Source organism: Chroicocephalus ridibundus, chromosome 7 (assembly GCF_963924245.1).
Source record: "Chroicocephalus ridibundus chromosome 7, bChrRid1.1, whole genome shotgun sequence".
NCBI lineage: Eukaryota > Metazoa > Chordata > Aves > Charadriiformes > Laridae > Chroicocephalus > Chroicocephalus ridibundus.
In genome coordinates, this window is record NC_086290.1 from 24968398 (window position 1) to 25256755 (window position 288358).

The 288358-nt window shown below is 40.7% G+C and overlaps 7 protein-coding genes across 16 annotated transcripts; 5 read left to right on the forward strand and 2 right to left on the reverse strand.

Annotated features, from left to right (window-relative positions):
• The first annotated feature begins 1682 nt into the window (after positions 1-1682).
• Positions 1683-16929, forward strand: LOC134518813 (plasma membrane ascorbate-dependent reductase CYBRD1). The gene is made up of 4 exons (XM_063342040.1): positions 1683-2118; positions 9529-9737; positions 12364-12518; positions 12713-16929. Exons 1-4 carry the CDS (start codon positions 1932-1934, stop codon positions 13011-13013), a joined length of 852 nt encoding a protein of 283 aa, XP_063198110.1. The 5' UTR covers positions 1683-1931; the 3' UTR covers positions 13014-16929.
• Positions 16930-41689: 24760 nt separating this feature from the next.
• DYNC1I2 (dynein cytoplasmic 1 intermediate chain 2) lies at positions 41690-72254 on the forward strand. 6 transcript variants are annotated; one of them, XM_063342030.1, is made up of 17 exons: positions 41690-41929; positions 43701-43818; positions 45752-45866; positions 49287-49431; positions 53862-53921; positions 55178-55293; positions 64098-64187; positions 64459-64621; positions 64714-64813; positions 65354-65479; positions 66447-66593; positions 66924-67037; positions 67396-67529; positions 68549-68693; positions 69486-69626; positions 70637-70762; positions 71477-72254. In XM_063342030.1, exons 2-17 carry the CDS (start codon positions 43711-43713, stop codon positions 71588-71590), a joined length of 1944 nt encoding a protein of 647 aa, XP_063198100.1. In that variant the 5' UTR covers positions 41690-41929; positions 43701-43710; the 3' UTR covers positions 71591-72254. The 6 variants fall into 6 exon arrangements, with proteins under 6 accessions (XP_063198100.1, XP_063198101.1, XP_063198098.1 ...); XM_063342031.1 differs by lacking the exon at positions 41690-41929 and adding an exon at positions 41936-42133; XM_063342028.1 differs by lacking the exon at positions 41690-41929 and adding an exon at positions 41936-42092.
• A 2704-nt stretch (positions 72255-74958) lies between these two features.
• SLC25A12 (solute carrier family 25 member 12) lies at positions 74959-125717 on the reverse strand. Of its 2 annotated transcripts, none has more exons than XM_063342027.1 (18): positions 125496-125717; positions 124859-124912; positions 119265-119407; positions 113894-114009; positions 104714-104853; positions 102321-102467; positions 101101-101239; positions 99691-99784; positions 98932-99016; positions 93916-94000; positions 93263-93421; positions 89935-89987; positions 89661-89741; positions 80906-81046; positions 78790-78928; positions 76308-76466; positions 76024-76114; positions 74959-75570 (listed from the first exon to the last, which is right to left on the reverse strand). In XM_063342027.1, exons 1-18 carry the CDS (start codon positions 125700-125702, stop codon positions 75381-75383), a joined length of 2223 nt encoding a protein of 740 aa, XP_063198097.1. In that variant the 5' UTR covers positions 125703-125717; the 3' UTR covers positions 74959-75380. The 2 variants fall into 2 exon arrangements, with proteins under 2 accessions (XP_063198097.1, XP_063198096.1); XM_063342026.1 differs by having other exon boundaries at positions 125439-125717.
• Positions 125718-126655: 938 nt separating this feature from the next.
• On the forward strand, positions 126656-154974 carry HAT1 (histone acetyltransferase 1). 3 transcript variants are annotated; one of them, XM_063342038.1, is made up of 11 exons: positions 126656-127129; positions 128385-128456; positions 131095-131170; positions 132979-133099; positions 138911-139090; positions 139326-139447; positions 139948-140052; positions 140394-140500; positions 142997-143148; positions 144440-144556; positions 153341-154974. In XM_063342038.1, exons 1-11 carry the CDS (start codon positions 127027-127029, stop codon positions 153365-153367), a joined length of 1182 nt encoding a protein of 393 aa, XP_063198108.1. In that variant the 5' UTR covers positions 126656-127026; the 3' UTR covers positions 153368-154974. The 3 variants fall into 3 exon arrangements, with proteins under 3 accessions (XP_063198108.1, XP_063198106.1, XP_063198107.1); XM_063342036.1 differs by lacking the exon at positions 153341-154974 and adding an exon at positions 147582-148742 and having other exon boundaries at positions 126658-127129; XM_063342037.1 differs by lacking the exon at positions 153341-154974 and adding an exon at positions 147582-148741 and having other exon boundaries at positions 127089-127199.
• An 802-nt stretch (positions 154975-155776) lies between these two features.
• METAP1D (methionyl aminopeptidase type 1D, mitochondrial) lies at positions 155777-208515 on the forward strand. The gene is given in 11 exon segments (XM_063340936.1): positions 155777-155913; positions 155915-156006; positions 184571-184737; positions 187243-187392; positions 190815-190963; positions 191639-191681; positions 195429-195592; positions 204241-204338; positions 205010-205057; positions 205988-206066; positions 206204-208515. Coding segments are annotated over 11 exon segments (1206 nt in total). The 3' UTR covers positions 206283-208515.
• A 1469-nt stretch (positions 208516-209984) lies between these two features.
• DLX1 (distal-less homeobox 1) lies at positions 209985-212872 on the forward strand. The gene is made up of 3 exons (XM_063340937.1): positions 209985-210739; positions 211264-211463; positions 211843-212872. The coding sequence occupies exons 1-3, from the start codon at positions 210427-210429 to the stop codon at positions 212095-212097; spliced, it is 768 nt and encodes a 255-aa protein (XP_063197007.1). The 5' UTR covers positions 209985-210426; the 3' UTR covers positions 212098-212872.
• A 7650-nt stretch (positions 212873-220522) lies between these two features.
• DLX2 (distal-less homeobox 2) lies at positions 220523-222282 on the reverse strand. Of its 2 annotated transcripts, none has more exons than XM_063341673.1 (3): positions 221794-222282; positions 221372-221556; positions 220523-221110 (listed from the first exon to the last, which is right to left on the reverse strand). In XM_063341673.1, exons 1-3 carry the CDS (start codon positions 222116-222118, stop codon positions 220805-220807), a joined length of 816 nt encoding a protein of 271 aa, XP_063197743.1. In that variant the 5' UTR covers positions 222119-222282; the 3' UTR covers positions 220523-220804. The 2 variants fall into 2 exon arrangements, with proteins under 2 accessions (XP_063197743.1, XP_063197741.1); XM_063341671.1 differs by having other exon boundaries at positions 221372-221559.
• Between the last annotated feature and the right edge of the window lie 66076 nt (positions 222283-288358).

Sequence of the window (288358 nt, forward strand, 5' to 3'; positions counted from 1 at the left end):
TTTACAAAACAGGTCTAACCTATCAAGTTACATTTTTTACTACAGCTGCCTGTTGTCTCTTTTGCCATTCTGTTTTGTTTTCTACTGTTTTCCTCTCTAACTTCCCTGCAATGGGCCCTTCCATACCTGTTGGAATTATCTTAAGGTTTGTGTGCCCCCTTTCTCAGCTAGTGGGCATTTGATACATTTGATGTTATTCAACAGAACAATGCCCAAATACTCCTGCATGCTTAGTCCAAAGTCCGTATATGAAACTGGCTAGTATCTGTTTTACATTTACAGCTCTCAGTGAATCCAATGGGAAGCGGATGATCATATGTCCTGGTGTGAGCGACACAGGATTAATTTCTCTTTCAGTAATTCTACTTTTCGGTAAGGTCTCTTCTGATACTAGGAAAAATTGTATTTTTAGAAGACTCTACTGTCTGAATTTGTGAAAATACTTAACTTTATAGACAGCTATGACATGCGGGTTTCAAGGTCTCAGTGTTTTCAAGTTAGCCAGGTGCAGGGATGAGGAGGAGTGAGACCCGGGCATTTGACCCAGGCTGGCCAACAGGATTATTTCATACCATGAACGTCACTTTCAATATAAATTAGAAAGATTGCTGTGTAGTTTCTCTCTCCCTTGATGGTGGTGATCCAGAGAACTTCTTGGCCTGGTACCGGACCCCTGAGCCCTTCCCTTCCTCCCGAAGCCGCAGTGCTTGCAGTGTCCCACATTTGCTGTCCCTGGTGGGAGTGCACGGCTTCCTGCTGAGAGAATGGGCTAAGTACAGTCCTTGTATGTTTTATATTGGTATTGAGATCAATATTAGTTCATTAGTACTATTAATGTTAATTGTTTAGTATTATTCATAGAATAGAATCATAGAATGGTTAGAGTTGGAAGGGACCTTAAAGATCACCTAGTTTCACCCCCCTGCCCTGGGCAGGGACACCTCCCACCAGACCAGGTTGCTCAAAGCCCCATCCAGCCTGGCCTTGAACACCTCCAGGGATGGGGCAGCCACAACCGCCCTGGGCAACCTGTTCCAGTGCCTCACCACCCTCACAGTGAAAAATTTCTTCCTAATATCTAATCTAAATCTCCTCTCTTTCAGTTTGAAGCCATTACCCCTCGTCCTATCACTACATGCCCTTGTAAAAAAGTCCCCCTCCAGCTTTCTTGTAGGCGCCCTTCAGATACTAGAAGGGGCTATAAGGTCTCCCCTGAGCCTTTTCTTCTCCAGGCTGAACAACACCAACTCTCTCAGCCTGCCTTCATAGGAGAGGTGCTCCAGCCCTCGGATCATCTATTCCATTATTGTTCTATTAAATTTGTTTATATTTCAGCCCTCAGGTTTCCTTGTTTGTCCCGATTCCCCTTCCCGAGTAGGGAGGGTTCATCGGGTGATAATGTAATTGTCTGAGCGACAATAACTTGTTGAGGGTTCTTCAAGCCATAACACAGTGACAGAAGGCGCGCTCCAAGTACAGCCCATCAGTGCCTTCACCCGCGCTCCCACCCCGCGTTTCCCGCATCCCCTCTTCATCGCGGCGCCCTTCCCGCTTTTATCTGCCAGCGCTTATGGTTGCGCCGCCTTATCTTTACGGCAGGTCTGTAAATTCCTGCGGCCCGCCGGTGCCCTCCCCCACCGCAGCGCCCGCCTCCGCCCCAGCCCGCTGCACAAGACCCGCCAACACCAGCTCCAGCCCCGAGTCGCGGGGAGCGGGGAGGGCCGCGGGGCGGGCACCCAGGCAGGGGACAGGCTGACACACACACACACACACACACAAATAAAAAGCAGCCCCCTCCCGGAGAAGAAGCGGCGCCGAGGCGGCGGGGGGGCGCGGGGAGGTGCGGCTGGCACCGCCCGCCCGGTCCCGGGCCCGCCCGCCCACCCGGCCCCTCCTTCGGGGCGCTCGCTGCCGTGCTCGGGGCGCGGAAGATGGAGGACTACGGGCGATTCCTGGCGCTGCTGGGCTCGGCGCTGCTGGTCGGCTTCGTCTCGGTCGTCTTCTCCCTCGTCTGGGTCTTCCACTACCGCGAAGGGTTGAGCTGGGACGGCAGCCCGCGGGAGTTCAACTGGCACCCCGTCCTCATCATCACGGGATTCGTCTTCATCCAGGGCATCGGTGCGTCCGGGGACCGGGCCCGGGGCTGGCACGGAGCGGGCCGGGGGCGGCGGGGAGCGGGGCGGCCGGCGGCGGGTGACAGCGGGAGCCGGAGCCGTTTAGGAAAGCCAGCGCGCCCCGGGAGGGGGACAAAGAGTCCCTTGTAATAAGCCGAAACGGCTCTATGTGGGTTGGTGGTTTTTTTTTCCCCTCTGCAAGCACTTGTTTACCCTGGCCTGGGATCGCCTCGCACTTGGAGCAGCGCTTTGCGAGGTGCGTTTTCCCAGCCAGCCTGAATTTATGCGGGTTGAGAACCGAGATGCCAGAAGTGCTGCCCGAGGAAAAGTCTCTCTCTCTTTTTTTGGCTCCCTTGCTTTTGGCTCCCTCCCACGTCCCGAGAGGAGAAAGGAAAAGTTCAGTACCACTGGAGCTAGATCCAGGAACGGGGTTCGTGCCAGAGAAAATGTAGCACCAGAAGCATCGTTAAAATGCAGTTCATCAACCCAGACTTAGAGTAAATTGTTTCATAAAATATGTCTTTTAAACTCATTCTTAATTCTCTTGCCTAAATAACATCCAATGATTACAGAATCAGAGAATGATAGGGGTTGGAAGGGACCTCTGGAGATCATCTAGTCCAACCCTCCCGCCAGAGCAGGGGTTTTTTTTAATAGCATGTATGAACTTTTGATTGCGTAGACTTCAGCCTTGGACTGGCTTTTAAATGTTTCCCATTACACTTAAACCATGAGCAGTATCTTTTTTTTTTCCATCCCACACCATTAGTATGTTAGGTCTCAAGTGCCAGGGCTGTTCCTTGAGGCCAACATGAATTCTAGAGTTTCAGCTGTGTTTTTGCTGTTAGCATAATTGGCTAATTCCAGGAAAACAACTAAATTACACACACTGTAGCTGATAAACAGTATCAATTTAGGAAAGAAAAATGTGATGCTCTCAGTAATGTTTAAAAAGCAGATAATGATGGGGCACCACAGAGGTGCTTATCTAGTCTGTGAATATATTTAAACTAGAGTTAAATATTGCAAAAATAAGGTCACTGGACTGTACCTTAAGAATCCTGACATTTGGGAGGGTCAATTTATGCTAATGGCATTAAAACTAAAAATTTGACAGAACAGCTTCCAACAGTAACTTTTTATAAAGTCAGTGACAAAATTCTTGATAGTTTCAACATGAAGAGAACTAAGCAAAACATTAGTAACATGTTTTATCCACAGTTTTACCACTAACTTTTGCGGGGGAGAGGACAGGGAAGATTTTACTGTTCTGAAGTAATGAAGAACCTCTGGAGACATATAGTATAAATGTCAGCAGGAGTATTTTTTCTTCGTAACAGAAGATAAACTCAAATTTTGTCTAGGCAAACTTAGATTTTCATTTTTAATAAGCTTATTTACATCTGCTTCACCGCTGAATGGTATGCTGTATTCATCCAGCCAGAAAACTTGTCCAGCACATCCGGACATTCATTCCAGTGGAACACGTTGTTTGCATCACATGTGTGTTCGCTCTTCGGCCGGAGCCCAGCCAGAGGTTGGAATATGCAGGAGGAGTGGGTGGCTGTCTAGTTCTGGCTAGGAAGGGAATGTTGTGATTTGAACATCCTCTGCAAATTTCATTTTTTCGCTGGGAGCAGGGTGTGTTCTCAGCTTTGTGGCTTCAAGTTACAAATTGCTATTGGGCAACAAACAGTATTTTGAAGTTGTTTTACATAACGTTGCTCAATAGGAAGTGTCATTTCAGGCTATAAATAAGTGAGAAACACCTGGATGACTTCACTAAGATCTATGCTACTTACTATGACCAAACTACTGTTTTTAATATAAGCATAGACTTTTTGAAGAAAAGAGGGGGAGGTTTTCTGCAGCTTTTTCCTACGCATTTTCTTTTTTTTTTTCCTCTGAAACTCAGTTTTTCCCTGTGTCACATAGTAAGGATGTTGCTTCAAACCTTGTGTAGGTAAGGATAGGTGCAAATGGAAGTTTAACGTAGCTCAAAAAGAAAAAAAAGGGAACAGATACAAGGAATTCACTGATAACAGAGCATTGTTTGGAGAGGAAAATCCTATTTTTCATATATATATAAATATATATATGAATATATATAGGAATATATTATATCTATTACATTATATATATAAAAAATAGGACTATCCTATTTTTTTATATATATATATATATATAGTCCTATATAACAAGAAAAGCAAAGTCAGAGACTGAAGGGGTATTGTAGTAAATCAGATGAAATATCAACAGCTTAAGATCCCCCTGTGAATCTGATTCCAATTTGGTTGACAGAAGTCTGCCACTGAATTCAGAGTAATTTGGATGAGTCTGGGGAACAGGATACCTCTTTGCACACGTACAAGAAAAAGAAGTCTTTAAGTAGTTAGAAGTAGAAAGGAATAGCTCATAAATATCGTGGTTAAATTTGTGTGGAGGATTTGAAATAATAACCAAATGAACTGTTTCTTGAGTTCATTAAAGTCTATACAAAGGATAGAAGTGTTCCATTGTTGGTCTGTAGGAGGTAGAAGGGATGACTATAATAATGTGCATATTGGAAAGTAGATGTACCCTGATAAAGTGTTGGATATATCTTGTCAATCAAATGAAAAAGCTGTAGGTATGTTAATATTAATACTTACTATTTGTGGATCAGCACCTATAGGTAAATGATACCTGACAAAACACTGTCAGCGCACAGTAATTGTCCAGATGATTTTCTAGGCTTGAAGTGGGAAAAACACAGGCAATCAAAGTGTGTGTGTGTGTATTAGTGCAGCAACGTTTTTGAAAATACTAAGATAGGAAAAAAAAATGAGGAAAAAGTGAGTTTTAAGAAGGGCTTGAAGGAATAGTAGCATGATAGAATGGGTTAAATAAGTAAATAAGTAATTCTGTCTTATTTTACATGTAGAAATGTTGAACAATGACTGTAGACACAGGGCATGCTCCAAAGGAGTATTTGCATGCTAGTTCATGTTTGGCCTGCACATGATAATGTTTGGTTCTCTCCCAAAGGACTAATTAAGAAACCCACCAAGACATAATGTGGAATAAATGATTTTTGAGGATTTCCCACTATTCACCTAATAAAAGAATATTTTTTTTCTACAGAGATGTGACAATCTCTGTTGCAGACTGAGGAGCAGCATGGTGGGTTTTCGGGCTATGGAAGACTGAATAAAGAGTGAGTCAGAAGAAGAAGGGCGAGGTAGTCTTTGTCTCCCATCCTCAGATCAGTCTTCTACTGCTTATGAGTCACATGTAAACTCCATACAATAAAGTTGTAGGTTGACTCTATAAACCTTGGAAGATGCTTGCACAATTAATATTCCTCATTATATATGACTTATAAATATCATATAATTTGTATTTTAAACAGGCTTAAAAGATGAGGATGTAGCCTAACGTCAGCAGTATTATTATATTAATAAAGTATACAGTATATTAATAAAGGAATACAATAGGAATGTTACTTAAGAGTTCTTACAGAGAACAGTGAACAAAAAATCCTGGTCTGCCACATTACTGTGTGGTGTTACAGAGTCAATTAAATTTTAACTGTATGGATGAAATTACCTAGGTGGGGGAGACAATCTAACGGCTCACCGTGGCTGAAAGATTCCTACTTTTTTCCTCCACTTCTCCCTTTCAGCTTTCTCCTTGACTCAGACTTCATCTTCCTACTGGTTGTTGGTTTGTGCCAGCTCTGGTCCTTGTCAGACCCATAAACCGAATGAACTCAACTAGCAGCAAACTAACACCCACCCATCCCAAGTACAGTTTTTGCTGGAACAGAAAGTTGAATTGCCTGCACAAAGGGTCTCACAAGTGCCATAGATGGGAGAAGGGAGATGGTGGACAATATGCAAGAGCAAGGAGGAGGAGTGGAAATCTATTTTGAAGAAGGATAGTCTTTCATCTTGAAATCACATCTAAAGATAATGCTTGCCTGGAGTTACCTGACAAACATAATTACCTCTGCTTCAAACATAACAAAATATCTGTTCAAAGGAAAAATAACTAATCGCTGGAGTTTCTAACATCCAATGGGCTGAAGAATTCTCAAGAATTGGAAGGGCAAAGGACTGCAGAGCTGTAAGGATCTCATCACAGGCAGCTTGCAAAGAGGCAGCTCTCAATGAGCTTAGTTTGAGTCCCTTTGAAATCATAAATGGGCACTTGTCCATTGTGGTGTTAAAGTGGTTCCCAAAGAACCTAGTGGGAATTCAGAGCTTGTGGAAGGTAAGCGATAGGATCAGCCAAGAAGGAGCAGGAGAGGAAACAGGAGGAGTGAAGAGAACATTCCTTTCTGGCAGCTGTGAGGTGGTGCTGTGCAGTGCACTCACACAACCACGCTGTGTGCCTTCTGAGGTGGAAGGCACCTCATGAGCAATCCATGACACCTCCCTAGAGCACGTGAAGCACACGCCAGACAGAAAATACTAGAGAGCTAATTCTAGAATTTTGCTCGTACATTTGGCAAAGAACAAGTGTCCCGTGCAACATAGAAGATACTGCAAGATCACTCTGCCCTATGTGACATGATTTAAAATCAGAGCTCAAAACGGGGGTGAGACCTGAGTGAAGAAGCTGTGTCTAAGGATGCCTCGACTGTCAAATCTCTTTAAGAGTAGTAGAGATGTTGTACCTAGAGAAAGTTCTTCACAGGACTGTTTTAGCATGTCACCACTAAAAATGCTGTAACTGTGTCTGTGCTTTTAACCCAGGCTATTTTAATTTTGAAATGAAATTACACATCATGTCTGAGTCTCGAGTTTTTAAGAGCTTGCACAACTGAAAGCAGAATCTTCCTCCTCCTCTCCCCTTTGTTCCCCAGATTGTCTTTCTTTCTCCTGCTGCTCAGAAAAGCACCAGTAATGACAAAGGCAAGGGGAGGCACCCAGAACTGGAACAAAAGTGGTGATGGGGAAGTGGGATTGTGTCTTTTCACGGTGATAAACAGTCAGATCTGCTCAAGTTGCAACGTATAACTTCCTAGCCCTCACAGAAAGAGGATTAAACCGAATTGTACTATTGTACTATATGTTCTGGACTGTGGCACATAACACGCTAATGCATGGTATTGTTAACAAGTGTCCAAACCATTCGTCTGTATTCCTTGCTGCTCTATCATTCTGTTTATGGGAAACAGCCCAGAAAATTCATGGCCCAGACAGAGATCTGAGGCTGTGTGCACGAGTGACCAAGGAGTTTGATAGTGATTTTGGAAGTTAAATCAACTAGACGACAGCATCTTATGCACCAAAGGAAAATGTTATATGAAAATTTTAGCCTGGACTTGACCCTCTGAGATCAAAGACTGAAAACTGAGACCAGGACCTATGCACATCAAGTTTACTTCAAGACATACAGAGTCCAGTACTCTGCTGCACTTGGAATAAATTATTGACAATACTATGGGCCACATGGTGAGATGGAGCAAGGAGGATTTACTGGGAATATCCTCATGGGATGTTGAGGCTTGTTTGGGGCCTTTTGGCACACCTGCTTTACAAAATTAGAAAGCAGAATCAAGTCAATTAATAACAGTCTGATGCAGGCAATTATTTCAATATTAACAAGATATAAGACTATCATATACCTTTTGGGAAACTGTTGGAGGTGGTCGTAAGCTTGGTGTGCTGAATCATACCTATGTCATAGAGATTGATTACTGCCAAACCATCTTAAAACCCAGGCTTCTATCATCCTGATTTTGTAGGATTTACTATTGTTACTTTTTAAACGTAGAAAGCTGAGAACTACCTAACTGCTGTATATATTTAAATATTCTAAGGGATGCTTTCATTCCAGTATTATATTTTCATACAGTATGTAAAAGCACGCATTGACTTAAAATCTGATCGTAGTCTGGAAATTTCACTTGTGAACAGTGTTTTCTTTGTGAATTATTTAGCGCAGTACTGTATTTCCTGGCATGCATCCAAGTGAAAAAAAAAAAAAGGCAAACAGAACTTTGAAATTAATTTGTCACTTATTATTATTCATCACAACATACAGAATGAATATCCTATTTATTTTCCATAACCTATACTTTTTTGCATAAAAAGCTACGGTTATGAAGAAGGAACATGTAAAGCACATGAGAATCACTTAAGTAAATTCTTGATCTTTGCATTTATTCAGTAATGTTTTTGTTGTTTGTTGTTTGTTTTGGTTTGGTTTTTTTTCTGGTGCACATCTATTTCTTAATGTTTGGAACAGGAACTTTTTAAAAAACCTGCATATATTCTGATTCTTTTGTTTTAATAAAGCTAATTATATATAAATATTTGAAAGTAATTTCATAAGCAGAAACCTTGAATGAGGATGTGATAAATCAGATGAATGGAGGTCAGTCTTTTTGCCCAGGCAAGACATTATGGATGTGGCCATTAGCCTTTACTGGTCAAGTGATCGGGCGTCCTCATAAATATTTGTCCCCTGCTATCTGAATATACTTATGTGCTGTCACACATCCAGAATTACTACCGAGTTTGTCATCAGATGTACCTGGTGCTTCAGTGATCTACTCTGGTCTGCGTGTGTTCCCTGTGGAAAGCACCTGGGTCATGCGAAAGGAGCAGGGGACAGTTGTGGCAGGGAAGGAGCAGTGGGGACCTTGAGGAGAGAGCCTGGCGACAAGCAGCTCTAGGCTAAGTTATTCCTAAGGGCCGTCTGGAGTTAGATCACTAGAAGTTGTTGTTTTGTTCAGACTGGACAAAACACTATCTGCTAGAGTTATTAATGCAAATGTAGGCAAAACAACCTTTACATTCATCTGACAGTGTGAGAAGAGTTGTAGTTGCCAAATGCTTTTGTCTCTTTAAGAGTCAGATTATGATTCCCTTATGCTGAGTAGCATTTTTCCCATTTAAAGTAGTCCTATTAATATCAATGCAATAGATAGTCATATAGACATCTACAGAATTAGAGAATAGCGTTATCCAAAGTTGGCAAAGAGAATAAATATGAAGAAATAATCCTACACACTTTCTCAGTAGGTGGTCTTCTGGATATAAAAATTGGGCCTTATTCTTCCAATGTGACTAGCAGCGGAAAAATCAAAATCCTATGCAGAATCCCTGTTAGATCGATTTAAGGAATGAGGAAAAGACAACACCAAGTTGTTTACTGTGCTTTTTTTGAAACACACTTAAGTTTGGGGTTTTTTTTAATTAGGAAGAAATCTCCCTAAAAGCTCTATTTAAGCCTTAGTTGTATATTTGGAATATGCTATGCTATGTGTAGGAGAAAAAGGCTTTTAATAGACTTTTTTAGAGGATTAAAGGTTGGATTTTCCTGTAATTTACAATGGAACTACGTGAATGATGTATGATTATTAAAATCTGAGAGAAGTGATCCTATAAGGCATAAAATCTTGTTTCTGTTCTTTCTTCAGCTATTATTGTGTACAGGTTGCCCTGGACCTGGAAATGCAGCAAACTCCTAATGAAGTTCATACATGCTGGACTGAATACCATAGCTATGATTCTTGCAATTGTTTCTATGGTAGCCGTGTTTGAATTCCACAATGCCAGGAACATTCCTAACATGTACAGTCTGCACAGCTGGATTGGGCTGACTGCTGTTATATTTTATTCTCTCCAGGTCAGAATCTAACTGTATTTATAAACAGGTTGTAAATTTGAAGAATGTGTTGAGTAATTCAGGCACAACAGGCCCTCACTAATATACTCTTAGCTATTGGGATTCCCATTTTACATTCTGTGATTTGGCAAATTAGCATGTAAATGTGCAAATACTGGATCCTTGATTTCAAAGAAAAATGTATTTTAAAGCATTTTGTTTATTTGCTGGGATAATGGCCGTTTATTTACTACTCAGTGTTTCTAAGCTCTATAAACTGCTGAAATAAAAGCAAGGTATTTGGTTTGTTGGCAGCATATTTAAATACAATTAGAGCTTTTATTAAGGAAGTCTCCAATGAAGGAATTGTTTTTCTTTTTTTCCGGCTATCATAATTTTAAGTAGTCGCTTCTTGGCCTCAAGACTCTTGTTTATCAGCAGAACAAGAGCAGCAGGGAGCAGTGCAGATCTAAAGGATATGACATCTGAAAGAGCTACTATTTGCTAACCAGTTTTCCTGAATCAGCAAAACTTTGCTAAATGTTCATGTGCATGCTTTTAATTGCTCCTACTGTCAGCGAATTAGAGTTATCATCATCTAAAATGAGCTAACAGTATATTTTGCATTTGGCATAGAAGAAGAGCAGGCATGCCCTGACATTTAGCATACACACACAGATGTGATGTTTCTGCATATCCATTCTGAACTCCATATATTGTGTTATTACACTGTGGAAATTAATTTTGTTCCTTCAAATTGTGATTTTGAATTATTTTGCCCAAATACTAAAAAGGAAAAAATAAGACTTAATTATCTGGTGTTCAAGCACAGAAAATCCCCAGCTGAGGGATTTGGGTTCTGGACTTTTATCTTTCACTGCTCAGGCTAGGAGGTACAAGAAATAGTGCTGAAATAGAGGTTTTAACACTTAGAAAAAAGAAAGCATATTGCAGCATTGTTGAGTATATTCTTTATGGTTGAACAACAGCTAATGAATAAGAAGGAACAATGTTAAGATTTTCCTTGTCCTCATAATGCAGTTATTTCAGGGAAATCTGTGCTGCCACTACACTGAGTATCAGCATTTTTTTCTAATGGTTAAGATAAAGAATTACGAATAAGATCTTAATTCTACTTTTCGTTTTGCTACTATAAACATGATCAATGACACTTAATGCCTTGCCTATCTTATCAATAGAACTGTGGTGTTACTTCCTCCAAACTGGGATGTAAGTCTCCAGAGAGTTTATTAACTGATTGAGCACAATTGTTAAAAACCAGTAATAAAGTAGCATCTCTGTTAATAGAGAAGACACTTGGCATTTGCCAGAACTGGCATGTCAATCTCAGAACTGAAAAATTATTGAGGGGGGATGCTCACATACTACTCTACCTACAGGAACAGTAGTGTAAATATATTGTATTTAAGCCAAATGTATGTTAATACAACATAGCACAAGGACATAAATTTAAGAATAGGGCAGGAATTAAAAATGGAGACTGTCTCTTCAAAAGCAATGTCTCTGGAAAGAAGTACTCAAAGACGACATGAAGGTCAAAAGGAGTTCTCACAATGCTGTGACAACAGAAGTAAATTCTTGAATAAGAGATTATCTTAACCTCTATATATGGCATTAGTGAAACACATATGAAATACTATGGAACACATTTTTTTAAATGTAAAAAAAATTGAAAAAAGCAAAGAAAATCTGGAAAAGTAATTTGAGAGCTGGAAAAACTATCTTCCAGTGAAAGACTTAAAACGCTCCAACTGTTTAGCAGATCTAAAGAAGATTAAGAGATGACTTGATTACGGTGTATTAAAAAGCTTCCCAGGGAGAAAATACCAGGCTCTTTAATCCAGCATGGAAAGACAAAACAAGGACTAAGACTGGAAGTTAAAGCGAGATGAAATACAAATTCATGCACTATTTCTAATTTAGCAGCAGGGGTGAGTAATGGTAGAACAAACTAAAGAAGGGATGCAACATCAATACGACCGTAACTGAAACCATGTGACATGATGGGTTATCTTCCATCACAAAATTAGTGCTAATGGGAGGACTCATGTCCCCTGAATAATTTCACGCCACCCACGCAAGTCTTCACTCTGTAAATGCCAACTGATTGACATATTGAGAGACCATTGCCCTTCTAAACACATGTACTGTAATTTAACTAAAACTCTTATCAAGGTAAAATTATTTAGTCCACTCAAGTCAGAAGGTTAGACTGCCTTCTCATCTTCATTTATGTGTAAATCTGTAACAGAAGCAGAGGACAGGACTTGAAGGGACTTTAAAAATGTAGCTACTCACACCTTTAATATATTACTGAATTAGTGACACTGAAAACTTTGGTTTCCAGTACTTAGTTTGGTTGCAGTTTTAGCATTATCAATCTGTTTGGGCACTGATATTAGGTGGCATTATTTATAAAATAGTAAATGTCTGCTTCCCAGGTGCTAATCCAGAATGACTGCTTTGGTTTTAAAGGGAAACACATTCAGAAATAAAAACACCAATTCTTTTCAAATTTGTACCTGAAGACATCTCAAAATGGAATTTTTATGATGATTTTTATTCTGCTTGAGAAGTACAGTTTGTTTCCCATATAGCTTTAACTGTGTTTCTGTTTTGTGTTTAGCTCGTCTTGGGTTTCGCTGTCTTTCTGCTCCCTTTTGCTCCAGTTCCTCTCCGAGCAGCTCTCATGCCAATACATGTTTATTCAGGTCTTACCATCTTTGCAACAGTGATTGCAACAGCTCTCATGGGAATCACAGAAAAGCTTATCTTTTCCTTGTAAGTATTTTTTTTCCACTTGTTTATTAAGGTTATTCATTGCAAACAATACTTCCATTTCATAGAATAACAACCATCTAGCACTGAGACACTGGTTTGGTTTGGTTTAAAAAGACCTCCTACCTAGACTGTTGGTTTTAGACCAGAATTGTCTTTAAAACAACTGACCTTTTTTTTTCCTCTCCCTTCCAAAGGAAGAATCCTGCATATAGTGCATCCCCACCAGAGGCAACTTTTGTCAACTGTCTTGGTCTTTTGCTTGTCATATTTGGTGCCCTTATTTTGTGGATGGCAAGCAGGTCCCATTGGAAGCGCCCCCCAGAAAAGAATGCTAAAGTTCTGCAGCCCATTGGAGGGACTCCTGAAGGCACAGAAGCAGAATCCACAATGACAGATGGCAGTAATGCAGACAAATCTGACCTGAGGATCAATAGTGAAGCAGCCAGAAAGCAAAACCTCAAACTTGATGAAGCAGGCCAGCGATCAACTATGTAAAGAAAATACACAGAATAACAGTACTATTATACTGCCAAATCCCACTGATTCCTTCCAATTTAGTTATATTGATATATAAATAGGTTGGGGTTTTATTTTCAGTATGGCTTGCTCAAAGATACTCAAGTTTTCTGTACATGAATTTAAATTCCAGTATTATATTATATTATATTGGTTCATGCTCAGTCCTCATTTAAAAAATGACAGCATGAATGACATCAGATAATGGGAAAATCACATAATTGGAAAATGTTTTCCATATCACATCTTTATTTAATGCTTATATCTCTTAGAGTCATGAAAAGTTAACAAGATTGAGACTAAATTTTGCTCTGAATGATTTTGCAGGTTATGAATCAAGAGTCATGAAGTATACCAGACAGCAGAGTTTGGTTGGTCACACGTAATTTTTCTGGTAATGTTCACTTTTTTTTGAAGCCCTGATTTCTCAAGCTGATTAACCCCCTCACCAGCTACTAAATTCTATGGGATTTGAGGTAATTCAGAACTTTGCAGAGTTGCACCATTAAAATGTTTAGTCTAAAATTTTTAAATCAAAAAAGGAATGAAAGTTTGAATGAAAATTTCATTAAATGTTATGTTTCCTTTAAAAGCTTTTATGTTTTGGGGTTTTTTAGCCAAAACCTATCTGTTGACTTTTAACCAACTCTACCAAATATATCATATATCATATAGAGAAAGCATTTGGCTTTGGATTATGTACGATCATTACTGAAATCTAAGGATATTGTAAGACATCCAAATGCAGAAGTTGTCTTATTTGGAAAACTAGAGATGCACACTTAGAAAAATATGTATTGCTTAAACGAAGTCTTCCTTTTATCCCAGAAGGTAGTATTTTACTATCTTTATTTGATTGCACAGTTCTATTATTTGTGGCACTAGACCAGAAATTAGGAGGTTAGAAACAAGAGAAGACTGCTAGCAATCTCACAGAAGAAAGTAGCTCGAAGTGAGAAATGCTTCCTCCAAGAAACAGCTGAGCTTTTCTGATTTGATTAAAACACTACCTGTGAACTGAAACCAAATTTTGGTATCTCCACACTGGTGTCAAAATCATTATCGTCACAGGCATGAAAACATACTTTAGTCTATAAGCAAACTTTATAAACACTATGACTTTTTAATTTGAAATTAAAGTGCTAAATAATGCAGTTTGAGTCTCTACTGGCACTTTAATTTTATAGCTCTTCCTAGCAATGGGACTATTAATGTATTATGCTCATTCATTATTTTCACAGGTATAAACAATACTTATTTCTTACTACTATAGAAGAATAATTACAGTAGATTATTTTGATTGCACATGTCAAAAATGATGAGCCTTTCTATTATAATCTCTTGTAAAACCTGCAAGTCCAAATTTACCACTGTTCATGTGGCATTGTAGACAGTTTCAGACAGCATATAATTTCCTATTTTTTTAAAGACTACATAAATTTTTATCTTCCTCAGCTTTTAAAATGTTTAAACACATTAAACTTTAGCAAATATACAGTTTTTGTAGTTCAGTGTTGCGTTAGTACAAACAATTTTGGTCATGAGTTATTTTGGATCTTCTCTGACAAGAAGCACCTCAGTTCTTGTTATTTGATTTGTAATAACATTTAATTATTCGGTGAATGCAGTATAGAAGGCCAGCACAGTAAATTATTCAAAAAACTTTTCTGCTGTACCTTTTGGTCTTCAAGGACTACATCCCAGAGTTTTCACTTACATATGTTGGTGGATGACTGGGACACACCTAGCACTGGTGTATTGTTTCATTTGGGAAAATACCTGCTTTTAAATGCCTTAGTGTAGAATTCCGGTATGACAGCAGGAATACTATCCTATTGTGTGAGCACTCCTCCAGTCCCACTATGTGCAATGGATCGGACAGCTTTTTCTCTGTTTTTCAAGTTCCACACAATTACCTGTCTTCCCTAAAATTGTTCTGTGCAGCTTCAGTATAAAATCCAAATAGTACTGACAGCAGCTTTCTCACAGAAAAACAAGAGCACTTGTTTTACGTGACATTGGTGCTCAGCTGACACGACATGGTTATGTTATGCATCCTATTACAAATTTATATATTGAACATTAAGTAGGAAGAGGGATTTGCAGTAGCTTCTGGAGAACACTAAAACTGTCGTCTTTTCTTCTGATCTCCTTGTGTTCTGCTGAACATGGCTGCTTTTGGTGAAATCAGTAAGCATCTTACAGCTGGTGGATGCATATTTAGTCTTTGTGAGAGCTGCTGTATTGACACTTTTGAAGGATAACAGGTGAAGTAAAGAAATGAACTCAACTGCTCTAGCAATTTACTATGCTAGCTTTCTAACAGCATTTTAAGTTGGTATGTGTTGGCCTGTTAACTGTGTCTCACCCACCTGTGAAAATGAGCTCATTCAATCCTTGCAGAGTACGAAGTCATCTAATAGACGACTGTGTTTGTGTGGAAGGTATTAACTTGTCTAAGGATTGTTCTAGAAGAAACTCTAACTGTAGAGTACATTGTGAAAAAAACCCCCACAAATCCTGTGACTTTGTTTGTTACGACAGACTTGGATGTATTGAAATCAACAGCTTTTAGGTGAATGGTTCTATATGCTGGTAAAGTTACGCTGTAGTAACCAGTATGCCTTCTGTTTTTCATTTTATTCCATGTACTGCTCAAGGGTAATGATACTTGAAAAAGAATGGTGGCATTTCTTTACTTCTCTATTCTGATTATATAAAACTAATTGAAAATCAAGGATTAGCAACCTTTTGAGGGTAGTCTGCCAGACTATATTTTTATTTTTCAACTTTGAGGTTAAACGTGATAGTAGAAACTCAGTGGGAGCTGAAAGATTCCATTCTGGGAAATAATAAATAAATAAAATAAAATAAAAAAAATTAAAAAAATTCCATTCTGGGAATTATCAGTGATACCTCGTGTGTGTGAACTGTGGGCTTCTGGCTGTTTTGGCCTTTGGAAGGTCCCCGTGAGATGCGGTAGCTGTGAGCTCCTAAAACTTGCTCAACCTTGGTGTGTGCAATTCAAAACAGAAAACATGCTATAGACTTTCAGCTTCTGTTCTAAAGTGATTAAAAAGATCTTTAAGTATCCTTGCAACATATGAGGTTAGTTCAAGTGCTAAATAAAAATACATAGGACTTTGGAGAGTAACTTTCTCTGGAAAAAAAACATATTCCTAAAGCTGCTTCTCAGAGTGGCCTTCCATTAACCTTCCTTTCATGCAGCTCTTCTTACCTGTATTTATGTGTAATAGCAGCAACATGGGAAATAAAATGGTATATTTTCAACGATATAAGTGGAAGGTAGAACTCTAGCTTTTTTATCAGGGTTTTTCTGCATGTTGGAAATCTTCTACATTGTTGTCTTTACAGGGACATGACTGTAGAGCTTACATTCCAAGTTTGGATTCCTATTACAACGTAGGAAGTTACAAAACCTAACACTAAAAGTGCTATTTTTTTAAGATGCCTGAAAAAAAATAATATTTTTTTAATGTTTTTACACGCTGTCATACCGTACTGTGCACAGAAGCAGAACAGTGTTTTTTCCAACATTAATGAAACTGAGAAATGATGGTGCAAATTAAATTTTAAAATTGAATGTACAGTAATTACATGTACACTTCTTACTACATGTAATCAAGAGGTTTGCATATGAAATTGTAAATATGGATTACTTGTTTACATGGATATTTTATTGAGAGAACTAAAAGATATTGCCAAATATTTTCTATTTCAGAAGACTCTGTTTCTATTTCCTCCGTTTCTAACTGTCCACAAGAACTTAAAGAATTATTTTATTGTTTTGTTACTCGCGATACTTATCTGTAGATGAAAGCAAATGTTTAATTACAATGTCTATTTTCCTTATTCTTTTTTTGTATCTTAATAAAAATGATTTTTCAAGCTTATGATGCCACTCAGTTCAAATTTATATTTTGGTACTAAAATACAACTTATGGTACTAAAATACAAATCTGGCAAAAGATCAAATTGTTCCTGTGATTGCTTTTTGAAAACAGACAGGAGGATAGTTGTACAAAATTTCTTAAATATTTCTTAATTCCAAGTATTCCTGATGATCTTCCTAATGAAATTTATATAATCTGTAGGGTTTGAAGGATAATCAGTATATAATAGAAAGTGAAGGAATTCACTGTATAAAGAAAGAAACTGTATTCCACCTTCTGATCATAATAGAAATTCCCCATAACAGTTGCTAGAGGGGAAAAAAACCCCAAACTATCCTCAATCATGAGACTGCCATAGCAAATAAGGGAACATCATAAATTCTGATATACGACGGTCACGTAATGCACTGTAAGATCCAAATACACTCAGATAAGTAACAGTAAAACTGAACACAGAGCGAAAGTTTTGACCCCATGGAATCTTCTGACCCAGATTTAACATCTGCACATCAAGACAGTCATCAATAGGTTATTGATCATAAAATGCTATGATCAAAAATGCTAAAATCATCGGTATGGGCATCTTTAACAAGTAAGAATTAAGGTATGTTCTTAAGCTTAGTAAGATTAATTGAAAAGTCTTCTAAAAGTGTAAAGCATAAACTGATTATTCCTGAATATCATACAGCTGTTGGCTAAAACTTTCCAACATCAGCATCATGATGTTGTAAGTAAAGAGTAAAAAATACTGTTACAATCATCAGTATAGCAGAAAACTTGCTGTATTCAAACCTGACAATTCCTTATTTCTTACAACTTCTCTTAATTGTCTCCTGTAGGCCGGATTTTTTTGGGGAAGTTCTGGTAAAATAGTCCATATTTTTAAAATACACTGATTACTACAAAATTCAATAAAAGCTCAATTGTATTCACATTTGAAAGAGGGAAGTCAAAATTTTGGCAGGAGGACTGCATTTGTGTGAAGTGTTTTTTGTAAGTAGTTGATGGAACCCTTCTAACTTATGTACAGATTCTTGATTGTGTTATGGTATGAGCAACACTTTTGATGTCTGTAAGAATAGTGGGAGGAGGTAATGAAGGGTAAATTACTACAGAGGAAGAGACTGAAGTCCAGGTCAAAAAAATGGATGACAACAATTCCAAGCGATGTGGCTAACAGAAGAGAGGAGCTAAAGTTGAGAAAATCCAGTTACTACTGTACACATATCAGAACTTTTTGTTGTAACAAAAATGACAAGGCCACAGCTAACTCTAATAGAAGAAGCAGAAACAACTGGTATAAATGTCAGTTCATAAATAGCTGGTATAAACTGTATCTAAAAGGTAAAACTGGTATAAATGACCTCACTTACAATGAGGTCATCATGGTCTACCGATCAATATATGTTACCTTGGGGCTTGAGTTTACAGCTGAGTCCATGGCCATCTATACTGACTACTTGTTGGCTCTAAAATGCCATCTTTTGCCTATCACCAAGTCAAACAATAGCTATAAGTAGAGCTATCAGAAAATGGACAAAACTTGTGAAAATGTTTGCAATTTTTATTTCAATTTTCAGTAGCATTTCATTCCAACAAAAAAAATTTCCATCTAGCGGTACTCAAAGTCTGCAGGATATTATTAAATAATGGGATTAATAAGCATATTTTCAAATATTTTTGTAGCAGATGATCCTTCTCATATGTGTATACAAGCAGTGATCCACTAGGTGGCAAGCACTACCAAATCGGCCTTTGGCAGATGCTCATCTACGATTGCTTTAGATGACACAATATGATGAGTCATGCGCCTTAAAATACAATTACAAGGTTAGTAGACATAAAACACACAGTCATGTCAGAATTTATATATTTAGTTTGATACTCTTTTAAATGGTCCACTTAAAATACAGTATTCATCTCTGATGTTGGAAAGCATTCTTTATTGTGCTCTACCTCAGACTTCTTAAACTCTGGTTTGTAACTTCAGTGCGAGTACAAGTTTGGTTAAAAGATGCAACAAAGAGAACATAAGAGCATGAAAGGTTAGGGAGAAGCTCGTACACAAGATATGAGAGCAGCAAGAACTAGGAAAAAACCAGAACTTCCAGTACTTTTGCCATTTGATCTTGCAGTCTCACATAAAATGTGACCCTGACAAAGTGAACATTAGTGCCAATTTCAAATAACCAAAAAAGTAAAGTTCTCCCCTCTGATATGTGCTAACAGCTTCTGTTCTTTATTTACTCTGTTGGTGGATACTGATTTTGTAAGCATGTTTTCTGATATATTCCACTGAATATACTTCAGCTTCAGTGCTACTGAGAGCTATTTTGTACATGGTACAGAAGAGCTACTTTTTGATCTGACTTGCTTACCTGTCCTCTCAAGCTATACTGGAAGATATTTTGTCTCCTAAAGCTATGGCAGTGATTTCATGGTGTTTGTAGCAGTGGGAGTACTGATGTAGACAGGGCACTGTGGTTTTTCACAAAGCTTAGTATTCACGTTTAGGTCACAAAGTGGCAAAATTCAGTGTAATTCCGATTCTCCAGGACATTACTCTCATTATTTCTATGACTATTGGATCTGGCAGAAATACTATGTTAAAAGACCTCCAGTATAGGTATTATCCTAGCAATTCATCTTGAGTGCTTGATCTTTTTGTTAAAAACATCAATTGCTGTTGCAGTTAAGGGATAGCTCATAGATCACTGTGGCAATGGGAGTACTAATACTGCCTGGCTACTGTTCCTGTGCAGATAAAGAGAACAGATTAAAAATACAAGAAAATTTAAATGAGTGTTCATTGCAGTGTTCATTGCTGTTATTACTGCATCTGTAATGAGGAATCTGAACACAAGTTCAGTAAGACATAGCCCCTGAAATCATTTTAGTCTCTCACAAATGCAAGACCCAACGGATAATAATTTATACGTTACAACTGTCAGGGCCCTGAACACGTTAATAGGCCTTAATGGCCCTGACCAGCCTCACCTGGGGCCCTCAACCACATCCTTGTCCATGAGTCCAGGGGCTTTAATTTAGTTCAGCCTACGTGCTTCAGTCCTTGACTGTCCTCCATTGGACCTGACTTGGCCTGGTTTCTGCCTGACCCCATCGCTGTGGACCTGCCCCGTGATCACAGGACTTGGATTCTCAGTGGGTCTGAGGGTCAATCTCAGTGGGTCTGAAAGTCAATCCACAGGTTACGACCTGTAGATTGACTTCCCAGCATGACTGTCGACCTGCCTCAGCACCATGAACTTGCCTGATAATGTTGAACCTGGTGGCCATTTCCGTGCCTGCCCTGCTCCCAGCCAGCCCTCATCGCTCCCTGAGGGCAATCTTCTTGTATATTCAGCCTGTACTCTGAACTGGATAGATAGGTCTCCATCGAGTATTTGCTGTGGACAGCAAGGGGCTTCTCCATTTATAACTATTTCTTCTCTCCATATGTTTTTATGGAAATACTTTGCTTAAAAAGCCTTAAAGTTACATTTTAGTTATGATTCACAAATAAAGGCTGAGGTGTGTGGAGTGAACAAAGATGTCTGCTGGACAGTTGCTCAATAAAAAATAAAGCACTTCTTTTTTTTCTGTGTTACAGAGTGATAGGAAATGATATCATCACTTCACAGGTGTCTCTACCTCGTAAGAGTAGCAGCTGGAAATGTGTGAGTGTACTTCTTAAAGTCTGTAGCAATGTAAAATCAGAGATAAATCTTGTCTTCACTTAATTGCATATCTTAAGCAGAAACTGGTGCAAAACAAAACTGCAGCAGCTTTCAAAATGCTGCAGTAGAAGACTTCCTCTCTCTTTTGTCTGTACTGACAGTCATACAGCTGGTGACTGAAAGTAACGACCGCTGCCCAGCAAAGGCGATACCATCATACACGGATTTGGATGAACTGTTCTCTGCTACCAAGCAGTGGGACCCTGCCAATGGCACTGCAAAAGCTTGTGAAGAATTTGCCGGCCGATGAGGCTGTATCACCAAAAGCAGCATTGGGCTCAAAGAGTTTGCTTACAGACCTAAGCACTGCTATCTTATCCTTGAATGAGAGAAAGCTCACAGGCAATACAGGCAGTCAGCCATTCCCACAACAACGGGGGTTCAAATCCCTCACTGTAGTGTTACTGCGCTTTGAAAAACTTTAAGTAAGAGTTGCTTCCAGAGTTTTTAGTGGACTTCAGAGACAGCAGAGTTCAATGTTATTCCAATCTCTGACTGTACCATACTCTGTACCTGCTTCTTCTAGAAAGTCAAATATTGTGGCACAGAATTACATATAGTGCTTATCTTGATTTCTTTCTCTGTAAGCCTACATCAGGGAGTCTTGCCTACTCCATTTCAGCCTCTCTGTAATTTTCAGTTGTTACTCAGGCACTAACACAGAAATGAATACGGGAACCTCTGTCAGGGAATCTACACCTGGTTTGAACTCTTCACGGGAATGACCAGGTCTCCTTCCTAAGTCAAGAGGTGATTACAGTCCTGTGAGAGTTCAGGCATTCCTTCACATTTTCCCTACAAATTGTATTATTTTACACTTTCCAAGCCACTGAGTACGTGCGCTCCATGGACTAAGTAACGTTTCTTTCATATCCCAAGCTCCCTTCTCCAGTTCTTCTAAGGACATTTTATTCCTAACTCTGTGTTCCCTGAATCTCTGCTCTAGCAAAGAAAATCTTTATATCTCTGAGTATGTTTTTTTCTGTTTTATAACCCTGGTAATCATTCTCTCATTTTGGGGAGGGCAAGTCACTTTGGTCTGAATAAGACAGTTCCTCCTAATGCCTTAAGGACTAATTCACTCTGAAGCAAGCTCTTGTGGAATGTAATAATTGGATACAAAGACATTTTGTACATCAGTCCAATATGTACAAATTCAGATTATATTACAAACCATACTTCTAGTTTTATTATGTTGTCAACATGTTTATGTGATAGTTATTTGTATTATACTTAGTCTTCCTTTGCCTATCTCTAAATATTTAAAATACCCCTAATCAAATTACTAGTAATATTTTTGAATACGTAGGACTGTAACAATAAAGAATACCTTGGGGTTTTGATTTAACATGTTGAATCTTCAATTAAAAATATTTTTTGTGGCTTTAGATACAGAGTCAGTCTGTATGTAAAATACATAAAATCCATCCCACCGGCTACATCCAACAATTTTTTGTTATTCTAACGCTATAATTTGAGGTCTGACCCATTTTGAGAGAAGACAGCTTGTGTAGCCTCTATGCAAAATGCTAGGAAAAGCAGAAACTTCAATTTGTTCTCCTTATATATTTGTTTATTCAGAAAGAAGCTCTGAAATAAAAGGCTTTGAAAGGCTGGCAAGCTTGCTGAACAATGAGTTGTTATTCTTTGAAGGCATATTATCTTAAAAATTACAAGAAAACCTGAGTGTTTCTAATGAGTAGAACTCTTATTTTTCAGAGAAAATAAATGGAAGAGTCTGAGAGGATGTTTTTTGTTGGGTTTTTCTTCCTCCTGGGACTGCCTGTTGCTCTTATGTGGAAGTTTCCTGCTGATTTGACTTTTTATTCTGCTGTGAGACTGATGCCAAGATTTACATGATTGCTGTGGATAGGAACTAGATTTAGCATAAGGAAGATAACTGCTTTTCCCCTAGGGAGAAACAGAAAAGGGAAAGACAGAGTGGGGCACACAGACAATATTATCTGAAGCTATATTCTTGGTCAATTATTTTATTCAGCCTCTATTTTAGATTATGCTGCAACTAATAAAAGGCAGGAAAGCCACTGGCCTCAAGCCAGGAACACAGACAAGCAAAGAAACTATTTGTGTTTTAATGCAAATGTCCAGCTATAATGGAAGCAATATACTGTTTTTATATAGAGCTGACCATAGCGCATCTTGTAACATTTGTGTAATTAAGAAAAACTGTCATTAGAATTTGCCAGGTGCCTTATATGCAGGGTCCTTTAGCAGAGAGAAAAGGGTGATTGTAGAACTGTGCATCATTACAGCTATTTTAGCAATTCATTGTCTGTATAGTCTTGCGCATTCTTTGATTTTGGATTACATGCTCTGAATGTTAAAAAGGAGTTAAGATTTTTTCTTGTACAGCAGACTTGTGCAATATGAAATAATTTAAAACCAGTTGTCAGACTGTTGTCATTTGCTAACCTCCAGTACCTACAGAAAATGCAATGTTATGAGATACTGAAAAATGTTTGCGTCACAATGCAGGGAACTTCCCAAGCAAAGTAAGACTCCACAGTAAGCAATACTGAGGGCAGAAGGCAGTTTGAGGGAGTTGAGCACTGAGAGCACACAGGTTTTCAAATGTAATTATTAACAGATCATTTAACAAAATTTTAGTAATTTTTCTAAGTAAATCATATACACTGAATAAATAAAATTAAATCCCATTATTAGTCAGTAATTAAACAAACCAGGAATAAATATAATCTACTTGGTCTAGAAGTTTAAATCCAGTAATTGGAAGACAGTACATATTACAGAGGCAAATATTCTGGAGTTCCTGAACTAGATGTATATAATGGAAAATGGGTAAGAATTTCCATCACTCCCTTTTCCTTCAGTTAGTTGCACGGACAACAGCTTATCCTGACATTAAAATCAACTGGAATGACTGATTTTATGGTTTTGCATCTTGTTAATTATCTCAAGAAATTTAGTTATTAAGGATAACTGATCCTTTAATAAAGCTGTGCCTGTTGCAGTATGGGTTTCGCTGCTAGAAAATAGCGTGAGTTGCTCAGTTATCACCTGCAAAATCTTCAAAGGGCATTTCTTGAAAAAAGTGTCATTTTAGGGCCACTGATAATACTTGCATGGTATTTTTGCATATGCTAAAGATTACCTTTAGTATTAATGTTTCTTGAGTAGAAATTTTAGAAAAGCCTTGAATTTGGGGTATATAGACAAGCTTCCTAGAGTTTAGAAGTTTATCTGAGCAATTGGTACTACACAAAGTCTTAGTGAACGCTCCATTCTGCTGAGACTCCCCTGAGCACAGAATTATTTTGAAGATAAACTTAAAAACCTGATACATAGCTACAAAACTACCATGAGGATTACAGCAGACTCATTAGCATTGATCTACCTTCCAGAACCATTTATTTTCTTTTCAAAGCATGGTAAATTGAGGCTTGGTTTGGGGTTTTACATTTTTTCCTCCCTTTCGGAATGGAGGGATGACACAGAGCTTTAGTTTTTAATACCTCCTTCTATGTCACATTTGACTTTAATTTCTCTTTTATGGGGAAGAGAGCACTGTTGGGAACAACAGGTGTCTTATTTCTCCCCTCTCTGTCTTCTGTGGTTGGCTAATGAGATTTCTAATCATGAAATTCAAGGTCAAGAGGTCTCACCAGGAAGTTCAGAGAGTATGAAGTCCAGCTCCTGGGAACTATTCTGACCTCCTACAAATCACAGGTTGTAGGACTTTAATCAATAATTCCTATAACAGTTCAGAAATTGTGCCTTAGGCATGCAGAAAAAAAAAAGCAATTAAAGAATTTAGATGATAGAATACTCCTCCTACCCTAGATACATTGTTCCAAATTGTAATGAATCAAAATTTTTTAAAGTATGTAATTAATATTTTAAATTTATCTACCTTCAACTTTTGATCATTGGAATTTATGTTTTTATCCTTTTTAAAGGAACCTCTACTCTCAGCTGGTTTCCTTCAATATAGATATTTATAATTATGACCAAGGCAACTCATTATCTTTTCCATGAAGCTAAATGGGGACTCTGCATATCAAAAACGTAGACTGTAAGGAATAACATGTTCATTCTTCTGTCCAAAATGAAAGAACCCACCTCACAAAACTGACTACACAGAGGAGGATCACTTTACACCCTTACACAGGGCTATAACCAAGCTAAAACCTTTAATAGCTCAAGCTTGGTCTTGTCACTGCTAGCTCAAACTGTCACCACATGCATTATGTTCTGACAGAGTCCAGCAGGCTCAGTGCAGACGCAGAGCAAGTTCACGTCTACTCCTGCAAAATACAATATAAAACCATCCTATATATGAAAAAGGTGGCTTTAGGACTCCTTTGAGATATATGTGCTCGCACAAATTTTCACAAGTTCATCTGAAAAATAAAGTCGTCTTTAGTTTTGTAAAAATCTGGAATAAAACTGACTTTTGTAACAGGATAACAGGTCACTTTCTTTCCAGTGGTTCTTTTGGCCATTTCATTCGTTCATATGGCTCAGTGCAGGACCGGGACAAAACTACCAGCAGCTGAGAGAACTTCTTTGCCTCAATTCCTTTCTACACTTGCAGCACAAGTCTGAGAGGTGACATTATGAAGATGAAAGACAATTCATAAGGTTGATCAGAAAGGCAAAACATCACATCTTATTTCCACCCAACACCGAAACCTGTACAATGAGATTTTTTAAAAGCAATCAGCTGACCGTGACTACAGTTAGCAATACAACCAGGAGAGCCTTTCTGAACGGAAAGGAAAAAGAGCCAATGAAAAGGAAGCAGTATATGTAACTATATATACACCACATCAGTGGAAACTATCTAGAAACACAGTGCTTTCCTACAAAATACGAAAAAAATATGTCCAAACTCTTAAATGTATGTGCAAATTGGATTTCAAGCAGAAAAGCAGAAGTCTTGCTGGCAGCTCCCCAGCTTTCCAGACCACTGCTGCTTTATTAACTGAGTCCTATTGAGCTATTTTTGCAAACTGACAAGCACGTTGCTCCTACACTTAATAATAAAATATAAATAAGTACATACTGAAAGGGTATTTTCAAAAATATTACTGCATGTTGTTTCATAGCTGGTAAAAATACCTGGAAGGTAAACATGAGTTTATAACAGTATACAATGCCACCTCCACTACCACTGTCATCTATATCAATCATCTATACAGTTGGAAATTTAGAGATGTCAAATGATGATATATCGATTAATTAAATGTCACTGGTTAAGCACATCATTCCACATTAGTTTCAGGCCACTCAGTTTTGCTTTGTATGACCAACATATCTTATCTCTGGCAAGAGACTGTTTGTTTTGACATAGTTTCATTTGACAACTCATCAAACAGCTCTTGATTGCTGGACTCCATCTCATTTTCCTCTTTCTCTGCCTGGCTGTAGCGGTGGTCTACCAGCAGGCCTACCTTCGCCCCCTGCCAGGTTCAACCAAGTATTCAGACCTGGATTGAGGAGCTACTCCAGTTTCTGGCAGACACACAAAAAGGGTAGCAGAGAAAAAACACTGCAGTCTGTGGTTCCACATATATTTCCTGACATACTTGATTTGGGTATACTTTCTTCTGTATTTGGAACACACAGATTTCTGCCCTGCCAAATACCCATGCGTCAGAGATGCTTGAAGGATGTTATTGATTTTTCATGCTCCTCAACTCAAAGGTACAAGCATGGATATTCTCACAAAACAAGCTCATCTGCTCATTGTGACTTAATGGATTTTTAGCAAAAAGTTTTTCATTGCAAAAGACTCACGGCTGAGGTACCCATGCAATGTGCAACGCTAGCTGTACTACCACAGGCAGGTGGTCTCCGGGTAATTCAGAATGACATGGAAGGACAATGAAGTGAAGAAAAGTAAACAGGCAGGCAACCTTAAGAAACTGACTTGGAGATGCCACTGTTCACTGTCTTACCCTTGTCCACAGTTCTGGCTGACATTGTAAGTAATTTTATACAATTGCAGCATTCTGTAAGCAGTGGACTATCGGAAGCTTGAATGTTTAACTTCAAAGTTAAACTGCAGCCACAGAATATAACTATTACAGCTCTTATGAAGTTTTAGTTATATTGTCCGTATTTCAAAGACTTTTAAATACAGTATGTCTATTGTTTATGTAATAAGATTTTTTCCCAACTATTCACCTCAAACTTGAATTAGGAACTGAATGTTAAACACATTTTTTTCATATGAATCAACCAGCAGGGCAGCTTTACATGCCATCATTTTGTTTGCACTGATGGAACCGTTCTTCTAAATGGAAAGCGGTAACTAATTTTTGAGGCCTTAAAAGTATAACAAAATCCAACTAATTCTTATTCAAAGATGTATCTGCACTGGAAAATTACTACCTAATGTGGTATGTTAAATGACATATACCCAAGTGCTACTCTGCACAACTGCCCTTCAGGTGTTTTCAGTGTATATTTAAGCATGGGTTAGCTTCTGCCAGTTTGAGAGGACTCATCCTTGTATTCTATTTGTAATGAAAGTAAAAAAGCCAGACAGAACATATAAATATTTGTCATGATTTAAGTGCTGCTTACCGATAGACTTATCATCAGTTGCCTAAGCAGTTGTCTAAACCGTTGGGATACAGTTTTCCAAGCTCTCTGGAGCTCTTTCCTTAAAATTGTCTGGTTCCATGTTGCTTACCAGAACTTGACAGCGCTTCAGTCACTCATACACTGAAATCACTACCTGTCATACTAGCCAATATTGTCTTCTTTTTTTTAATACTAAACTGTCTACCTCTGTCCAACCTGTTTTATACTTGGATTATAGGACCTGACTAGGGTCATAATAAGACATAGTAAGACATAAGACAAAATGAAAATATAATAACAAGAAAGCTTTTCACTGAGTACAGTAGGTAAGGTCCAAAGTATTAACTTCAACCGAGTTCTATGACTGAAGGTGTAAGGGAACCAGGCCTACATTTCTACAGTACAAGTGTCTATATATCTCCCCAAAGATGAAATTATGAATACTTCTGCTTTGCTTGAAATAAACACTCTTTCTGGATATTTCATTAACATTCCACAAGTCAATGTTGTTTATTCCAGTGTTATCACACACATGCAGCCATTTGTTATAAAATAAACAAAATGAAAAATCTTTTATGTTTCACTGGGTCAAAAAGCACTGGCAAAGATGTGCTGCAATTCATTACAATGTTACTGGAAATTTAGCTTTCATAAACACGAAACTTCCTTTCTGGATATATAATCAAATCAGATTGAATTTGATGTTGGAGAGCTTATCTAATTAGTTTTCATTGACTTGAATATATGCTTCTGTTTCTTAGCTGTTGTTTTAGGTTTTACAACAGTGTTTTTCGTTAAAGGTTGGCAAAATATTTAACCGTATCTTAACTGGACTCTTCTGGACAGTTCTGGTTGCTGGGATATTCTGCTAAACATCTTGATTCTTCAGAACAGTTTTGGGTATGATAAGCCCTGATCCACTATTTTTATGCAGCTGGACAAAGAATGGAAAAAAAAAATCAAGTTACAAAGGCTTGCAGAATTAACAGAATAATCCTAATGGTGTACACTCACGTTCTCTATGAGTTTGCTCAATGAAACGTTGGTGAAAGTTGATGAAACTAACATATTCTTACAGTAATACATAATCTTACAGTAAGAATACGATAAGAATAAGCACATGGATGAAGAACTTCCATGACCTTCTGCCTCGTTTCATATTTGGAATTTCCTCCTCCATCCTGGTAATGTAAGTGTCAGCAGGGTTATGTGGTGAACTGTATTAGAATACTGGTCCAGTTCTTCACACGTTCACACAACCAACCAGCCCAATTAAGAGGAATATGGGTGAGAATGGGTGTCCACAGTGAGACCTACTTTAGCCAGAAGAGTCAATGAAAAAAATATTTATGTAAACTGTATCATAAGTTAAAAATCTTAAAGTAACTTAGGTGATTCTGTAAAAGAGATCTACACTTGTTCAGTTAAAACTGAATTAACTAAAATACTTTTTAGTGCAAACATGGCTTACAAATAGAAGATAAGGAAAGGATGACTTGGATAAAATCGCACTTTTTACATTGGCAAAGTCAATCAGGGAACAGTGTTTAAGAGAGAACTCCGACACTGCGTTTCTAAAATTAAAAAAAATGTTTATCACAGGTTTCCTGATCATATGGAAAGTATAACACACTATAGTGAGCCTGCCAACTGAATGTGCCAGGAGAATACAAAACACAAAGTTAAAAAAATCCAGTAAAATTGTAAAGTCTTTTGTACTATTGATTCTACAGATCACATTACCTCTTGAGTCCAGAGATGGAATCTCGTAACGCAATCCTTTTGCAAACAAAGCAAGTATCCAAGTAAAAGACGGTTGTGCTGTTTGACCACAGCTTTAAAGGGGACTGATGACTTTGCATGTGTCCATTTATATGTGTCTACTTGAGATGTGTCAGGACTTTTTTTTAAAACTGTTGAACATCCATAATTGATTGCTGAAGTAATTATAATTCTTGGTGTTCATTTTAGCTACAAAATTAACCCCCAAAATCATACCCCTTGGTCACCAAAATTCAGAGCCACTTTGCGAGAAATAATAATTTCATTATTTTATCCACACTTAGTTATCTACTATCTCTCTGACAGCTGCTAAAACATATATTCTAAATTGCTACACTCAAGGCTTCAAGTACAAAAGCTTTTTTGTGGCAGGCATTATATATATGTTATTAACATCGTCCCTAACTCACATAGTTAATAATCTTGTTAAGAGCATCCAATTTGTCATTATCTTGTTCAGCAGTTCTTTCTATTTTCTATACCATATTAATAAAGGTATATAAAAATCTTTTTTCTCTTAAACTCATTATCCATGGATAATTTCTTTGCTCTGGAGTGGTCTAGTATGGTGTTCTGGAAGTTGTTTGAGACCTATGCAATCTACGTAGGATGTTCCTGCATCAATATATTCTAACAGCATCATTTTGGCAGGTCCTTCAGTACAAAATCAGTTCTGATTTATACCTCACACCTTTATTCTGCAGCCTCAGAAATTCCTTCCTCCACACATCCCCGGGCCCCTGACACCTAGTTTCACAGACCTGGTTGTCTTCCTGTTATTTGCTTTGGACAGTCTCTTTCCACATTTCCACAAGCTAAATATGGAATAAAGTATTTCTCCTTAAATGCTTATCCTTTCTCTTTTCCTATTGTTACTGTTATTACTGCAAGCTTGCACTTTTGGTGGCATTTTAGAACCTTCTATTTACCTTTCAAGCCATTTCAGAATATCACAATATTTTTGTTCTTATTTTAGAACATTTAGAAAATCAGAACTTTTTTGTCTTGCATTCAAATGCAAAGCAACAGCAAAGAGAACGTAGCTATACTTCTAAAAACTCAGAACACCAAGGTCTGATTAGTATTCTGAAAGAAGTTCTTCAAAAGGGAAATCTGGGGAACATGTACTTTTGTGCACTACAGTACAGTGCAGAGATCTCTGGCTTACTGATTTCAGAATCTGCTGATTCCCTTTTAGCTCTCTAGGGAGTCCTACAAATTTCAGATGGAGTAGTCCATGGTTCAGTTTCTTGCTGGAATGGATTCTTCACAAGTAGAGATAATCCTTCATGTGATGTTTACTCACTTGGATACATTTCTGTATTACACATTGTCCATATCAGGCTTTGCAATGCTTATTTATTCTTGCCAGAATGCACTCCTGCATTAGCTGATTTGATTATACACATATGGTTGAAATGGCACTTTTATTCTATGACCTCTTTTCATTAGCTTAAAATAACTTTTCAAAACAACTACCCCTAGGCCAACACTTCTCATGCTTGTTCTCAGACTAACAGACACATTTTTACCATTTTTAGTTTGAAGATAATGCACTCAGTAGTTTTTGAGGATCAGGCTTTCAAATATATACCAGTATAGTTGTTTTTATTAAATACTTACAAATTACAACAGTTCATAATTTCCATTCAAACCTGTTATGTTTTTCCCTTCCTAATTATAAATAAGTAATATAGTAACTCCTCAAACACCACTTAAAAATTTTTTTTGTTTTGAAATTCCTCCTGAAGTTTCTCTCCTCTCTGGATCTGTTAAAGTTATCAGGTATTTAGAGCACCTTTTGATTTGACTCACTATTGGAATGTATTAAATAAAACTAATAATAACCTCAATCTTTATTATATTAACTATGCATATGTTAATATACACACTATATGCATGTACTGATATATTACCTACATGACATAAATTTAATTTATATAATCATAAATGTATTGTAATATCTCAATTAAAATGTATCTTAATTACACAAAACAGATGTTAACATAATTTTAAATCTATAAAAGCTATATAACTAGCTAAGATTTCAAAAGAATATGCTATTCTCTAGGTAAACACAGCACAGTGTAGCATAATAGTAACACGACATTATATGATCTCATGGTCAATGTAACATTTAACAATCACACAGTTTAAAGAAACAGATTATTGAGCCTGAAAGACAGCAGATGAGAAATAAGAAATGAAAAAATTAGCTTTATGCAAACCTTGTGCCGTACCACCTGCCAGCTTGTGTCATGTACTCTTCAGCCATCACCAAATCTCCTGTGAACAATGGAAGATTCAAAATAAATCCAAATCAGAATAAGCCACAGTTTTTACATTAAAAATTGCTTAATCTTCCTTAATGATTCTCTTTTGGGTTAGTCACTATTACTGAACTGGCAAATTTAGTATTGGTTAAAAAACTTCTAAAAGCATTTCCAACATTTTCTTAGCAGACACTGAATCAGAATTTTCAATTGCTACAGTACCATATAAAAAGTCTATTTAAAATGTATTTCAGTCCAATGCCTGACATAGCAATTTCTCATCTCTCAGCTTCCTAGTACCAGCACTATTCGTCACAGTGCAGAAACAATTCAAATATACGAAGTGTCACATCAGCATTCTGTTGAGTCCTACATGTTTCAGTAAATAAACCAAGGTGATTTAACAATCCCAGATATAGTTTAATCTTTTTTGATAAATAAAAAGCCAGTAAGTTAAAGCATTTCCTTTAATTTTACACAACATTGTGGAATTTATTTTATTAAAATGAACTCCAATATCTAATTGATTGGTCTCCAACAGTAATTTAGAGACAGAATTTCAAAGGCATGAAAGCCTATCAAGAATGCATATAATTGATTTTTAGAGAGTTGAGGACTTGATCCTGCATTTGCTGCAGTCAGCAGTGAAATTTCCATCGATTTAAATAAGAACAGCTTCATACCTGCAGAGACTAGCTGCTATTTATGCCTTTCACATTATCCCTTCCATAGCTAGAGATTTCTTCCCGTTTTCTTTTTGTACAGATATCTACACACTTGAAGTGAAGTGAAAGTGCTAAGAGCATATATTCATGTCAAAACAAAAGAGGTAAAAACTACTGATTTTGTACATATACTCAGTATAATTTACCTTATATTACAAAAAAAATATAACAAGACACATTTGCAAAGAAAGCTAATGAAAGTTTCAATGCTGAAGATGAGCAAACACTCTGCAACTGCCATTCAGGTTTACGGTGTCTCTCTTCACTGAAGTCAGTGGGATTATTTATGAGTAAAACGTGGGGTTTTTTTTGCTCAACAAAAAGCAAAATGTTGAATACATAGTTTAGTTTCTAGGTATTTAGAAGTATTTAAGTTTAATCAAACAAGTTTGAGTAATTATACATAGAACTATTGCTTTACTGCTGAAAAAGTGAAGAAAATGTTACCAAATATTCAGTTCTAGCAAACGTTCAAACACATTACCAATAAATGAAACACTGTGATCTTACTCTGCTTTATTTAGAAAAGAAATGCAACTGAATATTTAAAATGTATTACCAGCTAGGGAATAACTGCCTTTTAAGAGAACTGTCACACTCATATATGCAAAGATCAAAAAGTGGCAGTAGCGTTAGCATTCCAAATACATCTAGATGAAACAATAAGATAATTAGGTGTAAAAAATTCACAGTCTTATGTTCAACACAGTAAAGGATCAATTTCATCTCAAGGCAAGTGGAGCGTACACCTATCATCTGATCCAAAGGAGTGACCTTCTTGATTCAAATGCAAAATGGCTAGTCCTATTGCAGATGGAATTTGCCAGGACAAAATGTTCAATAGAAAGATTACATTTCCAGTGGGGCAGAAAGGTATTTGTCAGTGTCTCATTACAGCTTTGCTACAAACATCTTGGATTTCAATTAGCTTTGAGATAGAACGGCTATAATCCAGCAGTGAGACTACAGACAGATCTTTGTTTCTTACACCATTATACCTGAATTTTTGTTTCATTTGCAATAAGGTATTGTAAGATTTCCAAAAGAAAAGAATAGAAGGAAATAACATTCCAGTCATTTTAATGTCAGAGATATCACTTAGTGATGTCGGTCTGATAACTTTGCACTAGGAGGCGAGGGTGACATAATTTACATTTTTTCCAGCATAAATGAAAAGCGATGAATTCCTTGAACCGTTAAGTGTCCCATCAGTTCTTCTACCCTCACTGTCCCACCTATTATTAACATACCATATCCACTCTGCTGCTTTTGATCCTTTTCTATAAAAAGTAATTTGCCTTCTCAATGGAAATAAATATGAAATTTCCTTTAGTACATTTCAGGACTTCAAACAATGGCCCATAGAAATTTCCACCCTATAGAAGCCATCTTTTAACTTTACAAATTTAGAATTTGCAGTCATTTAAAATGCTTACTTCTAAACAGTATTTGATATTTAAAAAAACTAGTATGTTCTTCTGAGTTGATCATGGAACGGGGAGTTGGAAGGGAATTTTTTAACTGTCACTTGAATGTCTCTGGCTGATTTTCAGTTAACGCCTGTAAAACTCTGGATAATATTTGTCACCCTTACTTTATACCTGTGTCATGAGGGTCACTCTGTCACCTTATGAAATGTGGCAGAAAGAATAGTTCTGAAATCAAGCAGGCATGATTCAGGTGTTGATCTCTTTGTCAGTAAGAAGTTATGGTCTATGCCATGCAGATGTGATTTTAATAACACTCAAAATTATATATGGTGCCTTCCATTCCAAAAGCTTCCTTTCAAATATCAATTTGCACAGCTGTAAGAAATATCATTATTGAAATAAATACGGTTAATTTGACATGTTGAGAAACTGAAACTAAGAGAACATAAAGATATGTCTGTGAGACCTAGGAACCAGTGGCAAAAACTACTGGCGGCAAAGGACCATTTTTCCTCCTTTGATACCAAGGTGAAAAAGACATTAAGTCACTCGCCCCCACAATTTCAGAGCAAGGACAAGAGCTGGCAAAGTGGTCCCTTTTAAGACGAACTGTTCTATGGACTAGCCACAAGCTTCTTTCTCTCAGAGAAACAAATTCTGCAAAATGTGTGATTTATCAGTAAACATAAAAATGATAAACATAAAATTACAAAATCTAGTGTATCTGTATTTTTTACTTCATCTTGAACTCTAAATGGCTGTTCTAAATAGATCACAACAGTTGGTCAGTAACAGTCTGTGGAGATATACAATGAATTAAGCAAGAATCTATAATGGATTTTTTCCTCCCTCCTGAATTGTAGCCACCTTTAGGGTAATGAATAGCAAGAAAATATATAATACTTTATAACTATAGTGAAATGAGAAATAATTTTCCTGATTAATGGGAGTATTGCTTAAATATCACATACTTCCACTGACTTTAAAAACAGCTGTTAAGTACATTTTGCTCCTACATACTTATCTGTAAATATGTGTTGGAGCTTGCTAGCACTATTAGCGTACACAATACTAACAAAAATAATGTTGTTTAATTTTTGTCGTATCGCTATAAAAAATTAGATTTAGCAGTTAGACCCTGCTTTGTATACATAATGCAGAACAAACACTGCCAAATCATACATGTAGATTTTTTTTTAGGAAGAATATCTGAACATATTCTATTTCCTGTAAAATAAATGCAAGTCCCCAGCTATATACATATGTTTAATATTTTATTATAATGAAACGGAATTTAGATTTTATAAAAATATTTTTCTACAATTATAATGTAGTTGAAGAATTGATTTTTTCCCATTTGTTTATTTTTTGCAGAGAAGCAGAGTTTGACTGAAAACTACTAAAGCTGCACGTGATTCCAGATTCCTGTTTCAAAAGAAGGTGTTGCATAAGAAGAATTACATCAGGTTGGTTTTTTTCTTCCTGTACTCACAGCACCGTAAGAACACAGACTTGGAAAAGACACCCAGAGATCTAGTTCAACCTGCTTTAACAGAATCAGTGTACTTTAACATATAATAGCTGTCTAACCTCCTACTAATATCCAGACAGAAGAGATTACAGTAGCAAACTTAACAAAATTTTAAAAACACAAACTGCTTTCTCTGAGACAAACAGGCTCATATCTTTTAAAACTTCTTCTGACGCAAATGAGAGATTTGACCTCACAGAAAACTGAATACTGACAGCCATCACGACCTGCGGTGATGACACCTATGGCTAAACTCATTTATTGGATAAAAATTTGCCAGTGGTAGAGTATCCACTTATACACATACATACCAGCAATATATACTTTATTTGCAGGAAATTGTATACTTCCCTCAGCCTCTAAAAAACTGAAAAAAGCAGCTGTTTAAATTTCTAACATTATATAATATGTGCATTTCATTGTCCTATGCTTTTCTTGAGTCTTAAAATCATGTGTCATGGGAAAGATGTACACTTACTTAAGTCTATACAAGTTCACACGTATATATTCCATTTACAAGCCTTACAGAAGGCCTTTTGCAGTTTTTTCTCTCTTTCTGTCTTAATACAGATGCACTCATGTAATCAAGGGCATTGAACGATGTAACATTCAAACCTGAACAGATTACTTTTGTTCACAATTTTTTTTTAAACAAACTACTTGCATAGATCAGACTATTTCACAAGAAAACATAATCCAAACCACTTGTCAAATAGCTTAAATAACATGATATTAATGTGATCAAATTTTGTTCAAGCAAAGTAGAAAGATCAAACTTATCCTGATTTTTTAAAAAACAACAAACAGGTTAAGACAATATGATTTGTTTGTCTAGAAACCCAATCTATAAATAAATCAAAGGAAATCCTGTTTGTTTGGAGTATACAACATTAAACTAACATTAGCACTGTGTTTAGCTATCCAAATCATGCTTACTAACATTATATGTGTTTTGAATTTAAAAGTTTTTTCTATGATTTTTTTCATAGGAATGCACACAAATTTTGCAGATTCTCAGTAACTGATTTTAACATTTTTGAAATGCAACAAAAATCTGAATGAAATTCAAATTCAGTTTAGCTGCAACAATCTCCATTGACAGCCAACCAGATTTTCAAAACAGAAGTTTTCTTGCAAAAAAATTGTTGCAAGATGCACAGGAAATCCCCTTACAAACATTGCAAATTATATAAGGCTTAAACACCACTGTTAGCACATCACCTCTGTGAACAGGGAGGATGAAGTTCTATCATACTCTGGTAAATATTCAGCCAGAGAAGGGCTACTTCCAGTTTGGACCAAGTCTCTATAGATTTGTTTGGGACATGGAACACATCCCTGTTATCTCGTCCCTTCTCACTGCCTTTCCTCTGCCACTTGTGATATGTTCCAGCAAGGTGCTAACTATAAACCAGATGGCTGTAGTAATTGTTACAGGAGATTTGCTACGCCATCGCCTTTCTGCTCAGATGTTCTATAAGTACGGCCTAGAGCTTGGGTTCTGCTAGTAATATATACATTTCCAACTACCTACTGCCTTGCAACTTATGTTAAAAGCAAAGAATTATTTAAGTCGAAAAGTAGAAGATATTCTGATAAAAAATTTATACCAAAAATTGCTGTTTCTGTGTTTGCCCTATGGTTTAATTCCATGTAATTTTTCAGATCTTCTTCCAACACGTTAGCAAGTTTCTTATCAAAACCCCAAAAGAGGAACAAATTCTATCTTTACTTGCATTCCTGTGAGCAGTAAAATGACTCCGTGGCACCTGGTCCTTATTGAACAGAACTGACTGATCCTGTGAGTCAGTGACTCAACTAATTCTCAAAAGAATGTGAAAACGTGAAAAGTTACCTGTTACAGTTAACAGTTACAGAAGAATAAATATTACTTTATGGTAAGAATAGAAGTCTGGAAGCTAGGAATCCTAAATTCTAATCCCTGTGGTCTTGTCACTTAGTCTTTTTAACACCCTCATTTCATTTGTGAATAATTACAAATTACTTCATATAGGTAATTATTTAACATTTCTAGAATGAGATTATTTGATGCCACTGGATTAAAAATGTATTCATTTTTAGTAATAGTACTTTAGTGTGCTTTTGTTCCTATTAATTCTAGTCTAAAATATACTTTAAGATTACATAAAATACCCCTTTTGCTTACAGACAGAAAAATAATTTAATTCCTAATGAAAAGTAAAAAAAGCCCCTGAAAAAAGTGAACACTTTCTTCCTCCTTATTTGTCCTATTACCCTTTTGGCTAATAACGCTAACATAACACATACACAAAAAAAAGAACTCTGTTATCATCTTAACAAATATTCAAACGCATTCTCCCTTTGATGGATACACAAAACTTCCATGAAGGTTAATGGGAGACAGGTGCACAAAATGAGGGTAGAATATAGCCTGGCATACAACATATCTGAAAATAGTTCCCTTTGGCCGATCTCTTGGTGGTTTTCATACTCGCTCTTAAAACCATTAGAACTAGTACAGGTTTTGGTGCATTACAGGATCCCTTAAGAAGCTCTCATTATCTCCTCTCTTAACCACATAATAGAAACAAAATGAAAGTACCCTACACAGACCACACTGAGGTAGGAGAACTTGCCTTGGAATTTTTCAACTAGTAAACCTATTTTCTATAATGCTTAGTAGTGAATCACTCTTAAGTGCTGGACCATTCACTAGTATATGTGTTTTGTGGCAAAGGTTACCAGATTGCAAAAGTGTTCTCATCTCAGAAAGGACCCATCATTCACCATCACCTTATTTTGACACAACAGAAAAAAAAAAACATGTCCATCTAGCAGGAATAGGAAAGGGGGGAGAAGGACAGAGAGAAACCTATATTAGCGATGCAGCAAATTTTCTAAGGGAAAAGCACAGACTATTAAATGATACCAGAAAAGTTATATCTTCATATTATGGGATGAGCTCTTCCAGATTATTTCAATTCCAGTAAGTCATTAAGATTTCTTTTTCTTTTAATTTTCTTGAAATATTAGAAAAAAAGAAAATTAAAATGGAGACTTAATGGAGGAAGATAGGCCAGCTGCCTTTTCCCAGTCTCTCACACTGCTAGAGAGGAGAATGCAGTGGTGGCAGTTACTTGAAGGAACTACCCTCTCCAGCATAAATTTTGGGCTCATGCTCCAGAGCAAATCACTCTTCTCCAGCAGTGCAATGAGGTGACAAGGCAAGGTGAGGGCCCACTTGCCTTTGCTATCTACCCCTCTTCTCATTCAGGCAGCACGGAAGTCTAATGTTCTCCAAAAGACAAAAGTAGAGGCTCTTCTTAATTAAATTATATCTTCTTGTGTTTAGTCTGGATTCCTGCCCAGGAGTCTCCTGCAGCAGAGACTTGATGTATCTTTATCATTCCTTTACAGGTCTCAAAATAACTTCTCAGTAATACACTAATTGTGTTTACATGGGCACACAATCACTGTTAAATCTGGTGTTCACATCTTAACCAAGCCGTGTTCATCCTGGACCCAATGCATAGGATGAGTGCATAAAATCCCCTACAAGCTGTTTTCCCAGTCCTAGATACAGAGAGAGTCCACCTCACAGTATAACTTCTCGACATTCTTAGAGACCACTATACCAAAAGATGCTGTCACCAGGAAGCTGAGGCGAGAAGAAAACACTCACAAATGTCTACAACCAGTATGCTTTCTCAAACCTGTCCTCCCACCATATACCTCATGAGCCTTCCAGCTGATGAAAAATGTATCAGATTATTTAAATTTAAATTGCAATTACTTGTGAGATCAGTAACTGCTAAAATCACAAATGTATTTGTATAGAGTTAGCATTCTGTCAGTGAGTGTGTCGCTGCTAAACTGACTCAGATAGAGCTGTGTTGTAGCTTATCCTGGCAGGCAGCTAAACACCACACAGCAGCTCGCTCAGTCCCCTCCCGGTGGGGTGGGGGACAGAATCGGAAAAAAAGGTAAAAACCTGTGGGCTGAGATAAAGACAGCTTAATATGACAGAAAAGGAAGGGAAAACAATAGTAATAATAATGATAAAAGAATATATAAAAGAAGCGATGCACAATGCAATTGCTCACCACTTGCTAACCAATGCCCAGCCAGTCCCCGAGCAGCAACCGCCGCACCCCCAGTTTTATTATCGCATGACATCATATGGTATGGAATATCCCTTTGTCCAGTTTGGGGCAGCTGTCCTGGCTGTGTCTCCTCCCAGGTTCCCATGCACACCCAGTCTCCTCGCTGGCAGGGATGGATAAGATGAAAATTCCTTGACTTAGCATAAATGCTGCTTAGCAACAACTAAAACATCAGTGTGTTATCAACATCATTCTCATCCTAAATCCAAAACACAGCACTATACCAGCTACTCAGAAGAAAATTAACTCTATCCCAGCCAAAAGGAAGACAAGCTATTTGAAAACTACAGCTATCATTTACAATGATGTCAGTTGTTGTCAGTGCTGCAATGTCAATGCTGCAAAAATTAGCTCTTGTAGTTTCTGTGTTCTAAAATGAAGGACTAGTGTAAAAAATAATATGACCTTCAGCAGATATGTGTAGGTTCCGCACCAAGAAACACACTTCAGTGTTGAAGATCTATTACCAAAAATCAATTGGATAAATTCATCACAAATGTGAAATATCTGGCTCCTACATTCACAAGTTTAAATGTAAACTTGAAAAACACTACTGGAAAGCTTCAAATACAAAATTGATATTTTATGGCCAAACAACAAGCATATGTAAAATACAGAAATAAAATACACATTCCTGTTCTGAGCTGCACACGTTACTGTAAGCAATATTAGAAAATTCTGGCAAATAAATTCAAATAAGACAGCTGTTTCTGGAAGTTCATTACTACCATCTTCATATTTCCACCTCTGAAAAAAATGCAACCCCTTCTCTTGCGCATCATACAATTTTCTTTGACAGTTTCACTTATAGTTTCTCTGAATGGTAACACCCATACTTTTATGAAATGCATGGGGGTTACTCAATGATCAGAAGCCATCTAGACGACAGACAGTTTTTCTAATTTTTCTTAAGGTGTAGTATGAACCCTGACTCAGATGGAAGACTAGAAAGGAGTAAATAATCAAGACTGATTCCTGCAGCAATTGAAGTTCTCCTGGGAGCTATCCCAGCAAAGTACCAACCAACCTGTTCAGTTTATGATATGTAACAGGATTGCAGCCTGACAGAGATTGACTGCAAATGCAGTCTTTTTCCAGCACTCATCAGCAGGAGTTCAGAAGATATACTCACCAGACATAAATGTTTGTAGATCCAGTGATTGTCAATAAACTATTCCAATTTATAATGGCAGAAAATTTAACCCTCTCTGAAGCTGACAGCTACTGCTCCAAGAACTTAATTTCATAGAGTGTTGTAAACACATGCTCTACTTGAACTATATGAGTTGTCCATATCAATTCTGTGTTGGTAAGCACAGTTTTGGAAGATCAGCAGTCTGAGATAGTATTCCACAGCACTAGTTCAGCAATTATGAAAAAAAGGTTGAAAAACTTGATGTATGTTTACACAGGATATACAAGCGGCAATATAGTTATTAATTTAGGACAGCTGGGGAATCATAGAATGGTTTAGGTTGGAAGGCACCTTAAAGATCATCTAGTTTCAACCCTCCCACTAGACCAGGTTGCTCAAAGCCCCATCCAGTCTGGTCTTGAACACCTCCAGGGATGGGGCAGCCACAACTTCCCGGGGCAGCCTGTTCCAGTGTCTCACCACCTTCATAGTGAAAAATTTCTTCCTGATATTCAATCTAGATCTACCCTCTTCCAGTCTGAAGCCATCACCCCTCCTCCTATTGCTACATGCCCTTGTAAAAAGTCACTCTCCAGCTTTCTTGTAGGCCCCATTTAAGTACTGGAAGGCTGTTACAAGGTCTCCCTGGAGCCTTCTCTTCTCCAGGCTGAACACCAACTCTCTCAGCCTGCCCTCACAGCAGAGGTGCTCCAGCCCTCTGAGCATCTTCGTGGCCCCCTCTGGACCACTCCAACAGGCCCACATCTTTCTTGTGCTGAGGACTCCAACGCTGGGAACAGCAAAGCAACTTATTACCAGTTGGTAACTCATTGCAGTTTGGGTTTGCCATAGCTTTATGCCATTCAGCATGCACAACTAAGCAGCCTGCTCATGTACAGTGCCGCATCAACCTGGTGACCTAATTCCGCTTGCCGACATCCACACAAAGCAGATTTAGCATGGGTCACTTCGCCTCTAGCCCGACAATCACAGCAAATCGGGCTTTTTTACATTTCACCCTCAGCTCGCTGAAGTGATTATGGCCATCAGCCTGCCCGGCTAAGGGTTGAAATCATACAGTTCGATCAGCGCCCGCACCAGGCTAACTCGCGTCGCTGCCGGCACGGCGGGGGCCAGCGTGGGGCCTCACCCGCCCGGGAAGCCAAAGAGGAGCAGGAAGCGAAGCCCCGCGCAGAAATAAGGCCCGCCGACGTCCGCTCTCCTCAGGGCCGACACCGCCAGGCCCTGTCACGGGCTCCGCCCGCGCGCCCGCGCGCGCGCTCCCGCCACAGGGGAGGGCGCATGCGCGGCCGCCGCCGAATGCGTCCGTTCGTCCCCCCGAAGACTACACCTCCCATCATGCAACGCGCGGCCGCGCCCCACACTCACGCCGTATGGCGCCGAGGGCGAGGCCCGCCCCGCGGGGCGCGCTGCATGTCGGGCGTCGTTGTCTCAAAGCCGGTCCGCCGCCGCTCCACGGGAGGGGTTCGGTGACGGGCTTCTGGGAGAACCCCCACCCCCGCTTCGCTTCGCTTCACGCTCCTTCCCCGCGGGAATCCCTGTCAGATCGCTCCCCCCTCACAGCGCGGGCGAGTGGTGCGTTGGTGTCTGATCGCGCCGCGGTACGGTACAGGCCTCCGTGCCCTTCCTGTAAGTCCCTGCGCATCCCGCAACGCTTTTGGAGTTGGTCTGACCCTCGGCGCCTGCCGTAGGCCGCCGCCTGTCAGCTGCCGGCGCCTTTGTGAAGCGGCGGAAGCAGAGCGGGGCGCCGTGGCCGAGGGGCGGTTGGAGCAGGAGGAGGAACCGCTGCCAGGTGCGCCTGGCGTCGCCGCCGCCCCCGCCCCGCCTCGCCTGGTGGGGATCCTCCGTCTTTCGGCCTTGCCCTGCGGGGCGCGGCGGCAGGGGGGGGCCGGGGTGCGGCCGGCGATAAGTGGGAGGGGGTACGGGCGGGCTCAGGGCGGAGGGGTTGGTAATGCTGCCTTCGCCTGGGCCTCAGGGTGCGGTTTGGGTGGGTGGGTATGTGCTGCCAGGCTCGTTCTCCGGCGCGGCCCGTGCGGGATTTGGGCGGGGAACGCGGTCCCGGCGGCAGCTGGGGGGTGCCGCTGTCACTTCACGGTGGGGCGGCCGCCACGCCCCGGTCGGTGCCGCTCGGCTTTCCTGCAGCGGTCCGCGGGAGGCGGGTGGGGCCGGGGATCCGTGGTGTGGTGACAACGCGCCTCCCGAGTGCCACTTTAAAGCGACCCGGGAATGCTATTTGAAAATGCCGGCCGTATTTTATTTATTTATTAGCGCTTAAATGCTTGCAGACAATATGGAGGAAATAAATACACTTACCCCACTGTACAGACTGTTAAGTATATTGGGGTAGATATATGAGGCTTGCATCGTTTCGCGTGCTTAGATGTGCTATGCAAACACTTGCAGGTATTAATTTTGGATTAGTGAGTAGTTATATTACTAACACATAATCAGGTATCACTGTTGTCAAGCTTAGCGTAAAAGCATTTAGAGATCCCTCGTCTGTTGTAGAAGCACTCCTGCACTTTTTCTACTGACGTGGATTTGCTTACAAACAGGAAAAATTAAGCTTTTATTCACTCAGCCCATTCACACAGTTTTTCATACCTGTGTTTTAAATCTTTGTGAAGCACTGAAATCACTTTTTTTTAATCTTTTGTTTGTTGATGACCTTCTTGTCTGTGTTTAATTAAGTCAGCTGCTTAGCAAACCTTTTTGTTAAATTTTTGTCTTTAAAAGATTCACCAGTTTCTTAGCAGTGTACAAAAAGTTTGTGGAAAAAATTATAATATGCATATTTTACAGAGTTTTTTTGACCATCACACTTGTACTTACTTTGCCTTGCAATTTATAGTAATCCTACTAAATCTTTTAATAAAATTGTATTTTGAGTCCTACAACTGTATGTAGAAGGATATTTAGCTTACATACTACTAAGTTATAGCATGCCAATATTTAAGCTGTTGAAGTGAAAAGTATAAGATAGATATTGTGTTGGTACCCTTCTTGTTCTTTTCCGTCTCATACTTAGCACTGCAGCTGTACAGAATCCTATGGTTAGATTGCATAGCCCCATCTTCGGTGCCTAACATTTCGTTCAAACCAGTTCCTTTAAAACAGCATCAGAACTACCTTGGGAACGGATGCTGTCACCATCTCAGAGTTCTGTTTTAACATAGTTTTGTTTTGGCTCAATCCCTTTAGCATTGAGAATGTGTTAAGTGAAAAATGTGGAATAGGAATGCGACTTCTTTCATTATTATTTTAAGACTTTTCACATTGCTGGTTTTAGTAAGCTAGTGTAGTTCCTTTACTGATAGCTTATTAAAGGAAAGCTGCTATCTTAAAAATCAAAACAGAAACAAAAACCCGACCAAACAGTGTTATGATTTCTGTTGATCAGCATTTCAGCCATGTCTGACAAAAGTGAACTGAAGGCGGAGTTGGAGCGCAAGAAGCAACGATTAGCTCAAATCAGAGAGGAGAAGAAAAGAAAGGAGGAAGAAAGAAAGAAAAAAGAAGTAAGAAATAATTTTCTCTTTGAAACTTGACTGTTTGCATGTGTAACTTGCCCAAAATTTAAGGGTAGGTTCTCTCAGTCGTTGGCTACCTGTTATTCAGGGAGTGTCTATTTAATGGTCTGTTGCTGATGCAAATGGAGCACTTTCATTTTCTGATAAGAGCAAGCACCTACTGTTTTCTTTAGAATTACCCATGTGGTAAGTTAGATATTTTTTTTTTTTAATCCTACACTTGCATAAAGTTTGGATTTCCAAAACTACTTTTGTGCATCATTAATGAATTTTGGGCAATGAAGTATTGCACAAAAGCTCTGCTTAATGAGTTGTGTTGGTGTTATTTAGAGAACTCACTTCTGATGTACAGTTCTGAAGATGTCTGTATGAATTTTCTGTCGGTATTGTTATGGTACAAAAAATGTGCTACATTTTTCTCCTCTTTGACTCATTTTTAGCCTGAATTGTAAAATCAGAGCAACACTCAGGATGTGTATCCTACTCGTGTGTTAGACTTCGTTTGTTAACAGTCTTCTGGATTTCTTTCTACGAAAGTATGTGACATCACTGATTTAGTACCTTCTCCTGAATGCAGATTATACCTCAGAAATGAAACATGGTGGAATGTTTTGGTGGTCTGGGGTACCTTTTCAAGACTTCTGTGTTTTGTTTATGATCTTGCATGTGTTCTAAATTAGTGTATGACTGAAGGCTGGGCAGCTGCCAGCTGCATGATTCAGACAGAGAGGGAAGTATCTGAAATTACGTTCTGATGATCTTGTAACAATGTATTGCTTGTATCTGAAATTCCACATGTGATGCAGTAGTTCATCAGTTGAGAGCTTGCTCTAACATTTGGGAATTGCTTTTTTTAAAAGGAACTGTGCAGGAAATAGAAACATAATGTGCAGTCATGTGAGGAGCAATTAGTATTTAATCATGGCATAGAATAGCTTGGTCTAGATGTTGCTGCTTCTATTAAAGACTTGTGTCTGTATCATCAATTTATATTTACAAAATACTCACTTGCCAATGACTGAGTTTGGAACACCTTAAGCTATGAAATATATTTCTGTAATTGAATGAGCAGTTAATTGAGTGTGGAAGGATACAGAGTGTTCAGCATCTTTCACAGTAGAGCTTGCATTATTTCTAAATTATGGGGATGAGGGTATAATTTTGGGGGTTTTTTTTGTGTGTGGGAAATCTAGCAAGTAATAACACACCTTAAAGAAAACAACTTAAGTGTCTTGTAAACTTGAAGTTACTGCAAAGTTTTTTAAGACTTTATTTTTTTTGTGAAACCTGAAGTTCAGAAGAAAACTTTCTCACAAAACAGCTTTTTGATATTTTAATTTTCAAAAATATCTTAAAATGCATACATAGACAATCATCACTTTTACATCTTACACGTATTTTCTCAGTTGCTAAACACTTCAGCATGTGCTCTGTTCAGCCAAGTGTCCTAATATTTTCTTGACCAAAGAGGGGTGTCTCTTACTCTCATTCTAACCCTATAGTGTTTTCTTTGCCACAGTTATTGTTGCTTCAAAATCGGAACAATATGATCATGTCTTTAAAATACTTTTATATACAGGTACATAATAAATTATTTTTTTTCAGTCTTTGCATGTTACAGTGCTTTGCATTAGTGTAAAAAAGATACTGTTGGTCTTATGAAATGTCAGTCTTTTTGACAAATGAGAAGGTACTATTTGCATGTTATATGTCTTTTAAAGACAGTAGCAATTTTGTGATTCCTGTCTGCTGTTTACTTTATCTACAGAAAGGACCATCAGAATTACTACAGTTAAATACCTAACCTATGTGATGATAGGTTTCAGTAGTATAAAAGAACCTGTGATATCTCAAAAAATAAATGAAACAGTTTTTAATACCTGTTAAAATGCTATAATATAATTATTGAATTTTTTTTTAGACTGATCAGAAGAAAGAAGCTCTTCCTGTACAAGAAGAATCTGATCTTGAAAAGAAGAGAAGAGAAGCTGAAGCATTACTTCAAAGCATGGGGTTGACACCCGAGTCTCCTGTTGGTAGGAATATTAATATCAGATTGAGATAAATGTTTGGGGGTTTTTTGTTTGGTTGGTTTTTGTTGGTGTTTTGGGGTGGGTTTTTTGGGGGGGTGGTGGCTTTGGGTTTTTTGGGGGGGTGGTGATGGTGGGTTTTCTGTTCATTTTTGTTAGAATTGTGGTATGTGTGAAAATCTTCTGGCTGCTGTTTTTTGGGGTATACATGTCTGGGCTTTGTACTGTTTTATCCCACGTGATCTCTGTGATGATTGTCAAGTGATGTGCTTCAGTACACATTACTAGTACTATTTTGTAAAAGGTGTGTTTTACACTTAGTGGATTATTTGGAGTCTTTTAGTTAAAATTTATAAATATCATGTATCTGTTAATTTCTTTCCTTATTTTCTGTGCACACTATTCTTCTGTATTTTTTTTCCTTTCTCTTTTTCATAATGCCAAGTTTTAATTCTGATATTTTTGTGCAGAGTTGGCTTGTTTCCTTTCTGCATCTTTTACGTTCTAATTTTCCTTATCTCAAATATCTGACTGACTTTGATGGAGTATAAAGTTTAAGTATAAAATTTAAAGGATAAGTATAACACTTTTTAACTACCAAAGATGATGATTCCTGTCTATGCCACTCTTGGATGGGTTACCATATTGGTGGTTGATTTTTTGCCTTTTACATAGCCCACATCTCTCTGGAAGACAAAAGCAAAGAGGGTGATAATTCAACGCCACTTTTCATCTCTAGCTCTGAAATATAAGGAGTTTAAAACGTATTTTTCAGTTTGGCTCAATAGTGAAGGTCTCTTTCAACTGGGTTTGCAGATAAAAAATAATAATAATTCGTTATGGATATAGTGTATCTGTGACTATATCTTCATAATGGCTCTTGCATAGTCATCAAAATAAATAAATAATCAAAATAAATAGTTCAAAAGTGAATGTGGAATGAACACCATTATAACTGCTTCCATTCCAACAACCACAGCAGTCATTTGTAGTAGTTTGAACTGTTCTCACCGTTTAGAGACTGCATTTAAGCTATGTTAGCACTAGCATCCAGCATTTTAAGTAATCAGTTCTTACCTAATAGAGATTTTTTTTTTGCAGACTAATAATTGAACACTTTCTTGTGTGAGGTTTTGCCAAGGCAGCTGATGAGACTCTTGCAGAAATGCATGTGGTGGTTGTTGGTGGTTTTTTAAATCTGAAGGAGAATGTAAAACCCACAGGATAGTCATGCCTCAAAGCAAGTCATTGCATAGACTTTGAGTAACTGTTAAAAAGCTCTTTGAGGTGCTGGCGTGTTAAGACCAAGGCATACACCTGCGAGAGTGTTGTGTTTAGTTCCATTGAGCGTCTACTTAACCACATCCTTCATTGTACACGGATTTGCAGAGAACTTGTTCTGTTCCCTTTCAAGATACCCAGATCTGATCTGGATCCTAAATCAAGCCAAAATTTGCAGTAGCATGCCTGCGGCACAGGCTTGGTCTGCTGACCAGGTGCTGGGCAAAGTATCATAGTACGGTGATCATATGCCTGAACTGAAGCTAACTCGCAGCTGACCAGCTTGGTGTGCAGATAGCTGGAGATTAGATTCCTTCATAGAAAATTGTATTAAAAATTCGTAAGGTGATTACTGTTCTGTTGACTGCCAGAGAGAGGTAGCTCTCTCTTTGGGGGAAGGGACCTTAGCAATGCAAGTATGCTTTTCGTACCTTCCATACTCGTGATGTAAGAAGCCATAAGTTAGTGAACCAAAATAACCTTCAAGAAGGTATTATAGTGTCATCCTCTGTTGAGGTAGGTGGAATTTTACTTTGTCTTTTCCTAAGACTGTTGGTGTTTAAACAGGTTTCACCTCACTAATGGGAAAACTTTCTTGGAAACAGTGTGCCCCACAAGAGGGCACTGTAGCATCAAAACTGAGCTACTGGGTTCTTTTGGCCGTACTTACTGCTAGATGGAGCTGACTGACTTGTGTAACTGGTAACAAGATACGTTTCTAATGTCACCCCTTCAGTTAAGAAAGGGTGACATTAAAATGTCATCGTTTCTGATAACCCACAAAAATAATGTAGGAATAAAAAGGCCCGTGGGCATTTCCTTTAGTATAAGTTATTCGATAGATGGTGATAATGTGTTGAAGAATATATATGCACACTTGTATATACACATGTATACCCATATTTATATAGATATATGTATAAAGTGTAAGTGTGTGTATGTATGAATTTACAAAGTATAACTCTAGACCTATATAAAAGTTTCTCCTGTAGGAGGAATGAATCTTCAATAAATTAAAGTATTCATTGTGGTTTTTGTAAATCAAGGGTAGAATTTTTGTCAACCAGAGTCATGTCTCTGTTTTGGGATGGGATGGAAGCATTCTTCAGAAGTCACAATATACTTGTGATTTCTCAATTTAGATCTGCAACAATTTCCTGAATTCTCCCTTGCCAGACCCGTGACAGAGCAGATACCAATTTATATACATAACTTGTGTTCCGTTGGTTAAAGGCTCTTTTTAAGGGTTGTTAAGGAGGGAATGTGTCTTATGAATGTTTTACATATTGGTGAAAAATGAAATGTATAAGGCCTTTCAACACACACTTGATTCTTCAGCATAAACCTAAGTTTCATTAAATAATGAGTTTCACTATTCACTACAGAAGTTGAAAGAAATATTGAAATAGCTTTGTGTTTGCATCAGGTTGCATGATATCATTCACTGTTATATATTGGTTCCAAAAAACATGTTGCTTTTTAAATGTAATAGCAATCTACATGCTGAAAATGAACTGACTTTTAAGAAAAAGTTTTAGTATAACAGTACTAGACTGTCAAGTAAAAAGAAAGGAAACATGAAAATCCCCCCAAACCGAACACTAGGAACTTTGTCGTAAAACACAGGATTTATGTTATTTTGTTCAAATTAGAACAAAAATAACGGCATGCTGTTGTTGAGAGTGTCAACAACAAAGTTGTGACACAAAGTGACAAAGCCACTTTTTTTGGTCCATGCTTCAGTGATTATTTATTTTGAAACAAAATTACCAGTTAAATGCATTCAATGCCTAATTTTTAAGAAAAACTCATGTCAAAGCTATATTAACAAGTGCCTTCCTCTTTTGTTTAAGCAACATGATTTAGTGGAAATTACACTTTGAAAACTGATGCCATCATTTGTCAGAAGTTCCGATTAAGAATATATTTTCAATTCATTTTCACTTAAATGTCTTTCCCTCCATGTCTCTTTTTTTTTTTTTATGCTCCAGATGCATAAGTGCCAAACAATTGCATGAAAGTCCAGCATGAATTGTTAACATTGTCTTTTCCCCTCTCTTTCTACTGTTCATCCATGTATTTTTTGTTTGCCATCACTTTTTTTTGTTACTACTTCATGTTAAATTAATTTGAAAACATCCTAAGCTGTGCAACCTCTGCGAGTAGTAACAGCGGATACCTGTCTGTTTCACTATTTAGTCCCTCCTCCTACCTCTCCGTCTTCCAAATCTGTGAGTACGCCAAGTGAGGCTGGAAGCCAGGACTCTGGTGATGGTGCTGTTGGATCTAGGTATGTCATTTTCCGTGTCATATTCCTTTGCTTAATACTTGTATTCTGAACAATCAAGCTTTAGAAGAAATCAAGGTTAATTACTTGATTATAATATAATAATATGAGGTTACAGTGTTACTGAATCTGTGAACAGTTATTGTTTTACAGAAGTACTTTAAAATCTGAAACGCAACTAATTTGAAATTGCCAACATTAACATGGAGTTTTTTTAAACTTGCAAGTTTAAAGTAAAATGAGTCTGAACGTCTTGTGGTAATGTTCTTGTATGCATTAATGTCTCAGGACAATAGAAAATGGGAAAAGTCCAACTTCTGGGCTCTTCCCAGCTTTTTCTAAAGTAGGGTATGTATGGATGATAGGCTATTTCCTTTTTCCCTCTATTCTGTTGGTCTAATAAAAGATACTGTCTACAAACTTAGCCTTGCTTCTGACTTTAACTTATTTTTTCATTACTCGGAACAGTATTTCTTGTTACCTCCCTTTGCAGCCATCCCTGTAACACAGCTGTGACACTCACAATCTCATTTGGCCAAAAGATAGCACCATGTTAGTACAGACACAGGTTTTCTTGAGTTCTGGTACTCGCCCCGTTTATTTGACCTTTTTTTTGTTGTTGTTCATGCCAGTTTGAGAAATGCTGCTTTAAAGAGACTCAGATAAATATTTCTGTTCAATTAAGAATTCAAAGTGGCAATATATGGGAGATAAGGTGGGAAACACTATTCCAAAGGGAATTTCTACTGTTTCCCATGCACAGTCTGCAAATAATTTTTGCCTAATGGTAACTTGTATTTTCTCAGCAAATTAAATTCATGTACTTAAATTTTACCAAGTATGCATTCTGGATGAAGTTTAGTTAAAGTAGTAATTATCATCGGCTACTTTTGTGCTTATATGAGTAGTTGTTCTGGAGGAAGACTGAATACTTACACCACTTTGAAACATCTTTTAAAAAAGACTGCAGTAACGTCTTGTATGTGTGTGGATTGTGCATGCATAACTACATACAATCTTAAAACAGTCAAGATTTTAATGACCTGAACAAAGGCTACAAGGTACCTATTTCAAAGTAGCAGCCGTTAATTTAAAACAGATAATACATCAGGCAGCAGATATAAACCCAGATTCTCTTTTTTTTTTTTTTTTTTAAACAATGACCAGGTGTGATTTTGTACATAGCTTATTCACTATGCATTTGAAGTTCACCTGTCATGGTAATAAAGAATGAATATAATTGTTCCTTAACTGAGTAACAAGCAAATTTTAAGTTATTTGAAATCTGTGATTATTACGTATTAAATTGTCATATTATATTTAAATTCACTGTTAAGAAGAAAAAATAATTATTTGATTATCACTTTTTAATAAAAAAAAATTTTTCCATTCATACATAATTTAAATTCAATATGGAACAATGTATAGGCCACATACCTGTAATTGAACACCATGTTGTCTACTGAGTTGATCTCCACCTCGTAGGTGGACTGTGCTCTCTGATTGTATGTTCCTTAGACATCGTAACATAATGTCGTATGCGTGCATTTTCTTATGAAGCCTTGAGAAAACTCATATCCAAAGCCTCTATAGCTTCATGCATTTGCAAACTTTCAAACTAAATGTATGTCTTGACAATTTCCCAACCGTGGAAGCATAGAAAGATTGTGGTCTCGAAGGTGTGGAGGTATGCATGTATAGCGAAAATGAAGGCTATCTAGAGCCGCTGTTAGAGTCCCCTTGCTCATTCCCTGACCACTGGATAATGTTCTTCCCCTTCTCCAGTAAACAGATGTGGATATCCTGGTGTATTAGTACAAGTTTGTACAACATTCCTAATGTACACGTACACTTGAACCTGAAAGTTAAGGAGAGAAGTTGGTCTGTGTGTTATCCCTTAGTGTTACACCTGGCATTTCACAGGTGACTCATATCAATATGAGACGTGTTAGAAAGCCCAAGTTGTTCCACTATGGTTGATAATCTTAAAACCATATTAGTATATTATTTCAGTTCTTTTTTTTTTTTTCCTTTTCCTTTTTTTGGTCTGTGGCCATTTGTTCTCTGGTCATGCTGCGACTACACTTTACTTTACAAAGATGATCTCCTTTGTTAGTTTAGTCTTTTTACCTCTATGATGCTGAACATTGCCAGTAACTTTTCTTATTTAGTAATTAGTAGAGCAGTGTTCAGACTGTGTTCCTGCTGTTACTTCCATCTGTCTGGCTTTATTTTCATCAGTAAAGAGTTTTGGTTCCCAGTTTGATACCGTTCTTTCTCTCTTTTCCTCAGTTAAGAGTATAAATTCAAGACTGGAAGTTAATACAGTTGGTTTACTTTTATGCTAGGTGGATGCTTCATAGAATTAGTTTAAATGCAGAAAATACTTTTCAGAGGTATAGGAATTCCATATAGGAATATGCCTGGAAACAGAGAAGTTCAGGCATATGTAGAAGAATGGGAACTTCTTTTCACTGAGTCTTGTAGATAAATTCATTTAACTTAAAGCGTAAGAAATATCTGGAAAGCAAAAGGAACAGTATTTTACATTATTTTGGTAAACATATAATTGGTGAATTTTATCTCAGAATGTTACCTTTATTTTAAAAGAATATCTCTGAGAAAGATTTAACTGTATATCCTGTGCTGCTTGTTGACTCAAACTGTTTTAAAAGGCAGACTGTCCCTTGTGCAACTGAAACAACTGTTGAAAGTTAAAAGAATGCTTTGAAAGCAATAAAGCAACCTCAGTAAGGGCTAGGTCTTAAGCAGACAGAAAAGTTGGAACCTTTTAAATTTGTAGTCCTTTCCCCAAGTTCCTCTCAAGCGGGAATGAAAAAGTTGAGAAAATGTTTGACAGGTATTATGGTAATGCAGCGTTTGGATCTGTAGATAAGTCATCCTTTGCAGAAGCAACCTGAAGGTTGAGGTAGTGGTGGTTTGGGTTTGCTTTATTTTTTTTTATTTTTCTTTTTTGTTAATGCATGATTGAACAACATATGAGCAACAGCCAACTTTAAGTCTCAGGCACCAAATTAAAATCCAAGCTTATATCTGTTATATCAAGAAAAATAGCAGACACCTAAAGACACCTAAAGAATAAGTATACTCAAAGTAATTACCTTTATGTTAAAATAGTGTGTTTTCTGATGCACAAAAGATATAGAAAGGTTTCAGACATGTAGGTATTAAGGTATTGCTGTGGATGCAATAGCTGTTATGTAGAATGATTTTCTAAATATGAAGACAGTGGATTTGTAACTTTTATTTAAACTATAATTATTCTTCTAATGCATTCTTTCTACAAGAACAAGGTAGTGCATGACACACTCATATTTATGAGTTTTCATGGCACGGCCTGTACATTTTTGAGATCAAATTTACTTTTCAGAATTCTGCACCTGGTTTATAAGAACATTACCACGTATGGAATGAAAATGTATAATTACCTTTTATTGACTTATCATAGTGTAAAATATTACATTTTTTTATTTGTTATAAAACGTGATTTTAAAAAAAATTATAATAGTATCTAAGAACTCTAGAAAAAACATGCATGTTCATCTGTTGTCTCTCTTACAAGCTTGTTTTTAAATTCTGCCTGAGGCTGATAGTGGGCAGTAGACTAAATGAAAATTAGGGGAGAAGGGAAGAAGGCTAAAAATGAAGGCAGAGGGAAGATTTATTTCCCCCTTCATATTTCTTTGATACAAGAGTGACTTGAAATGGATCTATTCTATTCATTATTCCACATGACTTTGAAATGTGTTATTAATATAAAGCCCACTATTTCTAAGAGATTTCAATATCTTAAATGGACTTGGCTCTAAATCAGATGACACTTATGAGCCCAAGGCAGTGCTTAACCCATAATTACTGCAATGTCAGATCTTGGAAACTCTAGCAGTTCTCTATCCCAGTGGAAATGCGTTTTTGCCCCTCGACCAAAGGCTTATGTGTTGACTCATTTCCTTTACCAATATGACAGTTTCCTCCACATATTTACTGCTCTGGGCAAGATTGCGTTACGTTAACAAATCTGTCTTCATATGACATGAACAAATCTGAACAGATTTTTTTAAAGGAATTTGAAGCTTTTTATGGTTCTTGTCAGTATTTAAAATGTTCTTATTTGTCTCTCGTAAAGGCTACATTTGTTTGCAGATCTTTAAATTTCAATCCTTAAAATAATTTAATTCTCTTCTAGTAGCTCTGAATCCTGTGTTTGCTTTTTAACTTTTGTTACTGCATGTATTATTGCACTGAATGGTTGCCGAATTTCCCTTACCTGATGTTACATTGCTTTTGTTTCTTGTGAACAATGAAATAGCTATAAGCTTACTGTAACTCTGGCGTTTCATAGTGTGTATTTGCTTCACTAATCTCTGGCCTTTTTTGCTAACGCTGCATGGTTGTTCAACCTGGGGTATCAGGACGCTGCATTGGGATACTGATCCATCAGTTCTTCAGCTCCACTCTGATTCCGATCTGGGGTATTGCATAGATTTCTTATATTCCCTCTTTCATGTACTTATGGATAATAAGTATAAAAGCTTATTTTTTTCTTTAAGACTTCAAGTGGGTGTTAAGAGACTGTTCTGTAAGTAACAGAAATTCACTTTCCCTAGACTTAGAGAAGTTTGCTTGCAATGGGGAAGTTTTTATATTATTTAATATATGCAAGATGCATTTCTAATAACAAAACTTGCTTATTGCTGGGTTTTTTTGAGTCTTTCTTTGGCAAAATGTAAACTTTAAGAAGCCATTTCTTCTAAAAGCTTAGAATAATCGTATTTAAAACCAGAGTCATTCCCATCTTTTCTTATAAATATGCTTATAAAAGCTGCAGCTCATATAAGCACTTACTAAAACCCATATCGTGCTATAAGAATTATGATTCTGCCTACCATAACTTTTCAAAAGGGGTTACTATCTTTCTTTTGCTTTTATCTTAGGAGAGGAGTGAATAATAAGAAACTAAATTTGGAGATAGGTAAATTGTTGTTGGATCATTGCAGTATTACTACAATACATATTGAAATTAGCTTTTCTAGGAAGTTACAATGACTGAACTAAGGTTAAGAGTTTTTGGAAGTACGTTATGTGCTATAGCTTGATATTAGCTATGTATGTGTTTATGTGATCTTCCATTAGCTGAAGTCGGAAAGCTCAGAGGTTTTCAGGATCGTATTCTTGAGTAACGTATTATGGGTAAATCACTTGTCAGTGCGTGAGTTTCAGATTAGACTCGCAGTTTTTCATTCTAAATAGTATTTCAGAGGTAGACAAAAAAGGGCAGCAAAGTTAAAAAGGACTAGGAAATGCCTTTTTCCGTCAGAATAACTAAGCTGTTTTTCAAACTTTAAAATCGTAGAACCACTGCTGTACGAACGTGACTTGTGTGAGCAGATCTGTTTTCCACTGAAAACTGGGACATGTCATATATGTAGCAGTACCCTAGTCAACCACAAAGAGCAAAACTTCAAAATTCTATCCTATAATGCACATAGATATATATTTGTACCTCTTTTTTTGCCACAGATATATAAATAGCTGCTGATTTTAAATAATGATTATAATAAAATATTAGTCATAATCATGTGACTTCTTCGGAATTAAGTTTCCACTGGATTTAAGTTTGACTAAGCAGTGCTGTAACATGACTACTTGGGTGTTTTTCTAGGCAAAATGTGAAGTAATTTGTAAAGTTAAATATTTTTTTTCTGATTTGTCTGTTAATTTTATTTAGACGTGGACCTGTTAAACTTGGAATGGCCAAAATTACACAAGTTGACTTTCCTCCTCGAGAAATTGTTACATATACAAAGGAGACGCAAACACCTATTATGACTCAGCCAAAGGAAGGTGAATGTTTAACTTGTTACTGTCTAAGTTATTTTTCTTTTCTTTTCTTATAATAATAATGACTGACTGAACTGGAACCAGCACTTGTGATCTTGAAGCTTAGTAAGGTAGAATGAAGATTGATCTGTAAGATAATTGATATAAATTCTATTACTACATTCATATAGGCATTGCATTAGAGTGCCTCTGTCATTCTGCATCTTGTTTAACATTACTCTTATGGCTAATACATGGTATTTTCTCACTCCTAGTAAATATTCAGATTAGATGCAGAGTTTCTTAATTAGCTGGCAACTGATAAATAAAAGTGGGGTATATCTTGCATTTACGACATTTAAGAATCCACACACAACTTATTTGAAGGCCGTGTACCCTTACAACAAACTTAGCAATTAAACTGCTCAACTTTTTAAGAATATGGATTTCTATACCTGGAGCTTATACATTGAGTTTTAAAAGAAGGAACTGATTTCTTTATTAACCCATGCAGTTTCTGTTCTCAGCAATTGAACGTATGCTTTCTTTCAGTCATGACTTGTTTGCTTTTCAGAAAAGAAATTTTTCCAAAGAAAACATAGTTGGCTAATAAATTTGCTTTTAAATGTTGAAACACTTGAATTTAGCTGCAAATGAAAATACTAATCTTTGACTTAGTTTGTATGTGGTTCCACAACAAAATCTCTTAGTTGTTTCATATGACTGACTTTGAGTATGTGTCTCTGCTAGTAATTTTAGGACCTTGTTCTCCATTCGTAACTTTGCATCTTCCTACTCTTTGGTACGGGAAACTTTGGGTATGGGAAACTCTTTTGCAAGGAGATAAAAGCATTTTGGGTATGGCAAATCCTTTTGTAAGGAGATAAAAGCATTTTTTAAAACATGAAGAGAATAGTCAACTGAAATCTTATGCTGGTGTTTTCTGAAAACTGTGTAATTTACCTGAAAGTGTAATACAAGTGATGCAGAATTGTTGTTGTTGCTCCAATCTACATCAATATGCTGCTCTTGCCTGGAGTGTGTTTTGAAGTCACTTTGGCAAGTTTAACTAGATGCAAATGACACTCTGAATGAGTTTAAGGGCCGGGGGGAGAAAGGGGAGGGAAAAGAAAGGAAGTAAATCGCAACAATACTTTGTGTTGAGAAGTTTCCTCCCTTTTTATCTCTGGGTACCCAGTATAAGGGATTGGCACGTCTTCAGAATGCAAACCAAATCTTTCAAACTTCACTTTTCAGTGAGCCAGAATAACAGAGGATATGGTTTTTCTCTAGCTGTGTTTCTTTTCCATTCTTCATTTTATCTGTATCCCTGTACAGATAGGCACTTTGAGTTTTCCTGCTTTCACCTCTCCCATGCCCTTACGTCTTCCTTTTTCTAATCCCTCAGATTTTTTCCTCCTCACTGTCAGGTTCGTGGAATCTGAAGACTTAGTTCATAGTTTGTGTGCTTGAAGAGTTTTACTTCTGCTGCCTGCTGTCAGTGGAAATTGCCTGGTATTGTATGAGCTTATTTCACACTCAGTGGATCGGCTCTAGTTGAGTTTTACTGTAGTGGAGTTGGAAAGATGGGTCATCTGGATTTCTGCATTTACTAGAAAGTGCTCTCAATACACGTTGTGTCCATTCCACCTTAAAAATAATACTGTTTTCTTGAGGGCCATCATCATTATTTTATGTATGTGTACTTTGCAAAAATCACTTACAGATGCTTTTTTGTCATTTCAGTGTTGAGGATCTTATTAAGGTTTGTCTTAAGACTGCCTAAATACATTCATAATTAAGCTTTATGTTCACAATTTATGTTAACATATGAAATAGGACATAGGCTTAAAAAATAATCATGCTGCCTCCAAAAATAAAAAAGAGTCACTAGGTGAGAGATTTTGATTATGGGAAGAAAATTTTGAAGTCTTAAAACAATTGACAAAAGCAATATGCTAAATTTTCAGAGTGCAATTAGATAAAATAAAATTAGATTGACTATTGTTTCACAATCTGAGGGTTTTTAAATGTTTTTTAGTGAGTATACTGTAAACTAGAGATAATCTCACAAAGTACACTTGAAAGCTGAGCTTGCAACTGAATTTACACATACAGGTAATCTTCAGTAGCTCACTTGTGCAGCGACAAATTGCACCTCAACTAGGTTAGCTCCAGTATTCACGCTTTATAATAAAATGAAGTGGTCTGGACCTTTCTTAATTATTGCATTTTGAGATTTTTAAATGCTGTTGGAGTTGTGCTTTTGAACAAAGGAAAATAGAAGCAGGTTTATTAGATACACTGTGCAGTCATTCTGCAGGTTTAGGTCCACTTGTCTGTAGGCTGAATTGTGCTAACACTGATTTGGGGGGCGGGGAACAACCTCAACACAAAAAAAAATGAAATTAAAAAAAACAATTCCACTTCTGTGTGCCACAATGATTATGTAGTTAAATTGTAACCTGAATTGGGAAACGTCCTAAGCCACAACTAATGTGTCTGGTGGGACAGATAGGAAGTAGGGGAAAACTGGTATTAAGCTAAAACAGTTCTAATAGTCACAGAAATGTTTCTGGTGGCATAAACAAAATGACAGTTACATAGGGGAGTTTTCACATCCTGAATTTAAAGTTGGCCTTTGGAGATGAGATGCCCATTTTGGATTCAGTGTAACAAGCAGTTAAATTTAAATAATGAGTATCTTTCATCTGAAAAAGTCCTGGTTTTAAAATGCGAAGGCCATTCATCTCAGAAGCTGATAGAAAAGACAGCATTCAGTAGCTGAGAAATCCAAGACAGAGAATTCCATAGTTAGAGGAGGGAGGTAGGCTAAGTTGCTATGTTCATGTTTCTGTATAGTGCAGACATGGTGCACCATCCTAGACAATGTTCAAATATGAAGTAACTCCCCCCACTGTCTTGCAGATACAAGGCTTCTCGGCTGCAACTGTTTTGAGCCAGTGATCTGCTCCATCTCTAATGAAAGAATGGCCACTTTGCGTTCAGCCCTAGGTGCTAGAGCTAAACGTGACCTCAGTGCTTGTGCCACTATAGCCTCTTTATGCTAAGACGAAAGTATTGCTGCTGGAATTTCTACTTTTTCCACATTTCTTCACCCCTGCCCATTTGAAGTGTTGTTGTATCCAAAATAGTAGATAGCCTTGTCTTTCTCTTATACAATGCCCAGCGCTTCATTTTGAAATGTGACAGTTTCCTTAGGAGATGGAGGCATTTAGTGTGCTACCAGCTCTCACAACTTCCATTATTTTTATGGCAGTACTAATATGTTGATTTATTATGACCTCAAAGTATTTGAGAAACTGCCTTAGGAAGATTAATTCTTTATAATGTTGTAAAACAATAAAATCCGGATCTCTCCCATACATCATTTTCACTCTGTGATTAGACATCAAGTCATCTTTAGAGCACAAAGTATTTTGCCCCAGGAAGTCATTCAGAGTAATCTGAACCATATGGAATATTACATTTCCCCATTAATTGGAATTATTACGTTTCACACTTCTTATAGGAAGATGTGCACATCCAAAGTGGACTTAGAAGGTAAATCTACAATCTTGTTTTATGGGTTTTTTGTATGATGGGTGCAACCCACAGCTGCTCAAGGTCTCATGTATACAAGTAACTAAAACTACAGAAGAAGAGAAACACAATAAGAAATGGTGTCGGGGTGGCTGTCTTGGTGCTCTCTAACTTCTTGCTTTGATGAAAATACTGACATGTCTGTCTTCAGTACTGTTTTTCCCACACATATACACATTTTCGTGTTTTTTCTCCAGAATTTTCAATAGTCTTAGTCTCCTAATGCTGCTGTTTCTGTAACAGCTGTATTATTATATAAAAGAAATTAAATTAAATAATGAAATGGTTTGTTGTTCTGTGGAAAATAGTGGAGACAATATACCCTTTTTTTTTTTTTTTTTTCCTCATGTTCTCTTGACATGTCCTGTTCTTGGTTTTTGGGTCTTAGTCATTCTGTGCTACAGTAATGATGGCCATCTTTTTTGTTTAGGGACCAAATAAATTTATTTGGGCTTGAGAAGTGTTATGCCGTAGTTGCTGCTGTTCTCCTCTATCTCATAACTAATAAGCCCAAGCGTCTAGGACTCTCCACCATTACTACACCAGTAACTTTTGTCACCATCATAACGTGAGCATCCTGTGTTTAGGCTGCTCCATTTCCCAGTGTCCTTGTTCTCTCATTCCCTCTTCTGCTATCTAAATCAGTTTGTCACTTCCCATGATACTGTGTATAACACTGCTGCCTGCTTCTCTCATTGTCCAATTTTGGTGGAGATGGTTTTTAGTTAGTGTGGTCAACTGGCTATTAGGGCTGTTACTCAGTCTCTCTTTGGCATGCTCTATCAGGCAGCAGATTTTCAGGTCTACTCTGAAAATACGTTTGAAATTGTGTTCCCTTCACAGACTCATTTCTTTCTATCAGGCAGCAGAAGCAGTTTCAGGAACAGAGATGCAGTTCACATGTGAACCTTGGTCTGTGTGTTAATGTTCTGCTGGCTCCATGTTGGCCAGCGTGGAGAGTACTGTAATCCGTTGGTGCTAATTTTTCATTTTAATCTGCACTTCTTGCTATACTGCTTTACTATACTGTTTGATCTCTTCCTTTGTTATTTGCTAACACATTGTTCAAATTCACATGGAAAGAAATTTGTCACCAGTACGCCCAAAAAATATGTGTTATGAATCCTTCAAGTAGTTAATCCAAAGAAAGACAGGCATGTAGGGGAATATGATTCTGCTCAGCTGTCACAATTAAGGCTCTTCCTGGGCTAAGGGGATACTTGTTACGTAGTGCTGCTGTACAATATTCTGTGTGTGCAATCACAACTAACTGCAGACATTAGATCCACTCTTTCGGCGATTACTGAATGGTAAAGTCTTCAAGACACAGAATGAAAATGCTAAGCATTTTTGTCCTTTTAATTCTGAGGCAGACTTAAGTAATTTTAGCAGAGTAATAATAACTTGGTGTATAGAATCAGCTTTTTGGATGCTGTTAACAGTGACCATAGGACTTACACATTTTAATATTTTAAAAAGAAATAATGGACCCGTATATATGCATGTATTATTCTGTACATGCCTTAAGTGTACAGTGAAATATAGATGGGAAAACCTGATATGAAGACATTCAGCTTAACAAAAGCCACCCATTTCACAGATGATTTAACTTTGATTAACCTAGTCTGCAGCAACAGATTACTTGGACAACTGGAACTTCACTCTATAGTGTTACTGCTAGGTGCAGCCTAATTTACAGTGCTGCTTTTCTTTCTGTCTTGCCAAAATAATCACAATTTTGATGTTAACTCAAGGTAAAAATTCAGTGGTTCATTAAACCTGCTTCTAGCATTCATTGACAAGAAATTTGTCACTATTAAAGTAGCTGCTATTTTGATGCAATCTTTACTGCTCAGTTTGTAACCTTAGATCCCCTGGTTGCCTGTCAGAAATAACACGAAGTTAGTCCCTTAGCATATTATCATGAATATTCATCGATATGTTGATGTGACATAGAGTCCCATTTCCTGTCTTCACAGCCTGGTGACTCTTCTAAGTCTTAGCAGCCTTTTTTAAAATGCAAAATTGTATTTGGTGTACTGACAACTGAAGTGGCATAAAATGCCAGTAGGTACAGTCAATAACGAATGCAGAGGATGAAGTTAGACAGTGCCTTTTAAGGTTTCCAAATTTATGTAGCTGGCTCAAAGTAAATGCAGTACACCACTGTATCACGGGTTCCTGACTTACTAGATGTGGAACTTTTTCAGCGATATTATGTCCAATCTTCCAGTTTTTGCCAGGTAATATATTATTGTTATGCCAATTCCTTGCAAATACCAGCAGCCAGCCTGTTATTAAATACATTCAAAATAAAGAAAAGACAGGAGAAGTAATAAAAACAAAAATTTCTTATCTCTTTTGTTCTCCGACAGCTTCATGCTGCCTTTTTGATTGTAAACTTCTGTGAGAAATCATCCTAGTTTTGGATAATGAGGTCAAGAACTTGTATATGTGGGGGGACGTTGTGTTGTGGTTTTGGTTTTTGTGTTGTCCCCCCAGATCCCTTAATGAGAAAGTTTGCATCTGACTTTTCTTTCTTTGGAGAGAAGGTGTTAGATTTATGTAGTTCCAGATAATTCACAGTGAGATGACATGTTCAATTTCAAGTCTGATACTTTGAGAATATGAAAATAAGTGCTGTATCCTGCATTTAAATGCAGTAATATCAGCTGGCTGTATGCAGTGAAAGTACTATGAAGGAATTTAGAGCTCTGTATAATATATGCCATTTATGTTTCCAACATTAAAAGGTAGGAGCAATCAACTATATGATCTTTTGAATAAAATATGTAGATTAGAAGGTCACTTAGCACTAAGGGGTTGACCAGCTGCATTTGACAAGAATTTGACTCCTGTCACTGAAAATGGTACTTAGAATCAGTGTAGTATGACTAATGGGGGGTTGGGCTGAAATTTCTAATTTGAGACTTACAAAGCTAGAATAATGTATCCAGGGTGACCCAAACCCAAATTTCTGAATTTGAAGGCATCATTTCAATCTGCAAGATTGATTGGCAGGGTGAACAAGAGGGGGATTTTTATCCAAGTGGCTGTAATGTGAATATGCGGTCCTGTATTTGTTGTTCTCAAAATCATGTGTGTTAACTCATATTACATTTTTTAATTAATCAGTGTTCACACCTAGAGTGATTTGACATTAAGAATTCCATTCTTTAGAATTGGTCCGAGTTATACAGTTTTCAGATTACTAGTCTGCGGTACATGCGGATCCATCTAAAAAGCAGCAGTGTCTTTCTGTTTCTCTGCGTGATTATTTTGCCCAAAAAAGCTTTCATTTTTTTTTTTAAGTAGCACAAAAGCTGTAATTGGCATGCTTTGTAAGGAAGTGTCAATGTGCAAGAGAGTGGAGATCACTAAGAATTCTTTTACGCGTTCTTTCCCCTTTGCACCACCGCCTCCTCAGCAGGGTCACTGAGATCACTAGCTTTTCTTGAAATGGCCATTTTCACTGGCAGGTGCATTATACCCTGTATTTTCAGATTGTTTTTCCATTCTGAATGTTTGGCAGGTTGATTGCTCTGGCTGCATTGACGGAGAAAGGGCTGACAAATGCGGTTGGGCTGGCTGAAAAGACAGTGATTACTGTTTTCCTTTGTGGCTGATTGAGGCCCTTGAAAGGAAAGATTTTAACCTTCACCATTTGGTTCAAAAGTATGAGCATATATTGAAATCATTCATGCCATTTATCCTAGTTCTGTAAACTTGTCAGAACGTAAAAATCGCTCAATTTCAAGTAATGTAGGATTGGCATACGTCATTATCATTTTGATTAAGTTGGAGTTTGTATTATTGTGTGCATTATACAGTGTCATTTAAAGCTTTCTTTCCTGCAGGTACAGTTATATTTTTATTGCTTATACTATGGAGTTAGAAAGATTTTCAGACCTCTTTAAACCTATCACTATGTGTGTGGTTTGGCAGCTGGTATGGCCTACAAGCTGTATTTTGTTTGCAGGGTAAAGGCTTGTCTGTAGACCTCCTGGAGTGCTGGTAATTGCACAGGCTTGCCATTGGGGAAAGACATGATTGGAAGCAGTCAGGCAGAAAAATGTTGTGCCATCCCATTGCCACCTCATAGCGGAGAGACAATCCGAGCAGTACCATCTGGTTGTTGCTATCTAGTCAGCTGGCCTGGCTGCTGGGACCATGGCTTGGCAGCTGCTTCCCATCCCTTGACCACCTTTTTCCCCCTCTTCCCCCCCTTTTTTTGCTGGGGTGTGCGTGCATGTGGATTTTTTCTTTTTTTTGTTTTGTTAGGTAACTTTGAACGTGGGTCAGAGAGATGGCCGCAACAAACAAGCGTAGTCCTTGTTGAATACTCTCATTACTTGGGATGAGGCATGCAGCAGACTTCTACTGCCATTCCCTTATAAGCAGATGACATAGCTGTTTAACCAATAAAAATACTCTTTTCAGAAGCTTATTCCAGAAAGCGAGTGAAGAAAAGCCAGGAAATGCATATTCCACAACTCTAAGTAATTTAAAGTTATTTTCTGGTTGACGGTATTCAATGAATAAAATATAGAACTGCAGAAAGTGCTGTAAACCTTGTCAGTATTCCCGAACACTAACATTTTATATTATTCATTGCAATTAGGGAAAACACATTTTGCTGTAAAGTTCTCATTGCCAAACATGATACAGATAATGAGACTTGCATTTAGAATGACAGAAAAAATGTAATCTCCCTGCTATTATCTTTAGCAAAATTTGCCTCTCAGAATAGCAACCTGAAAGCTAATGTAAGCCATCTTCGTGCCATGCAAAGACCCATTAGACTCTGATGGTTTCAGATCACAAGCAAGCAGCTGCTCTGTAGGCTCTTTTAGACATTTGATTTTTCTTTATTCTGCAGCATTAACGTGTCAGTGTATTACACAGAACACGCATCCACCACATGGTTTTGTGTGGAATCGTAAATGCTTGTAAGCGAGACTTCCACTTTGGATTCTTTACAATTTCTTAGGTGTCTTATTTTAGTTTATACAACTACATAATTTAGTGCAACTAAAATCCAGGTGTAGACAGTGTTCCAGTGAGCTTTTGGTTTGAGATAATGTTATCCTGGGGACTACGTTTTACAAATATAATCATTTTAAGCTAAATGATACCATTTTACATCAGCTTATTGGACATTCATATGGAACATTACTGTTCCTCCTTAAAAACATTGACATTCTAACCATAATGTTTCTCCTTAGATGAGGAAGACGAAGATGATGTGGTTGCACCAAAGCCCTTAGCTGAACCTGAGGAAGAAAAAACATTAAAAAAAGAGGAGGAGGAAGAAGGTACAGTTCACCTCAAGACATTCTGAGTGTGCTGTAAAGAAAGGCATCAATACGTTTTTAACTTTTTTTTTTTTTTTTTACGTTAAGTTGAAATTAATTTGACTTACATTTTAACAGTCAGCAAAATATAAAATCTAAAAATATCTTTAAAAAGCTATGGATGTTGGGAAACAAATTTTCCAACATCATGATAAATAATTGGCTTTTCTTTCTTGGAAAGAATTGGTGAAAGTATTGCAGTCCAGAGAATGCACATATAATTCTTTTCTAGCTGCACCTCATGAACTGACAGAAGAGGAAAAACAACAGATTTTGCATTCTGAAGAATTTTTAAGTTTCTTTGACCACTCCACGCGGATCGTCGAAAGAGCCCTTTCTGAGCAAATCAACATTTTCTTTGACTACAGTGGAAGAGACTTAGAAGACAAAGAAGGGTAACGTGAATTTTGAATGCCTTCCTGTGGATGTGCAGGATTTGTATTTGAAAAAGTGATCTAAGATTAATATCTGCAAATTGCCTTTATAGAGAGATTCAAGCAGGAGCAAAACTGTCCTTGAATAGGCAGTTTTTTGATGAACGTTGGTCAAAGCATCGTGTTGTCAGTTGTTTGGACTGGTCATCTCAGGTAAAAAAAAACAATGTATTAAGCAGTTATCTTTGTAATTTCTTCTAGTTCTATGCGCTTGACCCTTCTGTAGAAGTTCTATAACTTCTAAATGTTGTGCTTCTAAATGTGTTCCTTACATGCTTCATAGTTTGCAAAAAGTAAATAGAGCTGTTAATATTTTGTGGAAAAAGTAACAAAAGGTTTGTGTTATGAAGAAAGTCACTGGCATATTTGTTTCTGGTTTATGGGCCACTTCGTAAGGTAACTGTTAGCTTCACTAGAAAAAACTCCCTTAAAAGTACTGGGGTTTACACTTGAAAGTAAGTTAGAAAGACAGAACAGGACTCTGTGTACATTAATGCTGTTTTATGAGCTAAATTTGAAACAATTACATTTTTAAACTGACAGTTTGTCATTTATGTAGAAAGTAAGGTGGCTTTTGTTTCTTGGTGTGCTTTTTTAACCATATTTTGGTGAAAGAAAACAAACATTCTAGGATTATCTGGACCGTTAGCTAGTCATCTTGCTTACTTTGAGTCTTTTTTGCTTATTTTACAGTACCCAGAATTACTTGTAGCCTCTTACAACAATAATGAGGATGCACCTCATGAGCCTGATGGGGTGGCCCTTGTATGGAACATGAAGTACAAGAAAACTACCCCAGAGTACGTCTTTCACTGCCAGGTAAGATTCTGTCTCAGGAGGCTAAAGATTGTACGTTGATGAACTCGGACAAGTACCTTCCTTTTGCTTGTCAACATAATGATTTCATTGGGCTGGCATTCACTTTAACCGTATGTATTTGCAAACAGATGTTGATAGCTGGAAATGCCAGTTTAAACACATTATTCTATTTCAGAATTTCTGACGTCATTCAACACTCAGTCTTGTTTGAGAACTCATTTTCTTATTTTAATTTATTTAAAAAGCAAAAAACCTTCTTGTGTAATTGTTGAACCACAAGGAGGGTTTGTGTGTAAGGGGGTCGAGTGGGATCGTATACTCCTAGAGCTTAGTTTACTGAATAAAATGAAGATGGCCTGAGGAGATGGAGCGAAGATGAAAACTAGAAACACGTGCATCGAGAAAAAGGCAGATGGAGGTTTTCTAGTAGTTTTCTGAAAGATAAAAACATGCAGATCTCTTCCATTATGCCAAGCCTGGGATAGCCACTTTATTTTCAAAATGCCATAATTCTGAAAAATTACATAGTTGAATCAAAATTTAATCTCGTGTTGTCAGATTACTGTCAAAACCCAGGTTGCAAAAGTAACTTTATTGTATCAAAAGGGATTTGTAGGTTCTCTAAGAAAATGACCACAGAATGTGGCAAAACAGTATTAAAATCTTGTGCATTATTGGGCCTTCCCTTGCTAACAAACTATGCTAGGGGGAATACAAATGGATAGGTAGGAAAGAAAAGATGAGGAAAGCTTAATTTTATGTGTACAAATTAAAAGTAAGAGACTGTTGGGGGTTCACAAAGGGTTTGTGAATCCTTAAGTAATTGGACAGTGAAATAGGTGTATCGAATCAATACAGGCAAAGAATTTACTCAGGTATTTTGTCAGATTTTCTTTAGTTTTTAGATACAGAGTCATTGAAAGTTTCATGTGTATTTTGTTGTTTGGTGGGTTTTTTTCCCTTTCAGTCAGCAGTGATGTCAGCTACATTTGCAAAATTTCATCCCAATCTGGTGGTTGGTGGCACATATTCAGGCCAGATAGTGCTATGGGATAATCGCAGCAATAAGAGGACCCCGGTGCAGAGAACTCCACTTTCAGCTGCTGCTCACACGGTAGGAGGTGAAATATCTTCAAGGGCTGTTCCCTGTTGAGATGTATTTAACCTCTAGGAAACTCTGTCCAGTGCACTTGATTGATAATGCGTAAATGTTTATGTCCGTATTTTGCCAGCGCTATCACTGAAGAACCAGGCTACTCGCAAAAACCAAAATGACAGAAAAACAAGTATCGGTTTTATAGGGCAGTGTTCTTTGTACCGTACTGCGATCAACCTTTTGTGCTTTGTTAAATGGTGAAGTTGTATATTTTACTCTATATTAATTATACCAGAAATGGTTGTCACTTGGAAATTCCTTTTTCTGATAGCATTTTACATTTCTTAGCACCCAGTGTACTGTGTAAATGTCGTTGGGACTCAGAACGCTCATAACTTGATTAGTATCTCGACTGATGGGAAAATATGCTCTTGGAGCCTGGACATGCTTTCCCAACCGCAGGTAAGATAACGTTGGATATATATAGTATCTATTCCAGGTGAATATTTTGTAAAAATTTAATTAATCTAAAAAGCATTAATAAACATTTTTCTCAACACACAGAATTGTACTTAAGGTAACTTGGTAAGTATTTAATAAAATATTTCCCCGCTCATGGAATCAAATATTGTCTGCTGATCCTTTTGGATATTTTTGATGCACTTGTGTTAGTGCTGAACACAATTTTAACAAGAAATAACTTTCTTATTCCTGCCCAATTCTGTGTAAGTAAAATAATTAAAAAAAAAAAATACCTCCTACTGAGAAATCTAAATGACTTGGTAGATGTTAAAGTAAGTTGCTGGTATTTTCACTACAGGATAGCATGGAGCTGGTTCACAAGCAGTCCAAGGCTGTGGCCGTTACCTGCATGTCCTTCCCTATTGGAGATGTCAACAACTTTGTTGTTGGCAGTGAAGAAGGCTCAGTGTACACTGCATGCCGTCACGGAAGGTGAATACAAACTTTAATTATTCCACGGAAATAACAATAGTGAAAGGATGTGCCCCTGCATGCTTTACACTCCTAAAATTTTGTAGTGCATACTTGCTCCTTTGTCTTGAAGGAGTTCAAAAGAGCTGTGTATGAATTCCAGTGCGCGCTTTTTCCTGAGTAAGAGCTTCATTAAAAGCAGAAGTTGGCATATTGAATTGGTACTATGCTGCCCTCGGTGAATAGAAGTTGTTTGTGTTGATGAGGAGGGCAGCGTAGGTCACTGTGGTTTTATTCATTTGAATTGCAGCAGAACATTCCAAACTTCGTATGGGTTCTATAAATAATTGTACAGTAACATCACGCACAAATCTTAAATTGGCTAGCTTTTCTCCTGCTGTTCAATCTATTTTGAAATTGTCTGACTGTATCTTATCAATTGCTTTCTTAAATATAATTGAGTGTCCAGGTTTCATCTCAAATACACATCACCCTCCCTGCACAGCTTTTTGGTTCCAAAATACCCAAAATTGTATCACTTTTGTGTAACATCCTTCCCATCTCTTCCCCCCTTTCTTTTTCATTGCTCCTGATAGGAGACTATTAGGGATATATTGTTACTGGTTTATGTCTGAACTCTGTGTCCATAAGGTACATGCGACTTCTGTTAAGGCGATGGAAGTTTTATGCTCATTCCTGAGGACTGGATTTTGTTCTTTGTATGAATGGAAGTTTTAGCTATTGCTTGGAGAACAGTGTAGTTAAATGTGGGGACTGGTACCTGCTGAACGAGTCTCTTCTCCCTGTGGTGTATTTTGGCACTTAAGATTAGCAGAAAAGAGATGTTGAAGTTAAGGTTCATGTTCAAGCCTGGTCATCTGTGACCCTGTTGTGATGAAGCCTTTTGCAGTGGGGTAGCGTCCATGCAAAGCAGCAACATCTTTTCTTGTGGCTATATTTAAATTGTATTTCAGTGCTCTCTCTGTCTGCACGTGTATGGTTGCCAGATAAATTAACCTTGGTTATATATTCTAAAACAGCAAAGCTGGAATCAGTGAGATGTTTGAAGGACACCAAGGACCAATCACAGGTATCAACTGCCACGCAGCAGTTGGACCTGTAGATTTCTCACACCTTTTTGTCACCTCTTCTTTTGACTGGACAGTAAAGCTTTGGACAACTAAGGTAACTTAAATATAGTTCGGTGGTTTTCTTCGCAGTCCTTGACACAAGGTGGTGCTGTAATGTAAGCTACTTAAGGGACTTCAGTAAAAAGTCAAATCGTTTGAAGCGCTCAGTTCCGAGCAGCAGCCCTGCAAAGAGACAGCTGATGAACAAAACTGTAGTTCACAACATAAAGCTTTGCTTTCGGATCGTACATCGCTTTTATACTTCTGATCTATTCTGTTCATCCTTGTCCTTTGTTCTCCACAACAATTACAACATAATCAAATGTAAATCATGCTGTAAAATCAGTTACTTCTTATTATGTATAAGGCAAATGTTTTACTGCAGTTTTGTGGAGGACTAAGGGACAGCACCAAAAGTGACGTCAGTTAAATTCCATGAGGCTCACAATTGAAATATCTATCATTCCCATTGCCAGAATTACCTCTTTGTTAGTTTGATGCCCTGAAGAACGCAAAGCGGAGTCTGAAGTGCTGTCACTGAATTAGCATTGGCTTGATTTACAAGATTCTTCATGCATTACACTTAGAATCTCTTAGAACATTGGCTTGCTACTGACCGTTTTGTAGCAGCAGCCAGAAAAAAAGGCTGTATGCTTTGGAAAGCAACCCTTTAATAATAGAATTAATTTTTGGCTGCTTTTTGCAGAGGCATTTTTTTAAAATGCGAATTGCTTTGTAGTTACTGCTGATAATGCTGTTGAAGTTCTGTATTTTTGCGTTACCTATTTGCTTTAGAATTTTGAAGTGCAGAGTTTGGGTATCGCATTGTTACGTTTGCTTTTTTCAGAATAACAAACCTCTCTACTCCTTTGAAGACAACTCGGATTATGTTTATGACGTGATGTGGTCTCCAACTCACCCTGCCTTGTTTGCCTGTGTGGACGGGATGGGCAGGCTTGACCTGTGGAATCTCAACAATGATACTGAGGTGAGGCTGAGGCAGTCGGGTAATGGTCAAATGTAACTGGAAAAGTGGTTGTACATTTGGGCGGGGGGGGGGGAAGTCAAGAGTTTACCATAGCATTTTGGTTTGGTTTTTTGTGGTGGTTCTTAAATGTTCCAGTAGTTTCTGCGTAATAGATATCATTCTTTGATTACGAGGTTATAACCGAAATGACTCCTCATACTGAATAACAGTGGTAATTAAGTTGTTTTACCCAGCACAAGAGTGCAGAACATCTGTTGGTGTAATGCTGACCCATGTTGTGAAAGTGATTCTAGACATCCCCCAATGTGGCCTTGGCAGCCTATAGCTTCACAGCATGAAAAACCAGTTACCCCACACCCCTGTTTTGCCGTAGTGATGCTGCAGTGTGAAACTGTCATTTGCTTCTAAACTTAGAGAATTGAATGTTTGGGTTTTCTGGTGTGAGCTATAAACTGAATTGTAATAAAACCTTTTCCAAGACTAAAACTTGTTGGAGGTAGGTGAGAGGAAAAACCTGACAGATACCGAGTACCTACATTTCACCTTCTTAAAATTGTGTATAGAAGAGAGAGCAGGTCTGTAGGAGCGTATGCCAGCCTATGGCGTCACATTGCTGTTACCCAGTTCTAGCCTTTGGACAAGACTTGACCTGCCAAAGCAGCTGACTTCATCCCTGCCCTCTGTCACCATCTTTCTTGAGATCCCAGGGCTCCTCCTTGCTGTCTGCCTGAACGCGTGCCTGTGCCTCCTGGCTCGTGACAAGAGTACAGATGTGCTGTTTGGCAGAGAGGCTGTTTGTACTTTGGCCAAGGGATAGAAGATGTGTTGTTTTGGTCACGTCACTGGCGATAGCTTAGGGACACTGAGAGTCCTTGAGGTCTACGTGCTCTGCCTCGGTTGAAATGTTGGGCACTTCTTCTGATGCGTCGCTGAGGGACCAGGTGTGTTCTGTGATCTACAGCTTATGGAATCCTCGTGCATTTTCAGCAATGTGTTTTAAATGGATACAGGTACCAACCGCAAGCATTACTGTGGAGGGCAATCCTGCTCTGAACCGCGTGAGATGGACACATTCTGGGAGAGAGATTGCTGTGGGTGATTCAGAGGGACAAATAGTCATATATGATGTGGGAGAGGTACGTATGCCCTGTATTGCACAAAGTACATTACAAAACACTCAAGTTTCTTTGACTCTTACTCTTTTCTAGCAACTTGCTTTTAACTGTTTTCCCCTGTGATTAGAGGAATAAAGTTTAATTTTTATTTTCAAATTAATGTTTCCTCTTTCTGTCTAATTCAGGTATTTTAGCATAACTTTTTAGCATGCTATCTGGCAACCAGTCAAAAAGTAAAAACATTATTGTAAGGCTGGTGAAATAAGACGAAGGAATCAGTGTGGTGTTTGTAGCGATTTTATCATCTTTAATTGTGGCATGTGTGAATTCTGACCATAGCTTGAGAAATGCCAAACAACAAATTTTACACTGAAGCGGCCTTGACTTTGTTCCTACAGGGAAGGTGTTGCTGTAGCAATTGCGTGTATTGCAGTAGTACGTAACTAATTGATTGGACGTGGCATTAGTGTTGCCCTTTGGAGGCAGTCTCTCAGATGGAGACGTATCACGCAAGCTTGTAGTAGTATCATTACATACTTAAATATGAGATTTTCAAATTCTGCTGCTTTTATAAGATAGAGCTTTTGATGTTCAGACTGCTTTAAAAGTTATACTAACTAAAGGTAAGCTTTTCTATCAGAACCTCTTCTGAACATTACTTAAGCACTTTGCTGTTCAAAATTAGCTCAGTTTTTGTTTATCAGCAGGCTTAAATAACGTTCTCTTTGTCAACAGCAAATTGCCGTTCCTCGCAGTGATGAGTGGACTCGATTTGGTCGAACACTGGCAGAAATAAATGCTAACAGAGCTGACGCAGAAGAGGAGGCTGCAACCCGCATACCGGCGTAGATCTTTGAAAATAGGCAGCAGCGGCAGACTTGTGAATGATTTGATGCAAATCTTAAAAGTGTAAGCATGTGTCAGTTCAAGTACTAGGTTAAGGGAGGAATACATGGATTCAACTATGGACTTTAAAAATCTATTAAGATCACTGAAAATCAGATCTTGCATTGTCACTTTTTATATAAAAATTACAAGCACATTCTTGGGTTTGTGTAACTTTTAATACAGTTAACTTTGACTTTGCAAGGAACTTCTTTTGCTGAAACACTAACCTGGTGTAAATTTGCTATTGGGCTTCTGAGACTTCCACTTTGTAACAGTTTATCTATTTCTGAAAAGTAAAAGTTCTGTTTCTAAACTTAACTTTCTATATTATACAGACTTAACCTTCATTAGGTAGTAAATCCCTGAAGCGTTCTCTAATTAGAACTCTTCAAATTACTCACGGATATGCATGCATATGTTCCAAGTAAGTTTCATTGTTTAAACATAGATAAGCCTCAAGACTGTGGTAGTGGGTAATATATGTGAATAAAAATTTGTCTGTAGTTACACACTTATTTGATAATTGGACCTGAATTAATGAAATACATATTTAATACCCAGTTCTTTTGTTTGAATTGGTGCATTAAAAGGTGAGACTGATTCATAAATAAATATTATATGAGCACTTGTCAGCTGCCCTGACCCCTAATCTGCGTCCCTTCAGTAGTCTGAGAGTAGAAAGTTGCTGGAAGCTGCTGCTTTCGATTTACTACACACACCACGGAGTTGTTTTCTACCCCCAACTTCCACTTCCTACCACAGCAATCAGCCAAAAGGAAAAAGGCTACTGTTGTCAAATTTTTCTTTTCCAAAGGGGAAGGAACGAGATTTTTGACTTAATTTCTATAGCATGATGATTTGCATCCTGTTAACTACAGACTTGCTACTAATTTTCTGTATCAAGTTAAAGAAAGATGTTTACGTTGCTTTTGAACACTTTTATTAAAAGAAGACCTCTCAATGGCTAGAAACAGAATGGTTGGAATTTCTATTAAAGGTTAAATTTTTCGAGTATATCTTTCGTAGGACATCATAAAGTTTCCCATCAGGACTGGTTTTGGTGTTGGGGGGAGGGTTGTTTGGGGTTGGGTTTTTTTTAGTAAAAATTCTGACTTGTACTCGTTAGGCACTAAGCCAGTATTGATTTGATGCCTTTAACTTAGGACTCTAGGTTTGTTTCTGGCATTCTTCTTCCGCTACATGCGTATTGTTTTGCCAGAAGACCTGGTTTATATGCTTAAAAGTAGGGAATAGGTTTATATTCCCCTTAATCAGCTTTATGGACAGAAGTATTCTTATTGTTTCTTTGTTCTTATTGTTTCTTTGTTGTTTGTGTATTAAGTTTGGTTTTTGTTTGGTTGTCTGGCTTTTTTAGGTCTCCTTGTCTCAGTTCTGTTACGAGCAGCTCAGAGACAAGCAGCAGTAACAGCAGTTCTGTCTTCAAGAGGTTCTCTTTCTCGGTGGGTTTTGAAAGTGAAATGAATTTAGGCTTCCATCGGTGCTGGCTTCTCAAAAGCGCCCCCCCCTTTTCAGTGCAAAGTCACGCTCTTCAGTTTGACATTTGCCTCATCGGTTCTGCTCAGCCTTAGGACAGCAGCTATCTGTTCACTTGAGAAACTTGTGAACTATATAAAGAACAGGCACGTCATGGGATGGTTTTTACCCTTTAGGCACAGGAATTCTTAATGAGCAAAATGTCCTGTTGTCATCCTCGGTTTTGGGGGGATTTTTGTTTAGTTGAGATTATTACTTGTCATTTAATAATACATTTTCTTTGGACTTAGATTTTCAAAAATACCATAGATAAAACTCCCAATGGATCATGGCATAAACATATAGGTCATATGGCATTAGTTTTACATAATTGCAACCTTTTAATAATTTTCAAAAAAATCTATTCTGTATCCATTCCTGTGTGTGTTCCTCCCTCACAAAATAGGTGAGTACAGGTTAAAAATGCTGTAAAACCCACACCTGCAACATTAAGAGACCAACAGTGATACTAGATACCATAAATGATCATCCTGGGAGCCACACTGTCCAGTTTCGGAGCTGTAAGAAATACAAATGTTATCTTCCATTGTAAAGTCTCCGAAGGCCTTGATCAAGTCAGTCAACAAGCTGTGACTAAGATTAAATACCAGTGGGGACCTACCTCTCTTTTTTTGTATCTATTTAGAAAAGCACAGAACAAAATACATAGATATGGGAAGAGAGTTCCTGGGAAGCTTGTCTCTGGAGAACTGCACAGAGCAGGTAGTTGTTTAAATAGAAAAAAAAAACTAATAAAGACAGGAAGCCTTTTAATGGGGTTATATATATTGCCTAGAGGCGAGAAGTGAAGGAGGGCTTGTCTGTGTTTGTAGTGTTCAGTTTTTAAGAAGCCATTTCTTCCTAAGCTGACCAAAACTCTTTGTATTGGCCTGCTGTCACCTGAGCAAGAAAACAGTAGAACCTCAGATCAATTTACACCACTGGGATATGCTGCACTCCAGGATGTTTAACCCTGAAAGAAACATGTAAAACTAAAGACTTGGAGGTTGTCGTACTTCAGTAAGCAAGGCTGGAAACCCACCCAGCTCTTCTCTGGCTGTATGGGTAGCGTATCTACTTTTCCTCTAGGACTGTAGAAGTCTAGATGCCTCTTGTTTCCTCTGATGCTTTTGCATTTAAAAATTACAGCAGATAAACTTTTGGCAGACATTAAGCCAGAAATAGTTCAAGCTTTTCCTTTCTCCTCTCCTTTTACTTAGCATCCCACTCAAACTGGAAATCTAAACAATCAGGTTTGCATATAAAAAGAATATAAAAGTAAGTCTCTTCCTGCCCCTCCCCCCCCCCGAATAGCCTAATATTTCAATGTTAAAACAATCTAGAAATAAAGAGAATGCCTTCAACTTTTAATATAAAAAATTTTCTATTCTGGAAAAAAAAAATCCTGTAAAAATCCTTGCATCTTGTAATAACTGGCAGATATCTCATTGTGCTTTAAATATACTACCATAGAGGTAAGAGCTATCACAGATTTAGTACTGCCATGTATTTTGAGGGAATTATTTGTTACCAACTAGTGCTGCAAAACAAAATATTGCACGTACTCATCTAATTACTGTGCTCTCTTACACTTAGAAGCCAGCACATTGCATTTTAATACCTGTGCTGTAATTAGCAGTGGAACGCGTTCCTGCAGAGGCTATCTCCTGTACTGTACATTCATTACTTGGGTGCATCTAATATTTAAATTTTAATCTGTGATCAGTAATCTGTGGAGAGAAAAAAAAATCATACCAGACAACTTTTCTATAACCACAAAGCAGTGAACTGACAAGTGTTTTTAAATATTTTATTGTCACGATTGTTAACAAAATGCCTTCAAAACGTTCTGTACATTTCAAACTCTTTTGAACTGCACTACCCATTATATAAATGTATGTGTATAGATGCCATGATGTCTCTGTACAAAGATGTACAATATGTACAGTAACATTAAACGCAAGCTGTGCAAGGCAAAGTCTAGGCTACAGATTCATGCCACTGGTTCAAACAAGGCATAGAACCACAGCTTCAGTCAGTTCCTTGTGTGCAAATAAACAAATAAATGCAGGTATATATTAATATCAGAAAGGAGTAATTAGATTTGCAAGCTCAGTTCAGCTAAAACAACATGCAGCTGACTGGAAAAAATACAGTACTACTCTGGTGAACTTTTTCCACTGCATCACTTTGTTCGGTTGAAACATCTTTTCAGGCTTCAGCTGCTGCTTTTTGGTTGAGCTGAAGTGACGACAGGAGATCGAAACTTTGGAAGATATAAACCAAATTTATTTTCTATACCAGCAAACGTAGCTGTAGCGAGTCTGTATCCACCTATGTGCTCAGGGTTAACAGGAGGAAGATCTGAAATTCGAGTTTTTGGGGTAGGTTCTGATCCAGAAGGTTTGCTGTTTGAAGAAAGAAAAAAAGCCTTTCCTTTATTTAAAGTGTTTTCTTAAGCCTGAATAACTTTATGAAATCTAGACTAAGTACTTTAAGCTTTTGTCTGAGTATGGAAGTTAAGTTTTTACTGACAGCTTTGTAAATTCTTTTAGCTTCCGGTGCCATGGGGGAAAATGGGTAAAATGTCTTGCTACAGTGGAAATATAAGTTTTGTGTAATATATAAAATAAATATAAAGTGTCTCTTTATCCTCCTCATCTGTTTAGAAGTAGCATGCAAGCTTCTCAATTATATAAGGACGGGGTGATTTTTTGCATACTGCAATTTTAAGTACAGGTGCTCAAAGTTACCAAGTTTAAGTGGTCCCTCCCATGCATGAAAAAAATAAGATTTTTTTTTTTTTTTTTTAAGTTGGCAGGGTTTTTTTGTGCAAGCTGAAAAGCAAGTATTTGACTTACAGGCCTCCAAAATCGACATAAAACCATCTCTGCAGAAGTTCGTAAGTGACCAAAGTAACACCAAACTGGGGTGAAGATCTGAACACGCGAGCTGTTAAATATTACAAATCAGAGTGTCAAGCAGAGAAAAGAATCGTTCAGGAGAGAAGCTAAACATTTTTAACAAGATGTTATGTTTTTCAGAATCAGACCTTGTAAATACTGCTCTGATTTCAGTCCTTAACAAAGCAAGCGCTAGTTTGCAAATTCGGCATCAGCCTTAATATTCAGAGCGTGTTTCTCACCTCCAGCTCCCTTCCAAAAAGCCGAAGGACCTTCTTCCCTCAGGATCTTCCCAAAGCAGTCGATAACTCCGCTGTATGTTGTCTGGCCGGCGCGAGCTGCCACTTGCAGTCTTGTCTTGATGACATCAGCAGGGGTTACCAAAGAAGCAGCAGGCACACCTTTTACAAGAAAACCACGTTTAATTTGCACAAAGAATCTTCTAACAGATGAAACACTTCTCACTGAAAAATAAAACTGCAAACTTCAATATTTTTTTTCCCAAGAATTAGATATTACTAACTGCAAGTTCTTACACTTGAGGCTAATGGAAACTTGTGCTTGGTGTAATTGTTTTGAGTTTTGTCTGAATTTCAAGGCTATAACATAGTAAAGAAAATAATAATAAGCTATAAACAGCAATTCTCTCAACATCTTCTAGTGGCCTGTCACTAACAGTAGTTTCAAATAGACAAAAGAGGCATTTTTAAATTCACAAATATGCTATACGTAAGAGATATCCATGACAAAAATTAATTGTGCAACATCATTACTGTATTTGCTGGTACTCCATGACACATCTTGCAAATTACACAGAGGATTGATTTGGGAACTTGAATCCTACACATCCATTTGCTAAAAGCATTAGTAAGAAAACGGCTACTTAAAACACCTATTCTACAGAAACACGTCTGTACTGCCGTTTGGACTGTCCCGTAGGAGAATAGATGCTGCTTACTTCAATAGGCAAGCCATAAAAAGACTGAGGCCAATGAAGGTGTTTTACAAGTCTGCTTAGTACCAACAGCGTGATATTAGCCAACAGTGATGGAAGAACAAATCTCCACTTCCAAGGCACCACTCTCAGCTTTCTAGTCAAAGGAAAGGAGAAAGTTTTCAGAAATGTACTCCACAGTATAGAACTGTGTTATCTGAGAGATTTCTGAATACTTCTGAATACTGTAAAAACCTCAACCTCTTAAAAAAGAGGAACCGTCTTCTGACTCAGAATTTTGAAATTGATTTTTGACTTCTGTTGAACTTTTTAAGATGGGTTAATATTAAATTAAAAGTTTAACAAGTCATTGATTTGCACAGGTGACCATAAACTCTGAAGTGTCACTGATCAATTCAGGAGGTTTTAAAGGCAAACAGAAGCACTGTCGTTAAGCCTACAAGCATACACTAATCGCAACCATATGCAGATTTTCCTTTACAGGCAGATACGTTCAGACTGTGTTCTCCCCTGCTGCACATGCCTAATGGGAATAGATCGAGCAATCGGGAATTTGAAATTTGCAATTCAGAAAGGGAGATTCCCGTACGTGCTATCAAACCAAGCCTACAAGGTTTACACGCGTTTTTAACAGGGTTCACGACTCAGGATGAGCAACCCAGAAACACTAACCAAACAAACCAAGAGAAGCTGCGAAGTTTGCAATCTAAAAACAAAAACAGCGAGTCTTTATATGAGACACGCGTTAAATAATAGCATTTATATGTGCCTCTGCAAGTACAGTGAGCTAAATAATTTTCCATTTCTGGCAGCTCTGCGTTACTTGGGAATAAACAGGGCTCCAAATGCGTTACTGGTGTCCCAGCTGGTCTCTCCCTTCCCTCTGGCAGGAGGAACACACCAACTGGCAGCGAGCAAGTGCAGCCAAGCGCTGTACCAAGTCCGATACGGGAAACTGCTCTTTACACACAGATGGCTCATGACCGATGTATATGGAGTGAATCCCCACCACCGTTACAGGCAATGAAAGGTCTGTTCAGCCCAGTGATGTTTCTGAACTGCACAGATCCCAACACTGAATCGTTCATGACCGAGAGGCTGCAGATAACTGGTTTTCAGCCCAGTGATCTAATCCTCGGCAGTGCAGAATCTGGCCATCTCTCTCCGCGTTTTTAGATATCCACCACTACGGTTCCTACAGCTGGTATTTTTATACTGCTTGCTATTAAGTAAAAGCAACTTTTTATCACAGCTGGGTATTCTCTTTACATGCAACATTTTTGAGCAGCCTTAAAACATTTTAAATTTCAGCGTATGATACTTTAACTTCAGCTTCTTTACAAACTAATCCCATGTTTTTAGCAATTACATTTGAACAAAGTTTCCTCTCAGTTATTCAGGAATCCAAAACTAGATAGGTCATTTTCTTCTTAGCTCTTATGATATCTCATTTTATGTTCATCAAAGATTCAAATTAGCCTTCAACGCTGAGAGCACAGTAACAAGTACAACCCCATTGAGACAGACAGATCAAATTTGACTACAAGTTGCTGAGCTGCATTACGCTGTTTATCCACATTATGCAAATGTAATTAGCTCTCATCAAAATTACATCGCCTCCCACTAAGGATAACAGTGATCAAATTTAGATTAAATCAGATACAATGGTACAGTACCCTTCCTTTATATGGGGCTACTGAGTGAATATTAAATATCACTCACTAAAAGAAAAAAAAAAATTACTTCTAGAAAACATTCTGCAAAATTACCTGCGATGGCTCCAGCTGCAAGGAGATTAAGCCCTCCCACATGGCCGTTTTCATCAGCAAGCATCAGTTTACTGTGAGCATAAACAGGAAAGTAGATTGCAGAAAAGGGAATGTCTCTGAGGAAACACGCTTTGGCACCCTGTCACACAGAAAAGAGACATAATACAAATAAATTTTGTAAATACGGTTAAAATTGATACCCAGCAAGCAGCCTGAGTCCAGGAAGTACCAACAGTTTTGATCTACCAGGTACATTGCACAGAAAATAAAATGTCTCAGGAAACAGAAGACGTAGAGTTGAACTTGAAAAAAAGAATATAGCACACCTGACGTCAGTTTCTAGAATGAGGAAGATTCCAGGTTCACGTCTCATTTCGTAAGCAATACGTGACACCAGCCCTGACGTGAGTACCTAGGATAAATACCTTTTACATCTGATGTCTCCAAACGTGATGAAGAAAGGGACAAAGGTCTGTCCTTATGTCTTGCTGACAACAACCCACAACCACGGAAGCAGCAAGACCAGTCCTTGCATGCCATTATTGCTACCAAACACAAAAGCACTCCTATAGTACCAGTGAGGACTGTGAGACCTCAACGTGATCACTGATCGTCACCTGGCTGAGTGAAGAAGCTGCAGGGGACGGCTAGCAAAACGTGGAAAACCGCTGCAAAAATGGGAGTCTTTTAGTCAAGGGAAGATACCGGGAGACAAAACCAGCGGCCTACGGTAATACTGCAAGCAGCAGCTCCTGGCCACAACCTGGCATTAAAGCGTTCCTTAACAGAACTTCGCATGCTGTGAAAACAGTGAAATGCTCGTAATAAAACATACATAATACTCTTTCAATAACTCCAGTCATCAGTTTATTACCAACTAAAATAACTCCTTCTGTACAAAGCTCAAATAGGCACTTATCTGTCCAAAAATCTCATTTGCATACCCTGAAAGCATGCCCGTTACAAAAACGCCACTCCTGGCCAAAATACCCAACCAGTACACGCCAAAGCCGCAGCCTCCACACGATGGACCCACCTGAGGCCAGTCACATCTTAACGGCCAGCCCGCATTACAAACCCTACGTGGCTTAAGCAAAAGACCTGATCAAGAGAAACTCGTCCCTTCAACAATTTTCATGCGGATACTTTATGCTCTAAAATGAGTTCTTACAGTTACTCACAAATGATAATGCAATTCTAAACAACAGCAGAATTTTTAGTAAGCTCAGTTGTTTAGTTCCTGCAAACAGAAATGGTAATTTTGTCCCGTGTACCAAAACACCTGTGATCTTTAGGAAATGTAACAGTCATGAATCTCACCTACCGACTCAGAACAGAAGCTTCAGCTCTAAAAGTAAATTTGCACATTTTTATAGTATTATTGCAGGTCTACGGACAAATCATGTAAAACAATGTTTTGTGAGTGCACAGCTAATACAACTGCTGAATTTACGCATTACCCCTTGCGCTGGCGGAAGATACAGGAAGAAATACTCTTCCTTGTTTAAGAAAACTAATAGCTTCTGCTCCATTACACCTGATCCGTAATGACGGTAGTAAGTGTACCTGCAGGGAAGGAATCTGTTGACTGGCATTCTGCTGACGTACAGTATAGTATGGGCTTTTTTTTCTAGTGGAATTCGTTATTGACAAATCCCACCACTTAACTTCTTAAAAATCTGAATCCTACTAAACTCCACTACAGTTTCGCTGCCATCAAATTATTAAGACAAAGAGAATACCCTGCTGCAAAGCTAACAATAAAGATAACGGAGATAAACGTAAGAAAAACACCCAGGGAAAGCTAAAGAAACTTTTCACAAAACCCCACCAAATGAAATGATCAGTGCCAGAAGCCAGCAGGTCTGTAATACAGGACTCCCTGTAGCTTGGCGTAAAAGCCCGAAGGGTAGAATGGGTGAGTATTTTTTTGTATCCCACTGCCATTAATATAGAAGTGGGTTTTCTTCAGTTTTCCACTGCGAGGCTGCCCTGCAGGAAGAGATTGGTTTTAAGTTCAAAAGGTTTCTTTGCTTTTAACAAGTTTTTTTTCAACAAGGTAAAAGTTTAGCATAAAACACAGAACGATGAAGCCACTCAAGGCAGAAATACATACCTTATAAAGACCAAGGAGGCCTAAATCTTTTATAACAGAGAGGGCACTGACTCTGGGTCCTGTAGTAATTTCTCCTGCTACCTGCAGCCGAATCTTTACAATCTCCAGTGGATTAGTGAAGATGACCTGGGAAGCTCCTGCCTGCAAACCCAGAGAAAAAGAAAGTAAATTGCGTCACTAGAGCATGTGGCGACCGGTTGAGTTTTGCAAGGTGCTGAGTACCTTCGCTTCTCACCACACTGGGCTGATATTCTCATGTGAAAATATATGAGAGAGATTTCATAAAGCACCTGTCTGGAAGTTAAAAGCTCCAAATCAGAAGTAATGCATTTGTACAAAATAAGTTTTTACATTTATATTTTTATAGTCCACAGAGGTGTATTAATTCAGTTTGTCTTTGCTTTTCTCCTTGACGTCACTTTCTAGAAGCCATGGCTGTGTTTAAAAGTCTATCAGATATTGCACAAAATACCAAACTAAAATAATCATTAGACTTGTGCTACCGGAGCATCAAACACATATAAAGGAGATCTTATCTTTATTCAACAATAATCCATCACCGCTGTGTAGATGCATTATTTGCATTTAGTGGTGATGCTGTTTAAAAGGTAAATCTGCGTTTAATGGTATAATTTTGTTAGAAAAGGTGTTTGGAGTTTTGTTTAGCAGCGTTTAATTGCCCTAAGTGGAAACAAAATACAAAATTTAAATAGGAAAAGAAACATTTCAAAATATGATCCTAGACAGAAATGGAAGACGTAACTTTCTCTGAGGCGGGCATGACAGATTTTACACACAGGAAATAATTCTTTTAGCAGCGCTGACGGACTGTCTTGCAAACTTCCTAGCAATAGTGTTGCAGAGCTGCTCCAGGTTCTGCGCTTGAACCAAAGACTTCCAAAGAACTATGTTTCAGATTTGAGAGAGACTCAACCTGACAGTTCAGTTTCAGAAGCCTGTAAACCTGTTTCAAATGACATGTTTAGATTTCTCCCTGGTTTGCTGTAGGTACGACCATTCACTTCTGGAGAAGTGTGTGGTTCATCCCAAAACAGCTGAAGTTTACTAAACTTTCTTTTTCCCCCCTCTTCCTAAGCCACCTTTTTTCATTTAAAAATTAGAACCACTTCCTTAAAATTTATGGCATACAACCACTTGAATACAGCCAACTATACAAAGCATTTCTTACACAATTTAAAAGCTCCTCTTAATGCTCATCTATTCCTCCAACCCATCAAATTTTAGCAAAGGAAAAAGATGCTGAACATCTGCAATTAAAACTTTTTTCCACTTCTAAATTGCCCAGGAAATAAATTGTCTTTGGCATGTTGGGGGAGTGTGTCTATGAAGGAAAAATCAATAGTCTGCTACAGCACCTCCCGGACAGCAGGCATGGTGTTCTCTGCTAATTGATTCAGAACTAACGAACGCTAATCCTGCCTTTAGCACCATCTTCCTCTCTCCAGCAGCAGGCAGAATAAACCTGAGCTTAGCCCTGAAGTGTGCCTTAGAACTTGGTAACTTGACTTGTTCTAGACTTGAGACAAAAGAGCGTTGAAAATCTGAGCAGCTCTCACTGCGAATGCAGTGGGTATACACGCACGTGGGTAGTATCTGAGGGACGGGGCGCGTGAAGCACCAAAATCTTCACTGACAGAGCATCCGATATGTCACTGAACCTTTGCCGAGCACACTCCCATCCTTCTGCTGCGAGCCCCGTCTATCACTTCACTCAATACTGACATTTAAAATCATCATTGTTACGGCTTTACAAAAGGACCTTGGCCCAAACAGTGGGAGATTAACCCCTGTTTTTCATTAATTACCTTTGCTGTAGTAGTTACTGTCTTTAAGAGTTTCCACTCAAAGAATTGGTCTAGGTTGTTAATCTTTGTTTTATTCCCTTACTTCTTCACCCCTCTGAAAGAAAATCAAAGCCTACATTTTTGTGGACATTTATTGCAACCACCAGAAAGATCACTGGAACTCCCAGAGCAGCCAAACGGATCCCATCGCCCGTTCCTTGGACTTGCTGCGTTATGTTCACTCAGTGACCGGACACCACTCGTGTCCAAAGCCATTCTTTAGACTGCCTTTACTTCTCGTCTCACAGCTCATACACACCTCTGTGTGCACCACGAAACGGCCTGTCCTGCCAGGCGAAGAGCCAATCTAAACAAAACTCAGAAAATTCTCATCTGGCAAGTTCTATTAAACCAGAATCTTTTTTTGTTTGTTTGTTTGTATTGCATTAAACAGAAAACCAATTTCAAATTGGTTTACCATTTCCAGATATCCATTTTAAAAATAATTTTGGTAGATAAAACATTAAGCAGAATGCTCTTACTACACACTACAATGCACCACACACACAGGAAAAAATCAAATAACTTTAAATTTAGACACTAAGCTAGAAATTCACTCTTTCTAGACAATTACCTGCTACCCACCTATTAAATATGCATTCTTTGTTTACATATGTATGTGAAATTCCATTTTTTATTTTTAATATTATAAATTAGCACATCCTGCAGAGCAGACGAAATAACTCTTCCTATTTGCCTAACACCCACCACAGAAACACAAATAGGCCAATTCGTCAACATTTCTATTTCCTACCCTGAATTCAATCTTCCTGCAATTAACATTCTCCTCTCCTAGGTGCACAACTGCCTACCTTTCTGTCAGAAGCAGCAACAGCCCTCTTCTGATACAGAAATGAAAAATGAAGACTCTGCACACAACACATTTCAATAATTTAGTAGCAATACTAGTTATAGATACACAATGTTATGAGTTATATATGGTTAATACAGCATTATATATTATGACAATATTAATACTAAAGTACAAGTTGATGATTGGGTCATTGAGCAAAATAAAACATAAGGAGAACCCTAACATATGGTTACATTATCACTAGAAAACCATTCAAAAAACTCCTTCATTACATTAACACTTTGAACATTGAGTATTCACAATGCTGACAAACTTCCCAACAGGCAGCTTTCCCAAAAAGCGCTGTAGCTGTGAAGATACCCAGTTAAATACTCCCTATTAGCAATACGTACTTCTATCCAAGCCTTGACTTTTCATACCCTTCTACTTGGAACTCAGCAAACTCTTCAGCACAGCAGTGGTTTGATTCATGCGAAGAGGAGCACTGGATTCACTGGAGTTGCACCAATGCGTCAGGTCTTTGACACATCACAAGTTGGGATAAGACAAGGACTGATTTTAATAAAGAATGTGTAACACAAGAAAACCCACTTTTTTGTTGTGTATTTTTTGGAAAATGAATGCGAAAGGTTGTTTTTTACTTTTTGGTTTGTTTTTTTTTTCAAGTTAATGGTTGCCCATCTATGTAAGGAAGACGGTGTGAGGCAGAGGAGTGCTGCCCGGAGAGCAGAGGAAGAGCAGTCCCCAGAAGAGGGTGCGGAGGAGAATGACACAAAGGATCTCCAAATAAAAACGAGCTGGCGGTGCGCAGGGCTGCAATACAAATCTCCATGCTTCTGTGCAAGTCATTGGCAATCATCATCATTCTTTTTCAAAAAAAACCTTACTTCAGTTGTCAGCTATGTATGTTAAATACACATGCACGTGTATATATACACAGAGGTACCACATTGCAGTCCTTGGATTTCTTTTGGAGAAGGTGCACTAAATCTAGATCCCCCCCCCCCCCATAAAAACCTCCCTTCACACATAAATTACAACAGACACTTAAAAAAAAAGGTTGACAAATTTGTTTCTGAATGGAGGTTATTCATACGCACCCAAAATACCAGTAATAAAAGCTTCTACTTAACCTTAATGTCATGTAAAATAACTCTACAAGGAGCAAATAAAGGAACTAAATCTGACAGCAAAGGTTATGAGAGAAAAAATGTAGTTTGAGATCCCACAGCAAACGCCCCATGACATGCCAAAGGCTGAAGGAAATACACAAATGACCCTGCAACATGAGACCTCTTGCCCTTTCCAATTCCACCCAAGAGGCATATGCTACAAAGGGGGAGAGGCCTATTTCAAGCCCTTCCTTCCTTCCTTCCTTTCTGAAACCACCACATCCTGGACCACAACTATGTCCCATACAAGCAGCTAAAATAAGACGTTACTTAAAACGGTCCAGTTTAAAAAACATCAAAAGAACTTGCACTTCTTTCTCATTGTTCATGCACCTACGGTAAGCTTACTGCCTCTTTTACTAAGGAATAAATTTCTCCCGAACTTTAAATATCCGCAGTCGAGATCAAGATAGAGCAAGTAAAGTTTAATTCTGCTTCTAACTTTCTCTGTTTAAAGTATATTAAATGGAGTACCTTCAAGATTTTGAAGGAAAAGTACTGACAGCTGTAATTCTAAAATTTTGTGTTTGTTAAATAAAACAGTAACATTTTAATTTTTTTCAAAAATATTTGACACATTCCTGTTTGCCTGATAAGCCTGTATACATGTTTATGTGTATGTATAAATACATATGAAAATTATTTTTACAAATATAACAAAATATTTAGACTAAATGCTATATTTAATGTTTAAATATAGAAGAGCTTTTAAATCAGTGGTAAATTTGCACTTCTATGTGTATGTATGTGCACACACACACACCCCCCACCCCTAATCATCAACAGATGCATTGCCTACACCTCCAAGAAGGGTTTTCTTAGATCCTTTCTGTCTGGCACCCCACATCCTCTTCCTCCCTGCGGCATGAATTGGAAACCTCTTTTCTGATGAAAGAGGATTCATCCATTCAAATTGCTAAGCACCGTGCCCACTGCATTCATGGGAAGAATCCATTTTTTTTCCTGTGTGACTCACAGGAATTACAGCTTCAAATCACAGCACCTTTGTCTACGGTAACAGTACTTATGAACCATTTACAAGCATTAAATGTCTACTTCAACACCGCTTCCCAACTGAGGGCGAGCAGTTGCCCTGCGGCACCTTGCCCTTCTCCGTGTGCTCACATGCGTCATGCCTGTAAGCTCCTTTGAGAAGCACTGTCCATACCAGGTACGCGCTCTCCGATTCCCCAGCTGCTCTCGGGACGCAGGAAAGCATTGCCGAAGCCTCACTTGGTGCCCCTGCAACTCAAAGCTAACGGTGGCTGAAAACTCCAAAGGCTGGAACGCGGGCTAATCACTGAATTACAATGAAATGTAATTCAATTAATTACAGTAACAGTAGGGAAAGAAATTGTTTGCTCTGAACATGCTTAAGTGCGGATGGTGCTGTTGATGATTAAGGAACCAGCATCCTCTGGGGAAGGTAGGAAGATGGGGTATCAGTTTCACCCATCAGGGACCAGAGCCCTTTCACTGACAGGTATGACCTGACCGCTGTAACTGAGCTGCCCCCCGTAGCTGTTCTGCAGACTTCAAATACGGCTACAGCTTGGGAGCAGCTGGGAGTATTTGGGCTCTGACAGAGCAGACCCTACACTTCCCAATGACATTTACATTGCCCAGCGGCTAGCAGGTAGGTTTCAAGGAGCACAGGGCAGGGGCTGCCTGCGGGAGGTCCCTGCCCTGCAGTAAGGAAGGAAAGACAACAGCCAGGCAAGCTGACCACAGAAACGGGCCACTGCCTGGGCGGATGCCTTTGTTAACGGCTGTGAGAATGAAGACATTTCCTCTGACTGGGAAGGGGAGTTTATTCCGTAACCTTACAAGAGCTGAGAATAATTGGAGCCCAAGAAATAAGATTTTGGCCAAAGAGATCCAGTCTCTCGGAGTTACTGTTTCTGGAGGAGGCACATGTCTGTGGGCAGCCCCTTTGCTGGACGGTATAGTGCTTCTTGCAGACGCTCCAGAGCTGGGGATACGGAACAGCCCACGCGGGCTCTCTTGAATCACTACTCTCTTAATGTCAAAGGTTTCACCTGTCCTTCTGTGTGGGTCTTACAAGACTGTAACACCATACGTAGGCTTTGATATGGCACTGCCATCCAGAGAGGGGAATTTGCTGGGTCTGCTGAAGCCTTTCCCAAGCTGCCTCCGCTTCCTCACAAGAATTTGTTTTGTTCCCGGCTGAGGACTGTGGCATGCACAATGTGCTTTTGTACGGCTCGCAAGAGGGTGGGCCTTCAAAGGTCAGGAAGGCCTCTGCTGGAAACTCTATAAAATGGCTGAAAATATGGCTTGCTTATCCACTACCAGTTCCATACCAGAAATTATGAAAAAGTGCGTTATTCCTGTTAATCAGAACAAAGCTTAACATTAAACACAGGCAAGTGATGGTCAGAGATAGTAGTAAGTACATCTCTGAGAACTACAGACAGGCATAATGCTGTTTCTTCTCATGTTATCACAAGGTGAAAAGCATGTTTTGAATTTAGCCTATATTTATAGCATCCTATTAGCAAAATATTTGTGTTGAACAATAAAGAAAAGCCACAAAAAAACAAGTTACCCAAAGCCAGATGCTGAAAATAATTCTGGCATATATAAAACCTAAACAGTCCCGCAGTCACCTATCATTTTGTACTAACAGAGAGTGAAAGAATAGAATCACAGAATGGTTAGAGTTGGAAGGAACCTTAAAGATCATCTAGTTCCAAGCCCCTGCCCTGGGCAGGGACGCCTCCCACCAGACCAGGCTGCTCAAAGCCCCATCCAGCCTGGCCTTGAACCCCTCCAGGGATGGGGCAATAAAGGAAATAGAACAGAAATAAAGGAAATAGAATAAAGGAAAAACAAAGAAGAAGGGTAGCATCACCTTAACAGAAAGTCTTGGTGCCCACCCATATAGAAATGGACTAAGCTTACTTGTGGCACTTACTCGGCTGTAACTGTTGGTTACGTCTCATAATATTTTGCAGAAAACCAGCATACAATGAACACCTGAAGTGTGAAGATCAACACTATTTCCAAGCAAGTCAACACAGAAAACTGCTGTCACAATGAGGATGAAAAGGACTAAGGATGAGAAAGGCAAAGACTTACATATCAACTTGCTATTGCTTTAGTCAACTGATACTTTCAGACTTTTAGAATAAAGTTTATAGGCTTCCAAATAAAGATTCTGGTAGTTAGGAAGAAGTGAAATTGCTAAAACGGAACTAAGCAGCAGTACGGACAGAAAAGCCATCAACTGGTAAAATATCAGATGGTCCAGAGGAGGCTGCAAAAAAATTAACATCCGTGAGGTTGCTAAGCTGTGGCCAACTCCTCTTCTACAAAGGCCAACTTTGTTTAAAATTCTCCCAGATAAATAGTATCTTGGAAAAGGATATGAGAATATCAGGTAAAACAGTTAGCTAGAAGAAAGGGTTGTGTTTGGACAGATTATAAATCTGCTCAGCTTCACAGAAACATCCGAATTTCTGAAAGCTGATCTGAAACTCAGGTATCTCCCCAATTTTTGCATGTTCACTACAGAAAGACAATGAAGTTATTTTGAAAAAGGAGTACCTACCAGGAAGTGGGAAAGCCTCTATTGTAGATTGAATTTAGTATTATACATTTTAGTACAAAAGAGTGTGAAAAATAAAACTGATTATCAGACGTTTGATTTTAATTACAAATTCAATCACAGCACAGAGAAAAACACCAGTGAATTACATTCACTTCTGTTATAAATGACCTGTATGTGCCTCCTGTGTTATTGAGCTTTCCAGAAAAAAAGGTTAGTCTTTTGCTAGCTATACATCACAGCTGCTTTCTCACATTTCTCAGAAAATAAACTTTGTACGCTGACAGGTGAAGACTCAAGCATGTACCAGGCTGCCAAATTCAATCAGGCAGAACTATACGCAGCCTCCCTTCAGGGCTGCTTCTTTGAATTAAAAGTTTGTAGAGGTCAACAACCCTTCTGCCCCAGGTTTTGTTGTAAGCTGAGGAGGTTTTATACCAGCCTGTCAGCCTACTCGACTGGAAGTTATTAGTGTTCTCCACTACAAAAGAAACCTAACTCAAGCCTTAAACACTTTATAGGGTTAACAACTGTTGGGGAATCCCACAAATGAAATTAGCCAATGTGAAAAACCAAAAAAAAAAATAAAAAAAAAAATCTATCATCAATATCAATTCAAACCTCTAACTGATTGCTGATAAATCCACTGAATTACAGCCCTCAATCTCAATGAAAACACAGTTTGGTTTTGAACCGCATTTAGCTGATGGATGTAGTTAGCATCAGGAAAAATGTAGCTACATTTTATACAAAGTCATTTAAACATAAAATTCACTCATACCTGTTATCCGAAAGGTAAGACTACACAGCTCAGTTTTTCCACATCTTCACAAACAGAAAACTATCACATACAGCAAGTTGAAGAATGTATCTTTTTACTTTCTTTAAATCTTCAGCACAAAATAGATTTTTTAAACTATTCTAGCTACGCTCCCCCACCAAAGGAAACTCAAACATGATCTCTATAATCCATTCGCAAGGGCAACCTGTATCTTTCCAAACTAACCATGAACGCCAAGCCGAGCCAAAGTATGGAAAGGGAGAAGAAGCACCCTCTCTTTAGCCCTTTGTGAATAAAACCACCGCTGAAACTGAAAGTTAGAAACTGGGCCAAAAGAAGTTGTTCAAGCATGTCATTCCAAGGGAACTCAACTCAGAAACATGCAAAGCTTTCCAAACAGAAAGAGTACTTTTTTTTTTTCGTTCCTGTGACTGGGTGAAAAAAAGAACAGTTCTCTTCAAATCAACAAAGCACACCCATTAACTGTCATTCCAACCATGCTAGATGTGACTGAGAATCAATTTTTCCTGGGAATACAGGACTGATACTTACACAGCCTCCAGCAAGGACCTCTGCGGGGAGTGGAATGGAACCATCTTTCTTAGTAAATTTGTCTCTGACAAAGTCATTAACCTAATAAAGATACAATACATTACACACAATTTTAAGGTATTTTTCCTCCTTACTAACATATATCAAGTACATCTGTAACCATACGTATAAGAGTGCTTGTAAGTGGTCATCTTTCACACATTTTAGGAAATAAATCCTGTGTATGTTAACAAACAAAAGGATGCCAGGGAAAAAAAAAAAAAAAGATACGTACAGTCAGCTTAATAGCCTTTTCTGGAGCAACACCTATCAGCTGTGGTAACAAGCCTATAGAAACAAAGACATCATAAGGCAACATTATCTTCCTAATACAGAAACTAGTATTTTATAAGAGCTCTACAGAAATGCCTTGCTGCACATGGGATATCCTTTGAGCTGGATGGCATTTATGTTAGTCATGCTGCTAGAGCACTGCTTATTCATACCAATACAGTTTTATATTAAGAGTTCTGTTGAAAATGGTAATGAAAAGGGTGACCAGATCTGCCTTCCACAACCAAGTCAAGCCTGATGCTGTTGCTGTACAGAAGGAAAAAAAGGGTAAGGACTGAACATACACCTTGGATATATCTACTACCTAAGAGTTCATTTGACTTTTTTAGCCCCTTAATATTATTTTCCCCATAAAGCTTGCAATTACTTTTTAAAGTAGAAGAATAATTGTGAGATATACACGAATATGATAAATTATCAACTCATTTCTACTTGACTCACTAACCCGAGTTTTCTGAAGGCTCCAGTCAACTAAGGATATAAAGGATTTTCTCTTCTTCAGTCCAACATGGTAGAATGAACTTCTTTAAACCCTATTACTATTAAGCATTTTTTATCTCACCAAAAGAAAGTATTAGTGGACAGAACCGATTTTGAAAAGGCACTTGCTTCTGGAAAATAGCTGCTATCAAAACGAACTGCCATTTGACGAAAGCACATATGCTTTCCTAGGAACTAATAGGTTTAAGAAAAAAATCAGTAGATGGCAGTCTTAACTTCCTAACACACAAGATTATAACAGCATCTGTTATTTTTAAATCCATTTTCTCCACAGTCATTCTGGCATATATATAGATTATAAAACTTAAAAGGCTTATTTTTATTTGAAGTGTTCACTTCCCAATGTTATTCCATGGTTAGGGAATATAAGTTTGTCAAAAGTGTTTGCCAGTTAACTAACAAAAAATCCCATGCTAATTATATCAAATATCAGATAACAGCAACAAAACTGTATCGATGCAGTTTTTCACTATCTGTTAAGTGAAAAGAATAATAGCTAAAAGTTCATTTAAAAAAATGTTCAAAATTACCAAAAGTACTCAGCCTGCAGAATTTTTATACTACTTCCTTAAAAGGAAGCTCAGAGCAAACACACCTAAATAGAAAGTGCAGCAGTTAATATATGCAGTGTAGTGGTTTTTTCCAACCCAGCACTTTCTGTGTGATCTCCAGACTTACTATGCTGAGGAAAGGTAGTTATTAAATACAAAGAAAGGTTGACAATAAGTAATGCTGCTCTCCCAGCCTGAATCTGTGATCTACCATGAAAAGAAAATCCAGCTCTGCAGTGTCTACAAGGCTTTAAAACCCAAAAGTACCAGACAAAACACCACAAGACAATCCCCCCCCATTCCCTTTAATGCAGCTGAACTTGTTGGGCACACATATTTGGTGTGCCAGGGAAGCCAGGAACCTGCATGGTCTGGTGAGAGACCTTAGAAGATACTTCATTAGTTCTGAAGCTGGATGGCAGGACTCAAAAGTGTCATAATTTTCTTGACCAAAAATTGTAAGTTTTTATTTTAAAAGTGAACTCTCCAGTATGCATTCAGATCTATTTTTTTTAAACAGCGGTAAACGATTACATTCTACCGTTACATTACAATATAATTAGGATAATCTAGTTCAAGAATATAAAAACCCAGTAAGACACCCACAGTCAACTCCATAAATGCTTCTGTTGTTTAGTTTAATATACTTCCACAGACCATCTAATTCTGAGAGTCCAAGACCCTATTAATGTACTGACCATTAACATTTTCAAAACAACTACATTAATTTCTTATGCTAAACAATCTTAAAAGACAATTATTAAAAAGACTATTAAAAAGTTTAACAAGCTGACGTTCTTTCAAACAATTAATTCTTCCTCAAGTGTAAAGCATTGCTGACTCCATCAATGGAATCAGCCTTGATTTCGAAGTGTTTGAGAAAGGTTAGAAAACAAAAATAAAAATAACAAATTATCAGTTTTAGAAGCTGCTGTGCAAAAACATGTGGTTGGGAGGGTCAGGAAGAGAAAGAAAAGAGTACTGTAGAATAGCACTGTAGAAAGAGAGGTCATAAACTTAACTCAAGGAGTATTTGCTTTTGCGAAAGATTTAGCAACAAAAAAGGAAGCCAATTTACCAGTAAGACATAATTTACAAAGATTGCAGCTATTTCATTAACGTTTTCACTGACATATTCCTCCCTCTACTCACTTGCACAGCAAAATCCTCTAAGATTACAACAAACCTCTTCAGCCAGTATCCACAGACTATCACATGCAAAAACTTCTCCGATACTGTCCTTAAAAGGACACTGTCCAATGTCTTTATCAAGAGAACGCATTGCAAAGCGGAAAAAAAGGCTGTGACCATTACAGAAGTGAGTGACTTTGCTCCAACTAAAAAAGAAAAAAAGTGTGCCAATTAATAAATACCTTACTGATCCTTATGAAAATTGTGCACTTCATGAAGTTATGTGAAATGACAGTTGAAAATAGAGAATTCAACTAAATAGCAATTTCAGAGGACTGGCTGCCATGTACCCTCTATGTAAGTCACCTTATTGATGTCATAAAAACCCTTTCAGAATCTTCTCCTAAGCTAAAACAAGATACAAGACAACTTTCAATCTAACTGATAAAACTGATAAAAAGCTGCTTTGGATTCTTAACCTGTATTTTAGAGGAGGTTTTTTTCTTTTTTTAAATTACAACTTTTATGAGTTCCACTGTATATATTTTAAAGTAAAACAGAGCAACATTAATACAACAGCAGGATGCAACTTCTTGTTCGCAGCATAAAACCATAAAACAAGTCCCACCACCTGCAGAAGTATGAGGCATAAGATCTGGCATCCAGTTTAACAGGCACATTTCAAAATGACTGTCTGTCATCTCTTAACAAAAAATATTTGCAATAAAATGGAGTTTTATTCCTTGTATGCTAATCTGCTCCTGATGTCTGCCCCTGGCCAAAAGTTACAATCCTTAGTTTGAGAGATAACAATCACGCCCACCACACTCACCACTCAGAAATTAGCACTTTAAACAACCTAAGCAGCAAGGAGCAAATGAGTAACAACAAAAGAATGAGCAGTTTTTCCCAGCAATTGTTTATGATGAACAGTGCTCAAGGTAAGATAAATATTCTGCCCTACGAAACAGAAGCAAAATACCAATTTCCTGGTTTTCCCATAAGAAACCAGCTGTTGATGTATTAAAAAAAAAAAAGGCAGAAAATCCCCAACTTGAGAGAGAGATAAATATTTTATTCACCTACCTCTGTAAAGACCAAAAAAGCCTTCAAAACGCAAAACCTTTTTAAAGCAGTCAAAGCTGTTTTTATACATCAACTCTCCTACGACTGAACCAGTGGTGCGTTGATTCTGCATACGAGTTTTCACCAGGTCTATGGGATACACCGCAGTAGCACCAACAGCTGTAAGAAAGCATTTGAAGTATTATTTCTGCATCAGCCTTGTTGGTGTAGTACATAACTCTTATGATGACTTTCTAAAACATTTATTTAAACACAAAGAATATATAAACTGGTAAGATCTCTGATATGTTGGAAGTAAGAAAGGACAATGCTGAAAATCTAGAAAAAACGTCTCCAGGAGAATGGATTATACTATTACATAAAACAAGGTGCATAGAACAAAAAAAAAAACAATTAGGAAAAGAAGCAATCTGAATTACCAGTAAAGAAATTCATTACTGGAGTAGAGTTTCAGAGGACTGTGGAGGGATACTAGAACAGAAGTGATAGAGAAAAAAAAAAGGGCATGGCACAGCACAACGAAAAGCGGTTCCACTCTCCAATTCTTCATGTGTATATAACCAAGAAATACACCTTAGACAAGATCAAGTAGTCTGGCAAGAAAGTGTTAAACTAACCCAAGCTTGAAAACAGAAAACAGAAACACCACTCACCTCCAGCGATTGAGCCCAAAGTGAACCTGTAAGCTGACTCAGCTACCTGGAGCCAGATAGGCCTGCCTAACTCTCCAAAAGATTGCTGTGTGAGGAAAAGAAAAGAAAAAAAAATTGCTTGAAAATCTGCATGGGAAAACAAAGATGCCGGTGAATTGGCTTTTGTAACATTACAGAAAGAATCTGATAAAAATTGGTAGCTTCATGCTGTGGAAGGAAAAAAAATTACTGTATAACTTCCATTACACCTAATGAATGAAACACATTTTTCAAATACTCCATTCAGAAAATATTCTTCCTTACATATTCCTAGTATAACTGAAACAACTATGGTCAAGAAAAAGCAGACAGAAACTCAGATCAACTTTGCTACTTTTCATTCTGTTGCCTTTGAATTTGTAAGGCACGGAACCCACTTTTGGCTCATAAAATTCGGTATCTTGAAAGGAATTCAGTATCTCACAGACAGCATCTATCAGCATGAGGTATACTTTAAGATTATATATATATATTAATACATAGCATAAACATGACATCTCATGTCTTCAAAACAAGCAAAAAGTCAGTTATTTCCCAAAGTGTTCTCCGCAAGACTTTTTCAGGTAGTTGATAATTTACAGCTATGATGACCTCTCACTTCAATCACGTACGCTACTATAAATGTACTAGTGCTTTAAATAAATAAAAGCCTGCACAGAAAATATTTGCAGACACTAATATTATTAGACGGTTATTAGAAACAAGGTAACTGATAAACAAGATGTAATTGTCACAAACTTGCACTATATAAAGTATGCAAGATGAGCCAAATTTTCTTCCAAACACAAATAAGTGGATTAGAGAAGAATTTATGTGATGCACTATAACTTGTCTAGGCTATATAAGTGGCCAAGATATTAACTGTTAAATTCCATATTAAAGCAGATACTAAAGCCTATCTCCCAAACACAAACCTGTTTTTCTTCAAAGCGCCCTGTACCATTAGCAGATGTGCTCCGCACAGCACAGCTGGAACGCGTACAGACCTCAGACTGCTACAGGAGGCTTTGCTCTGACGCACATTGCGAATTCCCCATGAAGATTATCCCACGCACATTTCACAGCTAACTCACCAAGGCTATTTCACTAAGTTACGTTCAGCTTATCGAAGCTCTGGAAAGTGGAATAGGCACAGAAAGACAGCATGTACCTCAGCATAAGCTACTCTTGTTTGGTCTGGTATTACACGGGATGGGCAAAAACCTGCCTTTATTGCATAATGTTACACTGTATGTACACAACGCAGGACAAAAGCCTATGCGATTGAGATGGGATCATTACCTGTAAAAAACCATGAATTATTTTTTACACAGTTTTTCCGCAGAAGAAAAAAGATACAGTTGCCACCATTTCCTTACACAAGACATTTTCTTCCCCCAACGATATAGATTTACAGAGAAATTCTGGCTAGCACCAAAATTACAATCTGCAGACGTGGACCAGCATAAAAAAAAAAAAAAAAAAGCATAAGTCAAATGTATTGCCTCCACAAGCAAATGGAAGCATTAAATCTGAAGAATGGCTTCACTAGTCTCAAAACACTAAATTTTCCTGATCTAAAAAAAAACAAAATCCCACAATAAAAACAAAATAACCACAAAAAAATGTCTAAAACACAGAGATATTTCTTTTGATTTACGTAAATAAAAGACACATGCAATAATAATACCCAAAAAAGGCTTAGAGGCAGGACTGGTTCTTCATTCCACAAAAATTTTCTCCTAGTTCAACACACCTGCTTCCTTTTAGCTGTTTTAAGGTTATTCTTTCTCTTCTAAGCTTCACAGAGTTCTCATCAAAATCCAATCATTACATTCAGACATTAATCTTAATGAATACATCACTGGATGTTAAAAATCAAGTTCTTTGTGAAGTAAATGGCACTTTTATATTATTAAATAAGTGTCCACAAAGTTTGCAGTTTACTTGTGTGTTCAGATGGATATGTAAATGAATGTAATTAATGCTATGGCTTTCAAATCATGAATATTTATAAACAGAAAATTACTGTAGCTGTCATCCCCATAGGATATTCAGCTGCTAGGCTTTAAGAAAACCTCACACAATGAAAAAATTGACAATAAAGTAAACATGGTTGAAAGCAGGCTAATTTCCACTTCCACCAAATCTACAAAGATAGAGTGAGTTTATGTAAAAATTTAGATTTTCCTTTAAGAGGGAATTTTAAAGTCACATAAAAGTGATTACAGACTTGTTTTCCTTTTCCAGGGACAGCTGGACCTCACTGGAATGATAGTCTCTCTTCCACAAAGGGATAACTCTCATTTTATCAACACAGTTAAATAAGGTAATGTAAGGTTCGCTTAGGATAAGGCCTAGTAAAAGACTGTTCCTTATAAAACAAAGAAAATGAAATTATTTTGCTTTCTGCTGTCCTCTCTTAACACAGAATGTAGAATAGGATGAAAATATAATGTACTATGAGTGTGAAAAGAGTATATTTCTGTATCGATCCATCCCATCATCCTTGTCTTCAGGAATCCACAGGAAGACTGTTACCACTAAGTGGGTTTTGGACACTTAATTCATTGGCTCAGATATACCTAATTGCCTGAGGACAACAGAGTGGTAACATTAAGCACAGACCAGACACTGCATTTCAGACCGATTTGTTTGAAAGAGAACTGAATGATCAAATCCACCTGTAATAACAGTAACCAAAATACACTCAAAGTCTCACGTATGGAAGACTTGCTATATTCCATACAGGACAATTTTTCAACTGTAGCAGTTGAACCAATTCAAGATTTTCCTGTCACTGATACATATCCTAGATTTTGTAGTGGATATAACTGCTGAAAGGAACCTCTTTGCAGTATGCGTAAAAAGTGAGCTAAGAAATAAAAAGCTTCACAAACACAAGCTTTCATTTTCAGAGAGAAACCTGGGACCCCTCAACCACTGGCAAATACAGGACAGTCACGTGGCAAACAAGGCACAGGCGATTTTAGCACGGCGCTGCCGCTTTATCTCAGACCACTCTGCAGCAGTACTGTCTGTCACTGGCATCACCAGGGTACAGAATCTGAATTTCACCTTACGGGAGACAGTTTAGCTTGGAATGCCTGACATCATAGGTATCGCTGCCAGCTGCATGTCCTCCTGCCCCGAGGGCCCAGATGGCCAGGCTCCTTGGGAATCAGTCGCTGAATCACTGCAATTCAGGAGCAGCATTTTAACACGACTCATGAGCAGCATCAGATTGCCCTAAGTGCTGAGCTGCAAGATGTGGCTGTTGAGCAGCTGATTGGTAAGAAGCTCAGCCGTCTGCCTACCGAGTGAGGTGTTGGGCAGCTGGGAGCAGAACCCAGTCCAAGCCAGGCTATGCCCATTGAGAATCAGAGCCCTTGGATGTCCTGATAGGCGACCCATGAACTTTTAACACAGACTGAAAGAGAGAGCATTGGAGTTGTTCAGACATTGTAAGAAAATGGGAACCTTCAGGACGAAAAACTATATTTATCTACTGAATACACAAAGATCCCCTAGTCAGAACTAAGGGATATGCTCATATAAGATCCTAAGAATTAGATATCCTACTTCCCTTTGTCTATTAAAGAGGGAGAGGGGATGTGGAGACATCCTTGGAGCAAAATGTGCTGGTTCAGATCAACGCTATTCTATTTTCTTGTAAAGCTTACTCAAGAACATACGGCTCTGTGTGGAATTACAATTTCTCATGAAGTTCTAACAGTAATAATAAAAGATTGTGCATTAGAAACTTTTAAGACCAGATCCTATTTTTGTTTTGTTTTGCATAATAAACACCAAAGTGCAACCGGCCTATGTATTTTATGATTATGCAACCATGTAATTCACCATGTTTGTAAGTCTGCTTTCTGAATCTGTGGTGTAGCTGTTTCAAGGATTTTCTCGAGTGTGTCATTATCTTTACATTATTAATAGTTAATTCCCCCTGAACTACTCTCATGAGAACAGTCACCTACAAAAGGGCTTCCCTGGAATATATCTGTAATGGAACAGAATGGAGCTTCAGTATCAGAGTACTGCTCTAAGGTTCAACTATAGATGAAGGTCAAGATAACATTTAATCCACAGTTTAACTAGCATTAGACAGATCTGTCTGCAAAAGAAAACCTGTCAGAGGTTGAACCAAAAATATAGTGAAGATAAGCCCCCCAAAATCTAGATTTGTTTTTAACACAGACTTGCAAGCTATACGCTTGTAAGTGTGCAGTATGGTACCCAGTAACTGTGGTGGAAAGTCCTAAATCTTTGGTTCTTACAGTTGTAAAAAGAGCCATCGAAGTAAGAAACAATATCTATTCAAAATCCTACTGCACAGTCTGGGACTCTTATGCTGTACTATACATGCGTATGTTTAATATGGAAACTATGATAAAAGCAAAGCTAGCAAACGTGAATGTAAAGGTCTGGTGAAATAGAGGGTTAAGATTCTACTGCAATATTTTACATCTTCTAATTCTACCCTTTTCATCAGTCCCAATAAATTTGAATCCCCCTTCTATTGTCTAGGTCAGATAGCCAACAAGTACAGTAAAATTCAATGATCGTTTTAGCTAAAAAGTTAAGCCCATCATTTAATCTAATTTTTCAAAAAAGAACACATTAATAAGACTTGCATTTAATACTCATATTTTTTTACTATCTAAAAATAATTTTATAGTTACACGGTTAGATTACTTAGTGAAGTGAAAGGCCTTTTCAGGAGTGAACAAATGTATTCACAGCAAGGAATCCAAGTATCTCTACGTGCTCATATCTCAACAGGCCATCCTTCAATGTGACATCTACTATTTTGTTTAGACACATACTCAGTAGTCTGCCCCATTTCTGTCCTTATAGCAATATACACAGCACGTTTCACTTGTTAGGAATCTGTTTAAAGTGCATTATTCTTATTTTTCATACGCAAATACCTGTAAACATTCAGTTAACTTCAACAATTTTGTTGTATAGATCACTGTTACCTACCTGCCTCTGGAGTTCTGCCAAGTTGTAAGGTAATGCACCTTCAGCCAGTGGTGCTATTCTCTCAATATCTGCCAAAGTTAAGCGCCTTTACACAAGGCAGAAAAAAGTAAATAACTGTTAGATAAAACATCAAACAGATACATTAGTGTATATATAGTATACCAGTATAGTGTATATATATAATATTCCTGGCCACACCCCACAGAACACATCCTGAGTTTAAAAAAAAACCACTTGTCATAATTGAATGCACATCTAAGTAGTCTGCTGCACTGCAATAAAGAATCCTTGGAGTTAGAAGGGCATTCTCTTCTTGTAGCTCACAAGGGGAGATAAAGGGAGCTTGGATTATTCAGAAGCAAGTTCTTAATTACTAGCAACAAGGGATATAATACACAAATTAAATTATTTCTAGGTATTCCTACCTAAGATTTCACATGCGTTAAAGATCCATGCAAAACATCATCAATACTTAATAATACCAGTGTGTTGTAGCCATTTGGGACTACTGTAATGTATTTTTCTATTTTATATGTATACCTATAATATGAAAATTAATAATTGTGCTTGATACACACCATTCATTTACAAAACCCATGCATACACCAGTCAGTTTACATTGAATAAAATTACTGTAATGAAATAAAATGGAACACACAACATTTTAAAATTAAGATGAAAATGAGTAGTTTTCACACAACAACAAAAAAAACCAGTAAACTAATGATTTTAAAATTATACAATTAATCATTATGTTACCCAGTGACACTGTATAAATCTGCAAGTTGGTAGAGAATATCTATTTCCAGGGGTGTAACTTGTCCAAATCGAATTGCAGAGTGGGTAAATTCCTCTGAATTTAAAAGGGAAAGAGAAATAAAACAATTGTGTTATTTGTCAAATTTCCTATTTAAATGCTCACAAGCAACTTTAATATCATAAAAATGAAATCTATCACCAAGAGGCAAAATCCATAATGCAAAGGGAAAAGATATCTGTAGGAGAACATCTATCACGAAACAGGCCTTTTCAACACAGAGCAAGTCTGACTCCACAACTTTGAGTTACGGTAAGAATTCATCAAAGTCAACAAACCCCCTCATATTGGCAAGCTTAATAAAAGCACAGCCGTAATTTGTGATTCTTGTTTCTGAAGTTCTGCAAAACAGAACACAACAGAATAACGGTCCATTATGCACAGTTTTCAGGGCAACTGACTCATCTATTGCCATCGTGTCCAGATTTCTTTCTCTGCTAGCTCTGAATGACCCCAAGCTCAGGTACTCATCTAGCCAAATTACATGACATGTTCATGACATAATTGGCAAGCTACAGCTACAGTACTCAATTCTGAACAGTGAAAACAAAGTAGCTTTTTTTCACGACACAAATCCAAGCAAGGTGCGTTTCTGCATCTGCACCAAAAAACATTGCTAGGCAATTTGTTAGCACAATTTGGAGGTTATGCTCTTCTTTAGGGATGAAAGGTATGCCGAGCATACGAACGTAAGCCAAACAAAGAAAGAAAAAAAAAAAAAAAAAAAAGAACTTGGCATGCTTTTTACCACACATAGGCTTGGCTGGTCCTGTCCATATACATAACAAAATCAGTGATAAAATCTGTCATAAAATGACTACAAAAGCAGTGCACTTACACCTGCGGCAAAACTGAAATATGACAACCTTTCATATGCACAGGGATTAGCTATGTCCTAACAGACAAAAACTACATATAAACCCATTCCGGGAAGTAAGCACTAAGAAGTTATAAATTATTACCATTTTTCTAAAAAAGATTTAATCATGGATAAAGTAACTAGAGCTAAAACATTATTGATGATGGATTTTCAAACTTAATCCATTCTATCACATTCCCTTGCATCCCTTTCAAGGAGTGGTAAAATCCTCAATAATACACTGATTTGCAGTTATCCATTCAAACTAACACAGCCAGCACAGCTCCTGCTACAATCCCAATTCTTCTCCTTAATGAGCTACCTGAAAATCGTTACTAACCTGTGAGGATGAAAATCACTCTTTAAACACTTTCACAGCAGCCCTTACCTTGCATACTATTGCAGCTTCTAACTTGCCTTAACCCACATGCAACACCAGATTACAAACTGGACAGAACTAAAAGATTAATAAAATGTAGGAAATATACTTTACCTTTTGTGACTTCAACATCTTTTCTTGTACCTGCTATATTACTGTATATCTTCCTAACAAGATCCATGTTATTCAAAAGGGCATTGAATGCATTGAAAAAGGAGAAGCTGACCTGATGTGCAACAGTTCCACCAGCTACCTTTAAAAATTAAACGAATGCAGTTAGGTGCCTTAAGCCCTTTTACAACAGCTTATTACAAATTACAGAAACATCCATTTGGTCAAATAAGGAAAGAATTAAAGACATCTTTCTATTCCTGTAATTTTAAGATATTTTTAACAGAAACACGAGGGGAGAATTATTAGACAGGATACCACTTTTTGGTAAAAACTGAACATCAGGAAACGATCAGGAAATAATCATAGTATTATTCAAGTTATCTGATATACATACTAAATATGTCACTGAGTATTTTTCTAATAGTCTCTATTTCTAATAGAGAAATGCATGTAAATCCTACTTCAGATAAAGGCACTAATTGACTTCTTCTATCATGTACAGCAGTGACCATTTATTTCCAAGTCCAAAGTTAGCAGATACTATAAATTTTACAGAAGACAGTGTTCTAGGCAAGGAAAGATTTATAGGTAAAATAGTAAGATAAAGGTTATTACTTTATATTTTATCTAACTTTCATTCCTATATGCTTTTTATACCGTATACTTTTAGTTTATAACTTTTATGTCATTACTTTACCTACAGATCAGATATCTTTACCTACAGATCAGGTATCTGGCATACCTTGCCAGAATATCACAGTGTAACCACTCTACCTCTAGAATCTACATACTGATTTTCCAAATTCTGATATGAAAAATGAAAGAATGTAAGAGTATATAAAAGGACAAAACTGTAAATAGTCTTTACCTTTTAAGATCTGCAATATATTCAAATATAAAAATTACATGCTTTTGTCCTAAATTAATGTTCTTTCTGTGCCAGGTACAGTTTGCCCTGCTTCAGCGGAAAGTATAGCAGACTAACTCAAACTGCTTCCAACAGCACCTTAAGCATGTAAACCAGACTGCCAAACTTCCACTGCTGCAGCCAAGGAGTGCTGCCACGTCTCACCCTCCCCACTCTGTTAGGAAGGTGACAATCTCTAGCACCAAGGCAGTAAGAAACAGGTAGGAGAAGACAAAGTGGGAGAGAAGCAGTAACATCTTAAAATATTACCGCTATTAAACGCTGAATTCAAGGCACTTTTCTTTACACTTACTGAAACTAAATTTTCTTCCACAAACGGAGTTAGCATATGCGACCGAAGGGTAACCATGATGTCGTTGAAGTCCAGCCCAGTTATCATACCACTTTTATTTTTGTCCTTCAATGCAAAGGCTTGTCTTGCGTGTTCTGACTGCAGCTCCTGGAATGAATATCAGAAATAGCAGATCAGAAGCAAATTCTGTAACTCGCCGTTCACAAAACTTTCGCTAATTTCAGATTCTTACAGTATGCCTCAATACATCTGTGCACGTAGAACACAGCACAACTGTAGTTTAAAGACGAGCTCAACTAAAACAAGAAGTCTGCAGACTGATTTTATCCACAGATCCATTCCTTTGTCAAAGAAAAGCCTCAATTCGACTGTAATGAAATATGCACTTTCACTAAATGATTTGAGAAACAAACTTCACATACCTGTGTCTTGTCTGCTACCTTTTCCTTTATTAAATACTCAACTGCTAGAGAAACTTCGGATATTGATCTTAAAGACTCAAAGTGCGCTGATCTCTTACACATCCAAGATGAAATATGACTGGGCTATTATAATCAAACTCATTGAAAAGTACTTGAAAATAAACAGGAGGACAGTAGAAAATTATATAATATAGATTTAGATGGCCCCCAACAGCTACCTCCCATAATGTCAGAAACAGTGGCTCATTTCAGGCAATTTAAGACTCCTATACAATCTGTAAAAACCTTCATATAAAGCACACTGCAGTAACTAACCTCAAGATAATAATGATGGCTGTAAATTCTATGTCCAGAAAAAGTTGTTTCCTTGTATTCAAGCAAACAATAAAGCACATTCAACTATCATTCAGACCTCTGAAGCAGCTAAAATAATAACCATGTTCTGATAGACAATAAGAAGAGGGCAAACCATCTAGCTTGTATCACCTGTACAGTAATTTCTCAAGTCTTATAACCTCAAGATCAAGGTTTTCTAGATCATGGTGCAACAAGCCTGCTCTGATACAAATCCCAAAGCCCTTAAGATGCTGCTAGACCAAATAAGAAAAACAACATGATGTAAAAGGAGGGACAACAATATCCAACTTGTATACATATTGAAATTACCGCAGTCCATACTACCCTTCCCTACTAAGGGGTTTTATTATATGAGAACAGCAAGAGGTTACCGTATCTCATATAACAGTATCTTGGAACAATAAAAATAGAACAGATATTTATCACTTTGGTCTGGGTTCCCAACATAAAGATTCTTCTCACTAGCAATCTGATTTTTTTTCTGCACTAGTGTCCCAAATTCGTGCCATATCACTTAAAATATGCAGTATCAAACACAGGACACAGTTTATTCCTTGAAAGTAACATCAAGTTATACTGCAGCCTTGGAAACCTGTGACAAACTCCAGTATCTCAATTTACAATAGAGATGCCAGATCCTATCTAGTTCGACATTTTTTCTAGAATCTGGTCGAGATTTAATTTTAACCAGGACAATAATTACAGATTATACCAAAGCTCATCTATCACTCCCTACTTTTAAGACAGTGTGTCCAAAACGATTTTGTACTAGAGGCCAGCTCTAGAAGTGCATGATCTATTTTCCTTTGGGAAACTATAAGTAATATCATGAGGTGCACTGCATGTTAATTTACGGAATTCAGTGCAATTACCTACAATTCTGCTAACTCCTGTCTCATGAATTGTAAGGTACATTTCTCCTACTTTCCTCTTCCTCTATCCTTTATAACTGATACCTTCCTTTACTTCCTTCTAGTATCATATTCAATTCGTAATATGTTTTTAATTTTTTGCCTTAGCAAAGTCCAGTTCTAGGACCCAGATCCTTTAAAGCCTGATCCCGAGAGGGTGCTTCAGCAATGTCTCAGAAAAGCAGATTTGCCTCATGCGAAGCTGGCTGCATTTAAGACCAAACTACCAATATATGTGTGGTTGCATGCATGCCATTGACAGAAAAAAAAAAGTGTAAGTATCAGGATAATGCTTATAAAACTAAAAGAGATGTTGAAGAAGCTAAAACAGCTATATGGGAGGTTATATGGTTAATAACAACTGGTTATATTAAAGATGCAATCTTTCCCTGCTAGAGGTTAGTTTTGCTATTAAATTCCTATGACAGAAAAAGCAGACCCTCAATCCAGCTGAACAACAATCAGTAAAATGGTTAATTTCATAAACAGTATATCTAGTCCCATTCTTTTATAGGACGGCATTCAAGTTAAACCACGAGTACACACTGCTTGCAGAACGGCTATGGAGAAATAAGAGTTCATCATAACCGTCAGGATTAGTATCAGATAATGATTATCACTACCATAATAAGCTCAAAATTTATAACGGTATTAGTGTAAAAATGAATTTCTGTTCTACTTTGGAAGAAGGTTAATAACTGACCTCAAGAAACTGAGTGAACTCTGAATAGTTAAGATGCTTCTTCCTGTTATGTCCAAAATGCAGTCGAATGAACTCACAGTCCCAGTTGAAGGGGATATGATGATGAATAATAGTTTGTTCAAATATTTCTTTGACATTTGCTTTGGGAGAGGGAAAAACAACAAGTGAGCTTTGGGGTACAGTAATCTACAAACATTCCAGGAAGGATACAAACAAATGATGTTTTAAGCAGCTGTTTTAAGGAGTGTTTTAGTTTGTTAAGAATAATTGCTAACCGAACCTTTACAGACCTGTACGAGAACACATTTGCGACACAACGTGATACTTTTTGTATTACTGCATAAAACCTTGGCATGAATGTTTTATTTAGTTTTAATTAAGAAGCAATTTCCCTCATACATGACAAAAAAGAGCTATTTTGCATTCTGATATAAAAATCAATAGCGGTTCTCCATCTCTGCTAGGAGTCAAATTAAGACCTTTATCAAGAGCACGAATACCTGCATTACAATCTCATGCAATATTTGTCATACTAAGTATAGTTTGATTGAAACTTGATTATTACAATCACACTGTCTGAATATGTCTATTGAAGATAGGTATAAGAAATGCCATCTAAAACATATCATTAACTCAGCAGAAAGCACCTTATTAAAAGCTTTTGATAAGGCCTTAGCACAAAAATCAAATCCTATAAAACATAATTGGTAGTCTCAGTTATTAAAAGGTTTTAAGATAAGTGAAGATAGAGATGTCCTCTTTTAAATGAAGTTAAAAAAACCCTGTCATTTCAGAATATGGAATTCGCCATATGTATACTGTACAACTGAAATCTCAATGCCAAATGTATTATCTGAATTCAGTCAAAAACCTAACCTGAAAAAAAAAGGCATGCTTTATTCATATACAGCATTGCTGTGAATGCAATGCTGTATATTGTTTTGTACAATAAGCTGCTTTTTGTGCAGATTATCCAACGACATCAACAGTATAACTGGACATCTATCCATACCACGTGAACACTTTTCAAAAATCTACCTCAAAGTGCCCAACTTGATGTTTTTACCAACTAACCTAGAACCCCCTAGCAACAAAGATAAAATGTGGCATATAGCTTAAATTTAAAACAAAGTAGAAAATATTTTAGCTGAAAACACACCTCCTCTTTTCTATGTTAAACAGTTCTGCTAAAAGACAAAATGCAATGAGAACTTTAATATAATTTGCTAATTCCATCAAGAGCTATTTATTTGCAGTAAATGTGTTTGTTATTCTATGCTGAAGGACTACTTGTTCATTCATACTTTCAATGCTATAGCTATTCTACTAATGCTAGATCAAATCTAGGCAAATCACTGCATGGTTTTATCTCTTCAGTGAGGAAAAGCAGGGGACTGCCTCACAACAGGGACATACAAAGCAGCATTCCCTGGCTAGATCATCTGCTTCACAATTACTTTGGGATTACATATTCAAAGGGCAGATTATGGCTAGTAAGCCATTTAACTTGACGGTCAAAAAAAGACTACAGTGAAAAAACTGCAATTTAAACCAAGGTTTAAGGATAAAGGAGTTGTTCAGGTAAACAAGAAACTTAAAAAAACTCGTATCTACTCATATCTATTCACTGGTATCAGTATGCAAGGTGAGGGTTAAAAAAATGAGAAATAAAGCACCCAAGACATAGTGCTAAACTTTTTTATTTTTCCATACTTCCTTTGAAAGTTTTATCTGTAGCAGATTCATTCATCATTGCTAGAGAGCAAGGAACCAGGAGACGTAAATATAAACTCCCCTCCTACCACCGATTCTCTGCAGCTTCTGACCAGGCTGCCTTGAGTCTTCTTGTACCACACACACAAACAGATCAGTGCAGCTCACGATGGAGCTCACAAAACAGCACCGAACTGTGGACGGAACAGACGACAGGCCGGCTTAATTGGATCTGTCGGCTTGGCTACTAACGCACAAAACGGTGCCGACTACTGACTACTTGCACATCTGTAAAACTGACTTCTAACGCACACCGAGTTCTCCTAATGAAAACTTAGGCAGAAACGTGCTGAAGCAGACAGAAAATTTAAATTGTATTTTCAATTGTTTCCGATGATTGCTTCTTTTAAGCTTAGAGAAAAGTTAAAAAAAAAGTCTCTTTTTTCTTATAAGAAAATATTCATATTCATATAGACAGACCTTCCAATTCTTTTTAATGAGACTTAAGCCCCTGGTCTTCTCATAATTCTCATTCAAGCGTTTAATTGTATACTACTAAAACAACCAAGACGCGGTTTCATACGCTACTAATTTTTCCTTCTCAAAAACATTTACAACTACTTGTCAACACATCACAAGTCAAGATTCTTCAGCACATAAAAATAATACCGGTAAATGAATTAATAAATTTCTATTCGATAGTTGAGCGTATTGGTACTCGAAGAATCCCAGTAGCGGCTAACTAGCTTTAAAAAATGCAATCCAGATTAGCCTATTGCTTCTCTGAAAACTGAGGTGCCTTACCCGTTTTTATTCCACAGGCAACCACTCACAACCAGTAACGTATACTGCATGGATTACAGGAGTCTGGGTTTTAGAACGGGCTGTTGTATCTAATGTTTAATTAATTCCATGTTGGCCTTGTTTATGAAACATTTGGGGTACAGGAACAAAACCGTGTACTTGATGTGAATAACTGACACAGTTAGCACCATTTAAACTCTATATACAATTTTCCAAAGCCATCTGGGATTCTCAAACATCTCTAGGTAAGCACTAAAATTTACTACTTCTACCCAAGAGTAGCAATGCTTTATTCACAACATATCAAGAATACCTTTTAAATCCAATTTTGCTGACTATTCTCTTATATTAAAGGAAACAGCCATCACAACTAACAATTCATGTGATGAGAAGCAGCAAACGGACAATCACATTTCAGAAATTAGACATAATGTGATCATCACCTACACTTTCAACACTTTGAATTATGACCACGTCTTTTTTAATTTATTTTTTTCACAGCAGAAGCAAAGCACTGACAACAAAGAAAACAGGAAACAGGTAACGTTAAGGTACAGATGCTGGGGTTTGGTGGGGTTTGGTTTTTTTTTTTTTTTATCTCTCAGCCAAAACCCAGTAATGCTTCTAAATTAAGATAAACTACAAGTACTTCAAATTTCCAACAGAGCTATTCTGCAGGGGGCAAACAGCAAATTATTTTTAAATCCTTTCATTTTAGTATGACATTTTACAGAATGCATTCATTGTCCCTGTCCATACATGTTGCTCATTTACTAATGTCTTCTCCTACACTTTGCTCACCTTTCAGCCGTGGAATTCTTTCCTACTGAGCTGATAACTTTCTTTCCAGGCTTATAGCAATGCATTTTCTTCTCAGATAGGCATACAAGTCAGCAGCCTGATGACATACTCAACTTACCATCAGCCCCAGGAACAATAAACCTACTACTCTAGTGCACTAGTACATTACCTCCAAGGCGACACGCATTCTCTCAAGATTGCTTCAGAATTTCCCCACCCAATCATTTTAAACAAATTACAGATGCCTGGAGCAGCTATCTGCAGGCAGCATACACGACTGGCTCAACCACCATCCAACACTGTTACCTACCGGGCTCAGAAAAATGATGTGAGAAAAACAAAGTTTTTAGGCAATACTGAATTTCACCGGAGGAGGAGGAATACTTTTTTAAGTTATGAACACTAGTATATCTTGTTGATGGGGATGAGCTCAGTACCCCAAGTAAGCCTTGAGGTAGTGCCTATCATTTTGACTTGTCAGGTCCCCAAGAAACAGAGTGGAAACATCACACAATTCCAGTGCCATCAACCTGCTAACAGAGCTTGCCATTGCCTCTCACCAGTGAGGGAACACCAATCACGCTTGGTAGAGACACAAAAATAGAAATTTGATAGTTTTAAGTACTAGCATAAGTATGCTAAAGGTTTGTTGTTTAATAGGTGGGGTTTTTTTGAATCTGTCTACTCAGTCATCTACAGTCCCATTTGTATGTATTTGAGCCTTAATGTATGTAATGCATTTTAACATATTCTACGTTGCTATTTTTCACTATTTCTGCTAACAGCAAATTTTACATATTTTCACTTTCAAGCATAAAATTAAAAAATCACAGTTAAAGGCAAAAAGACTTTTTTTTGTAGCACCTAATGCAACAGAAGTGTATTAAGAGTGATCCAAATGTAAACAATGCAATAATTACTTTGACACAAGAGCTAAATGACAAGTGGCAAGAAAAGTGAGAAAGCTGAACTAGAAATAGTTACATTGTATTTCTACTCTTACTTTAAGAGGATTAGTGATTCTGTTTAAGATTAATATTAGTGACAGCCATAACAACAAACTGTCAATATATTTAATTTTAATGTGAAGTTCTCCTTTTCTGTTCCCTCTTGCTGTGCAATGGTTTTGACTATATTGTTATTATAAAAAAAAAGGAAAGGCTTCTGTCCTGCGCGGCTCACAAGTGTTTAAAACTGTGGTTTAAACCTGAAAGAATCACACAACAGGAAAGAAACAAGCAAAAAATCTAAAAAATATGAGAACAAAAGGAAGTCATAATATACAGTGATGTTTCCTACATTATCTGCACATGTTAAGAAAAAGACATCTTGAAAACAGGCAACTAATGTATGTCAACCAGGAAGCCAAGAAAAATAGCAGTTCTAGTTTACAGCACACTTGATAAAAACATGGTGTTTTTCGTATATCCTCAGATCTGTAGCCATGTGATTATGAGATTCCTTCTGTTTACATTTTAAAAGGTTTCCTGCCTTTACTGTTGCAAATAATATTTTATAAAGCAAAATTCTTAAGGTTAAATCCAAATCCTAGCACTTTCAATCCAACTGCTCTGTTGGAAATGGGGGAGGAGTGAGTACTAGCAGTGATCTGTGTTTCCTGAAAAGCAACGCTCAAAAGCAAAGAACTATAACAACAAACATTCAGCTCCTTTCTCTTGTTCTTCCCACTCATCTTCTTCCAGTGTTCTCAAACTCTATGTCCCCATTAACGGAAATCCGAACTTTCTCTCCCAGATTAAAGTTTGTTTAGAAAATAGATGGACAAGATTTCAGTATCACTGTATACCCAACTTCTGAAATTATTACATTGATGTTTATTATTTCAGTTCACCGATATCATGGTAATTTTCACATAGTTGCATTACTAGGTACCCAATTCCCTTACTCCCCCCAGTGCCTTTAAAGAAGAAGCCACTATACTCTGCAAAATATTTTTCATTACATTTTGAGCTGCAGGATGTTTTGAAAAGCCTTATGTTCAGTTCCATAAATATTTTCCAATTATCACCAAAATAATGTAAAAATTCTGAATATAGAAGAATCACAAACATGAAGGCAGTAAAATTGTTTCAAAATCTCATTATTTTATCTTTCTATCCATACCAGCATGGGTATTTAACTAAAAAAGCATCTCTGAAACTCTCCAGTTTATCAGAGAATGGCTTTCTTTGTGGTGATCCTAAAAGGAAGAACAGCTGGAAAAAGCCTGGAAATTGTACATCCCAATTAAAAGTGATACAGTCCAGATCATTGTATAGTTTGCCGAAGCGATAAATTACAAAGAATCCTTTTACTTCCAGTTAGACAGCCTATTTTTGAGAGAAGTTTCAGTGATAGTCACCCACTTCACCTTTTAACCACAGTAAGGATCGTCTGCTTCAAGATCGAAGCAAACCAGATAGCTTGAGCAGATTTAATATTTAGGTTTGCTTTAACCTGAATTCAGGTCAAAAAAACTTGCATAGAATAGCAATAAAAAGAAGTTTCCTTAGTACAATAGCATTAATTTTATGAAGTGTTATTAAGTATTTCCCTCATGTTAAGTAGCTTGGTCAGTTACATCCCATGATCAAAAAAGCAAAGTGGTTGTCAGACTTCTCTGGCTACAGACAGCAACCCATAACAAGAAAGACAATGCATGAAAAAAAAAAAAAAAAAATCACTTTTCTTTATCAGCTTTAGCCGTTACCTTTTAAATATTCTATAGTTAAAGCAATATTGTAAGGGCTCATCAGCAACACATTTCCCATAAAATATTCACCTAGGAATCATTTATGAAGACGTACAAGCATTTGATCAGGAAAAGAAATGCACTTTTTTCCTATTTCTCCATGATTAAAAAGTCATTTAAACTACACTGTCACTTTTATCAATGGGTTATTAAAATAGTAATTTTATTTCTTTTTGTTCACCAAGCTGACAGTGAGTCCAGTGCAGCTGAAACACGTAAAGAGCACTGAGCATGCTGTACAGTTCGATCATATAAACTATGTCAAATTTCATGTTCTTGCAATGGACCTTCTATGCAAATATTGCAGCATACTATCTGCATGTTTATGAAAGTCATTCATACAGGATTTCTAGATGTCCAAAACTCCTGTAAAAATGTGCCAACGCAATAAGAAAGTAAATGACATTAAAGTGACAGGCGACTTCCTCTTTCAACAATCCCATGATATGGGATGTTGAAACGTTAAAAGCATATGATATTGCACAGACGAAGACACTGATTAGTATAGCACAGTCAAAAAGAATTTCTACCAAATAGTTCCTAAAGAATCATAAACTTTTTGTCCTCTTCCATTTCTCAACTCGTAAGACAGAGGTTCTTCTGTAATACAATTTAATTAATAATTTCCTCATTGAAGAGTTGGAAGCTAAACTTCTCTAGAGACAAGTGGCAGACTGAGGCTAAAGAGGACTCCAAGAAGATAAAGTGCTCAGGTATGGTCCGAGTCCGTGTCAGTATATAAATACTAAAAAGGAGATGTGAACCTGACTGGAGCAACTTACTTTCAAATAGAGCCAGCTCCAAAAATCAACAAGTATACTTAACTTTCTCCAGATAACTGAAAATTTGATTAGATCAGGATATTTTTTGAAAATGCCATACAGTCATACCCAAATGATTGAGAGACATTATCTCATGTCCAGTAAGGCCAGTGCTGGGTTCACATTACTGGCCTAACAGATCCAAGTTGATTCTGTGTTCCACTTCCCAGCAACTCCAGCCCTTGTTCCAGATGCACAGTGCAGAAAAATCACAGTAATTCCATATCATTTCTGGGAACACTTACTGGCTTGAGTTAGCTTTGGAATCGATGCAATCACATCCACATAGCACTGCGTCTGAGCTAGAATATCTTGACTCACGTTTGCTCTCATAACCAACATGGTTTATCTGCACACTGGATACACTACACACGCATAAAAGAGACCTAACTTGTCTGATAGCAATTTTCACACCAATTGGCTAAACTAACTTCATTTCAGTATATTTCTAATCATTTCTAATAATTTGTAACAACTTTTAAGACCTAATTTTATATATTCTCCTGTTTTTACATGAAACTAAACTCTGTACCTTTCTGCTTATGCGGTTTGAATATGAAAGAGTGCAAGATTCATTTAGAAAACAGCCTCTGTAGGCCACAAGACTGACTTGGAAATTGACTGCAGTTACTAAATTCTGAATATGCCATATATAATCATTCACATTTCTTCCACATGCATTAATTTGTATGATACACCTACGAAGTAAGAGTAAGTAGCCCATGTTACAAGCAACAACAACAGAAGAAAAAAAAAGCAACAGTAAACGTGGTAACTGTAGCACAAAAACATGTACCACTGATATGTTACAACATACCGTTAAATATATTAATAATTGCAATATAACTGATTTTGTAAAAACAAGAATCCAATAGTAAGTTTTGAATTCCCTAAAGAGTTTCGTATTCAAAATTTATCAGCCTTATTAAAAAACAAAAATCGGCAAAAAACATACCAAAAATATTCGCACAGTTTTCTGTTTTACAGTTTTTCCTGTTTGTGTTTTCTTTTAGCCTTTAATATAATGATGTGGTCATAAAAATAACAGTCCTCAGTCTGATTGAGGAATCCGTATACAATCTGAAATGACTTTTTGTTCATTTACGAAACCAGCTATTTCAAGTGTGTTCATGAGAGCTACAAAGTGCATATCTCCATTCTGTGAGATTATTAAATATACCATCATTAACATGGTCACACTGATTATAGTAGTTTGTCTACTTCCTAATGACTGCATTTACTGATTTCACCTTTACTTAAGTTCTAAAGATTTTCTTTTCAAGATGTTGTGTATGCAAATTGCTTAGTATTTGACCCTTCAGTTAACGATGTAATTTAACGGACATCATAAGTCAAGTAATTTGTTTCCATAAAAAGACCCTTGCTTTTTTTTTTTTCTTTCTTCAACAAGTTGCAACAGTTTTCATAAGAATGAAATAGTACAAACAGCGAGTGGTTACAAATCCAAGCATGGTTTGTATTTTCTTTATTAGCTTTATTCTTTTAGATAGAAATAACATTTAATTCTCATTTCATTTCATTAAAATTCTTAGCATTGTTTTATCCAGTTTTCATAAACATATGAAGTTTTTAAAAATAAAACCTAACCCTCCTTAAACTGCAATGTTAATAACAGTTATTTAGCAACACCATGAAGCAGCATAGTTAGGCTGAAGAATTTTGTCCAATTACTAATTAAAGTGATGGGGGCACGGGGGGTGGGGGAGAAAGTAAAACTTAAAGGCCATATTTTCTTCCTGATTTTTCAAACATATGATCTAGTTGGAAGCTACACTCATAACATTAAAGTAAGATTTGCTCCTCAAGAAAAGGAACACTAAACTAGGAATTCAAAAGATCAAAAGATCAAAAGATTAGACTGCCTTCATTTCTATATTGATATCTTACTGTATCTAATGACAATTCTTCAAAGATACGTGGAGATCCAGAACATATTTCAAAAATCCCTCATCATTGAAGGAGTTCAAATTCCATAACAAAAAAAAAATTACTTAGGATGACACTGAACAAAACAAGATTGTATTAACAAAACTTCAGGAACATGAAAAATCTTGATTCAAAACGATAGAGCAAAATAGATCTTGTTTCTGTGTATTTCTGAAGTTTGCATCACTTGAAAGAAAAAAAATGTTTTACCCATGAAAACTCTTAGGAAATCAGTACAATATTGCATAATATGCATTCTATGCACCAATGGTGATAAACCATTATTACGATTTATACTATTATAATCACTTTCTTAAACTGTTTTTCTTTAGATAGTCTTACCAAATGTTACTTCGCCATTGCCACTCTTGTCAAACAACTGAAAAGCAACAATGAATATTGCATCTGGAGTACACAAAACAGATTCAAATGCCACAAATTCTTGAAAGGAAATCAGCCTACGAAGAAAAATACAGAAGTTATAAAGATTTCAAAAAAATATTCACAACACCAATGATATTTTGTGTTTGATGCTCTAGAAAAATGTATGACCCAATTATTAAAATAAAATTCTAATATAAAAAAGTTAAGATTCTACACTAGAAACTGAAAAAGTATGTTACATTTAAGTAGTTACTTAACCTTTATGCAACTCAGTCTCTTCCTCTATAAAATGTCTGTATTCTTCATACCCATCAACAACAAAATATAATCAATTTTCAGCGAATACCTACAGTTTATTACCTTGTAATTATAAATGTAAGCAGACAGCACTTAAAAATTAAGACATAAAAAACCCACAGAAATTCTACAACCATGAAATTTACAGGGCTGTCATTATATTACTAATTTATGTATGTATTTCTACTGAGAAAGAAAAGATAGTTTAATGCAAGCATAGGAATATACTATACAATATAAGCATTTCTTAAAACAACATATAACATTCATAAAAAACAAGCAGGTTCACAGAAAGTCATCCTTTACTATGTATATAGAAAAAAATATTATACTTCAAATATAACACGAACTGCAAAGTCATGTACTTGAGGACAAGAAAGAAAGAGAGAAACTATAAGAACATTTGGACATAAGGACAGTTAGACATGATGGAGGCAGGGAAGGACCTGAGCGTAACAGCAGATCACAAGATTCTGTGTACACAAGACAGTCACCATACGGAAAAATGCAACTCAGGATGCATTAGGAAAGCTGTTTCAGTGTGAGATAAGGAAGCAGTGGTACCCCCAGATAGGGTTCCCACAACAAACCTGGAATGCTGCATAGAAATCCAATTCCGTGTGTTCAACACATATAAACTCAGACTGAAATGTATGCACAGGTAACTTATTAGGATAATCATAAATAACTTTTTTAGTGGAACTCAGCTTATTCTGACTAACAGAAAAAACACTTAGATGGGATCTTTATGCTGTATGTAAGAACAGCTGCAGAAACTCCAGCCCTAACCAGGAAAAGATAAAGGATAATGTTGGCACAAGAACAGAATCACATCTCCATAAAGATATTTAGAGCAGGAATATACTGTGGCCTTTCCAGAATACTGCAAAAAAGAGCCTTAGGTTTTAACAGCAAACTTGATTTAAACTACTGTGTATTTTCATCCTTGTAAAACTAGGGGACTTAGCTTGAGGATTTACAATATTCCAACCAATTATAAGTTCCTGAGCCCAGTTTATAAAAATATATGATGGGATACCTATTTTAGCATCAAATAAATTATCAATGGGAGTAAGAATTTTAGTTAATTTTTTAAAATTAAACAAAGAAATCCCTATTTCAGTAGATGCTGTTAAAACATAGAGTATCACTGTAGATGGTACATTTTCCCAGAAGATGCACATAATTGATCTGTGTCGTGGTTTGGGCTGGACTGGTCACTGAGATGCATTTAGTACACTTCGTAGGAGACCATTAGCTCATAGTGATTACTTTACACATATACTGCTTATTGCTAAAGAGCGAAGTATAATTCTGTCACCTACAGAAAAAGAAAAAAAAAAATCAAGCCACACTATTCATTAGTTTATCCAGTCTTTCTCTGTCAAAGTACATGTAAGGCAGAACTGAGATACTTTAAACAAGGTTATGTATGTTAACATTCTTGCATATATGCATTACACAGAAAATACAGAAAAAAAATGTAGTGATTTTGAAAGGACTTCAGATATGGCAAATACAGAATTATGATATTAATTTGTCACACCTTAGACACAAAAATCAAAGATGTGAGAAAGGTTCTTCAGATGCAATTTCATCCAAAGGATGATCTTGATAAATAAGGGTTTAGTATCAGAGAAACAGAATATCCTGTTAAAATATTTGTAAATAATGTTGTTTCAAAATATACTTCATATACAAGCGTAAACCTGACATACAAATTAATTCCTAACCACGATGCTTTATAAGTGACAGAATCAAGTGACGATCTCTGTAGAATGCATTCGTAGAAGCCTGAACCTGAAAGAAGCCGTCTTCAGAGGTCTCACTTTAACAGTGCCTACAGCAAAAGGAGACAGACACATTCAATTTCCTTTCCATATATTCCATTTGCAATGCCTAAGAGCGGCGATATTCCCCGTGATACTCCATTATCCATTAGGGCGGAGATAACAGGAGCTGGATTAAACAGAATGATGGAGCTTCCCACCCAATCGCAACTCAAGTAACATTCAGCAAACTTACTGCATTAGAGTCCATAACAACATAAAATCACTCACCTTTCATTTTATCTGTAACATTTTTTTAAATTTCCCTTCCTCTTATTTCTTCTGTACCATTACTTTTCAAAGGCACACAAAGTAAGCCATGTGTTTATAATTCTTCTCTATCTTTCCTTTTTTCCTGCTACAACTCTTTGCCCTTTTTTTCCCCACACAACATTGCTTTTAAACGTTATGTTGTGACTCTCAATTATGTGAAACATCAAATCCTTCTTCAGGACTTAGCTTAAGAAGAACACATGTTAAGAACGATATGCTGATAAGCAGAGTAGCCAGAAATGAGCAATGAAAATTAAGAATTCTGAGTGACTACTGGGAAATTTTGAAGGTTTGAAAGGAGAAGAACATCTTTGATTTTAAAACTGCAGTACCTGCAAACATTAACTGACTTATGTAATTAGGAAGCTGGGTTTGGCACACATATGTAAGTATATATTCATACATATATTCAGAGAGGACATGTATCCTAATTTCAAAAGTAGTGCCTACAGCCTGATGACACAGGAATGCTTACCTACAGCATCAGTAAAATCACGTTGTATTACACAGATAGCAGACAAGGCAGTTTAGGCCAAATTCTAATCTAGACCTCATCCCATTAATTTCTTAGAACACACATTTATAACAATGAGGAAGAAACACTTTGAAAGTGAAGACTCATCAGCTTTAAGGACTACCTTACAGAGTTCCACTAAAGCAAACCCGTCTTATGCTGTAGTAATGGGAGAAGACAATAGCACTCTGGAACAGTTAAGTAAGTACCATCACGAAAAAGTAAAAATACATTTCTTTAAACATATGCCTACAACCAGCCAGTTCCAAAATATGCTTTTGTCTAAAGTGCCAAACTTAAAACTAAATTAAATAAAAAATTATTAACAAAGAAAAGTTACCAAACCCACTTTGCATCTTTATTTGAAGGGCAAGCAAGGCTAAGAGAATATGATAGCAGATACTGGAATGAAATTTCTATACAGAACCCAAAGCTTCTCAATGACTTGCTATGTGACTTTGGGCTGTCATTTAATTTACAAATGTCTGTATGGAATAAGACTACTGATAGTTTCTCAAACTTCATAAAGTAACTTTAAGTCCTTAGAAAGATGTAATGCATTCTGGAATTCAGTTGAAGATTATAATAATTACTCATGCTACAGATTAAACTCTCTGTGCAGATGATATAGTTATGAGACTCTGGGTTTTGATATATTACAGCTTACCACAAAAGGAAGAATGTGAATGTAAAAATAAATAAATAATCCAATGATGATGATGGGGGTATAACAATTCTTCACATGAAATACAGATTAGAGATAAATATAGATTAGAACACATAGGAAAATAAGTTTCAGACAAGTATCAACAGGTATTCAGACAAACATTATGTATTGCAGACCGCATGGTAGTAATTCCTATTCCCACTGTTCCCATACAGAAGTAGATAAAGCACACTTACCCATATTTGATTACCTCACTTCAAATATTACCTATATTAAAAAACCAACCAAACCAAACCAAACTTACATTCACAGAGAAAGCAACAAAAAAAGTGATGCCTCAATGTAAAGTTCTGTTGTAGCAATAAAAAAAAAATTATTGATTTCTTAATGTAAGAAAGATCCTTTTATAAGACATTTCCTGAAGAAATGCATACTGTAAAAGATAACTGACAGCTTTCAGAGAAACAAGATACTTAATGTTGGTTTACTAGTCATCAATTAGACTATTATTTCAACAGATACATACAAAATAGCATTTTCAGTCCATAACAATTCAACAAACTGCAGCCACGTATTGCAAACAAGACAGGTTATTTGGATTTATCAAATGTACGTATATATCAAATGTATTATAAAAATGCTGCAGCTTTATAAAATAAAAAAAATCATGTAACATTACATTAAACAGGAGATCCTACATTTGTTGTTTAGCGTAAAATGTATATAGCATATACAATTTTATTTGTAAAGCACAGATATTGTGCAAGCTGCTCAGGATACTATGCAAACTAATAAAATAGTCTAAAGCATAACAAAGGAAAATAAAAACATTTAAGTGATGGCAAAGGTCAGATTTAGACCCACAAATGAAAGGAAGTCAAGGGGCTTTCAAATTTAAGCTACATCTATGTATTTACAAATGTATCGTATATTATTTTAACAGCAACTTTCTCTCTTCTCTATAAAATACCCACTCCCTTTTACATTCTTGACCTCTTCTCTGGTCCATCTTAACCTTTTCACTTTACTTTAACAATGTCCATGCTCTTACTACAATACAAGGCCAAAGCTAGAAGCCTACATAAAGCAAGAGAAAAGGCTTATTTGAAGAAGAGTGCGTTAGAGGGTACCACCTCAGTGGAGTGGACATGTTATAAATTAGTTTCAGAGAACTGTCTAAAAGCAAATAATATCACAGAGTTGGAAAAGCTTTATGTGGTGTGACCTTATTTTGATTACGCAAACACCTTCTTCCTTCATAGAATCGTTAGTGTCTCTCTCTCCTAATAGACAGCACTTCAAAAAAACTCCTAAATGGTTTCATTGGAATTGCACACTACAGAAGTAAGAAAGCTTTTCCATATTTCCATGTTTCATTACAGGTACTAAAAACTCTTATGTCATATCTAATCATGGACGGAAGTATACAGAAAAGAACTTTTCCAAGGCAATCACACTACATTAAACTTATTTGCAGTTCAACTTCCTCTGCATTTGTAGTAATTGTTAAAACTCCATTAAAACAAATCTTGGTTTTAAAAAATGCATCCACTTCATTGTTTAACACTGTATTTTTTCCCAATTTCCACAAATTTATAGCCTATTGTACTTGAGAAAAAACTTATCATCTAAAGAAGCCTGAAGTGTAATAAAATCAATAATGTATTTTAGAAGATGAAATAATCAAACTCATTCACTCATGCATTTACCCATGTATTACAAGCTTCTAATGGAAAGCAAAATTCTCACCCATCCTTCGTTTGATCTGCCACTCCAGCCAACAGCTGCACTGTTTTAGGATTGTAACGCGGATCTGTATAAAGTCCTAGGTATTTTTGCACAAAATCTTCTGGGGTCATGTAATGCTCGCCATCTTTCTCAACACTGGCATACTAGAGTGAAAATAAAAAGCAAAACCACACAAACAAAAATGAATCAATTTAGATGCTAATTATCAGCGATTACCAAACCAGTATCTTTACTGAACATCACTTAAAACGGTGCACAACCGTCTGCACAGAACTGCTCTGAAACTAAAGGGCTTGATTAAACTAATCGTGTTACTCTACTAGTTGCATACTGCAACAATCCGATTATCCCTGTAGAATAGATGTGTTCACATAATAACCAATATCTTCTAATAAAGACAATTACGTATTTTCAGAAACTGTCAGGTAATTGCATACATTTGTAAGAATTACAGCCACGCTGTAGCCCTCCATTTGCAGGTAGACTGTGAAAATACAGCACGTAAATTTTCGTACAATTTCTAGTAGCAGATACCTTCTGAATAATTGTTCCTGATCATTCTTATAGTTAGCTTGGAAAATATATATTGTTTCTCTTCTCTTTTTGTGAGAGATAACTTTTCAGATTAATTTTTATCCTGAAACTGAGTTTGGCATTTTCCATTTAAGTGAAAATTGACACACAGAAAAAAGAATTTGGGTCAATTAAAATGGTTTGAGTTTTAATTTTATTAACAATACATTTTCAAGTAAAAACCACAGGCAAATTTCAGAATTATACAATTTAAATATTAATAAAACTAAAAATAAAATAACCAAGTACACCTTTATTACTTGTACACCAAAACAACTGCCATATGTCTGTATCAGTATTCCTACTGATTACTTTTCTGTTTCATATCATTAATCACTGGTTCTTATCTATGGGTCAATTTTAAATTAAAACTGAAGATTTTAGCATGAAGTAAATTCTATGCCCTCAGCTGTCCAGTTACACTGGGTAATGCCATTCTTAAGGCAGGAGTAGAAAGCATTGCAAGTGATGAATAAAAGGAAGTTCATATATATATATACACACACACATAAAAATATATAAATATATAATGGAAGTTCATATCCCTCAAATCTTGTTTCAAGATGGCGGTATAGTTGCAGGAAAAAATTCTTGTAGTTTATTTACGATATGACAGTAATCTTATAAATTAAACCTAAGTTTTCAGATTTCAAAATTAAGCTATATTTGCATCCTGCAACACAGGAAAGTAGCTCACAAAAGATGTCTACTTCCCTAAGCTACTGTGACCCAATCCAGTTTGATGACTGAGTTCGTTTCTCAGCATTTTTGCTCACAAAACCTGTAGGCAAGCTTATTTAGTAGTTTAAAATCCATCTCTTCTGTTCACTCTCTATTGTACACACAATGACTTAGATGCAGACCTTCCTATGCACACATATAACCGTGTTCGTTCTGAGAAAGTGAAGTTATAAAACTACACAGCTGTTTAATCAGAATTTGGATTTGAAATAAAAGTAGTGATTTTTAATTCATGTGTAAAAATGTAATTCACCTTTCTAGGTTCTAGTCGTTAAAAGATGACTACGTAAGTATTCTCTGCAGAAAAAGAAATGGCAAGCCACCCAAGACCTACACTGCAACATCTATGCCAGTGAATTCAAAATTCAACTAATGGCCTTATCTGTAATTTGTAACTTTTCCACCATGTACTGCGGTATCTTGATTCAGCTGATACAGCTTTATGTGGAAGAGTAACAAAAGGGGCTCTTACTCTACCAGGGAATTAGAATATTAACAATAAGACCTACCCACAATACCTGTTAAGGTGTAACACTCCATGACGATAAGTGGGATCATTCACATGTCTCATGCTTGTTTCAGCTGTACGCAACCCAACCGATTCAGTCAGGGCAGTATTTCAGTGTAAAGGAGCTTGCATCAGCATCAGTGCCTGCTTAAGCATTTCCTGTACCTCTTCCACAATACCAGCCACTCACATCACCTCATCATCTCTCCCTCTTCCACCCTACAGCTATGATGACAGCCGCTTGCAAGTCTGCACTGTAAATCAGATTGTTGAACTAACCCAGAATTAAAATCAATGATTTCCACAAAAATAAGAACACAAAGCAGTGGACAGGAATCCTTTAACTCAGCACTGCTGCCGAGATGACTATATAATGAAACCATGGCTTCACTGAGCCAACTCAGAAGGTTCTCTTCTCAGTCGTATACACAAGTGACTAAAAAAATGCATTATGAAGCAAAATTCTTCTGCAAGACATGCAATCCAAGGCAAGTTTTATGTATGAAGGACCATCAAACATGCAGAGTATGGAGCATATCTTCAGGAATAACAGAATTCAACTGTATGACGGTAGAGTGCATATCAAAGACAGTCAAAATCTAAACACCATAATCTTCTTTTCTCTTCAGACACCTGTTTATCTGAGTTTATTACAAACAGTGAATTGTTTCACAATAAAAACTGTGGGGGGGAAGTTTTGTTAAAATTTTTTTGAGACAAAAATAATTAACTGACAGATACATTTTGCTCCATATGAGAAGGTCATGGTATTTTGAAAGAGTCTGGCAGTGGGCCAATAAATTAAGGCCTGACAAAGCAGCTAGGCTATTCCCTTTCGGCATGTCCTCAAGTAACCTTTTCACCATACGACTTAAGTCTGGAATCTTTTAGCACAAAATAGGCAATTGTAAATTATATCTTAATTTGCATATAAAACATAACACATCAATCAAATCTGTATTTTCCTCAGTCTTGAATTATATTACTTTATAACACAAAATTCTCACTATACATTTATAGGCTGTCTCAGGTAAGCACTTGATGAATTTGCATGAGACTTCTTTTTAAACATCATCACACAGCACGAACACACAAAAACCCTACACTGTTCATACAATATAGTGCTAGGTATCGCCAGACTTTCAGAAATAGTGCTTTCTTTGAAAAAGATAGTTTTCAATTCAAAGGGTTTCTCTATCCCAATTATTTTATCTGGGCAGGGGAGAAATAAGTTCCAAAACAAAAGAGACCTGGGTGCTCTTAACGTTTTATTTTTTATTTTTTTTAAGCTAAGCTATCAGCAAGAGATTCGAGACATTTTTAAGGGGAGGGAGGGAGGGCGGAGTTTCCTGTATTAAAATTGGGAATTTGTTTTTGTCTCTTTCTCCACCTTGCTGGACAGGTTCCACTCCCATTCAGCAGGCAGGGAATAATTCAACCATATTCCCCAAGGGCTGACTGTGTCTTGCCTAAGAATAAAGAATGAAGTCTCACTAAGAAATCTGGTAACTGCTGTTCTACATAACTCTTTTATCCTTCAGTGAATTTCTATTGTGTTCTTTACAGTTGTTACTGAAATCAGTGGTTAGCAAACAACTGAGAGGTAACTTATTTGATAGTGCATAAATATGGAATTTCAATGCCTGCATTTCATAGTTACAGGATTACATTGATATAATAGCATGTTTTTTTAATAGAAGTCAAACTTAAGATTTTTAACTCTTTAAAATAATAAAAATAAACATATAGCAAGCTTCAGAAAGTCTAAGAGAAAGGTGTATATGAAGCATCCCTTAAGATACAACTTTAACTGGATGGACAGAGGACACATATCACTTTAGAGGATACAGAAGGAAATTTAAGTACACTCTCTATGAATAAGGTGGATGACGAAGAGGCCTAGAGCTCACATCTTCCCTTGGGCCCATTTCCAAGGGAAGCCAAATTTAGGAAGGAATGTATGCCCTTTAGCTGCAGCTCACAGAACAGGCCAGCACCCTCAGCAAAGAGCATGACATATCTGACCCCTGACTAGCAATATCTCATAACAAGGCCCTCTACAACTTAAGTCTTCGAAAGAGTGGGTTCTCTTTAGATTTTTTTAAAGTCTGCAACTAAGCTTGCTTCCTATCTATCAAACAAAAAGCACAATTTCAAACCAAATTATAATCAAATATCATCCAAAAGAAATATAAACTCTCTTCCTATGCCAGAAGTGTCTGTGTTGTTTATCTTTTTACTGCAAATCTCAAATACTCAAGAGAAGACAGGAGAGCTTTTGTATTTTTCATTCCCCAGAGCACAAAACAATCTACAACTTAATTTGCATGTTTCTTTGAAGATTACAAGACAGACATAGAGAAGACCAAAAAGCTGTTTTAAAACCAGACTGTCTGCTTTTTAGGTCAGTAAAACATGTATTGTCAGAGAGGCAATTTAAAGATTCAGTGGTACAATGTTCTTCCTCTCCATTTTTCCCTGTATGACCAAAATCAAGGACTTCAAATAATTCAGTTATTTCCAGAAAAAAGCACTCCTACTGACTGGAAGTCAACAATCCTAAAAAGTCCACATTTCCAACATGAACAGAGTATTTTGACACCACATTTCACTTTTTTGCACTCAAACATGCAAAAGTTGCAAAAAGAGCTGTGTGATGTTATAGAACCACAGATTTTTGTACTGCATTTATATATACTTTAAATTTTCACGTTGCTTTTTTTATTAACATACTCTACCGTATTCCTTACCTACAAAAGCTAAATGTCACGTCAACCATAAATGAACCTGTGATGGAAGATTTTTTACCAGAAACTAAATGTTGGGCTTTCACTGGTTGATTCCAGCGTTCTAAGTTTTAGCACTCCAGCAACGTTACCAGTGTAATCCAACAGGCCAAAGCAAAAATCTGCCAAAATTATGGTTTCTCTCAGGCAAAAAGGTATCTTATGTGGAAACCATTACATAATACGCTAGGACCAAAAGACACATGTGAAAGATGAAATAATAGATTGTATTATTTATATTATTTATGAAAAAGCTTTAATACTTTTTTTTTTCCTTTTTCATAGAGGAAAGCTTCTTGAATGCACTGTGTAATACTCAACATAAAGGGAAAAGAAAAAATATATTTTAGTGATTTTGGAAATATCAATGGCCCAACTATGGACTTAAAACATTGTTCTTCTTATTCCACCTGCCTGAATCAAACGTTTTTATCAAAGTTTTAGGATCGATTGGATTTTCCTTTCAGATCGTGCTTCACTGTAAATAAGGGGAGTGGAGAAAGCTTCATGCTGTTATTTGTATGTTAATTCTAAGGCCCTGCAAGGGACAATATTATGAAATACATCAGTCTTAAGAAATCAATTTTAAGTTCTAAAAATGTTGCCAGTTGTCCATTCATTTGTAGGAGGAACACATATAAACTCCAAAGCCAAAATATACAGCCATGGAAGAAGAACTTTCAGAATCTTGCAGAAATGATTTTAAAAACAGCAGTACTTAGTTGCGGTTATAATTATCTGTTTTATAGGAAATTAGAAAGTACCCCTGAAAATTATTTAAGGTTATCATTCAGAAATGGTTAATCACCATTTGTGTCAGAAGCAGTTTCTCCCTAACCCTTGAAGGCCCTTTTCAACACACTGTGCCCGCAAAGTGAACTTTCAAGTGTCCCACCAGCACGACGCGCGTACGGTCCCATGGCGAACTGACGCAAGGGCAAAAATAAGCGTTTGTCAGCCAAACAACGTTAGACAGATCTCTTTACCTGCAAAAAAATATTTCGTAGTTCAGCAGGATCCGCTCTTTTGGTTGATTGCACCTGTAAACACACACAAGTTAGCGCCTCGCTAGCCGGGCTACTGCCAGGGAGGAGATAAGAACCGCCGCCTGCGCTGATAAGGTCGGCGATGCCCGGTCCCTTATCGACCCCACAGGGCGAGTCTCGACCAGGAGCCCTCGGTGCTCCCCGCGGGACTCCACAGGGCTCAGCGCCGGTGACAGCTGTCAGGCTCCGGCCCGCCGGGGAGACCCGCGGGGCGCCCCGGTCCTCCGCGACACCAGCCACCGCCCGCCGGGCCCGGCCGCCACCGCCACCGGGCAACGGCCCCCAGCCCGCCCTGAGCCCGCGCCCCCGCCGCCTCACCTCAGAGGGCGGAGGCTGCCCCTTCCCCGGGGCCGCCCCGCCATCACTACCCCCCCAACACAGCGCCGGCGGCTTCCCCACAGCCCCCCGCGGGGCTTCCGCAGCAGCGGCTGCCTCCTCCCGCCGCCCGCCTCCACCCCGGGCAGGCGGGGGAATCCCCCCGTTCTTCCTCCTGCCACAAGCGATGGAGGGGTAGAGTCACCTTGACCGCCATGCTGCGCCCGGCGAGAAGGAGGAGGAGCCGCCCGCCGCTACCCACCCGCCGCGCCGCCGCAACAGCCGCCGCCTCAGCGCAGCGCTGTGGTAATGAGCGCCCTGCCCTGCCCCGCCCGGCCCGGCCCGGCTCCGCTCGCGCCGCTCCCCGCGGCGGGCTCCCCTCAGCGGCCGCCGGGGACGAGGGGAGCACAGCGGAGCCCGCCGGTACCGGCCGGCGCCCGGGGCAGGAGCGATGTCGCTGCCCCCGCATCGGCCCCGTTGGGACGGCGGGGCACCCGCCCCGGCACGGGCACCGGCAGCGCGGCGCGGGGGGAGGCTGGCAGCGCCGCGGTAGCGCAAAGCTGAACTTGGTGAAAATGCGGCTGAAACTAATTTCTGGCTTAAAAACTCATTTCTGGCTTAGCGACTGCAGCCGATCCCGGGAGGGTCAGCGATGCTGTCGCTGCCGCAACCGAGCGCTGAAGCTCGCTGAAGCTGTGGACCCGAATTCTGGCAGCGAAGCGGCCCCATGTTTCAAAGGAGGAGGCACAAAGTAGTCAGTTCTGGCTGTAATTCAGTAGGTTGTGACAGGCTCCCGTAGTGCGTTAGCAGTAGAGCGCGCTGACGGGCTTCGGACCTCACCATGAAAACTATGCGGGCCACAGCCTCATGAAAGGCGGAATTTATACTTTGTCTGGACAGTTCAATCACGGGAAGCGCTTATAAAACCTGGATGAAGTAATAATGCATGTTTTGTCTTGCTCTACTATTTCGAGGGCCCAACAAAATCTCTTTTGTTACATGTCACTGGAAAATACAAGGACTCGGTTCTGTCGTACCTCAGATAACAGACATAAAACTGCAATATAACAATTGGCAGCTTAAAATGGTAGTCGTGAAACAATGACTCACCTCTGGCAAGCTTACAACAACCAAAAAACCAACAACTAGGAAGCAGAACTTTATTTTGGTCACGGGTCAATAAAAACTTCCTGGAGGTAACCTGGGAGTTCACACACTGCGCGTGCCGATGCGCCGGCTGACGGCAGAAAGTTTCGCCATAAAATCTGCCTCAGGGGTATTTGACCGCTAAACCGCCTCCTTCAGGAAGTCCGTATGTACGTACTTATTGCAGAGGAACTGCGCATCAGAAAAACCCACTTAAAACTGCAGACACGTCCACGGTCGTTCCAGCAGCGGCGGCAACAAGTAGTTCAGCACATGGGTTGATTTTTTTTTTTGCTAGTGAAAGTCTACTTTTTCCCCCTCAGCTGAAGCGTTTAAAGGTGGCACAGAGAGCCACGAGGCCTGCATATGGAGAAAGGGCGGAAATAAGAACGGTCGCTCTGCCCGCTGCAGAGCGCGACGGGAGGAGGTTGTGTTTGAGGCCTCTTCACGAAGGGTTACCGTTCCGCCGGGCCCGGACCCGCCGCCCCTCACGGCCGCCCGTGCCCGCGCTGCCGGGCCGGGCCAGGCGCGAGGCGGCGGCGGCGGGCGGACACTCCGCATGCGCCTCTCAGCCCGGGCGGCCGTGGGCGGGGCTATGCAAACGAGCCGTCGCGCGGCGGCTCTGCTGAAAGGCTGCCGCCCCGGGCATGCGCGCGGGCTCAGGCGCCTCGCGCAGCCCAGCTATTGGCTCCCTGCCGCGTTTCGGCGGGCGGAAGCGGAAGTTTGTGTGGATCTGTGCGTTCATTTCCGGTGAGTGGGCGCGCGGGCTGATTCGTTCTGCCCGGCTGACTCGGCCGCCGCCGCTCTTCGGAAATGGCGGGTGAGTCTCCGGGCCTGCTCTGCTTTGCGCCGCCCGCCTGCGCCCCGAGGGCTGACAGGGCCCACCCTCACTGCGGAGGAGGAGGCGGAGGTGGTGGTGGCCTGGTCACTTGGGAGAACAGGTCTGGGCGCTGGCGGTGCCTCCCCCTGAGGGGCCCGGGGGCGACCGACACTGTTCCCCCTCTGCTGGGCTCATGCAAGTGCTGGCAGGGCCCTGGCGCCGCGTGGCCGGACGTGGGGCAAGGAAGCGGAGCGTGAGCTCGGGGTGGCCGTGGCGGGCGGGAGGTGTTGGGGAGGGCTGACCGCGGTGAGCTCGGGCGACCGGGGAATCGGGTGCGGGTGGGGAGCGCGGCTGATTTTCCACCCCTCGGTTGGTGTGGAGGTGCTGCTTGGAAGGCAGGCAGCGTCGGGTTCACGGTCCCCACGCTTAGTAGTGGTAAAGCAGGGTGACCTTCCGTGCCCGCTGGTTCGGTGTTTGTGGCGGGAATCAAAAACCTGAATTTGTTTTCACTTAAAGCTTACTATCTGAAGTTAGAGGAAGAACTTTCTGATGAGGTTTCTGGAATGAAGGAGAGGTTGGATTGGTAAAGCATTTGAAAAATGCCATGATAAGTGATACATCTTCTGTGCTGTGTTATGCTTTGAAAAACAAGAGTAGATGCAATTTGTTTGTTATTTCCTTCTGCATCCGCTCTGGAAGAGAAGTGGTAGCTAGGTAATTGCTGGTGGTGTACATGCCACTGTAGTTTGTGAACACCTGTTTATGAAAATGACTTAATGCAAATGCTTGAAATGCCCTGAAACATGTTACTTAACACCTTCTATAAATGAAAACATCTGTTAGGCTGAAGTCTTAATTTTTACATGGAGCTTTCAAATATATTTTATTGGTTATAATTTAGGACACTTAAATATTTTTATTGTAATGCCCTTCATTCTCAGTAGCTAAAAAGATAGATACTTGTCGTCTGTTTTTCTAGTTCTAGAAAAGCGTTTGAGATAAATCTCTATTCCTTTCATGCATTGTAGCATACTGTAGCTTTTTTAACCTACTTATTCAGTATTTTGGGTGGATTTATGTTGTGTGTCTCTTCTGGTTTTGAGAACCTCTTTCTACATACGTTACTTGAATAATAGTGAGGCATAGATTGTACATCTCTTAACGCTTAAAAAAATTATTTTTCAGGACTTACTGCTATGGAGAAGAAGCTGGCTGAATACAAGTGTAATACAAATGAAGCGATTCAGCTGAAACTAGGTAATGTCACTTCTTAAATATTGTACATTTGATACTGGAATATTTTAGTACCTTCTTAAAAAACTTCCTTCTGTTTAAATCCACGCAGGTTTTAATATGTACTTATTAACGTAAATACACAAACACAAGAATAGGGATATAGAGTCTGCAATTAAAGTACAGCTGTAGAAATTCAGTCCTATCTCTGTTAATAATGTCATCAGCAATTTATTAGCATGTTACCAGAATGTATTGGAATTACATCTTATTTTCTTGAAGTATTCATTATGTTCTTTTAGTTTCACTTTTCTTCTCTAGTCTTTATGCCGTGGTGCAGTCCTAAGTATGTGTCTTCTTTATGGTCACCATAGCAATAGAACTCGCTTCTTTAGGGTTACAGATATCTAATTATATATTTTTAAACATCTTTCCTTCTTTTCATGAGGGGAATAAAGGTAAAAGCAAGGAAGAGGACTGAAAAGCGTTGTTGGGTTTTTTGCTGCCCTTCCCTTTGCAACATCTCAATTACACGATACATTTTTAATGAAAATTGTTTAAAATCTGAATAGGAAAAAAAATTCACTCTTTTGAGAATTGTTTATTGCTCTCTATAGCTAATTTGCTTACTAGGACACCCAGAATACAGACAGAATTACTGAACTTGCTTATATCTCAAACTTATGTGCAGCAGTAATAATTTGAGGGATAGCATGTACCTGTCTAACTTTTAGTCTTTCTTAGCCCTTCAGCAGTTTGTTCCCTTGACTAGTACAAATATACTAGATTTTTAAGAAAACAAAAGTAATGAACCTGTTATGTACTTTTTCAGAACTACTACTAGCGATATGCTCCATATGGTGTAATACACAATCACCTTCAGCTTGTGAGCCAAGACATCGTTATAATCAAAATGCTTAAGTCTTTAAGCCACTGTAATTGTGAGGTATTTCTCTTCCTCTTAAACATTATTTCAGATAATGGTTTTATGACTAGATCTAACACTTATTTTTTTTCTCTTCTACATTTTGAAAACCAAAGGAAAGAGTGTGAGATAATGACATCGGGGTGAATTTTGTCTAGCAATCTGAGCAGCTACTACATCAGGTTTCAGGGAGACTGCTAGAGGATTTTTAATTAAGTTACCCATTGCCCATCTCAGCTAATATTTTTCGCTTCCTTTTTTCTTTCGGAGAGTGTAGATGTTCTACATATGAATTATACTAAGAGAAAAGATGAGAAGCTACGAAGTGGTACCATTAAAAAAAAAAAATCAGTCATACTATCCTGTTCAGGGTCCTGACTTCTTCCATGGTGACAGTTCAGAGTTGCTCTTTGGTTGGTTTTTTTAACACTGCTACTTGGCCTCAAATCTGTTGCTCAGAATTAAACCTGAGAGGATAAGAGCAACCATTCTCTTTTGCTTTTGAGAAGATCAAAATTTTATCTTGTCACTGGAACACTCCTCATTTTCATTTTTCTCTTTTAATAATTCCTTGCTATTATTATGAGAAAAAACTTTTTTTCTTCACCTCTGCTTTTACTGAAGTAAAGCCACAATGAAGCTGTAGGTCAATATTCAACATGCTCTAAAAAAAATGCTTTAATAGCAATATTAACTCCTGCAACATTGCATGCTAATGCAATATTAACTCATTCAACATCAAAAACGTGTAACTCATCTCAAGCTACCTGTGCCTTGTTAATGTAGCTGAACTATCACTTTAATGCCTAAGATAAGAGTTGTATCCCTTCCGATTTTAGGTAATTTCTTAAACTGCAAATACACAGAGGATATTTGGGGATCGAGTTTCTCAGTCTTCTAAAATTGTTCCCATAAAATCCTACTTTAATCTCTAATTTCATCCACTAATCATAAATCATATCTTTTATGATGAAAGAACTCCTGTTACAAGTACTGTGGAGCAACTGTTGTAACTTCATAAGCATGAATAAAATGCTTGTTCAGTAAGTTACTGAGTCTGGGTAGATGCCATTATACTGACTGTTTTTACATTACCAGAAAAGACCTCGTTTAATACTAGGCTTTAAGGAAAAGTAATGATTCAGAAAAACAGAAATCACTAATTATTTTGGTAACATTCGTACAAGTACTGGTATAGTATTGGTGCAGCTGTTTTGTATGCATCTGTGCTGATTCTCTGAAACTTTGATGTGAACATAAATGCATGTAAACATTTCTTTCCATTCATCACTGCAGGAAAACCCCCTACAGTGTTCTCACCTGCATGTAGGAGGATGGCAGAATGAGAATGCAACATTGATTAGATGATCGGTCTGGCTTACTGTGGGAATATCCAGCTGGGCAGTGTCCTCAATGTTCAAGAGGAAGTTAAAGGCAGTAACATTCAGGAGATAGATATATATAAATAAAATATATATATGTATACATCTGTGTCAATTTCTCAGTTTTATTCTGCTTAATGATTTGATTTCCTCAGATCAAATAACAGGCATCTAAATTGTACAAGATGTCTTGTACAGTTGCATTCGTATGCCAGCCTAACATAGTTAGGTTCATAATTGAAGTTGTCTGACTCCGTAGGGGAAGAATGCATGAACATCTAGCAAGGCATCTGTGGATAAACAAACTGATGACTTGCTCATGCTCTTTTCCTTTTTTTTTTTCTCTTCTTCTTAGTTCGCTTTCCTGAGGATTTGGAGGATGAGAACACAACGTTTAATCCAGAGTATAGCCATCAAGTGTTTGGAGATGAGTAAGTTAAACTATCCAGAGTTAAATTAATAGGCCCAGAAGGGGAAAGTTGCTTCCAAATTATTAGGAAACAAGAAATCCTGCTATAGCAAGCTATTTTAAATGACACAGGAATACTTCAATTTTATGACTGTATAGTTGAACAGTGGCTTTGGTGCCTAGCTCATAGTGTTTGAATCTGTAGTCATTTTATATGCTATTTTTAAGGTAGATTAGCAGAGAATGAAATACCTGATTTTGCTGTCAGAATTACTTCTTTAAGTGGGTGTTGTGTTCATGGCATCTTTTTGAGATTAAGAAAGGATTATCAATTCTTGCTAATAACTTCCACAATAAGGTGTAACAAAAACCAGTATCTAGCAACAGTGTGTCAATTTATTTTTCACTTCTACATGGGGTTTTTATTGAATAAAATGTAGAAGTCAAGTGTTAACTTAAACTTGTACCGTTGGGTGTTCTAGAACATTGAATGTAAACTATATTGAATTTAGGGGTTTATTTTCTCTAGTATGTACACTTGTAATCAGTTAGACGTGCAGGTGATACAGGAAAATATAGAAAAGCATTGTTTCTTTTTATTTCAAGTATGCTGACATTCATTAATATTGTAGGGAAGTTTAGCTGCTCTGTGCCTAGTGCTAAAGTGTTGTTTAATATTTTCAGTTGAGTGATACTCAATCTAGCCATAGTTTAAAAAAAACAACCAAACAAAAACAAACCACCAACCCCAAAACACAAAGGAGAATCCACGTGCACATCTGTGGACTTCTTGAAGTAGTTAAGTATCTTAACTTCAAATTCCTTTAAAAAGCATTTGAAGTACTCCAAGTAGGATGAACATTAATATGAATATTAATTGTAATGAAATTAGTTATATATATTAGTTACAGTATTATACACCTACTGCAACTATCATTGACAATAATTATACTTCTAGTAATGGGAGAACTCTCCAATCTGTCAGTATAATTAACAAGCAAATTCTTGTTTGGCACTTATATTTCAAATTTTAAATTATAAATGTGCTATTGTAGAAGAAGAATCTCAGTAAAAAAAAAATTAACTATGCATTAAAATAACAAAAAAGGATCCTGTTTCTTTGTGAACGTTACCATTTTCTGCAGTTCAGTTTTTTGCCTGAGAAGAAATTCTCTATATTTCACAACGGTATAGTGTTTATGTTCTGGCAACTCATATTTTCAAAGTGTAAAAAAGGCTTTTGCATTCCATACCTTTTTTTTTTGCATTTACTCAGTTCTAGTTCGATTGGATAACTATACAGAAACTGTCTACCACGATGACACTTATTGCTATGACTCGTTATCTATCTCTATCTTATACAGAATAAATTGCAGTAGCGTATTCCAAAATATAATACTGCACTGCAAAGTTAATTTTAATAGATGCTATTGATCCATTAAGATAAACGTTAATGAGTTTAGTTAATTTAGTTAATGAATTTAGTTAATGAGTTAAGATACTGAGAAGCACAAATGCAGTATTAGCTATTTCAGGTGTTCTTTTTTGAGCTGTCACAGTAAGTGCAGAGACACTGCCTCACTGAGTTCAGGAACATGTTCTATTTCTCCACTAGTGGAGCAAAATAACTAGTAGAAATAGTGTAAGGCATTATCTCTGTCTAGATAGTGCACATCCAGTTTGATTCCCTTTTCCTATTAGGAAGCTTAGTATACGTCACTGGGAGAGATGATGTGAACTTCAAAGCTTATTACATGAAAGCTTTGTGATGTGAATGTTTTGCTGTGAAACTTGTATAGAGTTCCTGACTGCTCTTTTCTCCTTCCTCAGCGAAGTTGCCTTTGGCTACAAGGGACTGAAGATCCTCTTGTACTATATTGCTGGTAACCTGTCAACGCTCTTCCGCATCGAATACACGTCTAAAGTTAATGAAAAGTTTGACTGTGTGGAGGTAAAGACAGAACCAGACCTGCACTTAAAATATTATTGAGAAGGTTTAGTTGGGATATGGACAAGAATTCTAGGTTTAGTAACTGCCCACCTAAACGTGATTTATATTAAAAGCAAACAAACAAAGCTTCCTTTGTTGCTAAGCTGGAAAAAGCTTTGAACTTCATCTATATGTTTTCCCATTGTCCCTCCTCTGACTATGGTACAATCCAAATTGTGTGAAAAAGTACAGTCACATGTGAGGTGTTAATACCAAGGCCTGTTCCTCAAAAAACCACAACAATTTAGCAAGTCTGTATTTCCATGTTAACTGTCTCCAGGAGGAGGACTAGCGTTGGTGGGTTTTATATTGAAGACAATTTGGTAAGAAGGAAAAGGAGGTTTCTGTAAAGACTTCATGAGGTAGGACACTTGACTGCCTCTTCAAATGGCAAATGTGGAGAACAAGTAAGGCAGAAACAAGATCAGAAACTTTTCGTTGGGTATCATGTGTGCTTTACACCTTACTTAAAGGAGTACAATAGTACAATTACCTGCAGGATGTTTTGTTTGGTTTTTTTTTTTACTTTTTTCTCTTTGTGCCTGCAAGTTTTCCAAGCTTATAGAACACTTGTAGAAAAACTTTTTTTTAATCCTTCTGCCTATATATTCTCAGAATATTTTTGAGATAATCCTACAAAAGCCAAGTCTTTCAGCCAACTGAAGAAAAGTATATGGAACTTACAAATAGGAATGAAGTCTCTTCTTAACAATGTTTTTAACTGTTTAATACTTGTATAAATACCTGTACAGGTATTTAGAAAAAAAACAGTTTTTCAGAGTGGTATCTAATGCGTTAAGAAAACTTAGTATCATGTGAGTTTTACTTAATTATAAGGAAAAAATTGAGTTGATTTCTTTTCAAAAGAGCTATTGATATAGCTATTGATGAATCTTTGTAATACTCTGTAGTGTGAAATGGCGGTACGTTTGCACTGGCTTCAAATTACTCTGCCTGAGAAAAGCTCTTTTTAAAAAAAAAAACCAAACTAAACATCTTTATGACTTCAAGCTGTGTTGCAAGTTCCTAATTTCAAATTCATTAGAGCTTATTTAAATATTTTCAAGGAAAGGCCTATTCTAAATGAAAAAATACTGGAATGACTTTGTTAAATGAATTTTAAAGATTTGCCCTTCATTATTCTGAAATTGTATTAGAATATACTTAGTTCAACAGGGGAAGTGCCTGGACATGTCTGAAATACTTTTGAGGCTAGGGCAACATATCTTAGGAGTGAAAATCTTTAAAAGGATTTTAGAGATAAGGAAGAAAAGGAAAGCCTATTGGCAAAGTAGTAATCATTGAAGTAGAACAGTCCAATCTCACCAGTGTAACTTCGAAATTATGTCACAACAGGAATCCACACCACAGCACCTTTTTACTCACAGTCTATATTTTCTGTACAAATAAAAAAGCCACTTTACTTTTCTAGAGGTACGAGCGAGGTGAACAAGATCTGTCGTGCCCTAAGCACACTCTGCAGCTTTTTTGATCGCTCAGAATCCTTGCTGCTTTCAAGCTCTTTTTCATCTACTGAGTTATTCCTCTAATTTCTTAAGGTTTGAGATGGAGACCAAAAATAGGATCTTTTGGTGTGAGGCTTCTGTATCCTTTCCAGAGTTATTTACAAGGTTTGACTGAACCAGAAGAATGTGGTAGCTTACTCGGTGCTTCCCTTGGTATTGTTAACACTGTGCATGCAAATAGGCTGCTCCTATGGCTATATCTAAACCTTAGTAGAAAAAAAAAGATATAGTGGTCATCAGTCTTGTTCTGCATTTGTATTTGCCATTAGTTTAACCACCTTAAGATAAGAATACATTTGCAGAGATTAAAATGTAAGCTGTCATTACAGCAGGGTGTTAATTTAAATGCATATTAACGTTTACTTTTCTAAGTTAACTGGTTGCTGGTCTCAGCTCCTACAGGAAAATCATATTAAGATGTGGACTGCGTGCCATACATGACAGGTAATCTTTGTGCTGTGAATAGATGGTGTTTAGGAAAGGACAGCAGTGTCTGCCTTTAACATAATCAGTTACAAGTGAGAAGTTAGTTTTGATGCTCTGCAAAGTTATTCACAGTTCAGGATTTTGTATCTAAACACCAACACAAGCCTGTTCAACAGCAGGTGGTTTTACTTTGTGATATTGATTCCATTATTGCTAAAGCAGATGCTGCAGTCTCTGCTAGGGACTGACAGAAATATTCCTCCTGACTCTCTTTCTCAAAGATCTTTTCAAATATGAGGAAAAAGGTACAATCCTGAAATGTCTAGAGACAGTCATGTTCATGCATCTTAATGTCATCCTCCCTAAAGATGGATCTAAGCTATGTTAGTGGGGAAGGCTCAGCAAAGTATGATTGTGTTTGAGCAGAAGCTGGCACTTAATTTAGTGAAAATGGACAGAATTTATCCCTTGGATGGAGTTGATTCTTTCAAATATCTGGAAGGAGAGGCTGCTTTCTTCTAGTGTAAATATTAATAGCGTTGACCTCCAAATTGCTTGCTGCTTTGAGATTTGCAGCTGTTCAAGTATTCTCCTTTTCATCTGGATTTTATGATGGTGTGGGGGAAAGTATTTCACTAACCTCTGAAACAGTCTTTACTACAAATTTATCTTGCTTTGCAGCTGGTCTAATACATTTGCTTTACACAAAAGATAATGAAAAAGTGTAATTTTAATATCGGGCATCCTTTTTTTTTAAGTAATACTAGTGATCGCTCCATTGCTCCCCACTGGAATTAATGCATATAACTGTTAGAGAAATTCAGCTTTCAAATATTTCTATAATTGTTTTAAATTAAGCCACTTTGAAACAGCATGTACATGATATACAAATGCTGTAACTGCCTGTTATAATATTCTATATATTAACATTATCCAGAGTCAAATGTAATGTACAAAGAGAGGCTGCATGCTTAGTAGTCCTACTACAAATCAAGTTTAATTACAAACCTTTACCAAATTCCCCATCGTCACCTCACATGATTCTGATTATGAAGGTAATTCATTGCAGGCAGTACTTCATGAAACCATAAGCTCAGCAACCCTTGGCTGGCTTCATTCAGGTTTTTGCATGCGTTATTGTAAGTGGCTTTGCCTATGTTTAACACTGCAGCAGTGGTCAACTGGATTGGTTTTCTGGAGAGAAAGTTGTGCATCATCATGTTTGGTAAGACTGATAAGATATGAGTGCCTTGCTCTGATAAACAAACTTCTCACCAATATCAAAGCAGTACACAAGGGAAAAGCAGTAAACAAATTTTGGTAACTTCTTGGATTATAAGCACCTCAGAGAGAAGTGCTTGGGAAGTGCCTACAATGTAATGGACGTTTCCATTAACAAGTACAGGTATTAATTAAACAAATTATTTGTATGGTGTTGGTATTCCAGGATTTACTAACTGAAAATGGGATCACTTAAACTTATGCCACCACTCAAACTGAGGATTCTGGGATTTCCCCTGTAAGAAAGGGAGATCTTGTTAACCCTAGAAGTAACCAAAGGATATGGTTTCTTTTCTTAAATTACGTCAGGCCCCATTTCAAGGGTAGAGAACTTCTAGGAGGCAGGAGGTAGAAATATGTTGTAGTCATATAGAACTAAGAAGGGTTATCTATTGCTTTATCTGCTAAGCCTCTGTTCTCATGATTTAATTCTATTTTATGGAAAACAATTTTTTTCTGTGGTGGCAGCCAGCAATGTATGCATTATCTTACATGCTTTCAGCAGGTGAAAGTTTGTCTTCCTTATCAGTAATGAAGAAACTTACAAATGTGAGGGGAGTAAATTACTTAAATATTATTTATATAATACCTTATACTGTATATTCATTTTTTTAGATATCTTCCTCGTAGTCTCAGTTATTGAACTGATGCTTGGAAGTCTTGTTTTTGTTCTAGATAACTTTTATGTGCCTTTTTCAGATACATAAACTGAGAGTCACTACAGATTCTTAGTTGTGGTTTCCTACAACTTTGTAAGCAATGCAGACTTAAGATCTGTGTAAACCATGCACCTGCACAGTTAAAAAAAAAAATCTAAAATGTGTTACATACAAATACTTTATGTAATTCATTGATTCTGAAAAAATGGCTGATTTTGTGTAATGCAGTTAAATCAGTAAGTGTAAAGAAAATATGTTTAACTAATACTGCTTTAAGAAGAATAGCTAAGGTTCCAATAAATGCATCCCCTTTGTTTTGAGAAGAGAATGAAATGGATGTAAAGATTGTATGCATTTTAACTGGGTTCTTACACCAAGTATTGTAAAGCTAGATTTTAACTGCTTAATAGCTCTCTCTACAAATATAAATATAAATGTTGGTAGTACCAAGCCATTAAGAATAAAACTTGTTTGTGCTGAACTACGTCCATCTTTCTCTACACTAAAAATGTAACTGAATGATAAAGTGCTATTCATTTGCAGGTGCATTGCTTCTACTTAAGGGACTATGGTTGAAAGGACAGGAATTAGTAGCATGTTGTATTAGCCTTTTGTAGTGTATTTTGTTCTAAGCATCTTAATTTCCCTGTTTTGAATGCTAAGTAGCAAGGGTCTTGGTTTTGAACTAATACCCATCATGCATGTAAACGGTGTGAAAGAGCTGCTTAGTAAGTTAACACAAAGTGTTCTTCTGTCAGTCCTTGTGGAAATAGATACAATACAAACATTACAGCTGAACTCACGGCAAACTCCATTAAGTAAAAACCTGGATTCATTGTCCAGAGGAAAGTTTGAATTGAATGTAAGCTCATTTTGTTGAATGTAATGTCAGGCTTTTAGGGGTTGTATTGAGGAGTACTGTTTTGTTAAGTTGAGACCAATTCATTAAGTTTTATTGCCTGGTGAGAAGCAGTAATACGTTATTGTGAAACTTCATCAAATATTCATGGTTAAAAAGAAGTAGTAAATGTATTCAATCAAGTGGTCTTTTTGGGGTCTGAAAAGGATTATGAAGTCTGCTCAGCTGATGGTCTCTAACTTTCACTTTGGTTATCTGAAAAGAGTAATTTTAATCTCTGGAATTAATTTTGGTGTCAGAATATTTCTTCCCCAGTATGTTAGACTACAGGTCAGATTTGCTGACAGTATCCTTAAATTATCTTTTTATTATTTCATGTCAAACTTTGTTTTCAAAATGTTCTTTGATTTGAATGCTGATTGTTGTCGTCTGAGTTTGTAATGTGTTTTGCAGCTGATCCTATAGGCAGGCATTTCAGGCATGGAGACCTAAGAATGCAAGAGTGTGCTAGCTGTCGCTTTCGTGTTTGGGAGCTACGATTTTCGGTCTTTGTCCCTTTTCCTCCACTTCTGCACCACCCAATACCTCTTGTAAGCTGCTTGTTTGGGAACCTGAGTTCCGCAAGGCTGTGTAAAATAGCCTTGGAGAATTGCTGGCTGGAAAGTTTCAGCTTCTCAATAGGCTGCACTTTCAGAATCGTTATCAACACTCTTAGGTTTTACTTGGACAAATGTAACAATCTTTAAATGTAAAAATGTTCATGAACTTAACGCTGTAACTACAAGCTTTTAGATGCTTACAGTGGCTGGATTGTGACCTTTCTGGATCTCATCAGTGCAGCTCCTTTACTTGCTGGAAGGTCGCTACTGAACAACAGGAAAGCTCACTGTTTCTTTTTTCTTTTTAAATTACTGTTGGGCCGTAGTACTTCGTTTATATTCATTTCTTACAGCACAATAGTGACATCAGTGCTGCCTTTTTCTAATCTTCTACTGATCCTGCCCCCTTTTATAATCTGCAGGCAGACGATGTTGAAAGTAAAATTAGAGAAATCATTCCTCCTGGTTTTTGCACAAACACAGATGACTTTGTGTCTCTGCTGGAGAAGGAGGTCAACTTCAAGCCCTTTGGAATGCTGCTACACACATATTCTGTCCATAATGAGGAAGCTGGTGAAGATATAACATATCAGATATACAAGGTATGAAAAATAAGTGAAACTTCAGCTTTTGAGCAACTAAATTAAAGTTTATTTTTGCAGTGGTGCACTGTCAGTAATGTTTCAACTATGGTATATAAATACTATTATTTTACCAGTTTATTAATAAATTATAAGCATGCCTTTTTTGCATTGGAGAATTTAATTAGGTTTTGCTTAATTTTTTTCCTTACATCTGTGATAGGTTTCACCTGACTTCTTCTGGCTTTTTCCCTAGGCTGACATGACATGTCCAGGCTTTCGAGAATATCATGAAAGGCTTCAGACGTTCTTGATGTGGTTTATTGAAACTGCTAGCTTTATTGATGTAGATGATGAAAGATGGAACTACTTTCTAGTGTAAGTACAGTTCTAAAGCAACAGTGGACCTTATTACCTCCACAAAGCCTGCATTTTAATTGTGGCTGGCCAATTATTGGAGCAGTATAATGATATTTTTCCCAGGAAAGAAAAACCATTGTTTATAAGGCTTGAGTTTTCCTCCATTATGCTTTGGGAAACCTTGAGAATAGAGCTGAATTAAATGCTGTTGTCCGTTAGAGCCCTGAATGTAGGCTTAAACAGTAAAATGAGCTTTGCCTGTGTTTTCTTTTACTTGCCACCTATTCATCTTTATAATAGGCAAGTGCACTGAAGTGCTGTAAAGAGGCCTGATTTATCCAAGTTGCTGCGCACCAATTAAGTGAATTGTACATTCAGAACATAGCAGGTGTACCCATTGGGCCCTCACAGAGTAGCTTGCTGACACTGAAAATTCAGTTGGAGAATGGAAAAGAAAATGGACACTGCATGGGAGCGCGACTGTAATTGACCTGCTTGGCTTTCTGTTTTATCTGCAGATTTGAGAAGTATAATAAGGATGGAGCTACGCTCTTTGCGACCGTAGGCTACATGACAGTCTATAATTACTATGTGTACCCAGACAAAACCCGGCCACGTGTAAGGTAATTGGCGGCGTAACTCGTGCCTTGCCTTTTATTTCAGAAGAGGGAACTGCTGAAGTTCCCAATACTTGTTTATAATGGTGTTGATTTGTTTAAAAAAATCCCCATTATTAGCTGGCTATGCACTGATTTATTTCATTGTTCCCTTCTTGAAGCAGGGGGAATCTCAAACAAGTTTTGAATATTTAGCAATTTTAAGACTCCATTAAAAATTATATTTTAACATGAAGATTTCTACATGTAGTTTAATCTAAAATGAAATACCATTTCATTTTTAAGCCTTGACATTATAATGTTCACAAATGCATGTTTGAACTGAAAATCCATTCCGTTTTCTGTAGCCAGATGCTGATCTTGCCCCCATTCCAAGGAGAAGGCCATGGTGCTCAGCTGCTTGAAACAGTTCATAGATACTATATGTCTTCTCCTACAGTACTTGATATAACAGGTTTGTGTTAAATTTTTAACTTGGTTCATCTTTTTAATAAGCAACTTGTAGCATTGACAGGTTGTTAGCCTGCAAACTAACTTTCATGTTCATTTGTCAGAATTAAATGGCCTTTTGAAGTTTTAGCTTCAGCTCAGTTCAGGATTAATAGTACCCTGGTTTACAGAAGAACTGTATATAATGTAGCTGCTTAAATCCTTTACTTAGAGAACAGCACACCAGGAAAATTCAATCCCTAGCATGAACGGATTACCAGCTAATTAGACATTTTATTGTGAGATACACAGCTGAGTTTGCCAAGAGATCGAGCTTTGTCAAATTCCTTGTTCAACTTACTCCTATTAGCCAAAACTCAAAAGGGAGGGGGGACACAAACTAAAACAGCATATTAATTTGCAAGCCAAAATCTTACAGACAGTAAAAATCTGTAGAGAATTTGTGTTCCAGGAGCACAAATTGCTGTCTGAAGGCACCCATGATATTAGAGGTGCGTGCCCAAATACCTAAAAATAAAAAAATGATTGAGGGAATGGCAGAGGGAGGAAAAAAGGTGTATGTGCTAAAAAAAAAAACCCAAACATAAAAATAGCTACAAACATGACACCTGTCCGGTCGTTTCAAGTCCAATACAGGAAGAAATGCAGTTCAAACACATGACCTGACCATTCAGTTCTACTTGCTGTCTCAGACCTCATCATAGTTAGAAATATCCCCCGATTCTAATTAAAATACAATGGAACACTTGCTTTCATAATGCGTTGCTGCAGAATAATCCGAACATAAAGTAATTAACTTCATAATTTTGATCCAGTTCATAGGAACCTAAGGTAGTATAACTTTGTTTATGCAACAGAAGTCATATGCATCATGCGTTTACATTTTTTCGTTTTTTAAGTAGTACAAAACTTTAGCTTTTTATAGCTGAGGGTAAACAAGATCTTAACATGGTATGGGATAAATCATGTGACATATTCATGGCTCAGTGCCTAAACACAAGGTTGTAGCAAACAGTAAATGTGCACTAAAATAGGCTTTAACTTCTTTATGGAATAAAGCAGGAGAAAGCTTGCAGTATTCTACATGGCACTCAAATCATGGAAATTAAGACTTTTACAGAATTATTTATTATCCTTTTTGAGTGGAAAATCAGGCTTGGACTGTCTTGATATGGCCAGGTTATTGAGTTATGTAGCATCTAAAATTGTGATATAAAGCCTCTTTTCCTTTCTGAAAAGAGGAAATTAAGATCTGCCTAACTTCTTTAGAAGAGCTAATGCTTTTTAAACAAAAAAAGTTACTTTAGAGTTTCACATTTACAACAAATATTTTGTTCTGCTTATACCTTCTGACACGAGTGAAATTTATGCTGATGGTGCTTACTGTACAGAAACCGCCTCATCTTTCTTCTGAGTGAAAAGGAACGTGATCAATTAATTTTAGTACTGCTGCTTCAATCTCTTTCTCAGAATGAGTGCTGTAAGACTTGCCATAGAAGATTAGGCCACTCATACAAAAAGCATTTTAACTGATAGAATCATCATAAGCATTCTCTAACCCAAAAAATAAATTGCTAGTTGTGCAGTGCTGCAGATACACAGCAAAAACTTCTATCCCAGTCCGTCTGGGTAACTTACTGGCTTTTGATTGTCCCTAAACTGTAAATTTCAATTATTTACAGTGGTCCTCAAAACTAAATAAAAACACAGCTGGGATATAAGCTGCTTAGCAATAAATTCTACAATGGTAGTCCATGGAAAAATGTAGGTGTGGGGTGGAACATGTCCCTGCTACTTTTTTGTAGTAAACCTGTCTTCAACAGTTAAGTAAGGACGAAAAAAATACATTCACAACATTGTAAGCATTTTCTTTCTACATAATTCGTAAGTGGGAACAAAATTGCATGCAGGACCATGTTGCTGTTCGGTGAAACTTCAGTGTTTTTTCTAAAGCAATGGTTTTGGTAGTTCTGCTGCCATTTTAAGCAAAATGAAAGTAACTTGAAATAGTGGTGAGCTTTTGCTTGGGTCTTTCCACCCTCTTAATTTTGGATAAATTGTCCTTAGGTCCTCGTACCTTTCCTTGTCTTTCTTGCTCATGGTCAATATGTGTCTTCAGCTAGTTTAGTTGTACACACTGTGATAGTTTTCCAGTCTTCTTCCGCATAATTAGTTTGTGTTCTGGTAGTTCTACTGCTCTATCAAATATAGAATAGATTGAACATACAAGAAAAAGGGTTTATACATGGAGTAATTTTCTTTTCCAAAGGAGTTAAATTGGATTAAACATGTATGTTGCCAGTCTCTTAGAAATGCATATATAAAACTGTACAGCACTGCATAAACAAAATATTAGAAGTTTTTCTTTCTGCAGTCTCTCTAATGTCTGCTGTCAAACATCTAAACTGATAGCAGTACTTACGATTAAGCACAGTTGTTGATATGTTGAAGAAACAAATAATGCTGTTATTAACTACATGGTTTTTTTTATTCTTTCTAGCTGAAGATCCATCTGAAAACTATATGAAGCTAAGAGACTTTGTTCTCGTAAAGCTCTGTCAAGATTTGCTTTGCTTTTCCCCAGGAAAGTTAATGCAAGGATTCAGTCAAGAAATGGTGATGGAAGCTCAACAAAAACTGAAAATAAATAAGGTACTAAATCAGAACAGTTGTAGTTGGACATATTCTTATCAAACTAGTAGAATAACAATTCAAACATAGAGGTGGAGACTTGGAATTTACGCAGTCTTATTTCAACAAATTTTTAGGATGTAGCTGAAAGGGAGATACCTGGCTCATGGTTTTAGATAAATACTTTTTTTTTTTTGCCTACTAATTCTGTTGATGTAATAGAATTTGACATGGTTTCCATTTCTTTCAAGTATATTTATACAAATAACAAGTTTTGTTTGGGGAATGCAGAACACTAAAGTAGCAAACAACTGCTACTAAGGCAGCCCTAAACACTAGGCAATCTAAACAGTTAAATTGAACAATTACATTTTCTGGTAATCTCAGTGAATGATTAAACTCATTAGTGAGTATGGTAGTGAAAAGGCAGAGTTGGTTAATTAAAAATGTATCTGAATGTGGTTTAATGAAAACTTTGAAGCTTGAGATGTGGGGGATGTGAAGCCATATTTAAATGTGCTCATGAAAATGGTTTAGCTTGTTTAGGGAAACTACATCTGCAGCCTTCTAGGTCTGATATCTTAAACCTGAAAGGATAAATAAGTTGGTTTGTTTTTTTTAATGGTATCTGAACGTGTGCTAGTGTAGCAAACAAACCATCCTGGTTTTGTTCTGTTGCTCAGCGAAAGAATACTTGATCTTAAATTCTGTTTTCAAACAGATGCAATAGTTAATAGTAATACAGTAGCAACATGATCTTTTTTTTTCTTCCCAGACGTGATACTAGCTGAGCCGGGTTCCAAAACCACTTCAGTTTTTCCATTTACTGATTCGTTCATTTTCTTCCATAGAAAACTGTAAATGTTATTTCATTCTCATATTTGAACTTCCAGGGGGCCTTGTGAAGGGCAGTAGGTATGTGGAGATTATTAAAACTAGCAAAGTAGATACTGTTTAGTAAAATATTGCTTAATGTCACTCCAGCACGATCCTTCAGCTCTTTGAGGTATTTCTGGATTCTGGCTTCTGGACTTTCTGCTGCTCATTTACAGCAGGCCCTTGAAGCAACTCTACAGCTGGTGCAACACTCAGAGATCAGACACTGGCTGTGTGGATGAAAATGGTTTTGAAGGAAAAACAAAAACATTTAACTCACCAGATGGAAGGATAGGTTTGGTAGAGGCTTTGTCCATGCCTCTGTCCTCTGATGAGCTGAGGAACTACTCTAATATTTCAATATTTCTCCACTTTGAGTTCTGTTGAGTGACCTCTTCATTCAGACATGGTGTTTATTCTCCTTTCTGTTCATTAGCAACACACAAGACGAGTTTATGAAATTCTCCGATTGCGTGCAACGGACATGGGTGATGCAGAACAGTCCAGAAGCTATCGGTTGGACGTTAAAAGACGACTGATTGGCCCATATAAGGTGTATATGACTTAAGTATCATTTAATACTTATTTCAAGGCTAATTATACTTGATTTTACTTTCATTTCCATAAACGTAGTTGATGCCAATTATGTTGCCAATCAACTGCTATTAGTTATGCAGTCTTCAACTGACACATATACAGATGCAGAGAACACTCTTGCATAGCAGTGGTGAAGAATCTCATGTTTGGCTCATGAGTGTTTCCTGCTCAATTCCAGCAGGAAGTTACTACTAAGTTTATGGTATCTAACTGTAAGTGGCATTGTGCCCAGGTAGGCTTAAAGGGAAAAAATGTCAATTTCTTGAAAAGGTTAAAAATATGTTAGACAAGAGGTAAATGCTGTAATAAGTTTACACTGCAGACTAGGTATAGTTTAGATTCCTTTTTACTTGGCAGCTATGTCTTTACAAAACAGCTTGCTAGAAGTAATCTAGCCATGTCAACATAGAACTCCATGCAGATGGAATATAAAATAATTTCAGCAGTAAAGTTTAAGGAAGTACTCAATGCAAAGTAATTTTCTTAGCCCCTATTAAGTATGCTTCTCAGGATCTTCAGTATAGTTGGTCTGTGTAGCATAAACTGACCTTTTGAGATACAGGCATCAGTCTTTGTATTAAGAGTCAAAAGATCACAAATAAATCTAGGTTTATGGCTATAACTAGCATGCTAGCTACTCTCTTCAATTAAGTACTTGTTAAGCAAACCAAAACTCTGGAAATGTTTCACAAAGCATAAGAAGTACCTTGATTGGCTTGCAAGCCTTCCTAAAGCAGCACTTACCGTGTTACACCAAAATAGCCAAACTTCAATTGTGTTCATATTGGACTTAGGGGCGCTGTTAGCAGAAATGAGAACCCAGCACTGTATTAAATACTTGCCTGATCTGGGGATAATACCATGTCATGCTGAGTGGCAGGACCTTAATGAAAACACTTTCTATTCTTCCGTGAGTGTCTTGTCTCATTTGCTAACTTTCACTCAGTGTCCACTATAAATAAGGCCATGATTTTTCAGCTAACAGGGCTATTAACGTGGTTTCAATTAATTCACTCAGCGCTGAAGCCCTATGGGGGAAATCCAAAATTCCATAAGCAGCTTCAGTGCTAGTGCTCTTAGCAGTTGTTTCGACCTGCTCTCTGTATAAGTGCTACGAATACAAGAAATAAAAGATTTGGTATCATAGTGAACAGGGCATCACTCTGAGGTAGTTTGAAGGGTAAGCAGCTGGTGAAATTTTGGTTTCACTGTGGCTTCTCTATTCCTGAAGTACTCTGCTTTTTCTGCTCACTAGTGGACTGTGCTTGTAGACATGTCTCCTTGAATCATGTCTTTGTTCTTCATGTCATTTCTTCTGGAAGTAAAACACCGCTGCTGTACTGCTTTTATTAATCATAATACTTTGGGTTTGCTACTTAAACAAAATACACTATTCTGCCCAGCCCAATAACTTGCTCCCAAAGAATCATCTTGAAACTGCCCAGGTAAAATGTCACTGAACGCAGGTTTTGGAATCTTGTGTACCTGGATATGCTGGTAGTATATTTGGTGGGAAATGGACGTTGAAACAACTGGTTACCTGAAACGTGGGGACGGAGTTTGCTTTTTACCTGGAATCTGGAACTTAGAGATGGCCTAATCCTACAGTATCAGATGTAATGCGCATTTAAAAGCTGACACCTTTTTTTCAGAGCTAATATTTATAATCTTAACAGATATTCCTGTTAATAAAAAGACTTTTAATTTATTCTAGAATAAGGAGGTTTTAGTTTTTCTGACAGAAACTTGCTCAGAAGGTACTCTCATCACATGTTTTGAGTATCTTACTCATTTTAACTAGATAGAGCTAATGCGAGCTAAACAGAGCTAAAATTTGAACAGCTCTGCTGCTTTTTGACATCCTTTCTACAAGGAAGTGTCTCCTGATTATTGGCCAGAAGGCCAATGTTGGAGGCCTCATCAGGACTCCAATACAGAACCTTCTTTTCTGAACTGAACTTTGCCCATCTATGGGATCTGTGGGAGACTATAAAAGTTTTTCTGATCTTCTTCATTTACAGTTTACTGTGGTCTCCACTCCGTCCTCCTGACCCTCAGTGTCAATAATAGAAAAGAAACAAACTTTCCTTTGAGAGACAAGTGTAAGATTAAATACAGAAGGGTTTTGATTTTAAGACTCATGGCAGAAGAAGAATAGTTTGGAAAAATCTTGTAGTTTTTAACAAACTTTATCATTCTATAAGCATTGCGAAGACTTCTTGATAAGATGCCAGGCATACATAATGCTTTTTTTTTTTTAATGAAATGTTGAATGACATTGCACTTTTACAAAGCGAGGGAAGACTGAAGAATGGAAAGTAACTAAGGAACTGAGCAGTCCAGAAATAGATAACAGCTGTATAAAAAATTGTATCTCAGGAAAGGAAAAACACCTCAAAATGCTTTTAAGAAACAGGCAAAAGTATCATGTATGTGACATAGCAACGGGAACTCCTCATCTTGCCATACAAATATGTTTATGCTTGTAAATCTTATTGCATTTCAGTGCTGTTACTACTAATCCCTGGTAACTTTTGAATAACTTGTAAGAATTCCTGGAATGTTTTCTGTGCACAGGAGGCTTAAAATTAATATCTGATAGCCAATTATGGGGAAATTAGTTGGCTGAACAGCCACATAATGGGATACCATTATGATTAATTCAGCATAGAACTAAATATCCTATTTTTTACAGGCTAGTTTTTCATGCCACATGTCTTCAGTAGTAGAAATACTATAAGACCTAATCTGTTTGGTTAAGAAAAAACTTTGAAACCATTTTTCACTTCACTAGTTCATTAATAATATAGAAACTACGAGACTTTAACGGAAATGATGTCCTAATCAAACACTATTACGGTTTTTCTTAGGATTAGGGACATCTTAAAGGACTAGATACTGAAAATGAATAAATTCAATTGAATACCATATTGTTGATGATTATTGGTTGTGTTCAAACTACTGTTTGTTTGATTGCTTAGAAAAAGCAGAGAGAGCTTGCCAAGATGAGAAGGTGTCTAAGACCAGAGGAGCTGACGAATCAGTTGAACCAAATAGACATAAACATGCAACATGAACAGTTAGAAGAGAGCTTCCAACAACTTGTTTCAGATTACCGAAGAGTCCTAGAACGACTTGCACAAGCATGAGGATTCTGCCTGTACAGAAAACTTGCAAATTTCTATACAGTGTTGTAAAGCACATCCTTAATTGCCACTTAACTGCAAAAAAAAAACCAAACTCATGTGACGTTTTAATCACATTAAAGGTGACTTGTGTTTCTGTGCATTTTGAATATTTTCTATTTTTGTGTTGTAGATTTTTAAATGTTGTACTTTAGGTTTGGGGGCACTTATTGCTGAAATAAATAATGTAGATTCTCAGATACAGTATCACTTCAATTGTATGCATTTTCTTTTATCCTTCTGTTTTGCCTCAAGATAGATACCTGAATAGCAAGTTAATACATAAATCTAAGCAATATAAATATTGCATCTCCCTTAAATTTCCCCTAACTTGATCCTCCTGCTGTTCTACTTGGATCCCATTGTACTGTGTAGGGCCTGTGTGCTCTTCAGTTTCATGCCACTTCTTAAAAGTGGACCCTGCTTCCATAAGCTATTAGACCAGTTTTACTTAAGCTTCTTAAGGGCCTTGGGCATATTCTTTTTCAAACCCCCGAGTTTGCAGATTCACAATTTCAGGAAAGTAGCTCACAGCTGGGGAAACAGCCAAGACTTTGTAAGGACTCCAAAAGCACTTCTACTTTAGTTACTGTGAGAAACATACAAATCTGTAGGAAGCAAGTGCTTTTAGGTAGTTCCTTAAGTCTGTTCTGCTACCCTTTACTTCTCAGACTTGAGGTCCTCCTGTCTCTCCTCCCTCCAAGGAATAAATTACGGTGGTTTTTTCTTGTAGTTCAGACTTTAGAACTGATTTGTCTTGGCCTGTAATCAAGAGAACTTAATCTGAATAAGGATCATTGAAATTTATTAAGCATGCTTCATGGTCCTAATGGGATTCAGGTCCAGCTTTCAAAACTGGAGTTTGTAGACTGACAGTTTTCTACTACCATCTAATATGATGCAGAGAAAAAGTGTAATATTTTCCAAATGTTTAAAACCTCCTATGGATCTTTTTTATTTTCTATTAAATTCTTTTTAGGAATTTTAATGTTTCCGGCTAAGATATCTTGTCTGTATGATACATCATTCATCTCCTGTAGTATCTAAATCTATTATTAATAATAACAGTTTTTAAAAAGACCTCCCCTGATTGTAATAGTAACCCTGAAGGTAAGTTGTGGGATTTGGAGGGGTTGGTGTGGGGTTTTTTGTTGAGGTGGTTTGGTCTCTTCTTACTGAACACATTCAGTTGTTCGTGATAAGCCAGAAGAGGGAAAGCTGAACTGAAGGACTGCGCTTAAATTTGGTTTCTGTGTAGAGGTCTAGGATATTTTTTGTGCTTCTGGATAAGTCTACACTAACTGTCTGAGCTTTTGCATTACAGAGCCTGAAGCCCCTCAAGAAGCTCAAGCCTTTTAAGAAGCTGTAGGACAGACAAGAAAAAACACCGCCTTAGCGGGCTGTTTGCCCACTTAGAGAGGCTGAACTTTGTAAGTTATTTCTTTTGGGGCGAGGGAGCATAAAAAGGCAAAAGAGTCTGGCATATCTGTTCCGTTCAGCCTTCTGGTACCTGATGTAGGAAGGGAAAGGAGGTTTGTCTGCTATCACCCCCAGGTTATGTGAATGTCCCAAAAGGGGTGAGAAATGTCATGGAATCTAGGCTTGATGCTAGAGGTAGTGATGGTTGCCATATTCCATTGATTGTGTAGGATGGATATTGAAAAAAACCTACTGGGCCAAAATGACAAAATCCCTTTCCTTAGACAAACAGTGAAAGTTCTCTCACACAATGATTAGGGCAGGTGAATCTTTTCATAACCTATCAGAATATTTTTTTTCCTTTTTCTGTTGACATTGTTGAAAGGTGAGCTAGTGTCTCTAGCACCCTTAGTGGTGAAGGTACAGTCTTAGGCTGAGCATGGGCTTCTCATTCCAGTATGGTCTGTGAATGTTCAAAGCTGTTGGGATGTGCCTTTGGATAGCAAATGTATGACTTGGTTTACAGGAACAATTTTGTTACTAATTCTTGGCACCAAAGATATGAATAAACAGCCTCTTAGAGATGGAACTTTGAATCCTGCCATCCTGCAGCAGACTACAGCTTCTGCCAGGAAAGACCATGTAAGTACTCCCTAATCCATTACAGTTAATTAAGCCAAGTAGCTGAAACAGCCTTCATCAGCAAATTAAACTAGCCCTGATGACTTTGCCTGAAGTGGTCTAAGAAGTGTCTGGACTATCCTTTGGCAAAGAGAAAGAGGCAATAATCTCTTGTGTGACAGCTAGAAGAAACCCGTGATACTTCTACTGATGCTCCTGCGTGGGGAGCTTATGCTTGTTTAGTTCCATGGGCTTTTGCGGTGATTCTGTTGAAACTAACATTTTAGAGACTAAGCATTAACAGTAAAGTTGACTGTACACTTTAGTTTCAGTGGATGCTACTAGACAAATTCCTAGCTTCCTGACTTGCCAGTCTGGATGGTTTGTTCCATGGTTTTCAACAGGATAACAGATATCACCTGCAAGCGGGCTGCAGGATTCTTGTCTCTGAAGTACACACAGCAGCAACTCCAGCTGCTCAGTGAGTCATATTTATGAAAAAGGAAAACACTTAACACTCTATAAAAGTTTAATAAGTTTTATGTAACTCCTGTATTAACATAATTAAGCACAGAGACCTCCTACTATATTTAAACAAATACTTATCGGTGTAGTATAGAAAATAGCATAGCTGCCACTAGTATTGTCTGACTTCTGCATGCTGAGAGAGGACCTGGGAACTCGGAACATCTGTCTGTATAGAATTGTGATTAGATACTGGGGGGGGGGGGATCCCATTTTGTGGATTTGTGAGCTGGCAAATAAATGCTGAGGCTTAGCAGCAACTTTTCATCTCTAGACATTATGAGTGTAGGAACTGGATAGCTGAAGCTGGATGCTAGTAGAGCCTTCTATTCTGGGCACGATATGACGCTAAAGTAATCCCGGCTGTAAATTATTTTTGTTCAAGCATATCTTTTATCCTAGGTTTCTTATTTTAAGCTGCTTTTGTTCTTTGGGTTATTACATACTAACAGGAACTTAGAGCAAATACTAATAAGAGGTTTATGTAATTTAATTTACGCTATGACTTTTTTCTGCATTTTGATTAAATCCAGATTTTTCAGTCACTTCACTTAAACACCAAGTGGAACTTTGCACAACATGCTGATGCAGCCTTTAAAAAAGTTTTGTGTGCTTGAATATTCTTTTCAGATTGCGCATAAGATTTGGAAGTATATTTAAAGTCTGTCATTGCAGACACTGCTGGCATTAGACTGCTGGTTTGCCCTTCCGTCACTTACAAATCCAGTCACAGCAACAGTGAATCTACTTAAGAAAATTCAGTGGGTTATCTAAAACGGTGAATTTAGTTCAAGTGATGGAGACAAATTTTCTTTCCATGCAAAGCTATTGTCAATAGGGCTAATCCAAGATTTTGTCCAAAGAGGTAAATCGAGCTCTGAAAAACGTTTATGTTTAGAAACCTGGGTCAAACTCTTCCTTTTCATGTATTTTGAAGCATAAAAGTTACCTACTGCAGATACTAGGAAACAACTTTCAGCTCAACAACTAATAACCTAAAGAAATACAACAGAATGCCCATAGTTTCAGAACTGAGAAAGCAAGCTACCTGAAGCTGCAGGATTTGAAGGATGCTTTAAGTGCTGTAACAGGGGGAATAAAGGTCTGTGTAGCTGAAGTGGCGTCTTGGGCAGTAAATGTCCATGCCTGCTATGAACGACCACACTGAGCTGTGATGTGGCAGCTCAGGCAATTCAGGACTGACCTATTGTCTCTCTCTGCAGTGTCAGCAGGAGGGCAAGCAGCCCGTAATGTCATGTCTATGCAAGGGATTTACGTCTGCTTATATAGATGATTTTTTTTTTCAATTCTTTTTTGTCTCTCACTGAGACTTTGTTGCTCTTTATGTTTTTCCTTTATCATATTGAATGACTGTCAGACACTAGAAGGATTGAAAAATCTTATGTTGCATATTTTGCTATTTTACCTTTTCTCCCAGTGTCAGTTCTGACCCGATTTCGTCAGTATCAAACTGTTATATTCGTAAGCCTATCACCTAAAAGCATGGAATCTCAGCTTTCAAATTGAAAATATTATTCTGCAACGCTACTGCTTTGTGAAACATTGCTTGCTAGGGTAATTTGGTCTTGAAGTTGACAAAAAGACAGCATGGTAAAATATTAAAATGTGTGTCTCATAAGCAAGTATCTGTTGCAGATATTTCTGTTGTCTCAAAAAAAAAAATCAACTTGAAGTCATGGGGAACATTTTTTTTTTTCCCCTATGCCATCAGTATTTCCATCCATTTTATGCTGCTAGCTCGCTCTCCAATGATCAGAAAGATTTCAATTGAACCCCGAGTTCTGTCTATTAGAATGTTTCATTTACAAAAGGCTATTAACCATGCCAGTGGCAGTATTTGGAATTGTGAGGCTAAAAATTTAGTGCAACCAGTGCAAATGGAAGGCTATTACACAAAGCAATACAAATAGATGCAAGCTCTGCTCAGGCAGGGCATGCAATCTGCCATGATACTGGCTTGTAACTGTGGAGGGGAAAATCATGGGACTGGGCTTCCCTCCCTATCGCTCAAATCTTTTTATAATGTAAAAAGAAAAATAATGCAAATACCAGATTCTGCCCAAAACTACTCATTCAAGTATGTGGTTACTAGGTTCTTTGTTCCTTAACACTAAAGCCTTCAGTTAACAGGCATTGTAAGAAACGAGACTACAGACTCTGTATCTGAGCTTCCTTTTAGGCTTATAATATAATGGTACACGCTAGTGTAAAAAGGATCATTAATCTAACGATTTCCAGATTTCCATGTTCAATATATTTTTAATTCTCTGGACTAGAGAAGCAAAAAGAAAAGGGGGGGGAAAAAATGTGCCCCTTCCGCTCTTCAAAGCTCACTTCAGATATAAGGCTCCCACCCAAATTGAAGGAATCTCAGGTAATGACATGATGAAGATAAAGCCTTGGGAAGAGCGTTTCAGAATTCCCTCAGTGCTGATACAAAAAAAAAAAAAAAAAATTCCATATAGTAGGAGCAGTACTGCGTGCTGTTTTTTTCCTGAGAGTAGCACTAGCTTCTTTCTTTAGTAAATAAAGAACATGTACTGCTGTAAACATTCCCCATATAGGAGGTATGTGCTCCGTTTATGGTTGCTGCACAGTTTGAGCTGAAGAGATAAAATGCAAAGGAAATCTAGATCAATGTGAAGAGCTTGACATCCTCTTTTTTGTTTCTAAATGCTGTGGCAGTAAGGGAGGTGTTCCATGTTCAATGACTACTAATTTTAGATGCTTGCCTTTCTTCCAGTTAAGCCTTCCTCAGCACTGTATGGGTCGTTCATGATGTTAAAACTTTCACAGTTTCATGGAAAAGATAAAAGATTTGCCTAGAATGAATTTAATGTGATAGGGTCTATGAAAATGTTATTTTGCTTTCCCTAGAGCTGTGATGTCACAGTTTGGTGTAGTTTTGTCTGATTAAATGTATTTTGTATCACTGACATAGGAGGCTTTTTTCATTTTTGCAAGTTCAGGACTCCAAACTGCCTCACCGTGGATGAGATGAACACCAGCGCTAAACACAGGACAGCTACTTGGGACTAGAGCAGGACTCAAACAGTACCAGCCTCATCAGCAAAAACTGCTGTGGAACTAAATCATCTTTTGAGACAACCTTAGATAGGAAAGTCTAAGCCTAGCCTCAGAAGTATCCAGCTGCCTACATTTAAACTAGAAGCATATTTCTGTATTGCTCTAGGTAAGATTTCATTTATGCATAAGGCATAATGCTCTTGTTTTATTGACTATTACAGACTGCTTTCAAACTTGCATGTAAAAGCCTAGCTTTATGTCTTCCTTAGCACATCTTTTGCTTATTTTAATACCAGGATATTTTAATATCCTAACAAACCTCTGTCTGTTATTTATATTTCTTAGTAAAAGGAGAAAACCTGCATCTAAGCATAAATTAGAGACTACTGAATAATGACTGTTGTTAGACTTGATTCACTCAGAGACTGCAGAAATTACAGTTCTTCTCTTGGAATGTAATCAATCGTAATTCGATCGATCCCCTCTTAGTTTCTGATATGCAAAAGGAATTGGTCTGGTCTAACTGCTAGCACATACCTACAAGTATTTGTGAAATAACCTGACACTTAAGGACAGGGTAACTACAAAGGTGCTAGCAGCATAACTAGTATTGTCTCCAGCTCCTGCATTTTCATATGCTGTCAACCAGTTTTCAGGCTGTTACAACAGGGAATTTTGGTTTTATGGCCACAGACAAAAGCCAAGCACTTGCTTCATTTTCCCTAGAAGTGGCCTCGTTCCACTGAGTAGGAAGTCCTTATTGACTGAGGTAAGAAAGGTGAGACGCGGCTACCTTAGAGCACTTTGTTTCTCTCCTTTAGTGACAGTTCAGGAAAAGATGGTGAATTACTCCTCATACGTGGCTACTTTTGTGTGAAGCGTGCTGTTCTCTCCAGCCACGCGCAGGCACACCCACTCCAGCACACATGTAGTTACTTACGCCAAGCAGCAGCAATGTGCGATTGCTTTACACCGTACACGGGTGTCACAGAACGGGTGGCTGGGTGTCCGCATTCCTAAAGCCATGTAAAGGGAGAAAATAAGATAAAATGATGCCTGATGAGAATCAAACTCCTGAAAGACCATACTGTGCTGTAGAATTAGGAACAAGGTGAAGACATGCACGTGGTCTGCATATAAGCACCTACTGCGCTGTGGCAGCTGATGTGCTTTTCCTAGTCATGTCTATACAGGACCACCGAGACTATCACAGCACATTTTTTTAGATCAGAGAACTCTTGGAATTTGCTCCTTAAAGGCAGAAATACTTACACTGTAACTTTTAAGTTTGTACATTTTTTTGGCTTTTCCCAGAGGAAAAGTATCCCAAAGGATGCTTGCGTTACTTCTACGTTTTGTTTTCTTCCCTCTACTCTTGCAACCACCTAATGCTTTCCGTTCACACTTTCATTTGGCAATTTGATTCCTTCAGGTTTAGTGTTTGCCTGTCAGCTATTGGATTTATGCCCTGTTAACAGTTTTTCTCAAACTCTGGCTAGCCACAAGAACATAATTTCAAAATGTGTTTGTTAATACAGGCAAGCCAAATACAGGCAAGGAAACAAAAGGGTGGAAAATAAAAATGATAAATAGACATTAGAAGTTTGGCTTGATTTTTATTTGACTGCAAACGAAACCTACCATACCGTCTAAGATGGTGACAGTTCTCTATGGTGATACTTGTACCACAAAAAGGTTGGTAAGATGCTGCCCTACTGAAAAGTTTGTCTTTTTAAATCTTTTCTAAAAGCATGAAGTTTGGCTGTGCAGATGAAATAATGAGTTTAACTAGAAAAGTATTTGAGTTTTAGGGTTCAAGCTTTATCCTTCAGATTCTGCATGGGCCTTTACAACAACTACAACAGCAAAAACTTAGTTGAAGAAGAGTAGTTCATCTTCTTAGTCACAAAGTACAGAAAAATGTTTTGTTGTTTTTAAAAAGGGCGGGGGGGTGGGGAAGAAATGATGAGGTAACCAGCACTCATGGTTGCAGCTCTTCTGAGACTGAGTCCCGCTTGGGCAAGTGCTGTCTCTCTACTGCATGTGGTGGGAAGAGCGGAGCCTCCAAGCCCGCTGGGCACGTTATAAAGCTCAGAAGGATGGAGACTCTACAGAAGGGCCCTTCAGCAGTACCTCAAGGGAACAACAACCTGAAGCCCGCCCAACATCCCACCGCGGGACAGGCCGAGGCGGCAGCGCGGATGAGCACTGACATTTGAAGGCAACGCAAGGCCCGCCATGCCGCCCCGCTCAAACCCTCGCAGCTCTCCACCGGGGAAGGGCGGGAAGGGGGCGCTCCCTCCCCGCCGCCACAGCCGCGGCCGGGCCCCGCGCCCTGCCAGGGCTACGGGTCGGCGAGGGCAGGCTGCGCGGAGGTGATGGCCGCCGGCCGGCCGGGGCAGGGTGCCGGGGCGGCGCTGAGCGGAACGAGCCGCCGGCGGAGCGGGGATTTACCTCAGCCGGCGCGCGCGCTCCCGCAACGGCCCAGCGCGAGGCTGCCGGGGCGCACCCCCCCACACACCCACCCACCCCTCCCGCGGCCACGTGACCCCGCCTCACATGGGCAAGATGGCGGCGCCCAGAGCTGTCAACGTGCTGCGGAGCGGAGGTGAGCGCGCGCCACCGCCACCACCGTCGCCGTCGCCGTCGTCGTCCCGGGGGAGGGAGGGGAGGCGCGGGTCCGGCGCAGCGCTTTTCCCTCTTCCCGCCGGCCGCCGCCGGGCTGTGAGCCTGCCTGGATAATCTGAGGAGCAAAATGCGGGGAGACCGTTCCGCCGGTCGGAGGGCCCGGGGCGCGGGAAGGTGGCCCGGGGCGGCGGGGCCTGGCGAGCCGCAGCGGGGTCCTGCAGCAGCGGCCGCAGCTGTCTGGTCAGTTCCCGTGGCGCCGTGCTGGAGTTTGAGGCCGGCCGGGACGCCTCACCGGGCGGACACCGGGCAGCACCTGTGGCCTGGGCAGTGATGGACAGTACGGGTAGGCCGCACGGGTGTTTTGCTGTCATCGTTTTTGCTCTTAGAATTTAAGCCGTTTGACAGAAAAAGTGACGTGACAGAAGCACACGTGGTTCTGCCAGCCCACTCGGCCGCAGAACTTGGTTCATGTTGGCGCTTCGGCGTGTGTCGGGGCTTCGCAGGTCCCCTCGTCCCTCACAGGCCCTGGTCCCTTCTCCACCACACAACACCTCCGCCACGTAAGCTCTCACAAGTGAATCGCTCCCATCGCTCCCTGACTTACTAATACGTAAGAACAATCGTACAAAATGCTGTACTTTGCTGGAAAATGCGCTGTCTTGTTGGCATAGCGTTATTTACCTCTCAGTCCTTCCCCTCAGTCCTTTATTGTCTCATGTTAGATAAGACTGGAAGCTCTTGGGGCATACCGTTCTGTCAGTGTTTCCTTTTAGCACTGTTGTAAAATCTTAGATGTGTGAACAGAAGGAAATTCCTCACAGTGATCTTGATGAAAGGCTTGTATGATTATTATTTTTTTTTCTTAAGACTGTTAAATAGTTAGTGTAGTAATAGGGAATAGAGTGATCCCAGATCAATTTTACCTTAAACATTAAACTGAATGGTGCGTGCTTTCAGAGAAATCATAATATTGCAATGCTTTACACCTGGCATAACAAAATTTCAGTCCCTTTTCTCATGTTATTGATCTTGATCTTCTACGGTACTTTTATTTTTCATGCTATCCAACAGTCTTGAAAACCACTGGAAAATGTAAAGGCCTTTTCCTCATAGTTAATCCTGAATTTCGCAGGGCAGAAATGCCACATCTTTTGGTTTTTTTTCAGTGGTGAAGGCTCATATCTGTAAGGAAATTTCAGTTTGACTGGACTCTTGGAATCTGAGCATCAGCTGAACTCTGGGAAGAGCTGCAACATTTGGCCTTCACAGTTTCATTGTGTTATTTCTAACAACCGTCAGAACCTTCATGCTTGCGTGTGTGGAAGTGTGGAACAGAATCACGTTTTTTAGTATATAATACCATACAAACAATGGTTTATTTGTTTGAATCTCAAATGAATTGAAATTTAGTGTGCAGCTTCATACTATTCATTATTTGCTTCAGTAGTTGTGTCTGCGACCTTTTTGTTCTGGTTATGGTTTTGGTCACGTGTCCATACCCTACCACTGCCTCCAGCCCCCTCCACACCTAGAAACATGGTGTCTGTCATCCAGTTAAAAGAGCCAAACTGTTTAAATTTGTTAAGCTTTCATACCTTCCCTTCAGGCATCAAACCTTGTTCAGCTCCCCTAGTGGATATGCATTTCCAGAAGTTGAAAAAGAAAAACTGTCATAATTCAGACAAGACTGATTAAACTAAACCCAATTTTCTCTGAATTGGACAGTTCAGTATAATTTAATTTGCAAATACTGAAAGACAGAAGTAATTTAAATTGGATTTCTGTTCACCTAAGGGAATCTATTCTACCTAAATTGAATGAAAATTACTTTTTTTATAGCCTCTTTTGTGACATTTTTTCGTATTTCTGATGTTATGTTTTTATAAATGATGAAAGGAAAGTTTTCTTTATTATGGAGCTGTTTCTAGATTAGTGCATTTGAACAGCAGAGTTCTTGGAAGTTTTTATATTGGCTAAATACTTCCTTCACATATCAGAAGGGCTTAGGCTAGCCTAAAAAATCTCTACTATATTTGAAAAAAGAAAATAAGTTGAATGAAAGATTGTAGGAAGTCAAAAAGACAGTTTGTGCCCTTTCAGTAGGCATATAGGGAATTTATTTGAATAGTCTCTGCCTTGCTAGTGTCAGAATTGCAACAGTGTCAACCCAAGGAGAAGGTACGCAACTTTGTAAGAGTGTGAGTGGCTTGCACAAACCTTTGTGAAATTCCATATGCTCAAACACTGCACTTCAGAGTGGCCTTGCAGTGGGCTGAACTGCATTTTAGCTGACATCCTTTCTTGAACAGTAGTTGAAAAGAATTTTACAGGTGATGCATAGAAGTACAAATTGCATTTAACATTTTGTAAAAGGAAACTAAGAAACATCCAGAATATGGACACATCAAATCAGTGTTGTCATGTCATGGTTTGAACTTACAAATAGTTGTTACGGTTTGAGGAACCCACAGCAATTTATAGTCGTTTAGACAATTATTCTCTCACCCGATGACCCCTCCCCAGCCGGGAAGGGAAATCAGGGAAAAAAGAAGGAAACACAAGGGTTGAAATATAAACAGATTTAATACAATAAGACTAAATAATTAACATTAATAAGACTAATGAACCACTATTGATCTCACTACCAACATAAAATGTACAAGCATTGTACACAGCCCATTCTCTTAGCAGGAAGCCATGCACTCCCAGCAGGGACAGCCAATGTAGGACACTGCGAGCACTATGGTTTCAGGAGGAAGGGAAGGGCTCAGGGGTCCAGATCCGGGGCAAGGAGTTCTCAGGATGGCAGCCATCAAGGGAGAGAGAGAACTTCTCAGCAGACTTTCTAATTTATATTGAATGTGATGTTCATGGTATGAAATAATCCTGTTGGCCAGCCTGCGTCAAGTGCCTGGGTCTTGCTCCTCCTCATCCCCGCACCTGGCAAGGCTCAAAAACACTGAGACCTTGAAAGACGCATACCATAGCTGGCTACAAAGTAAATATTTTCACAAATTCAGATAATAAGAATCTTCTAAAAGTGCAGTTTTCCCAAGCATTAGAAGAGAAATTAGTCCTGTGTTGCTGAAACCAGGACAATAGTACAGATTATATGGTGATTCATTGGCTTGTAAATGGTCTAATTACATATTATGACGGTTTCAGGTACTAAAATAATTGCATCCATGATACTTCATTGATAATGAAATAAAGTAGAAGACATCAAAGAACTGCACGTCTACAAATGCAACTTAGATGGTTTAAGGCATATTAGTCTTCTATTGATTTATTCATTTTAGGCAAGTAATTTTCTGTAGAGTAGAAGCCCCTGATTCCTTGTAATGAAGTTTCAGGACTTCGAGCCACAGGAAAATAACTGATGAGAAGACATTCCTTGTAAAATAAGTTACTTACTATGTTAAATACTGATATAACTGATTTCTGATCTTGCTTCCCTATCTCTAACTATGAATAAGTACTCTGTAATAATCTATGTGGCTTATTACTGGCCAGACTTTTAAAGTTAAGTCATTGTAGACTTGCTATGTGTGATACACCTCTTAGATATGTAGCCTGTGTTCCCAGGCTGTCTGTTTGCTTATACACTGCCTTGTTAAGCCCCTTGCAGAGCTGGAAATTTGTACGCAGGCTCCTGAACAGATACTGACAAACCTGGGAACTGCTCTCAGGTAGAAGCTGTAGCTACCTCCAACACCACAGGATGTGAGATGTTGAGAGATACTTTTCTTCTGCAGAGCCTTTTAGAAATGATTGTTTTCAAATTTTTGCTGAGAATGTCACTCTTTTCCCCTACGTTAGTAAAATGAAGAGGAAATAGAGAAATGTGATTTTAAACCTTTTTTAAAAAAAAAGCTGGGGGACATAGCTGGAGTTTGATTTTGTTGCAATACAGCTTCAAAGCCTTGCACTTCCAAGTTTGCCTGGAAGTACCAAGTCTTATTAGAAATCAGACTTTTTTCTTTTTCTTTTTTTTTATTACAAAGCATTTTTGTTTGGGCCGTATAGATCACAAGTTTAGTTCATGGGTCTTTTTAGTAATGCATGGTTGAGTACTGTCTGTACTTCGGAGATAGTCTAGGCAAAATTGAGTATTTCAAAGGAATAATAAACTCTTCTCCAGCAGGGTATCTATATAAAAATCATCAAACTATTCTGAAGCATTAAAGAAGTTAGAAATATTAGTTCGGACCCTGTAGAGAGTGGAGCAATAGAAGGTGTAGCAAGTGACTGAGGCAATATTGAAGTGATTTGGTTTACGTCCTTTACATAGAGTGCATACATACATAATTTTATGTAGTGTTTTTCTTTGTGGTCAGACATTTACCATTTAGGATGGTAAAAACAGTAGTCAACTTTTAAATTACCATTTTATGTTGAACTCTACCTGTCAGTGTACGGAAGCATGCTATGGAGTCTCCAGCTGGGAATTGGTTAAATAAATTAATAATGTGCCTGCTGTAAATCTCTTCAAATCTCCATTTCCGTGGCTTTTTGATTTCCAGAAACATGGTCAAGATCAAATTGGCTACCTTACTGAATAATACCTACACAAAACTGTTAAGAGTTTCCATGACCTGCAAGGGGAGAGGGCTGTCTTCACTGCCTGGGAATCTTTTTTGCGGTCGTTTCTGATATCCTGTTGCTGTCGCTAACCCACCTCTTCCATAGGGGGGAACCTGGACCCGACGGCACATCACGTCCTCACCCACACAGCGTGCTACAGAGCATCTAGCGTCTTTCAGAATAGTTAGCAGAACCAGCATCTGGGCTGAGTTGTGGCATCCTTCCCCCAGTGTGCTCAGTTTCCTTTCCATTTATATTTCTTTTAACTTACATTCATGAAATATTTACTTACTATCCGTGCCTCATGAAACACCTATGGTCCACTTTGTTTCATGGACGCAGCTGAGGGTGCCTGCTGGTCCCTTAGGGAAGCAGGGGGGACACCCGTGTGAAAAATAAAGTACTGAACTGTATTTTAGGGACATTACCTCAACCTTAATTTGGACTTGATCTTTATCATTGTCAGTATTCAGCCAGTTTGTGCATTCTCTCCAGATGGGAACCTGTGTTTTTCAGTCTTGCATTGGAATTGGAGTTGACATAAAACATTTGACCAAACTTAAGAAATTGAGTGAATTTGGGTTAGAAGATAGAGCCTAATACAAGACTTCTGACTCTTGAGTTGTCCATAAAAACTTTACTGAATCTTTTACTAAGTAGTATTTCTGCTACACATGGTCCGTGTCTTGCATTTTATTAGTCTGCAGCCCTTGATATAATGCTTATGGTCTCATGAAATGCAGACTTTTCAATGTTTTGAAGAGGAAGTGAAAGAAGGGTGCAAAATGAGGTAATTTTCTTTTTTGCTGGAATCAAAGCACGCATGCCAGATTTTTTAACTGCCGAATGCTACTGAATCAATATGTTTCCATCTTTTTGATGATGCATTTTGAAATAGGAGTTACATTTATTTTTAAAAAATTGTTGTAACTTACCCTTTGATAAGTGTATTTAACCATAAACTTCAACATGTATGAGATTATCCTCATGTTAAAAATAAATCATAAAAATCTTCTTAGCCCTATTGATATTCAAACGCTAGAAGTATCTCTTCATTCATATTTTCATCACCATTAAAAAGAAAGTTAGAAATGTACAACTCAAAAAATTATTCCTCACCTATGGTAACTTTCAATACTTTTAACCTAATGCTTATTACAAAAAATTAACTGTAGCATATACAGATAACAGTTTTGGGGAGACTTGACTAAATGTTTCCTGGTATTCCAGACTCGTAATTAAATATGTCCTGTAATTCTGAGGGGGTTTTTGGCAGATGAGAAAAAGTGGTTGAAAACTTTCGCTAGAGAGTTTTTCAAGATCAAATGATGCTTGGCTGCACTGTGCAATATATGAGCTGGGCAATTAGCTGGAAGAAAATATTAATTCACATTTTCCATTAATTTGTAGACAGACTCATGTCTCCAGAATTTAACATTAGCGTTATCAGCTGCAAATGATGCACGGTGGAAGTTCAAAGCATTTGATTGTGGTACACTTTTAGCATTTTTCAAATGATCCTAAGGTAGTTTCATCCCTGTCTTGAAAATAATCAGGCAGACGAGGGATTATTCCCATTTCAACAGTGCAGCAATGAGTAACTCTGGGGCAGACAGGCACTTTCATGGTTTGAGGCACAAGAGAAAAAATATTCCCCTTTCAATAAAGTGTTTAATTGTTCTCTTCTTTCAGTTGAGAGGTAATGTATTGTTGGCAGCACACAGCCCCTTTGTTCTGACAAGATCTATCACTTCTGGCTGTGGATGGATCTGTAGGGTGTGGTTTCTCCATGAGCTTAGGTTTCTCAATCAGCCAGAATTAGCTAAGATTGCCTTTAAACGAAGCAAAGCCATTCGCAGATGTCCAGCCGTGGTGTGAGTTGGATCAACTTGTTGATCTACCTGGAAATCAGCCGCCGCGGTGGAGGCTGTATTTGGGTTGGCAGCTCCTGGGTCCAGTTTGATGCGGGAGGGAGGGTGGCATCCCCGCTCCTGGCAGCAGCCTGCAGCCAGGCTGGCACAGCTGCTGGCTTATAAACCAGCAGCATTTTCATGTGCGGTTACATTTAAGTGATCGGTATAAGTAATGTTAGGCATTACCTGCGTGTGTTTAGTTGGTGGCTAGCTGCCGAAACTCGATGTTTTCTGCCACATCGGCAGCTTTGCTGACCCACTCCTACTCATGTAGCCATTCATTCCCGTACATAAAAAGTCTTTTCTTCTCTGTAGGAAGGTGCCCATTGACCTGTGGTGCTGGGGCGTCACCACTGAGGTTACAACTAAAAGCCACACAGGGACAAAATTTGTGACAAGTTCCTGAAGAGTACTTAGTGTCAGCCTTTTGTGAATGCTTTCTCTGCTCTGACTGCCTTGTATCTTGGGTGGCCAGGTCCCAGGCAGTGTCCAGTATCTGCCAGTACTTAGCCTGTGATAAATATATTGGATGGGTATGTTTTTAGATACCAGAAGTTAACTGAGGTAAGCCTCGCTGTAATCCTTCAGGCAAAATTGAACCGGCTTGAAAGTTTATTTTACATGCGTCATTTTCCATTTTGCAGAGTTTTCCTTAAAGCTCACCTGGACCTTTCTCTAAGCAGAAAGGAGCTGCTTGCTCTTTCCATTCCCATCGCAGAGCTCTGAAACTTCTCCACTGTCCACAGCAGCTCACTGCCCTGGTGCGGCGATTCTGTGTGAGGGCTGGTGTCCAGCTGCCTGTGGAGGCTACTAATCCTGAAGGAAAACACCAGAAAGCTTGGGGAAAGTTTCTCTACCAAGAAACTGGGATGCCCCTTCATAGGGACTTGGCTTGTTGACATGTTTCCAAAACAGGTTTTACAGTGCTCTCTCAGTCTTCAGAGTTAGACATAGGGATGCCCATGAGCGAGGAGCACTCCCAGTTTCCATGCGCAACTTCTGCGTCACCTGCCAGAGGCTTTTGTCCTTGTCTGGCTTTTCCTTACCTGGCTTCAGGTATAGAAGCAAAGGCTCAACGTAATACTGTGTAATACGGTGGAAAGTCAGATTTTAATTCCAGGTGTGCAGTTCAGTGCTGGTTTTGGGTGGCACAAAAGGCAAACGTTGTCTCTTACTGAAGGGGTAGGTCTCTTCAAGCTCACAAATGCCTTGTTAATCAACACATAGATCTTAGGGCTGCTCTGTAAAGAACCAAATGACGGATTTAACCTTCTCTATACTTATGCAGCAAATCAATGAAATAAAGGATACCACTTCACAATCTCTAGGGATTAAGTTAAAGAAAAGAAAGATACAGGCTTTTAAAATCTACACCAGAGGATGACCCTGCCGAGCCTGTGTACAGGATCCAACTGCAAGTGAAGTCTCTGGCTTTTTGGCTCTTGCGAGTCCTGTTACTTAAAACATCACCAGTAGTGGTACAGTCACATATATATCATAGGTCTATGGTGGTCTCTAAGCTTGTTTACTGTAATACATCATATTTGAAGAGAAATGATGAAGTACTTAATCATCCCTAAAGAAATTCTGGACCTCACATTGTGAATTATATTGTATTTTCGGGCAGATAGCTCTAACCAAAATCACAGTATTGGATGCCATGTGAGCATATAGCATAACATCTTTTTCCCTCTGAGAGCTTGCAGTACAGGTAGCTGTGGCGGACAAAAGGGACTGAAATCGTGAGCAGTAGTTGATGGATGGAGAAACTGTAGCTCCAAGGGAGTAATTTGGGGAGGGTCTCGTGGCAGCACGGCATCGGCAGAATGAAACAGGGCCTGAGGCTGCCCTAGTGCCTGCTGCTCCCGAGCTACCAGCCTAACATAGAGTTTAACAGGGGACATACGTGAAGTGGCTTTCTGCGTTTAGATAACATATTCCTTTTACTCAAGCTTTTGCACTGAATTACCCTACCTAGACCAGAAGCTGTCTTTAAGGCACATATATAAACAACGTACCCTGTGTCTGTAGAGTTTGGAATTGTGTTGTGCGTGTTCTCTAGGCGTGCAGGAGAAACCAAACTGAGCTAGTCTCCCATTTCTTGTATGGTTTCCTGCGTGTAGCTAGAGTTGGAGATTAAGGTTGAGGCTACCAAAAAAAAAATCTATAGTGTCATGGTATTTTCTTTTTTTATTCTGAAGAGACCTGGATTTCTGCTGAAGTCACGCTGAAGACAGGCTGCTTCTGATTTTGAACCTGTTCTGGTGCTAAAGCTGCAGCAGAGGTCTGTGTCATGAAATCTAAGCTGGTTTTCCTTTCCACCATACTCAGACGTACTAGACATGATGTTCTGGTTGAGACAGTTGTAAATCATGAGGAAATTTAAGTGAAAGCTTAGGAGTTTTTGAGCTAAAATCACCTATAGGATCCCTAGTTACAGTGATCTCAATTTGGGATGATGTATATTTTACCTCTCTTGGTTTTTTTTCTTCATTCCTCCTTTCTTCTCCCCAGCTTCTGAACAAGCCCATTCCTGTAGCATTTGGAAATGCACCTCTGGTGAGACAGACTTGCTGCCTCTTCTTCTCTTTGACAGTTTGGTATTGTGATGTGCCAACCCTGGATAGCTTGCAGTGCTTTGAGACACTACATTGCAGTGCTGTCAATCTAGCAATATTTATTAGCATTAAAATTTAATTTGAAAATATTTTGAAGTAATAAAGTGGGAGGGGGAGTGGGTTACAAGGCAATTGTTTTTTTTTTTCTTTTTTTTGATGTTGTGTTTGTTCAAGCTATGTGCATTTGTCGCAGTGGTTTCTTTCCTAAGTATTTCTATTTAAATGAATGTTGTTAAGATATACTTGTGTGCCTGGTCTAACTTTCATAATACATATGTGAAAAAGCAAGAGAACGTATACAAGCAGTGGTCTGTATGTCGTATACTCTCTGCCTTACAGTTATTGCATCCTGTAGAAAGAGGCTGTTTGGCTACAGCAGTGTTTTAATTTCATTTTTTAGGTTTTAGTTACACATTTCTGGAGTCTCCCTGACCACTTCTGTTACCTGATGGCGCCTATATTTCATCAAGTTTAGACAAGCAGTCTACCTGGACTTAGGCCCAGAGGAGCAGCTGTACCTGAACATGATCCCCTCTGCCTGGGAATACAAGACCTGTAGTACCGCGATTCCCAAGGGAATTGAAAGAAAACTGTGTTCAAGCCTCCCCTCCTGCTTTTTTTTATTTTCTTTGTTGTTTTTGTGTAGTATTGCCTTATACTGACAGGTAGCGTACCTCACCACGAGTAAAATCTGGTATTAGTTTGTTGATAATTAGGAGAAAAGATTCTTTTTAACCTAGACTTGGGAACAGAAGCAGGGAATAGCACAGGCAGCGACAGAAGTTACTCTGACATCTCTTGATTACTGCTTGCAAATAAAGTGACAAGTTATTAAACAAAATAACAAAAAGTGCTACAAGCACTGCTGTTATCATGTTGGGGTTTTTTTACTGCATTATAATTTTTATGCTTCCAGAGTTTAGTGGATGCAATTGTGGATTTTAATTTTGTTCTTGCATGTTTCTCTATAATCTGTTTCATTCTGTTAGAAAAGCTGCATTATATAAACATTGTGTATTATTTTAGCTGCAGAATATTATCATGGTGGATTTTTTTATTTAGAAAATGTTTTTTGAATTTTTTTATGATTGCAGACTGAGTGTTAGTTTTCAATCTAATTGAATTTAATTGCATTTCCTGTATGTTTTTTTTTTAATTTGCTCTTATGTGCCTTTATTTTCATCAGGAATTGTAAATTTGACATATTTTTTTTTGAAAGCATGGAGTTGGCAGTCAGACACAAGCCATGAAATAATTTAAAGCAATGAGATAATTATCTTAAAATTCTTCTAAACATGGGAACATGTAGTTCCTGCTTAATGATCACGAGCTGTTTCTTCATGTTATTTTGGATTGTATGACCCTCTTAGTTTTTTCTTTTTTAAGTTTAAAAAATTAAGATGGGGAAGAGTAATTAAAAACTGCTTGTTTCTTCCTATTCTAGCTTTTATGTCCAGGTAAACTGTACAGGCAGGCAGAACATGTGAATTACTCTTTGAGCTACATATATTTTTGTCATTGTTCATTTATCTTTTACTGCTCGTATTTACGTAACTAACATGTTATACCATTGCTTGTAGAGAGATTTTTTTTTTTCCCCTGGTATTGTAAAAAAAAGTGTGGAAGTATTTGCCTTGATCTATATCTTGTTTTTCTGTTACTTGTAACAGTTTGTCTGACTTATTTTTCTAAACGTGAGCTGTTTACCCTGGGAGGAACCACAGTGGCTGGAGAACACGTAAAGCTCTGGGATTACAAATGTGAAGACTGAACAGGATTCTGAGGTTTACTTATTTAAAACTAGTGAGTAATAAACATCTGAAATAAAGATGTCATTACTAAAAATTCATTATTCTGTTCCTCCCAGTAGGGGAATAAAAGGTCTGCTGTAGCACAGTACATGTATTGTGTTACAGTTCACATCTTCCAGGCTTCTTGTCTGCTCCAGGTTTGACATTCCTGGTATTGCTGAGGTTTAAAACAAAAAAAGCATGGGAAAAAGAAAGTCTTATCAGGTCTTTTTAAACCTCCAAAAGGTAAAGTTATAATCATATGGTATAATCACATTAAGAACTTTTTTCTAGTCACCAGCAAGGGAGAGAGTTACTGTTCTTGCTAGACAGAGTTCATTCTAAGTTTTTGATGGTTAGAGAATGCCTGAGGAGTGAAGCTAAGTTGTTTTCTCGCATTGTGGCCATAGTCAGAGGCCTCGGGCTTTAGGTTTCTGTTGTCTGAATTGTAGGAGTCTCCTGCCCTGGAGACTGCAGCAGTTTGAGAAATAAGTAAGGGAGAGGGAGAGGCTTTTGCCAACACAGAGGCTTCCTCAGCTCACTGCTCGGTGGTGAATCACGTAGGTGAACCTACGTCGTGAGTCTCACCTTGGTGTCTTGTGAACTTCCCGCTTCCTCGAGTCGGTGGTCCTGGTGGGAGATAGCGTTCCTTGGGAGCTCGCCTTGCTGTCGGGAACAGGAGTCTCTCCTGCTAGTCTGCCGTCATCCTTCCGCAGTAAGATAAGTTCCACGGCTGCGTGTCTGAAGAGAAGGCATGATCTCAACACAGGACAGGGCTCAGGTCCTCTACGGGACTCGTAGCCAGGAGCCAGGGATCTGGGGGCTGGTGGCGTGCATGGCCTTGGATAAGCCGTTGAACTTTCTGTGTCTTTCTACATCTACAATGGAGATATTTATCTACCTTGCAGGTGCGTTGGTTGAGATTAATGAGTTGTTTGTAAAGCACTTTGAAGATGAAAAGCACTATAAAAATGCTAAGTATTATTATGTATGAGCTCTTGAGTGCATAATGGCTGTTTGCCTGCCAGTATTTAAAGCAATTTGTTGTGCACTAAGTATGAAAGGCACTGTATGGAGTCAAGTTCTAGTTTCCATTTAAGAAAAGTAACTTTTATTTTCTGTCAGCAGTTCAGGTCACACCACTGGTCTTTGGTGTTATCTAGAGGGAAAACAGACTCTAGAAGACTTTTTAAGAGGAACCGTTTAAAAACTTTTAAACCCAGATTATTATATAATAAGGGTTTCTTCTCAATTGGTCATTTCTTACCCTCACTATAAGTCTTGGGTTTTGTTTGTCCACATCTTCTGCCTTCTCCCATTTTGCCAAATGCTTCTTCTGTCCCTTCGTACACTTCTGTCTGAACTGCCATAACTTTTATCTCCCCGACCTTTCCATCCATCTCCACAGTTGTCACCAAAGCTCCTGTTCTTTGTGCTGCTTCTGCTCGGCGGCTCTTGACATGTTGCACATGTTTCCTCACCACTTCATCTTAGGTCATTCCTGCACGCAGGTTTCCCCTGCACTCCTGCCCTGAGGAGTCTCTTGCCCCAGGTGCTCGCTGCACGGTACGGTGCTCTTCTTCAGGATGCTTCTCTAATAAATGTCAGAGCTGCCTGTTGGACAGGCAAACACATCCACAGAAGGGGTAACGCTGATCTGTGTTAGAGAGCAGACTTCGCTGTCTGTGACCTCTTGGTTAGGTGATCTTCATGCTTTTTGAGCATGGGTTTTTCTAAGCATCCTCCAGTGGTGATGTGGACTCCCATGTCAGGAGCTGAAACAAATCGATAATGAACTTGTTTTCTAAAAAAAAAAATCTTTGGACATGGCCATCAAATTCTCAGGTTTCCCCAAATCACAGGTTGAAAACCGCTGTGTCTTCTTTATCGTGTATCGGCACCATATAGTCTGTCCAGCTTGGATAATAAAATACTCGCTTTGGCCCAATCTTGGTTTACTGCATTGGGTTAGAGATGTGAAAGAAACAAACACCTCATCTTAAATAGGTTCACACTCATATATAATTACTTAAGTGCAGTCCCCTTCACTTTATAAGGTGTGTCACATAACCAGACCAGTGCGTGTTTTAATTGTAAGAGTAAAATGCAAGAGAGTAGGCATGAAAATTCATATACCACAGAGCAAGGGCTTGTAGTTTATTGGATGCAATTCAGGCAGAAAAATATAGTATGTGGCTATGTTTAGTATGACAAGAAGTGTCAGGATTCTCTATTTTGTCCTAGTTATTGCATTATCTTGCTATGTTTTTAAAAGGATCTAGGAAAAATAATTTAAGGTAGTATATACAAGCTGAACTGTTAATTGGCAAAGGGCTTTATCCGTATGATAACCGGCTGTTGCTCAAAGGTAGTTACAACAGATGTTCCTGAACAAGGGAAGTTTGAATTTATTTTTTTTATTATTCCTTTAAGATAGTTCATATTAAAAACATTATTTGAGTGGAAAACAATCTGGAAATGTTTTATGACATAGAAACAAAGTATGGAATGTTTGTTTGTTTATTTTGTTAAATGACTTGTTCCGTGGGGAGTTCTCCTTTTAGAGCTGTTGTCCTTTCCAAATCAGTAGATGTGTTTCCCTTAAGTTCTTAATTTCCAAACAAAGAGGAAAATGTTGGAAACCAAGTGTTCAACAAACTGCCCTGCTGCACGGAAGCCTTAGAAAAGAGGAATAAAGGGCTCTTCAGAGCTCCTCAAAGGTCTTTTGGCAGGCATACTCTGTAGCGTGCAGCCTGAGAAAACTTTCATGAGTGTTTTTGAAAGTCACACTGTTCTCTTTCGAGTTTAGACGATAAATAACCAGCCACTCCAACCAGCTGTATAAAGTCTCCAACTTTCACATTTTAAAGATGTTTACCCTCAGGTATTTATGGTTAAAATACCTGTTCAAAGCTATGTTTCAATTTTAGATCAAGCTCATTTTGAACCATGAAGGACTGCTGCAGTAATGAACACAATCTAAATTTATACGTTAATGCTTATGGTGTATCAGATGTTCTCTAAAGGAACCTGTACACTTCTCAGATTATCTGTTTCATGTCAGTGGTACAAAAACTTAAATTAGGTCCTGCCTTATGTATTTTTTTTTAATTATGAAAGTCAACAGATGTGGCATAACACTGAAAGAAAATGGCAAAGAAATCGTTAGTTTCTCACATAAATTCCAGCTGTTCAGTCTCAGATTTTCAGATAGGCACAGGGGAAGATGGAGTTGGAAAAAAGCAACAGTGGGCTCCTGACCTCCTTTCACAAATTATAAAAATTAGGTGCTTTATGTAATAGATGGAGCAGTCACTGCAGATCTGCTTGTATGCCGCTTGGGTTCGTAGCACTTGAATGTGCTTGTAAACTTTATCTAGAGTTGTTGAGGTGAGGTCCTTCGCCACTGGACAAAGTGGATAGTCATCTCGCAATGATGTCTTGGTTTGACACCAAGATGAGGTGGTGCCCACGGTGGTTTGTGCAGGTCTGAGAATCGAGTCACTCTGTTGCATCGTGGATGAAGTGGTAGGCAGTGACGAGTCTGAATTTCATTGCCATGTCCGTTCTGAACTAACACCTGTGAGGTGACTAGGCAGGTCTCACCTCTCCGACCTATTTCTGGTTGTTCTGCACTGATTATTATTAACATAATTCTTAATGGTTCATCACAGAGACTTAAAGGAAATTAGTGTTCTTTAAACAAAGAAATAAAGTAGTGGGACTTGTCTGCGTTTATAAAGCTTTATTCATGCTCTGGCACACCTTACAAGTTCAGCAGAAGCTCAGCTCATGAGTAGAGTTCTCTTCTGGGAAAGCTTAAATCTGTTCCTAGGAAAGATCAAATTGTACCATCAAGAATTATTTTGCTGGTGTAGCTCTGTCCCGGTCGTTTTCTGAGTGCTATTGTTACATTGTCTAAGTGTTTTGGGTTATGAATTACTCTCCTTAACTAATACATGTTTTGTGGCAAAACTTTAATTGCAGAGCAACCCAAAGACTGCAGGAGAAGTAGCAGTTTCTAAAACCTGCTTGATAGAGACAGTCTTGCTTTTGTTCATTTGGGGTCTGTTTTGTCCAAATAATTCTTTTGTAAAAACTGTTTCACAAAATCCAGTATAGAATAAGGTACATGGTAAACAAACTTTGGCAGCTTTTGCTGCAACAGTATTCCCAGCTGTGGGAGCCAGCTGGAGGTTGCAAATGGGTTGGTGGGAGGTTGGCAGCTGGAAGTTCCACCAACTGAAAATAATCTGCTGGGGTGGCTGGGGTAAAGGCACCGGTTGTCTCCCTGTCCCCTCTGCTGTGACAAGTGTTGATGGACAACCAGCCACTGCACCATGAGCAGGTACAGCAGAGGCACAGACACATCACTTCTGCCAACTGTGCCATTGCAGGGGGAGCTGCTGCCAAAGAATCAACTTTGTTGTTGCTGTTTGCTCAGTGAATGCGAATCAGGAGCCCTCATGTTTATAAAGTTGTGGCCAGGGTCATAAAATTTGAATTCACAGTCACATCATTTTGTGGTAGGCCATGCAGGTGGATTGAAATGAACTTCCCGTTTTCCATGATTAAAATATGCAGCAGGTTTCTTCGTGCATAATTGACTGAATTAGCCAATTTGGGGATGACTTTAGAGTCAAAAGGAGTTGAGGCCTCCTTCTGTACATGTCTCGGCTATGATTTTGTCAAGAACTTCTGTTTTCACATCTCTTGTATGTTTTAATGCCAAAGCATCTCACTCAGAATTTATCCAGGTGTTGGACCAAAGTCTTCCAAGAGACAGACCAAAGATAGGAAATCCAATGCAGAGGAGCCTGGTTCTGTGTCTGGGCTTCTGCATAAAGTTGTGGGAGCACCAGCGCTCGCTCCAGAGTTGAGGCTTTTATACTCTCCCTGTCCAGCTCTATTTTATAATTCTTGTAATAATTTATAGTGCATCATGAATCACATCTGGATAGAGGTTTAATGAACACCTTCACTGACCTGATTTTTTAATTAGAAAAACAGTGCAGCTGAAATCACCAGAAAAATTGAGACAACAGTGTTTCCGCATGCATATCTGCAGGTTTAGTGAAGCGCTGTCAAGATGGGTCTGCACTATCATCGGATTTACCAGGGGCTGCCAGGATCGCTGGCCTTTCTTAATAGCACCGATGGGTACTCCTTGCCACATGCACAGCTTTACTACTAGCCCATTTTTTATTCGTTTTTTTTCAGTCTTCCCCATGAGCAATGCAATATGTGCCCCTATCTTGTGTGACACACGGACAGCTGTGCAGCTTTCTCTTAGCAGTCATGTTAAATTTTACTTAGAAGTAACCTTTTTGTATTAAATTGAATGGGAAGCCTTTGCAAAAAAATATTTTTTTGTGCAATTAATATCTTTACAAATTTTGTCTCTTGTGTCAGTTCTGCCTCTGGAGCTCTTTCTATCTGACCAAAACACCAAATAAATAAATAGATAAGTGAGCTGAGTTCTGGTTGAAACTCTTCCTCACTTGCAAGCAGCTGGCTCCTGCCAGAGCAATTGGGAGATCCAGTTGGGCTCAGACACAGGTCTGTCTCTCCAGCGCGCAATTCTGTTGCCAATCTGTATATTCAAACCACAAACCTGTAACAACCAGAAACAACAAAAGAGACGTGAGGTCGATGTTTGACAAATCATGCAAGACAACCTAAAAGTTCTGAGTTGAGTTTGCAAATTAGTAATTGGTTAAGCGGGATGTCCCCATGGAGAATTTCATGGATTACTGTGCAGCTTTGCAGACAAGGTAGCTAAGCCTGCTCTCAAGAAATGCCTGTCATGTTTAGCTGGCAAGTTAGTTACATTATCTTCATCTGGTGGAAAGCAAAACATTTATTGCTTCTTATAGATTTACTATCTGCACGGAGAAGAGCCGTGGAAACCCTTTTCAGTCTAGAAAAAGGAGTTGGAGACCTAATTTCTTGTGAAGACCCTTTGCTTACTCTATCCATCTTAGAAAATCAAACAGTGGGGTAGTCCAATAAACTGTACAAAGTGAGTGAATAGCCTGGTGAAGGTAGTTTAGAAATGAAGTGTTCTTTTTTTTTTTTTAAGTTGGCCTGCATGGGGAGTTGCTGTACCTGTCCTCAGAGCACCGCAGGCAGCGGGGAGGTGGTATGGGGGTGCCCGGCACCTGTAAAGTGTGCATCAGGAGAAGGGACTGGGAGCAAGGACAAGATCTGGAGGGGAAAGGCACTGCCTAAAGTGCAACTGGACTGCACGATCCTCTCTCTAGGAATTAAGCAGGTGATGTAATTTGTGATTTATTGTCTTTGTTTCAACAAGATGAGTTCTGCTTGCAGTTCTTTCAGGAAATCTCCCATAGAGTAGCTGGGGTGTTGACCGTGGAGTATGGGGCAGTGGAGAAACCCAGAGGTCCTTCCTTACCGCTCAGGGCTCCCAGATACCTCTTGGCATCCAAACATGACAGTTTCTCACTGGAAAGCAAGGGGCCAGAATGGGCAGGGCTGAAGCCAGTCCCAAAACCGTGCTTAACCGTGCTTTAGAAACTTGTTGAATGTCAGTTGTCTTAACTCCTTCTGACGTGCATTACAGGGGACAGGGTGCAGGGGAAACAAGTGTGCCAGATACCAACCTGCACGTGGGTTGTCACACCATGAAATACACTGACCATGTTCCTGTTCCAGACACCTAGAACAGGTCCTCCATGTTCCTGACACCTAGAACAGGTCATGGTGAAGACTGAACCTTTGTCATCGTAGTGGTGGTTATTATTTAATTTACTGTAAATCAGCCACCAGATCACTGCCCACAGATGCCTTAGCTCTTTGCATAGTAACATCTATGAGAAGCTGTAAAGACCTCGAGTGCTGTGTCCAGTTTTGGGCCCCTTGACACAAAAAAAGACATTGAGGTGCTAGAGTGGGTCCAGAGAAGGGCAACGGAGCTGGTGAGGAGTCTGGAGCACAAGTCTTGTGCGGAGCAGCTGGGGGTGTTCAGCCTGGAGAAAAGGAGGCGGAGGGGAGACCTTCTCACTCTCTACAACTGCCTGAAAGGAGGGTGTAGAGAGGTGGGGGTTGGTCTCTTCTCCCAAGGAACAGGCAACAGGACAAGAGGAAAGGGCCTCAAGTTGTGCCAGGATATGAGTTTAGACTGGATATTAGGAAAAATTTCTTCACTGAAAGGGTATATTAAGCATTGGAACAGGCTGCCCAGGGAAGTGGTTGGGGCACCATCCTTTGAGGTACTTAAAAAGATGGGTAGACATAGTGCTTAGAGATATGGTTTAGTGATGGTTTTTGTCAGTTAGGTTGATGGTTGGACTAGATGATCTGAAAGGTCCCTTCCAACCTAGGCGATTCCATGATTCTATGAGGATGAATGCAGAGACCGGTCACTGGTGAAGCTTAACCATCCATTGCTGGATGTCCAGCAGCAATAAGGGAGGAGGTAAGGAAGACCACCGCCTGCCTGCCCATTGCCTTGCAGCCCAGGCATCCCGTCTCCGAGAAGCTCAGGCCTCCCCTGTGCCGTCCAGCAGGATCTCCCCCGTGGTATGAACAGTAGAGGAGCTTCCTGGGCAAGCTCTGCCAACCCTGGTACAACATAGTATAATCAAACGTGTCATCTGCCTTTATAGAGGTTTTGTGCCACGGCAGTACTTTCGTGTTTGAGGCAGTCTTGATAGCTTCTTTTTTTTTTTTTAACCCTAATTATTGAATAAATGAGTCTGGGTGTTTGGTACCTTATCATCCTGTTACTTTTTGCCTGTTCTGTACTGAAGTTCTTTCCCTTTAGCATTTATTAGAACAGCTTCACTTTCCACAGAAGCACTGAGTTATTTATAATTTACCATTTTATTTGCAATATGCCATATATGAAATGGGCCGTAGATGATGGTTACGTGGCTTGAGAATAGAGCCCTTAATTTTGATGTGTTTTATTAACAATTGGCAATAAGTGGCCTGATCCACTGTCCTTTGACTTCAGTGTGAGTTTTCCGACAAGTGTATTTAGGCAAGAACAGCCCGGCTGCCAGCGCAGCGTCAGCAGGCAGCACGCCTTTGCATTTCAGCGCCAGTTGCCGCATCCCCATGCCAAGAACGAATTTTGCCGATTCAAATGCGCTGGGTTTGTCAACACACAGCTCCCATTGAACTTGGCGGGACAAGAATCATTCTTGGCATGGGGCCGCAGGCAGCCCCAGGGAGCGCGGCCGGCCCCGGCTGTGGCAGGAGCCATGTACCAGCCAGAGGAGCAGCCCCCAGCCTTGGCTCCCCGCTTTGCCAGGCTCCCCTCTCCCATAGCATCTCTTTGCTGCCGTTTGACTAGTGGGAAGAGTCAGTGGTAAAAAGAGATTTCCGAGCTTAGTTTTCAAGACTCTTCTTTTTTTTTTTTTCTTTTTTTTTTTTTTGTGGCTGTCTGGGTGATTAATGTGAATAGGAAAATACTGTTGACCCATTTAAATCATGTTAGACGACATCCATTGCTCATCTGCATAATGAAATACACACTGAACATTACAGCCTAAGTATAAGAGCCAGTGAACTACAAAAATAATATTTTACTCATTTAGGTTATGAAGTAAAATATAGGACATTAGTACTAATCATAGTATTAAATTTTAAGCCATGCAAATTGTAATTGTCAGTGAAAAAGAACTATAAGTTGAAAAGGCTATTAGCATTTCAGCTTTAACAGTTAATTTGAGTAATCTTTTTTTTTTCTGGTGTGCAGCTTAGAAAAGTCTGTATGCAAAACATTTAATATTAAGTGCAGGAGTGTGTGCTTTATATCATTATTTAATTTCACTCATTAAAGAAATGTTAGAAATATTAATTTGCAGTATTAAAATGTATTAACATTTTATATTACAAAGAGTAAACCATAATCTTTACTTGGATAAAATCAAATCTAAAAGGTAAATTACTAGTAACTGAGAGATGAAATAATTTTAAGCATTTGTTTAAGTACCAAAGCAAAAACCTGAAGCCTTTAAAAATATGGATTTCGTCAAATAGAAACATCATTTTCAGCATTTTAAACTAAATGCAAATTTTTAAGTACTGAATTTAGACTGTCGGGTTTCTATGGTTACCTACCTTTCCAGCAGTTTGGTGAGATGTGTAAATAGGCCTCTGAGTCACTTGTAATTATTTGTTTTTTGTTTGTTATAGTTGTAATTCTGTGTTCAGTTTGAATCTAATTTAGTTCACACCACATGCTTTGGTTTATGTATATTTTAGTGCATATGATTGACAGTGATTGAGCATTTCTTATGGAGTGCTTGTTTTTTTTGTCATAAGTGATGTATGTTGGTACTTCTGAAAATGTAAACAACTTCTTCCTGTATCACTGTTTGATAAACAGGGACTTTTATGATAAGAAAGAGGTCTTTGTAAATGTTAAGCAAGGAGATAAGTGAAAGGTATTTAAAAAAAAATTAAAACAGCTCCCAAAAATTATATCATACTCTTCCAAATTCAATCTGTAACCCTATCATTATAATTCATTCAGTGACCCAAATGTCTCATATTTATGAATAAGCTTCCAAGTTACGCATTAATAGCACATACTAATGACTGACGGGTTTAAAAATAAATGCTTTAATAAGGATGCTACAAGTTATCTGCAGCAAGCTCTTGATTGGAACATCTTCCTTGTGCAGATCATCTTCTTGGAAAAAAAGCTAAGAGCTTATCTTCACCACCACGACGGTAGTTTAGTAGAAACAGCTGTAAATTCTTACCCCTCTCTGCTCATATATCTTGAAGTTCGGGTTGTAGGATGTAATTTCCCAACCTTGCACTCTTCACTCTAGCGAAGGACACATACGTATTTTCTCAGTAAAACTCACTGTCCTAATGTAACTTGTGTTTCCATGTGAAAAGGGGTCAATACAAGTCATTAACAGCATTTAATACAAGGCAAGAAACACCGCTAGCTGTCATTCTTCCAAATGGGTAGTAATGTAATCTTATTTAACAAAATAAGGTATTCATCCCCCAAAATTGCTAGAAGTGTACACTTCTTTAATTTTGAGATAAGACTGACTTAACGATTCAGAAATCATGTTGTATCCTTAGAGATTCGGATGCAGGTGTATTGAAAATAATGACTGCAATGGGTCTTATATTTTGGGGGGGGGAAGACTCCCGGCTGCCCGTTCTCTTCCCATGTCTCAAGCTACGCGGAAAACCCTGATAGGATGTTCAGGAGCACTCAGAAATTTTCTATGCAAAGATTACTCTTATTTCAGCAGCCCTGGATACCCACTGAAAGGGTTTCTGTCGGAAGCATGTTTTTTTGTGGTGATTCAGACATATTTTTTCCATCTCAGGTGGAAATTTAAGAGGTTAAAGTAGGATTTATTTTTAACATTTAATACCGTATCAGGCGTGTGTATGGGACATAAACATGCCAGTTGAAAAACAGTTGTTTCACAGAGCACCTGAAAAGATTTTATCCCAGTAGGATTCGATGAATGTTAAAGCCGTGGGTGGGTGCATATTAACAACAAGATCCAGTATTGTGTGTTGTGTGTAAGGAGTATTTGAATAGCTTATTATTTTAATCTGAAACAACTGCTATTTTTTAAACTGAGTAACTTGTTCCAGCAGTTGTTACTTTCCTACAAAATCAAAATAACGAGTGCAATAACCAATCTTTCAAGAGAAAGTAATTCCTCTGATCTTTTAAAAAACCTAAAGACAGATCGAGAGTGACTGAAAGATGTATTTAAATACGCAAACCTGAGCAGATATGTTTCTCGCTCTGATTTATTCACTTTATGATAATTAATTTACTCAATAGAGGAATGCAGTAACATAAGAGGAATGTTTCTCCTGCTAGTCACAGAAGTTGAAACTTGCCAGATGCTGTGATCTGGAGCCTAAATTCCCCTGATATTAACTGTGTGTGAAACTCTTAATATTGCTTTGTCCAGCTTTGGTACCCAACTTGTTTCATTTTGCTGTGATACTGCTTTAGGCAACAGTTTCTTTTTTATTTTCTACTTGTGTTATTCTACTGGAGAGGGAAAATGTAGTGGAAATAACACTAGGATGGAAGGCTCTTTTGGAGAACTGCAATGCCCTCTTCACAAAGTTAAGCCTGTGCGGCCCAGTCCCATTTTCTGTAATAGACAATTAATTTCCTTTGGTATCTGAGTGAATATCATTCAGATATAGTTAGATTGTACTCTGTATTTTTTAAATCCTGTAATAAAACGGGAAAGTGCTATTTAATGATACCAGAATTTTACTCAGTCAGTGAATTTATTTCTTATACTGGCTTGGTGTAACTCTTTGTATAAATTTTTATATATATATATATATATATCTACAACTGCTCAATCGGTTGAAAGGTTTTTTAAGGATATAAAATTAATTTTTCCTTTTCTTCTCGTTTGTTAAAGTTTCACTGCTGATTGCTGCTGATAAAAGGTGGCATCGAGCCAGCTTCCTGAAGGAGCTATGGGGAGGGTCATGGCTTGTCATGACCTGGGCACCGTTACTTGAATGTTGTTATTATTGGGATGAAGTACCCTTAGGCTGTCATCCTTCCTGTAAATAGAAGAGGTTCTGATTCTCTGTGGTTTCCCAGTTTACCAACTTGTAGAACAGCTATTTTGTTGGCCCTAAGTTTGACTGAATAATGAATTAGAAGAATGGCGCTTTTCCAGAAGGCACTGACTGATTCATCATTTTAGCGTGCTGGTCTAGACGAAGGCATAATAAGTAAAGCCAAACGAGAACGTATTTCCGTAGAGTTTTTAAATTTACACCCTAATTAAAAAACTCATTTGTATTGGCATACAGCAAACAAATTGCCTGGTTCTGCTCTCTGTGAAGTAAGGGCAAAATTGTAATTAGCAAGGAGCATAACTGGTCCTGGGGGCCAAACTTGACTTTTTCCAGTGTGGTGGAGGAGTCCCCGTGGGGTCGCAGAGGGGCTGACTCTGCTCCCCTGGAGTTGGTCGGCGTTTGGCCATTGCTTTGCTTTATTGCCTCTTATGAGAGTAACGAGAACAGCAATTCTGCTAATGCCTTTATTAACTAAACAATTTCTGTTGTTAATTTCCAGTTAATTTCAATAATTAAATGAAACAGTGCCAATTAGAATATAATGTTTGCAAGACACCAGCCTGTGTTTCGGTTTATCAGGGTACAGTCATAAGGATGCTGTTGTCGAGGTTTTCACCAATGCATTGCTGTTATAACTGAAAGTCACATCTATCCTGATGAATATTTCATTTCCCCAATCATGCTATTAAAAACGGAGTGTTTTTACCCTTTCATTTCTGTTTTCTCTTTTCCAGTACCATCATGACAGCTGTGGCTGCGTCCTGTTTACAAATTGCTGCGAGTCGCATTTTCAGTACTCCTTGTGGGTTTTGCTTTCCCCTAATATGGGCAATTAGGAGGAAATATTTCTCACGAGCATGGAGCTCTTCTCCTTGTAATGACATAGTCCTGCAATCCAGGAAACAGTGCTGCATGGTGTCCATGTCCACGATTTCCTGATGTGGGAAAAACGTGTGGAAAGCATCTGGAGAGGAGGAGACCCCCTTTACCAGCTTGTTTCCTGTAAGCGAAATTGGAAGACCTTGTCTGTGCAAATAGATTTCAAAATAGAGGCTGCCCTTTGACTGTCTCCATAATTACACAGCGCTCTCTGTATTTTATTTGGCTGCCAGAGCAGTTAACCCCTGGAAGTAAGGGGCTGATGATGGCGTGACCAGCACGGGTATGCAGACATGACCATGTGAATACACTCTTGTTTGGAGAAGCCTGTCGTTAAGACCTCGTTACAATATACTTTTACCAAATTTAAAAATTATTACATGTTGGGTTATGTTGATTAAGATACGTTATATCCTTAATGTACAGAAAACGTGGAGATATTAGTTGCGAAAAAGGAAAAAAAAAGAAACAGAAAAAAGTTATTTCGTGGCTTTGATGTAATCAACATCTGTCAACAGAATGAATTTGCTTTTGTTTAATTTCAAGGGCTCTTGTTCTTCTACTTTGCCCAATCAGTTTCAACTTCTGCCTCAGGCATTTCCCTATGTTGTTTTTTTTTTCCCCCTTTTTTTTTTATAGCAAATGCACAGGTTATTGCCTGTGAAATGTGAGCTGCTCTTCTGCTACACAGGTTACACGGGCTTGGAGAGAACCTTTAATCTTTCCCATCCTATTTTTGAAGCTTGGATGTGCCTTTGCAACATGGGGATTACAAAGTCAGTGTTTTATTAGACAGTTAGAATTACAATTATAAATAAAGATCTTGCAAACCGCAACCATTATTTCAGATTGAAAAATGGGAACATTTGGTAATTAACAGTAAAAAGCTATATATTCTTACCTAGTTGCATTGGTTGGATTCCACATATTGTTACCCGTCATGATTTTTAATACTCTGCTTGAAACTTGATTCCGATGAAGTTTCAACAAAATGTATATTTGCACAAGAAGCAAAATTATTGTATAATATTAAAGTGACCTGACAAGCCAAATTAAAGATCTCTAGTATTTTACCCTCAAATGCTCATATACTGAGAAAATCTCCAGTCTTTTTTTTTTTCAGTTTAAAAAAAAAAGTTTAAATCACCTATTTTGAAAAGAATTATCAGAACAATGCTTTTTATGTTCTTAATTGTTCATATATATTAAGTAAGATTTACTTTATCAAGAGGAAGTTGATTTTATTTCCTAAATGGGTTGTATATTAATTCTTGAAATCCTAAATAACTTTGGTACTGTATTTCTGTTGATACTATGGCTAAATTATTTTCAAATATGTTAATTTTATTTCTTGGCTTGTTTAATACGTACCCTTGTATTTACTGTACCTTAGAAGTGTCGTGAAGTTTATCCTTTGGTAACATTTTTGCTAATGGCTTGGAAATTTGAAGTCTTCCATAAATAAATACCAAAAAGATATTTGCTAACAATCCCATATGATGAATCATACAGATGAGCCGTGTTTTGCATGGCTACCCCACACCTCATTCATTGAAAACATAGCTGATAAAGTGCTGTAACTGTTAAACAAGAAGCATTAGAAAAGTGCTTATGTGAGAGTTCGTTTCCAACATCTCCCTTTAAAAATACTTCTTGACCAGAGGAAAATCACATTTAAATGACTAAAATCAACTTAATTAAGGGTCATTAATAGAGATACACATAAAAAACTCTCTACTCTGTGAGTGAAATGGGAGCATTTCATTATATAGTGTAGCATGCATGAACAGATAACAATTAAAATAGACCTAGAGTAAAAGGCTAATAAATATAGGGCACATTGTGCTGCAAAATCAGTCACTTAAAATGCTCCCACCCATCATCATACTCAAATTCTGTATTCAGCCCCTTTGGCTGGCTCATTTGGAAGAAAACGTAATTTCCACACAAGATAAATTCATCTGGTAATTCACAAAAGCTCACGGCGCATATTTATATTATTAGTACAAATTAAGGTCTGGAAGGTGTGCTGAGGAATCCAGCAGCTCCGGCGGGACATGCGCGCATACGGATGGCACGGTGTGATTCACTCTCGAGTCAGAGGAGCAGTTGCCTGTAATTTTCTGCGCTCGCTACATCGGATCTGCCGGGGTGCGATTCAGTAACGCTGGTAATAATTCTCCTTATGGCAGCTGATAGTAAATAACTCTGTTATTCGTGGCAAGTGACGCAGCCTTGCTGTTGGGGGAGAAAAGAAAGGCGGAAAGGGTCAACTTTGCATCCCGGCTGTGCTGGTGTGTTACTGGGCTACCCAGCTGCGAATGCCGGGCTCTCTCCGACAGCTGCAGTTTCCACTGGAAGCTGCACAAATCCCATGCATTTATGAACTACCTTACAGTAATTAATATACACAGAAAGCCGAACAAAAAGGATGTGCTTGAGCGCCGGTGTCGCAGAAGTAAATAAGGCACTGAGAGAAGCTTTGATAGGTGTAAGGGATGGGGAGGAGGGAATATCTGAGCCAGACTTGGAGAATACAGCCAGTTGTTCCTGTCTCCGGTGATTGATGATGTTGCTATATCGAATTAGCTGTGAATATGGGAGCTTACAAAATAAAAGGAGCTGCGGAGACATTAGGAGGGCCTTCTTAAGGACGGAAGTGTGTGGATGGAGTCCAGATTTTCATTATAAAACAGTAACTTCGTTATATTCTAATGCCGTTTTATTTCATTTCATTTTATTTTTACTTTGTAGGAGAATGTTTTCTGCTATAATTTTTTTATATTTCAAATAAAGGTTCAGTTGTCCTGTGTTTATAGTTTTTGTGATGTATTTTAGGAGTCGTATTATAACTATGGTGATATTTATTTGGTTGCTGCATTTCACCTGCTCAAGTATTAGATATTTTTGTATGCGTCTGGTTTATAATGAGTAGTTAGTAGAATAACAACAGACTATAGTATCTTATTATCCTGTTATCTTGTGACAACACTTACAGTGTATCTTCGGGAGAACAGAGGTAAAAATTTTATTCCAAATAAAAAGGTATCCTTTCTGAATGTGGGATAGTTGGTAGGCATGCACCCATGAATATAAACCAGCTGAATGTATTTAAGAGCGTGTGTTTTGGGACACGTGGAATTTTATTGTCGAATAATTGACAAGCACACATGCACCTTTTCTTCCTGAATTAAACTTTTACAGAGTAGGCTGAGTGCCCGGGCAGTGTACCGTGTATTGAGGAGATCATTTGAAATACACATTCAGATATTGATGTCTGTGTGGACTTTCCCTGACCACATCAGTGAGTGTGGGTTTTCAATATGTTTACAATACCTTCAGCTGCGGTAAGAGCAAGGTGCTTCCACTGCGCTCTGTAAAAGAGCTACCTTAGCTTATGCTGGCGGCCTGACTGCTACTTCTGATGGCCAAAAAGTTGCTGCCTCAGCAGATTCTGTGCTTCCAGCTTGCGGAACGGGGTGCAAACCAGCCAGGGAGTTTGTAGGATGTTTTGGGCTCTCTGGATGCACTTCTACATTGTGCAGGTTAGATGGCCCAGATGTATTTTTTTTTAATTGGACAGTGATTTTTTTCTTGTGAAGGAAACCCTACGAAAGCAGTAGATGATGAGGTTGTTGGTTAAAGGACAATTAAAATACCACCAAACCAATCCATCCTCTGTTAACTGGGCAGCTCCACTGCCATGGAGACGCTTGAAGCAGGCAACTTCCATTGGGGTACCTAGGTTATACTGAGAGCTTGATCTGAGCCTCGCTTGTCGACTCTGCCTTATTGCTTAAAAACAATTTTGGAAAACAGTAAAAGTTTTCTTGCATTGAGTTAAAGCTTTTGTTATACAAATTCAGATATTGGTAACTAAACGTATCACTGATCAGGGTGCAAAGAGACAGTCAGGAACATTTCTAAAGCAAACCTCATGCAACTATTTCATTCATTCTGGGTTTTGGGACATAAAAACGTACAAGATATGAAAGAAGTTGTTCTTCTTAAAAAAAATCATTTTTACACAGTTACAAAGTATGCAGTAGATTAATGTCTTAATTTCTGTGATATAAAAATGTTTAGTTACTTCTATATAAACAAAACCACATTCTTTTTACTGAAGAGTAATTATCTGTATGTGTTACTTGCCACAAAAAATTGCTTTTGTATTTGTATACATATGACATTTTTCAGAAGCAGATTAACTATTATGCGAAACTTAGGTTTCAAAAAACCCCTCTGTTGAGCTTGTAGAATGTTTGAGTAATGGAAATATGCACTATGTGTAATTGTAGTTTAATTGAGCGGTGTCAATAATCCTTTTGAATTTAGTATGTTTCCAGGTTTTCATGCTCTCTTTGTCTTTTGTGATGCATTATTTTGGTTTTGATGTGTCTGAGAACCCTTGGGCCTCAATGCCCTTTTTTTCCCCTTTTTTCTTTCTTTTTTTTTTGACAGTGGCAAAATGTGTCATTGCCCAATAACTAAGTTGGGGCAATGAACTGGCTAATGAACTGTAGTTCTGAATTCCCATGCGAATTAAATGGAAATCTGATTTGAATATTCCAAGTCAATTACAAATTTTATTCCCTTCAATTGCTTTTGGCCAAGTTAAGAGTATCTCTTGAAGTCTGTTCTGTTGCCCTGCTGGACAGGACAAATTGAACCCTCTTCCTTGTGTCTTGGCGCAATTAATGAGCACAACACGGTTGTGCTCAAATCTGTAACCAGTTCTGCAAAAGTACAGGTGACAATATTGTCTGAAATCAACATTAAATCATTTTTTCCTCCTCTTTTCTTGCTGTTGTCCCTTTTTCACGGTTTCTCCATGCTTTGAACAGTGCAGCTTTTAGCCGTGCAAATTGCTACAAGCAGGGGCCGGTTGGAGCGTCACTCCTGGCCGTAAGCTTTGGGGAATTTACCCACGCTACTTTGTAATACATCAAATGAAAATAGATCTGGTATTTTATAAAGTGTCAAAGTATTGTTTGGGGAGGTTTCTTGTTGTCATTGCTTCTCGGTGTTAATGCTCGCTCTTTAACAGTACAAGGCTTGAACTACCCTTGGCTACTACATGAGTTCTGTGGTTTGTTTTACATGATGCCCTTCTTTTTGCGTACTTTCCATTTTGTAAAGTGGTAGTAGAAAAAAATGTTAACCATTTTTAACTTATCTGTTAACAGGTTCTGTGACTGGCTGCCACATAATCTTTTCTTTGTGCAATCGTATCTACCTGCACAGGCAGCCAAGCAATCAACAGCGAAGATGCTCCTTTTTTCAGGGACAAAGAAACGCTGCTTATAGTATAGTTTGGCCAGCCATGGTTTCTCCAGCTCACCCAGTTCCTAAGGTACTGCAATTTCTATTATCCAATCTGTTCTTCAGTCAATATAGAGTTCGACTGCAGGCATGATCAAGTGTATTCCTTGTCCGACAGCTGGGGATTTGGATCACTGTCCTGTTGCTTGGTCTGGTATTTGAAATAGCAGCACTGATGAGAGAAGTTTTCCATTGCCTACCGTGTTAAACACAGTGGCATATCTAGTCATCAGGCAGTTTAAACCCGGGGCTTGTTCAGTCATGGTAGTATAAACATGCAATATTAGAATCATCTGTCAACACTTAATGCTTCTGGGTCCAGATTCTCTTTTTGGACAGACAGTCCTACCAAAAGTCAGTAGGAAGCATTCATGATCATCGGAGTCCTTTTCTAGCAGGCTAATTATAAAAATGTTTATATTTTGCTGAAGGTTCTGTTAATTGGTTATGTCAGATTTAGGAAGAGAAATGTCCAATACCTGCTGGTAGCTGCCCCGCAACGACACTGCACGCTATAAACTCATGTTTACTATGTCTGAGTGGGTTTTTTTCTTGCAACATATACTTTTATTTTTATTTACTTTAGAGCTAAAAGGAACTTTTTCATGCAATTTTAGCATGTGTTCCACTACTGGTTTCCATTATTTGTTTTTTTCTTTCTTTTTTTTCACGTTTAATTACAGCATACAGATTAACTGTGCAGTGTCTTTCCTTTAGCCAAAAATAAAACCAAAGTACCCTTACTAAACAGTGCTTTTCAGGATGGGTATTAGCACTTTTTGTAAATTGTCCTTTTCATTTTATTATGGATTTCTGTTGCAAACTATAGAGTATTTCCATGGGCCAGAAAAAAGTTGTTAGACAGAAAAGCAGATAAGGATGCTGGATGTAGAGCTCTCACACCTAAGAGGCTGCGGAAGCTCTGTGTGCAGGGAGAACACAGGATTACATGCTTTATATATTTTCAAATGTTTAAAAATTGTAGAAAGTTTTACAAACTTTTTTTTCTGTTTTTAGATGCTTCTTTTAGGATAAAGAGGGAGAAATATATTGTCATACTGAAAAGTTGTTTTCACAGAACAGAGTTCTCAGGCTGTCTAAAAATCAGTCCAATTCTTCAACTCTGAAAACTTGAGGGCAACGTTATTACTTTATACACAGTATACCAGAAATCACACTGAAATAACATGGGGGGGGGGGGGGTTTCAAGATGTTGGCGTGAAACTGTATACATAGATATTTGTACATACACTGCTTTGGGCTTGTCCTTTAACAGATCTTCCAGGTCAGCAGGGTCAGGTCTCAGCAGTTACTAGATAAGTGCCCTCCAAGGGGAAAGCCAGGGTGCTGCTATGATTTGCTAATCCAGCAAACGGTGGCGGTTTTTTTCTAAATTAAGTCCCAAAGTACAGCAATAGGATGTTGTTAAGGTTGATATGCCATTAATTTGAACTAAATGTAAATATGAAATTCTGTTGACCTAAGTCCACTGAAGATAGTTTCACTTTTTATCAGCATCGAAATGAAATACCTGTAGGAGTAACGTCCCACTAGAGCTCAGCGCCTGCCCCACTCTTCTTTATTCCTACACCCTGCTGTTGTACAGCCCAAGTGCCCGCTTTGTTTTCTGCCTGCCAACTTCATTCTGTATTTTGTGAAGTCAGTGCAAAACTCGCCCTGTGGCTGCCGATGGCAGAGAATCCGCCCGGCTGTGGTGGGCGAAGGGACTCTTCCCCAGCCGGTGAAACAGCCCGGGACCCTCCGAGAGAAAGCGCATTTCCACCTCTGTGCAAGATGTTACTGTTATTATTAGTTTGATGTGTTTATACATGTGTCATGAAACTGGTGTGGATTTTAAAAAATAAGAAATGAAATTTCGCCTCTGTACGAGGGCAGAGAACTCTGTGTGGAAAAAAATGAAGTTTATTGCACTTGTCTTGACACAGCTAATTGGGATACCCTTGCATAATGTTGTAGATGGACAAATTTGGGCACAGCATATGAACTAGATTAGTAAGTAATAACCTCTAGATTAAAATCGGTTAAATCCTAAGGTTCGTAGTCAAAAAGCAATCTCATGGAAGTTAATAGGAGTTTTGTCTGAATGAGAAACAAAGGATTTGATCAATTTTATTTTTGAGCCTAATTATGTATGGTTTTCCTATGAATTCCAGTGTTTAGATGCCTCTTGTAGAAAACGTGCCCCTTTGCAAAAGAAAATGAAGAGTTTTTAAGTCTCTTTCTCACAGTTTCAAAACTTGTGACTGTCTGTGCTGGAAGTCGGCTGCAGTATCTGGGGTTTCAGCCCTGGGAGGCTCACAGGCTGGATAAGTCAGTGGTAACAGGCAATGTTAAGTTCAAAAGGGCAGTGGAAGAAATACTGAGGCAGCCTTGAGGGTTTGCCCTGATGGCTTAGGAAGGTCGATACCACGACAGAAAGGGCAAGCTGCCATGAAGCAGGAGGCAGTATCTGAGAAAATGATCCCATTGTCATGCTCAGTTTTCTGATCTTCATTTTCAATCCTTTTTCTCCAAGCATATAAAGAAGCCAGACTATGTGACGACAGGCATTGTACCGGACTGGGGAGACGACATAGAAATTAAGAATGAAGATCAGATTCAAGGACTTCGTCAAGCTTGTCAATTGGCCCGTCATGTCCTGCTTCTGGCTGGAAAGGGCTTAAAGGTAACAATTACAGAAGTCCCATAACAGCTTGGATGTCTTTTATGCTTTCACTTATTTGGGGTTTGTTTCTACTTTTTTTTTAAAACTTTCCCTTAATGTGCATCCAACTTTAACTTAGAACCTGAAAAAGGAAGGATTTATTAACTTTTGATTCAGTCCATGATATGCCTGTTTAATTATTTCTGTATTTTGGACCTCTGTAGTACTTGGAGTGAGTTGCTGGCTCAGGTGTAGCATCTCTGTCTGTAACCTCCCTCTGTTCAGGTCGTGCCAGATCATGTGAGTTTCTTATAAGGCCCACACTACATTTTCTCCTTTCATTTTGTAGCCCATCTTCCTCATACATCATGCTTTCTGGCTCTGCATGTGTGCAAGTCCGAAGGGCTGGGCTGCCTCCTCCATTCCCATCCATCCTTCAGCCCCTTGCTGTCCCGCGGGGTCCAGCACAACTCCTAGAGCTGCCGTTGGAAAAAACAGCTGCCAAATTCCACACAATTTTCCAGAGTGCATTGATAATAAAGCCTTATGGTTTCCAGTAATGTTTCTACAGTATGCTTTTTTGGGATACCTCCCAAGTTAAAATGTACTGGGAGGAGCCTACTATGAGGTTTTGCAGATGAAGGAGGGCTTTTTTAGCCTTGCCTTGGTATTTCATGTAATAGCATACTGGATAGGGTAAAATGGGTTGAGTAGCTATGAGATGCTGAGATAGATGGGGACTGTGTAGGTCAATGCCATTGACTTAAAAGGGGAAAAAAAATATCAGTTTACTGTGCATTTTTCTTTCAGCTATCATCACACTTTCCCAGAAGTTTAATTCTGGAGTTGGGGTGGCCGATAGCAAAACTGCCTGAAGCTTTAATCTTACATAGGGTTTTGCGTGTTTAACTTCTTTATGTGCAATTGTTTCCCAGTACAGTAAAACTTACTCATGTAAAGTTAAGGGACATACACATGTTTTCTGAAGGATCAGGGTGCAACGTGGGTTTTGAATGAGAACCGTTTTTCACTAATACTCTTTCGTTGTTGTCATGTGTAAAACACATATGTATACAGCATACACTTTATGATGCAGTTCATAGTATGTGCCAAATCATACATAATAGCAAAATACTACGTACACCTAATGAACGTTTTGGAGCAAGAAGGTGTTATAGGGTAAAGATTGCATGACCAGGAGCTGTGCACTGGGAGGGAGGTGGCATTTGGAGTTGCGGTGATGTGACCACTGCCCAGGTCAGCCACAGGCAGGTGGTGAGCTCCATTTTACACCAGTAAGTGTTTGGCCAAGACTCCCCTGACTGGGAGGATGCTCCAAAACCCTCCCTCATCGACAGGGAAAGTCTTCTGCTTTCCAGCCTGATGCTGCCTATGGCCAGTTTACGGTCATTTGTTCTTTTGCCAACACCGCTCTTTAATTTAAACAGCTTCCTGCCTTTCCTTGAGTCTGTCCCCTTCACACAGTAACCGAGCTATTACAAGTTTCAGTGCGCCAGACTAAACAAACGGAGCTCTTTTAGGCTGTTCCCATAAGGTATGCTCTGCATTCCTGTTTTATCTGAAGAACCCCATCCCTCCACCTGTTCCTGTTGTCTCGCTGAACCTGCCTTGCACACAGCTTTTCAACCCGACTCTCGCCTGTGCTTTACTTAATGGCAGTAACATCCCCCAGTATAACAAAGGTGCATTATAATGCATGGATGCAGAGAGACAAAATTTGGGCTGAGCATAGTTTTGATATTACCTTCACTGCCTTAAAAATGCAATATGGTATTATATATGATAGAACTTCCTGGGTTTGAGTTAAAGATTTGGGAATAAAGCGGCAAATTCTACGACATGGAAGCATTTTGTTAGATACCATCAGGCTGCCCCGTCCCAAATAAGGGATGAGGTGCACAGTAGGTGCCTCCCTGACCTTGCCCAGCCAGCAAAAGCTCCTTTAAAAGTAAAGCAGATACTGTTAAAAGCAGAACTTCTCACAGTGCATAAGCCTGCCGCACAGAGAGCCCAGACCTGGCTGCCCGGCGTCCAAAAGTCACGTCCAGCGCCTTGAGCAGAGCAGTGTCAGCCAGCACCCAGCCCTGGGACGGAACCGTTCAGTTTGTCTGTGGGCTGGAGATGATAGATGGGTGAGCGAAGGCAGGAGCAACAGACCTGTATTTATCCAGAACCGATGGCTGCAGTATCCAATACAGGCAGTGCTGGGGCTGTGGCTGCGGCTGCCATCCCAGCGCAGAGGCTGCAGGGGGGTGTTGCAGAGTAACCCCAAATCCTGGCCACCAGTAGGTTTACCGCTCCTCATCCACCCAACCACATTTTCATGCTGAAGAAGATGCAAGCTGAGCAAATAGACCTGGTTTTATTCTCAGCACAGGACACAAGTGCACTTGGCTGTATTCGCTGTGCGTGATGACTGAATATTTCAATATATGGATAAGTGTGCCTCCTGCACCACAGCCTACCTATATTCCACGCGTTTACTAAAAAGTCCTCCAAAATCACAGCCGCTGTAGCGTATGTGTACAAAGTATGATTTTCAAAGGCTCAAAACTCATTCAAATCAAAATCAATTTTCAGAGGAACCCTCAAAGGCACTTCTTCTCAATGAGGGAGGTTTCCCTACCAAATTTCAAATTTCAGCTCTAACTGTTCCAGAGACAGGATCAATCCAAAAGAAAAGCGAGAAGAATGTTATTTTAAGCCTGTGCGTTTTCCACTCCATGGATACTCAGAAAATGGCTGAATGATTTATGAGAGTTTTTTTTAATATGTAAAATGGTGAGAAAAAGATGAATCTAGAAAACGTCAAGCATAAAAATGAAGATTTCTACAAATGAGGGATAAACGCTTGTAGATTCACTGTGATCATCCAGGCAACTTTAGGTAAAATATCCTGGAGATGTGCAGCCAAAATTTTAAACGTTTTACAAAATTAAATATTTGGAAAACAGTTTCATAAAATGCACAAGTACATTATGAGAAATGTACTGGGCGGTTACAAGAATTAAAATCCTTTCTTTTAAAAACAAAAAGGGAAAGTAATGTTGTGTTTTGAAGGACTGAAAGCATTGAAACCAGACATTTCTATAGCAGCTACTGAAACGAGATGCCATGGAAAATTGGTCTATTTGAGAAAGCAAATGTGAAAAAAAGAACAGAAAGGAAGTAGACAGTATTTTAGGTTTTCTAGGAACCTTTGAGTGCTCGTTTCTACTGCATGCTTTATTTAAAACCTTTTTCTTTTTTAAAAAAAAGGTCCGATGTATCAATAAAGTATATCAGACGGTTTAGTGTTTTGTATCAAAGCAGCGTATTTGAAACATCCAAGATTTCATTGAAACGCTCGGCTGCAATCACGTTCAGTAAATATGAGAAACTATCTTTGCTTTTTTAACAGGATGTTATGTTTGATATTTTAGGTTGGCATGACAACTGAAGAAATAGATTCCATTGTTCATCATGAAATAATCAGACAGAACGCCTATCCGTCACCTCTGGGCTATGGAGGTTTTCCAAAATCTGTTTGTACTTCTGTAAACAACGTGGTATGTCATGGTATTCCTGACAGGTACTTCCCCAATAATATACATTTTACCACGGGGAATGAAAATGTTAAACTGAAATTAATAAATTGTGTTTAATATTGAACGTACTTCAGCTTAACTAAATGTCTTATGTAGACGTACTGCAGATGCATATCATGTTGCCACACGATGCTGATAGATGTTATAGAAATGTATGTGAAATAGAAAAAAAAATCCAGTTTGTCCAGACATTTAAAAAAAAAAACTAGTATAATGCCTTTAGAGTTTAGTGTGTGGAAAAAAAAAAAAGAGTGCAGTGTGATTTTTTTTTTTCCTCCAGCAAAATAAGTATAGGGTAAGGAATAAATATATTTGAATTTATGTGGTGGGGTTTTTTTATTTGCAATACATTCAGCTACTCACAAAGTAAAATATGAACCCTAGTGAGAGAAAAAGAATAAATATAATGGTAGATTTTTCAGGTGTTGATACGTTTTTTCTGGTAGTTGTTTCTCATTATTTTATATTCAGCTATACTTGTTCTCTAAGTAGTGAGAGCTGAACATTAAAAATGGTTATTCTGTTTGCCTCTGCCTTCCTCTATCACAAAATATCTACCCCCTGATTTTTTATGTATGTGTCATTAGGTGTTTATTCTTATATTCCCTTTGTTGGGAACTGCCTGTCACCATTTTTTTTTTTTTCTGTTTATGTTTCAGTCGACCTCTTCAGGATGGAGATATTATCAACATTGATGTCACGGTGAGTAATTCATATAAAAAAAAATAGTCTTTGATCAACTTTAGAATCACTAGTAGCAACAGGAAGAATAGTGGATTGGAGATGGGGGATGCACAGATGGATGTGCTGTTTACTTCTGAGCCAAGGCACAAGCAGCTGGTTTCCTTTTTTGTTTTTAACTGTGTGTTTATTCCAGCTAGACCCAGGCCTGACTTGAATTTAGGACTGGAATCAGATGCACTGAGATCAATGTTGGCCTAAGTGAAATGTCAACCCAATCCTGCTATGTGTCATGTTTTTGAGAAGGTGTAATTGTTATTGATCCACTGTGTAGTTAATGCAGAGCACCACAGTACTGGGCAGCAGCTGAAGATAGATATGTATGAGATGAGCTAACATGAAGAAAGCCAGCATTTTTCCTTCACTCTGCCAAGATTGATCTTCCTCTTCCTGCTGATTTTGAGTGGGGCCTGTCATTATCTTACTCTGTCATTAGAGGCTACATTGGCCTGTGTATGTCAGTCTATTTGGACAGCAACTCTTTTGCTAGCAGTGTTCCCTACATTTATTAAAATCCCCGAAGGTAGTGTTGTGTTCCATTTCTGGTATAAAAGCCCTGAACCTTTTGCGCAGAAACAGAAATAGTGTGATATAACTGTGACTTAATATTTCCAGAGAATGGTCGATTATAGCTATTTAAATAAACACTGGCTGGATTTTCTTAGCAGCAAGAACATACGGAAACTGGAAACCTAATTCTCATTTAATTTATGAAAAAAAGAAAAAAAAAATTGTCGCTTGCAAAAGCTTTTTTTTTTACTGTGCATGTTTTTATTTTCCCAAAGTGCCATTTATTTCTAATATGAACACAGACGCCTTTTGAATCCCAATGTTATTTTGCAATAAGGTGTCACATACAAGGAAGCAACATCTCATAAAAGCAAGCTTTTTTAATCGTTAAAGAAACTCTTGGCAACTTGATACTATTTTCCATGGGCCCAAATTTCATAGTGGCAGAAGCGAAATCTCCAGCATGAGATTCCAGCTTTCTGAAATATTTTTTTCTATCGAAATTAGGGTCAGTGACCTTTTTCCCATGGTACATTCATGTGTGATCCAGAACCGGGTTAGATTTGGTTTGTTTTTTTAATCTTTCTAAATTCTTCCCCATCTCCATACTTTCTAATTGTAGAATTCTGACTATCATGTTTGCACAGTGCGATCTATCATTTTTAAAGTCTATTTTTGGCCTAGATTTTTACTGTGGTGAACTGGTGTAGCTTTGCTCATTTTATTAGACTAAATCAGTCTGCAACAGCTAAGGATTTAACATCTGATTGATTTGTGTCTGCTTAAGGTTCACTTTATTTTTTTGTTTTGTCTGTCAGGATAACAATGACGCCTTAGATTTTTTTAAAAAAAGGTGTATAGATTCATATCACAGATACTTTCCATGATAAACCAAACAAAACATTTTTATATTAAGGTGGAATGCATATCTTGTCCACTCTGCTTTACAAATAACGTCTGACGAAATGTTACTGGTTCTTTGAAGACGTATTTTTATTTGTTTTCTTTTTACCCTCATGCAAGAAAATAAATCCTGATATTTCTGTGAATATGAAGATTCCTGCAAGGATGGGAATTGTTGATTATCTTTGTAAGATTTTTTTATCATGTAAAACTGAACTGTGCCATGTTTGATAATTGCTCAGTTCCAAAATAGCTGAGAAAAAAATATTACTTTTCAGCATTGCTAATTGATCTTTTAGCTTATTTTTAATGAGCAAAACTGGGACATTTCACAGGTGGACAGAATAAAAACCAAAGTAAATACTGCACAACAAATTGTTTATAATTGTTTACAGGTTCTATAAAAAGATTAAATAATATTCTGGTTATTAAATGTAAACACTTCATGCTATGTACAAATTATTTGAAGAAAAAATCCATTTTTGCACAATTAAGATGGTAGAATTTCATAGATGAAATACCAATTTTATTGGCTTGAGTCATGTAGCCTTTAAAATGTATTTTAGTGTAGAAACAATAGCATTATCCATCACTGAATCCTGTGCGTAGTGCAATTGTCAGCCAGCCATTACCAGGTTAATGTTTCTTACAACTTGGTTCTTTCATTGACTTTTAAGGAATTAGTGTGTTACGGTGCTGTGGTTGTAGCTTATTAACGTCAAAAATATGTAATTGCAGTTGATGGACTGCAGTAAATATTATTATTATTTTTAAGCTCTCCTATGTTTTAAATCTATATTTGTTTTTTCCAGGATGATGACATTTAATGCTGGGGTTTTGTACTTGCTGGAGCTAAAAATGAACTAGTTCGGTTTAAATGTGAACTAGCTAGATTAAAACCTGCGCGATGGGCGTTAAATTAAAAAAAAAAATAAAAAAAAGATTTAGTGGCAGTCTGGACTGGCAGAGGGAGGTAGAGCAGGGGATCGCGGCCGCTCTGCACCGGAGCGATGTTAACACGGTTGGGCCCTTGCTGGCACTCACCTTTCTTTAACACCCCCCCCTCGCTCCTGCATTTTCTTCACATCTCGGCCTGAACACAAACCTGGCCTTGGGATAAACTGACTGTAGCCAAATTTTATTTTTTTTTTTTAGTTTGGAATCAACCAAAAAGAATGTGAGTCTGTCTTTTCACAAATAGCTCGCCAGTGGCAAAAGTTCAGTGCTTCGAGCTTCGGGAGTTATTAGTCCTAGAGGGATAGTTGCCCATGGTTTGGGGGAGAAAAAAAATGTTTTAGAAGATCAAAACTGTGCAGCATTATAATTTGTCTTTCTGTAAGGAAATTTGGCTTTTTCTTACAATTGTGCGCCTGCCTGCCGTACTGCAGAGCTGCAAACCCCATTTTAATGGCGTGTTGCCGAGCTCCATAGTGCATAGCCAGGGTTTCCTGTGCCCGGCAGAGAATGTCTGGAGACCAGACGTTTAAAACCTATGAAATGTCAAAAAAAAAAAAACAAAACAAACCAGTAGGTAATTAATTCAACAGGGTGCTACGTTTTCAGCACGTGAAGCTTTGTGGTGCCAGAACGGTGCATTTATTCTCTTTCAAAATTCATTTCTGGAAATCAGAAGTAAAACCCAATGTTAATGCCGCGTTGCAGTTTAAAAATGAGGTTAAGGAAAACGTGCGAGGGCTGGCGATGGATTTGGCCTGTGCTTTCCTCGGGGCTCCCCCTGGACGTGGGTAGCAGGGTACACCTCTCACACAGCATCCCCTCAAAACCTCCCCAGGGGATGCTGGCTGCCGAGGGACGGCTCTCCCGGCCACTCATGGCCAGCACCAGGGCTCGATGCCCTACCCCAGCAGGGTGCCAGCAGGTCACCAGCCCCGAGGGTGGGCAGCTGGGGCAGGTGGGCACCCAAGGGTCCCCAAGGCCCCCTTTGGCCCATGCACGGCCCCCCACCCGTCTTCTCGCATACGGCCTATTTAGCCTCACGTTTTGTGGTTGAGCAATGTCATTGTCTGGTGCACTGCTGGGCAGAGATGCACAGCTTTTGCATTTCTTGAATTTTTAATTGTCAACTCTAGTGGTACCTTGCAGTCTTTCACGCCTTTTTTTTTTCTCTCGGCAATGATTTGCTTTTCCGGACTCGTTCTCGCAAATACAGCTTACCCATAGTCTATCTGTTGCAATATAGAGCTCGATCTTAGAAAGAATGGATTTAATTAAGGAGACGATCTGTTTCTGGGTGCACAAACCAAGAAAATGTCTTACATTTCTGCATGTGTTTAGGTGTATTACAATGGCTACCATGGTGACACTTCTGAAACGTTTTTGGTGGGCAATGTGGATAAATCTGGTCAAAAGTTAGTGGAGGTTGCCAGGAAATGTAGAGATGAAGCAATTGCAGCTTGCAGACCAGGGGCTCCCTTCTCTGTAATTGGAAACACAATCAGGTAAGCCTTATATTGACAAGTAAAGGGAGGGCTGGCAAGTGGGACAAAGGTTATTGGTGGTTTGGTATAAAGCTGATGACATGTTTTATGATTCAAAACCATCATTTCAGTCTGATATCAGTATGTGAACTGCCAAGCTATAATGTTGTTCCTTGGGTAAGAGAAATTTTTTTTTTTTAAGTGAATGACACTAGGGTCAGCAAAGATAACTGAAGAAAGCACCAAAGATATTCATAAGGTAGATTTAAATTAACAGATGTAATTTGCAGTGGGCTTTTGTTTATTTTTTATTTGTGTGTGAAACTACACTGTGTCTGTCTAATGATGTAAGAAGGTTAGAAACCATTGTTTTCATTGTAGAGCAATAACGAACATTACAAAGGAATTAGTCAACATAAGTAAGTCTCTCTGTTTAAAAAGTACAAAAATATTTAACTCAAGAGCTTCTGATCTTACAAAGAGCAGCGCATACTAACCTCACAGGGAAAAAAGAGCTCACATTCAGAGATTTTTTCCTATTTTGCATCTCTTCTAGCCTTCACGTAAATGCAGTCATGACTCTTCTGCTGCTGGCAGTTTTGAATAAAAATACGGCTTAGTTTTTTGAAGGTACCTATGGATTATTTTAAAATGTTTGCCAAAAAAAAAATAGACATATATCGTATACATTTCATTAAGCAATACTTCACTGGACTATTAATGGTCCCAACACGCTATTGAATACATTCTGATTACTTAAAAGCTGCAAGGCTTAGTCACCTTGAAAGGATGCTGCTTTTTTTTTTCTTTGTAAATCTTCAAATACTTTAAGGAAAAAAGAGAACGGCAAAATATCAGTTAGGTGTATTTATAGCTTTAAAAATATTGTAACAGAGTCTGAATCAAACTTTAGTAAAACCTCTTTGGGTTATATCTGAGAAGCTTTTATTGAAGACTTTGTATAAAATTGTGTTTTTGACAGTTTTAAATTATAGGCTAACTAGCCTGGAGAAAAAGGATAGTGTCTTTCTGTTCTTTCATAGGAAATGTTGAATCAGACCCCTACTGGGAAAAGAAATTTAATGCATATCTCACTATCTTACTGTCCATGAATATAATAGAAGTGAATTCAAAATGTAGTTTTATTTTTGCAAATGGGATGAGTCGATAGATGCACCTCATATTTTTGAACACCTAGGGTTCAACAAATTTACTGGTGGTGCTCTTGCATTTTAACAAAATTTATTCTTGAGTAGAAGGGGGCACAGAACACTGGATTCTTATTCAAGCATTCTATCGAGCTCTGCATTCATGGCTGTGTCTAAAGGGCATGTCAGCCTTTGATTCTCTCTGAGAGGTAATTATCCTTTTCCTGTCACGGAACAACAAATGATAGCTAACTACAGAGGCACATTTGCAGTAGTCACATTCATCAACTGCAGAAAAAAAATTCAATTTAATTGTGCAACACAGCTGCACATAGGCTTTTTGAGCATTTCTGTTGTTCTCCCTGTCTTGCTATTCCTCCCTCCAGATCTATTTTTTAAACTTTTTTTCTGGTTATTTTTTTCCCCCTTTTTGTCTCTTCTTCCATTTTTACTCTCTGTACTTTCTTGTTAAAGTAATTTTCCTTTGTGGCTCTCATTCTTTTTTTCCCATTGAAGGCTATGAATGTAGAAAATTATCACAATTACTCATATAATTGAGCCTCTTTGTAGCAAGTGCAACTCCAGTAGCCTTTCTCCATCATGAAAATGGTTTCATTATAGGGTTTTTCATATTCTCTGACACCATCTACACAGAGGAACAGGCGTGCAGATGAGATGTACTAGGAACAGGGTAGATCAGTAAGGTCACAGTAGGAATAATTAGCTCTGCTATGGAAAGAGCATCTAGGCCTTTTACTGCTACATAAATGTACTGTCCGTGGCTTTTAGTCACAAAAAAACTTACTAACAAATGGAGCTCCCGCCTACTACTTTGAAAAAAAGATTTGTATCAACACTACAATTTTCCATCATTAAGACTAATAACACAGAGCCTAGTATACATCAAGGGGAATAAAAAGAAAAATCTCACATTCAAGTGGCGGCTGGGTGCTGACCTTTGTTCCCTTTTTTTGTGTTCAACTTAACTCTTTACAAAAAAGAGCCACACGCCACACCAACATGCAGGTGAACTCCAGCTAGTGCTAGCAAAGCACGGCATTCAATTGGAAAATCTGATAAATCTCCATGCAGGATAATGCATTTCATTACAGATTCACTACATTAATTCTAGCTGTATTAAAAAAAAAAAAAAAAAAAAGAAGAAGAAGAAAAAGAACAGAGTTGAATGTGACATTGAATTTTTGCTGTGTTGGTACGGAGGTCAGTTTACTTGCAAAGTGTAAATATATAGTCAGCGCCCCCTTTGAAAAGCAGATTAATCAGAGCTAGTGACTGTTCAAAACTACATATGAAATAGCAGGTCATTAACTTTATTTCTCAAGATTTTATCGCGTAGACAATTTAAATGTGCTGATTTGTTTAGAACTACTTTAACACCGCCTCTGCTGAAAGATCGCCTTGGTTTGGTGAAGCTGTGTGTTTCTGGGTATTTGTCATTTGACGTTTGCATGCAGACAGACATACATACATCAAAATCTTAAGTTTTGGGAGAGTTAGATGTAATAAAAACCTGAGAACAAGCACCGACAAGCTGAAAACATTTAGGCCCGTCAGAATGGAAGTGTGTCTAGGGTTCTGTCATCAGTATTTTCTATAGAAGTGCTCAAGTGATATGCGGAACATATCTTAGACACAAATAATCGGAATATTTCCTTTCTACAATAGGTTTGGGAATAATTATATCACAGAGGTAAGTTTACATTCGGTATTCTAACATAGTCTTTGTTATGGAAGCTCAATGGCTGACACTGAATATTTCTTGGATAGCAGTTCTTCGCCCATCAGCTACAAGTTGCAAACAAAAGAGTGCCTGGATTCTTGAGTTACTCTGCTTAGAAAAATTTTAATCTTTGCTAAGCTGTTCATATTGAAGGTGGTGGCAAAACTGTCAGTCACATCCAGTGGAAACAGAATTGGGCCCAGTGTTCCATTTTCTTCTACCATTTCTGACATTTCCCTTTCAGATAGAAACAAATCTAGTTTGAAATCTGCTTTTCAGACAGTGAGTTTAGGTACGTGGAAGTGTTGTGAGTGTAGGGAGCTAAAAAACATAAACGTGATATTGTTAAATAAACCAATTTCCAGCTCCTAGGAAAAAATAGTAGTGATGAAAGTATTAATAAATGGTTTTAAATGTTTAACTCATAAGTATATGTTTTGATATTAATTTAGAACAATATAAAGCAGATTTAAAAAAAAATCTGTTTCTATCAGATTATGCACATTTAAACAATAAGTGGCTCAGGCAAAATAAGTCATTTTAATGTCATCTGTGATAGATTTTCCTTGACAGCTACTGTAAATTACAATTACACTGCTTCTCTCTGCACTTGAAAGTAAGCATTGCAATAAATTATCTTTTATTTCAATCCATCATGTCTGCTTTCAGAAACAGAGAACCTCAAATAAAAGTTCAGCACTATTGTAAGAAAAATACAGTAATTTGTGTTCCAGTTTGAAACTAAAATGTACCTTTCTTTCAAAAAACAATTGTTGGCTTTCAAAAATATCACTAATTATACCTCAACATTTATTGTCATTATAGGGAATCCCTGAACTTATGCATTCCCTCAGTCTTGGATTACTATTTAAGAGAAAAAGACTTCAATGTTCTCACGGTAGAATTTTGTTATTAATCAAATTCAGTAATATGGTACTATTCAAAATTAATATTTTTATCACAAGCAAATCTAGTTTAGGCTGATGCCATTTTCAAGAATTCAAATAAAACAAAACAAAACAGCCATTCAGTGGTCATTTTGCTAACAATGTATTGAAGAAAAATGTGATTGCTTCTAATTAAAAAAAAAAAAGATGCATTTATATGGATCCCTAAGTAAGAAAACAATTATCATAGGTCTGTTACTGCTTTCAGTGTTCCCCAAGCATGTTCACAGGTCTGTTCAGCAACTTCAGCCTTTTATGTCGTGCTGCTCTGCAAGACCACTGTTGATAAAGTTTCATCCCTGGGGAGAGAAGCTGGCACTGCGAGGGAGGCATCCCTGGCTGGAATCAGTTCCCCAGGGTGCTCAGCCTGGATAGCGAAGCAGTCTGCGCTATCTTGTCTCACCAGCCAAATTCTTCCCTTGTGCCACCGAGAGCCCAGAGAGGCAGTTGCTGCCCATGCTGAAAACAGGATTTGTTTCACTTTGTTTCTTTGGTGACCCCTTAGAATACTGGTCCAGACCTGCCTTGAGGAAAAAGAGACAAAATTTTATAATAAGAAAACAAAATGCAGGTTTTGGGGAAGTTCCACTCCCCCCGCCCCTGCCAAAAAAAAAAAAAAAAAAAAAAAGTGGGAGTTTCAGTCCTAAGACTGAATGGATGGATTTTCCTCTGGAGCTGGGATACCTGTTATCCCGTAGATGCTCCTAGAGGCTCTCTGCACAGGGACAGCCCCCTAAGCAAATTCTTTCAACCTGCTTTTCACCTTGTTAGCAGGAGGGATTGATCCCATTCACCCAGGAACTCCTTTCAGAGAGGCTCCAGAGCATCCAGGAGAGCTTTGCAGAGAGTCGGTCCTGCCTGTTGCTGCTCTGTGGCCATTTCCCTGTTGGGCTGCTGGCAGGACAGCAATGCATATCTCCGCTTATCCTTCCTTTTGGAGAATTAGCCATTGTGTGGCAACATGGGAAGAGGATGCTCAGGAGGGAACTGCCACCCAACTCTCCTGTCTGTCCACTCTCAGAAGTGTGATACCACTGTACGAGAGGCTCTGTCTATGGGTTTAGGTGAACAGCCTGGCCCTCCGTGATATTCCTTTACCAGCTGGGCCGCTGCTGGTCCATCCTGACACCAGATGCTTTGCCATCAGCAAGAGGAGCAGCACTGCACGTCCCCTTGACTCCACAGCCACTGGGCTGGAACACATGGCAGCAAAACAGAATCAAGTACTGGGCTCATTAAATGATTATGCTTTTAATCCTGCCCAATTCACCTCTGCCCAAGCACGTGATATGGCTCGAAGAATAAAATGTGTGATGATAAATGTTTTCAAAGGATATTTCTAACAATGATTGTCTGGAAGAACCTGTTTTTATTTTTTTTTTCTGTCATGCTGTGGGTGAGGTGTGCCTCTGCTGCCCCAGCCTTTGCTCTGGAAGTGATTTGGTTGGAGTGTACCCCGTGGCCGATGGCAACTGGCAGACAGGCACATCCACCCACTGCCACAGCTCTCCTGTCCCATGGCAGCCCAGCTCAGCTGTGCCGAGTCCTGCCTCCTGCCTTCACTGCTTTCCCGCTTGCCATCAGGACTCCTTCGGCTGCCTGATCCCACGCTGCCCATCTGCACGGAGCAGTGCATGGAGCTGGGGCTGCAATCTTGTAAGGTTGCCTTCCAGGGAAGGCTGAAAAGAAGGGCCACTGCTGACAGATCCCGAGCTGGGCAGTGAGGCTGCGAGACCAAAATGTTGAGCTGTTGTCAGCAGCAAATGGCAAATTTGGGCAAAAATGCTCCACTCCGTGACATCCTGATTTTTTAGCCAGGTTTCACAGCCTGGGAGTCCTGGAGGCCAGAGAGGCTGACCAAGACCAACAGTTCAATTCACTCAGAGCTGTTTCAAAGTCCTCCCTGCCAGCATTTACAGCCAACGTGTACATGTACATGTACAGAATTACCTTTGCAAGTTGTAGCTGGGTTTAGTAGCTTTTTGTGTTTTATGAAAGCTGGGTGTTTTACTATAACTCCACATGGATGTAAGAGCTCACTCAGATTTTTGAAACACTCCAAAGTAAAGCTAGTAGTTGTGCAGTGAAATTCCCCATAAGGTGCTTCTGAAGCACATGCAAATACTAAAACCAGATTGAACGTGGCTGAGTTTCATACCTGCAGCTTATTTTCTCCACAGGTTTTCTCTGTGTCACTTCAGGTTCGTTGGCCATGTTACATTTTATGTAAAGAATACCCAAGCTCTGTATGTAGACATTATTAAGTGGCTGGGAGGGGGGGGCACAGGCGTCTGTCAGTGCAGATGTCAAAGCCCCGAGAGCTCCAACATTCCCTATTTTGATCACAGACAGCAACCACTGAAGAACTGATGCCAGCAGAGTTGTTTTCAAGCTGTTTGGCAAGAAAGTGGCAGAATTCACTATTGAAATGCACGAGGACCACTTCTTTCACCGTGTGAGGATGGGATTCTGTCTTAACACTGCCGTCAGCGTCCCCCGGTGCCCAGCACGCAGCTGTGGCTGCTGCTGCCACCCTCCCCTGCCCACAGGACAACATGTAGCTGTGGTCCTCAGAAGAATAGCCACACAGAGGAAAAGCTTTCTGGTCTTGCTACAGAAGATGGATTATTTTTTTGGGGGTGGGAGGAAATCCTGTAATAATTACAAAACACCTCAAAAAATGACCCTGACCCCCGTCAGGGATGCTGTGTAAGGACATCAGCTAAGCTGGATAGCCAGGGGGATTGTTTATGTTTTTCCAAAACGACTTGAAGAAGGTGAAAGAAAAGCTTATCACATGTTGCATGGATGGCTTCTCCCATCTCTCTCCAGAGAATCCCTTCACCCACCTAGGAGTCATTGTCTGTATTGCTCTGGGCTTGGTCACCAGGGATCTTCCATTTCATTTTGTGGATGTGTCTGAGTAATCTGCCTTTCTGACTCCGCACTGTTCCCCGTGCTTCTTCCTTGGCTTTCAGCATCGTCACAGCCAGCTGGCCAGGCCTCTGACATGGGTGACATGATAGAAAGACGGGGAGAAAGTCTTTTCCATCTCTAGTAGGACTTTTTGCTGCATAAACCTTCATGATTTTTTTTCCCCCACGTAAATGATATATAAGGTAAAAGCCTGGACTTTGAATACAACCAAATGAAGCCCAGCTTCTAGCCTTACCAGTAACCTTCTTTGCCAGACAGGACTTAAGAGTTTGGGGATAGCTAAACTTGAAATTTCTGTTCTTCTCCAGAGTTGGTGAAAGAAATGTGATTAATCTTTGTATCAAGGTGATGGGTAGGTAAAATCTAATATACAAATCCTGTTAAAATGTGCTCTTAAGGTCTGAATGCTGCAGCATTATTAACCATTGCCCCAACTCTCCTCTCTCATTGCTGTTTCACCGTGGTGGAGCACCACATCCCTCAGTCGCAGCGGCATTAAATGCTGGGCTGGTGACCCATGAGCACTGGAGCCAGCACTGCAGGGTCTGTGGAGCCTGGTGTGCAAAGGGATTACTGCGTACAGCAAGCTGAGGCCACTTCACGCCTGAATACAGGCCTCCCATGGGGTTTAACATGCTTTAATTTCTGTGAGAGCTTACACCTTTATTTGAGTTTCTTAACTTTCCCACTTTTCTGCCCGCAGTCAAACTCTGCAAAAGCATTTGTTAGGGTCTAAGTATAGACAAACCTGAAGTTTTTAATTGCCCACCTTGGTTTAAAACAAGCAAATTAAGCTTTTAATATTGTAGGTAAAATCTTTTTGGGCTAAGTGCCTTCCTGTCTTGCTCTGTTTGCTTTTAGAAATAGTGTGGGGATGATATGCAGGGAAGGCAGCAGCTTCCTTGTTGCTTCTAATATGCTTCCCAGTCCTCCTCAACTCTTCACACATTTCTGGTTTGGATGTCACCGGCCTTCCTGGCTGAGCTGCCTCAAGTCACCCCCTCCAGCACTGCTTGAGTAAGGGCAGAGCCCCAGAGTGAAGCCTGCAGACATGGGGGGGCCCAGCAGCCAGAGGACACCCCTCACATCTCCAGGTCCTCTGGTTTTTAGGCATCGGGATAGGGCTTTGCTTTCCCAACATGGGTGGGGATCAGTGCTGGGATGTGTTCCTGCCAGCAGCTCTTGGAGACGCTCCTCTCTGAGGCAAGCCATGAAGGACAGGACAGATCCCCCAGGGAGAACTGAAATGCCGTAACTGTTAGGGTTTGGTTTTGCTGTGGTGGTGATGGGCTTATTAGAAATGTGTTGTTAATTAGCATGAAAAGATTTGCTGGAGCTGCAATACCTTTTGGTGCTGAATGTTTGCAACATTCCAGAAGGGAAGTAGTAGGGCTCTTAACTCTCCTCGTCGGCAGCAGGACCCTCTTCTGCAGAAACCCGGTGCAGGCAGTGGGTACGCAGCCCTCCACGGGCCCTGCACCTAGGGAGGGCTTGGCAGAGGCTGCGGTTTGGTGATGTGCTGGGGCCTCGGCTGTACAACTTGGCTGTTCCATGTTAAAATGAGTTCCCAGTGTGCTGGTGGAAAAGGTTACCCCCCATCAGACAGGGAGACAACACGCTGCCGTCTTGCTTAGACAGCAGGGCTGGCACAGGAGCTACCAGCCTCTGCTGGCAGGCGTGTTAACTCTGAAACCTAACAGTGGCTCACCAGTGCTGGCTCCGATGGCTGCTTTGAGTGGGCACAAAGTGGTGACCCAGCGCTGGGGTGGGGGTGAGAGCTTGTGGGAGCCAGGTGATGCTGCTGCCGCTATCAATGCAGTGGCAGGGGCCGGGGGCTGGCGAGTGGAGGTGGTGGTCGGGGTGTGCTCCCTCACGGTGTCCTCTTTGCCCCCGCAGCTCCGTGGCACGGCGGGGTGGCTTCCAGGTCTGCCCCTCCTTCATCGGCCACGGCATTGGGTCGTACTTCCACGGGCACCCCGAGGTGTGGCACCACGGTAAGGGGGCACCACGGTAAGGGGGCACCACGGCCCGACCCGCCTCCCCCCGCTACTCGCTCCGCCGCCGGCCATGAAAGAACTACGGGGGCGGGGGGTAAAACGAGCAGAGCCCCTCACGCCCACGCATGCTGCCGGTCCCGAAAGGGGTGCCCGGGGCGGGGGGTGTGCCTTTCCGCCCTGAGAAGCCGGAGGGCAGCCCCGACCCCGCTTTCTGAGACTGGCGCGGGTATTTCTGAGGACAAATGGCGTGTTTAAGGGAGCCGTCGGGGCAGCTGGGCCCCGCCGACCGACCGCGCCCCCCGCCCCGGGGGCCAGGCGCCCTCTGCCGCGTCCCCGGACCCCCGCATCTTTTTGTTTGCCACGCCGGCAAAGTTTGTCGCGGGGCAAAGAAAAATCGCCACCGAAACGTTAAAGCCCCCGGAGCCGGCCTGCAAGGAGCCGGCGTCGGGGCGGTCCCGCTGCGGCCGGGGTGGGATCACCGGGATGCTCCGGTTCATAGCGGGGCGGGGGGCGGGGGGGACGGGCGTGCGCGGTACCTGCGAGCCGAAATGAGTTTAAACCGACAGCTAATTGCGTTTACTAAAAAAAACCCACAAAACCAAAAACCAACATTTTTTTTTTTAAAAGCACCAACAGCCATAAACGCGTTTGTATTTTTTTTTTTGTAGCCAATGACAGTGATTTGTTAATGGAAGAGGGAATGGCGTTCACAATAGGTCAGTAACTCTCTGCTATGGTTTTTTTAAAAAACAAAACAAAACAAAACACGCGGAGCAGCCCAGCTCCGTACCATTTCTTTATTGTGGTATAGAAATATCCATGCAGGTAGGGACATGTCGGCGACAGTGACCCCTTAGGAAGCAGATTAAAATATCATTTTTTAAAAAATTGCATTAAGGAACCAGTGGGGTGAAGTAGCTTCCAAATTATAAGATTTAGAATATGAAATGTTTAATCACAGATCTTACTAAATGCCACGTTTGATGTGTATTTTTTGGCAAGGCGGAGGCTCAGCCGGCGCGCTTAGGCTGTGGAGGGATGGAGAAGGATGCGATTGTCGTCCCCCGAAGCCGCGGTTACCCAGCGAGCTGCCTGGTGGCTTTTATGTCATTTGCTGCCTGCCAGAGCCGCTGTTTGGGTTTGGGGACCGCAGCGCCGGTAACCAGTCAGAGCCTCGCCCCGCAGACTGAACGTGCTAAATACCAATCATGGAGAGCCGGTGGGGGAAAAGCCCTTCTTCCTCACTGCGTGGCTAAATGGCGCGGCAATTAGAGGGAAATAAGAAAATTGTTGTTTTGCTGATTTAATGAACATTTTAAGCCTGTTTTAAAAATTCAAATATTTGAAACTATCTGCTGTTCCTAAGTGTGGTTGGTGCTTTGGTTATTATCCACGGGGTCTTAATTAAAGCTTGATTAAAATTCCCCGCTTTTACAAAAGAGGAATGGGCAACTTCCTACCTTGATATTTCGTCTTCCTCTTTTAGTTCACATTTTAGTGTTGCAAGAGAGGGGCGGCCCAGGGAGGACGGGACCTGTGCGGAGGGGAGCAACCTGCTGGGAGCACCCCCCCCTTTTCTTGCTTCCCCCACAGTCCGCACGGGAGGGCGACTAACTTTCGGAAACGTTTTGTTTTTCTCGTTGCAGAGCCGATAATAATGGAAGGATCCCCCGAATTTAAGATTCTGAATGACAAGTGGACTGCAATTTCTGTAGACAATAAAAGGTGTCTGATGTTATTTTTTTAATCTTTCCTAAGCCGTGGAACTCATCTCTGACAGCCAAAAAAAAAAACGGGTGAGTTTTACGGGCATAGTGGCCACGTTTACCGCCTAATAACTAACTGCAAAATGTGCGTTTCAGATCAGCACAGTTTGAACATACCATTGTGATTACCTCAGAGGGAGCAGAAATCCTCTCTAAAGTGGTGGAAGAAGACTAAAGATGGAGCAAGGAGTGGAGGACCTCGCTGTGCTTCTGGAGTTTCCAGTTTTGCTCGGGACGGAGAGGAGATTTCTGTAATTTCTGTGGGGAATGGGTGCTGTGTAAGTCGCTGCAGGGGACAGAAAAAGCAGCTTGAGGGGTCGGCTCTGGACATAGTTCTTTCTGTGTGTTACCTGGTGAGTATTTAATAAAAGTCCCTTGGCTTGTTTGTGACCCTGGAAGTAGCCATGCACAGCCTGCGAGAGCAAAGGGTTATTTGGGGTGAGGGGCAGAGAGCGGGTCCCTTCTCTTCCAAATCCTACACAGGACAAACACGTATCGGATGACACTGTCTCGGTACAGCTGAGAGGACAGAGGAACAGAGTATTTTCCCTTTATAGCTGAGCTATGGAGTCAATTTGTCTTCACTGCGATTAGCACAGTGCCGTTTCCCAGGCTGTAACTTCTACTAGGATGGAAAAAAGTTTCCCAAGGGTGGCGGGCAGAGGCAGCAGCCTCTTTCCCCTCAGCCTTCCCAGCAGCAGTCCCCCCCTCCTTCTTCCTGCCTCGGCTAATTTCTCTTTGCACAGCACAAAAAGTGATTAAAAATGAGATGCGAAGCGTGCGTCTCTGGAGATCAATAATTGCCCTGCTTGAAGAATTAGCCGGTTTGGGGTAATCACTGCTCTGCGGTGCCCACGTTAGTTGAGGGAGAGGCGCTCGGCAATTTAAGCGTTTAACGGATAAAACGGAGGAGTCTGCGGTCTGGAGGATGAGCCCCGGCTCCTGCCCGGAGTTTGGAGCTGATGGTCTTCATGAACTGCGGGTCCCGCTAAGCCCCCCCTCGCTGCAGTCCTGTCCCGGCCTGCCGGGGGTGGAGGGTTTCATCTGCAATTAGCCGGTTGCTGACCGCCCCGTCGGGCCGGAGGGGACTGGCCTTGCTACATAGGCTACCGGAGCCGGTCGCGGTGCTGCGAAACGCGGGGTGGCCTCGGAGATAAGCAAGTGACATCCAGAAGTGTCCCAGACCCGCGGCAGCAGCGATGTGGTTTTAGTACAAATAACTTGCCCTTAATTGTAGGCAGCTGCGGTCCTGTGCCGGGGGCCGGCCGGTTGCCCTCGCAGGCGACCGGGGCTCCTCGGCACCGGCTCCCTCAGTGGTTCAGGGCAGAAACAAGCCGCTTTCTTACAGCTTTGCTCTGCTGTTTGTTTTCACTCGAGTACAGAGAGCTGTCAGCTCTAATAGTTTCTAACAGCATCTTTTCAAAAAGCAGGACCCCCCCCAAACACGGCTAACACCGCGGGGCAGCCGCTCGGCACCCTCCTCCCCGAGAGGAGCTGGGAAGGCCTTAAAACCTGTAAAAACAAACGATGCAGCCAAGAAGTTTACAAAAACACAGGTTAAACAGAGCGCTGCGGCCGCGGGAGGCGAGAGACACCCACCACTGACGGGCGGGGGGAGCGGAATATATTTTGTTTCCCAACCCCCCGCCGCCCCTCCGCGCTGCCCCCTCCAAGGGGCGCTGGGGGTCCCGCGCCTCCCGGGGGCTCAGCAGGGCCCCCCCCCGGGAGCCCATGGAAGGCACCGCAGGTGCTAAAACAAAAAGGTGGGAGCGGAGAACGGCTTCTCCGTACCCACCCCCTCCGCCTCCCGTCCAGCTCTTACCGCGGCGTGGGGTGAGGCGGGAACGGGGCAGCCGGCAGCAGGGACACCCCCCCCCCCCGCAGACGAGTGTCATAGGGGCTGCTGGCAGCTCCTGGTAATCGCTGTTTGCTCTCAAGTGCCCCCGTTAACTCTGACGGGACTGCGGGTTTTACCGGCCCGTTGCGGAGCGGCGGCGGCCAGGAGCTGGCGTTGATGGCGCACGTTTGTAATCCTAATTATGAACGGGACTAGAGAGATGCCTCGGCTGTGTGGGGACAGCCAGTGCCCCGCACAAGCCCTTCACGCAGGAGGTGTTACCGGGCAAGCACGACGAGAGCCCCGACGGGGCGATCGTCCCCGCGGGGTCGGGGCGTCCCGCGGCCGGCCGCGGCCCCTCCGCGCCCGCCCAAGCCGCGCTGCCCGGGGCGGGCGCTGCACGGAGAGGCGGCCGCCCGGCTCCGGAGGACGGGCGTGAGCGGAGTCTGGTCCGCGGGCTTTTGGCGGGGCCGGCGGGACTGTTCGTCCCGGGACTGCCTACGCCCGGCCGAGCGCTGGAGGTGGCGGCGGAGCGGCAGAGCACAGAGCAGCCTCCCTCCCCTCCCCTCCCCTCCCCTCCCCTCCCCTCCCCTCCCCGCCGCCGCCGGGCCCGAGGCCAGCGAAGGTGGGCGAGCTACCGGGGTGCCCCGTCCCCGCCTCGGCCAAGCGCGCAGACCCGCCTCGGGTGGTCACTTACATCGCCAGGGGGACAGAGCCGGCTGCCGGAGGAGTCCGTGTGGGGACACGCCGCCATTGCCCCTTCCCGCCCCAAGCCGCCGCGATTTTATGTCAAATGAACTTTGCGCGTCGCGAGGAAAACAACAACAACAACAACAGCAGCAAAAAAAAAAAAAAAAAAAAAAGGAGGGGGGAGGAAGTAAAAGAGGCGTTAGGAAATGGGCAATTAAAACCGACAGAGCCACTAATGAAAACAAAAAAAAAAAAAAAAAAAGACCAGGAGCACGAGGGGGTCGGTCTTGTCAGCTTTGTACAGTCATTAGCCGGTTGCTTCAAGGACCGTCGGTGCCCGACGGAGCCTCCGCACAGTGCGGGCGCTGCCGGGGGTGCCCCGGCCCCGCCGGCGGCGGGGGAAAACGGGTCGGCGCTAATACCTCTAACGACATCAGCGCCGCGATTTGTTTTGAACGTTGTCTTTTATTGGTGTTCTCCCTTTGCCAAAATGTGCTTGATTGCATAGATGTGGTGCCGTGGTAACTGCGCACCCTAGACAGCCTAGGTGTAACCGGGAAAGTTCAGCCCAGGCCAGATCAAATCCCAGGCTGTTTAATGCTGGAAGGCTGCATGTTGCTATTAGTGTTAAATATATGGCTAATTATGCGTATGAAAATTAAACATCAGTGTTATGCTAATGGGGCCGCCTTCAGCTGTGGATCAGAGCACTTGAGACTAGCATTTAATCAAATGAATCAGTAACTAATACATCTGCACGTGTGAACTTTCACAAGATCATTTTCCTGTTACAGTCACACCGCTGAATTATGAAAGAAATAATTATCAACACTTTCTAATTATCTAACAAAGTAATTTGGGATTCATCGTGGGCTTTCTGGGGAGGATCTCCCAAGTCCCACCTCATTTACCGCTCACGCACGCGGAAGTTTTCATTTTAAGCTCAAATGCGCCGGTTGGCCCGTTCAGGGCGATTTTTGTTCCGTTGGATTTTTATTTTTTTTTTTGCCTTTGTAAGAACAATAATGGCAATAACCGGCGGGCACGTTCCGGAGGTGCGGGCGGCGCTGGGACCCGCGGGCCGGAGAGGAGGCCCCTCCCTTGCGCGACCGCGGAAGAGTGCGCGGCCGGGCAGGCGGGGGGCCGCCCGCTTTGCCCGCGGATCCCGCCGCTGCCGTCTGACCGGAGCGGGGCAGGGGGCGGGGAGCGGGGCCGGCCCGCCGGGCCGTCACCCCCCGCATCCCGCCGGGGCCGGCGGAGCGCGGCTGCCGGGGGAAGGGCGGAGGGCGGTGCGCTGCCTCCCGCCGAGCTCCGGCTCGGCACCCTCCGTCGCCGCCGGCGGGAGCGGGGTGTCCAGGCGGCTGCCGGGCCGGGAGCGGTGCTGGGGAGCCGGTGGAGGCCGGGAAGCTGTGCCGGCGGTGCCGTCGGGGCGTGCGGCCGGTGGTCGGGGACGCGCGGCGCTGCCGGTCCGGCTCTCCGCGCTCACCGGGGTCCGGGCGAGCCCCGAGCGCCTCGGACCAATCCCGAGCGATTATGCAAGACGGCGGACCAATCAGCTCCGCCAGCTCATGAATATTCATAGGCTTGGCTGAGTCAAAGCTTTTAGGCGAGTTTGTGTAGATCTACAGCATCATGCTTAGACTTTTCAAAGAGACAAACTCCATTTTCTTATGAATGGAAAGTGAAAAACCCTGTTCCGCTTAAATTGGGTTCTTTCCTGTCCTGAGAAACACAACAGACCCCAAAAAGGCAAGCTGAAGAGAGAACACACACACAGACCAAGCGACAAGAAATGACCATGACTACCATGCCAGAGAGTCTAAATAGCCCCGTCTCAGGGAAGGCTGTCTTTATGGAGTTTGGGCCGCCCAGCCAGCAAATGTCTCCTTCTCCCATGTCCCACGGACACTATTCCATGCACTGTTTACACTCCGCGGGCCACTCTCAGCCCGACAGCTCGTACAGCACAGCTTCGTCCTTCTCCCGACCGCTGGGCTACCCCTATGTGAACTCGGTCAGCAGCCACTCGACCAACCCCTACATCAGTTCAGTGCAGTCCTACCCCAACAGCTCCAGCCTGACTCAGACCCGGTTAGAGGAGACAGGTAGGTGCACTCGGCTTTGGGGAGGGGGGGGGGGGCGAGGGGGGGGAGGGAAGGCAAGGAGGGAGGGAGGGTGCTTGTATCAAAAAAAAAAAAAAATCTATCGGGGGGGGGGAAATTAAATTAAATTACAAAATATTAGTCAGGAGAGGCTGAGTATCACAGGGGAGCAGTACACAGAGCACACAATGCCCGGCTGGAAAAGAAATCAACCCAGATGTGCACGTATTAGTCTTCGTAATTATTTATTGCGTAGCGCTATAAACAATGTATGCAATTAAGGGTAATTAAACCTAAACTGCAGCCTGTAAAAATAGCAAACTTTCTCTGGGAAGAAGCCTGGGCTCCCATAATCGCCCAGAGCCTTTGTTAGCGTTACTCGAGCTTCACTTTTCTTCCTCCTCATTATTGTTATTGTTGCTGTTGCTGCTGTTATTGTTACTATTGCTGCTGCTATTGCTGTTACTGCTATTATATACTATTGCTGCTATTATTATTATTTATTCTGCATCGTTTGTGGTTTGTAGGGGCCGAATCGGAGAAAAGCACTGTGGTAGAAGGAGGGGAAGTTCGCTTTAATGGGAAAGGGAAAAAAATCCGCAAACCCAGGACTATTTATTCCAGTTTGCAGCTGCAGGCTTTGAACAGGAGGTTCCAGCAAACCCAGTACCTGGCTCTCCCCGAAAGAGCCGAGCTCGCAGCATCTCTGGGACTCACCCAGACCCAGGTACAGCTCCCAATGAGCCGGCCCCTCTCCCTGTCCCCCACCGCCGGCGTGGGAGACCCCCACGAGTGATGCAGACGGGTCAAAAATGCGGGTAACGGTGCCCGCCCCGCCGAGGAGGCGCAGCCGGTGCCGCGGAGGCCCCCGCGGGGCCTCCGCGGCACCGGCTGCGCCTCCTCGGCAGGGCGGGCACGGCAGGGGGGATGTCTTACCGGGTGGTTTGGCATCACAAAATGGCACAGCAGCCACGGGGGGCGGGGGGGGGATCAGGGGAAGAAGCTGGAGGTCCCTCGGACCCCTGGGGGTGTGGGGGGGCGGGAGTCGGGGGGGGATGCTGGACCGTCCCGAGGGATGCTGAGCCCTGCCCCGTTCCCGTTCGCAGGTGAAGATTTGGTTTCAGAACAAGCGCTCCAAATTCAAGAAGCTGATGAAGCAAGGAGGGGCCGCCCTGGAGAGCAGCGCCTTGACCAACGGCAGGGCTCTCTCCGGTAGCTCGCCACCGGTGCCCCCGGTGTGGAATACCACCTCCGCCTCCGGTAAGGCCTCGTCGGGGACCCCGGGCACCTACATCCCCAGCTACACGTCGTGGTATCCTTCGGCCCACCAAGAAGCTATGCAGCAGCCGCAGCTGATGTGATTATAAACCCGTTTTCCCCTACCGCAAGCACTATCGGTCCCGAAAAGAATTAAAATTATTACGGAAAAAAAAAAAGAAATTGAGTAAAACAAAAGGAAAGGGGAAAAAAAGAAAAAAAAAAAAAGAAGGGGAAAGAGAGAGAGGGGAAAAAAAAACAAACACAAAAGAAACCCAAGCAAACAAACAAACAGGAGGTCTCTTGCCCATCCAGCCATTAGGACGCTGCGCTGCCGCTCGGTGCCGGAGAGCACAGATGTGATGCGGGGCCGGTTCCCGGCGCCGACAGCTGACGGAGCGGCCCCGAGCACCGCACAACAGCCTGGGAGCAGAGCGAGCACCGGCCGCGGCTTTGTGGGACAATCAGAAAAAGATGTTTTTGTAGGGGGGCGGGGGGGGGGGGGGGGGGAGGGAGGGAAGCCCTCTCCTCTGTCCTGTCTGTCTGTCTGTGTCTGTTGAAATGTAGGTCATTTATTTACCACCCCCGATCTCACGGTCTCTTCAATTGCAAGGGGGAAGGAAGCTGTGCGATTTCCAGAGCTTCTTTCCCTCGACGTTTTCTGTACCTTTCGCTACCCATCCGTATATTTTTTTGTTGTTGTTGTTAAAAGGGGAAGACAGGGGTTTTATTTATTGACTTAAATTACCACTATGAGAGTGCTAGAAACAAACGGACAATCCGGCTCGCTGAGTGCACCGCTCGGACGCAGTTTTACTTTAAAGAAAACCACACACGGTCCCTCGTCCCCAAGCCCCCCCCCTTCCCCTCTTCCCCCCCCCCCCCCCAGTAAATCACCACAAGAGAAGGATGAGATTTTTAACTTTTACAAAAACTTTTATACTTCGCTGGTGTGGAGAGGTTCGGTCCCAACGATTGGCGTTTCTCGCGTATTTAACAAAGGGAATAAACGCACGTTGTTCGGTACTCTGAAGTGGAATAGCGGCAGCTGCCGAGCGCTTGGCTGAGGCGAGGCAAGGCGCGGAGGACGGAACGAGAGCCCCGAGGAGAGCCCCGAGGGCGGCGGCGGCGGCGACCCGCCGGGCGGGCGGGCGCAGCCGCGCAGCTCCGCGCAACCCCGGCGAAGCATCCCCGCGGAAAGCCGGACCCAAGTCGAAATGCACAAGCCGACGTGCAGGAGCTACTCGCTGTACATATTTTATTCTTAATTATTATTATTATTATTGTTCTGTAAACATGTTGCACAAATTTAGCCTTTTTTTAATTATTATTATTATTATTATTTCCGTTCTGTTTCGTGTGGCTGTAAAACATGATGCTTTGTGTACTGAGATCTTGACATTTTACTTGTGAAACTCGGAAGATGTGATAAACTGAGCTCGGCTGTGTTTAGTGTTCTCTATGTCAAAGTTTAGTTTTATATTGAGAATGTTTAACTTATTGCTTTGTATCTGGGGAAGGAAAAAAAAAAGAAGAAAAAAACAAAAACCCACATAAATCTTTGTACATAAGTTATAAAGTTTCTTTGAGACAGTAAAATTATGGTTTGGAAAAAGAGACACGCGTGCTCCCTGTCTCGAAGGGCGGCCGGCAGCGGGGTCCGGGCCGCGCTCCGCGCTCCGCGGCGGGACGGCGGTGGCGGTAAGCGGGAGGCGGGCGGGCACCGGGCAGCCTGTCCCCGGGGGCGCCCGGCCGGGCCCAGCCAGTCGCCGGGTAAGGTTGCCACGGGCCGCGGGCCGCTCCGCGGAGGGGCGGCCGGGGGAGGGACGACCCGGGACCAGCTCCTGGGCCGGGAAGGGGACGCGGGCGGAGCGGGACAGCCCCGGCCCCCGCCCCGACAGCCACCCCGCCGACCCGGGCCGCCCATCCCCTCGGCGGCGGGGCCGTCCCAGGGCCGCCCCGGCTTTGCCAGCGGCGGGCTCGGCCGTGCCCGCTCGCCGGGGCGGCCCAGCGGCGAGCAGAGCCCGCGGCCGGTACCGGGGATAAAGCGCTGCAGGGCGGAGGGCCGACGGGAGCGGCTGGGCTCCGCAGTGTGTGGCTCTGCGCGCAGGTTGCGCGGGGATGCCGGCCCGCGGGGGCGATGCTCACCCGCCCCGCGGTTCGCCGCCGCCGCCGCCGCCCGCACCCGCTCCCCGGCGCGCAGCCGTTGCGCGGCGGCGCAGCATCCGCCCGGGCGCGCACACGCGGCGGTCGGCGGGGGTATTGGATCCGTCCCGGAAAATAATCCCCAGCTCTAGTATTCTCCGCTGTGCCGCCGCCCCAGCCCGGTCCCGGGCAGCCCGAAGCTCCCAGTGGAGCGGGAGCGGGGCGGCTCCGCGGCCCCGCAGCCCCCCCAGGATCCGCGCAACTCCCGCGGCGGCCGCGGCCGGAGACCAAATGCCTTCGACCGGACGGGAACGGGGTGGTCAAGCAGCACGGAGCGCTTTAAAGATATATTAGCTTCTCCTAATTCAATAACGTCTTGCTAACAGTGCAAATAGAGAAATTATTAGTTTTCTCCCAGCGAGGCGGTCTTGAGTTAGAGTCTATTATAATCGTACATTTGAAAATGTTAATCTCAATACAGGCCTAATTAATTCTGCCTTGTTGCTGACAAGTAGTTCATCAAATATCTGATTCGAAGATTTTCATAATGAGGATATTAATTAAACTATGAATAATCCAAAGGTGCTTATATTGAAACAATACCTCATTACAATGATTAAGTCCTGATTTCGAATATTATACCTTTAACAATTGTCACCCCGCAAACACAACCTTATGGATGAGCCTGTAAATAGCAAAATGTAATTTTGGGATATATTTTTTTTCCTTGTTGGGGAAAAAAAAAAAAGTGCCCCTCATTTTCAAACACTTCTGAAATAGGTTACACACAGCTTAATGATGATCAAAATGACTCTTTTCTGCAAAAAAAGACCCCAAAGTGCGCGTACAGCTGCAAACCCAAGAGGGTCAGCATCATTTCACTGTATTCTCTTCTTGATTACAAGCCGAGCCCATCAAACACAACATAATTACAGTAATTTCAGGTTTATTTATTCTAATGCAGTTTCCCCATCTCTCTGGTAATTATGAGCAATTTTTTCGCCCAGGGAATCTTTTTGCATTAACAAAAGAGATAACGCACTGAAAGCCAAATTTGCTGTGCATTGAGAAAAGCGAAGAAAAAAAAAATAAAATAGGTGCGAGCTGCCATCTCTGCAATTCTCCTATATTGGAGCTCTGCAAATTGCTTGCAGGTGTATGGAGCAGAGCTGTCAATAGGAAGGGGCTTCCAAATTAGCAAATGCACAATGTTGAAGTAATGAAGACAGACTTAGCAAAATTGCCAAACAACAGATACCTCTTTAATATCTTCCACCCCAAAAAAAAAAAAGAAAAAGAAAAAGGAAAAAAAAATCCCTTTGGAGTGTCCCTGCGAACCCCCGTGAATGGCTGGGGATGTTGTACATGTGTCAATCTAATTGCAGAGCACAGAGCGGCCCCTGAAACTAGAAAAAAAAAAAAAATCAAATATCAGAGACCAAGTCCGTTTGCATTCGGAATTTGCTCCCTTCGTTTGACAAGAGGGGGAATAAGAAATCCCCGCCGCCGCCCGCTCCGCTCTGCCCGCCGCCGGCCGCCGGCCCCGCTCCCGCCACCGCCGCCGCTCTCTCGCCGGTGAAAAAGTGCCACGTTCCCCCTCAGCCCCCCCGCGCCGGTGCCCTCCCCTCCCGCCTCCCGTCTCCCGGCTGGGCACCGGGCAGTAACGCTCCCCTTCGCGAAGAACCGACGAGCGCACACCGCGGAACCACCGCCGAAAACGAGGGCGCCCCGGCGCCGGCAGCCCCCGTCCTCCCGCGGGGAGCCCCGTGCGGCGAGTGCCCCCGCTCCGCTCCCACCCGCGCAGCGCTCCGCGGCTCGGCCCGCGGCATGCCCCCGCCGCGGATGCTCTGCGCCGTGGCCCCGCCGCCCCGCTCCCTGCCCGCGCCCCGACGCCGCCGGCGGGGAGTTTTGCGGTGAATTTGGGCCGGCGGAGCCGCTGCCGGTGCTTTCCCCCCCTCCCCACACACACTCCCACCCTCCCCACTCCGCGGCCCGCGTAGGGCACCCGTCCACGCTGCGCCCCGCGCACTCACCTACCCCCGCGGGAAAGAAGCCTGTGTCGCCGCCACCCTTACCTTCCGCCTCAGTCCCCGCGGCTCTGGGCACAAGTCTTTGCTTTACAACAAACCAAAGGACCGAAACGCGGCTTTTTGCTACGAAAGTTACAGGAGGGAGAGAGCGTGAGGGACAGGGAGAGGATCAGGGAGGGAGAAAGAAAGGGGAAGAGGAGAAGAGAGAAGAGGGAAAAAAAAAAAAAGAAGCCGAGCACAATAATAATATCCTGAGAGTGCAAATGTGGATTGAGATCCCCCAGAGATGCACATGCCTCTGAGCGCAGCAGCCTTTTTGCAGCTCTGCTCTTGCAGAATATGACTGAAATTTTCTGCTATATAGCCTCTGTCTTTATAGCTGATGAAAAAAATTGCAGATTATTAGCATAAATGTTTACTCTTCATTACGCTGATGACATTGTGCACTCGAGATCTTGGTAATCTTTGGGAAAATTATGAGTAATTTTTAAAAATTTTAAAGCAGCAGCAGTTACCATGCAATTCAGGCTAATTCTGCGTAGGCTCCGAACGGATATAATTATCGAGGAGTCAAGATGTTATGCTAAAAACTATGCATTGATATTCCCATTTATTATGTACATACAACTTTGACAATGTTGATGCTTGAAATAGCAGGAAATTGTCTTGCGCAAAAATTACAGTCCATATTAGGACATGTGAAATTGCGAAGAATTATATAGTAATTGCAGGCTTTCAGATGGGAGAGCCAGAATGCTCAAACTAGTGCAAATGTGGATAAAATTACAGATCAGAGCAAAAATTAGGGAAAAAAGGGGTCTGGGATTTTTCAAGTTGGCTATAGGATTCCGGAAGTGTCTAATGCCACATGATTGCTGCAGCTTTAGGGGAGACATTCATGCCTCAAATAACTCCTTTTGCCAGAGCCGCTTTAATTGAATTTCTCGTGCTTTTTCTTTTCACCGGGGGCAAATGAGTAAATTGCCTACCCGCGGCACAAGCCCGGCCGGCCCCGCCCGTGCGCCGGGGAGGCAGAGGGTGCCCCTCGCCCGGCCGGTCGCCGGACCGGCCCCCCCCGGGCCGGGCTGCCCGCCGAGCCATCACTTACCCCGGCCACCCCCCCCCCCGCCCCGGGACCAGCCCAGCTCAGCCGCCCCCGACGTGGAGAGGGGGGCGTCGGCGCTGGGACGGGGGGCGGAATCGGCGCAACCTCCCCTTTCCCAAACCCTCCCCGGAGTGCTGGGGGGGCGGAGAGGGGGGCAGAGGCAGCTCTCGCCCCCCGGCTGCCCTGCTCCCCGCCGCTCTTCCCGGCCCCGGGCGGCCGAGCCCCGCGTAGCTGCCGCCGTGTGCGGGGGGACGTGGTTCACAGCGGCGCCTGCCCCGTCCTACCGGGCAGGAAAAGAGCATGAGAAAGCAGATCGCCAACATGCACACGTCTATACGTGTGCATCTACGGTGCCTATGTATCCGCTTGCCTTCGCCGTCCCCGGCACCGTGTGAGCCGCATCCCAAGCCCCAACGAGCAGCGGGAGAAATGCAGAGTCTGGAAGGGCTCCGGGAGCTGCGGGGTGAAGCACGAATACCCTCCCCCTCCCCCCCCCCCCCCGCACACACCAGGTGCGGGCAGCCCAAGGAGAGCTGCTGCTAGCAGGCGGCAAATAAATACTAATAAATTAATAATAAAACGATAAATAAATAAATAGGAGGAGGAAAGCGCGGAGGGCAACAGGGGCGACCCGCGGCCTCCCCCGTCCCGGGGCGGAGTGCTTTGCTGACCGCTGACAAGCGTCCCCCCCCCCGCGGGGCCCCCACACCGCTGTGGGCGTCCTGCCCGACCCCACGGGGCCGAGCTGGGCTCCGCACCGCTCCGCACCGCACCGCACCGCACCGCTGCAGCGGGCTGGAGCCGCTGCGAGAGGAGGGACGGTGGGAAGGGGACGTGGTGACTTGGGGGGCGGGGGGGCAGGTGTTTGGAGGGAACTTTCTTTAACAGCGAGAAGCGTCTGTTAAAAACGACGGGGCGGGGGGGGACTGTCCCCGTCCCGGCCATGTCCCGCGCCCACAGTTTCCTCTTGCATCCCGGACGCGCGGTTTAGCAAAACTTGCCACCTGGCAGAGGGGTGTCCCAGGCCCCCACACTCCCCCCCTACCTCAACCCCCTCGGCGGGGTCCGCGGAGGCACTGCGTGCCGCCGGGAGCGCAGCCCCTGACAGACCGCAGGGGCGGGGGGCTCCGCCGTGCCGCTCGCCACGCGTGCCCCCGACACGCGTGCCCGTGTCCCTGGAGGCGGCCCCGCTGCCTGCCCCCCCGCCCCGCTCCGTGCCCGCCGCCCCAGCGCTTCGCCGCCCGCCAGCGGGAAAACTCGCCCCCCCGCCCCGAGCGGCGGCTGAGGCCGCTGCCGTCGGGTCTTCCCGCGGCCGGCGGGGGGGATGACACGGGGGAGAGGTGCGGGACGGGCCGGCCCCGCTGTTTCCCTGGGCGGCTCTGGGCTCTCCTCCTCCCTGTCCCCGCCGCCGGGGCAGTGTCGGGGCCGGCGGGCAGCTGCCGCTTCCCCCTTTGTCTCTCCCGCTCCCTCCTCTCGCCTCCTTTGCAGCCGCCTCTCTCGTCCTCCGACCCCCCCCCCTTCTCTTTTCCTCACTCCTCCTTCGCCCCTCTGCCCCCGCTCCCCTCGCCCCCAGGCTTTCCCCAAGCTCTCAGCAGCAATCCGCCCTCCCGGGCCCCCCAACTCCGGCGCGTCCCCTCTGGGACTGGGTCCCCCCCGCTCCTTCCCCGGCCTCGCTCGGGCTCCTTCATGCCAAGGCCGGTCTGGAGAGTCCCGGACGGGCTGCACATTCCCTGCCCCGGGCGAGCTGGGCCTCTTCATCATCTTGTCTGCAGCGGGATCCTCTGTACCGGTCCCTCTTCCCCTGCACTCTCCCAGGCTGGTTACGGCCCTCGAGGCGCCAAGGGGCAGAGACACCCCCCCCCCTTCACCTCCCTTTACTTCTTTCAGCTGCCAGGACCTCAGAGGGTGCAGCCCGGAGGCTTAACAGTTTTGGAAGGGCGCGACCCGGAGGGGTACGTCCCGAGGGGTGCAGCCTAGAAGGGGGTTCAGCTCGGAGGGGTGCGGGGCGGGGTGCGGAGCCTCCCAGAGGGCTACATCCTGGAGGGGTCCAGCCCTCGAGGGATACATTCCCAGAGGGGTTCAGCTACGAGGGGTGAAGCCTGGAGAGCTACATCCCAGAGGGCTACATCCTGTGGGGTACAGCCCACCAGGGACACATCCCGGGAGCGGTCCAGCCAGTGCCTCCAGCCCTCGAAGGGTCACAGAGGGGCTTGGGGGCACCCACCAACTCCGGCTCAAAGCAAAGCTCCCACGCAGGCTGCTGGCCTGGGTGCCACCGACGGCGGGGGGGAGGCAAAATTTCTCCGGGGCAGGCCCGTGCCCGGGGACCGGCTGCCGGCGTACTCCGGTCTCCGGACACGGCCCTGCCACAAACCCCTCTGGCCCGTCTGGGAAGCCGGGAGACGGCAGGAGCCAGTCCGGGGCGAAATGTCACTGGCGCCAGCAGTCAAGGGCGGGGGGGAGCGGGGGAGGCGGGGGGGGCGGCTCTAGGCTGCTGCAGGCAGCGCTGAGTGATTCATGGCCTCGCCGAGAAGACTGGCAGGGGCGAAATTTTATTGTAGACGGGAAAGGGGGGAGTAGGGGGAGGTTGCCGGCTTGCGGCAACAGTTGCAATGGGGAGGGGGTGGAGGGGACGCAGCTCTCCCCCCCCCCAGCGAGCGCCAGGGTCCGGATCGACACCCCCAACCTCCCCATCCCCAAAGAAATTCAGCGCGGGCACCATGGAAACAATAATTTATTTAAATAATCTCTGCTTATTGTAAAAGAAACATTAAAGAGTGTTTAAGTTTTCCATAATAAATAACCAAAAATACCCTTTTTTGTCTTTTTTTTTTTTCCACGACTCTAGACATCAAACGGCGCAGGGGCAGGACCGGCGGCTGGGTTGCCGGCGGGGGGGGCGGAGGGGAGGGCTCGCTGCGGCTCGGCGCCCGCCCCGGGGAGGCCCCGTCGGGGCACGAAACCCGCCCGGGGGCACCGCGCGGGCGGGAGACCCCCCGTCGTGGCGGGGCAGAGCCGCTCCGGCACCGCCGGCTGCCACCGGCCCCCCTCGCCGGACGGTGTCGTTCACGGCTGAAAAGGGTAATTTAAACACGGGAGGCTCTCGTTTTAAATCTACATATAAAAATTATTTATCTTTTTTTTTTTCTTTTTACCATTTTATTTTTTTTTAATCCTCAAAGTGAGGTCATCCGCAAAGGCACCTATCAACTTTAAAAAAATAAAAAATAAAGTTAACCAAAGTTCTGCACCGGTGGTTTGATGAAAAAGCCGGGGAGGAGGAAGAGGGACGGAGGGAGGGGAGGTGGGGTTGCCTGTTCCGCGGCGTGGTTATTTCGGCGGCGGGAGGGCGGGCAGCCGCGGGGCCGAGCCCACACGGGGTCCGCCGGCGGCGGCGCGACGGGACGGGGGAGCGGATCTGTTCCCCTCCGGCGGGACGGCCGGAGCCAGGCTTCACCAAAACACCAGTGCTGCACCTCGGTGCCCCGCGGCCGCCGGGCGCGGCCCCGCGGGCTCAAGTCTCTGCGGCGCCTAGAAGATGCCGCCGCCGCCGCCGCCGCCGCCGTGGTGGTGCGGGGGCTGCGCCGGCTGCGGGAGGGGGGCAGCGGCCGGCGGGTACCACGAGTAGCTGCCGAGGAAGGCGGCGGCGGGGCTGGGGCTGGCGGTGCCGGCGCCGCCGCCAGCCGTGCGCGGGTGCGGAGCGAAGTCCCAGGCGGGGGGCGAGGCGGGGGGCGGCGGCGGCGAGGCGCTGCGGCGAGGGGGCGGCTCCGCCGGGATCTCGCCGCTCTTCCACATCTTCTTGAACTTGGAACGGCGGTTCTGGAACCAGATCTTCACCTGCGGGGAGAGAGGCGTCAGGCGGCCGCAGCCTCCGCGGGGCCGCCCCGGCGCCCGGGCCGGGACGAGCAGCTTTCGCAGCCCCGAGCGGTGCCGGCGCTGCCTCGGCGGCGCGGCCGCTTCCCCCGCACTCCCACCCCGGGGCCGTCGAGGCGCCGCCGGTCGCCGGCCCTCCTCCCGCCCCCGACCCCGCGGAGGGCGAGCGGCCCCCGGCGGGTCAGGGCGGGACGTGGCCGGGCCCCCGCGGCGGGAGAGCCCTACCTGTGTCTGGGTGAGGCCGAGGGAGGCCGCCAGCTCCGCTCTCTCGGGCAGGGCGAGGTACTGGGTTTTCTGGAAGCGCCGCTGCAGAGCCGCCAGCTGGAAGCTGGAGTAGATGGTTCGGGGCTTCCGCACTTTCTTCGGCTTCCCGTTCACGATCCTGATCTCCGGCTCGCAGTCTTCCTTCTCTGCTGCGGCAGAAACGGCGGCCCCGGTGAGGAGAGGCGCCCCCGCCGCCCCGGGCCCTGCCCGCAACGCGGCATCACCGCCCGTCCCGTCGGGCCGGACCGCCGGGGACGAGCGCCCTCCCGCCCCCCACCCCCCACCCCCGAGTCCGAGTCCCGACCGCCTCCTCGCCGGGCACGGAGGGGCCGCTCGGCTCCCGCCGGCTCCCCCGAGCCGCATCCCCCAGTGCTCGGACGTACCGGAGTCGTTGTTGGCCGGAGAGGCCCTGCTGCCGTAGGGCCCGTAGGAGCCGTAGGCGCCCGCGTAGCCCAGGTCGTAGCCGGCCTTGGCGGAGTAGGGGGCGGTGCCGCCGCCCGCATAGGGGTAGGCGCCCACCGGTCCGTAGGGCGGCCCGCCCGCCGCCCCGTGCTGCTGGTTGGTGTAGTAGCTGCTGTCGGTGGCGGTGGAGACGGGCAGCGTGGGGGACTCCTGCGGCTTGTGCAGGCCGCCGTGCTGGTGGTAGCTGCCGGCGGAGATCTGGCTGGCGTGCATGTCCGGCACCAGGCTCTCCAGCACTCCGGTCATCCCGCGCCCCCGCCCGCCGGGGCACGGGCCGCCGCCGCCGCCCCACGGCCGTCCCCACCGGGGAGAGGCGGTCAGGGCCGCGACACCATGCTCGCGGCTCCGGGCCGCGCTGCGCTCCGCGGGCCGGCGGGGCCGGGCCGGGCCGGGGCGGGAACCGCGCTCCCGCCGCCGCCAGCGGGACGGGCTCTGCGGCGCCGCGCGCCGCCGGGACGGCATTTAACACCGGTCACGTGGCGCGGCGCACGTCACCTAGCAACAGCCAATGGGGCGCCCGGCCGCGCCGTATCCCGGCGAGTTGGCGGGGCGCGCGACGGGAGCGGCGCCGCGCGCGGGCACGAGCGGTCGCGAGGGCGCGCGGCGCCACCGACCGCCCCGACGCCGGCACCGGGACAGGAGCCTTCCCCGGCCCCGCCTCACGGTTCATGCCGCCGCCCCTCTCCGCCGCCGACGGGGCGGTCCGACCCCCGGGCTGCGGCTCGGCCCGGCCGCTTCTGCCGCGCTGTGCCCGGTGCGTGTCCCCGTCCCGGCCGGGGAAAGGCCCGCGGCGTCCGCCCCCCCCCCCACCTCCGCGTGGGCGCGGCTGGCGGCGGGCGTAGTTGGGGGCGGAGGACGCCGTCGGGCGTCCCTCCCGGGTGTCCTGGCCCCGAGGGATCGGCCACGCGTGGGGAGCGTTGTGCCCTCCTCCGTGTCAGGGTGGGAGCGCTTTCCAGCGGAACCTCCGCCACGTTACAAGCGGCGGGGCGACGCTTCGGCTGGTACCCGCGCACAGCGGTTGCTGACGGCGCCCACGGGACATCCCCCGCCACGGCAGCCGGTGTTGCGGGCCCGGCAGGATGGCGGGCCCGGCGGTGCCGGGCACCCACGAACGACCGCCCGCCTACCTGCCCCGTCCGTGCCGGCTTGCGGTTGCACCGAGGACACCGGCCGTCGGGGGGGACGGCGGGCGGGCGCCGGTCGCGGCCGCCCTCTGCCGGGGCAGCGCCACGGGGCAGCAGCCACCGGCGTGGCAGCTGTCGCCAGACAGAATGATGTCCCGGAGGCGCCGGGAAACGGCTTCAGAACTTGATTTTTATATTTCATTTTTCTCCTTGGTCTGTCCCGCCGCCGCTCATGAGGAAACGCGGTCTTTTCGCCGGGGGACGTTAAAAGGCGGGCGGTCCCCGTCCCCCGTTCACCCCCCACCCCCCCCGCCGGGGCTGCGACGCGCGGGGTGTCCGCGTCCCTGCGCGGGAGGGGAGCGGGAATCTCACGGGCGCTCAGCGAGGGACCCCGCGCAGAGGGCAGGGAGGGAGGCGGCACCCAGGCAGGGGCGCCTGTAAGTGGAAAAAAGGAGTAAAAAAGGGGAAAAGAAGAAAAAGAGCGACCGGCCGCTGGGGCGTTATCTGCATGGACCGGGGCGGGCCGGTGGCTCCCGCGCGCCCCCACGAGCCCCGCGCGTGCCCCCTCAGGCACCCTCCTCGCTCTCGCCCCCGCCTGGCGGGGTGGGGGCCGTTCCCTCACGGCGCAGACGCCGGTGCCGATGCCGGGTGTCTCCCCCGGGCGTCCCGGCCCCGCTGCGGCCCCTCTGCGGCCCCGCTGCGGTCGCTTTGAAGCGGGGCGCGGCTGGAGCCTGCCCGTCTGTGCCCGGCGGGGCGGCGGCGGGCGCCGGGAGAAGGTGAGCGGGGCCAGGCCGAGGCACCGCGACGGCGGGAGTAGCAGGTGGCCCCGGGAGGGGGGCCGCGGCAGGCGGAGTGCTCGGCCCGGCCGGCGTTAAGCCCCGGGGGGGGAACGGCCACCGAAAGAAGCGGCGTGTCGGGAGCCCGGGGTGGCACCGCCGGTACTGACGCGGCGAGCAGAGCCCGCGGGGTCCCGGGGGACGGACCGGGAAGGAGCAGAGGCGGTTACGGAGGGGATGCGCGGCCCCCGTACCGGTGGGCTCGCGTACTGCTGTCTTTCTCAAATATCGCTAGTATTTAACGCAAAAAAAAAAAAAAAAAGCTGGTTTATAAAACTCGCAGTCTGAGCTTACTGCTGTCCCAAGTTACATCTTTGTACGACTCTTTCTGCCCGTTGCTGGATGGGGGTCCCCAGCCTGAAACAACCGCTGGCCGGCGCAGGAGAGAAGGGGAGAGACAGGCAGCATTTAGTGATGATCAGCAGAGATCAGGGCAATCAGCTACTCTTCATTAGTCGCATGTTGAAGCATGCAAAGTTTAAAAAAACACCCAAAACCTACGGAGGAGAAAGGACCTGTCACCTTATATTATCCCATTCTGAGGACTTAGTAATGCAAAAGATTTTATTGAAAATTTGTCTTTCTATATGGCAAAATTTTTTTTTAAATAAAATAAATATTTTAGTGCTATATAGCCCCATGCGTGTGCACTGTGATTTACACAAAAAGCAAAAGGCATGTTTTTGTCTACTTCAGCTTATATCAATACTATTTATCATGCAAGTTGTTCCTCATAAATTAGCACAGGGAATTGTCACATGGTAGCTGCTCCAGAGTCTTCTGGAGAGAGTTGTTCCTGCAACTTCTTTGCCTGTGTGGAATGATCAGACATTCTAACTCTCCTGACGGAGAGTTACTTAGGCATATGTTCACATGGCTGATCTTGTAGTTCTGATTTTATTATTTCTCATTTATCTGAACTTAACGAGTAAGGTGGTTGTTTATGAGTAAAGTGGTTGTTTTAAACACCAACTTGTATAAATAAAGGCATGACTCTCCAGGCCGTGAACAGGTTATGGTGCAGGGAGGGAAGATACCAGGCAGCAGGAAGGAAGGAGGAAGGGTTGTACTAGGTAAGAGGACTCAGCTACCACGAGTGTTTTAAAACACACTTCTCTGAATCAGTCTTGGGATTAGCGAGAGTTTTAAAAAATAATGGCATCAGGCTGGCGCACGTTTATGTGTTTTCGTGTTCTCATGTTGAGTTCATAATTTTAATTCTACTTTTTTTTGCCTCTGCTTTGGGGATTGTGAATGTTGTCTGGATGGATAATTAGAAAGGACCCAGGGAGACTAGGGCGTGAGGTAAAACTCAGAGGAGAGGATGAGTGTTTTGTGTACCTGCTATCACCACTCGGCAGTCTTGCTTGGTTTTGGTGTAATAGATCATGTGTTATTATTTATGTCCTGTTGGAAGCAATGTTTGGATGATCCAAAATATCTATCTTATAGAGGTTAGTCATTCAGTTGCACATTGGAGAAATATGCTTACCTTCTCGTTGCAGAGAAGTTGTGTTCAAAAGTTTTGATCATTGAGGTTTATATAAGTGTACAGAACTTATTGCCAGAGGCTGCAAAGCAATTGAGCTGGCTTTGTTGTTGTTGACATTTTTGTTTTAGAAGCATGAGGATGCTTCTCAAAGTATGTGGACATATTTTGTTTATCAAGTATACTAAACAGTGTGTACAAACACAAGAAAGGACCATCAGTACTCAAAATCATCATGTCTCCAGCTCAGTTTGTATCCATTAATTCTTTTTTTTTTTTTTTTTAACAGGCCAGTTGTGTATGACTCAGAGAAATGGCTACAGTAACTCCTGCCTGGTATGTTTTGTTTTGTTTTTTATTAACTATTATTTCTATGATTCTCTTCCTAAAACAGACTTCACCCAAGAAAAATGTGAAAGCACTTAAAGGCTGGCGTCCTCAGTCTTTATATAAATTTAACCTAGGGATCAACAGAGCAAGTTGTTCCATGATGTTCAATCTCAAATTTGACTTGAAGAGAACCACGCCCAGCATTAAGAAAGAAATTAATTTTTAATCTGCTGTAGTTGTTAATATTATTTTATCCATTATGATCCATATCTGCCTGAACCATTTCAGTTATTTCAGTGGGAATGTGGCGATCCTTGGGAAATTGGCCTGTTATTTCTGATAACGTTAAAAAAAGTAATTGAACAGTACTGTCTACTGCAGTGGCATGTTAACAAGTACAGGTTTCTCTTTGCGGCTGTGGGAAATGGTTTCCGTTGGGTTTGTGGTGATGCAATGCACGGTATAGTCCTGAGCATTTGTCTTCGTAATAGATGGGTCATTTAAATCATGTGCCACATGAAGCCATGAGGAGGGTTTACGCTTGCATTGTACCTATGAGATCTGGTATTACACTCTGGAGTAATGGTAACAGTTAAATCTTCTTTTTCCAAGGGATTAAGCATATCAGCTTTTAGGAAATTGTATGAGTCTTTTCAACACCCATCCGGAAGCTTGCTACCTGCTGTGCTTAGTTTCAGAATCTGGTGTTACCGTTTTCTTCTCTAAAAACTGTTTATTGTCTCATCCATCTGTGTGTCAGATTACTTCATTCCAAAAATCACAGAACTCTTCTGGGAAGAATATGCCCCCCTTGCATGGCTCCCTGAGGTTTCCTTTCTTAGCCCCTTGTTGTAAACAGCTTATACAAGCATGATAGGAGACATGGGCTCTGTAAAATCCTTTCAGAGTTGTTTATTAAGCTGTCTTGGGCTCAGATTATCTTTCTCAGTGAAGATTCACTGGCAGCTCAGCACCTTTCTTTAGTAGAAACCTTTGCAGACTGGAGCGCAAACTGTGACTTTTAGTAGTGGATTAGTCTGGTGTTATTTAGCACAGGTGTTTCTCATTTGTTTCCTTGTACTACGGTGAGGAAGTACACAGCCTGATGCATTGGGGTGAGCGTTTAATATCAGCACATTCTTGGGTCTAATTATTGCTACAGATGTGGGGAGGGGGGAAAGTCTGTGTGCAAAATGTGAAGGCAGTAGAGCAGCAATCCTCCGTGTGCAGAATGTGGGTTTGGGGAATAAAGCAGAGCACGCCCAAGCAGTCCCTCTTGCCTCCTTTATGGCTGTGAAATCTCACCCAGTGCTTAAGTAGGGCTCTTCAGGCTGTTCTGACCACATCTTGTTGTTTCTGGATTTATTTTTTTTTCTTTACCAGCTGTAATATAAGTAACAGCACCGACAAAAGCTATATGCTTTTTTTTTTTCTATAGAAGGGGGTTGATAGAACAGCTAGAAAGTAATCTTTTTAATAGTGTTATACAAGAACGTTAACCAGCCACAGGCTGGGCAGCCAGGGCTGCAGGTACATGTACACTCTGGGGCAGGTGGTTCTGAGCCCACTTTATAGCGGATTTGAGCAAACTCAAGTTCAGCCTGAGTAAATCTTTGTTGATTTTTACCTCTTTTGTTCAGGTAAATCTTTGTTGAGAGTGTTTTATGTGTGAATATTTTAGATGGAAAAAATCTCTAGTAAGAGCATGCGGGAAAAATACTTTCAAGATGAATCATTAGATAATTTCTGATACTGCTGTAGATGACAAGAAGCTGAGAGGCGTATTTTGTGGGAGCAGATTTAGGCTGAGTTGATCATTTGTGCCATTATGAACTCTCATTTTGCACAGATAGTGGAGAACAGATTTTTTTTTGCCTTGATTGTGACATTGGTACAACCTCTACCTGTGCAGTCTAAGCACAGTTTAAGCAAACTGTTCAACACAGAGAATAACCTAGACAATTTTGGTTTTATTTTAAGGGTTCAATTTAGTGGACAAGGGCCTTTGGAGCTGAGAAACGCTGTATCCCCTCAGTGTGCTTGGGTGAGTTTTGATCTGTAGTGCCAGTGAACCGCCTGAGGCGTGGAGTGCAGTTTCTCCTGCAGCATGTTGCTTGAGCTGACGCCTCCTCTGACTGGCAAATAACAGTGTCTGTTCCTGCTGGAAAACATGAATGTCTCGCTTGGAAGGGTGGGATGTTTGTTTTGCTTTAAAGAAGATATGCTCAAGAACAGACCTCCTAAGTGCAACAGCTGCAACACACTTGGGGCAAGTCCTAGATGTCTGCGTTTCCATCTGGAATGCCACGCTAAATGGGCTCAAATTGTGGGCCATCCGAACTGCAGAGCCCCTTCACGGGAACGCTTGGACATGCGCTCCGGAATTTGGCACTGGCTATCCCCAGTCTTCGTAGGCAGCTTAAGTAGAGACGGTGAATTTCTTGAAGATGTACATTTAAAAGAAAAACTTCTTTCCTGTATTGAGAAAATATGCACATATAAACCGCAAAAGGTAATTGTCCTTGAAATTAATTTGCTTTTTGTTTTTAGAAGTGATGAAGTCCACATGATCAGAAGTGAGTGAACTGAGATGATCTTGACTTGTGAAGCCACAGCTATCCCATGAACTGGCTGGGGGACCTTCTCCTTGAGCTGTATAGCTGAAGTCCATCATTTAAGTATGAAAAAAGAGGGAGTTTGGGGCAGTGAGTTGTCCGTGAGGAGCATTCAACCTCACAGTCTGCACACGTATCTATCCTGACATTGTTCCTCCCTTGGAGGGAAGGGGATGAAAGGAACTGTGTCCAGATTCACAAGAGTTACCAGCCTTTTGTTTTCTTGTGGTTGCTTAGCTTACATTATTGACAGGTGTTTTACACATGTATTTAATCTGATAGTATTTTTCCTGTTGGCAGAATGCCTAGATCTGAGAATTACATGCCTTTTATGAACACTGCTATAAATCTAGATAAATTATACTAGAATGTGGCTTTTGACTTGTATGCATGGCTATCAGGGGTTAGTGTTGCCACCTAGACCAGCTCAAGGTCCTTAAAAGTTTGTGGGGTTTTTTGCTGTGGTTTTTTTTTTTTTTTTTTTGGACTTTGAAACTATGTAACCCAGAAGAAGAAAAGATTCTGAACACTGAGGTAGAGTACAGCAACTGCTAAGAAGGGGTCACATAAAGGGGTAGGTGTGAGGTTAGCTAAGCAAATTCTGTTGCCTTCAGGCCCTCTTACATTATTAAATGACTTTGCATCTAATTTGCAAAAGTGGTTTAACAAATGGATTAAAAATTATGTGAACACTAAAGTGCAAAGAATCTAAGTGGCCACAGGATGTCCCCACTGTTCCATGCTGATGCATCCTGATAGGCCTTTTATCCTGCAGTACAAAGCTTGACACATTTAAGTGTGATACTTTGCATGTTGGAGGTTTGGCATTCATTTTCATATTCCCAGTGCTTATTAATTGACAGGGCAACCGATTAACATCTGGTCTAATGGAGGGAGAAGGGAAAAAGGGCAATGCTTTGCTTGTCTTCCTTGCTTTAGAGTTGTCTTTTAACTTCCAAAGATTGAGACGAGACTTGATTTTTTTGAAGTAACAGTTATTCATTCCATGTGAATGAGATTTGGTTGCTCAAATTAGAACAAGAATTTATTCTGAAAGGTAATTTTTTGTCCACTTTTAAAGGCTTGCTACTGTTGGTTTGCACATTGACTAAGAAAGCGAAGGGCATACTTATCTAAGGGCTTGTCTGAACAAGGCTGGTGGCATCGAATAAGCTCAGGTGTGAGAGTATAAGTAATGGTTTTGGGCTGTTAGGGTAACCTGCTGTGGAAGTGGTTTGATTTAAACAGAAGGGAAGCATTATGCAAAATAAATGTATCCATGCAGGAAGCTGGTGCAGAGAATAGCTACAATGATAAAATGTACACCCTCCTTCTGAATAACGTATGTGTCCCAAAACTCTTTATGTGCCATATGTGAGGGACCAGACTGTGGCTGATGCTGCACAAGGATATATGCAGGGTAACGTATAGAGCGTAAGTAGCTTTACGTTAGGGCTGGGACTCTATGTGAAAATGGACTCCCGAGTCCAAGACCATGCTGTTACATGTAGGCTATGTAGCAATGCTTTCCTTAGGAATTCTTTATAGCTACTGCAACTACATCCAGTTGCTTCAGATTTTCAGCACCTCTGAAAATCATAGCCTGTGTTTTGAAGCCAGATAGAATTTGAGATGAGGAACAGTATAATTTTGTGCAGCCTGTTGTGCCTGGAAATCCATGCAGTAAGGCTTTGAACGCTGGCTATGGACAGACATATGTCCACATCCATACTTTTTTTACATGCATGTGGCCATTCCGCCTTTTGGGAAAGCTGGAAGAGGAAACTCTTCTTCCCTGAGCAACTTGTTGCTTTTGATTGTCCCTTCTGCAGCGCAGGAGCTGTGAATTACATTTTTTTTAATCAGTGGCATACTTACCTTTTCTTACTGAATTGAATGCTGCAATGCTGGCAGCATTCTGCAGTATTGTTTATCTGGTAGCTTCCAGGGTTGGGTTGTCTATCCTATTTTAAATGTCTCTGTAGACCAGACTTGTCTAAATAACTACAGTAATTATTCTGCAAACAACAGATGACTCAGATTTCACTAGAGGTGTTTCCTTGGGAGTTGGGGAATGAGAACTTACTTTCTAAAGAAGAACTACTCTAGAAGTAAGCTTGGAGTGCAGCACTGAGTTAACATATAAACTAAGTCTATTCTTGTCTATAAGGACATGCTACCCAAATCTATATGATTAGCTATGCTTTTATTATTGAAAGGGCTCAGGAGCAGACAAACATAAGGTTTCTTAGAGCTCTGTAGAGGCCTTGTGTTGTAATTAGCAGTTCTTCAAAGAAATACCAAGCTTCAACAAATGTATTACTGTTGATTATTTGCTCAGTGAACTGATAGCAAAGGTAAGTAAATAAGCTGCTGTGCCAGCTTCTGTCCTGTTTGCCTGATGTGCTGCCCAGCAGTTACTTAAGCGTATTATAGGGAGGTAAATAAATTGGACCTTCCTTTTTTCAGGCGACATGTCTGACAACTAGCTGTTTTCTTGTTGCCTCTCCTGCATTTTCTTTTTTGACAGCAGCTCACCTGATGGAGTTGATGTGCTATCTTTAACACTAGTCTAGGGTCTGTTGTTAAGCCAGGAAGTCAGTGATGCACCATCTCTTGAAACTCTGTTAATCTAAAATTCTCATTGCTGTATCCATTCTTTCTTATACTGTCATTTTGTTTTGTTTTGTTTTATTTTATTTTCTGTAAAGGTGGGACACATTCTAGTGGGATTTGTTAAGGAAGCAGTTAAATATAACATGACATTTTAAAAATAAATGTACATCATATCTATTGCTTAATTGCACAATGATATATAACAATACTCAGTTCATCCACACACACAAATGTGGGGTTTGTGTTGATGTTTTAACAGGAGGTTCTGGAAGCTTGGGCTTTCTCCCTAGTGATGGTATTTGAAGGTGAAAAGTACAGCTGTATACTTAAAAAAACTGTCAGAAAAATATCTTTTGCAGTAACAGTGGTTACAGTCTTGCATCCTTACTCCCTCCCATTATGCACTATTGAAAATGGATGATTGAAATTGGAGTCAGTGTAAACCACAACAGTATTAATGAAAAATGTGAAAAATAGTTTTAACAGTTTTGCCAAACAGCTTTAAACTGTGCTTAAGGGTAGTATCAGGAAATCTCAGGTGATCCTCTGCAGAACCTGCAGAGGGAATAGCAACCATCTTGCAGACTAAATTCAGTTCCTTCAGGAGGTTGCCTGAAAGTAGTGTTAGGACTTAATCTGTGCACAGAATTCATGAAGAGAAGCATCCCTGGCTAATTCCCTATTTGCATCAGGTATTTGCACTCTTCTTACAAGGAGAAGAGCAATGCCTGACCTTTCTTCTGCATGAAATTGAAACTTCAAAACCACGGTGTTACCAAATGTGTCTGGTGTGTTTGTGTTTTCTCTCTGTCACTGGAGTGTGGCAGAATCTCTTGCACAAACATGACAAGCTAATTGATAAGTGCTTTCTAAATGTGTCCACTTGGCTGCACTGTAGATTTATAAATGTTACCTCCTGGCTTGTTTCCTAAATCAGTACTTCACCTGAGCTTGAAAAACTTTTAATTTCTTGGGATGTTTCCAAAGTTCCAGCACCAGGTCTTTTGTGAGAACAAGACATTGGAAAATCATCCTGAACGTAGTGTAAATGTCTACAGCTTACATCCTCTGCCAGATTTTCATATCTGCTCTTGTATAACATGTTGAATACAGAACCTGTAAATTTAAGTGGTTTTATTGGTCTGTCTGTGTGTCATATTCAGGCTAGTTTTTGGACAAAAGCATTTTTTTTGCTTAGGGTAGGAGGTATGTGAGCTGGGTATAAAGCCACAGGGACTGGCACCCCATCCCACTGGGGTTCGGCTCCCTGGGGTGCCACCTCTGTTCCTGGATGTGTGCATTGTCTGGGCAGGAGCCATGGGAGAGCCTCCCACCAGCCAAAACAGTTGCAGAGGAGGGCTCTGCACCACGCTTCCTGGTCCCCAGTGAGCTCAGCAGCTCCAGTGTCCACTGCGGCAGGGCACTGGGTCTTATGGGGACAACTGGGGCAAAGCCAGTGGGTCTTGTGCACTATGGGGACATTAAGGATGGGTGAAAGGAGGTGAAGAAACCTGCTTGCTTTATGACGGTTGTGCGGGCTCTCACTAGTCTCCATCCTTTTCCTCCCTCTTGAATTGTGTGAGATGTGGCTGATCAGTAGCCTCATAATGCTACAACCTCTTCTATATGGGAAAATGAAAACAAGAGCAATGCACTGTCACAGATCTCTATGATCTCTACTGATGGTTCCCAGGCAAAGATCTGGACTCCACCTCATTTGAAAATTGTTTTGAAGTAATAGGTGCTAACAGTTCCACTTGTTTCGTATCGCTACCATTGAATACTGTAAATTGGGAATTACAGCTCAGTAGAACACCTTCTTAGGATAGCCAAGCATAGCTATCAATTTATGGATTACTTAATTCAAATATTATATATTATTATTACATATTGCTTCATAAAACACAGTATTAGGTTTAAAGATCCTGCATAGAGGAACAGTGTTTAGTAATGCATAGCATTAATAAACAGCATTACTTGGCAGCCTGACCACCCAGCTTATAATAAAGGCATTGGCTTTCACATCAGTGAGATCTTTGTATTGCTGCCAGCATGCTTTCCACAACACTGCTTCATGGTTGTGTAAAACTTGTGAGAGAAGAAGACTTTATAGAAATAACAGGCTACACCATTGTGCAACAAGATTATACGCTGCTTATCATAGATGAAGTGCTAAGTACTGGCTGAGTCATCAAAGAGATTGAGACTGATGTGTGTGTGAGTGGCTGGCTGCATGTTTAACTTCTTCCTTGTGTTCCTTGGTGTAATATTTTCTTAGCTGTTGAGCCTGAGTATTTTCAGTAAAACTTGCTGTGTTTAGCTACTGCTAATTTTGACTAAGCAGCAGTCACAACAAGGAGCAGAAACTTTCTAAACTTGTTATTCCTTAGCTATCTGGGAAATTCCAAATTCCTTAAAAGAAGTTTTATCCTTCTTACCTGATGCTTCCAGATGCCTAGTACACATAGATTACCTGGATTTGTACCTCCAAAATGTGCTTGATCATAATTTGAGAGTGACAGTTTTTACAAATATTTTAATTCAAAAAACTTCCTTTTATAAAATTAAATGGCTTCTTCTCTATTATATTGATGTATAGCACTTTCCCCCTTTTTCTTGTGCATATCAATGACGTTCACTTCAAATACATCTCAGTTATTGCAATGGAATCAAAGACATTACAGCACGTGTCTGTATATCTAGGAAAAGCAGTGGCTTAACTTAAAGCCAACAATAAAATAATTAATGATTTTGGCTATAAAACGTTAGAACAGTAGTTTTTCCAAAACACTTCCTTTTATCTGGAAAATCAGGAGTCTGTTTTACAAAATAGTCTGGAGCATTCAGGAAACTTGCAGGTGAGGTCATTAAAACACTCTAGTGCTACCCTGAGGACAACCAGCCTATGACAACTTTATCTCCTGTCCCACAGTTCTTATGATCAGTGAGCATTAACACCTTTTATATTAAACAGAGAACATTAACATCTTAATATTACAGAGAAAGCTATGCAACAGAAAATAGCAGCTTGCTATTTCCTGTACATCTTAAAAATAGATAGTGATAGCATGTATATTTAGTTATGTGCTATATGAGCCCCTCAGTGTATGAGAGACTTTTTTTGGCATTTGTTTCATTGTTTAGCCCTTAAGACTTTGTTGGGTGTTAGGTGGGGTTTTTTTGGTTTGTTTTGGGGTTTTTTCATTGCCCATAGTCAGTGTTCAAACTGACTGGCAGTATTCAGCAGTCAATAAGCTTTCTTCCAAGGCTGACCAAGGTGCTGGTAGTAGTATCAGGCAACCGCAGCAGCTGTTGGCTGAAACACCACAGTTTCACATTGCTTTTTGTAAGGCTTCTGCAAGCCTCAAATGAGGTCACTGCGTGACTGCAAAAGAGCAATGAGTGAGAAGCAATAAAGTTCTAGGGTCCTAATTTTTATACTTTAAGGAAATAAGGGAATCTGTAGGGGGGTTGGACAAGATGACCTTTAAAGGTATCTTCCAACCCAAGCTACTCTATGATCTGCTACAAAAATGTGGAATGAGAGCTGAGAAGAAACAAAGATGCAGCAGTAACAGGAAAACAGCAGCAAGTGTACCAAGAGCTGTGCTCCAGGGTTAGGGGGTTTGCTGACTTTTAGACCTCTGCCTATTAGGTCATTAGTGCCTGGCTTCAACCTTTGATCTTTCTGCAATTCTGGAAGCTCTCTTCAGTTTTTTCCAACACAAGGCCAAAGTTGTGTGATTACAATGAGGCCATTGTACTAAACATCCCACATATGGATGCAGCACAGAAGACTCAGAGAAGAGGCTTATGTTGCAAGAATGCAACAATCCACATCGTACAATGCATATTCATCTCAAAACAGCCTTTTTTAAGTGAATAAGGCTTGATTGTTTTTGTTTAAACAGAGCTTTTTTGCAGGGGAGGGAAGATGCACCTCAAGACAAGATAAGGGATGGATAATCTAAGCTCTGCTGTGACACATTTGGCAGAGAGGAGGGGGCTGTTTGTCAAGTCAAAACTGTTGGAGAGCAAAGGTCTTGGGGGAGAATGAGCAGCAACAACATGAGATTACAAAAACTCAGGCCCAGCAATGCTGAACTGTGTTATAACAGGAATGAAACTTGGACACCTTAGCTGTAACTCCCAATAATGTTATGCCTGGAAAAACATCAGAGTTGATAAATTTGGCAGAACGGATTAATTAGAGACTTGGCTAACTTGAAATTACTAGTATCTCAGGGAGAAGTGTGTCCTCTGGGTCAGGATGAGAGATGTCGGATGTATGTATTAAGAAGGATTCCCCTGTTTAATTTTCAGGAAACATTTGTTTTTCCCTTGGTATTTGGGTGAGTTATGTAGCAGTGTCTTTAGTCGTTTCTTGTGATTGCCATGCATGACTGCCTTCCCTGTTGATTTTTATAGGCAAGATTCTTGGCCATTTTGGGGGTATCACTGACCATTCAGGAGCATCACTGTAGATTTGGAATTACCATGGAAACACCACGGCTTCCCCAGTGTCTCTGAGGTTGTTCTGGTTGATGGAGTAGAGCCAGCCTGGGAGCTCTAACCTTTTTCCCTAGGCTGTGAAAGCAAAGGACTCATAAATGCCTGTATCGCCTGATTACCCAAGGCTGCTCTCTTACACATTTGCTAACATGTTGCCCCCTTCCTACTTCTAAGGAAATGCCTGATTCTTCCTATCTTTGCTTTTATTGTACTCTACCACTACCGATGATCTGGACTATGGGTCTAATAAGCTAATGGTTCCCAGCAGCACAGTTTTCAAACTGCTTACAGCAGTTTCTTTCTTTTTTGTTACAGCAGCAGTTACTTGCTTTTGGTTACCAGTTAGCTGCGCTAGTGCTTGCCAATTCTGACTGAAGCACAGGCACCTTTTTGGTGTTGCAGCACCTCTTCTCCTTCCTCCTCATCTGTGTGTAGGCTAGATGGTCTCCCTCGGTGTTGCTCAGAGAGCCTGCCCAGGAGCAGTGGGGGAAGCACTGAGTCATGGAAACAGGAGCTGTGGGCGCTGTGCTGGCAGGGTCTTGGAGCACGTTGGGGCTGACTCCAGGACAGATTCGTTCAAGCTCACTCTTGCCTCTCAGGCTTAACCACTGGCAGGCTCTGTCTTGTCCCACATACCAGCTCCTGGGCTCACATGGGGTTAGAGAGGAGAGTCCCAGGATGTCTGTGCTGTAAACAAATATGTAACTGTGGAGCCAAATATTGAAATCTTTTGAAGGTCTCAAAGGCTGGAAGGGCTGTGTCGTGAAATCCGTTTCAGACACTTCAGTTCAGTGACCTTACATCTCTCTTTTCCCCCATTTTTTACGGATTAAAACCAGAGGGAACCATTAGATCATCTGTCTTGGTCACTATCTGACACTTAGCCTAGCTACCAACTTACTTAGCAAACAAAACTGACAAAATCTGTAATAAACTATAATTAGAAGGAATCCTAGGACTATCGTAGGCATTAATAACAATAGGAAAGTTAAGGAGTCACATTGTAATCAGGGGATGGTGTCTAAAGTGCTACCATGTAAAAGAATAACAAAAAAATAGAAAAATCTTCTTATTTTCTTTGAGATCACTGCCAAAGATTTCTCTATTTGGAAATTATGTGCTTTTCCATTATTAAAAAAGGAGCATGACAGCACAGCTAGGCTTCCTGTTAAGATTTGGTATCTTCCTACACAGTCAGTAGGCAGACAATATTTACCAGGAAATGACTGAAAAATCTTTCTGGAATATTGCAGATGCCTGTCTAGAACCAGCTGTCTCTGACAGTCCTGGTAGTGGTATACCTCTAATAGAATCCAGTAATTGGGGATTTATTTCAATTAGTGGCAGCCCTCCTTTTGGGTTCAAAGAGCTTGTTCAGTAACTTACTGCTGTCAGTCACAGCACTTAATTTTATGTCCTGTATCTTGCTGTGTTCAGTCTGAAAAGTGAAACTATTTATTTCATGTTGTTGTTGTTATTTAAGCATTATCACTTAAGCAGCGCATCACAGTGCCTGACAACATGGTTTTAAAAGGTTAAGGTTCTTTAATAAGGTAAGGAACCCGCAACCCCGTGAATTTGGCTTGTCTCGCTGCAGCGTTGCTGTGAAGCTTTGCATGCTTATCCTTGTCTACACTAGGTTTGGTCTGTGTGGGTTTGTGTAAACAAATAGCCAGCCCAGGGGATCAAACTTCTTGTGGAAAGGGGCTGCTCTGTTGCAGCGACTGCCAGTTTTTTGCTCAGGAATAGAGGTGGCCCATGGAGCTGAGTACGGTAAAGTCTCGTCTGTGTACTGGTTGGGAATCATTTTGCGTGCGCACGTTGTTAAAAGTTGGTTGTGGTATACAGAGTCCTCACTAAAGCTCGGTATGTAAAAACTGCAGTCAGCATGGCTTTCCTGTGCCATTCAGAACAGGTAAAATGAGGTGGGACGCTGGAAACCAAGAGCGGGCAGAATGTTCCCTCTGCGGCAAGAAGCATGCCTGTTGCTCTTAAAACCCACTAAGTTGCATTACTGAGCTCAGCGAGTCTGCTGTGTGGGTGAGGAGTTGGAGTGATGGAGACACTGGAGGTGGTGTTTCTCTTCCTTTTTAATTTTCTACTGCTTAGTCGTGCAAAGGCACTTCCCCCTATCCCAGAGCTGGCTGGGATCCCGCAGACGTCGCAGTGCTTGATTTGTGCTACAAAGGGCAAACCTGCCCAAGCAACCGTAAAGTCATCCTGATCGTTTGAATCAGTAATGAACCGGTGCTGAGGCATTCCTGTGCAGGGTGAGGAAGGACAGGTGGACCCTGGAACATGGCCTGGGTGCTCAGCGCAGGCTGTCTGGTCACCCTCGCATGGGGGGCAGGCAGCCTTGACTAGCCCATCTGCTCCTCTGGCCTTGTATGTCTCATTTCCACCTCATGTTGTGCTTCTTGTACAGCTGAGTGCAAGACCCAGGGACACTTGAGGTCTCTCACAAGTTTGCTGCAGTCTCATTTTCACCCCTAAACTCTGCCCAGGACGCACAGTTGGGCCTCTGTTGGTACATGAGGCTGCACTACTGGCTCCAGAGCACATTGAGAAAGCTTTAATATATCCCTAAAGGAAGTAAAATTATGTGAGGGCGTTAGATAACCCAGCTATGTTCTATTCCTCTCCTGGTCAAGTTTGTCCTTGGGCACTAGCACCTGAGGTTGGTGGTCACATTAGCCTGGCAGAGGCTGGCCCTGTGGCTGAGAGGTGGTCCTCCTGCCCCTGCTTGCTGTCCCCTCTACTGTACTGACTCCTTCGTGTGCTGGTGTAAGTGTGCTTGTGGTAAACTCTGCATACAGTACTGTGGCTTAATAGCAAAATGACAGCCTAGGTACCCTTAAGTGGTACATTTTTGTGTGCAGTTGGCACAAACACAGCCTTACGCAAACCTTAAGGTGTGTCCAAGAAGCAGAGTGAGGCAATTGTGTGGCCTGAGGCAAAGGACTTAGGTTTGAGAAATGCATTGCAAAATTTTTGAGTGGGAGGCAGGGAAAAAGGAGAATTGGCCTCTCCCCCCTCGCCCCCCCGGCCGGCTTTTTCCTGTGGCTTGGGAACACAGGTTTGAGCTGTAAGGGTTGTTTTGAAGATTTCAACACTAGGCTCTTTAAATCCCACTCTTTGTGTCTCTGGAGTGACAGAACTGAGGATGGATTTTTCTTTCAGTAAGGCAAGTGCAAACTCTTTCTAAACAAGGAAGACATTTTAATACTCGGAAGCATTTTTCTGTAACTGCAATGCTGCATCTCTTGCATCTCTGGTATTTGTACCCTTCCTTGGGTTGCTTCCAGGGGTGTGCAGGAAAGAAGTATGTAACCGCAAGGAAACTGTCATGGACTCAGAAAGGTCTGGAAACAAAACCAGCTGTGTAAAAATTCAAACGATCTCTTTTCTTCGCTGTTTTTTGTTCTTTTTACAAGATGATGGCAGACAGTGGCTTGCTGGACTTCTGTTTCAGCTGCATGTAATATATTCCAGACTAGCAGAAGACACAAAAGCCATTATACTGAAGGTGTAAATTAGCTTGTACTCAGGACTGTTGCCAGATCAGAGGAGAGTGCGTGAAGCATACCAAATGATGGAGCTGGGTATGCAGCAATGATAATCAGTCCAGGCAGAGGCCGCCACCTTTTTGCTCCAACAGTGTAAGAATTGGCAAGGAGAGAAAATGCCCTATCTTGCAGCTATTCATGAAGAGGAGAGGAAAAGGGTGTTCAATTAGCATTTAGTGTCTCTAGCTGCCAAAATGTCTCACTGCATGTGACTGCAAGGCTGTGTGCTCCCAGCAGAGTGTTTCTGGTGCCCAAGGAGGCTGGGGAGGAGCTGGGGGAAAGCGCCCACCATTGTGCACTCCCGGGCTGCAGCAGCGTGTGAAGGCAGGAGGTGGCTGCCAAGTGAAAACTTCTGCTGGATGGTTGAAGCGTCCAACCCATCTGTGCAAAGCTGCCTGGGGTGTGTACGGAGCTAAAATGAGTGACAGAGTGAGTTCTGGTTTAAACTTTAGCTTCCAGCTCTGTACCAAGATTAAAGGGAAGACAAGAAGTGCGGGTTGGGCATGCTTAAATGTAGGAAGGAAAATTGCTCTTCAGCTGAGCAATGTCTTCATCTTATCCCAGACAGAACAACCTGCAAGCTATTGGCACAGAATGTACCACCTTCAGACATATAAGAGCAACAGTCAGTTGAACAAGGCTAAATTGCCTTGTCTAGAGTTTGAGAGTTTTTATCCACACTCTGACACTGTACTGGATTAGAAAATAAGAAACAGAAGCAGCAGAACGGTGTGAAACACAGCAGTATGGGACCTGCAGCTAAAACAGGGCTTAGATAACTACCGTGTTGTTGTGAGCGACTGGCAGATGAAATCCAGGTACTCCCGGTTTGTGTGTTTTGAAGACAGAAATATGAAATCTCCATGACAAGAAGAGTCTGCTTCCCTTCGTAATAGTTTAGTTTTTAAAAAATAACATTATCCTGACACCTAGGAATCAGTTAAGGACTCGGTCGCATTGTGCTTGGTGCTGGACAGACGCAAGGAGGTGTAGGCCATCAGTAAATAGCTATTGATGAATACAGTTACTTTAACAGATTTGCAAAGCTGCATTGCCCATTTATAATTTTTTTTTCTTTTGCACTTGTTTATCAGAGGTTTCACATTAAATAGACAGCTATATTTATTCTGTTTTCAAAAGTTGCCTGGTGGATCTTGTTTTGGTACAGGCTGGTCTCATTTAGAATGTACGTTGATGGATGTGTGTAGCAATAAGCTGCCCTTAAGATGCTGGAGTGTATATTAGCAGATTATTATCCTTAGAGTTGTTATGTGGATTTTTAGTTATGCTTTAATCTCTTTCTGCCTCTTCCCTGGAAGATTGATTTTTAAGTAGCAAAGCTGATTAAAGCTTTTAAGTTTTGGGTTTAGTTCTTTTTTTAAAAAAAAAAAAAAAGAAAAGGACTGTATGCACTTTTATCTCTTAACCAGTGTTCACCTAAGCTGTGAGTAACTATTTGCTCTCATAGTTTAAAATAAAGCCTTTGTGGTAGTGACTTGTTCCACAATGTTCAGCTTCGACTCTGGTGCTAATTTATTCAGTTAATCATTAAAGGAACAGTATTGCTGACCAGTGACAAAGCAGAGCTTGAGACTGAAAGAAAACTGCTGCACAGGCTTAAGGTGGAAACTGATGTAGGAATAACAGCAATAGACCACCAGCTGGGTAAGAGCTGGCTTTCATGTTCGTTTACTTTTGAATGTAGAGGGAGAGAGTAGTTTGGAAAAAGGAAGAGAAGTACTTCCTAATTCTCTACATGGTGTGAACTCAGTCCAGTCTATTCACTATGATATCTAACAGAATCCATTTAATGTAATGCATTCTTATTTACCTGCACTTGCTTAAAAATGAAAGTGTTTCTAACACAAGCACGTTGTATTGACCTTCAATGTTAACATTAATTGCATTTCCCAGTATCCGGACTGTGAATTGCAACTGAAAGACCTTTGATTTATAATGATGTTAACCATCTCTTTCTGTTTTCTGTTCGTTTTTTTCTTTCAATGACTAAAAAGTTCATGATATTTAACATAGCTACATTTAGTAGTGATAGCATAGGATTCATCCCACTGAACAACAGTGAAAACTGGAAGAAACCTCCATTGTGTAAGAAGTACGAATTTGTGGCTAAGGCCATGGTGGGATCTGGGTAGATGAACTGTGATTGCCCATTTTGCAGCTGAGTTAGGCAGTCTTCAGTAAGATCTGAAAAAAAACACTTCCTTTTTCTTTGCCTCAAATCTCCAAAAGCTAAATGTGGTGTATCTTATGCTTGACCATTTGTCTGTTCAGACAGAGTGCTCCAGTCTGTTATCAGCTGGAGTATCATCATGTTCTCCTGTACACCTGAGAGTGTTTAGCTTAATGGGGGGAATCAGAAACCATTTTAGTATGGATACTAAAGTCATTCAGAAGCAGCCTACGCAATGTGACAGGCGGACTTTTGCAGCCACTTAATCTGATTTAATCTAAGAGATGAATTAGGGACAGTGACTGGAGGACAGTTTTGGGGACCAGCCTGGGGGAAGTATCAAACATTCTCTTTTCCTGGTCAGCTCAGCTTTTGCTCCTCACTTTCTATATTTAATGCAGTTTCCATGATTCAGCAAGCTCAGTACTGAGAAAAGTGTCAGACTGATGTCTATAGGCAGCCCTGTCTTCTATGTCCCTTCACTTGTGTCTGCCGTCCGTAAGCGTGATCCTGCTTTACAGACATTAAAAGTACCTCTTCCTGCACATGCTGTCTTTGGATCCTTTTTCCCCAGTTCATTTTGTGTTGCGTGTTTGTAATGTTTGGCCTGTAATGTTTGTGAACTTGCTGCATAGTGCCCTGTCTAGAGGCCCCAGCTGATGCCATGTGCCCAGGCCACCGGCAGCCAGCTCTATCTCACTGTCTGGGTTAGAGCCTGGATTCATCATTCCCAACTGACCCATGTCCCGAGCAGTCCATGCAGTTTCTGATTATGTGTTTTGTGGTTGAAGAGTGTGGTTGCTGTGCTTAGCTATTGATGGGGAAGGACAGGGCATGCCATGCCTTGTTTTATTACCTGGATGGAGGAGTTACTGCAGAAGTGCGCAATGCAAATTAAATGCAGGCAATGAATATGGCCCTGTTTCTTGGCACAGCTATTAGTAAGGAAATACTGTCTATCTCGGAAAACAATTTAATGTCTGTTTCCTTCATGCTAAAGGCACCGAAGACTTTTAAAATTGCAAAGGGTACTTCTCATATACACCGTGGGGATATAGGATGATGAGATTTAAAAAACCTCTAAGTAGCCTCTAGAAATAGAGGCATGAACAGCTGTAAGTTTCTATGGATGCTGAAATGTAAACATGCTGAAAGGAAGGCTGAACACTAATATGGGAATGGTCATGGCTGAAAAGGCTTACGTGGGTGCTTTCTCCAGCAATTGCCAGTGGCAGGTTGGGGGAGGCACGTAAAAACAAAGTAAGGGAACTACAGATTGCCCCTTCTGTGTTCTCCAGTCTGAAGCAATCAGCAGCTGAAAGAGATCCTGGGGTGAGTTGTTGCACGTGAACTTCTAAGTTTTACTAGCCACTGATCAACTTACCCTCTAAGAATGTGTCTAATCACTTTTGGAAAGCATTTATGCTGTTGACACGGGATACCATGGAAGCTTAAAAGCTTAGAAATTTAAATATTCTTTACATGAAAAAAACCTTTTTGGTTGTTTGTTTTTGTTTTTTTAAATTCTGCCACCTGATGAGAATTAGTAGTAGTGAGTAAAACCATTTATGAGAGACCAAATAGTCATTTCCTGCACAGCTTCTCCTATACAGACTGCTATCATGTTCCTTGGTCACCTTTGGAAGAAGGGAGGCAAATTTTACTTGTGGTACCACAGGCAGTGATGGCAGGGACTGAGGAAAGACAGCCGTCAGCTCTGTGTGCCATCAAAAAATTAGCTTTCTGTGCATGACATAGCAATGATAATTGAGTGTTGGAGCATACCAACAATTTGATTTTGCTACAGAAGATTGTCTGTATGCAAGAGATGTAGGGTCAAGGGATATAAGGTAGTCATAAAGCAGCTATTTATTGGTAAGCATAAGCATTACTAGGGATAACACCATATCCTGTGTGTAGAATACGTCCTATATTAGTGATGCCTTATATTTTCTCAGCCATAAGAATGCCAGCTGTCACTATCTCTGTTTCACAGTCGTAGACTGATGGGACAATCATAGTTTGACCCATTAGGGTGAAGAACCCTAAAGGACCCACAATACCTGTATCCTAATCATTACAGCTCCTTCATCAGTAAACTCATGGAAACAGAATATTCCTTCAGGTATCCGCTTATTATGAGTACAGGGTTGTTTGCACATATTTTGGACTGTATTTACAAAGATGTTTCAGATACAGACATCTGCTTTTGCTCTTGAAAAAATTGAATGCCTGACTTGGCTTTGATACCACGAACTCCTAACAACAGTTGCAGAAAAACACTCATTAAATAAGAGATTTTAAAAAAATGTTATTTGAGGCTAAGTAAAATTTGCATTTGGACTTCTTTTGTGGTCCAGTGAAGGAAATGGTGGTCATATTCTGAGAGAAAGTCTTAAAGCACAGGTTGTCTCATTGCCCTCTATTTTGACTCAGAAGAGGACAGGATTCTGAAGGAATGGAAGCAGTTATTGGGAAGTTTATAGGGAACAGTCTTAATAATTGCTTCAGTGTTTTCCCATTGTTCAAAAATGACACAAGCCTGTCTGTATTGAATGAAATATGCTCTTGCAGCCTTATCAAAAGAAAAACTGGAAGTGAGGTCCTGTGAACTTTTGCCTTCTGGTGGTTGTTTCATATGAAGCAGAACAATTTGCCTCCCTCAGTTATACCATGTGTTTGAAGAAAGCAGTGTGTTACTTGCTGCACAACTTGTTGCTGTCAGTAAGTTGCCTCAGCCTGGGGCATCTGGGGGCTAGCCACCCACTATCCACAGGCTGGGATGCAGAACGCTTGACTTGTTACAAGCTGTACCTTGCACCTTAACAATTTAGATGAGGAAGCCCATGCTCAATTAGTTTGTGAGGCTCTTAGTTAGCAATTGCCAGTTGCCCCTTCCCTGCTGGGAAGGGGGAGGTCTTTTGGCCAGCTCTACAGAGGAGAGAGGCAACTGCTGCTGTCTCCTGGCTTGGTGAGCCCAAGTGGGAATGACTTCAAGGAGGAGCAGGCACATTGCAAGGAAATCTAATGCCCTTGGCATAACATAATCTGGCATTAGTATGTAGCTTTAAAAATAATTCTACAGGGAGGAGAACAATACTATCACAAAGTAGTTGTTGCAGCATTTCTGCCAAACTTGGCTTGTCAGCAGCAAAATTAGTTTAAGGAATCCTTTCCTTAAACTGCTTTTTCTTCTGATTTACACTTCAGCCACAACCAAACTTCTCTGTAGTTTTATTTAGTTTCTGAGTCAGACTTCTTCTTTCTCTTTTTAAATAACAACGTTCCCAGTCTAGGAACAGCAGCACTACTGTACCCACCAGTTCCCCTCTTCTGCATGAGCTCTTGTTGTGTAGAGCTGCTGCCCTGCAGTGAGGGGTCCAGGTGCAGTGACAGCCTGTGAAGTAATAGCCTGCTGTCACACCTCTCTAAACACAGCTGATTCCTACCTGCTCTGATAACACCTCCAAGTCCTGCATCACCTTGGGGTAGTTAGTGAGGAGTCTGTTGGGGATACCCACTGAAAGCTGACTTCCTTGTTTGAAAGGGGAAAAGGGTCTAGGGGTTGTAAGGTCTTTTGCTGGTCTGGGTTGCTGTTCTGCAACACCGTGAGTAAGAGCTGTGCTTCTCCTTTATTTTTCTAACTGTGGCATGTTCAGGAAGTCTGCAAGCACAGCTTCTGCACTTTGGCTTTGGTCTCTGTGTCAGGACTTCATCTTATCCCAGAGTTTGGCATGTGGGCAGGGAGAGTAGTGCAAGATGAGAAGCTGCTACACTGGGTGAAAGTGGTAGAAATTTAGGATAGCTTGAGTGTGCCCTGGAACAAAACAAGAGCTTGATTTTTACTGAAGATAAAATTGTTTGGTTTGTTGCATTTGTGTCATCTGAACGAAGAGAGTCGGCAGTAATTCCTTCAGACCCTTGCTCTTCCTTGCTGGTTAGCATAGCCAGAATATTTTATTATTTTATGAGACAACTGTATGGCAGTATGGACCTTAGAATAGGATATAATATATGAAAATGCCGAGTCCATTCTATGGATGTAAGCATTATAAAATTTGAGAGTACTTGATATAAGGCTTTGAGTTTTGCATTTTAATGGTATGGTATATTGCTAGGATATTAACATCTATTTCTTTTACCTTCATGTAGCCAGGAAGTGGTGCTGTCATATTTGAATGAATCCTGTAGAAACAGAAAATGATCTAGGAGGCCTTCTGGAGACTAATGAAAAGTGTCCCAGCCGACCAGTGCTATGGACTGTGGTGTCATTTGAGCAAAGGCTGCGGTCACTGGGCAAGCACAGTTAGGTTTATTGGCTAACCAGCCAGTTTGCAGAGAAACTCTTTTTGTTTTAATGAGAAATGTCACATCAATAGCACTGTTTTGATGTGGAGGAATCAGAATTGCTGAGCTTGTTTGAAAATTTCCCTTGCTTCTCTTTTTTATTTTTGGTTTTTTTTAAATAAAAAGTGTAATAGTGACTGCATGCTGAAAGTGCTTACTTTACTCATGGCGTAAGAATGCTTTTCCTGTGCTGCGTGTGCATTCTGAATGTGACACAGAGTCCAGGAGTGATTCATGATGCCTTTGTAACAGGCACCTGACTCACGTATATCATGATGAATCAGCTTCCTAGGGCTGGCAGATGCTCTTCTGCGAAAGAAATGTTCTTTGGGCATGGTACGCCATGCAAGCACACGTTCCTAGTCTCTTTCATTCTGTGTTCATCCCATCAACTACTAAGACTGTCTAAATTGTCTTACTGTTTATGCAAATTAGCACTTCAGAAAACCAGTGGTTTGCCGTTGGTTCAATTTATTGTACGAATAGAAATTCTTGGGCTGCTTTTACAGAGCCTCAGGGTGTTTTATTCTTTGCCCTGTGACGCGGTTACTACCACTCACCTCAGTGGTAGCTTTGTCCTTGCATCAGAATGGCTCTGCAAAGGACAGATTTGCAAGCTGGAAAGAGTTGCAATATAAGTAAGACTTTGTAAAGCTTCATCTTGAATATAGTAGGAAGAAGTGAAAAGGGAACAGGAGAGTTTAGCTTAGGAAAAGCTACCTATATTTTGGAGGGTTTCTTAAGATTAAGCTGACTTGACTCTTAAAATATTTTAATTAACATGTCATTAATCTCAGTGTGTTTGGAAGACTGAGAATGATTTCTCCTCTCTCCCCGTTGGCGGAAGGAGAATTTGTGACTGTTTGCCTTGAGCTAGATGCCAGACACTGCCATAATGTCATTATTATAAGAATAAAATATGTGACAACAGCCACTTATGAAAAATGGCCATGGGCAGATGACCTTTTGTGAAATGTGGACTAGGCACAATTTCTTCTTTGCAGATGCACTTCTTGAAACTGAGAGTGGTTACCATAGGATGTGATTTCTTAACAATGAAATATCTTAAGTAACATAAATAAAAATTAAAATTGCATGATTTTTTTGAAAGTAAAGTCAAGTATACCTACCTTTCTGGTCAAGAACAAATACATTTTTTGTCTCAGAAGAATTTTGTACATGCTTTGCTCTTAACAAATACGATACAAGCATATATGAATATGTAATTTGCTTTGCTTTTTTGGGTGTTTGTTTTTGGTCATGAAGCATGAGAACTGTAATACTAGTCTTCAAAGTGTGCAAAATACAGGAATACTATATGCAATGTATATACTGAAGTGTTAATAACAGAGCTGATCGTGTTGCTTGAAATTAAGGTTGTCTAGCACTTCTCTGTAAAAGGTCACTTTTCAGATGCCTATAACTTTACCAAACTGTAATCTTTTGGACTGATATTTTCTATGTTTGCTCTCTGCCTGAGGGTGAAAATTTATGTGCATAAATTTTAGGGAAATTATTTTTCTGAATGTGGCTCGTATTGGTTTCATGTAATGGAATTTAGATTTTAATTTTTTTTAAGAGTTAGGAAATCACATCTGAAGAAATTATGTTAAAAGAACATATGTGAAATGCAGAGTGAAACATGTTTAGGAAATACCAGAATTAAATTTTCCTGTGTAACTTGGGTTCAGTAGTTTAGATGGAGTGAGTGACAGAGGCATCAGCTACATACTTACTGTAGAGGATAAAAATATACACTGAATGCTCAAATACTAAATGACGGAGTGTTATGGAGAAAACAATGCTCCAATACTGCAATTAGAGACTTACAGCCTAATAAGTGTGCAAAGAGAGTCACCTGAACTTGCACATACAGCTTTTCTTTGGGTGTGCCTGCAGTCTAATTAACTTATTTTCAATGAGTCATTTTGTTAGACATAATAACCTAAATGAACATAGATGATTATTCTCTGGCTCGGTTTCTGGGATTCTGTAGAACTATAAATAAGAAATGGCTTTCATTGTTACTTTGTACTATGCAATACAATTAGTCCTTGCGGGTATATAAACCTGAAACAATTGCTTGGATATAGTGAAATATTTTCTATTTCTCTCTTTGTTATAATGCATACTGAAGCTTTTTAATGTTGCTGTATTAATATGCAATTGCCAGTAAGGTGTCCTGTACTGAATTTCATATTATACTTCCATAATGAAAGTAGCTTTTATATACTCTGCTGCTGTTATACCTAAAACAAAACATGAAAGTGATTGATTCATAGTTAAAAGACTGCATTTACATTGAAGTATAACCCAAAATAATCTGGTGACTTATAAGTGAGAAAGAATGAGTGGTTTATATACGTTTATCAAATGTATAATAACCTGGAATTCTTGAACATCATGGTATGATTTCTATACTATGGACATGGTATAAAGAGCTGTCTTAAACTTGCTAAAGTCCTGAACACAGCTATTGTGTTTCTGGCTAGGTACTATGAATACAGTGCTAGTTCAGAAAATACCACATCTTTGCAATGTCTCTTCATCAGCCACTGGTTTGGAGGCACTTGGTGGTAGAGGCGGCTGCTGTTGCAGCCCTGGCTGGGGTATGTGTCTGAGCCTTGGAGCGCTGGGAGCAGGAGCGGTACCTGTCTCACTGCTTCTGCCTTTTTTCCCTTTCTCGAGCCTATGTGTTTTGTTTTGTTTTGGTTTGGGTTTTTTTTTTTTACAGGAGAACTGAAATGTGAGAATGTCCAGGCTTTTGGTGAACTTGTAGGTTCTAAATCCGTGTGAGTTTTTTAGATCTTTGTTTACAAAGTGGCTTAATCATGAATAAAGTATTGCTAGGAATCATCTATAGTTGCACCTGCTCACATGGAAGAAACTGCCAATAAGCAAGGTCAGACTCCCATCAAGAAAATAAGATTCATCAAAAGGCAGCATGAAATAAGCATGATCATCTTCTGTGACTGCCAGAAGCGGAAGTTCCTTAAACAGAATTTAAAGTTCATGTATCTGTGAGTGGAGTAAGAGGGGGAGTCAGATCCTCAGTTCTCAACAGCTGAAATGTCCCTCTAGCATATCACCTCTGATGTGAGAACAAAACTGAGGAGAATATTGGAGGGGGCTGGAATAATTGTTTTAAGCCATTTTTATGGTTTCCCTCCAGCAACCTCCTGATACAGTGAAATGCAGCAGGGAGATACGCACAAGGTGATTGACCTTGCTTGTAGGGAACTTACTGTCCTACTTGAAACAGCAAGGATAGGAGCGTTGTACACATCCTGCTAATACCAACCACAGGGCATGCAGTTCTCTCTTCAAACCTTGCAGTTAATTCAGGAACACTTACAGTGTTGACAGGTGGTGGACTAATGACCTTGCAAACATCCAGGACATCTGTGCTACCCCTAAACTTTATCCATATGTGGACAGATGGCTAACAGATCTCTAACAGCATGGGCTGTTGGTTGTCACAGGGTTGCTGAGCCGTTATCAATACTCTTCTGATCATTGCTAGCGTATGTGAGGTAAACCCCTTGTACAGCCTTCATGAAAATGTCTTCTCTTATTTGAAAGTTTTGGGCTCAGTGTGTGTTGCTGTGTATCCATTTGCAGTGCAGTTTCACAAGCACAGCTTGTTTCTGCGTCCTCTCGCAGTTGCTCTAAACACAGGCTGTGTCTCCGTCCTCAAACTAGCATTTGAGGCTTGTCAACCTTATGTGGTGGTTGGTTGTGTAGAAGCGAGGAAAAGAAATACTGGCTTCATAAAAAGCAGCAGTGTTTGGTTCTGGTAATTAGGGAGGGTAGGATTGATTTCCCTAACACGTAGCAGCTCATACCATGCAGCTGCAGCCTGTTGCCAGGAAATGGATTTTGCAGGCCTGGACCGTTTCTTCCTACAATCGCAAGACTAAATGGACAAGTTGTCCCGTAGTATCCTGTGAGTGTGTTTAGGAGGTGGTGTGGTGTCTTGTGGGGCTACAAAATGGGATATGACTGCAGCAGGTTGCAGAGCCTGTTGTGGCTGGTGCCCATAGTGCAGCCTAGCAAGGCGAAACTCTACTCTCCTGGCAAGGGGAAATGCAGGTGTTTATCTTACGGCTAATGGGCAGTACTGATGGTCTTAGAAATGCTTTTTGTGGGTTTAGGAGATCTTAAAAATAAGACAAAAGGCTTTTCTTTTTCTCCCCAGCCGATGTGAACTTGCACTTTATCTGCAGTGGAGTCTGAAATCCAACATCCTACTATATTGTGTTTCCCTATAGACAAACAACTTCCTTATCGGTCTTGATAAGAGTCAAATAACCTCCTGTATTCAAAAGGCAATTTTCAGAACTGGCTTCTAATTTCAAAGCCAAGATCTTATTTCCTATGAAGGCTATCATGCTACATCAGCTGAAATTGTTATTGGAAGACAGCAGTAATCTGCTTCTACTGAAGATGAAATGTTCCAGTGTGAAATTTTATTTTATGTTCCAAAGATGTCAGCTGCATAGCAAGCATTGTAACTTGTAGGAGGAGTTTGAGTGTAACAGCTGATACATTTTTGAGAGTCACATACATCCTTTAAAGTTGATAAAATTTTCATTCTTATGACTTACTCCAATAATAGCTTCCCCCCCTCCTTTTTTTTTTTTTTTTCTTGGATGTTGTGCAGACATCACAGCTGCTGTGATAGTCATCACACAGGGAGTAATGAATGCAGTGCATCAGAAATCGGCCTTGCCCAGATGGTGGCACAGAAAGCTGGAACTCCTCCCATGCGAGCGCTGACCGCACCTGGCTCCCTCTGCCTTTCCCAAAAGGATGTCTATAGCTTGTCAAGGCTTAAGTCATCTCAATTTAAGAGTTTATGACACAGACTTGTTAGCTCATGTTTTTTCTGGGTCTGACTCCTGTGTCTGGGACCATTTTTTTGCCTCACAAGTGTGAGGAGTGTATATAAAAAATATACACACACATATATACATATATGTAATGGTTATGCACTAGGTTTAGGGTAGTGATAATCTTTCTTCAGATGGCTTCATGATTTTGCATAAAATAAACTGTCTGTGCAATTTTATTATAGAAAACAAACAGCCTACAGCTGGAAACAGCTGCACTCTCTTTCTGCAACAGGTCAACACCGTGGGCAGTGTGAATGTTTCACTTTCAGTTTTATCAGTTACAAATAGAAATGCTGTAGTACCTCCTGGACTTTTTTTTTTTTCCTCTGTGCCTTCAAAATTACCAGTTACCAGGACTGCTTACCCACTTTACTACTTTGTTTTACACTTTCCAAGTCTACAGTAGAGTTGCTCCGACTTTGCCCTGCAACAGCAGAGTGGCAAACCCGGCCTGATGGTGTCTGAGTGTGGGGTTGTGTCGTCATGACTTTCTGAAAACTGAAATGGTGAACTACTTTTTTAAGGTTGGGTATGCCATTTTAGCTGACAGCACAATGACCCAACATGGTCCTTGGAAAATCTTATTACTTTATGTGGCGTGGCTTATTCAGGACTGTAAGTGGATGGTTTGGTAGTATTTTTTTTTCCCTGTGGCCTTAGCTTTCCATGAGCACTGCCCACGGCTGCATCAGCAGATCTTCTGCCCCAACAATTTCCGTACAAAAACCATTACAGCACCACTCAGCCATACTCCCTTCTGGTCCAACATTATAATTCACTACACACAGAGCCAGGCTGATGTGGAGTGGATTACCAAGACGATGCTTTACAATGCAACTCAAATTCATCAAAATAATTTTGCTGCTAGGACAGGCCTTGGTGACTCTGTTTTAGGGCAACACTTTCTATTCATGGTGACTTCTAACCACTTCTGCAAAAGCAACAGGGCTGGACCTGAGTTGGAAAGCATCAGTAGTGAGTTTGCTGTGCTGCAAGCCAGCTTGTGAGTATGAACCTAGGGGAGCAGTAGCAGCTATCCCAGCCTGTCTGGGGCCAACAGTGGCTGTAATGCATAGGCAAAGAGTTGAATGTACATGGCACTGCCTTTTTCCCACACCTCCCCTCTTCTCCCCCGGTAGCGCTCAATCCTCCAACTGTTTTCAGCCCAGGATGGTTTCCTGAGCTTGATGTGCTTTGTCTATCTAGCAGCACGAGGCAGGCTCCCTTCAAAGTATGCGTTTGCTCCTTGTCGTGGTTTAGCCTCAGACGGCAACAAAGAACCACGTGCCGCTCGCTCGCCCCTTCCTAATACAGGAAGAATCGTAAGAAAAGGCAAGACTCTTGGGTTGAGACAAAGGCAGTTTAACAGGACAGCAAAGGGAACAGGCAAACAACAACAACAACACGGATAGGGGAATATACAAACGCGATTATGGAACCGCCGCTCCCCGCCGCTCGCCGGCCGGACCCGGGACGCCCCAGCCCGCTTTTAAGCAGCAACTTCCTGCCCCCTCCCCCGGCAGCTCAGGGTGGGCATGGCTCACATGGCATGGAATACCAGGAAAAATTAACCCTATCCCCACCGGAACCAGGACATTATCCACCCCTTATTCCATACCATCTATGCCATGCCCAGCAGGTTCCAATGAATTGCCACCACTTTCCCCTGTTATATATATATATATACACACACATATAATGCCCTTAGTTTATGGGCCATCCCTCCAAAGTGTCCGTTGAGTTCTTTTAATCCACGGCTTTGGGCTCCATCTGTTAGAACAGTCTCTCAGGGCAGGTGAGATGCTGGGTGGTGCTGGTCTGTTGCATGCTGTATTTTTCGGAGCTTGTGACTGGTGCACCTGGTGTGGCTCATGCATGCAGTCCGTGGGCTGAAGATGTAGATCTTGAGGAAACTGCTGGGCGCCAGCTGCTGAGATCAGTTCTTATCCCATCATCCCTGTGCCTTACTTGTAGTACAACTGATAGCAATTATAGCAATGAGGACATACAGTGACAGTGTTACTTAGCAATTAACAGCACACAATCTGATTCATTGGCTATTCTCGCCCAAAATCAGATCCCCATGAGGTACACATCGGACTTCCCCATCCTGCCGCATCACCCACCAAGTGCACCCAGGTCCTTGGGCAAAAGCAATCCCACGGATGGGTTTGCCTTTGCCTGAGGCAGGACTAACCCAGACTGTCTTCCCTAGCATATTCTTCATGTGCACTACGGGGACTTTATCCCCTTCTAGAGTACGTGGAAGTTTTGATTGGGCAGGGTCAGCCCAATTGTTAGATCCCCTGGTGTTAACTAGCCAGGTAGCTTTTGCTAAATGAGTATCCCAGTGTTTTAAAGTCCCACCACCCATTGCTCTCAGTGTAGTTTTTAACAGTCCATTGTATCGTTCTATCTTGCCAGAGGCTGGTGCGTGATAGGGGATGTGATACACCCACTCGATACCATGCTCTTTGGCCCAGGTGTCTATGAGGCTGTTTCGGAAATGAGTCCCGTTGTCCGACTCAATTCTCTCTGGGGTACCATGTCGCCACAGGACTTGCTTTTCAAGGCCCAGGATAGTGTTCCGGGCAGTGGCATGGGGCACAGGGTATGTTTCCAGCCATCCGGTGGTTGCTTCCACCATTGTGAGCACATAGCGCTTGCCTTGACGGGTTTGTGGCAGTGTGATATAATCAATCTGCCAGGCCTCCCCATATTTGTATTTCAGCCATCGCCCTCCATACCAAAGAGGCTTCAAACGCTTGGCTTGTTTGATCGCAGCGCATGTCTCACATTCATGGATGACCTGTGCAATAGTGTCCATGGTCAAGTCCACCCCTCGGTCACGAGCCCATCTATATGTCGCATCTCTCCCTTGATGGCCTGAGGAGTCATGGGCCCACCGAGCTATGAATAGTTCACCCTTATGTTGCCAGTCCAGATCCACTTGAGCCACTTCAATCCTAGCAGCCCGATCCACCTGCTGGTTGTTCTGATGTTCCTCCGTGGCCCGATTCTTCGGTACGTGGGCATCTACATGGCGTACCTTCACAACCAGATTCTCTATCCGGGCAGCAATATCTTTCCATAGCTCAGCAGCCCAGATGGGTTTGCCTCTGCGCTGCCAGTTGCCCTGCTTCCACTGCTGTAACCACCCCCACAGAGCATTTGCCACCATCCACGAGTCAGTGTAGAGATAAAGTACTGGCCATTTTTCTTGCTCAGCAATGTCCAAAGCCAGATGAATAGCCTTCACCTCTGCAAACTGGCTCGATTCACCCTGTCCCTCACTGGCTTACTGGCTGGAATACCAGGAAAAATTAACCCTATCCCTACCGGAACCAGGACACTCCTCCACACCACCCCAGATCTATTTAAACGTCTCTAGGGCACAGCTAGTTTCAGATCACTACACTTCAGTCAGCTGTGTGAGGAGATGCTGTGCATGTTTGTTCTGAACTGCCTCCTGATGGCTTCATTTGCTAGATTCTATCATCTCCAATATCAGAAGAGACCATGAACACCCTCTCCTTTCTCCTTTCCATTTTTTTGCTACCTGCTGCTGAAGCCATCGCTTTCCCAGGCTGAAGGATCATAACCTGCCCAGCTGACCCATACCTCTGTTCTTCCCTGTTGTCTCCTCTGAACCTTTCACTTGCTGAGATAAGAGGACTAGTCTGAACTGTGCTCAAGGTCTGGAAAAAAGCATGGATTTATTCAGCAGCACAGTGCTGTTTCCTTTTGTTTGTTCTGTTCTTAATAACTCAATGGGTTTTTGGTGGTGGCCAAGCACTGAGCTGATATTTTCATGGAACTATCATAACCACAGGTCAGGCTTTAGAGAAATAATGTCTAGGAGTACTCTCTTCCTCCTCTGAGGTGAAAGAATCTGCTCTTTTATGCAGTGGAGAATACTGGAGTCACACCTATTCTGAAGACAATTTGGACCTAGTAATTTGCAAACCATCATCTGGACTTTCTGCAGTCTTTTTAAAGTGGCTTGCTCATAATATTCCTATAAAAAATACCATGCAAATCTGCCATTGCTATGACAGCTTGGATGTATCTTCATACAGATTTGTTTATAAAATGGCACTTTTAGTTTTATTGCAGTTGTCCAGGTTGTTAGGGGCAGTCTAGTGATTGCATTCAGTTATGCTATACATTTGAATAACAAAAGAAGTTACTGTTATATGTCAGCGGATGTGAGCCCTATGACCTTCAAGGGCCCTCTTTTTGCTTATTATCAGCTCTAGAGAATCACCCTTATTTGTATAATCCTGGAAATTTACACTTGACTGCATTTGTGGAAATATTAGAAACATCATTTTATATTATGGAAACACCTATTGTGTAGTAGGCATGAACCTGTGGTTGTGTTTTCTATAGGCTTATATGGCGGGCTTAAACTCGAGGGGTTTTATTTCTAAAAGTATATATAAACTGCACCTTGATGGATGAGGGGCTAGAAAGAAGCTTCCAGTACTGGCAGACTGCTCAGGCTGCCCTATGTCGTGTTGAGGAAGATTCAGAACTTGAAATGCTGACAACTCTTCCCCAAAACACTCGTCAACCGGGCACAAGGTTGTACCTGCATTACTGCTGTTCAGTGCAGGCACTGCGCCGCTGTAGGGCCAGAGAGCTGCAGCTGAATGAGTCCTCAACATGCCAGGGTAACAAACACAATTAGATACAGAATTTGTGGTTGAACAAGGGCATGACTAACAGGTGTTTATCTCTTTCTCTAACTAAAACACATATAAATCTTTATATATATATATATATTTATATATATCTAAAACATTTAAATGTGAGATATATTATTATACTTCTATTAACTGTATATTTTTAACGTGTTTTCACTGTCTAGTTGCTACTTACCTATTAAGCCTGGTTGAACTGGAAACAGAAATAGCTTCTAAACTAGGGAAGGGAGGGTTTCAAGACAGGGAAATACAGTAGGGCAAGATTTAGTAAGGATGGGTAGCACTTGTGAGAGAGTAATGAAAACAAAAAGTATACAAGTGGGGAAAAGAAAAGTGAAAGTTAGCTAGAGGTATGTGATGAACTCTGGCATATATGCAGTCAGGTTTGCAACGGCAAAGAAACATGTATATTTGTACTGCGTGTCTGTCAGATTCTTTCTCTTTTTCTTCCTTTTAGTCCACTGTAACTCTTGAACCTGTTTGCTACAAAATCTAACAGGGAACGAGATGTCTCAAACATGTTTAAGTTCCTACAAACTTAACGAAAATCAGCAGCTGGCTCAAAGAGAACAGTCCGATTAGCGCTTCCTGCTGAGAAAAGGCAGCTACGTCTTGGCTCCCAGTTGCCTCTGCGGGGCATCAGCCAGCTGGTCAATGAGCATGTGCATCCTGCACCGGCCAGTCAGCCCGCACACATGTTGCAGTGAAAATGTCATGGCCCATATGTCACTTGTCTGTCTGAACAGAGTGCTTGGGGATAACCGAGTTAAGAAATCTAGGACACGTCTACCAGGCATCATATTTCTAGTGGCTTATGGAACAACGTGTTGCTTTGGTAGTAACCAAGATGTGATGTTTTACCTCTTGCCAACTAATGTGCGCTTGGAAAGCTTCTAGATGTGTAATCTTGAGAACCTCATAGTCGAGTCCTGCATGATGGGAGAGGCTCTGAAAGTACCGCTGGAGCTCCTGCTCTGGTTTGAAGGAGGAGAAGTGGCCACTGTGTTCTAACTGCAGTAATGTTGGCCAGTTTATGCATGATGCATGTGCATTTCACTTTTCATAAAAGAAAATTATATTTATCTAGCCATTAAGTGATATGAAACACTTCCAATTTTTCTTCATCTCTTTGTGGCAATGCTGCCAAAGGAAAGGTGGAGAAATGGAGAAAATTGCAGTAAATATTGCCGTTAGCACTTCTTTTTTTTTTATATATTTTCTTCAAATGTTTTTAGTGGGTTCTTCTATTAAGATTTCATTTTTCTAACTCTTAATGTATGCTAAATCATTTTTACTTGAATGAAGGAGTAAGAAATTTGGCCAGCATATTTGTGACGATACGCACTTTGCATTTTAGTTACACTGATGCAACTTTTCCGTGTAGCTACTCTTTTGGCATCAAGGCACTCTCTTATTCTTTATTCAGTTTACCCAGGTAAACCTTTCTAAATAGAACAGTATATTGGTGATGGTAAGATGATTTTAATGAAGAGAACGGGAGAGAACCCCCTAATAAAGCTATAAATTCTTTGAAGAACTGGGAGGGAACTAGAATCTGTGAGGACTTTCAAAGCGATGCCCTCACTGTCACTGCCACTCTGGTTCGGGGGCGACTGCTCTCATACAACATACATATTCGCTTTGTGATGTTGCTGTGTTTGTGCTGAAATGCCAGTTTCGAAAATCAGCGTAGTGCATGTTCGAGTCCTCGTTGCGTGGTTGAATCTGGGAATCTTTGTCCTGTGCTGGAGAGAGGGAGTGAACCTCTTGGTCGCTGCGGGGGCTGTGGGGACTCCTGCCCCCATCCCAGCCCCCTGCTGTGGGGACAGAGCTTCTTAGGCTGCTCTCGCCTGGGGCTTCTTAGCTATCACACGGCTGATGGTGATCCTTATTGCCGTGGTCATATGGGTGGTGATGCTATCTGGGAAATGTTGCCATTGATGTCAGCTTTTCTCAGCAGCATTGGGAGATTATTACCAAACACTTTGGGAATATCTGTGTAAATACATGGGAAATTATTCCCTTGAATACCTTTAAAATTTGTGTGATTATGAACAAGATATTACTCTGGCTTGCAGGTTTATTCATGATAGTTCTATTGAAATATACATAAGTTTAAGTATTACGTGAAATATAAACTGATTTTATGATGTTGTTGATTGTGTTTTTATGTTGATTTTATAATAATTTGCTTTATGTTGGAAGGCATGCTTTATTCTAATCACATATATACGTGTGAACAGGACTAAACATACTGGTGATTAACATACTTAACCTCGGTGAGAGGTGGTTTGCTGTCATGCATGTGCCATGGAGTGATATATTTCAAACTACAAAGGACTGTAAAATTAAAACCATCAATTTCTGCAGAATGTTGGCACCAGTAGGGTATACTGGCTAATGATGGGGCTCAAATGTTTTCATACTGGAAAGACTGTATCTTTGATATCGGTAGCACTTCTATAAATATGGCTGTATCTTTCATAGTTGAGCTTGGAGAGTGTTTGAAAAATGCCATATGATGGAAAATAAAAGTCTGACTTTACAAGTGCTATAGTTGCCTATGTTTACGCATCATTTTATTGGGAAAAACAGCATGTGACAAAACAAAGAATTGTTTGTTTAGCAGAATCTTTACATTGTAACCTTCAAGTTCATTCAACAATCAATAGAAATTGACAGATTGTAGTAGAGTAAAAGTGAACAGAAAATGCCCTCCTGTTGTTTGGTGATGAACTACTCTATACTTATATCCACCATGAGTGAGCATCTGGTCTTTCCCTAAGACAAATGAACAAAAGACAAACAGTATGTGTAGCGTGTCATCATCTTTGCACTTTGGGAAGTTTTGGAGATTCACTTGATAGTACTGTTTTCTGTGTTAATGATAAATAAAGGTGCTGAAGCATTGAAGATGGGTTTTGGGGGGCGGGGGTTAAGGAGAAACCATAACCTGGAGTTTAAGACAGTGTAGTGCTTTTTTCAACAGTAAGAAAGATGACTTCATGTTCCTAATCATGCTCACATTTGGCTAACAGTGTCGTACAGTCAAATACCTGTTAGTCCCATTCAATTAGATCTTCCGTATTTGCTTTTTAAAGATTTTTGAGGTTGTTTTTGTTCAAAAACAATACAGTGTTGTTTTTTATCACCACCATACATTTCATTAACAAATTTTCTCATTCACTAAGCCAGGATCCCTCAAACCAGGGTTATGTGATATTGTGCTACTTAATAGGTTTTAAAATTCTTAAAACATAATATAGTAATGAGTGGAGGTAACAGAATATGAATAAAGGTATTCTGGGTGGAATCTGATCTAGGTTGACAAAACTCATGCTATGTAATTATCCTAACTGGAAACAGTAACAGAAAAATAGCTAGGCAAAGGACATTACTAGAGAGGGATGTGGAAAGGATTTTTTTTATGTTAGGCCAGCAGGAACTAGTTTAACTGAAAGCAACAGAAAATCTGTGTAATACTGGCAAATGTGTTTGATGTTTGTGATGAGATATTGAAAGAAGGGCTGTGCTCTGAAATGATGCTCCCTTTGCTCTGACTCTTATCTTGACTTACAAGTTTGTCTTTTGTAAAGTACTATATTGCTTTGTGCATAGTGGGGAATGGAGTAGAAATATAATAAATGTATTAAAATCTCTAACAGTCAAGCAGAGCCTAACAAAATTAACTACAAACTATTTAAAATCTGTTTATCTTTGAAGACTTATGTTATTAAATAGTAAAGAACAAACATTTTCAATGAGAAATTTGAAATTGATACTTAAATCACTGTCAAGTGAAATGGTTAGGAAAAACTGCGGGCCTCACTTTGTTTTCCCATTAGAAACAGCTGGAAGAAATGCATTATCAACCTCTGCTTCACTGATGTAGAACTAATAGGGAAGAGCAAAGCAGATACAAAGTTTCTAGGCTTTCCTGTGTGGAAAGGCAGAGGTCAGTAAACTGATGCTCTGTGAGGTGATGCCCTGGGTTACTTTTCAGCAACTTCCTTGCATAAGTAAGTTCTTTGATTTCTCCCTGGTACAAATTTACAAATTAGTTTTTCCTAAAATATTGTGAATATATTTAACAACACTGATGACAAGACAGAGGGACATCATATGGCTTGAGACACTGTTTATTCTGTGTATTTGAAAGATCAGTACTTTTCTGAACCTCAGAGAGATTTAGCTTAACCCAAGAGCAACAGGGGAAGAGCTAGCTACACACAGAAAGAGATAAATGGCAGGAAACTAAAACCAAACAAACGAAACCAAAACAAACGCACCCAGACCCCCCAAGCACACTCCACCCCAACCCAAACAACACCTCTAGGAAGGGAAGGAAAAAACCCCAAACTACCCTATGTCCTAAACCTGTGTTTCCTCTATTTCAAAGGTATTTTGCAAATTAAGTTTTATATTTATTTATTTATTTATTTATTTTACAACCTTTCTTGACCTGGAAGAAATAAATCTTAGTTGTGTCTTGCAGTTTGAAGAGACATATTATAAATTGTATCAGCAATATTTTATCTTCTAAGAGAGTGTAATTTTAGATGAACCTAAGTAGTGACAGTCAACCATTTAATTGTCATTGTGTGCAAGGCAGAATGTACACACTAAAGGTTACCTTGAGGTCTGCAGCTATAATTACCATTGACCAAAACAGACTTTTCATTTAATCAGCCCCCCAAGAAATGATGTTGCAAGGTTAAAGGATTGCCATTTTTCAAGACAGATGTCAATAAGGAATGAGGGCTGCTTACAATTTTACAGTCTGTCTTGTCTCTGCTATGCTTGCAATCTGGTAGAGTTGGACCCTTTAAGTATGAAAAAGAACTATATTCAATACTTGTTCCTACTAAAACACACACACACAAAAACCCCACCAAAGAAACAGCAAAGAATTTTAAAGGTGGGAAGAGAAGGCATTTAAGTATTTTTTAAAATACCTTTAAGATTTGATCACATTCTAGTGATTTTTTTTTTTTTTTTTAAATATAAACTTCTAAAGAATTGAAGTGGAAAAAAAACGTTGGAAGTGCAGGAGTGTCCCTTGATGCAGAATTGGATATAGTGGTAGCTGAGGCAGTTTGAGGTGCTGAATTTACAGCTGTATAAGTTTAGGAAGAGACAGGTCATGGCAACTTGTATGTCCTTAACAAAGGCTTTTTAGCTCTAAAATGTGCTTCCCTCCTTTTGTGGCAGTTCACATTTGGTTACAATGAGAAAATTCGAAGAAGGTGTTTACTAATACTTTGTAGTGTTGAGGTAGAGGGTTGATGGATAACTTGAGGCTAGGATACGTAGGCCTGAGAAAATACCTACTGTGACAAATGTCCTGTGCAGCCTAGCATGGAAATACAGTTAAAATCATGTACATAAAGATAGTTACTTTTAGATTTGAATACAGGGCATTAGGAAGAAAAATGTTGGAGATCCTTCCAGCTTTACATAACTGTATCCATAGGCCCTGTGCAAATAGGATCTCTGACAACTTTTGTTCATGAACTGAAAACCTTTTAAGTGGCTCCTAGATAATTTTGTGGCATGGCTTGATTCACATAAAATGAACAAATCTAAACATAATCTAAAATGAGACTGCATTTTCTCTCTGTGGGTCGGTTGTTTGTTTGTTTTCATACCTTGGGATAATGAGCGTGATAGTTATCTGAAAGTGGAAAACGCAGCAAAGAGGTGGCACATTAACACTGTATGCTGAAAACCCTTCCTGCTCCTTCCATAGGTGCTGGACCAGCAGTCATTTCTAGGCTGTGGTGTCCCCCTCACAGTGTTCAGATGCACATCCCCCAGCAGGCACGGGTGGTGCCATGCCACCGTGTGAAAAGCACAGGGCCATCGCTGCAACAGTGTGCCCTTTTTCTTCTGCGGCTGGTCAGGAAACCTGCATCTGCCCTTTTGTTGTTGCTGTCACCCTTCCTTTCATGTCACCTCCCTCCATCTGCAAACACTGTGTGTGGTTTTGTCCACCTTCCGTAGCAGGATAATCTAACAGCTAGATAGTGTGGGGCAGGAGCTGGCTCTACTGTGACTTGGTCATGCAGCAATTAGCACAGTGAGGCCTCAGATTAGCGTAACAACTGCTATCTTGGTGAAGACTGGAGCTTCACTGTGGATCCCCAGAATTAAAAGCACAGCCTCTGCACGGATCTTAAGAGTTACGGGCAGAGGGGCAGTGCAGCTGAGTGATGGGCTGCATTCCTGCAGCCAAACACAATAGCAGTGCTAGTGCACTAGTGCAATAGCTGGTGCACTAGTGCACCTAAAGAGCTGCTACAAGGGGCCAGTGCAGGAAAGCACAAGTACTGCAAATTTATTGATCCGCAGTGTGGGGAAAGTGCGGTTCCTTGCACTTTCACCCCTGAGCATTTATACATAGGCCGTACCCAACGTGTCTCTAATTTGGTTAGCATCTCTGTGATTCTCAAGTTACTTTCCTTTACCCCCATCTGATTTTCAAATCAGCTGCAAGATTCAGGATGTGATAGGGAAGGATCTTAAATGCTCACAATGAGCTCAGCTTTCCAACTTTCAGCAAGCTAGAAATACGTATTTAAGACAAAACATGGAAGTCCTACAAATCATCAGTGAATGCCCGTGTTCTCTTTTTCAGGAAGTACACTTTGGCTTACACATCCCTCTCAGTACAGAGTTCCCCAGCAGTCTTGCTGGACAGTTTGAAAGTGATTACCCTGGTAACGCCACTTCCCATGGCCAAAAAAGCTTCAGGCAGCTTGTCTTAGTATTGCCTTTGTGCTCAGTGCTCTTAACAATTACAGTGTAAGTCCCTAATTATCCTGCTTCACAACAACTTTCCTTCTCTCCTGCTGAAGTGCTTGAAAGGGTGAAGTAAGGAGAATAAAGCAAGGACTTACGTCTCCGAAACTTGTTCAAAACCAAGTCCTGATGACAAACTAAAATGCATTACAAAAGAAAAATGTTTTGATTATCAGTTTCCTGTTGCTACATCCTCCTGTTTAACACCAGGGTACACACACACACACTCTTCCTTTAAATCTCAGATGGGAATATGAATTTGATGCCAATTAAGAGTATAATGCTAGAACTATTAGACCCAAAAAGGGTGTGGCTAAGTGGGAGCAAGACAAAGTGGTTGTCTAGTTTTGTTTTCTGAGTTCCTCCTGTGGTCTGGCTTTCAGGTGTTGAGCATCCAAAGCTGCACAGAAGTCAAAGAAACTGTACCTACTTGATGTTTCTGAAAATTGGGTATTAGTTATTCTGCTGCATCCTATTCCAAATACTGCTGTCCTGCCAGTGTCATAGCAATGAATGTCTTGCAGTGAGTCTGACAAATTTCCATTTGTCCCAGGATAGTAAAGCTTTCATAAGGAAAGTTGCGAAGTTAAGGGAACTACAGGCTGGGTCAGCCTCACCTCTGTGCCTGGCAAGATCATGGAGCAGATCCTCCTGGAAACTCTGCTAAGGCACATGCAAAATAAGGCTGTGGCCGGTGACAGCCAATGTGGCTTCACTAAGGGCAAATTGTGTCTGACAAATTTGGTGGCCTTCTACGATGGTGTTACAGCATTGGTGGATAAGGGAAGAGCAACAGATGTCATCTACCTGGACTTGTGCAAAGCATTTGATGCTATCCCGCATGACATCCTTGTCTCTAAATGGGTGAGGCAGGAATTTGATGGATGGGCCACTTGGTGGATAAGGAATTGGCTGGCTTGATGTCCAAGTGGTGACCAGTGATGAGTGTCATTCTTCAGGGATTGAGACTGGTGCTATTTAACATCTTTATTGGCGGCATGGACAGTGGGATTGAGCGTACCCTCAGCAAGCTTGCTGACAACACCAAGCTGTGTGATGCGGTCGACATGCTGGAGGGAAGGGATGCCATCCAGGGGAACCTGGACAGGCTTGAGAGGTGGACCCATACAAGCCTTGTGAAGTTCAACAAGGCCAAATGCAAGGTCCTGCTCATGGGTCAGGGCAATTCCAAGTACAAATACTGGTTGGGTGGAGAATGGATTGAGAGCAGCCCTGAGGAGAAGGACTTGGGGGTGTTGGTTGATGGGAAGCTCAACATGAGCCAGCAATGTACACTCGCAGCCCAGAAAGCCACACTCATCCTGGGCTGCATCAAAAGAACTGTGGCCAGCAGGTCGAGGGAGGTGATTCATCCTCTCCGCTCTCATGAGACCCCCCCTGGAGTACTGCATCCAGCTCTGGGGCACCCAACAGCAGAAGGACATGGACCTGTTGGAGCGAGTCCAGAGGAGGGGCACAAAGATGATGAGAGGGCTGGAGCCCTTCTGCTACAGGGGCAGGCTGAGGGAGTTGGAGTTGTTCAGCCTGGAGAAGAGAAGGCTCCAGGGAGACCTTATAGCAGCCTTCCAGTACCTGAAGGGGGCCTACAGGAAAGCTGGGGAGGGACTCTTTATAAGGGAGTGTAGTGATAGGATGAGGGGTAATGGTTTTAAACTGAAAGAGAGGAGATTTAGATTGGATATTAGGAAGAAATTCTTTACTGTGAGGGTGGTGAGGCACTGGAACAGGTTGCCCAGGGAAGTTGTGGCTGTCTTGTCCCTGGAGGTGTTCAAGACCAGGCTGGATGGGGCTTTGAGCAGCCTGGTCTGGTGGGAGGTGTCCCTGCCTATGGCAGGGGGGTTGTACTAGATGACCTTTAAAGGTCCCTTCCAACCCAACACATTCTGTGTTCTATGGTCTAGCAGAAGGTGTCCCTGCCCATGAGAGGGAGTTGGAACTAGATGATCCTCAAGGTCTGAATTTGATGATTCTATGAGGAGATACAGAGTTTGTGATCTTTAGCCCAGAGGCAGAAGCAGGATGCAATGTATTTTTCTCGGTGCTGTCTTGCCCTGTTTCAAGGCTTGACCTCAGACACTTTCTTAACTTAGAGACTGTTGTAATTGCTTTGCAGTTGAGTTCAAGGACTTGCAGTATTAATAAAAATAAACAAACTGCACATTGAAGTAGCTCTTGCAACTAAGGGAAATGCTTCTGCACGTTACAGACCTTGATGTCTCCTCCCATTTAAATGATTAGGGCAGAACACAGATTTGTGTTTTAGGATCTAGTGGAGATACTCCTTGTGGAGACAAAGGAGGAACCTTTTGTTAGCATGGGATTGTACTGTTTACATAGGTAATGTCTAGTATTATGACAAAAAAATCTCTCAGTATTTGTTAGAAAAAAATCCTGCTTGTCTTTACATTATTAGGAAGGCATATGTCTCTGTTAGGCAAGCAAAGTGACTATTAAATGCTGCTTTTGTTGTTGACGGAAATTCCATGTTCAATTGTAATGTGTCAAGTATGAATGTAAAAGATCTGCCATTCCACAATAGCTGTCTACAACATATCCCGATGACAGTGAAGCCAAATTAATCTGCTTCATGTCGGTCAATATTTGCAATTGTTTAGAGAGTTTCCTTGATGGACATTTATATAAATAGTGGTTCATTGTCCCTTAAGTGGATGTCACCTCCTGAGAGACATAATCTCCCAGGGGGAAAAAACAATCATGGCAAACCTATCATCAGTCCATAGACTGAGGGACATTAATTTTCTTTTTGTTTCACTGTGAATACCTGTTCCATGTGCCCAACACTGATTTTTTTTTTTTTTTCACTTTCTGTAATGTACGATTGCAATTGTCTAGTTTGTGCTATTTTTTAGCAGAGTTTGGGATGGTCACATTTCACACATCAAATCCTTCATACAAGGCAGAAAGAGACATGTATATAGATTTATTTATATATTTTGTGTGTGTGTGCACAATTGTTATCAGAAATTAACAATTCTCTTTTTTTTTTTTTCTTACCCCCCTGTGAAATACAAAGTCAAATTTTAAAATCAAGACTATACAGTTAAAATGGTAAGATACTAGGCACTTCTGTGAAATTCAAGAACTTACATGGACTTGGACTAATTCACAATTGTAGTTCCCAATTCAGGTATGGTGTGAAAAGGCCACGGGTATGTTCAGCTCATCCTTAGTAGCTTCTCTTTTTTTTCAGGTCTTCTGCCAAACCCTTCTATGGTGCTGACAAGAGCCATCTGTGCTCTTTCTTTTCTATAACCCAGGCATCTGTAAATCACTGGGCTGTTCAGTATTGAAACCTGCTTACATAGCATAGCCATAGGTGATATGTTTTTGTATGCGAGCATTTATTTAGAAAGAACAGTGTTTGGTTAACAGTGTCTCACTGTGCACTTTAGTAAATTTATCTTTACTCTGCTTTGCTGGGTTACTGGTGGGTTTAACCCTATGCTTGTCAACTGCTGTGCTTCACATAAAATAAGTAGTGGCTTCACATTCCCTAAATGTCCCATTGAACATTTACCCAAATAAATGTCTTTGCTCCTCAATACCTTTGTGAGACAAAAAAGTTTTGCTTCTGTCTTTTCTGGTCTTCCATTTTTAAAATTAGTTGTGTTAGGAAGCCTCTCAAAGAAACTTCCATCTACCCAAGTGGATTTTATTTATAGAAGAGTGGAGTTGGTTCTCCTGCAGGAAGGATGTATTTCTCCTGTCAGAAACAAAGAAATAAGCAAATTAAAACAAGGAAAAGGTCTATTTTGGCTGTGCTTACTAACTGAAGAAGAATTAAAAGGCAAACGATAGGCAGGGGATGGGAGATCAGAGTTTGATTTGGTGTTTGGCTTCAGTTTGTAACTGTTTTTCTGGCTCATTGCTAGGAAATCCACTTCCTGTGCCCCTGGTGTCACGAAAGAGCAAGGGGAGAAATCTTGGGATCACAGATATCTATGGAAATGGTATTAACTTCAACCAGCAAAGAGTGAGTTAGTTACAATGCTCAAGAGAGGGACTGACCTTCTGTTAGCCCAAAAATACAGGGAGGGAAGAACTGTTGTAGCACTGGGATGCTTGAAAAAAACTAAAATGGTCCTGAAACCATCCTTTTTCTTTGTGTTGTGAATGGTTCAAGCTTTAGGAGAATTAATTGCCTGTCACTCTCTGATACCAGTAACATCCAGCCTTAAGGTGGCTCATCCTCAGCCTCGTGTATGTGCCATGCTGGGCTGCTGGCCCTCCTTGGCAGATTTGAGGCACAATATGTGGGCAAAGCGGGAAACAGGAGGACTTGGTTGTTATCTGTCCCTTCCTTCCTGACCCACCATGTAACACATTATAGATTTTTGTGTCACTTCTTTCCCTCTAGCTTGTTCTTTCCACTCAACCTCCAGACGGCGGAGGATTTCACAAACAGGTTGCGTGAGGGAAAAATACGTTGTTTGAACTCTCCTGTTGGTAGGAAATTTAGTTCAAAGGTGCACATTTTCTGTGCCAGAGCGCCATGATTTCTGTGTTTCTGTGATGCTTGGGATTCTTTTGCAATGATTTTACTTAAAATATTTAATAACTGAACAGTCCTTTAAAAAAAAAAATAATTAAAATTAGAATTGTTTTTTTTGTGTAGACATGTCTGTGCACATGAGATTAGCTTTGTTTAAAGCTAGTCAGGAAACAATTATTAAACAAAATTTAAAACAAAGCAAAACATGTTTGTGGCTTGATTATATACAGACGCCTCTGGAGCACAGCAGAAAGTGACAGAACAAATAGACAGAAACGAGACCGGATTAATACATAATTATAGCAGCATTTGAAAGAAGGGTAGTTTACAAATAAGTACTGTGTTGTTCGTACAGGACTAGGGTATTCTGCAGTGCTCCCATGGTATTTGTGCTGTCCCATGGTATTTGTGCTTGGCCACTTGGAGCTGTCACTGTCAGTATGGGGAGCACTAATGCCTCTGGGCACCCCTACATGTGGAGGATGCGCTATCCCACATGACAGCTGAGAGACAGGAGAATGTAGCTTATTCAGGGTTACCCAGGAAGTCCAACTGTTCAATTCCTGTGGTAAAAGCACTGGAATTAATCTTCTATTGCAGCGCTGCTGGATACCTCTATATGCCGACTCCTAGACAATTTATAGATAGCAGAATAACTTTGCAGGTTTCCAGATTTTGGAGGGTGACATGTCACGTTTAGAATGACCCCTGCAGAGGGTGTTTATTCCAGCTCACAGTAGCAGGTAGGGCTAGAGGATGAATTAGTCTGCAACGCACAGCCATAGGACTCTCTGGAGTCAGGTTAATAACTGCAGTCCCTGACTGTCCGTTTCCTGAATTCACTCTCGGCTCATCTGCGAGAAATCTTGTTGCCACTGCAGCACCAAGGATTATCCTGATCGGTGCTGCCATTATCGACATCACTTCGCAGCTATATACAAAGACTCTGTGGGCCTCATTTCAGAAACTCCTCTTGTACAACAGGTAAAATGTTGCCATCTTTGGAACAGTCACAGTTGAGCAAAAGTCACATTATAAATGCTTTGTAAACTACAATAGTAACTTCTTTTTTTCTCTTGCTATCGCTGTTTTGTTGAACTCCCTATTAACAGAGAGAATTTCACATTGCAACATGTTGGTGGATAACTCATCCTAGGATATATGATCTATTGGGTTGTGTCCCTAGATGAGGCAGAAAACTATCTTGTAAGTGGCTTTTATCAATACATTAACTCAAAGGTAATATTCCTATACCTCACCAGTGCTTTTTTGTTTGTTTGTTCTATTTGCCCTCCACCTCTGATATTAAAGGAGATGCCAATGACAAATAATTTTGGGCAATACCCTGTTTCTGGTATTGCTTGGCTGTCGATAGGAGTTGTCTGCAATGCAGCCTCAGGGACTGTCATATCCCCCACCCAGTGGCTTGCAAGGAATGCATTGGATAATGACAAACTGCAGTGCACTGTGCTCAGAGAGCTAATGAGGTGCTTTGTTCTTCAGCATCAGTGCATATTTCATCTACACCTTTCATGTACAGAAGTGGAGTTTTAACTGACATTATATGCATATAAAGAGAAGTAAATTTCTCATGCAAGCGTAGGTACTAATATCCTAACCACAAGGATTTCATTATGTCCTCCAAACTCAGCATCAGGCTGTCCTTGGGGGAAATCGATGTTTTGAATGTAAGGTAGGAAATTACCAAAGGGAATTGAGGATGCCCTTCTGAAAGGGTGTCATACAGATGCTGTGACTTGTTAGAAGGAATAAGGGTGTGGTACATGCTCAGACATGGTTTTGTAAGCCTTTCCTTGGTGCTAAGCACCTCTATTGAATGCTAAGGCTGCATTTCTACAAGGTGAATGTAACCATATGATAAATGTGCAGGAAATATAATTTCAATCTTGTCCTTTCTTGCTTTCTATGTATTTTAAAAAAAAAAAATCTCATTATGCTACTTAAAAGGCTGGTATCTTCAGACCACAACTCTGGGTGGGAATGAATTGTGAAAATATTCATTTTGACTCTTAAGAAAATGATTTGTCTCCTAGTAGTATCAAAGTGGCAGATCAGCTGTTGGAAAAGTTGAGCATTGCTATCTGTGTAAAATGATGCTGTTCTGAGCACTATGAAATACACAAACTCGATCAAGTTGTCTCTTCTATTGTATAGACTCTTACTGTATGTTAATCACTGCTGTGTCTGATCGTCCTGCAATAGTAAATGAAGTGATAAGGCTAATATCTGCTGTGTGCGCTTCCACTGTTCTCATGCAGGCAGAGAAGTGTATGTAGCGAAATGCTTTATTTGGCATTTTTAAAACTGTGTGTATTACAGGCTTGCACATGTTGCTATGCACTTGTGCTGAGAGGTCAAGATCTAAGAAACAGTGTGGCTTGTGACATTTCGCAATCCAGCTGATTATCAAGATAACTTTGTCTTCTGCTCAGCTTAGCCTATTGCATAGTGTTGCTTTTGCCCAAAGAGCAAAACTGTCCGCGGAGTTCTTGCCCTCTGGAGCAATGCTGGGTAGTAGGTAGTGGCCCAATTTGAGGTTATTTTCATGATAATCTACAACCCCAAAGAAAAATCTCAACAATGTAAAATTTTCTTTGCATGTCTGAGTCAAGCTGCGGCTCTGATTCCCTCCAGATTGATAGAAATTTCATGGATTTATTAATTTGCACTAGTGTATGTCCTTACCATCCCATCCCTGCCCCATGTGAATCCCATGGTGGAAATGAAGGGTGCTGCTGGCAGTACAGATGCTCATTTCAGAGTTGCTTGTTGTGTCTGCTACAACTGCAGGAAAAGTTTGTGTTTCATCTTACCCCCTGCACTGTCAGTCTTCTGCTCTGCTGTTGCACTGCCATATACAGCTCTCTCTTACCAGAAAGTAACTTAAATGTGGTGTTAATAACACGAGTAGTACCAGCGCTTGGACATGACTGAAAGATGGGATAAAGGATGGAGACTAGGGGATCTTCTGCTGTCTGGTAAATCTCTGCACTGACAATGAGCTGAAAACTTGTTAGTTGCTTGAAAAATGTCTCCTGTGTCTGCTTTTTGCTGCCTGTCTGAGTTATCAAGATCTTTTGGAAATCAAGGCTAACGCTTTCAGAGCAGTATTTCAAGGTGATCTAGAATCCACATGTAGGCTATGATTTTTGCTTCAGCTATGTTGCAGACACATTAGTGCAGACTAAATAGAAGAAGATAAAAGGCAAGTTGATGCAATCATATTTGCAGAACAATAGAAGTGGGAAGTGATCAAAGGCAAGCACACGTCTGGGTCACTTTGCTGGAGTACTCATGACACACAGCTCTCTTCACTTGAGCTGCTCTTAGCAGTTTTCCAGGCTCTCTGGAGCAGGAGCTGGAAGCATGCCCAAGGAAGGTGTTTTGCCGTTATACGTTAATTTTTATTTTCTGCTCGACAGCTGAGAACCAAAGAGTAGAGCCTGTTCTTTGATACATGGCTGACTTATTACACACCTCTTTAAAGTCCTCTCATCAGCAGGAGTTACGCTTCAGCCAGTCCTGAGGTCTAGCATATTAAATGCCTCTTTGGTACCTGACAGATCTTTTGAAGCTTTTGAAGCTACTAAAGCTGGAAGCACCATCAAACTTCCAAATTGTTTGTAGAGTGTATAATGGCCCACTAGAGAAAATAAGAAAGTTAGGGAATAATAGTGAAATGTCCAAGACCTACAATTGCTTCTTGTTGAACAAATGGTGTCACACTGCAGCACCTCAGTTTTCCTGCCAGCAAAGAAGTGGGTCGTTACCCTCATGTACAGAAAAATACTTTGAGGCTGGCAGCTAAAGGGGACTGGAAGTGTTTGGATTAATTACATTTATCACGGTGTTACTGTTATGGCTACCACTGCTATAATCTGATGAAGGTTCATTCTATTATCAACAGAGATTTGAGTTGGAGCTTAAATGAGCTGGTATATTGAGACAATGTAGAAACTTTCTAGTGGCTTCCTGTGGCACAGATCCATTGCTGTCCTGGATTTTAGTGTGGATTACTTATCGAAGCAATGCGCTCTAAATCTGAAGAGCTGATCTGTTTCAATTTTTGAGGAACACCGTCCTCTGAAAGTCTGGATGTACATATGCTTAAGTGCTTTCCTAGCAACTAAAATGGGTCTGGCTTAATAATGTGTTCCTGTAGTCAAGACTAGACCAGCAGGTATAGAATAGACATTGGTAAAAAAACACTTGAAGGATGAAGTGCCAAATATTACAACTCGAGACAGAGGCTCAAGAGAGACCTTGGGGCTGAGAAGGAACTCACTGTGTACTCAGACATTTCCTTATAGAAACTGGGGAAGTCAGTGGCTTTTGCAAGAAGGAAAGGATTGATGGGCAAAGGTGAAATGGCACTGGTGAAAGCTGAACTACCGCTTGATTTATGGCAGCCACCCGCAGCACACTGAGCACCAAGGGGCTGCTGAGGTATCATGCTGCTGGTGATAGCCACGGAAAAAGGTGGATGATCTGCTTTTGAGCCAGACATCTTCTAGGTTTTCTAAACATGACCCACAGTGCTGTCATCTTTCTCAGTCCAGGGAGAGAGTTTGCTCCAGGAGAAAACTTGCATTGTTTTGACTAAAGACTCTAATGCCCAAAGGGAGAAAAATGACACCCTGTTCTCATCCAAGATGTATATTTTGTAGTAGATTGGATTTGTGACAGTTTGAGAATGGGGGTTTTCCTTAATCTTTTTTTTTTTTTTAATTATTATTACTCTCCCTAGCTATTTTGTATGGTGTTTGGAGATGTTCATTAATCATGGCAGTGCTGTCATTTCAGATGGGTTTGGTGAGGCATTCAGCATGTTAGTGCCTGTGAGCTGGCTGCCTCCTGCTCCAGCCAGCCGCAGGATCATGCCAGTCTGGCACAGCAATAAATAGCTTTACCTTCCCCCATCTTACAAATCTGCTGAGTGGGTCAGTCTGACTTCTTTCTTTCCTTGGCTTGCTTCCTTACAGCTTTCACTCTGCCATGCCTTTGAAATACACAAGAGATGGTATAATACCCATTTTACAGAGCAAAAAGAGAGGAGAAAGAGAAGTGAAATGACTTGTCCATGTCCAGGAAATAAGTAAGGCAAGAGACAGAAAACAAACCCCTGAATTCCCAGAGCCTGCCTGGTCGAGCCAGCACAATACACACTCTGACACCTCTTCTCTCTGCCTCTTACCATTTATTTTCCATACGCATTTGAAGAAAGCTTCAGGACTCTGTGCTTCCTTCTGCACTGCTTGATCTTAGTTTTCTTCTGTAGTAAACAAAGTGATTTGAGATTCCCAGGTACATTTAGCTATAACTGTCTTTTTTTTTTTTCTTCGTTTATCTACTATTTAAATACCAACCAAACTGTGTTCAGAATTGTTACTTGCTGTGACTACTTCTGACTACCCTCAGCTGCTTTCTTGCATAGGCTAATAGAGGTGCTTGAGAGCAAAGTCTAATAATGCAATTTCCTTTCTCAGTAGAATTTATTCCTGCTCTTAACCTGTTCACCTCCTCAATAGCAGTATCTGGGAAGCCACATTTCCGGTTTAAGATTAAAGATACTTCAGAGATTACTTTCATGGCATTGGAAGATACTGAAAAAACTTCTGTTGCACTGGTTACCAAGAGTGTATTTAGCAAATATGCAAATATCCCTTTGCAAAAGAAACTCAATGTAGACCGAAGTGATGGGGGAAAAGGAGGAACAAGCCCTGACATTAATTGTCCTTGGAACTGTAGATGGCTTCCAGATTATGGACTGATCACTGGTGTCGTGGACGGGTTATACGAGGGTGGCAAGTTGTACTAGTTTTTGTCAATAATCTCCAGAAAATTAACTGTATAAATTCTGTCAAAGTAGGTGTGGACTAGATTCACCAAATTCAGAACTTCAATCTGTATATGCACTTGTTCCACAGTTGCATATGTTTTGAATGTGGGGTTCCTGACACATCCCTATCTCAAATGAAATGCTGCAGCATAACAATCAGGACATGCAGTAGTTAAGACTAACAGGCTGGAGTGCAGCTATCGTAACCTCTGAGTCACCCTGAGCAGAAAATAGGTACCTAAAGCTATAAAGTGCCTGATCAGCCCTTGGGCTGTGCTGATATGGGTCTCTGAATGTTGCAGTGCAGCATTTTCCAGTCACTCTTTTTTGGTGATTTCTAGTTGTCTGAACTTGTTTGTGAATTTTTACATTTGGATGTTGGCTAAAGAGTGGGGCAGTATACTGATTTTGTTAATTTATTAACTTCTTTTTAAAATTTTGGCTCAGTTAAATGTTCTCTTCTGCTTCAAAGTGTACTTGTATGAATTTGTGTACCTTTTTAATGCATAAAAATGGCTTCTTAGTTAAACGTCTTCCTTCTATGCCATCTACTACTTCACCTGTCTTAGTGGTTCTTGTTCTGAGGGCAGCAAAGAAAGGGATGAAGGAAGTCTCCATTTTATGCTCGGTTAGTTATCCAAACCCACTTTGCTTTGTCTAACAGCTTCGTGTTTTTCACTAGCAGGATCCCTCAATCGTCATTTGATTTTTAGAGATGATTTCCAAGAACTGCTTTACGGGCAACTTTTACATGTCATTTAAGAGATTTCCCCCATCAATCTTAACTGACATTCATAATCTGGGAAAGAAAATTGTGCTACTGAAGAGCTCTCTTACACTTCTACAGTATAAATGTGATGTCACTCATTTTTCAGCATTTGTTGTGACGTTTTGTTGGTTTTTTGTGTTTGTTTTGTTGGGTTTTTTTTAATCCTTTGCTGAAGTTAATGGAAGCAGCATAAACAAGGCTTCTAGGTAATGCAGTTAAGTTCAGTGTTTTACTGCAGTGATTAAGATAGAGTACTCTATCATGTCTGACTGTATCGCTCACTGATTTCCTTTCATTCCCAGATGTGAATTCTTATCATACCCTTTGCCTCTTCCACCCGCTGCAATTAGCTCAGCTAAAGTAAAGATAAAGTTTCTAGAATCAACCATATTCCATTTCATGATTGCTCTAAAGAAAAATCAGTCTCTTTCCTTGCGTGTTTGGGGCACCTCAAATAAATAGCAGGTCAAATTACTAATCTATTAGCTCTTTGTCTGCCATGGTATGCACAGTTAGTCATGAAATATTCATGCAATTCAGAAAAAAGCCTGGGGGGGGGGGGGGGGGAGGCAGCTCCTGAAATGAAACCACGGTATCATAAGGTCAATCAGCTTGCTGCTCTTAGATTCAAGCGCAGGTCAAGCCTTTCATCCTGGAAACTTTGCCCACGAATTATTTACTTTCAGCTGTCAAGCTTGTTAAATGATTACCTAAGTCAATAGCGTGCATTTTCTTTATTCACTGGAAGATTTTTATAAATGACTTTTTTCCCCTAAAGGATTACATTTTTACAGTACGTGGTTCTCTATATGTAAGCTTTTCACAGAAATCCTAATCTGCCTTCAAATTAAATCAATTGGCAACTCCTGTTGACTTCAGTCAGAACAGCATAGCGCCTGTCTGTCTTCGTGCATTTGAAGAAAATCCATTCAGCATTAGAAAGCACATTCAATGGCACATAGTTATAAGATTACTGGGTTTAAAAGAATAAGAAGTTGCATATGTGCATAAATACAAAACTAAATGTACTCTAGTTGGGGTTCCTACCCCACATCCTCATCCAGGCCTGGAGAATGAACAAACGCAGGATAAAAGAGGAGATCATCTACATTTTAAAAATAAAGAATAATAAGAACCTATGTTAAACCTATGCTAATATTGTGTTCATTATTGTAATATCAGAGTACCTTCTTCTGTGTACTAGTGACACGTACACTTTTTCTGTTCTTGTGCTTCTACATCAGTGTGAAAAATGTGTAAGGGAAGGTTTCAGTTTGAGGGTGATTTTTCCTCTTCAAATGCATGTATGTATTAGGGAAGGTGAGAAGAAACCAATTTGTAATCTGGAGTAAAAAGTGACAAGGTTGGCTCCAAGGTTGGTTTAAAGAACTTAATGTCATGGATTAAGGCTGATGCTTGTAGAAGCTCGTGTCTTTTTCCATTATGTCAGGTGAACAAAGTGTTGCCTGTCATCTTTATTTCAGCACCTCATTTATTTTGATTAATCTGATTCAAAGTTTTGGAAATTTTGCAGATTAACACCTGAGACTCTGATTTTATATTTACTGGGCAGTACGTTGTACTTTGAGGATGCACACTGCAGTATCTTGTAGCACTTCCAGGTGTCTAAACACATTGGGGTTTCTGATACAGTCCAAGGCATGAATGACTTTCTAATTCAGACTGGAGAGTCAAACTAATCAGAAACATTGACTGAGGAAACATAAAATTGTGGAGTCACAGGGATTTTGGCTGGAAGGGACATGTAGTCCTGCATCACCCTTGAGGCAGAATGATTGCCATTGGGCCAGCTCTAGTTTTGTCTAGCTGTCTCCTGAAAACTTCCAAGGATGACAATTTAACCTCTTCCAGGTTCTCCAGGGTGACCTCCTGCTGGAGATTTTTCTTTGTTTTCCCCCCAAATATCCAGCCTGAATCTCCCAAGCTTCAATTTCCAGTTGTAATGTGTTGTCCCATGTTACACTATTTGTTTGTTCCTAAGGGAAGACTTTAGCTCCACCATCTTTATAACTGCCCTTGAAATAGCTGCAGGCTGCTGTTAGAACATCCTATTGCCTCTAGCTAAGCCTAGACTAAGCCCGTTAGAAAGGACAAAATATTTCACAGGCAAATTTTACTATAGTAGAAAATATATCCTGGGGCACATGCCACATATACACATCACCAGTGGCTGTTGAAGCTGATGAATCATGGTAGAACAGAAGCGTGATCCATAAAACATGAAATTTCCATTGGCTGCCAGCCAGTGTTTTTCTTGAACAATTTAATGCTCCACCCTGTAGCAGGATACCCTGCCCAGCAGCAGAACCAGGAAGTGGTGATACATGGATTTGTTTTTTGAGTAAGAGCCTTCACTGGCATGAGAAGAAAATGTGCCTAAATCCAACTGCTTTTGTGCATCCTCCAGCGGAACTGACACGTTCCCATAACCTGTTCCTTTTCAGTTAACCGTATATGTGATCCTTTGGTCTAACACACTACCATTAGAGATGGAGGAGTCATGGGGAAAGGGAGCTGGTGTTGGGTCCAGCTACACTGTGTTATTTCTAAAGAATCACGTAGAGTTAAATACCTTCACATTACCCATTTCCAGATGGCACCTGCAGTGTGGTTGCTCCGGTGTTTGTGGCAAAGTATAAAGTAGTTCAATGAAGTTTCCAAGACTCTGGCTAAAAAAGATGTGCCACGTAACTTATATCAAATCACCAGACCAGTGCAAACTTTTTTGGCCAACTGTAAATCCTGACAAGGCAAATACGATGAAGATTTAGATATTCTGAAGTGTTACATTTATCTCAAATTACTGCATTGTATTAAAATGATAAAGCAAATGCATCTGCAATATGTGCTGCTCTTAGGAAACTGATGCTGGTTGAAGAAACATTTTCTGGGATATTTAGGTAACTGCTTTTTTCATGGGAGGGAATTGTCCATTTCTTGTGCCATCCCATTGAGTATGCCTTGCAGTAAAGCATTCATGATTTTGTAATACGGAAGTTAGGACTTTTAATGGGAAATACCCTTTTTGTTGCCAGGATGTGGAAAAAATACATGGTGCACTTTGAAAAGATGATTTCATATGTAGTTATACAATCAGGATTTCCTTCAAGAAAAGGCAGGTTTAGGAGACTGTAGAAGAGCCTGTTTATATCTGTGTCGGCTCGTAAACTGAGGTGCCATTGACTTTAAAAGCGCTTTGCATGCTTTTTTTCTGCAGGGTCTTCTGCCATGACCATGAAATAAAACTCAGGTGCTGTGCAGCTCGTTGAGGTTGAAATGCCAAATGCAGTTCTCAGTCACACATGCTACTGGATAATGGCTGTGTCAGTCTCTGCTGCTGAGGAGGTCGTGGGGACCCCCAGGATGGTCCCTGTGGGAGCCTGTGATGCTCCTTCCTTGGGTGCTGCCACTGGAGATGCGCTGCTGTGGGATGCAGACTCCTAACTCCTGTCGCAGGCTGCACAGGGAAGTGGTTGAGGCACCATCCCTGGAGCTATTTAAAAGCCGGGCAGACACAGTGCTTAGAGATATGGTTTAGTGATGCTTTTTGTCAGAGTTAGGTTGATGGTTGGGCTGGATGATCTGAAAGGTCCCTTCCAACCTAGGCGATTCTATGATAATTGCTGGTGTAACTGCGTAGAAAATTTCTGCCTTTATTACCATAAAGGAATAGAAAAACCACTGTGCATTATCAGGGATTTGTGTGTTAATTACCATATTGCTCGGTTGAATCTGGTCCATGGTGACATATCTATAAGGAAGTATTAAATCTTCAGATAAAGAGAGGAGCAGAGCTGATTAATGATTGTCATGATTCTTCTCATTGGAATCTGGAAAGGGCACTAACTTGCAGACTGGTAGAAAATCTATTTAATACTCCTATATTTCTCTTCCTTGTTTTAGATGATTTTTCTCTGTGTGTCTGACTTTTAAGGGGTGAGAATAGTAAAATATTAAACTTGAGAAGCTAAAGGTTTATATTTAGTGTTTGATGTTATTACAGAATCTTTAGAAATTGGCCTTTGATCTGTTCTGTATTCTTCCAAAGGTCAGGTCTAGAATCAAAGCTGTGTGCTCGATATGAGAGATATGAGCTCCTTTCCCAGCTTCCCTGCTGATCTGCAGATTTCTGATATTGCTGAGATCTTTCCAGTTTCACCATCTCTAAAGTAAGAATAATGATACTGATTTCCTTGGCAAGGAGTTTTGACGATAATGAATGTAAAGAGTTATTAAGAGCTGGGGTTTTATTTTCGGAGAAATATTACATTCAAATGATTTTTATTTGTCAATGAATGAACAGATTTTATTTGCAAATTTTGCAACTTTTCTTTCCTCTCTGATGGAATAATTCTCATTGACAGTTTTCAAAAGGTTTTTCACTTGTCATGACAATACCTTTAGACTTTTTTTTTTTTTTAATGTGCTCCTGTGGACTCCAGTCAGTACATGTTTTCCTGTACTTATGTTTTTATTTAAGGAATAACAATGGAGGCAGCAGGTGTGGTGATTGATTGACTAGTTAAGTGCTGATGTCTACAGGAGGAGTTAAGAAGGCCATTTTTATAAAATTGAAAATGAAAGAAGATTATAAGGGGGTGGATTTTTGTTTAGTGATTGAGACAGCTTTTGCTGTGTATTGTTAGAAAATGAATTTCCTGCACAGTAGCAATTAGATTTCTTGAATTATATTATCATTCTATTCAGTTTAATATTATAGTTGTCACTTACATAATGAGCCTTCTGTATGCAGCTCTGATACATTGAGCCTTGCTATTTCATACTGGGAACATGAAAGAAATAAGTATCTACGTCTGGATTTCCCTGCATGTCCAATAGGCAGCACAGTAAGTTTTCAGATCCAAATGATGGAACCGGCATGATCTCTAAATGGTAAAAGACATCCTTTCTGCTGACTACCAGTGAGCAACACCAGCTCTCAGGAGGCACATTTTAATTTTTGCTGCTTTGTTTCTACTTAGAAATTCCCATGTCCCCACTGACTCACACTGGGAAATAGCAGTAGTTTTATAGTTTTATTTGCTCAAACACATTTGTGCATTAGTATTTAATTTTTTACTTAGATTGTACACAAAATATAAACCAACATATTTCTCTAGCATGAAGACATATAGTCAAAATAGGAAAAAAGGGCCATGAGACAGGGTATTACAAGGTAAATGGTAAGGCAGGTTTAGCAAATACCTAGTTAGTGCTATGCTACCTATGCCTTCTCTTAAAAACATGTTTAACTACCTTTTGTTTAGAGGAGGCCTCAGATTTGTTGCAGCTGGGAGTTTTGTAGCCTCTCAGCCGTGTCCTGCCAGCGGAGGGAAATAGGTCAGTTCCCAAGGAGTCAGAGGGAAGAGGAACAGGTGCGGGCAGGTTGCCCAAAGGTTTCAGCTCAAAGCCTGATGGAGCCGCATGCTGCAACACGCAAAAGTTTCCAGGATTGCTGGGATCAGGGAACTGAAACTGCATTAGCAGGAATGGAAATGTTTTGGGAAGTGCTTTCCTAGAACAGAGCATGTCCAGCGCAGACGAAGAATGCCAGTGCCACTTGGAAAATTATGAAGAATGAGTCTGTTTAATTTGGCCTGTAGATGTGACCAACACAAGTCCAGCATAAATTGTAAATGAGTATGCAAACTGACAGTAAAATGATCCCCCCCGGTTCCATTCTCCAGACTTAAAAAAAATTTTAAAAAAATAATTAAAACCTCCACAAACGTCAAAGCAAATTTGTGGTCTTTTTACAATGTAGTAGTTTGACAGAAGGCTATAAAAGAAGTGAAAATTAAGATAAGGATGTACCCCGTGCGAATTGAGTTACAACACCTTCAGCAAGGTATGTGTATCCCCAGTCTGATTTAAAACAGGCGCATCTAGAGATGCGTGTTTGTGTGTGTAGTGATTTGTAAATGCAGCTATCCTTTAGCTTGATATGTTACTATTTCTGTCTGCTTCGATGGAAAAACAGTGTATTGTAGGATGTGCACATCTAAGATTTAGACTGTTTCTGAGCTGCTTCCCTTGAAATAAGCAAACCAGTCTCTGTGTTTATTTGTTTTTTGCCAATATGCCATGCTTGCTCAAGGCAGTCAGCAGTATCAGAGTATCTGAAACGCCGTGCTCCTGACAATAGCTCACTTCCCAGCCAGCTCCAATTTAGACAGGGCTCTGGTGTGTTTCCTGTTACGACAGTGCCTGGTAATTTCCTTTTTGTGCTTATTAGGTCTTGCATGCTTAATGAAATTACACTCATTAGAGACTCCAAAATGCACACCAGTCTCTATCTGGTATCATTTTGGATGATCCGTGGAGTTTGTACCCAAATCAAATCGTACCAATTTCCACATGTCCACAGTCACGCCGGGGAAGCCATGCTTTGGGAAGTTGGAGGAGCACCTAAACCCCTGAAGGGGAGCCATGGCTGTGAGCCAAATAGGCTGTGCATGCCCATCAGCACATGCTCTGGCAGGCAAGGCTGGTCTCTCAAGGGAGAAAACACCTTTCCCCCACCCTGAGTCAGGGGTCCAGGGGTGTTTTGCAGACCCCTGCTTCAGCCACCCGCTTGCCCTCCACAAGATGAGCCCTGTCGGTCGCCTGCTCATGCAGCAGCCGGAGGGCTGGAGCTCGGAGGTAAAGACAACGGATGGGTTCAGCTGCAGCACAAGGGATTTCAGAAAAATCAGGCACTTAGTTTGAGGCTTGGCTTGGACATTAAAAGTAACAGTGATTGTGCTTGAGGAAATAGGCTTGTTGGCTTCAAAGGCAGCTATTTAGCGACATTATCTGCAAAAGGTTTTCTGTGTTTGTATGAAGAGCACGTGACTGCTTGGAAAGGGGGAAGTTGCGATATTTTTAATAGAGAGAGGGCTGGTGTATAAATAAAAGGAATAATTAAAAAGTCTGTGGCTTCCCTGCCAAATGCAATCAGATTTTTTTTTCAGCTGTTGACTAAGAATTATTGGTACATGTGCTGTGCCTGATAGAGGGACATCATTCTCAGGGACATGAGGACTAGTGACCACAAATCAAAACAAGAGCAAAATGTCCCTCCGTAAGTGTGGTGCAGAAATGGTTTTCAAATCAAAGGGCCATTTTGTTAAACCAACTAGTCTGGACTTCATGTTCCACAGTAACTCCTTGTTCAGCAGCAAATGCTTCTTATGGCAAAATCATTGCTTCATTCACGACTCCTAGCCTTACATGAATAAACCCTTTCCATTTCACCTACTTGCCTTGCAGCAAAATCACTTCGTTTTAGGCTTTTTAAATAAATGTGGGTTGGAATAAGTGTTTAATTAAATAATAAGGACCTCTGTTGCTCAACTGTTAAATAAAGATCAAGCTCCATTTGGCTGCAAAAACTTTTCAGACATTGCTTAGCAAAACATACCTTATTTTTGTAAAGGCATCTGGTATTTCTGGACCCAACATTCTCTGCTAGCTGTAACTGCCAGTTTCTTTCAGTGGTGTTTTTATTGTCTTTCAAGACTTGCTAAGTTGCCACCTTGCCTTGATTTATGTCAGTAATGAAAACCAGTGGTTTGGAACAAAGTATAATCAGTTTTTCATGCATCCCATGACTAGCTGCTGTCTATCTTATCTTATTCTCATTGTATGTTTCTGAAGGAATAAGTCTCCCCAAGGGACTCTTTTTGAGCAGGTGTTGGGTTTTCGATTTTATCCTCATTAACAATTAATCCTTTTGTGCTGTTCTTTCTATAGGTAACAATAGCTTACACGCTTCTCTCCCTTGCAGTTTTGTATATGTATGTCCAAGTAAGGAAAAAGGACACGCTTCAATTTTTAAATATGTTGTATGTTCTGCTTTAGCTCATTATAAATAAGGAGTAATCTCTTACATTCTGCTCCTTGAGGGCAAGCAGCAATGAAAACAAAAAGATTAAAATCACTTACTCTGTAGGATGGTGCCTAGTGATCGAGCTTTGCAAGCAGAAGCATATTTCTTTTGGTAGTAAGACTGGAGTCTCATTTTTCCTTTTATCTTCATAAAAAAAATAAGAATGTAATGACAAATCAGTGTTGCATAAATGAAATTATATGGTGGTAAGTAACATTATTTCAATGTTTTTTCCACATGCTTGTGAAAATAAGACTCTAGCTCAGGTCCTTTTTAATTATTTTAGGTGTTTATATCATTCATATCTAGAAAGTATAGGAGTCCCGCAAGACTTGTTTGTTTGTTTAGTTGCCTACACACGAAACATTGCCAACTCTTGGCATTTGGAGTACGTGACTCAGGCTTTCAAATCACAAGGTTGGCTTAAAAATCTGTACATTTTAAGAGGCGTTTTTTTGGTCACAGCCCTCACAAAGCACCTCTTGAGAGATATATACCAGATCAGTGCATTGCTGGGTCTGCTTCTAGACTTCCCAAGGCTGCTCTTGCTCGTTTTCCTATGTTTGAGGAGTGGCCGTTCAAAGGAGCTTTCTAAATCCTGCTCCACTTCATCACTTCTTATGGGGCTGGATCTCCATGGTCTGGCTCCATGTTAAAAGATCGCCCAACACCTTCCCTCTTGGCTCTGTGCCTCCTTGTGCCCTTCCTCTCTCAGAAGTCCTGCCTTACTGTGCAGCTCTCTGAGGACATGTGTTGGCTAAAGCACTTAGCATGGAGATTGAAACACTTGCAAAATCTCTTTTCTCCAATTATTACAAGAAACCATGATAGACAGAATCACTCTCATGCAATTCTGTATTTCAGTATCCTCTGTACTCTTGAGCTTTCTCATGGCTAAGGTCAGAGTCTGCTCTTATGACTTGGATTCTTTTTTTTCCTGTGGGTGCAGTCTGAGTCATGAAGCAAGGCTGTGAACCTTACCTACTTTCTTGTTTAAACATCCTTTAAATTAGCCTATGAGACTAATAGACTAAATGTCATGTGATAGCCATGTGCCCACTATGCTCATTAAATGGCTGAGATACTTCATCAGGACACTGCCTGCTTAACTATCACTTACCTGGAATTCACGCCAGAAAACTTCACTGTCTCTGAACCTCAGTGGATTTACTAACAGATGATCTGTTTCAACTGACTGGCAGATCTCAGGGTACGCTTGTATAAATGGCTTCAAGCCTGTATCATGCCTATGTATCATGCCTCTTTACTCATCCACTACTCCTGCATGCTTTGAGTTAGACATCATTTGCCGGTAAGGAAATAAGTGAATTTAAACAGTTGCTAAAGGTACTGTAATCAGAGTACCCTTTTCTGACTACTCACTGTGAGTGCACAGAAGCATTTGCTTGGTACAGTGACAGTGGAGACGTAGTTTGGGAAGCTGATGGGCTCCCAGCTAAGCCCAGGGAGGCTGGACCATGCACATTCAGTGCACACCATTTAATGTATTAGCAGGCAGATCATCAATACTTGGGAAGGGAGAGCAAAATTGCCCAGCAGTAAAGCTGCCTCTCGGTGCTGTCTGTTACCAACTGGAGAAAGTTCTATTATTAACACTCTGTGTTACATGTTATTGGCTACAAAAGCATACTTTAAAATGAGGTCAAGAATAAACCCATAGAAAATAAAAAGTATTAAGAACAATTTTAATGACCTTCCTAAAGACTTTGCTTCCTTCTATGTAATTCTCCTTTCTTTCTTGGAACTTGCTGAAGTCCATATTTTTGTTCATGAGTTTTGTTTTGGTTTGGTTTTTTTCTTTGAATAGGTGAAGACTGCCTTCAAAATCTTTTCTTGTTTGCTGAAGTATTTTATCTTGAGACTTTTTGCAAATTCATGATAAGCAAATTGCCAGGGTTTTCAATCAAGGACAAAAACTCCCACCAGCCAGCATTTCCTGATAAAGAACTTTATCTGTACTTTAGCTTTCTCTTTTCCTGCTTAGATGACTCACTGCTCAGCTGAGTCCTCTTCCAGCATGGCTGATTACTAAGCTTCATCTCGCATAGGACTCTACCCCTAAATCTCTTAACCAGCCACTTGTTGGCTTAGCAGGGACAGGACTTGCTTTGGATAACAAACTTTCAATTTCTTTCTCTGAAATTGCAGTTTGCATTTCTTTTGTCACCTGAAATCTCATTCAGAGTTAGAAGTCTATTTTAATGTTTACATGAAGATCAAAAAGCTGGCATTTTTTCATAGATGAAGCTGGAAACCAAGCCAAGTGGGAAGATAGCAACATATTTTCTCACCATTCACATCTACTCTCCTCTCCAATTGCAGGAATAAAGGCATGGGTGGGGAGGGAAAAAAACCACAGAAATAATTGGCCTGGATCTAGTCCTTTAAGGGAGTGTAGCTGCTTTGTCATTAGTTTTATTGAAATGTAGTGTCATTAATTGATATCATAGGGAAAAAGTCATATGTCATCAATTGGTGGACTAGGACAATACAGTGCTTCTGTTAAGGCTATCTTCGTTGCCCTGCTCCACTGACGACGTTAGTAAACTTTCAGTACCACACTGGGAAACAATATTCAACTAAACATGGACCAAATAACTTGTTCGATGGTGACATTCAGCATAACCTTGACATAAATAGCAGGACGTGCAGCACTTTCCTCACAGCACAGCCTGTTTCACAAACTGCTGAACAAGTTACTCCAGTCTTTTCAGTAGAGACAAGTGGTAAGTGGCCTTGGCCTTATTTTAAAATAGTTAAGGGTTTAAAATCAAAGAACAGTTGAGAGAGTGATAAGCAGTGACCTAAATCTTTGAACTGAAATTAGAACTTAAGTTATTTTGAAACTTTCACACACCCTCCCCCCCCTTTTTTTTTTCTCCAAGGACTAGCAGGGGCAGAGGGAAAGTGGCACAACTTTGAGGAAAACTTTAAGTCAGTCAGACTTTGGAGGACTGTTTTTGCTGTTTTTGCTGTTTGTTTTTATTCTCTGAGCACTCGGATAATTGAGAACTGTCACAAAGCTCAGATGTGGATCCAAACCCTCCCATAGTTTTAGACTCGTAAGATACATACTGGTGGATGAAAAGCTGGACATGAGCCAACAATGTGCGCTTGCAGCCCAGAAGGCCAATTGCATCCTGGGCTGCATCAAAAGAACCATGGCCAGCAGATCCAGAGAGGTGATTCTCCCCCTCTACTCTGCTCTCGTGAGACCCCACCTGGAGTACTGTATCCAGCTCTGGAACCCTCATCACAAGAAGAACATGGGCCTCTTGCAGTGGGTCCAGAGGAGGGCCATGAAGATGATCAAAGGGCTGGAGCCCCTCTGCTATAAGGACAGGCTAAGAGAGTTGGGATTGTTCAGCCTGGAGAAGAGAAGGCTCCATGGAGACCTTATAGCCGCTTCCAGTACCTGAAGGGGGCCTATAAGAAAGCTGGGGAGGGGCTGTTTGCAAGGGCATGTAGCGACAGGACAATGGGCAATGGTTTTAAACTAGAGCAGGGTAGGTTTAGATCAGACATTAGGAAGAAGTTCTTTACAACAAGGGTGGTGAGACACTGGCACAGTTGCCCAGAGAGGTGGTGGAGGTCGCATCCCTGGAGACATTCAAGGCCAGGCTTGATGAGGCTCTGAGCAACCTGATCTAGTTGAAGATGTCCCTGCTTACTGCAGGGGGGTTGGACTAGATGGCCTTTAAAGGTCCCTTCCAACCCAACACATTGTATGATTCTACACTGGACTGTCTGTGGTGCCCTTCTTAAACTGAGTATGTTACCTACTTCACCTTTCTTCTACAAGCCACCTTGCAAAGTATTTCTTTCACTGGCCTCAGTGCTTTAGAGAAGTAGGTGTTGTACTAAAAAGGTTGTTAGCTTTAGAACAAACTCAGCAAAAATGTTGTGAATGAAAACATAAACAGACAGCAGCAGTACTGCCAAAGCATTGACATAGGTAGTATGCACAGATTGGGCTTCTCAGTCAGTCCGTCTGGCACGTGTTTACCAGATATGTATTTCGTTTGTATTCTGAAATGAACACCTTCATTTCAATAGACGGCTGATGATCCAAGGCTGGCTGTTAACCCTGGGACAACCCATTGATAACTGTGAGAAAGAAAACCCCATAGCTAGCTGAAAAGGAGAAGCTTGTTAACATGCAAGGAAATGAGTTTTTTTCAGTTTCAGAGCTGACTCTGAAAGCTGCATAGCTGAAATCTTCTAATGCAGGAGAGCAGTAGATTTTATTTTCATCAAAATGTATAACTCTGGGAAAATAACATTCTCTTGGGCCTGTCTCTTCTTCTGGCTGGGCACTATTTCAGGATTGTGATATTAGAAATGAGTATGAAGTGTACACTGCTAGAGTGGTATGAAACAGCTTTTTATATCATAAGGATGAGGTGTATAATTAATTAATTATTAATTAATTAAAGGGAAAAATCTCTCCCTCTTCCGATACTACATTGTGGCAAGCATGTCATGGAAAACCTGCGCGCAACTGAACCTCCTCTTGTTTCTTGCAGCAATGCATCTTCCTTGCAATAAAGTTCTGGTCTTGGTTTGATGTCGCTATGAATTCTTGCTAATGGTATGTGCCAACATACACACCAGGATAGAAAACCAATACTGTAACATGACAAGATGGATTTTCTGTGGGCTCAATACCAGAGAGTCCTATGGAGTCAGGCAGCTTAGAAAAATTTACAACACCCTTAACTTGAAACAGTTCAATAGAAACCTGTGCCCTCTGTTCCTCTGCTCCCCCAGAAATCTGTCCATCTTTTGCCGCTTTAGACAGACTTTAACAGTTTTGTACTCTACTTAAAAACAGCCGTGTTTGGCCTTTTGCTATTTGCACTTCAGCTATTTCAGGACATTGCCTTTACTTATGAGTTCTTAACTTAGCATTCTTATTCGAATAACTTTTCTTGTAGACCTCCTTGTTTCTGGGTTTCTGACTTCAAGGCACATGCAGATGTGACAACAGCAAACTGAATGATGTGATTTACTGATAATTTGCTTTGAAATATTTTGAAACAGTGTGTTGACAGTCTTTGCTATTGATGCAATTAATACAATCACTGTTCTACATACAACCCATGTAATGATGTTGTAGCTAGTAATTTTTCCGTAGTTTCAGAGGACTGTTGTGTGGGTTGTTTTGTTTTGAGTTTTCCTTCTGCTTGCAGCATAACCTTCCACTGAAAGACTGTTGAGCCTAAATGCTTCTGTAAAACAGAAATTGACTTTCTGTTTTAGAGAAACAGTCACACAGAGGTTTTTTCAGTTGCTGGAAGTAAAGGATGGTTTAATTATTCATCAAGATAGTCATTTGTCACTCAAGGCCCTGTGTTTCTTGGCACCTAGGAGAAAAAATAGAGAGCACATTAAAGGATATGTCGTTATTTTTTTCTCAACTAGGGCTGTGCAGAATTAAAACCAGATACTGGAAAGTTATGGAGAAAGATCTTGCCCTAATAAATGCCCACAAAGAGCAGCTACTAAGCTGGTTCCTGGTATGCAAACACCTTTGCATGTGGCCTCATCCCTGGGAACGGCACGGGTCAGTGAACACTTGTCAGACGTCTTTTGCTGGTATCTCAGACAACCTCACAGTGGAAAACCCTGTCGTCAGTTAACAGTTCTTCTGAGCCCGGGGCGCTGCATGATTTCACGCTCTCAACTTGCTACTGAATCAAGTTGCACACAAAACATTCAAGCAGGCACTGATGTCAAGCAGCGCTGGATGTCATGGGGGCTTTGAGGCTCGATGCGGCTCCTGGCACCTGAGTCTCTCTCATCTGGCTGCTCCTGTACACTTAGTGGTGGTGGTTGTGGATCTGCCCTTGAAGTGTCACAGCAAAAACCTCTTGGAGAGAATGGGCGATATTGCAGTATGATCAAGCTAAGCCACAAACCCCAAATGTGCAAATACGTGTTATTAACAAAATAGATTCTAATGTCTCTAAAGTACCAAACCCTCTTTGGGCAACCACTCCTTTTTTAGTGCACGGATTTTTGATGTGATAAATCCTGACAGCTCTTGCAGAGCCATTATAGCCTAGTACAAAACCAAATGCTTTTATTACAAAGACTCATGGCACCAAAAGACTTGTGATGGCTTTCTATTAAATATGGTTGTGGCACATGTAGCTTAAAAATATGACATTTTCTTTGAAACTGCTCTAGCACACATATACAAGCCACTGTCCTAAATGTGATTATTCAGTCAAGATATTTTTTTCCCCTTAGTAGTGCAGGCTGCGTTTTGTGAAAATAATAGCTGGTACGTAACAGCCAGTCTTTTCAAAGTCTTTTTCAATTTTGAAACTTTTAAAGTATTCGAAGACACTTTAGCATGCGTTATACCTGTTTTACAGTTAAGAAAGCTGAGGTACAAACTGAATGATTTGGCTGAGAACACAGAGTAAGTCAGTGGTAAATCTAGGAAAAGAGTAATGGTGTTTAAAACCTGTTGTTTCGTAGCTCACTTAGTGCACATTCTCCTGTGTTGCTGTGTCTGGAGCTTACAGGGCAGAAAATGCTTGTTCAGAGATGCAGGATTATAGGCACAACATTTAAAGCTAATGTGTATTTTCACTTTTCTGATTTGATTGTGTACTGCTGTTAAGCTAAGTTGCTTGGTTACTTTTTTGGCAGGGGGGAAGGAAGTGGGGGGGAATCTTGTGTAAAATGTTGTTCAGGTCAGTCAAAAGAGGCACGATTGAGGCTGTTTGGAAATAGGAAAACAGAAAAGTTGAAACAACTAATCCTTTTGTGTAGCATTGCAAATAGAGCCCTCATGAGCCGAGAAAGGATTGTGGGAGTGGGGGAAGGGAGGAGAGCAGCATTTCACAAAGCAGCCAGCACAGCAGTCTTTCAGTAGAAGATGATGCGGGGAAGTAACTGCTTCGATACAGTGCTGTTTCACTGTCACCATAAAACAAAACACCTGCAAACTAGGTGTCCCCATCTGTGTTGTCCCTGCTCCATTGGCAGATCACAGTTGCTGTCTGTACTACACACCAGCTGCTTTCAGTGCAGCACTTGGCAGGGTCTAGATTCATTAGAAAGAATCAATCTCCTACAATATTCAAACCAGTTAGATTTCCCATCCCCCCACCCCTTTTTTTTGTGTGTGTGAAATCTTTTACTTAAGTAGGTCACTGGTTTTGGCAAACTTGGACACGGTTTTTGTAACTTAAAAAATCCGCACAGCTTGCTCACCAGGCTGCACCGAGTTCCCTTGAGTACCTGGAGGAGTCGGAGGGTCCATCAGGCCTGTGGAGGGGCAGGAGGGAGCCCCATGGCGTGGCAAACCAAGAGCAGCGTGGACAGCATTCCAGCTCTCCTGCTGGAGGCAGCTTACAGCACCTG

What these genes read in the sequence shown, in the direction of transcription:
- DLX1 (XM_063340937.1), top strand. Translation starts at nt 210,427, where the DNA reads ATGACCATGACTACCATGCCAGAGAGTCTAAATAGCCCCGTCTCAGGG. An exon ending in GACCCGGTTAGAGGAGACAG is followed by an intron (nt 210,740 to 211,263) that starts GTAGGTGCACTC and finishes TGTGGTTTGTAG; the next exon opens with GGGCCGAATCGGAGAAAAGC. An exon ending in TGGGACTCACCCAGACCCAG is followed by an intron (nt 211,464 to 211,842) that starts GTACAGCTCCCA and finishes TCCCGTTCGCAG; the next exon opens with GTGAAGATTTGGTTTCAGAA.
- SLC25A12 (XM_063342026.1), bottom strand. Translation starts at nt 125,702, where the DNA reads ATGCGGGGGCAGCGACATCGCTCCTGCCCCGGGCGCCGGCCGGTACCG. An exon ending in GGCGCAGCATGGCGGTCAAG is followed by an intron (nt 124,913 to 125,438) that starts GTGACTCTACCC and finishes GTGTGTTTACAG; the next exon opens with GTGCAATCAACCAAAAGAGC. An exon ending in CAATGGCGAAGTAACATTTG is followed by an intron (nt 104,854 to 113,893) that starts GTAAGACTATCT and finishes CCTCTCCCAAAG; the next exon opens with CAAATGTCAAAGAAATATTT.
- HAT1 (XM_063342036.1), top strand. Translation starts at nt 127,027, where the DNA reads ATGCGCGCGGGCTCAGGCGCCTCGCGCAGCCCAGCTATTGGCTCCCTG. An exon ending in AAAAACTGAAAATAAATAAG is followed by an intron (nt 143,149 to 144,439) that starts GTACTAAATCAG and finishes TCTGTTCATTAG; the next exon opens with CAACACACAAGACGAGTTTA. An exon ending in GACTGATTGGCCCATATAAG is followed by an intron (nt 144,557 to 147,581) that starts GTGTATATGACT and finishes TTGATTGCTTAG; the next exon opens with AAAAAGCAGAGAGAGCTTGC.
- DYNC1I2 (XM_063342030.1), top strand. Translation starts at nt 43,711, where the DNA reads ATGTCTGACAAAAGTGAACTGAAGGCGGAGTTGGAGCGCAAGAAGCAA. An exon ending in AAGAAAGAAAGAAAAAAGAA is followed by an intron (nt 43,819 to 45,751) that starts GTAAGAAATAAT and finishes ATTTTTTTTTAG; the next exon opens with ACTGATCAGAAGAAAGAAGC. An exon ending in ACATGCTTTCCCAACCGCAG is followed by an intron (nt 67,038 to 67,395) that starts GTAAGATAACGT and finishes TTTTCACTACAG; the next exon opens with GATAGCATGGAGCTGGTTCA.
- DLX2 (XM_063341671.1), bottom strand. Translation starts at nt 222,118, where the DNA reads ATGACCGGAGTGCTGGAGAGCCTGGTGCCGGACATGCACGCCAGCCAG. An exon ending in TCCGGCCAACAACGACTCCG is followed by an intron (nt 221,560 to 221,793) that starts GTACGTCCGAGC and finishes TTTCTGCCGCAG; the next exon opens with CAGAGAAGGAAGACTGCGAG. An exon ending in TCGGCCTCACCCAGACACAG is followed by an intron (nt 221,111 to 221,371) that starts GTAGGGCTCTCC and finishes CTCTCCCCGCAG; the next exon opens with GTGAAGATCTGGTTCCAGAA.
- LOC134518813 (XM_063342040.1), top strand. Translation starts at nt 1,932, where the DNA reads ATGGAGGACTACGGGCGATTCCTGGCGCTGCTGGGCTCGGCGCTGCTG. An exon ending in TTATATTTTATTCTCTCCAG is followed by an intron (nt 9,738 to 12,363) that starts GTCAGAATCTAA and finishes TTTTGTGTTTAG; the next exon opens with CTCGTCTTGGGTTTCGCTGT. An exon ending in GAAAAGCTTATCTTTTCCTT is followed by an intron (nt 12,519 to 12,712) that starts GTAAGTATTTTT and finishes TCCCTTCCAAAG; the next exon opens with GAAGAATCCTGCATATAGTG.